Genomic DNA, 237,842 nt, shown 5'->3' on the forward strand with positions numbered 1-237,842 from the left:
ATACCGAGGATCTTGGTCGTTTCAGCAGGGCAGACCACAAGTGATCACAATGACTTCGGTGGACCCCAACACAATCTTGGGGAAAATATTTAATGCAAATATGTCACCACTGGAACATACAAATAAATAAGTAAGCTCAGAGCAGCTGAGAAAAAAAACCCAAGGAAGTAGAACTGCCCATCCCCCTCAGTCCCAGATAATCCATTTTCAAAATACGGATAATAAAATACACAAATACGTAAAGAAGATACAGAACATTCATCATAAACCAACCTGAAATAAAAATAAAACCAAGGACAAACCCTAATTATTTTATTTCTGTATATCAAGACTACAAATAGCATTTAAACACTTAATTTATTATTCAAATTACGAAATTATACATTTTGTTTTGATATGGTCATTGTCTTAAAAGTGTCATTCAGTTTCCCCGCATTTAAAAGCATATTGCTAATTCTGGTCACTTCCACAGCACGGCCCCCAGCCCCGGTGACAGGAAATGCTGGTGGGGGTGGGGAGTAGCCACTGGGCCCTCCACGCCCCCCCCACACTCCCTTCCACGCCCCCACCGATCCCCTGCTCCCCTGGTTGGGAGGGAGGGCCGCTCTGACGCACTCCGTTTTCAGAGACCGGAATCACCCAGCAACAAGGAAGGTCCCGATAAAGTGCCTTTTTAAGAGAGAGTTACCAACGCCCCTCCCCCGGGCCCGCGTGGGACCGGCCGGTCTTCCTCCAGAAGCAGCACCTTCGAGAAGCGGAGGGCGCAGGGGAGGGCGCAGGCGGCGCATTACCCCACGCATCCGGGAGGGGGGCGCGTGCCCCGGGGTAGGAGGGCGGTGGGCCGCGGATGGCCCGGCCACAGGGGGCCACACTGAGTGCAAAGCCGCAGCCGCCCCTTTGGTTCAAGTGACTCCGATGCCAGTGTCTGTTCTCCCCACGTCGCCACTTCTCAGAGGCCACGCGTGCCGTGGGGCCTGGACGAGACCCTCCCCTCTCCCGGGAGCTCTCCCGCCACAGCGTGCAGCCAGGAAGGGAAGAGGGATGAACGTCCCCTCGCACACACCCACACACGGGAGTACCCAAGCCACCACGGTGCGGTCCTCGGTACCCCGAAACAAGCATGCTAGTCCCGTGCAGGGGAATGGCTTAAACAGCACAAATAAAATATTATCACGTTGTGTATTTTCCAGACCTAACCACTTTGGGAAAAGGCAGCAGGAGAGAAAATGCCTTTCGTTTTAACAATTAGGATTGTAAACAATTCAGCCACACGAGAAGCAGCGGGCCCCGAGAGTGACGTCTCCACGTCTCAGACCCCACGTCTCTGCGGACGGAGCACGCGCCGCCCTCCAAGAGCCCCGCCAGGAGCCCCGCCGGCGGAGGGAGGCTCGAGTCCACCAGCAAAGCCAAAGCTTCATCTTTGGTTAATTTCACTGAGTCGCCACTAGTCTTAAAACTGTGCTCTTGTTGGCAAATTACTAACGTAGCCGCATGGCACGTAACCCTTGTTATTCTAAGTTATCTGAAAAGCAGTGTCCGTCTAAGTAAGTGACCGTGACTTACTGGACCATCTAGACAATGGAGGGGGTGGAATGAGGGATGGGGGTACGCGGAGAGCTGCGGGAGCCCGGCCCCAGCGCCCTCGGCGGCCGGGGGGTGCTGCCTGTGCTGCGGGCACCGGTCGGTTCTCTGCAGAGGGTCAGTTCCGGCCTCCGCTCAGCTCAGCTCGAAGCCAGCAGCACATTCGATAGCGTAGAGGAGCTTACTGCGCAGAAGCGTCTCGTCGTAGAACTCGGGCAGCTTCAGCAGGTTCATGCAGGTGCTGGCCGTGGGGAGCCGCTCGAGGTCAGAGCCTCCGTTGTGAATGCAGAACGCGGGGTACAGCTCCTGAAAAGACAGGGGTGCACGGGGCGGCTTTAACAGGCAGGCTGTTGAATGAATGTCTTAAAAAGCACACAAAACTCACCTGCTTCAAACAGTAAAAAGTTGCTGTGGTCACATTTCCCCAAAAGACTTTCGGTGTTTCACCGCACCCCAGACTACACTCCGTGCAGGGAACAGGACGAGAATAGCGCTCACTCGTGGGAAAAATAACCTGTTCGGTAAATAGGGCCTCTAAGGCATTGTGTTTCAGTCTTTTGAAAATCTGTTTAAAATTCAAGAAGCTGAGAGGGTGAAGACTTGAATACAGGGGCCTGTTTGTTTCTGTGGAAATGTGGGAAAGAAGGCAGCACCCGGGGCAGGGAGGGGGTGGGGGCGGCGGTCTTCTCCAGACCAGCACACTCTGCAGGCAGGCGGACGGCCATGTGGATGGGGTAACAGAAAACACGGACCAAATTCACTCAAAAACAAAACAAAACAAACAAACCCCCAAGAAACAAATTCACTCAAAAGGGGCGAGAAAGGGGTGCCGGGTGGCTCAGTCGGTTGAGCGTCTGACTCTTGATTTCCGCTCAGGCCATGATCTCAGGGTCGTGGGGTCAAGTCCTGTGTCAGGTCTTCGATGAGCATGGAGCCTGCTTGGGATTCTTCCCCTGCCCACCCCCCACTCTTTCTCTCAAAATAAATAAACATTTAAAAAAAGGGGGGGGGGGGACAACATCTAAATACCAAAAGCAAAATGAAACAACGAGCCTGTGCACTGACAGCTTTGTCACGCAGGGAGGCATCATCCCGAGTGTGGTTCCAAAGCCGTGGTCGTGTTACACGTAAGTAGTGCACAGGCACAAAGGACTGTAACTGTGCGGTCCTGGGACTCACCAGGAGATGAAGCCAAGGAGAGAACTGAAACCAAGACTGTCAGTGGCAAAACAAGATGTAAATATAAAATCAAATACAAGCCGACATTTGAACTGGAAGTCTCAGTTTGAACTTGTGATATATGTTTCTCTTCAGGGGAAAAAAAACACCATTTCCTAACTGTCCCCTGCAAAGGCCACAAACAATCCCCATGCGTGACAAGGAACAGACTAAGCACGCAGGTTTGGTCTCTACAGTCCCATTTCTCACCGAAAGGAGCCAGGCCTCCTGGGGGAAATCTGGATTCCACGTGGAGCCCAGAAGCGCACATGACACATGTCACCATCTGTCACACCAGAAAGCAAGAAAGCCTCCCCGAACTCCGTGGGTTAAAGGGCCCACCTGAAGGCACCCCCGCCCACAGGAGGGCACTCTGAATATCAAAAAGAATGACAGCAACGGCCTGAAACGCAGAACACATTAAAGCCTGAGCGTTCACCGTGGTAGTGAGGGAACCAGAGGTACGCCTGCCTGTAGGAGATGTGGGCTCACCCACTCGATATTCCGAACACTGGAAGCTGAAGGGTGATCGTGACTTGTTCACAGGGGAACCAAACAGTTGAAGAGAAAAAATAAAGTTTTTCTTTATAGAAAATTCCAGCTGATAAGTGAACAGATGAGGCAGCGGGAACACAGCTGATGCAGTTGTCTCACCCCTGGTTACAGAGTAGATTCCAGGGCGCCCGGGCGGCTCGGCCGCACCCCTACATTACAGAGTGGATTCAGGGGCACCCGGATGGCTCGGCTGGATGGGTGTCTGACTCGATTTCAGCTCAGGTCGTGATCTCGCGATTTGTGAGTTCGAACGAGCCCTGCGTCAGGCTCTGGGCTGACAGCACAGCGTGGAGTCTGCTGGGATGCTCCCTCTGCCCCTCCCCCGCTTGCATGTGTGTGTGTGCGCGCTCTTCTCTCTTTCTCTCTCTCTCTCTAAATAAAGACACACTAAAAAGAAAAAAAAGCCAGGAATGGATCTAGGGAGTGTCCACAAGGGGCCTCTGTGACAGACGGCCAAACCAGCGACCCCAGGCGCGCACGCCGGTCTCAGCACCGCGCACCGCTGACTCCCCGGCACCGGATCCGTGGTGCTCAAGTCGGAAAACACAGAGCGGACGTCATCCATGCAACGTTACCGCCAAAAGAGGAAAACTCAGATCTGGAAGCTGATGAGACCTCTCACGACCCCTAACGAGATGCAGGAGGAACGACCCAGCTCCTCCAGTAATCACACCACAAAGTGCCAGACGAGAGGGAGACGGACAGCACAGGCCAGAAAGAGAAAAGAGCAAAGCCAGGCACCAAGCAAGCACGGCGGACGGCCCGGGGCTTGTTTGTACCGGGAGCACTGACGGTACCAGGGGATTAATGTGATTATTTTTTAGACCTGATGATGTCACTCTGGTTATTTTTTAAGGCACGGTGTAAACATTCTCATCCTGCTGTCCCAGCTGCCCAGCCCCCGTCCCCTGAGCAGTAATATTTGGGGGTCTTAAGTATTATCCCACAGAGATTAGTGCATATACAAGAAAATATTTTCTCCAAAATCTATAAAGAACTTTTCAAACTTAATACCCCCAAAACCAAATAATCCAGTGAAGAAATGGGCAGAAGAGATGAACAGACACTTTTCCAACGACATCCAGATGGCCAACAGACATAAAAAGATGCTCAACATCACTCATCATCAGGGAAATACCAATCAAACCCACAATGAGATACCCCCTCACACCTGTCAGAATGGCTAAAATCAAAGAAACACGAAAACACAAGAAACAACAGGCGTTGGTGAGGATGTGGAGAAACGGGAACGACGTTACACTGTTGGTGGCAATGCAGATCGGTGCAGCCACTCTGGAAAACAGTGTGGAGGGTCCTCAAAAAGTTAAAAACAGAACTACCCTGCGACCCGGCAACTGCACTAATAGGTATTTATCCAAAGGATACAAAAATACAGATTCGAAAGGGGTACATACACCCCAATGTTTATAGCAGCACTATCAACAACAGCCAAACTATGGAAGCAACCCAAACGCTCACCCACTGATGAATGGATAAAGAAAACGTGGTGTGTGTGTGTGTATACACACACACACACACACACACACACACACACACACACACACACACACACAAATGGACTACTACTCAGCCATAAAAAATGAAATCTTGCCATTTGCAACCATGTGGCTGGAGCTAGTGTTTCATGCTAAGAAAAATAAGTCAGTCAGAGAAAGATGCCATGTGACTTCACTCCTATGTGGAATTTAAGAAACACAACAGATGAACATATGGGAGGCGGAAAGAAAGGAAGACACAAAGAAAAGGGACACAAACCATAAGAGGCCCTCCACAGTAGAGAACAAACTGATGGGTGGGGGATGGGCTGGGGGGGGATGGGCATAAGGAGGGCACTTGTGCTGAGCACTGGCTGTGGTATGTAAGTGAGGAATCACTGAATTCTACTTCTGAAACCAATATTGCACGGTAAGTTAACTGACTAGAATCTAAATAAAAATTTGAAGGGGCGCCTGGGTGGCTCAGTCGGTGAAGCATGCAACTTCAGCTCAGGTCATGACCTCACAGTCCATGAGTTCGAGCCCCACGTCGGGCTCCGTGCTGACAGCTGAGAGCCTGGAGCCTGCTTCGGATTCTGTGACTCCCTCTCTCTCTCTGCCCCTCCCCTGCTCAAGCTCTGTCTCTCAAAAAATAAATAAACGTTAAAAAATATAAGAATACATAAAAATTTGAAAAAGAATAAATAGAAAAAAAATTTTTCAGGGTGCCTGGGTGGTCAGTTGGTTAAGCATCTGACTCTTGATCTCAGCTCAGATCTTGATCTTGGGGTCATGAGTTCAAGCCCCATGTTATTAGGCTTCATGCTGGGTGTGGAGCCTACTTAAAAAATTATTTTCTCCCTCCCCATTTAAAAACTATGAAATGTTGGGCGCCTGGGTGGCTCAGTCGGTTGAGCGTCCGACTTTGGCTCGGGTCATGATCTCCCGATCATGGTTTGTGGGTTTGAGCCCCACATCGGGCTCTGTGCTGACAGCTCAGAGCCTGGAGCCTGCGTCGGATTCTGTGTCTCCCCCTCTCTCTGCCCCTCCCCTGCGCATGCTCTATGTCTCTCTGTCTCTCAATAAATAAACGTCAAAAAAGTTAAATAAGTACGTAAAAAATATGAAACGTTAGCACAACGCATACGTACAGTGTCGTGTGTAAGTCTTCCCTTGAAAATGTGTCTTTACGATCTTTCTGTATCGATCCAGCTTCCTGCTTCTGAGGCTGCACAGTGTTGCACTAGACGTATGCAACAGTTCGTTGATGGGCATTACTCATTTCCTTATTTTTACAAATACTGATGCTGTGAATAAGCACGTGCTTCAGTTATTTCACACCTGTGCAGGCGTATCTGCAGGCTAAACTGACCAGGCAGGCTGAGCGTGAGACCTCTGGAAATGCCAATCCTTCGCTGGCTACAAACGACCGGGGGCTCCATCCTTCTCTTATACACAGACATTCATCACACACAGGCCGGGCCTTCCGTGTTCTCTTCCAGAGCGGACGCGAAGACGTGGAGACGGTCTTCATCCCAAAAGCCTGAATCTGCTAACTCTCGGGCACGCGTGGCTTTCGCGCTCCATGACTACAGGATTCCAGACACTCAGTGTGCCGCACCCCCTCTGTCCCGGTGCAGAACACGGGGCCCAGAAAGCAAAACGGCGGCCTACCCACACGGGTGCCGGGGTGGGGGTGGGGGGTGGGGTTATCCAGAACCAGGGTGGTTTCAGCTCCGGGTCAGTGCCCTTCCTCCCCAGAGCTGTGACAAGAGAGCCTGTGCTTCCAACGCCAGCACCCAGGCAGACGTACGACCCGGCCCCTGCTCACACGCACACGTACTGGCACCTTCTCTGAACCCTCCTCTCCAGGCCATGACCCGCGTAACTGTCTGTGAAGGGCAGTCTGGCGCCTACACACCCACATCCCGTGACCTCCACCCCCAGGACTGTATTGTGCACCAGCGGTCGCAGACCTGGACGGAGGTTTATGCATGAAGATGGTCCCCACACCGGTAGGAAGGAAGGCTTGTAAACAACTGATGGAACAGGAAGTAAACTGTGGCAAATTCACATGATTGGACATTAGGACGTTTATTAAAAATATTTCAAAGATGACTTAATATGAGGAAAAATGACCCTGATGTAACGTTGAGTGAAAAAAAGGCCTACATGACTGAGCACACAATCAGCTTAAATTATATTTAAGAATTATGGTCAAACAGTATAAAAAATAATTACCTACCGACCACTGTAGTGGAAACGAGCGAGCAAAATTGGAACCGTGTCCCTCCTCTGACGGGGACTCCAGGAGACCATGTCACCCAGCACAACAGGCACCCAACTGGCCCAAATTGCGTTCCAGCTGGTTTCGTTTCGTTTATATGTTGAATTTAGTGTGTATTTTACGACATGGGCAAAACCGGGTTAAGAGAACAGCCCACAGAACACCGGATGGAGACTTACACGCTTCTTACCAATCAGCCCCTGGACATCTCTCCACTGTTCAATGAAGAACTTCGTTTAGGGAGCTTGGGGGGCTCAGTCGGTTGAGCATCCGACTTCGGCTCAGGTCATGACGTCACGGTCCGTGAGACTGAACCTGGCGTCGGGCCCTGCGCTGACCGCTCGGCACCTGGAGCCTGCTTCGGATTGTGTCTCCCTCTCTCTCTGCCCCTCCCCTGCTCATGCTCTGTCTCTCTCTCTCTCTCTCAAAAATGAATAAACATTAAAAAAAATTTAAGGGGTGCCCGGGTGGCTCAGTCTTTAAGCGTCCGATTCTTGATCTCAGCTCAGGTCATAATCTCACGGTTTGTGAGTTCCGGCCTCATACCAGGCTCTGTGCCGACAGCTCGGAGCCCAGAGCCTGCTTCGGATTCTGTGTCTCCCTCTCTCTCTGCCCTCCCCCCACTTGCACTCTGTCTCTCAAAAATAAATAAATGTTAAAAAAAAAAAAGCGCTTATTCAAACAGTATACGTGGCATACGGTATGTGCTAAAAACCACTGTCTTTTAAAACAATTACAGTTCAAAAAAAATAATAAAACAATTACAGTTCATATGCTATTTTAAGTGTCTCATAAAAGTGTCAAAACAGGATCCAAAAGAGAAACAGAAAGGATATTACATTTATTATTTAGCCTTTTGAGTGCATTGAGGACAATAATTTTCTGCAATGCTTGAATAAAGTGCGATGAAAGCATCACACAGTGAGACAGGAGGGCAGGCGCAGGGAAGGAGGGCGAACAACGGCCTGGGCGGGAAGAGCTCAAGGGCATTTGGAGTAAAATGTCCCGGTTTGGCTTTCCGTTCAGAATGCTAATTGAATTTCCCACTTGGAGTCTTAAAAGTAAAAAAAAAAAAAAAATGAAGTTCTTCACTGCAATCTGAGTCAAGGGCACTATTTCGTGCATTATTAAATAGAGCACAACGGGAATTTGCATTAATTCAGAGTAAGAAAAACCATCAATTTGTTATGTGGCCTGATGGCAACTTAACAATTTTCTACAGCGCTGTAATGACCTTTTTGTCTGTAGCCATTGCACTCATTGAACGTATTAAACTTTAATTAGCTTTAGCAGGCGCTGTTCTCCGCCGCTAAGCCGGCGCTAAGGAGTCTCGTGACCTGTAGATCACGCACGTCCGCCTCTGCCTCGCGGTCCTCCACCCGCGGGCCGCCCTCCTCCCCCACCCGAGTCCCGCCAGCCTCCCCAGGCACGCAGCCCAACTGGAGAGCGCACACAGCAAGGCGACTTCTTCCAACTGTGGAGTCTAATTTAGGATGGCTGCAAAGATGTTTGAAAACTCTATTATTACATTCTACATTTAATAGGCTTTAGATCATTGAAAAAAAATCCAAGATAGGAAGACTGTCTCGTAACTCCCGCAAGTAACGCTCATGTGACAGTGACAAGTCAGTTATGACTGTGTGGGGTCCCCAACAGGGGACAAGAGGGTTTTCATTATTTGGGAATTAAAAGCCAACACGAAGCCCACACTCCTCCCTCCAGCCCGCAGCGCTCCCACACGCCTTTTACACAGACTCCCGCACGGGCGCTCAAACGGCTGGAACCTTCCGAACCTTCCTCTTCCAGCAAGACCCCTAATTTTTACTGGCCTGGGACTAATTAACCAGGCGCTGGCAGAAATCTCCGGGTCCTCCACTCAGTTTTGATGGGAGCAGGTCCTCCAAACTTCCCTTCACGAAAGCAGGTGCTTACTTTTTTTTTACCTCTAGGTGTGGGGGTCATTTAGAAACTGGAAGATACCACCAGAAGCCTGGTTTCTCATAATGAATGTTACCGATAAAGCTACGTAACGGTACTACGATCTTCATATGGAGAATTTCGTTTATAGAACTGTTTCCATCACCAGATGATGATAAGACTCGGTCCAGTGAACACCCTCTCCGGGGTCCGAGGGGTCCGTGCACTTGTGCACCGCCCCCTGCATTCTTCCTGCTCTGTGGGCCCCCCACACGCAACAGCCCCACACTCCACGACACGCCCAGGAGGAACCAAGAAGCAAAGCCACGTTTCCTTCAGGCTGTTTGCCTGGTTTGGTACCTGGTCGGTGCTGGCGCATAAGGCCACAGGGCAGGTTCACACAGTTGTTTCGGGGGCAGGGCTTACACGCCGGGTCAGAAGCATCACTCAGTCTTCGTGAATCACTGTTTCGGTGTGTCGCTTGTGCACAGCAGAGTTTTTAAACCCTTTAACACATGGCGTTATTCTATGTATATTCATTGTTGGAAGGGGTCGGCCTTCTCTCATTAATGTTAAGTGTCTATTTTATGACTCTGAGTGCTGTTTTCTACATCTGGCCACATCTGTTTTCTACACGTGGCTGGTACCGTTTCCCTTGTTTTGGATGCTTGTTTTCTCCCTCTCTGATAATGTGGAAGACAGAAAGGTGATTTTAGTTCTGATGTCACTATTACTCACGAACAGGTTTATCTTCATATCCTAACTCATCACCGCTTCCAAACTGTGAAGTGTCAACGACTCAGGTCCTGTGGACAGTAAGACCACTGTGCTCATGCCCGCCCCTCTCCTGTTCCTCCACTTGCTGGCTCCAGCTCTGACCGCACGATGGAGATGCTGTATGAAGCTACTGATGTCAAGTGTTCTTAAAGATTTTTTATTTTTAAGTTAAAAAAAAAAGTTCATTTATCCTGAGAGAGACAGCACGTGAGCAGGGGAGGGGCAGAGACAGAGGGAGAGAGAGAGAATCCCAAGCAGGGTCTGCACTGTTAGTGCAGAGCCCAATGTGGGGCTCGAACTCACAAACCATGAGATCACGACCTGAGCCACAATCAAGAGCGGACGCTTAACTGACTGAGCCATCCAGGAGCCCCAAAGATTTTTTTATTTTTTTTTTAATTTTTTTTTTTTCAACATTTATTTTTTGGGACAGAGAGAGACAGAGCATGAACGGGGGAGGGGCAGAGAGAGAGGGAGACACAGAATCGGAAACAGGCTCCAGGCTCTGAGCCATCAGCCCAGAGCCCGACGCGGGGCTCGAACTCACGGACCGCGAGATCGTGACCTGGCTGAAGTCGGACGCTTAACCGACTGCGCCACCTAGGCGCCCCAAGATTTTTTTATTTTTAAAAAATAAAAATATTTTTTATTGGGTCAGCTCTATACCCAACACGGGGCTTGAACTCACAACCCCGAGATCAAGAGTCGCGTGCTCTAGACTGAGCCAGCCAGGCGCCCCTAATGATGTTGATTTTTTTTTTTTTTTAAATATTTTTAACGTTTATTTATTTTTGAGACAGAGAGAGACAGAGCATGAATGGGGGAGGGTCAGAGAGAGGGAGACACAGAATCTGAAACAGGCTCCAGGCTCTGAGCTGTCAGCACAGAGCCTGACGCGGGGCTCGAACTCATGGACCGCGAGATCATGACCTGAGCCGAAGTGGGCCGCTTAACCGACTGAGCCACCCAGGTGCCCCGATGTTGATTTTTTAAAAACAGCTTGACTGAAGTGCAATTTACATACCAGAAGTTCTCACTTTTCTACACTTTTGAAATAATTTCAAAGTAGACATTTAAAGAAAAGAATAACATAGGTTATTGGAAGGTGCAAGCCTGCCCGATGTCTCACAGCACGAGCTCATCTGATTGATACCCTTCTGTACTGCACACACACACACGTGTGCGCACACACACACACAAACACACACACCATTGTGTGTCTTAGACCACTGATGCTGCTTTAACTTACAACGAATAAGGGAAACATACTAACTGCCCCTTAACCAATTTTAATCACTAATATTAAGGTGAATTATATGAGGCAATCATTAATTGTCAGAAATGATAAGTAACAGTGAACAGCCAGGGAGAAATATACCACTGACCCATGAACGATACTGGTCTGAACTGCATGAATCCACTTCTATGCAGATTGTTTTCAATAAATACAGGTCAGTACTACAAAGGTATCTTATCTTCTCTTACGATCTTAAATTTTCTTTTCTCTGGCGTACTATATAGTAAGTGTACGATGTATAATATATATGAGACACATGTTAATTGGCCATTTGTTATTGGTAAGGCTTCTCGTCAACAGCAGCCTATTTAGTAAAGTTTTTGAAGAGTCAGAAACTATATGTGGGTTTTCTGTTGCATGGGGGGCGTCAGTGCGCCCCAACCCCGTGTTATTCAAAGGTCAAGTGCACTTTTACTCATACCTTATTCTTCCCAAATACACTACATCAACATTTTTAGCTCGTGTTTCCTTCAGTAGGAAAACCAGCTTACGATGCATCACAGATGTAGGACACTGGTCATTCATATTCCAGTGAGCCCACCAGCCTGCCGGGCCTGTCCACGGGCCATCATGATCACACCCACCACATCAACAGGTCAACCCTGGGCCCAGCACCTTCATATACAGTAACGGCCAATCCTTAGTTGATCTGGCTGAAACACCTACTAACGTAACAACACCCCGGAATCTGGGGTTATAAAAGCACTACGCTGCCCGGAAAACAAAGGACAGATGGGGCCTGCTGGCCGTCCTCGTCGGTTACAAGCTGGAGCTCAAAGCACATGGCACAGAAGCCCTTACCTTAAACCCCAAGAGAGGGGGTCGGGAGCAGCTGGTTACAAACTTGAGCAGTTTGCGCTTCTCTTCATCTGTGAATCCTTCCACAACTCTCCAAAAGACTTTGATCACAGGATGGTCAGCAGAATAGCCTCCTAGGACAACGGGAATAAATGTTTTACTAAAAACAAGGTAATTGCAAAAGGAGGATTCTCCCAGAAACAGCAGAGCAAGACTGCTAAGAGTGATCCACCTTCGTCCGCCCGCTACAGCGACGGGCGCCGGCTTGTGGCTGGAAGCCAGCTCTAGAGACACCCTTCTTTTCCTCCACGTATGTTCCATGCCTGACAGGGGGCTTGAACTCACAACCCTGACTCACGCCTGAGCCAGCCAGGAGCAGCCGCCCCTGGAGACCCCGTTCATTCTGCTCCTGGGAGATGATGGACGAGTACGTGAGGGGACAGAAACCTCCGGAAGGCCCAAATACCAAAGGCCAGAATGGGAAACACCCCGCCCCCCCCGGGATGGGCCCTGGCTGCAAAGGCCTGGGTTCTGACTCCTCTGGGGGTTGAAAACCCACCTCCCCTGAGCAGCAGACCCTAACTAACAAAGGATTTACCCAAGAGTCACAGACCTGAAAACAGCACACTCTGGGGTTTTTATTTCTCATAGAGATAGTTACTTGGCCGACATGATCTTAGGGTCTAAATTCATTTTATCACCCGCCCTTGTGACAAGAAGGCACAGACCACGGCTACCAACCCACCCCAGCCCACGAGTAGACCACTATTCTTTTTTTTTTTTTAAATTTTTTTTTTTCCAATGTTTTTATTTTATTTTTGGGACAGAGAGAGACAGAGCATGAACGGGGGAGGGGCAGAGAGAGAGGGAGACACAGAATCGGAAACAGGCTCCAGGCTCTGAGCCATCAGCCCAGAGCCCGACGCGGGGCTCGAACTCACGGACCGCGAGATCGTGACCTGGCTGAAGTCGGACGCTTAACCGACTGCGCCACCCAGGCGCCCCTAGACCACTATTCTTAAGTGTACTATCTGCTACTTACAGCTTTTAATCTAGCTAAGTGCTTCCTAAAACTGAAATAATTGCTATATATTGTTCCCTCATTGTTAATATACTACAGAAATAACATCGATAAAATATCTTAAGTGCATTAATTGGCACCAAAATGAATATGATAATATTTTAAAACCTATTTACTGGAATAGCTAAGATCATTAAAGGTACAAGCTTCCAGAGCAGACAGGGTAATGCAAAACAACCCAAGACAATTTCTTGGCAAAGAAGAGGTTGCATTGATTTCATTTTTTTAAACTTATGACTTGATAGTGTGGACAAAGTGACCTTAGGTATTATGTGCCTTTACATAAACATCAGAGTTCAAATTTCCAGCAACAGAAATTAATTGTAAAGAGATACATCCATATATTTATATACATATGAACATGTACATATTTACATAAATATATACATATTCATCTATGTAAACGTGACCACAAATTTAGTTTTACAACCATGTCCACAGTCTACTTCTGGAACATTCCCATTTCCTCAAAGGAATCCCATGCCCCACTACAGACAGCCACCGTCCGCCCTGTCTCTGTAGGTGTGCTCTTAGCGATGGCTCATCTACACGGGAGCACCAACCATGCTCCGTTTCCATTATCCCATCAGACCTACCTCGGAGGAAAGCTTAGGAAATGGCACTTGGAGGACAGAGAGGTCTGGGTAGACTGTGGCAAAATACCTGACATAAATTTCACCATTTAAACAAACATTTTTTAAGTGTACAACTCAGTGACATTAATTACATACATAACGTTGTGCAAGCACCTAAGTCCAACCGAAATGTCATCACCCCAAACAGAAACTCTACTGGGCAGCAAGTTCCCATTCCCCTCCCCCAGCCCCAGTCACCTCCAACCTACTTTCAGAGTCCAGGAATTTGCCTATTCTAGGTATTTCATTGAAGCTGAATCATACAACAGATGCCCCTTTTGTGTCTGGCTTATTTCACTTAGCATCGTGTTTTCAAGATTCATCCCTACTATAACTTTTCAAACTTCGCTCCTTTTTAAGACTTCCTAATACCCTGCTGTATGGATGTGTTTACCGATTCATCTGTAGATGGGCATTTGGTTGTTTCGCCTTTTGGCTACCGTGAATAATGCTGTATGAACATGTATGTGCAAACAGGCTTCAGTCCCTGCTTGCAGTTCCTCTGGGTCTGTACTTAAGAGTAGAATTGCTGGGTCATATGGTAATTCTAGGTTTAGCTATCTGGGGTGCCACCAAACCATTCTCCATAGTGGCTTTTTTTACATTCCCGCCAGCAACGAACAAGGGTTCCAATTTCTCCATATCCTTGCCAACACTTGTTTTCTGTATGCGTGCACGTGTGTTTGTATGTGCTTAATAATAGTCCTCTTGATGGATGTGAAGGGTATTTCAATATTGTTCTGATTTGCATTTCCCTAGTGATTAGTGATATTAAACACCTTTTTGAGATTACTGGTTGTTTGCATATCTTCTTTGGAGAAGTGTCGATTCAAGTCCTTTGCCCATTTTTGAATTGCTTTGTCTTTTTGTTGCTGAGTAGAAGAGTTCTTTATATATTCTGGACACACATATATATTTCTTCTGCATATTTTCTCTCCTTCTGTAAGGTTGGTCTTTTAATTTTCTTGATAATGTCTTTTGATATACAAAGTTTGTGATTTTGATAAAGTCCAATTTATATATATATATATAATATATATATTATATATATCACATATATATATATAATATATATAGTTGTTGTTGCTCATGCTTTTGGTATCATATCTAAGAATCCAATGCCAAATCTAAGGTCGTGAAGACCTACCGGTGTTCTCCTAGGACCTTTATGGTTTTAGCTCCTACATCAAGGTTGTTGATCATTTTGGGTTCGTTTTTATGTACAGTATGAGGTAGGAGTATAGCCTCATTCTTTTGTAAAATTCCAGGTGTTCTGCATTTATCTTTTTAAATCACTGTAAACTTTTTCAGAGAGGCTCTACTATTTTACATTTCTATCAGTGAAGAGGGTTCCAATTTCTCCATGTACTCCCTAACACTTGGTACTGTCTCTTTTTGATGATAGTCTTTCTAGTGGGTGTGTAGTAATATCTCAAGGATTTGATTTCTATTTCCCTAATGATTACTAGTGTTAAACATCTGTTCATGTGCTTATTTGCTTACGGGCCATTTATATGTATCTTCAGATATATATAAACCCCAAAACCTGGGGGTTTTTTTGGCCATGTTTTTAAATTCGATTGTTTGTCTTACTGAGCTGTAAGTGTTCTTTATATATCTACAGTAGACATAGTCCACTGTTACATGTATTATTTGAAAATATTTTCTCCCAATCTGTGGCTTATCTTTCATTTTCTTAATAGTAATTTTTGAAGCACAAAAGTTTTAATGTTGAGGAAGTCCAATTTTCTATCAATTTCTTTTTCCTGGATCATGCTCTTGGTGTACAATCAAAAACTCTGTCTAATCCAAAAGTCACGCAGATTTTCTGCTTTATGTTCTTTCTGAAGTTTTATAGTTTTGGTTTTTACCTATTGGCCTCTGATCCTGTTGAGCTAATTTTTACATACGGTGGTGTGAGGTAAAGGTCTAAGCTCATTTTTTCCCACGTGGATGTTGTGCCAGGGCTATTGTATCATCAAGTGAATTATCAACTGACCATAAATATGAGGATTTGTTTCTGAACTCCTGATTATGTTCCATTGATCAACAGGCCTATCCTTGTGCCAATACTACAATGCTTTGATTACTGTGGCTTTAGAGTAAGTTTTAATAATTTATTTATTTTTTTTTCAACGTTTATTTATTTTTTTTGGGACAGAGAGAGACAGAGCATGAACGGGGGAGGGGCAGAGAGAGAGGGAGACACAGAATCGGAAACAGGCTCCAGGCTCCGAGCCATCAGCCCAGAGCCTGACGCGGGGCTCGAACTCACGGACCGCGAGATCGTGACCTGGCTGAAGTCGGACGCTTAACCGACTGCGTCACCCAGGCGCCCCATAGAGTAAGTTTTAAATCAGAGTATAAGTCCTATAACTTTGTTCTCGTACAAAATTATTTTGGCTATGTTAGGACCTTTACATTTCCAAATGAATTTAAAATCAGCCTGTCGATTTCTATAAAAAAGACTGCTGGGATCTTGGTAGGGGTTGCGCTGAATTTGTGGATTAATTTGAAGAGAACTACATCCTGACATACAGAGTCCTCTGACCATGAAAATGGACCATCTCCCCCACCCCATTTGGTCTTCGATTTCTCTCAGCAGTGTTTTTACAGTTTTCGGCATACGAGTCTTGCACGTACACTTGCTTTGCTAATTTTGTATTTTATTCTTTGTGATGTTACTAGGAATGGAACTGTTTAATTCCATTCTGGGTCTGCACATAAACACAAAATTGGTTGGTGTGTACTGATCTGTGCTGCCACCTGCTGAAACTTTCTTAGTTCCAGTTGGGTTTTTTTCATCATGCTATTTGTGAAAAAAGTCTTACTTCTTTCACTGCTCCTTTCCAAGCTGAAACTTCCCTCCCTCCCTCCGCCTTACTGCACGAGCTAGGAAGCCCAGTCATGTGCCTCGGCCGCGGGCAGAAAGCATGTTGACCCTCGCCACCGTGTGCGGGCGCCGTGCGCGTCCTGAATTGGGCTGGGAAAACTCCCCCCCTGTTCCTAGTTTCCTACGAGTTTTTAGTCCTCATTGGGCAGGAGATGCTTAGATGCTGAAGAGAATAACTTGCTTTTCTCTCCTTCCTTCTGCACCTGCTGACACGGCCGGGCCGGTTCTGTTCCCGTGCCAGCAATACCACATGTCCCATTAATACACTGTCACATGTTAAATTAACCTCGCATTCATGGGATAGAAACTACTCAGCGGCCGGATTCAGCTTGCTAATATTTGGAGGATTTTGCATCTATGTCCCTGAGGGATATTAATCTATAATTTCCTTTCCTTGGGTTATTTTTGTTTGCTTTTGACATCACGCTAATACTGATCTTTGAGGAGAGAAAGCCTCTCCTTACTCAGCTGTAGCTGGAACTCACGTACAGGATGTTTTTAAGGCTTTCTGAAAGAAATATTCATTTCATAATATTTAGAAAAAAGAGAAGTAGAATGAAAAAAATTGCCTGTAATTTCATTAATTGTAAATGACTGTTATTTTGTGAAAATGAAATGACTTTTAATTTATTTATTCTTATTAAAACATTTTTTAATGTTAATTTATTATTTTTGAGAGAGACAAGGTGCAAGCAGGGGAGGGGCACAGAGAGAGGGAGACACAGAATCTAAAACAGGCTCCAGGCTCTGAGCTGTCAGCACAGAGCCTGACACGGGGCTTGAACCCATGAACCGTAAGATCGTGACCTGAACCGAAGTCGGATGCTCAACTGACTGAGCCACCCAGGCACCCCTTATTTTTCATTTTGTTAAATAAGCTCCAAGCCCAACGTGGGGCTTGAACTCACGACCCTGAGATCAGGAGTGGCAAGCTCCACTCGCTGAGCCAGCCAGGCACCCCGAAACTGAAATGACTTTAAAATTTTCTTTTCTTTTTTTTTTTTTTTTTTTAATTTTTTTTTTCAACGTTTTTTTAATTTATTTTTGGGACAGAGAGAGACAGAGCATGAACGGGGGAGGGGCAGAGAGAGAGGGAGACACAGAATCGGAAACAGGCTCTGAGCCATCAGCCCAGAGCCTGACACGGGGCTCGAACTCACGGACCGCGAGATCGTGACCTGGCTGAAGCCGGACGCTTAACCGACTGCGCCACCCAGGCGCCCCAAAATTTTCTTGGCTGTAAAAAGTAAATGATGTAGGACATACTAGATAATAAAGAAAGGGAAATAAAATTTTAAAACAAGCAGAAATGACTAATCATCTCACAACCACTGCGTGTTTTTGCTCACATCTTACTCAATTTCATCTTTAAAGATGTGATGTCACATGGAGTGCACTGTTTCATCACTGGGTTTATTTAAGGCTATGTTTTAAATTTCCTAAGATACATAAAATATTTTTTAATATTATAGATACATATTAAGTAATCTCTACACCCACGTTGGGTGTGAAGCCTACTTAAAACTCAACAAACAAATCAATAAAATAAATTCCATTCACGTAATAAAGATAAGAATCAATGGCTCACAACTGTAGGTTTTTCACAATATGTATTTAAGATTTGGAGAGTTTTCCATAGGTGAGAAAAAAGACTGGAAGGCTAGAATTATCCTCAACCAAACTAAAAAATGTGTGCCACTTCCTAACTTGTCACATTTCCCCTGTGTACCCTATGCGTTCGAATTCCATCCCCCCAAATCTTCATACCCTTCAATAAGCAATGTAACTTCTGGGTTTCTCTCATTAAAAACACAGAAATATGCACAAAGTTGTTTATTACAGTGGGAGGTTAAATAAATCACATATATCCAAAAATGAACTACTGGGACCTCATCAAAATAAAATCTTCTGCACGGCGAAGGAAACAATCAGCAAAACTAAAAGGCAACCGACAGAATGGGAGAAGATATTTGCAAATGACATATCAGATAAAGGGTTAGTATCCAAAATCTACAAAGAACTTATCAAACTCAACACCCAAAAAACAAATAATCCAGTGAAGAAATGAGCAGAAGACATGAACAGACACTTCTCCAAAGAAGACATCCAGATGGCCAACCGACACACGAGAAAATGCTCAACATCCTCATCATCAGGGAAATACAAATCAAAACCACAATGAGATACCACCTTACACCTGTCAGAATGGCTAACATTAACAACTGAGGGAACAACAGATGTTGGCGAGGATGCAGAGAAAGAGGATCTCTTTTGCATTGCTGGTGGGAATGCAAGCTCGTGCAGCCACTCTGGAAAACAGTATGGAGGTTTCTCAAAAAACTAAAAATACAACTACCCTACGACCCAGCAATTGTACTACTAGGCATTTATCCACGGATACAGGTGTGGTGTTTTGAAGGGACACATGCACCCCCATGTTTATAGCAGCACTATCGACAATAGCCAAAGTATGGAAAGAGCCCAAATGTCCACCGATGGATGAATGGATAAAGAAGATGTGGTATGTACATACAATGGAGTATTACTTGGCAATCAAAAAGAATGAAATCTTGCCATTTGCAACTACGTGGATGGAACTGGAGGGTATTATACTGAGCGAAATTAGTCAGAGAAAGACAAAAATCATATGACTTCACTCATATGAGAACTCTAAAGGACAAAACAGATGAACATAAGGGAAGGGAAACAAAGATAATATAAAAACAGGGAGGGGGCAAAACATAAGAGATTCTTCAATATGGAGAACAAACAGAGGGTTACTGGAGGGGGGATGGGCTAAATGGGGAAGGGGCATTAAGGAATCTAGTCCTGAAAGCATTGTTGCACTATATGCTAATTTGGATATAAATTAAAAAAAAAAATTAAAAGAAAAAAAATAAATCACTACATATCTATCTAATATCAAAAATTAATTGCAAGAAGAATAACAGCTTGGAAATATCTTTTTTATTTCTGGTGCTAAACAAACAGAATGTATACTATAAATGACGTATCACTATAAACTAGAATAATACGCTACGACTAAGAAAAAACTAGCCAAAATAACAACGATTGTTTTAAGGATGCTTTTTTTCTCTTCACTGTTCTTAAATACACATGAGGTTAATTTTAAAAAACTTACAAATACCCAAAAGATACACCAATTCGATCTTTGAACAATCTCATTATGGTTTTATTTCTCTGACAACTAACGTTTCTGCGCATCTTTCTATGTGCTCATTGGCCATTTGTATATGTTCCTTTTGGTTTTTCATTTTCTTGAAGAGCAGAAACTTTTAATTTAATAAAAAAGTAAATAGGGGCACCTGGGAGGCTCAGGTTAAGTGTCCCACTTTGGCTCTGGTCATCATCTCGTGGTCTGTGGGTTCAAGCCCCACATCGGGCTCTGTGCTGATAGCTCAGGGCCCGGAGCCTGCTTCGGATACCGCGTCTCCCTCTCTCTCTCTGCCCTCCCCGCTCATGCTCTGTCTCTCTCTCTCCCCCGCTCATGCTCTCTCTCTCTCAAAAATAAACAAATATTAAAAAAAAAAAATTAGTTTAGAAACATCATCTGTAACATTTTCAGGAACAAATAACTAGTACTGACAACATACCTGAATAGTTTGTAAAGGATTTTAGGTCCTCAAGACTTATGGGAACTTGTGCACCAGAAATTAATACCTGCCAAAGAAAAAGCAAAAAGGCCAATTTGTAAAATTTGAGACGGATTTCAAGAACGCTTTCTCGCGTCACGAGACAAGTGTGGTTCCAGGCGGCAGCCAGAAGTACCTGAATCTCCTGCTGGTCAAACATTCGCAGCCACTCCAGGTTCAGCACGTTGGCCAGGCCCTGCCGGAAAGCCAGGCAGTGCTGGCGGATCTGGCGGTTCAGTCTGTAGTCCGCTACGAGGTGGATGTACGCGATCCTGTTGGCGCTGGTGACAGGGATGTCTTTTCCACCAAACTTTAGTTCAACTACCTGTGAACATTAAAATCGGGGTCTGAAAATCCCAAGTATGACTAGAGTGAAACAATTTCTTCAAAGACACTTGCCGGTGCTGCTGAGTCGCGAGAACACAAGCTGGGCGCCTGGAGCGCCCCAGTCTGCGTCAGCGCAGACGCCGCTCTCGTGGGACTCTCCGAAGCCCGGCATCTCACCGTTTCAGATCAGCAGCCACCAACGCTTTCTCCAAAGCACTAAGGAATGACGCGACAACGTAATCGTGGCAACTTCGTTCTCAAAAGTCAGGAGTCACAAAGGGCAAAGGTATGAACCAAAAAATGAACTTAAATCAAAAGCGATTCAATCTGGAGAGAATACAGCTTAAGGAATGAAGGTTGTGGTAGAATAATTGCTCATATTTGTACAAACAGCACATTCTTCTCTTTGTATTTCCATCATGTTGGTACTATGGAGTACCCCATTTTTTTTAAAAAAAGATTTTATTTTTAAATAATCTACACCCAACATGGGGCTCGAACCTATAACCCCAAGATCGAGCGTTACACGCTCCACCGACTGAGCCAGCCGGGCACCCCTGAAGTATTTTAAATGTGACTCAGAGGACGGTGGCAACATCAGAGGTAACAGACCAGCACGTTCCTGCGTATCTGAACTGAATTCCCAAGAACGAGTGGTTACCGTCACGCGAGCACATCACAAAACCTGCAGGTCCGGCACACGGTCACTCGCGGACGCGCCAGGCAGGGGCAGAGGCCGGGCGCCGGCTCGCCCGCCCACCGTAATGGACACCCGCGAGTCCGCTGGGCCCTCGAATCACTCTCGCCGTTGGCACAGTGTTGGTATTTTCAATAGCGTCTCACACACCAGAGGGGACTACAGAACACCACAGGTGATCACGAACACACAGGCCCGAAAGCGCCTTCTAAGTTCCTCGTTTCCTAGCACTTAAACGGGAGAAATGCATTCTCAGGTGCATCTGGATGACGGGGAAACGGCAAATCCACAGTAAGTGAACGAAAACATTCCAGAGCCACCACGGAGGCGGCCCCCCTCCGGGGCAGACACGGCACCGCCTCCTCGCGTTCCTCCACAGCCTGCGCTTCTCCCGGGGCCCGTCACGTTCCATGCGGATCGAGGATGGTGACACGTCACCCCGGTGTCGCACCACTTGGCACAAAGGCCATTTAAAGATCTGCTGAAGACGGCAAACTCGTCCCGTGCCTGACGGCCCCATGACCACCTCATTGGGTTTGCTCTTCCCATAGGGCATGTTCTAGGTGACGCCCCCTTCTCACTGATTCCCGTTCCCTGCGCTCCGCACGCACGTCTCCTGCGCGTCTCCAGCCGGGGACAGGCCACGATGCCCCCCGTGCCCGCCGTCCGCTGGCAGGCCATCTGTGACCCGGGCCCCAGGAGCTCGCTGCTCTGTTTTCATTTCAAAATCCCACCCGTTCCTTTAAGAGGACTGACAACAGGTAATAAGCGAGGGTGTACTGAGTGACTCGAAGACAAAGGACCCACGAAACCATCAGATGAAGGACTCCCAAAGCCCCAGCAGCCCTGCCTGATGGGACGGCCATGGCCTTTCCAGTGACTCTCTGGGCTACACCCACACAACTTCCCACGTTCCACACCGTGTCCGGCCTGCCCTAGGATCTCAGGTCTGAGGGCATATTTAAAGCTTTCAATCTGGAACCAGAGCAGCTCTTACAGCCAGAGCTATCTCCCCGCTTCGGAATGTCTGCATTCACGGCGTGGCTGGGCGCACGGGCTTCCCTCCTCCCCGCCCCCACCTCCCTCCCTCACTCACTCACCGGAGCGGACAGGGCTTCACTCACTCACTCACTCACTCACTCACCAGAACGGCTCATTTTATCCTCAGCGCAGCGGACACACCCTCTGAAAATGAGGACGGGCCTCTAGGACTTGCCCAAGGCCACAGCACAGCTGCAAAGCCAGGGCTTCAACAGGGTCCTGGGACTCAGGTTCACGCTCTCCCAACGTTACAGACGCCCATGCCGGGTCCACGTTAAGCCCCGAGCGCCCGCTCGGGAGAGCTCTGGGTACAGGTTAGCAGGCTGAAGTCTCACGTTCGTTTTCCAGCAGGCTAACAAACAGCCGGACTGATTGTACCAAAGGAAACAAATTGGGGAGGAACACTATTATTTGAAAAGGGAAGATTAATTAACATAACCTGCCGATGTAATGAAGTAGCTGCATATTACAAATCTTTAACTTCGCAGTATTTTATAAACGGAAACCTGTATGAAGGACCACGTTTTTATATCCATCTCCGTGGGAATCCATAAGATACTCCCAAATTAGCTGCTTTACCAGTGACTTTCTAAATTTTTCTCATTTGACTCTTTAATATAATTATTCTTATGCACTGTCATCTATAATCTCTTTATCCAGTGGGAATTTCTATGAGTAATTGGAACATCTTAACTTCACACTTTTGCTTTTAATAGATTCCAATATTATCAGTGGTGCTTTAATGGAACTCTTACAAATGCGACATTTCAGTATTACCATCTATTTCAGAAGGAAAAATGGGAAATACTCCCATTAGCAAAGGCCGTGGACAGGTCATCATAAAACTGACTGCCCCAGCACTTTTATTTCGTTTTTAAATCATGCCACCAGGTGCAGGGAGACAAGAGTAGCCAGCAGCATTGACATCTGTATGTTGGAGGTTTCCTTATGCCGATAAAAAAAACCCCTCTTTAAAAAAAAATCTGAATTTTGCAGGTTGAAACTTCAGGTCTATAAAATGGAAGAGGGGCACCTGGGTGGCTCAGTTAAGTGTCTGACTCTTCACTGTGGCTCAGGTCATGATCTCACAGTTCGTGAGCTCAAGCCCCGTGCCGGGCTCTGCACTGACGGTGCGGAGTCTGCTTGGGATTCTCTCTCTCTCTCTCTCTCTCTACTCCTCCCCCGCTCATGCTCGCTCACTCACTCTCTCGGAATAAATAAACATTAAAACAAAATAAAAAAATAAAATAAAATAAAATGGAAGAAGAGATGGAAACAAAGCAACTAAGTAAGATGTAACCAAAAGAAATACGGTTCTGTATTCCTCATTCTTATTTTATCGCACAGTATTGGAGTTACTTTTCATTTTTCTAAGATTGATTTTTAAATACCCAAAGCTACACCCAAAGCGGGGCTCAAACCCACAACCCCGAGATCAAGAGTCGCACTCTCTTCCGACTGAGCCAGCCGGGTGCCCTGATAGTACGTTTCAAAATGCCTGGAGATGACCTAGTAAGAGAGGGAAGCAGGAAGCCTCAGGCAGGATCGTTACCTTTGTTTCCATTTAGGATTTAATCCACAGCTATTTCTTCAATACGTAGCTTGTTAAAGGCTAAGAAATAGACTAAAATTCGAGTACCAGGACGATGAACATTTAAAAATGCCCAGAATTTAAACAGCAGGATGTATTCATCCATGTGTGTGTTTTCAATCTTTGCTTTTGAAGACACCTCTGTGGCGTTGGAACCGTGCAATGTCCTGCAGCCCAGGGAGGAAGCCAATAAAGATCTTCAATCTCCTCGTAACTTTCTCAAAGAACCGTCAGGGACTCACACAGCTCTGTGCGTCGCAACAGCACAATGAAACAGTCCTTCACACTCAGCAGGACGGCTGCTATTTTTTTTTAAAAGAGAGAGTGAGAGAGAGAGAGACACAAAAGAAGGCAGAAAGCAAGTGCTGGCAGGCGTGTGGAGGGATCAGAACCTCTGCAGAGCCGGGAGAAATGCACCGTGGTGTACCCGCTGTGGAGGACGTGCGGCAGGCCCTCGGAAAGTCACCATTAGAACCTGCGCAGGACCCAGCAATCCCCTCTAGGTATGCACCTACGGGAAGGGGACGCAGGGACTTGAACAGATACTTTGACAGCAACGTTCACGGCATCCTTGTTCACGATGGCGGACACAACTCTACTGTCCATCAAGGGATGAGCAGATAAAGGGGAGGCGTATGTACGATGGAGTATCAGCCTTAAGAAGGAAGAAACCACAGGCGAACCTGGAGGACGTCGCACTCAGTGGCATAAACCTGTCACAGAAGGACAAATACTGTGTGATTCCACCTGTATGAGGTCCTTACAGCCGTCAAACTCACGGAGACCCAAAAGAGAATGACGGGCACCAGGGCACGGGGGCGGGGGACCGGGGCTCCAGTGCCCGCCTATCCTCCTCTGACTCAAATAAAATCTACTTCGCTCAAGATACCTACAGAATTACTTTATTTTTCAAAAATTTATTTTGAGAGAGAGTGCACTGGCGAGTGCAAGTGGGGGAGGAGCAGAGAGAAAGGGGGGGAGAGACAGACAGACAGAGAGAGAGAGACAGAGAGAGAGAGAGAGAGAGAGAGAGAGACAGAGAGAGAGAGAGACAGAGAGAGAGAGAGAGACAGAGAGAGAGAGAGAGAAAATCCCAAGCAGGCTCCATGCTGACAGAGTGGAGCCCGACTCTGGGCTCAAACTCACCAACTGTGACATCATGAACTGAGCCAAGATCAAGAGTCGGATGCTTAACTGACTGAGCCACCTGGGTGCCTCGAGGACGTCATTTTTTAAATGAAGATTACACAGGCGTGCTCTCATTAAAACTTGTTTCATTGCTTAACCCCCAGGTTGTGGTTCCTCTGAATTCTGGAAACACCTAACCCTAAGGCTGCTTCCAGGCCCCGCCCTGACTTACAGAATCAACATCTCAGGTTTCTCTGAGAGGAGGCTCCCGTATTTTCTTTGTTCTTTTCTTTCTTTTTAAAAAGATGTTATTTTCTTAAGCAATCTCTACACCCAACAGGGGTGCTCGAACCTACAACCCCGAGATCGAGAGTCGCATACTCCACGGACGGAGCCAGCCAGGTGCCCCTAAGTGTTTTCTTGTTATTCATTTTTCTATTAGCTCCAAAATGCACCTGTTTAGGCCGCCTTACCCTGATGCACTGAAATACTGCAAACCAGCGACGGATGGACACACTGGTTGTCTTTCTGAGCGTAGGTCTAACCTTTCTAAAGCCCAAGGCCTCAGATTGTCCTCCAAGAGGACAGGAGAAGCTCAGACTGGTGTCTGTCTGCCTCCTCTCGTGCACCCCCAAACTTAGCCCCTTCGACATCTGCTCACCTACCCGGTGAATGCCTTTCCACCCAGCCAGCCTCTCTTCCAGGTAGCTCTCCCTGACCTACTTGGAGCTGAGCTACTAGTAAACTGATACCTCACTATCCTGTTCGTATCGGCCTCCCTTGTTAGAATGTGTGTGTTCTCCTAGTTTACAAACCGTCTCCCACGCCCGGCCCGACGGCTGGCTCACAGAGTGTCATTAACGTCTCATAATGAAAACATACGGACCAGGCACGGTGGCAGGTGGGTAACGTGATACGAAAATAACCAAAATCGCATTAGCTCAAATGTGTTCAATACACGTGTTTATCAAAATAAAATGTGAGAGCTCACACCTGGAGGGTCAGGTTGAGGAGTACCCTGTGTGGGTCAATGTACTCTCAGTGGTGGCTTCACCAAACGCTAAGTATCTATCTAGTACGAAGTTACTTTTGAGCTGGCAAAGCCTCAGTCAGAAACCAAGTAATAACAGAAATTTAGAGAAACGAGTATGAAGTTCAAAGGTAGCCACAGTTTTGCAGTTAAAATAACGACTACTAGGTTCGGAAAACGGCACGATCCATGGAGGAACAGCAGAAAAGCGGTCTTTCCCCACAGAAGAGATGTATTTGTCTGAAAACCAAAATTAAGTTAGACAAGCAAAGCTGGGTAGTTAAAATCTAGTAAGATCAGAGAGCAGCATCGAAGGTTCTTAAATGTTGGATCTGTCTGTGTACATTGACAAAGGCTTTGTGGATCACGGGGAGCACGTGAACACAGGCCGAGGCAGACAGAACAGCAGACGCGCGTCCACGGCGCAGCGCCCGTTTCAGCAGGTGTTGCCTCCTAGCCGATCTGGGTCATCTCCGCGTCCACCCGCTGCCCCTGCTCCCCTCATCCTGGAAGCAAATTCCGGATGTTACCGAGTCTTCCGCCGCCTGGTGTGTTGTCCACGCGTGTGCACAGCGGTATTATCACCACAGCTGAGAAGTGGAAATAACCCAGACGTCCCTCAGCCGAGAAAGAAAACGCGGCACATCCGTACCACGGGACGACGTTCGGCCAGAAACAACAAAAAAAAGCACCGGCTCCTGCAACAGGTGAACGAAGCCGGTCACACAAGGCCCCAGGCCGTGAGATCCGGGTTATGTGCCACATCCAGAGACAGAACGTAGATGGCGCTCACCCACGCCGGGCAGGAGCGACCCGCTAACGGGCACAGTCTCTGTGGAGGGACGCAACCATCCCGAACTTAGCTGCTGGTGACGGCGGAGCACTCTGGGGGTACACTGACCCGCGCCATGCTCTAAAGCGTGCATTTTTATGGTATGTACGTTATATCCCGACAATACTGTCATTTAAAAAATTAGTTTGAATCATCTCTAACATGCACTTTTTTTTTTTTTTTTTTAAAGATAAACACACCAAGGCCAACCAGACTGATAACAAAGGCCAGCGATCCGTGTCCGAGCCACCGAGGCCCCCACGGTGATCAGGTAGGGAACAGAGGCGCACGGAGGCCCCTCGGGGCTCCTGTCGGGAAGGCGCTAACCTGCCACTCCCGGGGACCGAGAGCCAGCCAAGAGGCAGGGGTTAACCCCCGGCCCAGGAAGAGAGTCCCCGAGGACAGCCGTCACAAGGGAGTGGGGCGAGGGCCCGGGTGTCTCCAGCCCCCACCAGCTCCCCACTTCTAACCCGCAGCCACGGCAGTTCTTCCAAGGGAGATGTGGAGCCTCCCCCGGCAAAGAGAAACCCTCCTCGTCGCCATGTGAACAGCAGCCGGCGAAGGGCCTCCTCACCTGCGCCTCTCCCAGGTCGTTGTTCACCACAGTGAAGTTCAGCCCAAGCTCCTCCACGTCGCCTTCGTAGCTCTTGAGAAACAGCAGATTCTTGTACACTTCAGGGTCTAACGAAGCCAGATGGTGGATGTCCACGTCCGCACTGGTTCCCAGCAATTTGGACAGGAAGAAGCCGGCGAAGGGCAATTCTACCAGCATATTCTCATAGAGGGCCTTCAGATGAGAACAAGGAACAACGATCAGTATGTCACAGGAATCCTTTCTCATACTTCCTACAAATAAAAAAAAGGCCAACTTGAGCCTGAAGAGAATCCTAAGACAGCAGATACCTTCTCTCCGCAGCAGCGAGGACGGCGGAAGCTAGCGTTTGGCGAGCACTTACCAGCGCGGGGCCGGTTTGACCGTTCGCCGCGTGCACGCCGCGTGTCACGACTCTCAAACACCTGAGGGCCGAACCACAGCACGTTCACACCAAGGGGGACGTTCGAGAGCCACACGTGTTGTGCTGCAACGGCGGTCAGCACGCGTTTCCCGCAAAGGGCTCTGCCGGCGGAGGGGTCTCCTGGCTGCGCAGGCCGGAGTCTGACGCACGCTCTTGAAAGGCCTCCTGTCTTTCCTGGTACTGCTGGCCACAGCCGGTGGCCCGGGGCTTTGGGCTGTGTCACTCCCAGCCCTGCCTCTTCGAGAGGCTGTCGTCCCTGGGTGTGCCTGCACCTCCCTCCCCAGTCTCTATCATGAAGACACCTGTCACCGGGTTTGGGATCCTCTCTCACCCAGTGTGACCCCTCCTAGCTTGACCGCATAGGCAAATAAGGTCGGGTTCCCAGGTGCCAGGGATCAGGATGGAGCCTCTACCTTTTCTGGGGCCGCGGTTCAACGCACGACCGCAGGCCGGACCGGCTCGGTGGCCGTGCCTCCACTCTGCCTCTAGCAAAAGGAGCATAGACAATGCGTGGACGAGCGAGGGCAGCTGTGTGCCAGGGCCGCACTCAAGTAATTCCCAACGCCAAGAAATACTATCCTTCAGACTTTTAGCGACCAAAAGGAAAAAGCCTTCCGAGCACCCTGGCCACGCGACAGGCAGCAGGTGGGGCCCGGCCCACAGGCTGCGGTCTGCCCCGCGCTGTTCTTACAGGGGGAGACTGAGCGTGGGAGACGCGTGTGCAGACCCTGGGAGTCAGCGGCTGGCAGAGGTGGTGTCCAAAGCAGGTGCCCTGGCGCCCACCCCAGGACTCCTCTGCTGCGTTCCTGTCTGCCCCGTGTCTGCGGATGGCGACGGATAACCAGACCGCACACTCGCGCACGTTAAAGGGTAATTTACGTACCATAAAATAAAATGTGCGTGCGGCCTGATGAATTATTACATTTGATCACACCCGTGCAGCGGCCACAGAAGGCGTCCAGACACAGAACACTTCCCCCTCCCCGAGGTCCCGTGAGAGTTCCCTCCCGTTACCCCATTCTGTGGTCATCACCACGGCTGAGTCCCGCCGGGCCTGGGACTTCGTCGACGGGATTATACAGCACGCGCCCTCTTCCACACGCCTTCTCACAACATCCTGTTTCTGAGACTCGGCTATGATACTGTTCTTTCACCGAAGGCTGTGTGACACCGTCGCGTGATGGGCACATGGTGGACACGTGGGCGGTGTCCCATTTGGGGCTGCTGGACAGTCGGTCTGAGCCCTTCTGTGGATCCGTGCTGGTTTCTCCCAGTACAGACCTAAGACCTGTTAACAGGGGAAGCGCTGGGCCCCAAGGTGCGTCTAGCTCTATTAGGCAACGACATGCAGTTTTTCCAAAGTGCAACCATTTTCCCACCATGACCAGCAAGCAGGAAGATTCCAGCTGGTCCAGGACCTCACCAGCGATTGGTACAGTCAGTCTTTTTACGTTTAGCTATTCTGGTTGGTGCAACGGGGTACCTCGCTGTGGTAACTCCCTCATGACCAGTGGTGACGGCTTCACTGTGTTAACCCCCAGATTCTCTACCAAGAGACGGTGCGGGTTTTCCAACATGATGTCAGGGTTCATCTTACATGATAAATATCACTACAGCTCAAGGCTGTAAAGTTCAACAAGGAGTGAGAAACAGGCTGTAGACTTCTCAGGAACATTCTTATTATTTTATTCTAAGAGATGAGGGACTTGGAAGCCGCCACAGGTCTCGTCACAAATGTTCTACTGAGACTAAGCGAGCACATACTGACGCTGGCCTCGTTTTGTGTGGCCCGTCAGGAAGATCTCCTCAGTGGAAGGAAGGGAGGCTTACAGAAGTCAAGGGGAGTCTGGATCTCCACGACAAAGGCCCTTCGTGCTAGAATACTTGTGGTCTGCAGAGACCTGACACGGGATGAGGGGAGTCCCCACCCCCACTTGGAACGTGGGGAGCTGGGTGCACATCGTCACAAACCCTGGGACCCTTGCCTGAGACCCTGAGACGGAGTGAGGCCGGGAGGCCAGGCGCCAGGAGCACAGACAGAGCGGGATGGAGGAGGGAGCCCCACCTTGGAAAGTGCTGCCGTGAGCTGCGGAGCGTGAGCTGTGCTGGGATGTATTCACCGCTTTTCCTGTAGGGGAGATTCCAGTGCCACCACGCCACTCAGGGAACACCAACATAAAAACAAAGTTTAATCCCGGGGGAAATCTCTCAGCCACGAGGCCGCAGCTTTGGAAGCCCCTCTGCCGGGAGGCCGTGCACCTGACCACATCCACATCCACATCCACTAGGTGTGGGACACGAGGCTTTGCCGAGACACGCCCGTGTGAGTTTGCACACAGAAGACCACCAGCGTCCAGAGAGCAGGGGCTCTGCCCCTCCAACCTTCGAGCCCCGACGCCATCCGTCAGCTCGGCTTACGGGAGCCCTTCCCTGGTTACGGCTTCCGGCACCCTTACGGTGTCCTCTTGGCCGTTCCACATCAAGTGCCCGCCACTTCCGCACTAGTAACGACAAACAGTGGTCGTCTGTGAAAAACCACTGGTCCCCGAACACACCGAAAACTGAACACTTGTACGAGTGCCCCCTTCCCTCCTCCGCCGGAGAATGCTCAGGTTCACCTTGAGATGGACACCGGAAAGTCCCCCCACTAACACGACTGGAAGGAAGCAGAAGACAGCCACGAAACACCCGGAGAGCACTGGCTTGTTTCAGAAAGCCACCGGCCGACAATACGAGTGACACTCTCCCCAAGCCAGGTCACACCATCTGTTAACTACGTATTTCGTAATATTCCCCCTCCAGCTAAGACTCCAGATGTTCTCTGCCAGGGAAACTGAAGGGTTATGTCTCTGCGCTTTTACTTCTGACTTGAAGACTGATGATTAGCCGATTAATTCTAAAAAAAAAAAAAGAAAGAAAGAAAGAAAAAGGCAAAAAAGGGCTTCAGAACGAGAGAATGAGCAGTACGATGGTGACCGGGCCTAACCCATCTACTGGTATCGCAAAGAAAGAGCTGTTGGAAAATCCACAGTTTGCTCAAAGTTAAGAATGGCTAACACTATTACCCCGGAGCACTTAAAACTCCCATTACTTCTAAATGAACGATGGCTTCAAAGCCAAGAACATTCTGCACAAGACGACATGATTAATTCCAGGTGTTGAAGAAAAGCCTCATTTGTACAGTGGACTTTAAAGTAAGCTGGAAGTGTAAATCATTTGATGTTCAATATATAAGGTCATTGTTTGCCATTTCTGCATTAGTAACAATAAACCAGTGAAATTCGTTAAATATATCAGAGCTACCTGAATTTTAAACAGAAATCCCACTGTGACTCATAAAATGTAAATGCCTAGGTATAATTTTTTACGTAAGGCAGGTTTAAACCGCTAGAGCATTTAATATACAAGCACTAATAAATGATAGCACTAAAAACTATGATTGCATCAGCTAAATGGATTATAAATTAAATTTCCATAATGTATGCAACTGAGATACAAATGTAAGCATAAATCAAGGTATTTTCTAAACACAGGTTAATTATACAATTTCAAGACTGACTATTTTTTATGCAAAATAATCCACTTAGCATTTTCCACATTGGCCTTAATTCTCAGCCAGTTGCACACTTGTTCCAGAAGCACATCAATAACTACTTGTCATGAAAAAAACTGCACTAGGTATATGGAAAAAACCTGTAGCGTATTTTTCAACTGTCTGTCTTTTATGAGTGTTTATAGCTAGAGATTGTGCCAAAATGATTTGAAATAAAAAGGATTAATTATAGTAGAAACCTTTTAATATAAGTGAGTGCAGTCGCAATGCAATTAATGCAAATCGCGGCGCTATCGGGAGAATAAATGCGAACCGCGTCACAGGCCATTTCTGTTTGTTGCCAAATAACTTCAGTAATTTACTACATTAAGAATCAATAAAAAAAATAATGCTTTTCAAATGCATCTCTATCAATCTTCAGGCAGTTCTAAAGTGAACATTTATAACTTAATCTAAAAACTATATCAGAGTTGTCTTGTATTAAAACCACCCTAATTGAGCAAGAAGATAATAATTTTAATTATTTCAAATCATGCTAACCTTGGAGTTTAAAAAAATAAGGAAGAAATGTAAAATAAGGATGTAAGCTGACAGTAATACGTTATGTATTAAAAAATTTTTTTTTAAGAATCTTTATCCATTTTTGAGAGAGAGAGAGAGAGAGAGAGAGAGACAGAGCATGAGCAGGGCAGGAACAGATAGAGAGGGAGACACAGAATCCGAAGCAGGCTCCAGGCTCCGGGTTGACCTTCAGCACAGAGTCCGACGCGGGGCTGGAACCCGTGACTCTTGAGATCATGACCTGAGCCGAAGGCGGCCGCTCAACCAACTGAGCCACCCAGGCACCCCAGTAATACGCCATCTAATAGTTGTGCTTCAAAATTACTAACCGGGAGTGGAAAACATGGTCCTCGCTGGGACTACCGTGGGTTTTAGGCCCATAAGCTCCCGCAGGGCAGGAAACACACTCCATCCTTAACAGGACCTGAGTCTACATGCAACATCCGGCATCCGGGCGCTCAGGAGACATTCATTAAATGCCAACTTATCATGTGCTAGGGACTATACTTTGTACACTGCAATTCTACAACCATAAATCTGTTTGCAAAAACCCATTTCTGCTCTTTGGAGACACCCCAGGTTATGCAAAACCACGTGTGCGTCCACGTGTGTGAAGAGTCACTCCAAGCCCCTGGGCGTCCACAACCCTGTCCCAGGCGTCTTTCCATGGCGCTCACTGCTTTCGTCAGCACGGCGGCAACGACACCAGGTGTAAAGGTTTGCGCCCCGGGTTCCCAGGCACCTCCCGTGCACCGTCACCCCCCAAGATGGTGAGGCAGCCCCCCACCCCCACACTCCCTCCTGCTCTCGGGCACCTCCAGTGTTTCTTTACACATTGACTCCGTCCGTTCAGGACTCGGCGAACGCCCACCAAGCACGACTGGGCAGGTGCAGTGGTTCAAGGGATCCCCGAAACCCGCAGGCTCCATGCGACGGTGCTGGCACCGCCTTCTCTTCCTACGGGGACTCCAGGTGCCAGAGAGCAGGGCGCTCCTCTCTAGGCCCCATTCCCACGCCTCCAGCCATGGCCACGGCCACTGCCAACACTGGAAGCCAAGGCTTTCGAGAGGACGGGTCCTTACTTCCAACGGACGTTACATGGCAACGGACGGCCTGGACTTCATGCTTTGACAGCTTTATTGAAAAAAACAGTTCAACTTTGGAAAACCTGTAGGGGATGTCGGGTGGGTGGGAGATGAAAGTTCACCTCTCCTAGCCTATTCTCCTCATCGGACATCCAGAAATCAACCTGTGACGTGGAGTAATTCTGAGTGGCGGGCGCCTCCCCTCTCTTCGCCTCCCCTCCCCTCCTCTCCCAGGTTCCCGCTCTTCCCAGAGGGCCGGTCTCTGCCCACAGAAATACTTCTGGAAGATAAACACCCAAAAGGGTCTGCCCAAGTAACAAACCCACAGTCCCACTTACAGCCACAAGGAGTGAACATCTGGGAGTTTTAGAACTGTTGTTACGTTCCTGCTTCTGAGAGATTTAGCAAGAGTTTAGAAAAACAGGGAGGTCCAGCTGAGGTACCCCACACAGCAGGAACTATTTTCACCGATGAAAAGGAAACATTTTTCAGGCTTAAAAGTTCTTGAGGCGCCTGGCTGGCTCAGTCTGTAGAGGGTGTGTGTGAATCTTGATCTCCGGGTTGTGAGTTCGAGCGCCACGTTGGTTGTAGAGACTACTTAAAAATAAAAATCTTAAAAAAAATCCTTTTACCACACAGGATAATAAAATATTAGACTGAGATCTGTCATACCACCTCCCTTGAAATTTGAGCATACGGGTGTCCCTCAAGGGCATTATCTCCAGGCACCGAGTACTCTCCCTGGCAAGACTAGGACCCCTGACCTCCAGACTCCCTCCAGCTTCCAGCAGTCACACCCACCGACTCCGTCCCATGTCAGTTTCCTTCCGCTAACTCCCCTGACACTTTCTGGCTCTTGCAAAGTCACCACATTACACTGCTGTTTCTTGAGCTTCGCTGAGACACAGGTCACGTCCCTTACAAGTTGCCCATTTACAGAGAACAAGCCAGCGGTCGTACGGGGAGAGTGGTGTGGCCGTCACCACGGCTGGGTTTTGGACATTTTCATCACCCTGTACTCCTTAGTGGTCCTCATTTCTCCCACGCTCCCATCCTGGGACAATCTTTCATCTACTTTATGTCTTCACAGATTCCCCTTTTGGGACATTTCAGCCATCTTCTGTGATTGGCTTTGCTCACGTAGCGTGTTTCGTTCAGCGTGCAGAGGCAGGGGGAAGATTCCGTCGCAGGGCTGGAACAGTTCTGTTAGTCTTGGTCAGCTGACGGCCGTTTGGGTCACGAATCCCCTCGGGCTGTTTCCGGTAATGCTGCGCGCACTTCTGGACAAGTTCTGCGCGGACACGTGCTGGCTGGGCCATGGAGCGGCCCTGCTGGACTGTGTAGGAGCGGCCGCCCTCCCCCGCGTTCGCGGCCTACTCCCACAGACGGGACCTCGATTCCTCCACATCCCCGCCAGACGTGTTCTTACCGGTCCCGCTGACTCTTCCCGTCCTAGTGGCGGTGAAGTGGTTCTGATGTGCGTTTTCCTGAGGACCGAGGATGGCGAGCGTCCCTTCTGTGCTCGCTGCTCACTAATCTATGTCCTTTGGAGAAGCGTCTACTCAGGCCCTTTGCCCATTTTGAAATAAGTTTGCCTTTCCGTTTCCGAGGACTTTAGGTATCCTAGCACAAGTCCCTTACCCTCTTTAAGTTTCTTGATGGTGTTCTTTGTTTTTTTTTTTTTTAAATTTTTTTTTTCAACGTTTATTTATTTTTGGGACAGAGAGAGACAGAGCAGGAACGGGGGAGGGGCAGAGAGAGAGGGAGACACAGAATCGGAAACAGGCTCCAGGCTCCGAGCCATCAGCCCAGAGCCCGACGCGGGGCTCGAACTCACGGACCGCGAGATCGTGACCTGGCTGAAGTCGGACGCTTAACCGACTGCGCCACCCAGGCGCCCCGTTGATGGTGTTCTTTGAAGCAAAAAGGTTTTGGATGCAATCCGATCTATTTTTTTTCTTTCTGCATTCTTGGTTTCACTTCTGCAGAGCGCGATTCTTCCTGGCAGCCCGGCAGCACCAGGCACTGCTCCGGGACGGGATGCGCCCGCTCTCCGTCCTCCTCAGCGTCCCTGTCCGTCAGCGGTTCTCTCCTCGTTCGCGCTCTCACACCGGTGGGAAAAGCAAGGCCGGGATCTCCGCCCCTCACTGCCTCTTCCATCACCCGCGCCGCCGTCCCTGCTGCTGGGCCACAGCGCCCACTGCAACGCCTCCCACAGCTGCTGGCCCCCTGACGGTGACCCTGACCTAACTGCGTGGCCATTGCCCGCACACTGGGCCTTCTCTTTTCTTGCAAACAAGCACTAGGCTCTACCAGCCCCACACTTGAGCTACCGCTCAGATCTTCTTTACAGAACACCCCTCAAGAGCTGTGACTGTGCTACCCCTGACCCCATCCTTCCTGGAGCGGAGAACCCCTGTCCTAGGCGTGCAGCCCAACTGGTCCTCACAAAGTGAACCGACTCAGTAAAAGCACTCGGTCCCCTAAAGAGGAACTGACCAGCATCCCAGAAACCCCCCGTGCCCCTCCAAGGATAAAGGACCTGACACCCAGTAACAGAAATTAGTTTTGCCGGAGTCCTACAGAATACACTCTGCTCTTTCTGGCTTCTCGCACTCAACATCATGTCTGTGCCACACCTCTGAGCTGCTGTGAATAGTTGTAGCTGGGTCACCCTGTGGTTCATGTGAATGTCCCACAGCTCATTTACCCGCTGTACTTCTGAGGGATGTCTGGGTAGTTTACTTCGGGGCTGCATAATACAGCGTTACTATGCACGGGTCTTGGGGAACACACACACACGTATTTCTATGGGTTACACCTCTAGGTACAGGACACAGCAGCTGGAGTACCCCCGCAGGTACAGGACACAGTACCTAATAACGTACTTCTGGAAGACCCTGCTTCCGTACCTTTCAACCCACGTGCTAAGGCTTTGGCCTCCACCCTCCAGGCAAGCTTCTCGAACATGCTGTGAAATGCTCACTTCTCAGTCCTATGCTCTTGACACATGGACAGCATCTGACTGTTTCTCACTGTGTCTTCCCTGAAACACAGTTTCACGTGGCTTCCAGTCTGCTCCCCGCTCTCAGCTGCCTTCTCCTGACCTTCGGTGGCTACATCCTCCTCCAGCCTCTGAACTCTCAGCCTGGGGACAGCCCAGGACTCGGTTCCTCAGCGTTTCCTCTTCTCTAGCTACACTTACTGCCTGGGCGACACAGCCCCATCTCACAACCTCAAGCCTGTTTGAGTTCTGACGGCTCAGCTCCTACCTTGCCCCTCAAGCCAAGGCCCTCAAGCAGAGTCAACCGCATGCTTAGCTGACATCACCACAGAACGTCTGACAGACCTCTCAGCCCTAAGGAAAAATGAACACTTCATCATCCCTCCCCAAGCCCCTCTCGGTGGATGACACTTGTATCCCCCGGTTCTCAGAACAAAATCCATGTGGCCCTGCTGTCTCTCCTCCTTCCCACCCCAACATCTGAGTTTTTAGCAAATCCCCTTGGGTCCCACTGCTTCCTCTCCAACACCACCTCCCAGGACGAAGATACTAACGACCACCCAACCTGAGTGCCTGTGACACCTCCAACTGGCCGGCTTGCTCACGCTCCCCTGGCTATGTGAGCTATTTATGGTACCAGGGCAGGGAGACCCGCACAACGTGACTCATATCCCATCACTGCTCTGCTCAGACCCCTGCTGCCTCCCAAAGTTGATCACAATTCTGGAAATGAGAGTAACAATATGTATGTTTCCTTGGTCTGCTTTCATTAAATTAAATTTACTAATTTCAAGCTAGTACTTAAATGTTCTAAAGAATTTAAATGGGCTACATTTTGTTTTTTAATATTTACTGTCTTTACTGCACAAATGAAGATTAAAGCAGTGGACGTTAAAGCAGGACGAGCAAGTCTGTGTTTCTAATTTTCATAGTGACCACTTAACATGGCTTAGAGAAACGAAGACGGTCTCGACATGGTACTGATCTGCGTTTGACTCATATTTGGGAGTGCGTAAAAATTAGGAGAAGGGGAATCCCAACAGCAGGGAAGATCTACTCTATTCAGGAGCAGAAAGAATTTTGGTGAATATCTCCAAGTGGCTAAAACTAAAATAATACTTTTAGGTGGTGGAATCAGCTGCATTCTGGAACACCCTTGTCACTTTCACCATACAATCTACCTTGTTTTTATATCATGTTTAATTCTGAAGAAATAAACTTAGGTAGAAAACTATGACCTTAACTGACAAGAAGAATAATTTGCAGATTGGTGAACACTTTGTTCTTAAAGGAAAAGAATGTAAATTCTGTGTTATTAGAATGCTGTACGGATTTAAGGGAACAGTTCTCAGAGGGGGTAAGAGTAAAACAAAATAATCATCTGTAAATTACTATGATCGTTCATTGTTCTGCTTCCAAAAAAAGTTGAAGGTCAACAAGCAAACTCATAATGAACCGCCCACTGTGGATAATCGGGAGACTCAGAGAAAGCTTGCTTGTGAAATTTGCTGACACCAAAGTAAAAAAGTCTTTACACTGATTGGAAGGCTTGGATTAAGCACAGGATGATCAACTATTGGCTGAATGTTATGTTTAAAAAATCTAGGCGAAAAGATCTATTAACTTGAGACACAAGAGCACTTAGTTCGGTGACAATCAGATGAGGGAGCTCCGTCACTCTGACCCCTAATGAGCCTGAGAGTTCAGAACAAGATATGAGAAAAGAGAGGCTTTGCCATTTAAAGACCAAGGTAACTAAATCACTATACTCACTTCAGTCTTCACTTTTAAAGGCTCAGCAGATTTGGTGAGCATTTTACGAAGGGACTCCAATGGTATAAAAGAATAAATTTTCCCAACTCTCAAAAATCTCAGGGTAAACCATTAACATTTACATTCTAGGACGCATTAAACGCACACTGTATTCTACTAAAATACAAAATGGTAAACCACGTGTGGAAGGGTGTCTGCTAATTAGAAATCTGAAATATATGACCGAGATATTATCAAATAATCTGATTTACAGGCATCCTGTTCCAATTAAATCAATATTCTGAAGCAAGGGGAAAAAAGCCATTTTCAAATAGAATTCAAATATGATAAAAGATTTCCTTCAATAAATTTCTGAACTTAATTGGTTTAAATGGACCTAGGTGCTTCTATCTGTAAAAAAAAGTTCAAGATGACATTACCACATCCTTGAGCTGTTTATTTATTCCCTGTCGACAGCCTGATTTACAGGCGATAAAATGCAATCACGACCCACACCAGAAGCAGGAACCATCTGCTAATGGAACTTTTAATTGAGAAGTGACCACTGACATGAGGTAATTCTTTCTATGCAGGATTGCTCTTGAAGACCTCTTTGCACTTCATCACAGTAAACAATCACTAACATATGCATTAAAGAAAATTTAAATACATTATGACCCAATAAATATCATAATCAATCAATATACAATTTTCTTCTGCTAAGGATTTAATGTTCAGATACCATACTATTAGCCCTATACTATTACACTCACTTAGATCTCGACAATTTTTAACATGTTGGCACCAAGTTTAACCATTTGTAATCAGAAAATAATCAGATCTTTTAGAAACTAGTACTCCCTTAGGAATTTCTGGAAAATGCAGAAAATTATATCAGTAAAAACTTAACTATGTGAAACGAAATTATCTACCATCATCAAACAACTAGTTTTCTTACTGATTTTATCTAACCTTCACCACTTTAAAGATTATTGAACTACACTTGACATAAACTTCATTTCTGGGACAAAGTCTCCAGAGTCTGGTGTGAAGTGATGCACATTCCAGAGCAAAGGAGGGACAGCGATCAGTCATCCGCCCTGCACCTGCGTCTTCATGAGTGCCGTCAAGAATAGCGTGCCAGGGGATAACTCAGGGGAAAGGAGTCTATCCCCTCAAACTTACAGAACCATTGACCGGAAGACTTTAGTGAACCAGGATGGTCCAATTTTCCTGTCTCTGTATTAATGAAGATGGGACAATTTATACACTCAGGAAGAAAAAATACAAAACGTTAGTAAGATCTCATCATGCAAATAAGATTACTCTGTCGTCTGACACCGCACCATGTGAAAACCACCAAACTTAGGGGATATTTCAGGGGCACCCTGCTGGCTTGGTTGGTAGAGCACGTGACTCTCGATCTTGGGGTCGTGAGCTCAAGCGCCACACTGGGTGTGGAGATTATTTAAAAATAATTTTTTTTTTAAATTAGGAGGTATTTCAGGTTAGTCTAGCAACATAAAGCTCCCCTTCATTATTATTTTAGATTTTAATTTTACTATTATTAATTTAGGAGATTCTTGGGCTCACCTTAATAAAAAGGACTATGCATCATCTCAAAGATTTTCATGAAACGAGTTAGGAAAGCCGTGTGCTCCAGAGGGAGCCAGAGAGAGGGGGGGGTCTGGTCTGGTGGACAGCCGACACCAAAGCCAGCACGTGGCGCCGCAGGGCGAGGCAGGGTGCCTCAAAATAAAATGAGAAAACGATCTGTTTGACACGTATGCTAAGGAATCTAACGTCAGGCCGATGTCTGAAGCTGGTCTCTGAAACGATAAGGACAGCCTAAAGAAACATACTGGTGTAACGGTGAGGTCGAGCTGAGCCCATCAGTAAGCCTCTTCCAAGGAATCTGTATGATTACAACTGCGCACGTGGAATCGGAGCAAACGGTAATGACCGGACCTCCTACTATGCATGTCAAAGAGAGATCCACGACACACCGGTTCCTTCCGCTGCCCCTCTGCTACGTTGGGTCCTGGGGCTTCGTTACCATTTGTCATTGGTAAGTACACACAGCACAAGACTGACGACAAAGGCACAGTAATCAAAGCGGTGCCACGCTGGCACAGACACAGAGATGAGTGAAACCGAGAGTCGAGAAATAAACCCTCACATTCACAGTCAACTGACTCTGGGCAAGGGAACCACGTAAGTCTTTTTAACAAACGGTGTGAGGACAAAGGGGTGTCCACATGCGACAGAACCTGCTGGGACCCCTAACTCACACCACCTACAGAAATTAACTCCTAACGGAGCAGAGACTTAAATGGAAGAACTAAAATGACTCAATTCTTAGAACACACACAGGTATAAATCTCTACGACCCTGGATTAAACCACGTGACCACAAGTTTCTTACACAAGACTGCAAAAGCTCAGGCAACAAAAGAAAAATAAATGCATTAGAAGCCATCAAGAAAGTGAAAGACAACCCACAGAACGGGAGAAAATACTTGCAAATCACATGTCAGATAAGGACTTGAACTAGAATATATAAAGGACTTAATAATAGAAGACAAACAACTCAATTTAAGAAATGGACAACGTGGGGCGCCCGGGTGGCTCACTTGGTTAATAAATCTGACTTTGGCTCAGGTCACGATCTCACAGTCTGTGGGTTCAAGCCCTGCATCGGGCTCTGTGCTGACAGCTCAGCCTGGAGCCTGTTTCAGATTCTCTGTTTCCCTCTCTCTCTGCCCCTCCCCTGCACACTGTCTCTCTCTCTCTGTGTCTCTCTCAAAAATAAATAAACATTAAAATAAAAATTTTTTAAAAAGTCAGTATTCAGTTAAAAAGAAAGAAAATCCAAATCTCTTTTTTGGACTTCATCTGTCCCGCGGGGAAGCAGTTAGCCACCCTGGATTTAAATGAAGTCTCCTGGCCTGCTGTCCCCACCTTTGGTACACTGGATGTTTGCGTCCCCAGGGCGGTGGCATTAGGAGGCTGGCTCTGGACAGTGATGGGGTCATGAGGCAGAGCCCTCAGGGATGTGATTGGTGTCCTTCTCAAAGGGATCCTGGAGAGCCCCTCACCCCTTCCATCATGTGAGGACACGGTGAGAAGGCATGGACGTGGACTGGGACGAGGGCCCCCACCCAAGGAGACCCCCGCGGCTTGTTGATGGCGACCTTCCAGCCTCCCGAACCGTGAGAAACACATGTGGGTGGGTCCCTCAGAAGCTGCACGTCTGTGGTGCTCTGTTCTAGCCATCCGCAGGGACGACAGGCAGGGACTGACCTGGTTCCTTGACGAACAGCACTGGTATCAGGGGTGTCCTGGCTTTGCTTCTGACTTTACCAGTGGGGGTGGGGGGGGCAGGTCCTGTCAAAGTTTCACCAATAAACAGGAAGTGTCCACCAGGCTACAGATGAAGTTTTCCTGTCACTTACAGTAAAGGGCAAATTGTGTTTGTGTGCACGGTCGGCGGGTGTGTGACGTGCTGCTCATGACAGCATTACCCTCACGTCATCCTTACACGGCCAATTTTCCTGGAGTTTGCACACGACACATGTACCACTCACCCCATACCCGGTAACAACGGTCGTCTGCCTCGCAGCACTCTAAAAAGTTTACGGAACCTTTAAAGACCACTTGTAACTAAAGAACCACTTGTGACACTACCAATGAGAGCAACAGAGAGCTTTCTGGTATTTCTAGCACACAGCCAGACGGCCAACAGCCACTGAAAAGATTTCGACCAACAGGATTTTATCGTATGTGCCCCCAGGTTCTCCATACTGTGCAGATACTTTATGCTTGTGACTACTGTGCATGTAACGCATAACGATGAAATGTTAGTTATTATACAAAGGAATACGATGCAGGGATCACCAAAATTACTTCAGCAATTTTGAATAAAGATCTTCAATGAAATAGACGGCAACCACACGGAAACACCACCCCAGCACCCCGTGGTCCCAGAACACTGTACCTTTCCAAGCATCCTGCCCAGGAAGTAGTAATGTCTGGCGAAGGAGTCTCCCACCAGCATGTGAGCAGCTGGGCTGGGGTACAGAAGGCCCTCGTTAGTAGTCTTAAAGAACCCCTGATTGGGGTTAAATCCCGACTTCAGCAGTTCATTGAGGAACTCTCTGAAAATCCCACCACCGTCGATGCCAGCTTCATCCAGGCCATGTGCGTTGAGCAGGTGCACGCGGATCCGCTTTTTCAAATCAGGCTCTGTTAAAACAAAGGGGTGATGGGGGCGAGGAGAAAAAAATTTTTAAATATGCTAGTATTGCTACAGGAAGTTTTGGAAGAGGAGCAAGAGTATTAGAGATATTTTAATGCAGGACTAAAAAAAAAAAAATCAATGAGATTAAAAACAGATGATGAAATAGACCGACCAGTAATTCCCCCAAAATTTACAATGGGAGAAAGAGAGAAAGTTCCTTTATGTTAATATATCACACGTGGAGGTGACGGGAAACTGAGTGTTCAGGAGCAAATAAAGTCATCCCACATATTCTAAAGGACAGGATGCTCTAAAATACTAGGAGACTTGTACTAGGAGGGAGGGAATTAAGCACGTGAGAATACCAAGGGAACAGCAACTGTTACCAGGAAAGGTGAAAACCATAAATGGACAAAGAAGATGTCAGAGCAATTAACATTACAAAGAGTCTCTGAAAAAGGTGAACGAGGCAGGAGAGTCAGAATCCAGGATCTACATTATCGTTAAAAGCAGTAAGCGGCTGAAAAGGGTACAAGTCTTTTTGGTTATGGTGCGCCACCAAGATTAAAATAAAAAAAAAATTGTAAAGTTGGTCAATTAAGCCTGGTATCTTAGAGAAATTTCCACACAGGTCCTCAGGAGGTCAGGAGTGCTGTCAGCAGGGATATGACCCTGGCCTCACCCACAATGATACACAGCCTTAGTTCGGTACAGGCCTCGGGACACAGGCCCCAAATACAAGCCAATGGAAGTGATTCTGCCAAAAGCCAGAACCAGGTGATCTTCACTGGACAGGCTTAATCAGGGTGCGCGGGTCTGAGAAAGTAACTTCACCCTTCCCCACCTGCATCCTGAGCGGGAGCAGGTGCGAGCAGGTGCGGCGGGGCAGGGGCGGTTGCCCCGGGCAGGGTGGGTGCGATGCCGAGAGCTCGGAGATGCAGGCAGCTCGGCCCAGGTCTGCACCTGGTGCCACTTTGCTGCTGGGCTTTCGGGAGCCACCACCATCTTTCAGGCTTCCCGCGAGGCCGACCTATGCCAAGGGACAGAGGACCTCTAGAAAACACTCCGGAAAGGGGTTTAGCGGAACGTGGCTTCGGGGAGCTGTGTCGATACTTCTGAAGTCCCAGAGCCTGGCGGTAGATACTCTGTAACACGGTCCAAATGGGGCTGGTACAATTTCTTATATGGACTGAGATCTACACCACTGTGGACAGCGGTACTGACACTATCTTTCACTGACCGGCAGGGGCGAGGGCCACCCCATCCTGCCAGCAGCGACAGAAACACGCTGCTGGGTGAGCTCTGTGTAAAGGCCACATTTCCCCCAGAGTAAGGGAGACAAATTAAGCCACCTGGTTACAGCCTGCTCTCGCACTCCATAAAGGGATGCCCATCGTTGATTATTTACCCCGAGCGAGCATTCATGTTAGAATTTTACACACATTACTTCAAGTCTTTTAACAACCTTCCGGGTTAAGAATTATCTCCACTCTGGAGTAAGAAAACCAAGGACAAGGAATTATTTATCTAAAGACATACAGCTAGCACTGTGGCAGGAGTGTTATAATGTAAAGATTTGTCTACTGCCTACAAAGCACAGGCTTTTATAATAAACTATATTCTCTTCTTTATTTTTCTTTTTTTTTCTTAAAGGTTTTATTTTTAAGCAATCTCGCCAACGTGAGGCTCGAACTCACAACCCTGAAGTCAGGAGTTGCCCACTCTACCGACCGAGCCAGCGGGGTGCCCTCTCTCTTTTGTTTTTACAATTTAATATACTTACATGAGCAATCAGAACATGCTTTTCAGGGATGGTTAGATTCCACAATACGTCATTTGCATCTTTTTTTTTAATTTTTTTTTTTTAATGTTTATTTATTTTTGAGACAGAGAGAGACAGAGCATGAACAGGGGACGGTAAGAGAGAGGGAGACATAGAATCTGAAACAGGCTCCAGACTCTGAGCTGTCAGCACAGAGCCCGACGCGGGGCTTGAACTCACGGACCAGGAGATCATGACCTGGGCTGAAGTCGGACACTTAATTGATGGAGCCACCCAGGCACCCCAACATCTATTTTGATCAATAGGATTACAAAGTATGTTCAATCTCAAGATCTACGTAAAATGCCAAAAGAAATCTAAGCAGATAATTGTACGTGCAACACAAAAATAGTTGGGTATTTTTCACCTTTACAGATTCCTTTTTAACGCCCAATTTTAAGGATGAACTGTAAGCATTTGTCATATATAATGTTTTTCAAACCGACTAACAGCAGTCAGCAGCAGATTTTGTAAAAACTCTAAGCGTACAAATGTTACAGGCGGGAGACACTTGGCCACGGCCCCCCTTCAACAGTCTCATGGTGGGCAGGGGGTGTGTCATGATTGCTTGGAGACTCAGTGGGCCATCGGAAGTCGCCTCTCTACTTTGGCTAGAATTGAGATTCTGTGGTTCCCTGAAGCTCATTTCTGTAAACAGTGATATGTAAAAAAAAAAAGTAATAAAAAAAACATAATATAATTTCAGAATCAAATCCAGCCTTCGAAATATCTTGACACTACTTGTTTCTAAGGATGAATTTTAAAATCTCTACTTATACGCTAAGGTTTTAGTGGGGGGAAAAAACTAAGTAAAATGTTCCTTTGATTTTACTCTATTACCATTCCCCCTTCAGGAAAACAGTGTAGTAAATCCTGCCCAGTAAACAAACACCTCAAAACCAGCGAACACACAAAGGCTCTCGGAGCGAGCACAGCTCAGTCCAGAGCCAGCTCTGGGGGGCTCTCATCCCAGAAGAGCCATCATGCCCAGAGTGACAGCAACCCTGAGAGTGAAGGTGATCACGGCTCTGCGGCACCCCCCCCCCCCGCCCCCATGGCGGCAGCACCGCCATGGGAGGGCTCTCCAGGACCGCCCACCGCCCAGGCCGGAGCCCCAGCAGCCAGCTCTCCCCCTACCAGCTGACGCCCACACTTGAGAAACCTGTTCCGAGATGACAGATGCCGAGCATTGGTGAAGGAAGGATTTGCTTTAACGACTAGATACACGGGGTAATCACATTAACCGATTATACATAGATGATCAATCAACAAAGCACTTCCCACCAACTTCCCCTAAGTAAATGAAACATTCGGAGATGACAGTTAATTTTACTCCTCTCGCTGGTGAGATACCAATTTTAAGCCATGGTTTGAAAACTCCTGTCAAGAAGGCCTGACTCAGAGCATCTGCAGAGATCTAAAGCATTATGACCAAGCATTATGGGAAGGTTTTTCCACATCCCTTGAACTCAGTGCAAGTATCAGAACACACCTCGGGAGGCAGAGTAGGGTCAACTTTTGAACAACTTTAAGCTTCAGGGTTTATTAGGAAATTTGCAGTTTGTTCTAACTGGACAGTGATGTCTTTAAAAACCCTCTACATGAATAGTTTTAAAGCTAGTTTAAAGTCGCCGCCGACCACATTTGGAGGCACCCCACCTGCAGCACGTGCAGGACGCAAGCCTGCGAGAACGAGCGCCCAAGCGGCTGCGCGGGACCGGCCACGCGGGCAGGCCTCCCCTTCCCGACACCCTGCAGCACCGACCGTGCCTCACTTCTGCTCTCACCCACAGTCTTAGTGGCTGGCAAATTATCATTTCGTCTCTCGAGTTTTCCCCAGGTTCAATCGCAAATTCAGCAAACATCTACTGAGCACCCGTGACTTGAGCCGGACAGAGGACAAGGACTCCGGGCCGCAGCGCGAGCGCCCCGGCCAAGTGGCAGACACACCACGGCTACTACCGCCGATTCGCGGGGACCGAGGAGCCCCCAGGTGGAGGTCCAGTTTTTCTCAAAAGTGTGTTGCGTTTGAGTCAGAGTTCTGGATTTTGCCCCGTTCGCACGTAAAACTTACAAACGAACCATGCTGGCTGGCAGTGAGCTGGGACAGCGGCGGTCCGCCTTCAGAGGGCTACGGCACAGGTTAGGTGAGAAAACCACATTATGTGAACATCAAACCCTCACACACAAAACCTGGAAGAGAAGGGACCGGTGACTGACGCTGGCCGTCCGCCGTTATTCCACAGCGTAACAAAATCAGCTCTTTAAGAAAAAAATCACTTGAATCGAGGTTTTGCTCCCCTCGGAGAGGCGACTGTTACTTCACTTCTGACGACCTCCCATCTCCTGCAGCCGTGATCCCGACCCTGCCTGCCACCTTCCGCTGCGAGCTCCCTGTACCGATCTAGCCCTGATTTAATGCAGTTAACAGGGATCCCATACTCTTGAAGGAAAAACTATGAACATGTAAACTAGTAATACAACACTTAATGCTGGGTGTCAGATACTCACAGGAGACAAAACGTGTCACTGACCTCTACGCGCGATCCAAAGTGCTGTTACGGGAGAAATCTCTCCAGTCTTTCTCTACTAGCACTGACACTGAAGCCCACGTCCTTTTATAAAGAAATCTGCACTGCACCGAGTTTATTCTGGCACGTTAAACAAGGCTTAGAGTTTATAACACACACATAATACAGAACGTAAACGGCGCCCACCAACATTTTCAGAATTCTAGGTCGTCAACTAAATTTTAGAAACAGGCATCTGCAGGTGGAGTGGAGGGTTTTTTTTTTTTGCCTTAAAAACAGAAATCACTATTTGAAAAAGTCTCCTGTTGCAATAATTATCTGTCAGTCTTTGGAATGTTATTTGATAATACACATCTACAGACCCGGCATACTACATTTCACTGTTAAAACTCATTACAGAACAAGACGACGGACACCAAGGTTTTAGTGAGGACCTTTTTCTAAAAGAATCCCTCAGACTCCCCCTGCCGCACGCATACACACAGACAGAATTATACATACCATTTTCTGGGGAAAGTTTGTCATAAGCATCTTCATAAATATAATTTCTTCTTATAGTGACGTTAATTCCATCCAGAAACGGACCGTCTCCTTGCACCTCTTGCTTATCTGCATAAATCAACCTTTGAAAGATCTAACAAACAGAGGAAGCTGTCAGGTTATCTGAAATGAGACTTTGTTATAAACATAAGCAACAAAAAACTGCTACATAAATCTTCAGTCTTCTATCTCCGTGAATTCAGAAACAAATTTTAAAAGCCAAGGTATCAAATATGGACTTTCGGCCTTATCAGTAGACATGAGATATTTGTGTATTTGTAACCTTGCTCCTCTTCCCCATCTTACAACAAATTTTTAAAGTCCCATGCTGTAGTATTGTCAGTATTTTCTTTTACAAACCCTTTAGAAAAACCCAGGTGACAGAAAAAGAACGAATATCTTTCTTTGTAAAGCTGTGTATCACTAGTAGGAATATCTCCCTAACAATAAAACTCAACTGATTTTTTTTTTGATGCTAAAAATCCAGTAGAGGGAGCTCAGGAACTATGTAATATCATGTTGCATTTGTGCCTCTGTGTGTGTGTGTGTGTGTGTGTGTGTGTGTGTGTGTGTGTGTGTCTTAATAAAGAAACACCAACAGCTTTAAAAGAAATTCAATCTTTTGCTCATCCTATAAAGAGTGGGCAAGACTAAAATTACCCTCTTGAATCCATTACTTAAGAATAGAGCCTGGTAGGGGTGCCTGGGTAGCTCGGTCCGTTAAGCGTCCAACTCTGGAATTCAGCTCAGGTCATGATCTCACAATTCATGAGTTCGAGCCCCACACTGGGCTCCATGCTGTCAGTATGGAGCCTGCTTAGGATTCTCTCTCTCTCTGCCCCTCCCCAGCTCACTCTCTTTCTAACTAAGTAAACTTAAAAAAAAAAAAGCCTGGTAGTTTTTAGAAATTTGCTAAGTTGATGAATACAAACAAAACATTTTAAAATCTCAAAACAGATAAATACAAAGTTTTGTACATTAGTCAAAAATGACCAGGCAAGAAGTTGACTATCCAAGTCTCTTTTATAAACTAGTATTTGTGATAAATAACTTCAACATAATGTACAGAAGCGTATCTTTTCAAAAAATATGCATTTTCAAAACCAATACAAAATTCAGTAGACAAAGGACCTCATCCTCCCGTAAGACGACGATGGTGTGACAGGCCTCTGAACTCTAGGTACAACTAAGGAGAAAATCTTTCAAGTCTATATAAAGAGGTACTTGGTTGGACTATGCTTTCTAAAAAAAAAAAAAAAAAGCAAAGCAAAGCAAAAGTTTATTTTGAGAGAGAAAGCGCCGGGATGCACGCGAGTGGGGGCGGGGCAGAAAGAATCCCACGCAGGCTCCGCCCTGACTTGGGGGCTCGACCCCACCGTGAGATCATGACCCGAGCCGAAACGAAGAGTCAGACGCTAATAACTGACTGAGCCACCCAGGCGCCCCTGGACTATGCTTGTATAAATCGCGCTCAGCTATTATCACCTGATGAGGAAAATAAGAAGCACAGAATCAGCTGGGCACCACACACCCTCAGAGACGTTCTGGCTGGTGTTAGTGCAACGCTGAAATGGTGCTAAGTGACTGTGCCACACACGCGGTCTATAAAGACACCAAGCCACTTACCTTGACTCGCTCCTCAAATGGAACCACAAAGGGCAATTCTGTCAGGATGGCGAGTTGTCTTTCCTCAGAGACAGACAGCGGTGGGGACTCCAAACCCACTGCAACACATTTTAAAGGCTTTGTGGAGTTACGGGCACAGACACACCCCACCCTGCGGCACCTGGCAGACACTGTGTGCCACGAACAGAAGGTGGGTGCCGACCCCGTGCCCGGCGCCTCCGTGGGCACCATTTCCAGGAGCACTTGCACACTTCGTGTCCTCGTGTCACATTTCGGTAATTCTTGCAACATTTCTAACTTTTTCATAATTACATTTGTTACGGTCATCTGTGATCCGTGATTCTCAGTCACTGAAACGACTCAGATGATAGCATCATTTCCAAAAAGTGTATTTTTTTAATATGATAGAGAGCGTGAGAGTGCAAGTGAGGGAGGGCAGGGAGAGAATCCCAAGCAGGCTGCACACTCAGCATGGAGCCCGAGGCAGGCGTGGATCATGACCTGAGCCAAAACCAAGAGTGAGATGCTCAACTGACCGAGCCACCCAGGCGCCCCTAAAAGTTTCTTCTAATGAAGGTACATTTGTCGTTTCTTTAGACGTAATGCGACGGCGCTCTTAACCTTTACATACGCTGGAAAACCAAAAAATTCATTTGACTTGTTCTGCGACATACACTTGATTGCGGTGGTGGAGAGCAGAACCCACCATGTCCTTGAGGTCTGCTTGGACCCTTCCCTCCCAGACGCACAAGGCTACACACTACATGGTTCCATTTAAAGACGTTCTGGAAAAGGCAAAGCTACCAGGACAGAAACAAATCAGTGGTTCCCAGGGGCAGGGGCTGGGGCAAGGAGCCGGGGCGAGGGCTAAGTACAAAGGAACACGAGGTAATTTCCGGAACGATGAGCCTTTTCTCTATGATTGATCACGGTGGCCTATGTTTATCAAAAATCACAGAACAGTACACTGAAAAGAGTGAACTTCCCGGTATGGAATGGAAGTCCATAACCCTGAACGGAAAGGAGGCCTGCAAGGCCACAGAGAACTCACCGTCCAGGCTCGACTGCAGGGGGCCGATCCTCCCCATCCGCCGGTACCTCCACACGTGTCTGGAAGCCGGAACGTAGAGCTGGGTGACCTGCGAAGCCGGCAACGCTTGCTTAGTACATCCTTGTGCTGTGGCGCGAACTTTAACTTGTCACATGTGAACTAAATCGTGCCTTACACATACTGAGTGTCAGCCGGGTCCTGCTCTTTGATCTCATGTCCTTTCCATGTCCTTGTCCCCCCCTCTCTCCCCTGCTGGCTACCCTTTCACGCTTTGACAGTGTAACTGCTTCTAACACATCCCAGGGAACTCTCTGCTGCTTCTGGTTAATGCCGTGTAACAGGTGCATATAGTAAACGGTCATGGGATCACTTCCTAAACGAAAACGTATCACGCTTAAAGAATGAATTTCTTACTACTAAATATTCAGCATCTCATAATTACAAAATCTGAGTATCCAGCGAGGCTGGGGTCGTGTGCACTCTGGAAGCCTCGCCGCTCTGTGGGCTCCCCCGGCCCTGAGCGGGCCAGGTCAGAGCAGCTGGATGGCAGGGGCCCCCAGGCCCCTCCCCCCCCCCCCCCCCCCCCCCCGGGCTGTGCTGCCAGCTGAGGCCCCTCGGGGCTAACACGGGCTTCTGGCCCGGTTCCCACACACATGTGCAGCGGCATCAGGAGGGCTCCTCACATCCAGGTTCGGTTTCTGGCCAGAGTGTCCTTTCCTCAAGGCACGTGTCCGGTGACCGCAGGTCTGGGTACCCGTTGTTACAAAGCGATGAGGCCAAGAGAGGGACCAGCTGCGCTACCAGGCACGGTGTGGCGCAGCTGACGTTTTTTCCACAGCTGAGTCTCCTGGGGTAGCAGCGGCACAGCGAGGGGCGTCCGGCACTGGACCCTCATCACTGGACCCGCATCTGCTGGGGTCTCCAGCCCGGTATCAGCAGGTCCCCTTGTGGCCTGCACCCCGAGGGCACCGCCTAGACCGTTGACTCATCAGAGCTGCAGACTGTGGGACTCCAGGTCAAAAGCGGCTTCTTCATGCATCATGAGCCACCCCTACACCGAGAAGGGTCTCACATCACCACTACTCAGGCTGAGATACATGAAGTTTGTAAGGGAAAGGCAGACTCAGTGCATGATTACTTTTTTCCGAACCCGTCCTCAAAATAATAAGGTGGTCCCTCTGCTTATAAGATGGCCAATCACGTTCTTCATTTTCTAACGTTTAGAACACTTTTGAAAAAGTTTTATTTATTTGAGTAATCTCTACACCCAATGTGGGGTTTGGAACCACAACCCTGAGATCAAGAGTCCCATGCTTTTCCGACTGAGCCGGCCAGGCACCCGTAACTCACAGATTTAAGCATATTCGACGTTTAGTCCATTACACCTGTTCCGAAGGGCCGGGGCCTCCTGTGGTTCCCACATTCTCCAGTGACAAGACACTCCATCGTTCCAAAGGCTGTTTCCTTTTGGTGGTAAATGTTGTTCGGAGGCCCCATCCCGGGCCTTGGAGATGTCCATCTGCTATAGCGTTGGCCGTGGTTTCGCAGCCTAACCAGTGGGCACAGCTAGGCGCCACACGCTCCAAGATTCATGCAGACACAGTAATGCTTCTGAAACTGTTATAAAGCACCTCTGTTTTCTTCTTCTTTCTCCTTCTCCTTCTTCTTCTTTTTAAGTAGGCTCTACGCCCCGAGTGGAGCCCAATGTGGGGCCTGAACTCATGACCCTAAGATCAAGACCTGAGCTGAGAGCGAGTCGGATGCTTAACTGACTGAGCCACCCAGGCGCCTGCTGTTTTCTTTCCTTTAATGCTTCTACAGTCCTGTTTCTCCTACACCCTCCACCCCGAGATTTTGAAATGAATACAATCATGCCTTTCACTGACAAACAAGAACGAAAACGGTTCATAGACGTCTGTTAATGTTACTTAAATTTCTGAAAATATATTATACTACTGAATCTACTTTAGACCTAGGTTTTAGTAATTTTAGTAACATTCAAATTTGTCTGTTCCTTTAGAAAATCAAGGACATGCTCCATTTCCTCTAAGTACCAAATATGCGTCAATAATTATAATACCTTTCAATAAAAGCAACATCTTTTGCAACCCCAACAAAGAACCACTAGGCTTCAATATAATTTGTGGTTAAAGGAGAAAATCAGGATTAATAACAAACTCAGGATGCATGTTTAAGTCGATGGTACTGCTATATATTCTATCTTGTGACCTAAGCGTTAATAATAAAAAAGTTTACTATTAATATTTTGTTACACACTAAGTAATAAATGAACCAAATGAACCAATTTAAAAGGCTTTATCCTCCCTCGAAAGACAAAAGCTGAGACAATGTTTAATGAAAACTATTTAAAAAGATCTTTCCATAAACCTTATCTGCTTTAATATCTTCCTGTTCTGACAGCCAGTGGCTTGGAGGACAGAAATTTCTTCTGGTGTCTCTGGACTTCAGCATCTTCACAAGGCTGGTGATAACCTGCAGAGGGAGAGCAGGGCCGAGTCACGTGAGCAAGCCCAGTAACGACCACCGCACAAGAGAGGCAACAACACGGCAGCCCCCCTGTATGCCTGTGAGTGCGTGGGCTGGGCCGTCCGGGCCTCCCCTCGGCCACCACCAGTCAGGCCACAGGAGAGTACCTCATCCTGTGACCCCCAAGAATGAGTCTGTGTTTTTTTAAGATAAATAATACAATTTTTAAAAAATGTTTATTTTTTAGAGAAAGAGAGAGAGAGAGTAGGGGAGGGGCAGAGAGAGGGGGAGAGAGATGATCCCAAGCAGCCTCCACGCGGTCAGTGTAGAGGCCGAGTGGGGTTCGATCCCATGAACCGTGGGATCACGACCTGAGCCGAAATCAAGAGTCGGACGCTTAACCGACCGAGCCGCCCAGGCGCCTCAAGAATGAGTCAAGTACAAAGTGGTTAGTTAAGTACCAGTGAAGAGAGAAAAATTAACAGGAACATGTTAAAGGCTGTCTACAAAGGAGGTAGCAAATGAGTTTTGAAACACAAATTTGGAAATGTATTAGCTCATTTGAGCTATAATGTAAGAAATCTCCAAGTACGGCAATTCTGTAAAACTTTTTCCTACAGTAATAGCATTTATTTTTTCTTAAAAGACGCTCTGTCAAGTGCACGGGCGGGGGGGTGGGGTGGGGGGGAGTCCTACACGGACCTCTGACATCTGCCAAAAAAGACCAACAATTCCTGTCTTTCCCTTATACACGTCTCTGGAGTCAGGCCTGCTTCTCACCATGATTCTACACACACTGGGCCCCACTCCTCTCATAAAGCCCCCCCATGCTGACACTTTGCATTTCAGTACTGCTTCTGCAGTGAGCTCTGGTCCCTCTCTGGCTACGTAGGAAGCTGCCTCTGAAGAAAAGCCAGCTGAGGACCCGCGAACCTAGTAGGCATTCAATGACTGACTTGGGATCAATAATTAATTATAAATTTTAGACTATATGAGTAAGAGAGCTAATGGCACTGCCTATTTAAAAAAGACCCGACGGCGGGAATAAAAAATAAAAAATAAGACCTGACATTCTTTATTAAATACAAATGGACTTTGCAATAAGCCAAGATAAAACCAACATAAAATTGTAAATCCAATTTACAACCAGGATTTGATCATACAACTACTATGTAGTGAAAGTAAGGCTATGATGACGTTTTCCGAAAAAGTCAGCCAGGCCTCTGTCCACATGGCCTCTAATTAAGTAAAATACAATTTGGATAAGGAATTAGGATAAAATATAATTCGGGTAAGGAAAAAAATTAGGATAACATGATAAATTTCCAAATATACCCACAAGACAAATAAGACTGCATAATTTCAACTGTTAATAGAGATTTCTCTTTAAAATTTTACAATTCAGGGGCGCCTGCATGGCTCAGTCAGTCAGGCATCCGACTTCGGGTCAGGTCACGATCTCACGGTTAGTGGGTTCGAGCCCCGCGTTGGGCTCTACGCTGACCGTTCTTAGCCTGCTTGGGATTGTGTCTCCCTCCCTCTCTTTTCTGCCCCACCCCCCTCAGCGTCCCCTGCTCATGCTCCGTGTGTGCACGTCTGTCTCTCTCTCAAAAAGAAACAAACATTAAAAAATTTTTTTCTTTAATTTAAAATTTACAACCCAGCATGTATATACCACAGAAATACAAATGCTTCTTTCATGACGTGCAAACCCTGGCATCCAGGGATACCAGAAACTCCGTGTGTCCAACAAAAGCAGGTGAGAAAGGGCCCTCGGCTGACACCTCAGACGGCTATAATATGGACACACGGCTTGGATGAGATGCCCACGGATGGAGCCAACAGTTAGTAGTTGAGCAGTTCGGCCGCACAGACAAAACCACATCAGCATAAATGTCTCAAGACCTAGAATACAGCCTTCTGACTGGCGGAATTTCTTCCCGGTTTGTTCTTCCACCTCCCTTGTGGCAGGTGAAGGCCTATCCTAACACTATGGTAACATCCTTTCTGAATCAGCAGTTATTAGCTTAGGTGAGTCAGCCTGAACCTGTCGTCGGTCACCCCCCACTCCTGACTCTCTTATGCTTGCTCAGGGCTTAAGTCAGGCACATGCAACACTCTATGAGCACGAAAAGACCAGATGGCGATGAGTTACGCTACACGTGTGGTCTTGTCTGGGACAACCGACGGGTCAGTGCACGCAGAGCACGACACAAGCACGTGCCCTCTTCCGAGAGCACAGACAGAAGCACCATCTTTTTCTTTGAAGTTTATCACATCTTGGGGCGCCTGGGGGGCTCAGTCGGTTAAGGGTCCGACTGTTGATTTCCGCTCAGGTTGTGATCTCATGCTCATGGGTTCAAGCCCCGCATCGGGCTCCGTGCTGACAGCGTGGAGCCTGTTTGGGACTCTGTCTCTGTCTCTGCCTCCCCTCTGCTCTCTCTCTCAAAATAAATAAATAAACAAAATTTTTAAAAAATATCACAGCTTATACCTTTCCATTTTCATAACCAGCTATATTAGTATTTCAAGTAAATTCAGACTGAACAGATACTGGGCCGAAATTTACACGATACACCACGACTGTTAGCAGAAGACATGCTTTCTGACACACGTTTCATGTATTTCTTTAACTGCGCCCATTTACTTATGGCTCACGTGTGGCACCCCACTGAAAGGTGGCATCCTCTTGTACTGACCTTCCCCGTTGCACAGCTGAGGAAACGTAGCTTTCCTGAGGGTGAGAGACTTGCTCCCAGGCCCGTGAGGGGCAGGGCCAGGGTTGCCTCACTCTAGAATAAAACCTTCTATCTGCCTCCTGGTAGTCATCTTTCAACCTCTGGTCATGAGGACATTTGTTTTCTGCAGGTCACAGACATGAAACTATGTATGAGGCAATTAATGCCATAAGTTACTTTCTTCTTTTAAATTACTGTGAAATTAAACACTAAAAAGTTTCAATACAGGCAGCCACTGTCTTATTTTCACATCCTAAGTATAAAAAAAGAAGCAATCACATATTACTTCTTTTTAAAGTTTATTTATTTATTTTGAGAAAGAGAGTGCAAGTGGGGAAGGGGCAGAGAGAGAGAGAGAGAGAGAGAGAGAGAGAGAGACTCTCAAGCAGGCTCCACACCACCAGTGCAGAGCCCCACGCAGGGCCTGACTCTCACGAACCGCGAGATCGTGACCTGAGCCGAAGTCGGATGCTCAACCGATGGAGCCCCCCAGGCACCCCAGTAATCGCTTATTACTTATACATGTCCTGGTATAATCGATCCTCTTTCAGAAACAAGGAAAGGGAGAGAGAGGGAGGGAGGAGAAAGCGGGAGGCACAAAGTGATGGGGGCCTGAGGAGGCTTGTAAAGGGCGAGATGTCAAGAAGGAGTCACTGTGAAAGAGCAGGTCTTACAGGTCAGAGCTGACGGCAGGCCAACCTCGAAGAGGAATCTTGGAGAGGATTTAGCCGAAAAAATAAAGACACCTGTTAAATTTTAATTTCAGGTAAATAGCAAATAATTTTTTAGAATAAATATGCTCCAAATATTGCTTTTTAAAAAAATGTAAGTATATCCAAAATACTGCACAGGACCTAGTTTTATCTAAAACAAGCCATGACATTAAAATTTAACTGGGTGACACATTTTTATTTGCTAAATCTGGTAATACTAGCCCGGAACCAATTCCCAAAATCCTTTTTTAGAAATGTCAAATCCCATATTTTAAATTCAACTAAAAACACTTCCTCCATTTAAACTAGTCTCTTCTAAGTTTCACAGAAAAATGCAAATTTTAAGAAACCGCGAAACCTTAACGGGGTCCATTTGTGATGTCAAATCACCCCCGGTCACATTCCTGCTCCCCGCATGCATTTTCAGGGCCACAAACTCAACTGCTGTACAAATATTTAGTATCGGGAAGGAATGTGGAGGTGACCATTAAAAAGTTACATAAATCGACTAAAGACTGTGAAAGGTAAGGCGAACTGGGGCACCGATTTCGAACTGGATTAACAGCCACTGCTGAGATCAGAGGGCAGTTTTGCTCTCAGTTAATTTTATTAAATTTTCTGGTACAGACATGCACACTAAAGAAGCCTGTACCAAAACAGAAGGAATTTTAGATTTTTTTTAGTTTTTAGAGAAAGCGTGTGCACGTACACGCGCGTGATGGGGGAAAGGACACAGGGCGAGGGAGAGGGACTCTTAAGCAGATTCCATGCCCAGTGAGGGACTCAATCTCACAACAGCAGGATCATGACCTGAGCCGACTGACATCAAGAGCTGGACGCTCAACCAACCGAGCCGCCCAGGCACCCTGACTTAAATCTAAAACTTAGTTCCTGCTTAAATCTAAAATTTGTTGGGGTGCCCAGTGTCTCAATGGGTTGATCGTCTGACTCTTGATTTTGGCTCAGGTCACGATCTCACAGTTGGGGGATAGAGCCCATGTCAGGCTTTGCACTGACGGTGTGGAGCCTGCTCAGGATTCTCTCTCTCTCTGCTCCTCCCCCTCTGGTGCAATCCTGTGCGCCCTCTCTCTAAAATAGATAAACTTAAAAACAATCAGAGGGGCGCCTGGGTGGCTCAGTCGGTTAAGTGTTCGACTTTGGCTCAGGTCATGATCTCACGGTTCGTGGGTTTGAGCCCCACGTCAGGCTCTGTGCTGACAGCTCGGAGCCTGGAGCTGCTTCGGATTCTGTGTCTCCCTCTCTCTCTGCCCCTCCCCAACTCATGGTCACTCACACACTCTCTCTCTCTCTCTCAAGAATAAACATTCGGGGTGCCTGGGTGGCTCAGTTAAGTGTCCGACTTCGGCTCAGGTCATGGGTTCATGGGTTCGAGCCCCGCGTCAGGTTCTGTGCTGACAGCTCGGAGCCTGGAGCCTGCTTTGGATTCTGTGTCTCCCTCTCGCTCTGCCCCTCCCCCACTCACACTCTCTCTCTCTCTCTCTCTCTCTCTCTCTCTCTTTCAAAAGTAAATAAACATTAAAAAAAATAATAAAAATAAATACACAGGACCTACGTCACAGTAAGCCTACTTTTGCTATATGAGATCAAAGGTTATATATATCTGCCCCAAGTGATTTCTTTACACAGTGAGGCCTATGGTTCTTAACCCTGGCTGCATATTGAAATCTCCTGGTTTTTTTTTTGTTTTTTGTTAAAGTTTATTTATTTTGGGAGTAAGGAGGGCAGAGAGAAAGAGAGGGGGAGAGAGAATCCCAAGCAGGCTCCTTGTTGTCAGTGAGCCGTCAGGGCTTGAACTCACAGACTGTGAGATCACGACTGAGCTGAAAGCGTTAAGTCTGATGCTTAACCAACTGAGCCACCCAAGTGCCCCAAAATCTTCTGTTGATGAATGCCTGGGCAGAGGTACCAGCAACAGTGATTTTCATTCAATTCTTTGAGGTAAAGCCAGTCAATTGTTTTTAACTGTTCCCCGGGAGATCCTTGACTACTAGCGTGTTAAGAAATAGGAAGTAGAACAGAACACAAACACACACGTACTGGAATAACCAGGTGTGCCCAGCCCCACTGACACTTTCAGCAGGCTTCAACAGCTATAAATACAACAGCGCTGTATTTATTTGGTATGTTTCGCTCTCGTCCACCATATCATGTCTGCCCATGCTAGATCTACACCTTAAATACACGCTCAATAACTAAAAAAATTATGTAAGTAAACCTTCAGAAATACACACAACTGGTTTTCATGTTCTATTACTTCCCATAATAGTGTTCAGACAACTGGTGGTAGCGGAGCCCCAGCCCCGAGGTCACGAAGCGTCCGCTGTGGACTGACGTCAGGTTAGCCAAGTTTTCTAAAGCCTTTAGCTACGACCTGCGAAAACTGGTGTATCTTTAAAGACAACCGGGTTCTCCAGGATGTCTAAAACACTACAAAATTACTTCTGAAAGCACCCATTTTATTCAGTAGTCAGAAACTAAACAAAAACCTTCAGAGACCGGAAAGGAAGTGACACTACCCTGCAAGAACAAAGGTGCGTCGCGTGCCTAACAGTGACAGTTCACGGCGGCACGCTAGGGCCGCGTTAGGGCACTGCTGCTGTTTTAATGTTCACTTCTTAAACGATTCTTTTTGAGCCTGAAAAATAAAACCAGCCACCGAGAAAGTGAACACCACTCACAACACAGACCTCCGTCTCTCCACGCAGAGGTGTGCAGACGAGAGAGGCTCCGGAAGTCTCTTCCCTGCTCCCCAGGCCCCCACCTTCCGGGTAGGGGACTCCTATGTAGGCGACAGCTCCCACAGAAGCCGCATCACACAGGACTTCCTATCTCCTGATAGGGCTCAAGTAATTAGACCTGTAAATTACGCCTCAAGAGGAGTTTATAAATTTGATAAATGCATAAACTGTTTTAGCAGTGTCAATGCGGGGCCTAGCAACTGACCTCAATTCTTAGAGTGACAAAGAAAGATGACTCTATCCACTTAAAATTCTATGCTCTGTGACCAGCCAGCAGGGCCTCTCACAGAAATCAGTCTGAAAGGCCCATCGTAAGACTGAAAAATGAAAATGGCTGCCGGCCGGAGGAATCAGGCCTCATCATTTGCAATTCTGTCACCATCAGCGGAAGGCAGGAAATCGTGGGCAAAATGCTTTTACCTTTCTGGTTGCTTCTACCTTGAATTCTTCAATTCAAATTTGGCCCTAAAATACCTATGAAATGCTAGCATTCTATTTTCGTAGTCTTCTGAGGGGGATGCAGAGTAGCAGCCGGGTTCGGATGCCGGTTCTATTCACCGGCGGCCATGCGGCCTCATCTGTAAAATGGGGACAATAATGGCATCTTCCTGGCAGAATTAATATATGTACAGCTCTGAGACTACCGTCTAGGACACGGTATCCACTGGGAGGTAATTCTTTTGATCTCATGTTAAAGATAATTTTTTCTTACACGGAAAAAACCCTTTTCTACTCAACAACTATGCCTCGATTTTTCATTATTTGGGGGGCTCAGCTTAACAGCAGAGAGTATGAAGAAGGTTTCTTTTCCCCAAAGAACAGGAATCCTGTTCAAAAAACTGTCTTTCAAACAATTCTGTTCTAAACCCAGGTCTTTGTAACCACTCGATTTCAAACCTAAAACAATCCCGTACCACAAAAGTGAACCTTCACCCTAATTCCCAAAAACTTCAATCCTTAATCAAGTGGTAATGAGTCATTTTAAGGCAGAAGAAAAAATTCACTACAGAATTTTCATTTACTGCTAAAGCAAAACAAGGCCAGGGGGAAATATCTTATACAGAATTATTAAATTCTGAGATTTCTAAGTCCTAAAGATAAGCCTGCCATGTGAAAATTATGAGGTTCTCAATAGGTGCTATAAAATAATGAGATTATCTGATAGTGCACACAAACCTGATATCCTACATAATGGAAAGCTTTATTAACAAAGATCCCAGAGTTTAATTAAATACTTAAAGAAAAACACATATGCCACCATAATACACATATCCAGGAAAAGTTTACATAAGAATTGTAAGTTTTAAATGGGTTAGACAGCTTATTTTTAACTTAGAAAAGTTGCAAAACTGTCACTCCTTAAGAATGGATATATTAAGGGTTCAACATGTGACCTTTAGAGTTTACTTGGGAATGCAGAGATAGGTAATTAAAATAAATTGTGCAAACATATATTACATCAATCTGCACAAATTATAAATTCAATGATGCATTAGTACTGTGTTCAGTGCAATCAAAACATTATCAGTTACTCTCACTGCTACTAATGCTCATGCTCCTAAGTGAAATGTGTTGTAAAATCCGGCACAATGGGCTGGATAGAGACTATCGTGCACTCGTCGGATGAATAAGCAGTCCTTAATTAGCCCATCAGGTTAAGTGCGAGCGTTAATGGGCCTTTCCGAAAGTCTAGCTTGACATCTTTCTCCAAACATGGCCAAGAAGAAAGTTCCATTAGCAATATTAATACAAGCTTAGTTGATCATTTTCATTCAATTAACTTCTTTCAATTAAATAGATAGCTTGACAAAAGCAGTGATAAAAGACCTGGAGGGACAGCTGATGATTTGAGCCGCACATTAGTGCGCGAGGGGTCGCGGGTATCACACGGACTGTAAATCCAGCATTCAATTTGGAAAATGCACGTCTTCTGCTCCCACTCCCTTAATGAGCGATTTTAGCTGACTGGATGTGTTTGCTGCAGAAATTTCATGGCAAGTCAAGCACCCTTTATCTTTTCTTTTTTTCTATCCTCAGTGATACTCGCACTGGTGGGGATTTCCTGCCAGCATTCCAGCCACGGCAACCCGTAACTTCTCTTTGGGCATGGGTGAAAACGAAGATATCCTAAAATAATTTACATGCAGCTTACATTACACTAAAGACTTTATCACACCTTTTTTTTTAAATGTTTTTTTTTGCTGTTTTTTTCTTTAATTTTTGAGAGAGAGAGAGAGTGTGAGCAGGGGAGGGGGCAGAGAGAGGAGACACGGAATCCGAAGCAGGCTCCAGGCTCTGAAGTGTCAGCACAGAGCCCGACGTGGGGCTTGAACTCACGAACCATGAGATCATGATCAGAGCCAAAGTCAGAGGCTTAACCGACTGAGCCACCCAGGTGCCCCTTATCCCACTTTTCTTAATCAATTTCTCAAGAGATTAAAAAAAAAAAATCTGTAAGAGATCTTTTGGTGAAATATGAAAATGAAAATATTTTAAAATTTTATTTATACTTCATCCGGTCACTAAAAGTACTTAGAGCAACTTATAAATGATGCATGTAACAATGTAAACACAAGGTTTTAAAAGAAGGCAAAAGCAAAATTAAAATGCATTTTCTTCATTTAAAAAAGTTTTGCAAATTAAGAACGATGCCGGATGCAAACCTGTCCTTCCGTTTTTATGAAATGAATCAAGTCAGGACATGTTTGTACATTGTGTGACCTCCTAAACACACACACACACACACACACACACACACACCCGCATATTCTATACCTTAAATAACTGAATCCATCGCTTCTGTTCCATTTGTATACACTGTTGCATTTCAGAATTAGTCGTAACCCCAATACTTTGAAATGCTGTAATATACTCTTCTCGAACTTCTGGCTTGGTTTCTGGATAAGCCAACTTGATGATCCCTAGGCACGCATCTCGAAGGCAGCGAGACAACATTATCAGCTCTTCTAGGGTAAAAGGCATCATTGACGATTGTCTCTGACCTACAACTGAGAAACAGTTCAATATTCTATCATACTTGTTTTTTCTCATTTCTCAACACAGTGAGAGGCTTAAGAGGTTTAAAACTTTTCTATCATCTACGAAAACAGACAGGCAGTGAAGCCAAAACAACCCAGATTCCTCAAAACTCTTACCTTCTATGGGGTCCCCGAAGAACTCACTGTCATGTATGGAAATTAGCGAGTGACTGAACAAAGAGCTGAACAGGTAGAAGAGAGGGATGATTCGATTGGAGTCTTCCAAAGACAGAGGGGAGCCCCGAGATATCACCTGGAGCAGTGGCACCATCGACCTTGAAATGGGAGCAAAAAGAACCACAGTGACTTTAAGGTCAGTTTTCATTTGGGAATGAGTTAAGACAGGCCGTCAGAGAAGCAGAATCAGGGAAAATAACATTCCCATTAGCAGCTGAACTACTTCAAGGGAAGGCAAGTCCTTCTGACAACATGGGTTCGTAAATAACTCAAATTAAAAAGCAGGACACAACCCACCACTCCTTACTAATGTTCCTGCCACCGTGATCAACTGGACGAATCCAGTCACCGAGCGAGCCAGCGGTCCCCAGAGAGAGGTCATAGTAAGTAACGCCACCGTTAAAGACACAGACTTCATTTCTATGTTGAAAACTGTCCCCTTTCTCCCCTCTCTACTTAACGGATTTAACAAAGAATCAAGTTGGTCTCGTGAAAAATTTACCCAGTGACTTACATTTGGGAACATTCAAAACGGCCGAGTATGGAACCCTGACCAGAACCTTCAGGAATAAAGGTCCCCCTCTTCTGTGCTGGGCCTTGTTTCCACTCCGCAGGTTCCCTCACCAGCTCTCGTCAGCGCCCCTGCTTGTACCAGGAGGGCTGATCTCAAGCAAGGCCGTCTGCGGGGCGCCCCAGAGTCTCTGTCACGGGCCAGGAGCTGAGAGCTATACATTTACTTCCGCCACCTGGAACCTGTCCCGTCCTCTCTCGGTCAAATGTGGCCCCTTGTCCTGCTGACCATCCAGGGAACGGAGGGTCACGTGTAAGCACTCCCACGTCTATCAAGCCCCACGGTCCCCTCAGCGTGTCCCGCCAACCCTGAACAGGCAGGTGTCGTGCGTGATCAGCGGCTCATCTTCATCCACGTACATTTATACTCGAACACTTATTTCCACAAAACCACAGGTGTGAATCAGGTGAACTGTGACCAGGAATAAGGAGCCACAAGTTACCAACCGGTTGCCCACCACTGCCAAGTTACGTGAGAGCCCGAAGCAGAAGGTAAGGCCAGGCAAATGTACTGTTATTCCTAGTGGGGCTCCGGTGAGCTGGCCTGAGCGGCCTGGAGCGTTAGGGTGTCCACGGGGCCCACTTCAGGGGACAGCACCGCCACCAGCAGGGCCGTGAGAACAGGGACCCAGATGTGCAGCGTGAGCTCTGCTGTCCCGCAGAAGAAACACAGCCTGGGCGAGCCGTCCTGCTGTGTGCACCCACAGCGCTGGACAGCAGCTCGGTGAAGTGATGGATGTAAGGGGTCTGTCCGAAATAAAAACGCAGTGAGGACAGAGTACAAGCACCCTACCTCGTGGCCAAAGCCAGATGACAAAGAAAGGCTCTTTATGTTAGGATACAAGAGGCGTGGGGGCGCCCTTTGAACCGGCCAGTCCTCCTCCTCCCCAGGGACCCCCCGCCCCCCAAACCTAGTCCTGGGCCATTCACACAGTAAAATCGTGCTGACGTACAGCAGGAAGAAAGTTTAACGTCACATGTTTTGTTGTACTAATAAAAATGGATTGTATCTTTTGGTTCCCTTGCAGAGCTCCCCAAAGAACAGATGACAGTGACGGGCAGATGCTGTTTTGGGGGACACGGGACAGGTCGAGTTCAGGGCTACAAGGTGGAGAAGGTATTTCCTGAACCTGGAAGAGTGAGACACCAGCTTCCAGCTGTTAGCCTGTCAGCAGTCCCCGCCCTTAATCGCCACCACCGGTCACGCACGTATGCGCCAGCACACGTAAGATGCTGACACGCGTTCCCTAAAGGAGAGGAGGGCGATTATTCAACATGAGCTGCTTTTTTCTCCTTGACCCCCATAAGGTAAGCAAAAGGAATGAATCATCTTCATTTTAATGACAGAAACTGTGGCTGGCAAGAAGGGTCAGATGTGTGCCTCTGGTCCCCTCCAGCAGACACGTTTCTTGATTCTCCGCTGACCATTCTTTTGGCCGTAAACACTGACTCAGGTATTCCTCTAAAAACAGGTCAATCACAAAGACTTATGTGCAAATAAAAAGTCCATAATTTACTGTAATGGAAAAGACACTGGTTCAGAACTTGGAGAGCTGGCTGCCACATGAGCATCGCTGGGGCCACGGGTGACCCCTCCCCTCTGGACACGCCCTCTGGACGAGGCTCCCACCCCGGGCTGCAGCAACCACTCCTCCTTGGATCAAGGTTTCTCTGCTACAGAAGTTTCTACTGAATGCTTTCCTGCCTAAAATGAGGTTGGTTTTTTAATATTTTTTTTTTATGGCTTTGGTGGAAGGTTTATTGTTGTTGTTTTCTTAACAGAAAAGGTACGGAAGGAGCACCTGGCTGGCTCAGTCGGTAGAGCATGCTAAAGTATTTTTTTAAGTTTATTCATTTTGAGGAGAGCGAGAGGGAGAACATGCACGGGGGAAGGGCAGAAAGGGAGACAGAGAGAGAATCCCAAGCCAGCTTCATGCCGCCAGCGCAGAGCCTGACTTGGGGCTCGATCCCGTGAACTATGAGGTCATGACCTGAGCCGAAATTGAGAGGCGCTCAACCAACTGAGCCACCCAGGCCCCTCACCTGAAGCGAGTTTTAAGAGCAATACTTAGACTACTGTCAGTACTACTTACTACTGGTGTCAGTGTGACAAGAATTCATGATGAGAACAGTCCCCACAGAGTTAGAGACAACGAGGCACCACGCCAGCCTCGGGGTCAGAGAAACGACCGCCCAGGCCGTGACCCGGCAAAGCCCCTCCCGCGATGGTAAAGGGATGTCTCACGACAAAGACAAGCCAGCCAGCCACGTGGTCATTTGGGGTCAGCTGCACCCCAATCACCCAGGAGCCTGTGAGGTCACAGACTCCTGGGCTTCTAACCCAGGCCGGCGAGACTCGGGGGTCACAAAGAAATGTACGTTTTCACACGCTCGTCATGACCCTTAGAACTCAGAGGTCCCAGCAGAAGTCTTGTTATGAAACGATTTCCAAGCTAACTCAATGCCAGTTTCAGGAAAATCAGGTATTTAAGTTTTAAATTTTACTCCAATGGTAAATTCAAGAAACTTACAGATTATTAACACAATCCTAGTACATATCCCATCATAAGTTTCTTGAGGGACTTTAATTCAATATGGAAAATGAAACCCAAATTCTCCAACTGGCTTCTAAGAAATGAGTTTTAAAACTTTTGTGAAATTCACCAACTTATAAAGTAGTATTAGCAGTTTGCTATAATTAATAACACCTCATTTTCCTTCACACCATGACCCCACCTCCTTACAAGCCAGACACTGTGCACCCCAGGCGGCCGTCAGGCACAGCGTGGGCTGGGGCAGGTCGCTAAGCTGAAACACTCGGAACCCGAAGATCACTTCCTGCCCCATCGATCCCTGATCTTTTGCGCTAAACAAACCTGTCATGTGCCAAGGCCGGCACAGCCGTAAGTGGCTGAAAGGCACCAAAAAACGAAACCAAACACACATGAAAGCCCCACATTTTTATCTGAGAAGGAAAGGATGTAAAAGAATTTCTCTAGACACTAAGGCATCCAAGGTTCTCTCCCATCTTGGCCGCTCCTCCCTGTTCATGTCACCTCTAGGAGTGTCATCAGCTGCTGCGGGATCATTATAAGCTCCCTCTGCTCACTCCAGATGCAGTAACATTAAACGAAGAAAACCAAGTATGTCACTCAAAGTAAAACTATCAACGAACTGACATCCCCTCTTATTGTAAGACTATCTTGTACAGATGCCTTGCATACGGTCTCCTGCTGCCCAGGAGCTGACCGGGAGACAAAGGCAGCAAACGTGGTCGTCCTTTCTCTGTGTGTCACCACCTGACACCTCTCAGACCAGCCCGGTGCATGTCTGCATTTTGGGCACCTCATCCTCACTCACCAAAAACTGTTTCAACTTCCTGTCGAAGGAAGGGAGGGAGGGGAAGGGAAGGGAGGGAGGGGAAGGGAAGGGAAAGGGCAGGGTGGGGCGGGGCGGGGTGAGAGAGACAGAGAGAGGCGGGCAATGCCAAGGCAATGCCTTCCAAACTCTCGCCCTGAAGGTGAGATGTGTCTGTCCTTCGTCAGACAGGCCAGACAGGCTGCAGGCCGCTGTCACTGCCAGCACAGTGAGCTGCATTCTGGAAGTGCAGTCTCTGGTTGCCTGAGCCACATGCTTCATTTTTGCTGTTACGGCAGAGAGGGGTTGGCAGAGAGGGGTTAGCGCGGACTTCTGATGGAGGAGAGATTCGATGGGACGCTAGGCTACGTCAGCTCACCATGAAGGATGTGTGAACATTAAATTCTCTGCTTAGTACACATCCAATTAAAACGTGTATATTAAAGATTCTAGGGGGGCGCCTGGGTGGCGCAGTCGGTTAAGCGTCCGACTTCAGCCAGGCCACGATCTCGTGGTCTGTGAGTTCGAGCCCCGCGTCAGGCTCTGGGGCTGATGGCTCAGACCCTGGAGCCTGTTTCCGATTCTGTGTCTCCCTCTCTCTCTGCCCCTCTCCCGTTCATGCTCTGTCTCTCTCTGTTCCAAAAATAAATAAACGTTGAAAGAAAAAATTAAAAAAAAATAAAAAATAAAAAAATAAAGATTCTAGAACTTAAGTTACATGCCGATTCATATAAGAAAAATCATGGGGGAGGGGAAGGAAAAAAAGAAGTTAGGGAGGGAGGGAGCTAAACCATAAGAGACTCTTAAAAACTGAGGATAAACTGAGGGTTGATGGGGGGTGGGAGGGAGGGGAGGGTGGGTGATGGGCATTGAGGAGGGCACCTAGTGGGATGAGCACTGGGTGTTGTATGGAAACCAATTTGACAATAAATTTCATATTAAAAAAAAAGAAAGAAAAACCTAATTACACAAACAAAAGTTTCAAAAAGCAACTTCTCTAACATTTTACGTTTTAATGTCTGTAATGGTGTTAAATTTGCTTCAGCTCTATATTTTCACTATCAAAAATATATGAAAGTCATATGGAGCAAAGAAATATCAAGCCTGTGGTTGAAAAAAAATGACTAGGATTTTAAAAACAAATGTACTTTCAAATAAAGCCATCCGCTTAATGTATACAGATAACTGTAAATTAGGCATTAATTTCTTTTTATAAAATTGAGACCACCTAGAATTTTTCTTACATAAAATAGTACTTTAAAATACCATCTTACGGTATCTTTATTAGGTCACGACTTCCCACGTGCTTCAAGTTAAGCTCAATTTATAAGTCCACGCAGCACATACCCTGTGATCGTCCGTGTTGTCATAGAAGATATGAGAAACCACAGGTGTCTCAGAAACCTGGCATTAAAGGCTAAACTGTAGAGAAGCCTAAAAAGGAATGGGGGTAAAAAAGTGAGAATAAGTGCATATTCATTCAATATATTTCTTCAAAATTAAAGAAAGCTATAAACAAAAGATAAATGTACAATTCAGAAAATGTCTGTATTAACCCACAAACAGCATGCTTCCCACCCCGGGCTGCTTGCTGAGTGTGACCGGGAGTCACTGGTGAGTCCCAGACGCCATCGGTCCACGTGCATGCTCCAGAGCAACAGTCCTGCACCAAGAGAAGGACACGGGCTGCTTCAGAGCAAATACCATGTGTTACAAACGTATATTTAACATTTTGAAACCGCTGCCTCGTTTTAAGTCATCATTCTTGAAACAAACATATAAATACATGTTTTTTAACGTTAACTAATATGTCAAAATTCAAATGGGGCACCTGGGTGGCTCCGTCGGTTAAGCATCAGACTTGACTTCGGCTCAAGTCATGATCTGACGGTTTATGGGATCAAGGCCCACATGGGGCTCTCCCTCTCTGCCTTTCCCCTGCATGTGCACACGCACACACACACTCTCAAAACAAGTAAACAAACAAAAATAAATAAAAGTATATTTTAAAGGTTTTTTAAAAACCCTCCCGTATAATATCGACTTGATTAAAAAGCCTAAAAACCTTTGGGGATAAAGGCAGAGGCTTACCGAACTCTAACTCCATGGTGCCCAGTGCCTGTGTGTAATAGGACATACTTGCTCATTACAGTGTTGTAATCAGAAAAAAACTTGCATAAAACAGTTTTAGAAGTGTAGGAGTCAAAAATTAAATTTCAAACTTGTGGAAGTAAATGACAGTAAAAATGGTTTAGGATAGTAGGAAAACAGGGTTTTAAGAAAGGAATGTCACCTTACTTTAGAATCATCTCAGAACAAGAAAATAGAAGGGCAAAAACAAAGGTGGTTTTTGCAGAACCAAGGAACATAAACATGGTCAGCGGCATGAGAGGACACGTTAGGGAGGATTCTGGAAGGAGAGCGTGCAGATGAAGCTCCTAGGAGGGCAGAACCCCACGTTTCAAGTGCCTGTGGACCAAGCACCAGTCCTACACCTGTTGGGTGGGGTGCCAAAGCTCACACTGAGTCACCTCCGAGCCGGAATCCGACCCCAATTTGTCAAGCCGGCTCGTGGCAAGAAGCAGTGCCAGACTCCGGAGTAACAGAGGGCCCTTCGGTCTCCTCAGGGGTGTGGCCACAAGCCCCAGCGGCCCCGAGACCACTTCTACTTCTCCTCATAAGAAACGACCACGAACAATGAGGGGCGCCGGGGGGGGGGGGGGGGCTGTCGGTTAAGCGTCCGACTCTTGATTTCAGCTCAGGTCATGATCCCACGATTTGTGAGATCGAGCCCCAGGTCGGGCTCTGCGCTAATGAAGACAGCTCTCTCTCCGGGTGCTCCCTCCCCCCCGCCCCTCCCTGGCTCATTCTCTCTCTCTCTCTCAAAACAGATAAATAAGCTTAAAAAAATAGTGCCTGCTCCATCTCTGAGATATTTAAAATGCTTACCACACACCTAACACGTGAAGAGTGTTAAATGTTGACTTTCCTGCCTTTACGGACTTTCACAGACTATGAAGGATGTCCAAACAACCACATGTAAAACAAAGAGAGAAAAAAGCTACAAAAAACCCAAACTTACAGCATAGAAGAATTCTAGAAGGTCATATTTGCTCGCCTTGTTAGTTCTTTCAAAAATACATTATCTAGTGTAATTTTACTGATAGCAACAAGATTACTTAAAATCGTGTTAAATATAAATACTGAAACTCAAGCACGTCAGAAATGCGAGAGATTCCGTATTTTCATCTCGTGTCTCCTTTGCTCTTCTCTCTTAAGAGCAACACAACGACACAGCCAAAGAGCACTGGCAACATTTCCTGCTATCTTCCCACAGACACCCAGACTTAACACCCTGGGACACATCTCCAGATACGAGGTGTGCACACACAAGCAGAAAGGCATCTCCCAGCACACCGTCTGGCAGCGCAGTCCCCCTTACGACTATCATTACCATCTTTCCACAAAAAGATCTATGCTTCTGAAACACCATTTTAATGGCCACATAGCAAACGTTGTATTTCAGATTTAACTTTGAAAGAACTGCATTACCTAAATTAATCAGTAGGCAAAAATAAAACAGATTATTAAACATGTTTATAAATTACAGAGGTGCCTGGGTGGCTCAGTCAGTTAGGCGTCTGACTCTTGATTCCAGCTCAGGGCATGATCTCATGGTTGTGAGGGCTCCTCGCTGACAGTGAGAAGCCTGCCTGGGATTCCCCCGCCCTGCTCACACTCTCTCGCGCTCTCTCAAAATAAATAAATAAACATTTTACAGAAACATTTTTATAAATCACTGAAGGTTATTTAGTTTGGGGCTTTACTGCTAAAAGGTAAGGAAGTAACATGTTCTTTATGTAAACTGGGATATATTCCAAATTACCCATGAAGTTTTATTTAGCTGAGATAAACCTATGAGTTAATTAGTAAAGGGCAACATTTTCAACCCAGGTCATAAATTCAGGCCTGTTGTCTGCAGGACTATTAAGTTATTAAAGAGGACACGGTGGGGGACACCAGCTCACACACAGGCAGGAAAGGCATTCTCAGACACCTCCTCCGCACACAAAGGTGTCACAGGTAAAAGAAATATGACAAGTCACCACCCAGAGTCCATTCGCCTCTTGCAGACACAGGTACAGACGTAGTGCTTTTCCTGCTGAAAGTCTCACGTTATTGACAAGAGTAGTATTAAAATACATACGTAACGTTTCACCCCCGAGAAAATATAAGATTGAAGATAAATTCTAAATTTCCTTAATTACTATAAAAGTTTTAAGGCGTATTTCAGTTTGAGGCAACTGGCCAAAAAAGTTTTCTTCACAAACTGAAAACTCAGAATCAAGAGAAGCTTCAGGCATGCAGCTCTATTAACGTTCCAGTGCTAAGACCACACAGGTTTACACAGACCATTCCGCTCTTCCTGACAAGTGCTTTTATCTAAAATTGAACAGACTGAACTTTCCCTCATACTACAGTCTCATTAAAATGGGGGAAGGGGCGCCTGGGTGTCTCAAGTCCGTTAGGCGTCCGACTTCGGCTCAGGTCATGATCTCACAGCTCGTGGGTTCGAGCCCCGCGTCGGGCTCTGTGCTGACAGCTCAGAGCCTGGAGCCTGCTTCGGATTCTGTGTCTCCTTCTCTCTGCCCCTCCTCTGTTCCTGCTCTATCTCTCTCTCAAAAATAAACAAACATCAATAAATAAAATAAAATAAAATAAAATAAAATAAAATAAAATAAAATAAAATAAAACTGGGAAAACAGCATTAATGACCTTCGGTGCTTTCCTTATCATTCCTTAACACCACTCTTAAAAAATACACTCAAGAAGATCAACACAGCCTTCATGTGTGCTTTTGCCAAGTTGACTTGTATTTCCTGTGAATCAATTATCATTCATAAAAATCTAGAAAATTCTTAGAAGTTTCAAAACTCACTCACTGCTAAATTTGACCAAATCAACACCAGTTTATTAACTAGATATGTCTAACAATAACTACTATCAATTTCTTTATAATCTATACATGACTTCAAAATAGATTTAATAATAAAATCATTATGTGCTGAAATGTTTAGAAGCTCACAAATCTTATCTGACTTTTACAACAGAAAATTTTAACATGAATCAGTAGCAAATTAAATGTATTGATTGTACAGAAAATATCACTGATAATAAAAGCAAGCATGAAGTCACAGGCAAAAAATAAATTTGTTTCTCTGTAGGGAGATAACCTCAGTATTTTCAAAAGAAATGATAAAAATGTATTTACAAAAACAAGAACAGCATAATCTAAACTATAAAATAGAACACAAATCTGTTATTTTTTTCCACTGAAGTCATGTGCAGAATCATTCTATTTCAAATTATTACATATATGAGCTTATGAATCAGAGCTAAGGAGTGTGTTATCACACTCAGAAAACTGATGAGGCAACAGCCATGCATTTTCAGAGCACACAATTAGCTACATCACAACCATTAATAACATAAGACACAATTAAGCTGGCTCATTCTATTAGTTTTTCTTAGAAAAATCAAGCACAGGGGCACCTGGGGGGCTCAGTCAGTGGAGCATCCGACTTCAGCTCACGTCATGATCTCCCAGTTCATGAATCTGAGCCACACATCGGGCTTTGTGCTGACAGTTCAGAGCCTCGAGCCTGCTTCCCATTCTGTGTCTCCTCCCTCTCTCTGCCCCTCCTCCTTGCTTGTGCTCTCTCAAAAATAAATAAAATGTTTAAAAAAATTTATATATATATATACATATAAAAGAAAGAAAGAAAAATCAAGCACATGTTGCAATAAAATTGATCTGGGAGGCCTTAGGATTTGATGTCTTTACAAGAAAACCACAGGCAAGTTATAATATCAACCTTTGTGATCTCTAAGGCATCATCTTTAAAACTTCATTTCAAAGGTTTTAGAAATCCACGGAACAGGAGAGCTAAGCCCCAAGAACTAGCCCGTCTGCATACCCGGACTGTAAGCCCACCTCCTGACATCAGTACTTTACCAGAAGTATCGACCCTAAAATGAAAATTTCACTGCAAGCTGGAGTTACAGGTGACATCTCACTAAATAACTCAGGAAGGCTTCTTTTTTTAAAAAAAGGTTTATTTTATTCATTTTGAGAGAGAGACAGCATGGGGGGGGGGCAGAGAGAGAGAGGGAGAAAGAGAGAGGGAGAAAGAGAATCTGAAGCAGGCTCTGGACTGTCAGCACAAAGCCTGATGTGGGGCTCAAACTCACGAACTGTAAGATCACGACCTGAGCCAAAATCAAGAGTCGGATGCTTGACCAACTGAGCCCCCCAGACGCCCCAAGAAGGCTTCTGACAGATGATCACCCTAGCATGAATCTAACAGACAATTCGGCCAGGAAAGATAAGGCACGGAGGGAAGAGGCATTCTGGACAGAGTCCAGCAGGGGCAAAAGGCGAGAGGCATGAAACTCGGTGGAGGCGAGGCCACACAAGCATGGTTGGGGCAAAAGCATTTTGTAGCTACAAATAAAGTTAGAGAGGTAACCAAACGTTCGATAAGGAAAGGTTAACGAACAAATCCATAAACTAAGGAATGTGAATTTTTCCTGAAAGCAAAGGGGACGCCAGGCGGACACCTGAGCCGGAGAGTAACAGGGTTGTGTCTCTGGCGACACGGGGCACAGAGAATACAGCACCCACGCACCACAGGGACTGAATGCATGTGGGGGATTACCAAGAAAGGAGCGAATCCAAGCCCAAGGCCACAGCAGTGCGGTCCAACAGAACTTTCTGTGATGCCGGAAAGGGTCTCTGCCGAGCGATCTGACGCGGTGGCCGCTGGCCAGCCACATGTGACTACTGAGCGCTTGAAATGTGGCAGGCGGTGGGGCCAAGGAACTGGGTTTGTATTTTTATTTCATCTGAATTGAAGCGAAGCAGCCTCATTTTGCTAGTGGCTCCCCAGCGTGAGCCCCAGATTTCGGAGAAAAATGCTCAACTCAATCTGAGGCAGTGTAGAATGCGCTGAGGACAGCCCCCGTTAAGCAGTTCAACAGGAGTCTGGAGTTCCCAAACGTGGCTGAAGCCACTTCTACCACTCAGAGAAGCAAATAAGTAGGACAAAACTGAGGAAGTGAAGAGCAAAAGAAGTGAGTCAAAGAAGTTCAGGAAACGCTGAAACACAGAGACAAAGAGCCGCCCGCGGAGGAAACGGAGAAAAAGCCCAGCAGCAAAGGAAACTTCCCGAGAACAGCATCTGCGAAGGTGATGGGTGAAGGAGGTTCAAGAAGAAAGAGGAGGGGCAGATGCCGTGCAGAAGGTCATGGGAGGGGGGGATGCTTGGAGGGGCACTGGGGTGTCTCCGCTCAGCGGGGTGAGGCGCGGCCACCGACGGGCAGAAGGGCACCGTCCTCGGCTCAACCCGCAACGCTTCCGAACAACAGAACTCCATTCGATGAAAACACTAACCCACTGCCCACCAAGCCAGGTTCGGAGTCAGCCAGGGTTAGAGCTGGGCGCTGGACACTGGCCACCCCCAAGTGTCCACTTAATGCTCACTTTGCTGGGCTTACTTCTCTGGATACTGGGAGACTGACTTCTTTCTTTTCCTTCTCACCACATGGCCACTTAGTATTTACTCATATTAAAAAGAGTGAATACATTTTCTTTCTTAAGATTTTATTTTATTTTTATTTTTTAATCTTAATATTTATTTTTGAGAGACAGAGACAGAGAGAGAGTGTGAGTGGGGGGAGGGGCAGAGAGAGAGGGAGAAACAGAATCCGAAGCAGGTTCCAGGGTCCGAGCTGTGAGCCCAGAGCCCGACACGAGGCTCGAACTCACGCACTGTGAGATCGTGACCTGAGACGAAGTCGGTCGCTCAACCGACTGAGCCACCCAGGCGCCCCAAAGATTTTATTTTTAAGTAATCTCTATACCCAACGTGGGGCTTGAACTCACGACCTGGAGATCAAGAGTTGCACACTCCACTGAGTCAGCCAGGCACCAAGAATACATTTTCTTAAGGAAAAACTAGTTTTACATCCAAATATTTATTCGAATTCCCAAGTCCACTGGTAAGATTTACAAATTTTCTCTCATAAAAGTCGGTGGCAAACTCATTTATTATGGCGCTGTTAAAAATTTAAGTAATTCACATGACCTGGAACTCAAAACCGTATCAGAAAGAAATGGCAAAAAGTCCGTGCTGCCCCCGCCTTGGTCCCCAAAGCACAGCCAGACATGTGAATACTCATTTTTGTGAATTTCCTGTGTACGCGTCCAAGACTTTTCATGCAAATACAAAAAAACATTTCTCCTGTTTCCACATTTCTGACACAAAAGTAGGTTATTATTTATATTCTGTATCTTCCTTTTTTTCACTTGAACATATACCTTGGAAATCTTACCACATCAATGTAAAAAGGGCTTTCATATTCCTCTAACATCCTGACAATCAGAAGAAAAAGAAGAAAAAGAAAAAAAAGGAAAAGAAGAAAAAAAAAAACATCCTGACAATCAACATTAAACAGAAATTAAGACTGCAAATCCCAACCTTGAAAATAGGAGGGATTTATACAAGCCTGGGAGGCGCTGAGAGTGAGTTATCGGCCCTGGAATTTACTAATCATCTTTTAAATACCTTAAAACAACAACAACCCACAAAACCTGAAAGCAGTTAAAATCTACAACAGTTAGAGTAAGCCTATTTGCTTTCATGAGCTAAGAAAAACATTCTAAATACTTAAACCCTAATATATTTAAACCATAAATAAAATTCCTAGAGTAGTTTCTTAGAGGAAATAGGTGCTGTACTCATAAAAAAGGCTACGTATAAAGCTCCTTTACCCATTAAACACCTTTTGGAAACAGTTCACCAGCGAACCTCAGAGCAGGGCACTGGTGCATTTAACTCCAGTAATTACTGTCCAAAGCAGTGGACTTTGTGCGACAATAAAAGCGAGCGTCCCAGTTCGGCTGCTATGATCCTCAGAACTCACATCCTGCTCTAATGCAATTAGCCTACAGAGAGCTAATTACCTAACCGAGGGGTGGCAGTCTCACTGCCCTCTTACTTCCTCCAGCAGTAATAAACACCGGGGCTAAGACAGCACCTAATTAGCTGGCTGTATTAGTGTTTACAAGGCAGTTTCAGCTGACGATGTGTTCTCCGCATACAGTTCATTTCAAAGAATGCTTTCCTAGCCAAAAGAAACAGCTCTTTTCATGTTACAGGACAGCATTTTACAAAACCAGAAGAGGATTCTTTAGGGTAACATAAATCATCTGACATAACACAAGAGTTACCAACAACAGACAGCGCCTTTCAGCAGGCCGCTAGATGACACGGGTCCCTTAGCTCCTACCGGGGCCAGTGCGGATTTCTGCCCCATGTGCTCTGTTAAATACTTTTCTGTTAAATTTTCAAGCAACCACTAACCTATCGCTCAAAGTAAAGAAAAATGTTTCCAGATTATAGGCACGCTTACCTAAACACAAATCAGCCACATTTTAATTTGTATGTGTTGTTTTGTCCCTTCCAAAAGCTTATTTCAAAGTTTAGAAAAACAAAAATGTCAGAGTGCTGGAGTAAGTTGTCAAGGGCAAGCTGGTAAAAAGTCCTACAGGGAAGCCGAAGAGGCATGTAACATACGGGTCTACAATGCAGGCATGAGTCCAATGGGTTTGTCTGTTTGTTTGTTTGAAATAGACTTTGTTTTATTTTTATTTATTTACTTTTAAACCTTAGGTTCAAATGGTTTTTTTTTTTTTTTTTGTAATATTTATTTTTGAGAAAGAGAGAGAGACAGACAGAAAGTGAGCAGGGGTGGGGCAGAGAGAGGGGGACAGAGGATCCCCAGCAGGCTCTGCGCTGACAGCACAGAGCCCGACATGGGGCTTGAACTCAAGAACCGCAAGATCATGACCTGAGCAAGTCAGACGTTTAACTGACTGAACCACCCAGGTGCCCCGATTTGATTTGATTTGATTTGATTTCATTTCATTTATTTCATTTCATTTCATTATTTCATTTTATTATTTCATTTCATTTCATTTCAGAGAGAAAGAGAGAGTGCGTGAGCAGGGGAGAGGGGCAGAGGTAGAGCCAGAGAAGCCTAGGTAGGCTCCACACCTGGAGTAGAGCCCGATGTGGGGCCTGATCGATGACCCTGCGGTCATGACCTGAGCTGAACTCAAGAGCAGGACACTCAACTGACTGAGTCACCCAGGGGCCTTGAATCCAATGTCTAAAAAAGGTGGCTAAGACTAAACTCCACTTCCGCTGCCAAGATACTCTAAGAAAACAAGCTTATTTACAGGCCACTTGAAAGCCTCACAGGCCAGGGAAACAGACTCACAAAGGATCAGTTGGTTTAGAAAAGAAAAACAAACTTTCATTTTCCATGAAACGCCTGCACACTTGAATATTCTGTATCATATCTCATCAGAAAGTAGCGGGCAGGGGTGCCTGGGGGGGGGGGGGCTCAGTCGGCCGAGTGTCTGACCCTTGGTTTCGGCTCAGCTCACGATCTCACGGATCGTGAGTTCAAGCCCCGCATCAGGCTGGCAGCGTGTAGCCTGCGTGGGATCCTCTCTCCGTTCTCTCTCTGTCCCTCCCTTGCTTGCTCTCTTTCTCTCTAAACGTTTGGTAGAATTCCCCTAGAAAGCCATCCAGCCCTGGACTCTTGTTTTTTGGGAGATTTCTGATTACGAATTCAATTTCTTTACTGGTGACAGGTCTGCTCAAAGTTTCTATTTCTTCCTATTTCAGTTTTGATAGTTTGTATGTTTCTAAGAATTTGTCCACTTCTTCCAGACTACCTGACTTATTGGCATATAATTGCTCGTAATATTCTCTTATTGTTTGTATTTCCGCTGTGTTGGTTGCGATCTCTCCTCTTTCATTCTTGATTTTATTTACTAGGGTCCTTTCCTTCTTCTTTTTGATCAAACTGGCTAATAAGGGTTTATCAATTTTGTCAATTCTTTCAAAGAACCAGCTCCTGCTTTCACTGATCTCTTCTACTATTTTTGTTTTTAATTTCAATAGCATTGATTTCTGGTCTAATCTTTATTATTTCCCGTCTGCTGATGGTTTGGAGTTTTATTTGCTATTCTTTTTCCAGCTCTTTAAGGTGTAAGGTTAACGTTCTCTCTCTCTCTCTAAATAAATAAATAAACTTTAAAAACCAGCAGATAAGGGGCACCTGAGTGGCTCAGTCGGTTAAGCATCCGACTTCGGCTCAGGTCATGATCTCACGGTTCGTGCGTTCGAGCCCCGCGTGGGGCTCTGTGCTGGCAGCTCGGAGCCTGGAGCCTGCTTCAGATTCTGTGTCTCCCTGTCTCTCTGTTCCTCCCCAGCTCACACTCTGTCTGTCTGTCTCTCAAACATAAATAAAGAATAAAAACAACAACACAGCACATAAAGCGGACACAGATGAAGCCCGGGCAAACCACCGGGGGGAGGAAAGCGCACTTTGGTGTTCACATGGTGACCACAGCGGAGACTTGCCTGACTTTGGGCACCGCCATCCGATGCTGCACCATAAGCGTGTGGCCGATGGACGCCATCAGAGCGAAGGCCTCCTCGCTGGCTGAGTCCCGCCAGACCAGGTTTAACAGGGTGTTGGTCTGCTGTTTCGTGTCCAACTTCTTCAGACACTCCTCTGTTATGTAAGGTACGGACAGCCTCCCATCCTCCTAAAACACACCAGATAAACTGCTCTAAGTGAACGACGTGTTATTAGAAATGACCCTCTACGCTCCCAACACACATAACATCTTACTTTACTTCAAGTAAAAATACGAAAGAGCCATTACCTAAAAGTTACCCACATCACAACGAACGTATCAATCTCTCTCCGAATCAAATTCTCCAGAGATCCATAGTCACTGTCTATCTTAGGCACTAATTTTGCCCAGCATAACAACACAGGAACGGTAAATGCTCAGTTTTTGCCTACCGATGGGACAATATTTTCAGTACTGACATTTTAAGAAACGTTTATTTCATATTTTTAGACGCCATTGTACTAAGCATACATGTGTGGGAAAATATTCTCATGTGACAGAACCTCCACTTTAAATCATTTAGGAGATCACAGGTTAAGCAAAAATAGGGTATCAAAGAATTTATTTTTTTCTATCTTAATTTCTTTAAAGATCTGATTCACCGATTAAAACCTGAACTAAGATGTTACGCATTTACCTATTTGGGGTATTAATCAAAGATATATCCTTGTTTCATAGATGTATGCATATATCCAAGTATATATTAATATGAGCATATATACACAACACTGGATATTGTTGACTGCCCTGCTTGGAAACTTAGACTGGTATAATCTATGTAATTTATAATAATCTACCAAATAAAACATTGCTTTAGATAAAAGTAATAAATTCTACCTGCCAACCTCAAATCTGTAAATAACATGCACCTAATGAAAGGAGTTAGAACACTGGTACTATTTAGTAGTGCACACATTTGAAGTAAATTACACACAAAGAACTGAACCAATTACACAGAAACCCAAGAGTCTATAAACAGTGAAGTCTGGGGGCGCCTGGGTGGCTCAGTCAGTTAAGCATCCGACTTCGGCTCAGGTCATCATCTCACGGTTCATGGGTTTGAGCCCCGCACTGGGCTCTGTGCCGACAGCTCGGAGCCTGGAGCCTGGAGCCTGCTTCGGATTCTGCGTCTCCCTCTCTTTCTGTTCCTCCCCTGCTCTCACTCTGTCTCTCTCTCTCTCTCTCAAAAATAAATAAAGATTAAAAAAAAAAAATTAAAAAAAAAACCAGTGAAGTCTAACTCTGGAAAAATCCTATTTGATCAAATTAGATTCTAAATAATTATCATAGGAAAGAAAAGGCAATGTATAAGCAGCCATCAGAAGATGTGACCCAAAAATAAAGATTTTAAGTCAGTCTGTAAGTACCTGGCCTACACCCGGGTCACTGGTTGTGAACCCAAATGTGGACAGGAAAGAAGTGATAATAACCAAGGCCAGGGAAAAATGAAGAGAAAAAGAGTGAAAAAGAAATGGAAGTACAAAGTTATATATCTAATAAAATAGACCTTGAAACCCTTGTGTATTACACAAGAGAAATAAAGTGGAACCCCCCCCCCCGAATGTAGGTAACAAAATCAAGCTGCACTTTTTACATATTATAAAACTGTAACCACGAGCAAGTGAGCTCAGTGTTTTCTGCTTCCTGTGTCTTCATATCCCACTGTCACGTCTGTGTCCCCAGTGAGGAGGGGTTTCCTAACATCCCTCCAGCAGACAGACATAGCCCCATCCTTCACATAGGTACCAATTATATTGTGTATAAACAGCATTTTAATTTCACAGATTCTCTAGAAGGTAATTAAGCATTAAAAAAAATGTCTTCTATGGGGCGCCTGGGTGGCTCAGTCGGTGAAGCGTCCGACTTCAGCTCAGGTCATGATCTCGCGGCTTGTGAGTTCCGAGCCCCCCGTCAGGCTCTGTGCTGACAGCTCGGGAGCCTGCAGCCTGCTTCGGATTCTGTGTCTCCCCCTCTATCTGCCCCGTCCTGCTCATGCTCTGTGTCTCTCTGTCTCTCGATAGTAAATAAATGCTAAAAAAAAGAAATTTTTTTTAATAAAATAAAATTAAAATAAAAACAAAAGTTTTATCTACATTCCAGCTACAGAATCCCACTTTTTCTTTTTTTTATCGTAAGAAAAATTCACATTTTGGTGTGCAGTTCTGAGCTTGGACGGGTGCAGGAGTCCCAGCACCCACCGAAACATTCCGTTCGGCCCCTCTGTAATCAACCAGCCCTTCCCCCAGCCAATAAGCTTAGGGCAATGACTAACGTGTTCTCGTACTGTTAGGACTGTTTTCATCTCTGCTAACAAAGCTATGTGTGTCCAGAAGGCAGTACTAACAAGCCTTTCACTGACTTCCCCTGGAAAACCCAACCACTCCTCGGTATATTCGTCCTGGGATTCCATTTGGTATTAATCAACAGGAAATTCCCTAACAAAAAAATATAACGTTTAATTTAAACCTATCACAGCCATATCTCAAGTTATTTCAATTCTGTAAGAAGAGCAAAAGAGGCCAGCAGCAGATATATCACTGAAGACATAAATTATGTGTATCATGCGAAGCTTTTTATTCCTTGGAAAGACACTGCAGATCATGCTGAGTAAGAAACAGGAGAAAAGGACTTACACTGCATGTGATGACGCACTCGCAATTCACTTTCAAATAAATCGTTACGCTTGCCATCCACAAAACTGGCAAAAATTAACAGCAGACGTGACTTGGCGTTCACAAGACAGGGTAAGGGAGAACTTAACCTTTTTCTTCCCCTTGGGGTTGGGCGAAGGGTGGGGGGCAGCAGCTGCTGATGGGCCGGGCTTCTGCGCAGACCATGAAAATGCTCTATCAGAGTGGTGGTGGCTGCACTTAGGTTAATATACTGAGAAATCACTGAACTGCACATCATTTTTTTAAAAGGGTAAATTTTATGGTAAAGTGTATCTCCATAAAGCTGCTATAAAAAAATTCTTAAAAATAAAACAGTGCTTGGTGCACAGTAAATGCCCTTCCTGAAAACTAGGAACTTAACCTTTCAATCCAACAATTTCAGCTCTAGGAAATATCTCCTAAGTAACAAGTTAATGCACAGTATGGCCTACTTTGCATGAAAACCCCACATGGACTTGTACACAGGAGAAGGTGTGGAAGAACTATCCTCACTCCCTAATGGCGGGGACGGTGACCTCGGGAAGGACAGGGCGGCAGTGGAGGGGAAGGGACTTTTTCTGTAGTGGGAAGGTTTTACAAGAATGCTTCAGTGCAGGAGTCACACAGCTAAGAAGAAGGACGGACACAAAGCTACGAGTGACCTGAAAATCAGGGGGAGTGGTCTCCAATGCAGCCCCTGGGAGCTTACCGGAGCGCTCGGCTGCTTGTCTGCCTCTTCACTCTCGTCCTCCGAGTCGCTGGCCGGGTCCTGACAGCTTGTGCTGGCCGGCGACGCCGGCAGCCGAGACAGCGAGCTCTGGAGCACCCGCAGGTACACCAGCAGTCCTTCCTCAGAGAGGGTCCCTTTGGAAAACAGTCGACGGTAACGTTTTGGTAAAAGCAAGCAAAAAGAAACTAGAAAACTCAGGTATCATCCTTCTTACACTCAGAGAGACATTTCTGACCAGAATGTATTAAAATTCTAGTAATTCAGGTATAGATGTATGTATTAAGATACATCAGAAAAATATGCTATAATTCCAGAAGAGGCACATATTAGGAAGTTTGGCATGAATGGGATAACATCCCTGCGCTCACAGTTCTCCCTCAACTTTTTTTTCATGTTTTTATTTCTTTTTGAGACACAGAGAGACAGAGTGCGAGCAGGGGAGGGGCAGAGAGAGAGGGAGACGTAGAATCCGAAGAAGGCTCCAGGCTCCAAGCTGTCCAATGCTGGGCTCAAACCCACGAACTGCGAGATCATGACCTGAGCTGAAGTCGGACGCTGAACCGACTGAGCCACCCAGGCGCCCCAGTTCTCCCTCAACTTTAAAATTCTTTTTAGTCTGTGTGGCCTCGTAACAGGTATCTGAATCAGACACTTTTTTTAAAGACTGTGTTTTTTTAAGTTTATTTATTTTTAATTGTTTCTTACTGTTTATTTTTGAGAGAGACAGAGACAGAATGCAAGTGGGTTAGGGGCAGAGAGAGAGGGAGACACAGGCTCCAGGTTCCGAGCTGTCGGCACAGAGCCCGACGCAGGGCTCAAACTCACGGGCTGTGAAATCATGACCTGAGCCGAAGTCGGACACTCAACCGACTGAGCCACCCAGGCGCCCCTAAGCTTATTTATTTTGAGAGGCAGAGAGGGAGAAAGCGAATCCCAAGCAGGCTGCGCATTGTCAGTGCAGAGCCTGACTTGGGGCTCGAGCCCATGAACTGTGAGATCGTGACCTGGATGCTCGACCAACTGAGCCCCCCAGGAGCCCTTTAAAGATTTTAAAATAATGTCTACAGTCAACATGGGGCTTGAACTCACAACCCCCAGATCGAGAGTCACATGCTCCACTGACGATGCCAGCCAGGCGCCCCTGAATCAGTCTTTCTCCTGTGCCTGGAAATTTTCCCCAGGGACACTGTCCAAGCTACAGACCTTCAGCAAATACGCTCTTCCAGGAAATTCCGCCCCAGAGGCCATCTTGACAACACACACCCGCCCCTGGATTCCCTTCGTGTGACTGGTCTGCTAGCACTACATATACGTGAGGTCAGGTAAATCCTACGCTGTATCTCATACCCAGGTAAGTCTCGCCGACAGTGAGGACAAAGAAGAAGAGCCACGGCGCCCCTCCCCCCGTCTCGGGACACCTGCTCTCCGGCGACAACAGTGCACTCAGAAAGGGCTCGTACGGGAAAACAGTCTGCGCGTCTGCTAAGGCCGGAATGATGAAGTGAAAAATCTGATCTGTAAAAGGTGCCACCAAAAACGCCTCGGTGAAGGCTGTAAAAACTTGTTGCCTGAAAAAGGAAAATGGAAGCTTTCATCAAAACATGTTATTCATAAAATCACTGATGAAAATTAACTTTCCAAATATTCTCTTCTAAATTAAATGAAGCTGAACATCCAAAACCAACTAGGTCGCCATGAAATTTACTTAACCGATTTTGTGCCTTCCCTACCGAGAAAACTCTGCTGCGTCTTTCGATCTTTCAATAGCTACTCAGAGGCAAGAAAATAACCAGGTCATCAGAATTATAAGTTTATGTTAGGGCACAGGCCAAACAGATAGTAATTTTTTTTTAAACTGAGTCACGTTAATAAAGTAAAAATTTGACTTTCAAATCTTTATGTAAAATAGCATACTATGTAAAAGTTATCATTAGATACAGAACTTGTGACCTTACAAAATCAATAAATTATTCCATTCTCACCTTGCACCTTCAGGACACGAGTTGTAAGTAAAGTGCAATGGTTTCAGAACATTCTCTAGCAAAATTTTTGCTATAGGAACTCGAGATATATCAGAATATTCAATACTTGATGGAAGCTTGCTGTTAATTAACAAATAGAGAGATCTATAATACCCTAAAAGAAAGGAAAAGCACATATTTAAAATTTGGTACCTTCATCATAAAGAGAGGGAAAAAAGCGTCAATTTTTAAATGCTTTTGATAAATATATGTCCAAATTTAAGTTAATTCTTCAACTTTTTTTTTTAGAGACGGAGAGGGAGAGAGACAGCATTTGTGCAAGTGGGGCAGGGACAGAGAGAGACAGGAAGACAGAGAATCTTTTTTTTTTTTTTTTAAATATTTTACTTATTTTTCAGAGAGAGCATGAACAGGAGAGGGACAGACAGAGAGAGACACACAGAATCTGAAACAGGCTCCAGGCTCTCAGCCGTCAGCACAGAGCCTGACGCGGGGCTTGAAATCATGAGCTGTGAGATCATGACCTGAGCTGAAGTCGGACACTTAACCAACTGAGCCACCCAGTGCCCCGGAAGAGATAGAATCTTAAGCAGGGTCCCTGCCCAGCTCGAAGCCTGACCCAAAGCCTGATGCAGGCCTTGATCTCAAAACCATGGGATCATGACCCGAGCCAAAATCAAGAGTCAGACACTTAACCCACTGAGCCACCCAGCCGCCCCTCAACTTTTTAATAGCTCAGCTATTGGCTCCTTTTTTTTTTTTTTTTTAAAGTTTAACGTTTTTTTAAGTAATCACTACACCCAACATGGGGCTCGAACTCACCCCCAAGATCAAGAGTCACATGCATCACTGACTGAGCCACCTAGGTGCCTCTTGAACTTTTTATTCAGGAAAAAATTAATTACATAAGCAGCTTGAAATGGCATATAAACTCCATGTGCCCATCACCCTCCATCAACAATTATCAATTATAGCCCATAACCCACTCCTCCATTCACTGGGAAGCGAATCTAAGATATAATTATTTTAGTATATCATCAAAGGACTTCATTTTTCTTAAAAATACCATTATGACAGGAGAGCCTGGGTGGCTCAGTCAGTTAATTATCCAACTCGATTTCGGTTCAGGTCATGATCTCACAGTTGTGAGATCAAGCCTTTATCAGGCTCCGTGCTGGGCGTGCAGCCTGCTTGGGATTTTCTGTATCTCCCTCTCTCTCTCTCTCAAAATAAACAAACATTTAAAAAATATCATTACGACAGCTAAAACAAATTAATAGTCATTCCTTGCTATCACAAGTATCTAGTGGGTGTTCAAATCTCCAACTTTCTCATGCTAAAATCTTATTTAACTCGTTTGTTTGAATCAGGATCCAATTAAGGCCCATATATTATGGTGGTTTTTATCTGCCTCTTAAGCATCTTCCAAGTATGCAGCTGGTTTTGTGACTTCTGAACCACATGTACTCACAGACTTGAGTACGTTGGTGTTATTTCAATCCATTGCAGTCATTACCTCAATGACTCTCAAATCGTCCTATCTTTGGACAACGGAGTGACCTATGGGAGGGGGGCCCTGAGCTCCAACGTTCGCCAGGAGCACCTCCAGATTCATCTTTCCCCCAGGGACTCTTAAGTTCCTTTTAGAGGAAATGACACCTTTGGAGACCGTAATATGGGCACCAGAGCATTTACGCAGAAGTAACAACTTTTATGACCTTTCTAAACTTCTGATGGGATTTCTGGGTGCAGTAAACATCAACTCTGGTATCACCAATGATCCAAATCATTCAGTCTTTATATGTATTTGTCACTTTTTTATAAAGCAATAGGGACAATCTTCAGGTGTAGATCGTGAACATCTCAATATTGTCCAGACACATTTGGTGGTGCACATTAAAAACACAATCTGGGGTGCCTGGGTGGCTCAGACAGTTAAGCGTATGACTCAGGTCACGATTTCACTGTTGTGAGATCGAGCCCTGCAAAAGTTAGGTTTTTGCATCCAACTTCGCACTGGGTATACAGTCTAAGATTCTCTCTCTCCTTCTCCCTCTCTTTTCCTCCCCCCCTCACTTCCTGTGCTCTCCCTCTCAAAAAATAAAATAAAGTAAAATAAATAAAATAAAATAAAATAAAATAAAATAAAATAAAATAAAATAAAATAAATAAAATAAAATAAAATCCATTTGCTTGGTTTACTTTATGAAAACAGTCCTACATAGATCTGTACTTGAGTTATGACCTTATGACCATAAACACTGACTACTCCGTACTCTATCTTTAGACTTTTTTTTTTTTTTTTGAAGATTTTAAGTAATCTCTACATTCAACATGAGGCTCGAACTCACAACCGCGACATCAAGAGTCACCTGCTCTACCAGCTGAGCCAGCGGGGCCGCCCTCTTTAGAACTACTTTGTAACTACACCCATTTCAAACCTCATATGTTTTGATCACTAGTGAAACAGGGAAGCTTGAAGCTCCTCTGCTATGAAACTAAAAGATCTAAGTGCGTGAAAGAGATTAAGGGGATTAAGAGATACAATTTTCCAGTCATAAAATAAGTCAGTCACAGAGATTTAAAAAAGTACAGCATAGGGAATCTATCAAGAATTTTAAAAAACACCACGTCAAGAAAATTTTTTAAATATTAGAGCATTAATGTATCAACATCAATCTAAGTTAAGTATTGAAGAGATTAACTGACAGCGTGACTAGAGAACTAAGTTTAGCTGCGTTTGTTAAAAAGCTTCACGTTAAGTCACAGCTCGTAACGTATAACAGAAACTATAATTAATAAATAACGCCAAAACTTTATAGACTAATACTGTGAGGGAGAATCAGGTGAATGGAAGTAAGAGGTACGAGCTTCCAGTTAAATAAAGAAGTCACAGAGGTGAAAAGCGGAGCACAGGGAACAGAAATGTCGCGCGGTGACGGCTGGTGATCGCCCTTATCGTGGCGAGCACTGGCGCTTGTTCGGAACTGTTGCACCTGAAACTAACATAACTGTAGGTTAGCTGTAGTTCAGCAATGAAAGAAAAAAAAGTCAGGAAGTAATTTATCAAAACAACCACGTGCCTTTACAACAGAAGATGCTAGAAGCTACAAGTGGCGGTTTCGGTGCGAGACTTGGCACCATTTTCTAGTTCTCGACACAAAACAACGCAGTCTTAGTTATCTTCTTTATACTTTTGGAAAACAAGAAAACTAAAGATTCTCACTGACTGCTCAGCCTTAAATCGACATGCATAATAATGCATCGACTGGTACAAAGGACCATTTCTAATTACCATTAAGTTGTGTTTTCAAAGATCAAATTGCACAAATTTCAATTACTTTTAGTTGACTCCCTAATTTTTCAACAAATGAAGTAGGGTTTCTTTCTTTCTTTTTAACGTTTATTTATTTTTGGGACAGAGAGAGACAGAGCATGAACGGGGGAGGGGCAGAGAGAGAGGGAGACACAGAATCGGAAACAGGCTCCAGGCTCCGAGCCATCAGCCCTGACGCGGGGCTCGAACTCACGGACCGCGAGATCGTGACCTGGCTGAAGTCGGACGCTTAACCGACTGCGCCACCCAGGCGCCCCACTTTCTTTCTTTTTAAACCAAACAGTAAGGTTGGGGGGTGTAAGAACTTAATGTTTACAGTTTTTGTACTGAGGATTCAACTAGCTAGATTTAGCCTAGATTAACCCATCACCTCCAAAAAACAAAAGGAAACTTATTTATGTTTTCATCAGTGACTACTGCATTCCAGAATCACCTATAGCTCCTCCTACCACTAAAACCTCTGAAGTCCACACCCTGAAGGGTTTGACCTGTGAGAACACTGGGAACCAGATTTTTAAATGTGTCTTTCACACCCCGCTTCATTTGTCATAAAAGCTTTAGAAACCATGGGTGTTTCATAGTCTTTCTCCGAAACAGAGTCACTGATGTGTCTGCACGAGAATTTCAGACCCAGGTCATTATATGTCACGTGACAGGCACGTTCAGAAGGGTGTCGGGGCATAAAAGCTCTCACACCCGGTCAGGAAGAAAATCGAAACCAACGAAGTATCTTTAACTCTCCTCCACTGAACCGACATGAAGACAAAGTGTGCTTTTTCCTGAGACAGGCTTCCCGCTGCCAGAGCTCACGGACTCGCGGCACCGCCGCTCCTACCAGCTCAGGACGCGGGAGGACCGGCTGTGGGAGGACCCGGAGAGGTTTCCGACGGCCTGCGTCCGTTTGCTTCATTTTCAAGCAGCAGGCAAGTGTAAAGCCTGCTTTACATATCCAGTGGGCACATCCAGGTGTTCGGGGCGGGTGGAGCCCAGGACAAATCGGGCACACACCCCTCAGCGGTGCACACCCCCGGTAGGGCACGGCGCCCGGTCCGTCCCATGTGGGGGTCCAGAGCCCGTGCGCAAGCCGCACAGAGTACCCCACCGCGCGCACTCGCACGGTAACGCCAACCCACAGCCCTGAGCCTGGCTGCTACTTACCATTTTGAATCATGTAGTGCAAAATCTGTTCAATTATGGACACCACGTAGCTGGCGTCTCGTAAAACAGGCAAGTAAGTATTCTCAGACGAAAACACCTCGAGCATTCTCATTGGAAGTGCAACATTCAAACTGTCGTCATTACAGTTCTGCAATAACCTGTAAAAAAGAAAAAAGTCCTCACGCGTGTACTGGATGGCGAACGTCACCCTGAGCCCCCTTCAATTATTCTCGCTCACTACAGTAAGGCCCGAACCACTCTGCTCTGCTAGCGCGTGTCTCGGAACAGAGGCAGGACTCAAAGGTAGACAGGAAAATAATCACACATTCTGTCACTCACATTTTTTTGCAGTGCTTATTAAGGGCCAATCAGCATGGCGGCATTGGGTTCACGGAGAGGAAAAATGCACAATCACAAAGGGAGAAACAGACGAAAAAAATCAACGATGCTTATCGCAAGCATCGTGTAGGATTCTTACAATGCCTGGATCTCTCCCAGTGCCTATCATCTTCAAAGACGCCTTCAAGACATGGCACACCTGTAGCAAGGAGCTGACTAGATGGGATTTACCTGCAGCAGAGGCTCATCAATCTCTTTATTTGAAATAAGCATGTAAGTCTCTCAGATCCATCCAACTGCTGGACAAACAGAGAGCTGTGTTTAATTAAGTTCTGATACATCCATATCTGAAACAGCAAAACATACGTATAGGTCACTCTCAATCCATAAAAGCTCACTGTTTACTGCATTGCATAACACTCCAAATTTCCTGAATTGCTAAGGAGATACTTAATCAAACATGATAAAAAGTAAATCTTCTAGGGGCGCCTGGGCAGCTCAGTCGGTTGAGCACCCGACTTCGGCTCAGGTCGCGACCTCAAGGTTCGTGAGTGCGAGTCGCACGTCGGGCTCTGTGCTGACGGCTCAGAGCCTGGAGCCTGCTTCGGATCCTGTGTCTCCCTCTCTCTCTCTCAAAAAATGAATCAACAAACATTAACAAAAAGACTCATCTGAATCTGAACTAACAACAGTTCATTTGCAACAATCAGCAATCCACAGTGAAAAATAAATGAGAACTATAGTATTAATCATAACGTACATAAGGATATCAGTTTCTTCTTTTTACTTTTTGCCTCTGTCTCTCCAGCATCCTTTCCTTTTGGATGTTCCCCTTCCCTAAGTCCATGAAATCTGGGTAGGAAAGGCAATCACAGGGCCCCACTATTCCATGTAGGATGCCAGGCGATGGAGAAGGGAGAGATCCTTTCACCATGTCGATATTTGTCCAATCATCACGGTGTACCCTTTAACTATCCTACAGCTTTACTTGTCAACTATACCTCAGTAGATTTGGGGGGGGAAAAAGTCAGGGATGTGGCCAGAACTGCCCAGTCTCCTGGACACAATGACTGGTCAGTGAACTCCGCGGATGCTGAGTTGGATTTCTGACTTGCACCCCGGAGGCCTACCTACTATGGGCGTGGCTACCAGAAATGATTTCGAAAACTCAGGACTTAACAAGGAATCTTTTCTACTTTCTCCGCCACATTTTCATAAACTGTTTTTTGTTCACTTCATGAGACCCATTAGAACGAGTTAAAATTAAGACGGCTTCTTAAATGTGGCTACTTATCAATGTGCCACATAACCTTCCCTCTGCCTGTTATCTTTAAGGCGTTTCTCCTCTGACAGGAACACTTATTTCATATAAAATTGTTATCAGACAAAATATTCACGCAAAAGCTTTATTTTTTTTTATTTTTATTTTTTAATGTTTATTTATTTTTGGGACAGAGAGAGACAGAGCATGAACGGGGGAGGGTCAGAGAGAGAGGGAGACACAGAATCTGAAACAGGCTCCAGGCTCTGAGCAGGCAGCACAGAGCCTGACGCGGGGCTTGAACTCGCGGACCGCGAGATCGTGACCTGAGCTGAAGTCGGACGTTCAAACGACTGAGCCACCCAGGCGCCCAAAAGCATTTTTTTTTTTTAATGTTCAGTTTTGAGAGACAGAGAGAGAGAGAGAACATGCAAGTGGGGGAGGGACAGAAAGAGAGGGGGACAGAGGATCCGAAGCGGGCTCCGTGCTCAGAGCAGATAGCCCGACATGCGGCTCGGACTCACAAACCGCGAGATCACGACCTGAGCTGAAGTCGGACGCTTCACCGACTGAGCCACCCAGGCAGGCGTCCCGCAAAAGCGTTTTATAAAACAAGAGCGTGTTCTAAGGTTCGGGAAAATCATTTCTGTGACCCATTCCAAGTATGAACTTGCCTACACACAAGCTTTCTTCACGAGATGTCTGGAGCTAACCTGTCCGTCTTTTCTCAGGAACTAATAGGATACAAGACTTTCTGCCAATCTGACATGCAGTTCATTCTCAATTATGTGCCGTCTAGTAACAAATAAAATAGCATGTACTGTAACTAAACATTAGAAAAATCTAAAGGGCAATTATAGAAACTTCAAGACTAAGGTGCAAATATATTAATCAAGTAATTATGATTCAAGTTGCCTATGAAATAAGAAAGCCCAAAGCAGTAGTGACACTTAAACACTCTGGACTGCGTTCGGATACTGTATTTTACAACCCTGACAAATGTACCAACGGCATCCGAAAGGCTGTACTATCACTACTTTAAACACTTACTATGCCTAACTTATTGTTATTATTTCCTAAACGCAGATGCGTCAAGTTTTAAAAACACCTTATTCACCCCTTCTTGGGAAGTCAACTGAGGATATGAAGGGAGTAAACCAAGAAAGCAAAAAGATAATGGAATCAGGAAGGAGGATCCAAAACTGAAGCAAAGCGAGTGACTTTCCCAAGATAATGAGAGGCAAAGGATCCAAACTGGTGCAAAGGTTTCGGAAATCCAAGAATAGCTCCGGGGAAAACAAAGCATCAGACTACCTGACATCTTCAGTCAAGGAAAATTACACTGAGAAGCATCATAGTCCTGTCAAAAGTGGAAGACGACTTTATCAAGAGACCCCAAGAAAATTAAACAAAAGTGAGGCAATTATTAACTCCAGAATAATTAAAGAAAATTAAAACCAAACACCAGATCCACAATAAAGTGTCCCTTTGTCCTCTGTATTTACATTTCCTCTGGGGATTTTCTAGTATATATGGTTGGGGCGTGGAAGACTGACTTTTCATTGTGTACCTCGTTTAATATAGTCTGAAATTTTTATTACAAGTAAACAAGAATTTCCGAGAATAAATACGTATCTAACCGAACGAGTTACACAGAAATCTCTTAATATGTCCTGAGAGACGACATAGTAACAAGTTACATTTTTTAAAAGTTTATTTCTCTATGCATCCATAGGTATTTTTCAACACTGTTCCTCATCACTGATTACATCAGAAGCCTATAAAATTTTAAAGTACTACAATTATATTCTGAATTTGTTTTTTAGAAATTAACTTTAATTGTTTTTTTAAATTTTTTTTAATTTATTTTTTTTTTTAAACTTACATCCAAATTAGTTAGCATATAGTGCAACAATGATTTCAGGAGTAGATTCCTTAATGCCCCTTCCCCATTTAGCCCATCCCCCCCCCACAACCCCTCCAGTAGCCCTCTGAATGTTTTAAGAGCAAGGCCCTGTAGGTCACAGATTCATATTAAAGTATTTACAGGGGCACCTGGGTGGCTCAGTCCATTAAGTGTCTGGGACTCCTGATTTAGGTTCAGGTCATGACCTCACCATCTGTGAAGTCAAGCCTGGCGTCTGGCTCCACACTGACAGCACGGAGCCCGCTTAGGATTCTCTCTCCCTCTCTCTCTACCCACCCCCCCCCCCCCCGCCCCAGTAAATACACTTTAAAATATTTACAGATAACATGCTATGATATTTAGGTGCGCATCACAAGAGTGACTGAAGGCACAGGTACGTGGGGCTCTGGGTGAGAGAGGTGTTGCTGACTACCAACGCTGAGTAATGGGTACGTGGAGGATGGCTCACCAGATTATTCTACTTTTTCTTATATTTGACATTTTCCATAATAAAAAAATGAAAAAAACTACTGAAAATTTCTATCGCTCTCTAAGAGGTGAAACGCAACACCACAAAGATGACCTATCGTGGCGGGCTGAGGGAAGTTCAGAAAGACGTATGCCTTTGCAGGGTTATCTGGCCCCATTAAAAAAAAAACACCGGAAAATCCATAAATAGGGATAAGTGAGAACACAGTTAACACTCACCAAACGTTTTGAGTCTTCGTTCTGTTTGTAGAAAAACAGAAGCCGCCTCACCAAAAGGGTAAGGTTGGGACCACTGGCAATGGAGAAAGTGCCACCGGACTGCGAGGCGCTGGCGTAGCGGTCAAAGGCGCTTCTCTGGATGGAGTGCTGGAGACGAGAGAAACAACACACACGGGCGTGACGGGCGTGACGGGCGGGCAGTGCGGTCCACATGCGCCCTGGGGTCTGCACGGCGGGGGCGCGGTGAGGGGGCCATGATGGGGCAGCTCTTGGGAAAAGGGGAAATGAAACCCAGAAAACCTGGATTGGAATAAAAACCCTCCACTCCCCTAAAATGGTCTTCCGCCGCCTCCTTCCGCTTTGATCTTGAGCTGCAGCCCGTGTTTCTATTTTTATTATTTAAAAATCACCTCAAAACTCCCCTATCTGTAAATCTTTACGTAAATATAAACGAATACGGTTAATTTCTGGGGGAAACGCTATTATCAACATTAACTGTCATGAAACAGGTGTACTAAAATCCCCACAAAACGATTCCACTTCTAAGACTCCGAGGCCCTATCTGAAACAAACTCTGGCAGGCCTTTCCAATTCTTTCTCAGCTTGAAAGCAAACTTACTTGCTGTTTCCGGTCTCGATAGCCTCGGATAAATGACTGTATGATTATTGCATTTTTCAACCTTCGCCTTTCCTCCTGCATGATGAAGGGAGGAAGGAACAATTGGTCGGAGTGAATTGACATTTAGCTAGTAAAGACTTAAAAAAAAAAAACAACTACAGAATTTACATACCACAAAATTCAATCTTTCAAGCGTACCACTTACCAGGCTTTAATATCTTCAAGGTTCAACTACCACCACCATCTAATTTGAGAATACTTTCATCAGCCACTCCACACCCCATTCCCATTAGCACTCGTCTCTCGTTCCCTCTCCCGGGTCCCCCCACATCCGCGGCAACCACTGACCGAATTTCCGTCTGCACGGGATTGCCTATTCCGGACATTTCTTATCGTGGAGGCAGATAACGCGCGGCCTTTTGTGTCAGGCCTAGTTCACCTGGCACGACGTTTTCAAAGCTGAGCCGTGTCGTGTCACGTGTCGGTACGCCACTACTTTTTACGGCCAGTACGTACGGTATTTCCTTGTGCGGCCGTCCCACGGTTTACCATTTACCGCCCGATAGACACTCGGGCGGTTCCCACTCTGGGCTGCTGCGAACATCGCTGCCGCACACACTCATGTCCAAGTTTCGCGTGGACACGGTTACGTTTCTCTTGGGTGCACGCCCACGAGCAGGACTGGCACGTGAGGAGCTACCGGACTGTTTGCCAAAATGGCGACACCACCTTCCACTCCTCCCAGCACAGTGAGACTTCCAACAACAACTGCGGTTTTCAATACAGGAAGGAAAACGGACGACACGAACATCAATTTTAAAAGTCACTTTCTCATTTCAAAGCGGAAACTCTAGTTTTGACTGACCTAAGACTGTCTTGAAAATTTCCAGTGACCTAGCAAAACAAATTTTTTTTTCACATCATCATCGCAAGCAACGTAGCCACCACCGCTTGAAAGTCTACGACGCGCCAACCCCAAGACGCCTGACAACCTTAGAGGAACGTCACTCCCAGTTTCATGATGCAGAAGCTGAAATTTCCATAAAGACACCGGTGTCGAAAGACCTAAGGGAGTCAGGATTCACACTCAGGCGTGACACTAAAAGTTGTGCCCATCTTACCACGTGACACTGTCTCATGCTATGCCACCTGGCAGGTGAGTGCCACCTGCCAGGCCTGAAAGGCACACACACACTCACCCAGAAGACCAATCAGGTTGCGCAAGCGTGCTTTCTGAGCTTCAAGTGGTTACAGCGAAGGAAGCCCTGAGCTTAAACCTAGTTTGGGACTCTATTCACTACTACGATGATTCTAAGAGCACCTAATTAAAGACCCATATACTGTCCCAGGAGTTTTCTAACTATTTTTATGCATTCGGTTGTTCACCGAGGAGGAAGTCCCGGTGACATCCCAGCGTCCTGGCTGGGACGGGACCTAACGGCTGCATCACAGCTGGACTGGAAACAGACGGATCCTGACAAGGACTGAAGACCAGCTGTAGATCAGCTCGACTCTGTATTATTTAAAGGCGACCCATCCCTCTCCCTACTGCCAGCCAAAATCAAATGCAATGCTTTCCAGAAAGAAGAGATCATCATCGAGAGCCTGCAGATCTCTCTTCATTTTGGAATACAGAATGTCAGTATTCAACCAAAACAATCGGGCAAAAGACAAGAACTAAAAATCAAGAGGACAAACAACAAACCCACAGGTGATCCAAATACTGGAGCTTAAAAACTATCTTTAATAATCTACAGTTATATTCACGAAATTAAAAGACAATTAAAATTAAAATGTTCATAAAATTAAAAGAATCAAAGAAAATTCTACAACTAAAATAAAACTCTGATCCACAGGTTAATGGATATTATGTGACAATCAGACACTGGTAAAGAGATAATCTGTAAATTAGAAGTTAGGTCAGAAGAAATACCCAAACCAAAGCCGAAATATTCAAAAGGATAAATATACAGAAGAGTACGGGATAAGGCCAAGGTCAAATACATAAGTAATCTGAGTCCAAGAAGAGGAGAGGAAGAATGGAGCTAAAACACTATTGGAAGAGATGAGAGCTGAGAGTTTTCCAGAAAAGATAAAAGACATTAACCAATAAATGGTCATTTTCAACTGTGAGCAATTTTACCACATTTGGTAACTTCTGGAGACATTTTTGGTTATCTCAACCAGAGGGAGGGAGTGTTGTGGCATCTAGTGGGTAGAACAGAGGCCCTGGAGGCTGCTACACACCCCTCGATGTACAGGATAAAGCCCCACAACAAAGAATTAATGAGTCCAAGATGTCAACAGTGCTGAGGGTGAGAAACCCCGCCTGAAAGTCTCCATATTTGCTGCTTCCTGCACCAAGAAAGTTCTTCCTCCAGCTTTCCGTAGGAGCTTCTTTTTCCTCCTTCAGGAATCCTGCTCAACTCTCTACCCAGCTCGGAGAGTCCTTCCCGGAATGCCCTACCCGAAAGCAGGCCTTCCCAGTTATTGTCACCTCACTCTACCTCACTCACAGCACTTAGCACCGTCTCAATAGCTTGGTGAATCTCTGTGTTCTATAACCACACAAGAACATTATCCGCCCTTTTTAAGCTTTTTTTTTTTTTTTTTTGAGAGAGAGAAGAAAGTGTGCAAGTGCATGATGAGCGGGGGAGGGACAGAGAATCCCAAGCGCCCAGAACATGGTCTTATTTACTATCTGTGTCCCCTGTAGGCAGAGCAGTCCCTGGAATGTAACAAGCTCTCAATTAGTATTTCTTAAAGGAACAAATGAATTATTAGAAAACAAAATAAAAATCTAGAAAAATAGGCCTAAAATACCATAATTGCCGATTAATCAATAAAATAAAGCCACTGTCACCAGAAAGATGAAATGTAAAATAAAGAATAAAACGGGCGCCTAGGTGGCTCAGCCAGTTAAGCATCTGACTCTTGGTGTCATGAGGTCATGACCTCGGGGGTCGTGGGACCGGGCCCCGTGTCGGGTTCTGTGCTGACAGCACGGAGGCTGCCTGGGATCATCCTCTCTCCCTCCCTCTGCCCCTCCTCCACATGTGCGCATGTGTGTGCACTCTCTCTCAAAATAAATAAACAGATATTTAAAAAGAGAAAGAATAAAACAACAAATGTCACAGCTCCTTTCATCTATTTTACTTGTTCACAAAGAGTTATGGTAACCGCCTTCAGAGTGAGTTTGCTTCTTCTGCTTGGCAAAAGATGAGCGTTATATACTAAGTCTTTCCAGATCTTCTGGAAACCATATCACAAGCAAGCAACTGAACTTTATAAAAGCCTGTTTTCCCCCTGTATTCTGGAAACTGCCCTTGTAGTCCATCTTTTCCACAGTGGTTCCAGAATAAATTACTTATTACAAAATCCAAAAAATCCAGAAATGTTTCTAAAGTTTCATAGATGTAAAAATATGTATATATGCATATGCATACCATGCATATATATAACAGCAAAATCAACCCTTATTTAAATGCTATGGAAAAATGTTTATCTAAAGAGACTATTATGAAACTGTTTTTACCTCTCTCTTTCTTCTTTCTTCCTGAGTACGATGTAAAAGAGAAGCCTTTTCTTCCTAAACACAAAAAGAGAAAAGAGAAAGAAGGTTGTAATTTCAAATTCTAAAATGCTCTCATACAAAAATTATAGAATGTTTTGACCCAAAAGGGATTCTAAGCATCATACAAACATTCTGACTTAATGAGAAATCTGAGCACACGAGGTTATATGGTTCCCTCCTGCCAGATGACAGATCTAATTAAAGTTAGTATTTTAACTAACAGTAGTTTTCCAGGAATAAACTCTGATTTCTTTACACACACAAGAGACTTCACGTGAAACCAGAAATATCTGAATAATGTCAATGCATTGTATCAATGTCAATATCCTGGTTGTGATTATCACACTAGTTTTGCAAAATACAACTCCCAGGGGAAATCAGGCAATGCAAACAAGAGAGCTTTCTGTATTATTCCTAACAGCTGAACATGAATGTACAATTATCTCAATAAAAATTTTGATAAAACAATTTCTGTACTGTTACTGAATGTTAAAAAAAATCTTTTTTCATCATAAGTAAAACTAAATTTTGAACAAAATTACTCGGTATGTAGAAGGAACCAAAGCAATCGATGGGAAAGTTAAACATTCCTAATAAAATACAAATACATAAAGACCACTCTCCTCTCCCCCGAAGTGTTCCAGTTTACAGTGAATGGGCATTTTATTTTTACAAATGTAATTCAAACTAAAACTAACAGTCCAAGACATTATATATGAATCATTACAAAAATAAATACATTTCTTAACAAAAACAAACACACCATCAAAATAGTGTCAGAAGGCAAGTAATTAAGCCAATTAAAAATTTTTTTTAATGTTTTTATTTATTTTTGAGACAGAGAGAGACAGAGCATGAGCAGGGGAGGGGCAGAGAGAGAGGGAGACACAGAATCCGAAACAGGCTCTGGGCTCCGAGCTGTCAGCACGGAGCCCGACGCGGGGCTCGAACTCACGGACCGCGAGATCATGACCTGAGCTGAAGTCGGACGCTCAACCGACTGAGCCACTCAGGCGCCCCAGTAATTAAGCCAATTTAAAATTATACATTGAGAGGGGCACCTGGGTGGCCAAGTCGGTTGTGTCCGACTTCGGCTCATGTCATGATCTCCTGGTTCAGGAGTTTGAGCCCCCACCCCCCCGCCCCCCTGTCAGCTCTCTGCTGTCAGTGCAGAGCCCGCTTTGGATCCTCTGTCCCCCTCTCTCTACCCTTCCCCTGCCTGTGTGTGCACGTGCTCTCTCTCTCTTCCTCCCAAAAATAAATAAACATTAAAAAAATTATACATTGATATGTGAATCAACAGTGTGCAGAATGAAAAATTTCTCACCGACAAAATTGAAACCAAAGAAATAAATCCAGGGCACCTGGCTGGCTCAGTCAGTAGGCCATGCATGCGACTCTTGATCTTGGGGTCATGAATTCAAGCCCCACGTAGGGAGTAGAGCTTACTCAAAAAAAGGGGGGGGGGGGACAGTGGTGCCTGGGTGGCTCAGTCGGTTAAGTGTCCGACTTCGGCTCAGGTCATGACTTTATGGTTTGTGGGTTTGAGCCCCGGGTCGGGCTCTGTGCGGACAGCTCAGAGACTGGAGCCTGGTTCAGATTCTGTGTCTCCCTCTCTCTCTCTGCCCCTACACCACTCATGCTCTGTCTCTATCTGAGTCTCTCAAAAATAAATAAACATTAAAGAAAGAAAAGAAATCCTCTATTTTCCACTATAGAAAATTTCATTTCTTGGGGTGCCTCAGTGGCTCAGTCGGTTAAGCATCCACTGTTGATCTCAGCTCAGGTCATGATCTCAGTTTGTGGGTTCAAGCCCTGCGTCAGGCTCTGTGCTGACAGTGCGGAGCCTGCTTGGGATTCTCTCTCTCCCTCTCTCTGCCCCTCCCCTGCTCATGCACACGCGTGCACATATACTCTCTCTCAAAATAAACTTTAAAAGAAAATTTCATTTCTTGAATTTCAAATAAAAAGCCTTTATCTACCACATGTTCAAAGTCAGAAAAATATTTTGTTTTAAATTTTAATTAAAAGGAGTAGGGAGAATGGAAACTCTATATAGTAAAAAGTGCAAAGTTATGATGCTCAGAATTATGGACAGCTTCTAGAGAATAATATAGACCAATTTCTAGCCATTATCCCTGTGTCCATAATTTCTTTTCCTTCTATCTCCATTTGTCCAGATTTAATATATGTTCATTATTTGGTTATAGCTAAAGAGCTGAGATTTCTTAAAATGGTATACCCTGGTACAACTATGAAAAAACATATTTCGTGTCTGAAATTAAACAAGCCAAAATGGTCCACGCTGGCGAAACAGGCACCAGATTTACTTGCCCACACAAACGAGCTCATCATCCTCACTAACCCCAAAGCCCAGTACCGCGGGCTCCAGGACTTCATGGTTCCCTCCGCCTTGCTGCTCTCATTTACTTCCACATCCGGCGTGCGTATGTATCCAACAAATGCTTACGAGATGACCGATGAGCACTTCCTTTAAGTAGAACAAAGCAGTCTAAAAGACACAGTGAGCACACCAGCTGAAAAGCACCTTTGGGTTCCAGCAACACGGTACCGAGGCATCGATAGCTTCGAAATCAAAACAGGTGCTAGCTATCAAAACACACAACTAGATTCTAACTCAATACTAGAATTTCTTACAAATTCTATTTAAGTCTGAAGCTTATGATGTGGGAGGCGCCATACAAGCACAAGAGACAGTGCTGGCCGTGTTGACGGTTGAGTATTCTTAACTTCTCATGGCCTGTAAGTCAAATTCCCTGGACACGGGACATCGTATAAACATGAAGGTCACTCCTCCTACCTGTGCTCAGGGGCCACACAGTCTCCTACTCAAAAGACAATTCATTTAAAAAGAATAAAGGGGGGCGCCTGGGTGGCGCAGTCGGTTAAGCGTCCGACTTCAGCCAGGTCACGATCTCGCGGTCCGTGAGTTCGAGCCCCGCGTCGGGCTCTGGGCTGATGGCTCGGAGCCTGGAGCCTGTTTCCGATTCTGTGTCTCCCTCTCTCTCTGCCCCTCCCCCGTTCATGCTCTGTCTCTCTCTGTCCCAAAAATAAATAAACGTTGGAATACTTAAAAAAAAAAAAAAAGAATAAAGGAAGTATAGCAAGCAATCCAAGATACTGGATATACAGACACACACCAAAGCCTGATATGTAACTTCAACAATAAAATTGTACTTTGGAAACTGAAAAGGACTTTCAGAGAAAACTCATGCTCCTGAAATATCCTGCAGGAGAAAGAAAAGGGGCTACAGGGAGGGGTCAGCCCAACTCGCACATCAAGTCAGGCACACCACAAAGTCAACTCTAAGAACAGCACTGGCTGCCACCAGCACTGATCTGTCTACACCCAAGCACCGTGCCCTACACAGGAGGGACGAGGGGGGGACACGGGTGCAACACGCAGAGGCCAACATGGACGGAGGGCTTCCCTCGTCGCGGTGTCAAAGTGGAAGGTCCAGGACCTGAACACGGGTGGGCTAGAACTTATTAACCCACTAAGCAGTAGACCATTTACTTCAAAAAAGAACATTATTATTTTACATTTTGAGAAATCAAAAAAATTCTTTGTCTTCATAAGACATAAGTAATTTGGAAGATATACCAGAAAGGAGGCTGATGGGGAGAAGGAGGCCACAGAAAAAAGTCTTAATCACCAAAATCTGACAGAGTTCAGAAGTTTAGAGTTCAGAGCACAGGATACAGAATGTCTAGAAAAGGTGAACTAAGTAATCAGAGCAGGACACAGAGGCTGCCGTAAAAAGCCAGCCCAGCACAAAGGAAAGGGCGACAGACCACACAATCGATGTCTATAAATTACGTAGATCATCCCTATGCAGCCCCTGAACAGTAACCAACTGCCAGATCAGGGCCAGAGCCGCTCGGCGTGGTCCCCATTCAAAAGACATTCAAACGAGGCACAGGAGGAATATCTATTCACTCAGCAGGTACTCAGCGAATCGTGTATCATGCTAGGCCCTAGATATTTTCAAAGTAAGTACGGCACCTGCTCCCCAGGAGCTCACAGTGCGGCGGGAGGACAAAGAAGCCTGCTTACTGAGGACGCGCTGTGTCCCAGACGCCGTTACTCAGCAGTAACCCTGAACAAGGCGGACAGTCCACCCCTGTGCACCGAGGTACAAACAGGGTCCAAGCGCGGGGAAAGAGGGGTGCTCTGCCTCAGCCACTGAGGGACCGCTAAGAAACGGCAAATCTGAGAGGCAACCTAGAAGGAGGTGTTGAGCAGGACGACGAGATGGGAAACCGTGCGGGCAGAGGGACAGCGCACGAGACAGCTGAGCCGGGATGAACCGCACTCGGCGATGACCGTGGGAGAGTCCGCTCCGGGCCGAGGATGGGCCCGAGGGCTCCAGCTCTGGCTGCGGAGCCCACACCACGGCGGCAGGGATGGGAGGGAGGCGATGACACCCTCGCAATTCAGGGCCACAGAGACAGGGGTGCGCCTCGTGAGTTAGCAGGTAACAAAAGCAACAGTTCAGCTGAGACCCCTGTGACTCCTTCTGGATCACGTCACATCAGGCTGCCAGCCCTTTAAAGCCAACAAAAAACTGCAACCTATTCTCAATCGTTTCCTAAAAGATCACTGAAGGTCAAATATAAGAATCATCTCTTCTCGGGGCGCCTGGGCAGCTCAGTCGGTTAAGCGTCCGACTTTGGCTCAGGTCATGATCCCACGGTTTGTGAGTTCGAGCCCCACGTCGGGCGGTGTGCTGACAGCTTGGAGCCTGAACCTGCTTCAGATTCTGTGTCTCCCTCTCTCTCTGCCCCTCCCTGGCTCGCGCTGTCTCTCAGAAATAAATAAACACTAAAAAAGAAAAAGCAAGCAAGCAAGCAAGCATCTCTTCTCAATGCTCATTTAAATTAACCAAATTTATGTAAAACGTTACTACACTGCCCTTATTTTCTATTTCATGTTAGTCATCCTATCAGAGAACCTAGTCTGACAACCACCAATGTCCTCTGAGGGATCAAGTTCAAACACAGCCTTAGCATGGGGGTATCATGGCTAAAACACTTCTTCTCCCGGCTCCTCATGGGCCATCTCCTGGTGCTGCCTCAAGCGCATCTCTCCCACGATCCCTAGGCCTCAAGCCCTGCTCCCTTCTGCCCAGGGCGGCCCCACTTCCCTCCTGACCCCAGCACGCACAGGGAGGTACACGTTGGCCCCCTGTCTGGGAACGAGCAGGCGCAGACCGCGCGGCAGGAGAGGAAGCAGCCCTGCGGGGCCCACAGCCACACAGGCGGAGAGCCCACGGCCGCGCCCCTGCGGACCAAGCTCTAACCACACAAGCCTGACAATGTGAAATATTTAGCAGGGTCTAGATTTACAGGGTTTTATCACTTATAGATAAAACAAAGTGTCTATTTAAAGAGAAAAATGTTTTTTATCTTAATGCACCTGCAGAGAGGAAAGAGTAAAGGTAACTTTAATTGTGTGTTTCTCCTTCAATAAATTATAAATTCCTTCAGAACAAGGCCTGTGTCTTGGTGTTTATAATCCCGATATTTAGCACTGTGCCCAACTGAATGAATGAAGGATTAAATTTAGAAAGAATAAAGGTACAACTGGGAAATCTGAAACTGGAAAGATTTTAAAGTTGACTAGAATGTAAAATCACTTATCTATCGAGGCGGGTATTAGAAAGGCCCTGATCTGTCTACCAACATTTAGTGCCACCAAAATCGGAATAGCGGCCAAACAAATCCTAAATCCAACCAATAATTCCAATGTTCTAAACTCCCTCAGGAGGTCAACAAATAATTCCAAAATGTTGTAAGTATTATAAATCTCATCAACATTCCTTACTTAATCAATCACTCTTACAAATGTTGGTGAGCCCAACTGCATCTGGAAAGTATGACTGCTCAGGTGGACGGGCCAGCTCCTCTGACCGCCAAGCTGCCCTTCTGGACACGCTAAACCCGCCCGTAGAGACAAGTGTCTGAACACGTCCCCACAGCAAACCCTGACTGATCCCACAGAGTAACCCACACCACGGTGAGTCCACGGTCAGTTACGGCACAAAGCGGGGGTGGGGGCGGGCGGGGGAGGCGGCAAAGGTGGGAGTAACGGCCACACATGCCACATCGTCCACAGTACCCAGGCACAGAGGCTGGAAGGTGGAGGACGGCACAGGGAGGATCACGTCTGGGCGCACCTGGACAGAGGGAAGAGTGAAGAAAGGTGACTCCCGGCACGGAGGCCCCTCCCCCTCCAGCAAGACCACCACCTACACCAGCGTCTCAGGGACACTCCTCTGCCACTGACACGCTTTAGCACAGCTACACCATCCGCATCGTTATTCACTTAGTATTATTCTTTAAACTTTTAAAACTTTGAACTTTGGACTAATTTTAGACAAAGTTGCAGAAATGATATAGTGAGTTCCCTAATCCCCTCGGTCTCTTACCCTAGCCCCTTTCATAACCAGACTGCATTAGCAAGAACAGGAAATTAACATGGGGCCAGTATCACTAACCGAACCACAAATTTCATTAGAAATTCACCAATTTTTATACTGAAGATCTCTGCCTGTTCTAGGATCCCATCCAGGGTCCTACACTGCAGTTAATTCCCATTTTTTTTTTCCTACTCCCTACCGATCTCTAACAGTTCCTCCACCTTTACCTTTTACATCTTGGACTCTCCTCCTCAATCTGAGCTTTTCCAATATTCTCGTACAGTTAGAGAGAGGTTATGCAATGATGATGGCCTTAGACATTACTGCATACGGTAAAATACATCAGCCATGCCTCCATACTTACATAATCAAATAAATATATAAACAAGACAGAAGAAAAATCTCTTCTCACAGAATGCAGTTGATAAAAGTAGGAGAGAGGAAAGGTATCAGCAAACACCACAGTAGTAAACACTGCAGACAAGAGCTACCGAGGCATGCTGAAATTAGTGGGCAGAACTTTGAGGAAAAAAACAGGATTTGCCTGATCTCAAAGTACCTCCTCAAGCACTTTATCAACTACTACGGGACAGACAGCAAACGTGGAGAACCCCGCAGACGCCACCCAGGTGACCGGGCCCACCAGCGCGAAGGCACGAGGCCATCACGAGCCCTACGGCACTGCTGTCTTGAGCTCCAGTTCCTCCTAAAACTCAACACCATGAAAACAAAACTGCATTCTTACATTTCAAATCAGCTAAATTAAAAAGGAAACACTGGATTACAATTATCAGAGACTAAGTTCCTGGGGCGCCTGGGTGGCTCAGTCGGTTGAGCGTCCGACTTTGGCTCAGATCATCTCACGGTTCGTGGGCTCGAGCCCCACATCGGGCTCTGCGCTGACAGCTCGGAGCCTGGAACTGCTTCGGATTCTGGGTCTCCCTGTCTCTCTGCCCCTCCCCTGCTTGTACTCTGTCTCTCTTTCTCTCTCTCAAAAATAAATAAACATCAAAAAAAATTTTTAGATAAACAAAAGATAAAAATTAAAAAAAAGAAACTAGGTTCCTCAAAGCAAAAGAACAGTTTATCATCCCAATAAAGGAGTGTGAGGTGCTGTGTAAAGCTTCAGGGAAAGCTAAGTCTATAATTTTATTTTTTAATTTTGATATCGAACACCACAGAGAACACAGACTCACGTGTCCATCGTTAGATCAGGCAAATGTTATTTATCCCCCTTCTCTGACAGAATTGGATTCTGAAAACGAATTCCTAACCAGAACACCAGGCGTGGCTATGGTGCAACAAGCTTCAGTTTCAAGAAAGCGTCCAGGGCCCGACCTTCTGAATGCGCCCTTTTATTTGGTAGTAGTCTCGGGGTGATTTTAGAAAAGGGATGGGGCTTGTGCCCACCCACTCACCCCGCTCAGGGACACCTTCGCTCAACTCTGTACGCGTGGTGTTCGAAGTACTTTCTTCAAGTTGTTCCCAATTCTTTCCCCCACAGTCAAGATGTACTTCCCCTGGCTCAAGGTAAAAGGTTTACATCACAAAGATCTGACGCTCCTCTTGAAGTGACGGACAAGAGGAGACCTTTCTGCTCTCAGGATGGAGAGAAGAGGGTGCTGGTCATGACTGCCCCCATCTTCACAAAGCTAGAGGACTAAATCCCCTACACAGGAGTGACGAACGGACGCTCTGTTAGGTACTCCTCTCAAACACGGGCAAGGGACAAGACCGCCCTTCGGCTAGGAGAGGCTCTAGCTTCTGCTGCGGGACCTCGCTGGACCAAAGCCCCTACTGGACCACCACGGCGTCTGGCCCAGCTCTGCTTTTCCACAACACCACACATCACGTCTATGTTCCTGTCTGTCACAAAGTCATCGATGGGTTTTAAAAGGTTACGAACATTAAAAGAGGAGCTAGACAAAAGTTAGGCTTCTTTACTTATTCAGCTCGTGTTCATCTCAAAGCATCAGTGAGCACCTCAGTGTGTACAGACCAGCTCTGTCTTCCCTGGAGACTGAAAACTGGCCACACTTGTCTCTAAGTGATCCGCGAACTGACTCACTGGACAGTGAGGTTATTTGCTTTGTTACTAAAGTCACTTTTCATCATACCTTTGGCCAATTAGCAGCTCTGGCCTTTGTAATTAAATACAATACCCCAGATGAAGCGTTCTCAACTTTTCATTAATTTAATTCACCGTCCCATTCTACACTTACTTTCAGGCTGTTCAGAAATCTTTCCTGTTTGTTCCCCCAAAGTTTAATGGTTTAGGGGTGGTATGCCTCATGGTTTCAAAATAAAGCTTGAGCACGGTGGTTTTACATGGAGACGGGGCTCATAATGGGATAGGTTCACTCTCTCAGCCAGTGCATGAGAAACCACGTCTCAAAAATCTTATCATTTGTTTGATTTGTGCTTCCTCCTATGCAGGCTGTAAGCTTACGAGACTAAAAAGCTAGTTCCAGCGGCTCGCTAACGTGGTCCTTATTATAAATGAAGACATATGATGACAATCGTAATTATCCTTAGTGCCTTAATTTACAAGACAATCTTGACCTTCAGACTTCAAAAATGACATATTTTTCTGTTGTTATAAAACCCCAACCCACGTCAGGCACAGCAGTCAGGTGGGAAAAAATAAAGGCACAGACATAATCCCAATTTGCTATTACCAATACCTGTGTGTAGCTCACGCTAGCAAAATAACTACCAATTTCTGAAAGTGAAATTCATCAGGTTGCTAGAAAAATAAACCCCACCACAATGCATAGGGAGACTTAGTGGACGGAAATGCACACTAGCCACACAGGCCGTGTATATAGTCCATACTCCATATGCCCATATTCCCAAACTGCAGCCACCAAACACTGACACCTGGCTGACAACCTCATCGTGAGCAAGCATTTCAGAGAAATCACGGATCTGACACCCTAGTTATACTGAAATTAACACTGCTCAGTTTTTACAATGTTCCTTCATGTGCCACCTAAATCATCACACACCATACTTTGGGACAAACAGCGACCTACACAGGGGCACCTGGGTGGCGCAGTCAGTTAAGCGTCCGACTTCAACCAGGTCACGATCTCGCGGTCCCTGAGTTCGAGCCCCGCGTCAGGCTCTGGGCTGATGGCTCAGAGCCTGGAGCCTGTTTCCGATTCTGTGTCTCCCTCTCTCTCTGCCCCTCCCCCGTTCATGCTCTGTCTCTCTCTGTCCCAAAAATAAATAAACGTTGAAAAAAAAAAATTAAAAAAAAAAAAAAAAACAGTGACCTACACTAATGAGGCTAAAGCATGATCAGGCAAGTCAAATTCAGAGACCCTCCGGGGAGACTCAAATGGAAAGAAAGATCAGCCTGTGATAAAGGTAGCATTTCAAATCTATACAGAATGTGTATTATTTAGTAACTATTACTGGAAAAACTGGGTGACCTAAATAAATAACAATGTAGCTTTAGTCCATACGTCAAAATAGATCCCTAGGGCTCCTGGGTGGTTCAGCTGGTTAAGCGCCCTCAGTTTTGTGTCAGGTCATGGTCTCATGGTTTGTGAGTTCAAGCCCCACATGCCTGCTTGGGATTCTCACTCTCTCCCCCACTCTCTCAAAATAAATTAATAAACTTAAAAAAAAAAAAAAACAGATCCCTAACGGATACAAGATTTATATATATATATAAAGGGCTAGCTATAAAAATGTGAAGGTAATATGAGCACTAAAAAAATCTCCATATGAAAGAAGACTTTCTCTAAGAAAGATGTATCACGTCAACACTAAGTCTTGTTACGGTTTGTCATTTATTTAATAAATTTGAGTACATAAAAATTAGAACTTTCTACACGGAAAAATATAACACAGGTTAATAAAATAACAAAATAGGAACAACTATCTATAATAACGCAAAGCCAATTATTTGTAAAATCAGCAAAAGCTATATAAACAGTGCAGAGAGAACTAAAAATCTTCTAAACCTAAGAACTTCATTTTTACTCATTTTAGAAATATGCAATAGAAACCCAACGAAAGAGGATTTTTCCCTATCTGTTTGGCAAAGACTCAGGGAGCTGCTGTGAGTTACAGACAGCAGGCACTTTCATTCGCTGATAACCCACCTCAGCAATCGAGGTGCATCTACTAACATCCCAAATGTGCATAGCCTTTGAGCTAGCACTTCTAGAAATGTGACCTATACGAATTAAAGGCATTTACAAAGGCATTTACGAGGCCTTATTTACAAGGATATGCACTGCAATGTTGCTCAGTGAAAAACTGACCATAAACGGCCATGAAAACATAAGACAGATAAGTTGTGCAACATTCACTGCACACAGGATCACCCGACTCTCGAAAAGAATGCGGTCAATCCGCCTGCGCTCAGCTGGAACGATCTCCAAGGTGGGTTATCAGGCGGTAAGAAGAGTGCTGCAGCCTGTTTCACATGCTCTAGCAGGTGTTTAAACGAGACAGGAGCATGCCCCCGGACGATTCCACACGCAGAGAACAGTCTGACTGTCAGGACCCGTGACGGAGGCAGTGAGGGGTGGGTGAGAGGACGTGGACCGCTTTCCTCTGCGTCGTTATTTTCTACTGCTTGAGTTATTACCCATGCCCATGGAACACGTTCTCACCTTTGTAATAAACCAGCGAAGCCACAAGACGACATAAATTTTCAAAACCAGCTCCACGTAAACAAGTCCATACGAAGTGGCTGGGAGGAAAAGAACAGGGAAGCACCACCAAAAAGAACCCTCAGACCGTGACCGCTCCGATTCATTACACGCATACTGGAAAGCACCGCTTGCGTTTTAAATCCTACAGGCCTAGAAAGAGCAGGGAATTCTCAGGAGCAGTTCTATCCCAGTTCACAAAACACACTCATCAAGTGTTTCTGGCATGACGAGTCGGCGCCCACGGTCCTTTCGACCCTCATCTTCCCTCCACAGCTGTGACACTACATCTCTTCCTCAACATGTAAACAAGAGTGAACGAAGCAAACTTCCCTATTTGAGCCTTGAGCTTTAGACACATTATCTTGTCTCCTCTGAAAATTGAATGTGGCCAAACTTCAAAAATGCCGTTAACAGAGATGTTTTTCAATAGGACAAAACACGTTTTTTGTTTTTGGCAAACACATTTAGGGGTAACAAAATGAAGTTTAAAAAAAAATCAGTCATATATAGTTTAAATCAGATTTCATTAACTATCCGAATTTAAAAATTTATGGTCGAAAATCTGAATGGAAGTCAAAGTACATTTATATAATGTAATTTCCATAAACCAAATGCTCAGACAGACCGCTAACCATATAAAAAGAACTTCAGCATGCTTATTAATATCTTGATTTTTAAAGCAATTATGAAGCTTCCTCTGTTTCACTATTTGGGTTATTTTCCGTTAGCAATTTACTACATTTAACAGTGTAAACAGAATAATCAGTTTCACACCTGTTTTAAGTTGGTATTTTCCCACTCTCATGCACTAACAGAAGAGCAGTTTTACACAACTCAAAGAATAGTCAAGTAAAACACTTCCCTTTGAGTTAATTAAAATGTTAAATGCTAGCAAAAGTATTATTTGTGAATAATGCACAACCTACAATTTGCAGGTTTTTCCTAAGAACCTCTATGAAAATCTAAGAGAAACTAACTTCACGTGCAAGCAAAAAGTATTTAAAGGTGCATCAAATACCGTAAGTGCTAAATATCATATTTATAAAACAAAATGTGCAAAATGATTCCTAATTCAAAAAATATATAGAAAAAGACTGGAAGAACATTTATCCACAAATCAATAGTGTATTATTTCTAAATAGAGGGGAGGGTTCCAAAGAAGTAATTTTTCTTTACTTATGGCAGTAATTTAAAATTTTCTGTAATAAACACTATTTTATAATCAGAAAAGAGCCCACTTTAAAAAATAAAGTATCCAAAGCAAAATGCAACAGTTTAAATCCCATTCCGATAAACCTGGAAAGACTCACAGATACAAACCATGTAGTGGAACGTGACGCACCTGGGAAACAGAGCGCCAGAGACCTACAGGTGCTGGTGTGGACTCATTACGACACAGCACTCAGGAGGGGCTTCTGGGGGGCTCAGTCGGGTGGGCGTCCGACTTCGGCTCAGGTCATGTTCTCACGGTTCGTGGTTCGAGCCCCACGTCGGGTTCTGTGCTGACAGCTCGGAGGCTGGAGCCCGCTTCCGATTCTGTGTCCCCCTCTCTCTGGCCCTCCCCCGTCTCACTCTCTCTCTCAAAAATAAATGAACATTAAAAACAAATTTTTTTAATAAAAAATAAATTAATTAATTAAAAAAAAGATACAGCACTCAGGAGAACTGTAGTACGTTCTCTCCTTATCACTGAAAAGGTGATGGGGGGATATGTTTATTTATGTTTACACTAGTTCCAAACAGACACTGAGGAAACTGGTAACAGTGGGGAAATCAGGAGTCTTTAGATGGATGGATCTGTCTCATTGTTTTTATAATTTTTTTCAATTAAAAAAAAAGTTAACACTGCTTTAAAGGCCCCTGACTGGAAATGGAAACATTATTAGAGCAAGGTAATATTAAAAGTAATTCAGTCTGACTTTCTGATTAACAAGAAATACTTTGGTATTACAAGTTGTGAAAAAGAGAAGCCCAGAAAAGATAAGCAATGAAACTGCAGTTGGTCATAGAGATAACATTTTTTCAGGTTCCCATCACGCTTTTCACAACTTCATGTTTTGTTTTGTCTTTTTTAAATTTTTTTTAATGTTTATTTCTGAGACAGAGACTGAACATGAGTGGGGGAGGGGCAGAGAGAGAGGGAGACACAGAATCCAAAGCAGATTCCAGGCTCCGAGCTGTCAACACAGAGCCCGACGCGGGGCTCGAACTCACAGACCGCGAGATCACGACCTGAGCCGAAGCCTGACGCTCAACCGACTGAGCCACCCAGGCGCCCCACACAACTTCATGTTTTGCAGGAAGTATGTGGTATGAATTGTGCTGATCGCCCACACACCAGGGTTTACTGATGCCCCTTAAAAACATTAGAGCATTAAAGCTTCATTAAAAGGAAAATTAACTCAAAAGGAAGTAGGGTTTTATTGGAGCCACCTTCCCAGGGCCTGGGGGACGTGCTCCTGGACCTTCCACGGGAAACCGCAGCGTGGCGAGATGGCAGACATGGCGTGTGCAGGCCACACAACCCCCAGCAGCGCGTCCTGGACCACAGACCGGCAGTCCGACACCCGAGCCCTGCAGTTTTTGCCAAAGTTCTGGACTCTCTGGCTCTGATTTCTTCCTTGGAAGAAGTTCCAAGGAATGCTAACACATTTAAATTAAAAAGTCAAGAAGCGAGAGCACAGGGGCAAAGCACCCTGCCGGGGACAAATACCGAGGACGGTGGCCTGCCTACCTGTAAGGAGGGAAGAGGGAAACGGAAACACCCTGGAGAGAAAAGGCCCGAGAGGCTGGAGAGGCTGACAGCGGGGCAAAGAAGCAAAGGCAGCACTGAACCCAAGCAACCAGGGAATAGAAACTGATTCCTGTTTTCCAGAGAACAAAGTGTATCAAAAGCCTTTACAATGTGCATACTTTGACCAAGCAATTCAACTTCTTTAATTTATCCTAAAAAGTAATTACATTGTTGGCTCTAAAGATGTTCACGATAAAAACAACCTAAATGTCCAAAAAGAAAGGATGAACGGAGGCGCCTGGGTGGCTCAGTCGGAGCCTGGAGCCTGCTTCGGATTCTGTGCCTCCCTGTCTCTCTGCCCCTCCCCTGCTTGCGCTTGGTCTCTCTCTCGCTCTCTCAAAAATATACATTAAAAAAAATTTTTTTTTTAAGAATAAACATAAATACTTCCAAGTCCACACAATGAGCATGTATTTTTTTAATTTTCAAGTTGTTTTAAGTTTATGTTTTTTGAGAGACAGAGGGGGAACGAGTGGGGGAAGGGCAGAGAGAGAGAAGAGAGAGAGAATCCCAAGCACACTCCACACTGTCAGCTCAAGCCCGACACGGTGCTTGATCCCGCGAACAGTGAGCTCATGACCTGAGCCGAAATCAAGCATCAGACGCTTAACCGACGGAGCCACCCAGGCGCCCCCATGTACGGTAATTTTTAAACATAAAACAAAATTTTAATTTTAGAAAAGAGATGGAACGACTTGACTCTCTGCTTTGGGATAACATCGAGTCTAAACACAAGGCAGAGAGGAATGGCTACAGCAAAACACAAAGGCCTCAAAATAAAGCCTCATTCAACAGGTCCGCGGTCCTCCACCAGTCCCTGCTTTTTCCCACTCTGCCTCCGCGCATTCCCTCATTAAAGCTACTGTCTGGGGGCGAGTGTGGCCACCCACACACGGACATCACGCTAGCCTTTCGCTCACCAGGTCCTGACGGCACGATCGCCTTTGCACTCCCCTTTCTCTGCCTCTTGTGTAAATGCTGGCAGCCGTGGGAGTTCTGTTCGGAGCCTCCTGAGCGAACCCTTTCTCCTGAGGACTCTGTGCATCGCACAATTTCCACCACCTGCTGATGGACTTAGGGACTCCGGGCCTCTACCCAAAGCTCCAGACCGGCGCTTCCTAAACACCCTCCACCACTCAAACCGAACAACTCCCTAGGAATTTAACGTCTTGGTTCACGGCCTCACTCTCCGCTCCGGTAATCCCAGACGAACGCCTGAAGGGCCCCCTCTCATTGCAGAGCTCACCGATTCTACCTCGTCCACGGCTCTCGAAGGCCCCTCCACTCAGGTGCCCACCACGGTGCGTCAGGCCCGCATTACTCGTCTGCACAACTGCGGCTGCCTCCCTCCCTCGCCTGGCCTCCGACCACCCGCACTGCCCCACACTCATCTCTCCAAAACCCGTTTGCCCACAGTCACTTTACTGCTTAAAATCCCTCACTGGCTCACCCACATGCCTAGATATGCCTGAGTGTGACCCACAGAACCTTTATGATCTGGGCCCTGACGGCCTCTCACCGGCCTTCTCTCCAACACTGACTCCAGCCACGTTGAGCAATCTGTAGGTGATTACCACTTCTCCGCGGCTGGCCACTTCTGTCCGTGCTGTCCCTCCTCCCCGATGGCAACGAGGTCCATATATACATAGTAGCAAGGATCCCAGTCCAGCATACAAAAGCCTAGGGCACTAACCTTATGCCATTTGCTTGGGGTTCTGGAAACAGGATACACACAGCACGAAAAGGAAAACAAGCTTCGTCCCTCCATTCTGGTATACCACCATCCAAAAGAGCTCCCAGATGGCCCAAAATTTACTGTGATACTCCCCTACTTCACTCACTTCTCTTCTATACCCTCACGTGACTGCCTCCTGCCCTACGGTTGTCATGGTGACAACCCACAGACACTCAGCCCAAAATTATCTACGCCCCCTGGCCCAACTGTGTGCCCCCCCCTTCTCCAAGGGTGGCTGGATCAAAGAGGTAAATGATCTAAGTAAGTAAATTCCCACTGCTGCAAATAAATGACACCTGCTTACGTTTCTAAGGCGCAGAGCTACAAAACTGTCTGAGTCGACTACGTTTCACGAAAACATCTACTGAAAATTTATTTGGTTGATAATCTTTGCTTTTTAACTGCTTCATATTTGCATAACAGTTACATAGCCAGTAACCACTGACTCAATATAGTAGGAGGGAAGGAAAGCCATAATATTTAAATCCTAACAGACTGTTAAGACAGAATAATGGCACATGTAAGTCGTGTGTTACTAGCATTTACAACTTAGCTGAAACGGATACCCCTTCTGCGGTGGCTTCAGCATATTTCCACAAGGTCTCTGGGGTTGCTTCCCTTTAAGAGGTGGAGCGTGACCCCCACCCCCACCCCCACCCCCAGCCCGACCTTGAGTGTGGACGGGATAGACAAACAGAATCCGACAAAAATGTATGTGACTTTCAGGACCCCCTCGCACAGGCATGCCGCTCTCTCCCTGCACTCCCAGGTCACACGCCACGTCAGGAGGACAGTCAAGGAGTTCTAAGGAGAGGTGCACGTACCAGGGACCTGACACCTCCCACCAAGACCCAGCACTAACTTCCGTGCACGTGGACGAGCCAGCCCAGGAGTGGCTCCCCCAGCACGTGGACAAGCCAGCCCGCCCAGGCAAGGCTTTAGGCACCGCAGCCCCACAGAGATCCTGAGCCAGAACCACCACCAACTGCTCTCAGATCCCCGTCCCACAAAACTGAGTGGACAACAAGAACGTACTGCTCCAAGCCACCATTCTACAGGAACTGTAAGTACCACGTCCTTCATTCACTGGAAATTAAGAAAGGGGTAAAGCAGGTACTGTGACATTTAGATTAATGTAATTTAAATGCACACTGAAGTCCTGTTTTGTAATCTGCTTGTTTCCATTAACAATGAATCCTTTTAATAAATATAAGACATTAAAATATAAATATTAATAACGGCTGTCTAATATTCCGTTACACTGTTGTATTACCATTTGCTTCACAAATTTCCTGCTAGACGTTTATGTTGTTTCCAATTGTTCAATATTATGGGTGTCGCCGCAATCATCTCTTCCCCTGCGTCTTTCCTCTGCACCTGTCAGATTAGTTCCTTAGGATAAAGGTCTTAAAGCACAATAACTGGATGAGAAGGGATGTACCTTGTTAAGACCTCTGATGTTCAACTGCTCCCCGCCCCCCAGCCGGCAGGCTGAGACAACTTACAAGGCACCCACACCGCCAGCAGGCATTTCCGTCTTTAACCCGGTTACCACGGGAGGTGCCGGACCGCATGGACACACGCCGACAGAAGTTCCTGCTCCTGCCTTTATGATGACAACCGGTGCGGGCACGCAGAGGCCGTGGCAGAACAGGAACAGGTGGAAAGCAGATACCCTTACGGTGGTATAAAATAATAAGGTGCCTAACTTCCAAGCTCCCAGCTGTCTGCATTCTATGAAAGTTCTAAGAATACAGGGAAAGTTACATTCGAAGAAAGCTCCAGACTGCTTTTGCAATAAACTCTTTTGAGGCTCTTCTGCAGTCCTATGAGGCTTCCTGTAATGCGCATTACTTTAGTTAAGAGACCTAGTTGGCAATTAACTGCATAACCCACGAAAATCGGCTTAAGTGTGCAAAGGCAGGCAGGGACTAGCAAGGCAAGCTCATACCTGGGGAACAAAATTTAAGGAGGTGCTCGCGCTCAGGGCGGTGCCAGTGCAGGGCCAGCCACGGTGTGAGCTTGACAGTAAGGCCACCTTGAACCCTCCAGTGGTACTTGAGGGGCCCTGCTTGCCTCACCCTAGGCCCTGAGTGCAAGTAGTACAAAGAGAATTAGACAAACAGTCTCAGCCCTTCTCTTCTGCTTGATTTCCCTAAGAACCAGATCGTGAATTCCCGACCTCTGCTACAGGGAACTACAGGTTTTTGGTCTTGTGTGTGAAGGCCACCAGTTAATTACACCCAAGAGAAGAGACGCAGCACTGGCGGATGAAACGGCAGTGTGATACCAGACTGACAGAAAATTAACACTTTTAAATCTGACCTTAGAACGCATTTTTACTTCACTCACTGCCAGATCTGTAAGAAAGTTTTAGTTCCTACTGCAACGTACACAGAGTAGGCATGACAACACATATACCCAGTGCCAGCTTTTTAAAACAAAATAGCATGGGATTTTTTTTAAGTTAAAAGATTTTACATAAGATCTTCAATTGCAGAATAGAGGGCAGTTTTACAGAGCCAGCCAATCAGAGTTCTACAATCTTAAATGTAGTCCAAACCTAGGCGCCTGGATGGCTCAGTCGGTTGAATGGTTGACTTCGGCTCAGGTCACGATCTCACAGTTTCTGAGTTCAAGCCCCGCGCCCACTTCCGATCCTCTGTCCCCCTCTCTCTGCCCCTTCCCCGCTTGCACTGTCTCTCTCAAAATAAATAAACTTAAGAAGAAGAAAAAATTGTCTACACCTATCAAAGAGGAAAATTAAACTTGCAGTAGCTGGCTTTGGTAGGCCCTAGAGTATAATAACTCCTTCTATGAGCCCAGCATTACCCTAATGCCAAACCCAGAAAAAAATATCACAAGTAATATCAAAGACCACTATCTCTTACGAATATAGATGCAAAACTCCCCAACAAAATACTGTCAAACACAATCCAACAAGGTATAAAAATAAATACAGAAGACAGCCGGTGGTGGTGATCCCAGGCCGGCAAGGCTGGTTCAGCATTCAGAAATCATTGAGGGTAATCCGCCACACCGACGGACTAAAGAAAAATCACATGACCACATCAGTAGATGCAGAAAAGCATTTGACAAACCCCAACACCCATTCATGATAAGAACTCAGTAAACGAGAAATAGAAGGGAACTTCCTCACCTTGATAAAAAACATCCACAAAGTATCTGCAGTTAACATCAAACTTAATGGCGGCAAACTAGCAACTTTCCCAGTAAGATCAGGAACAAGGCTAGGGCATTCCCTCCACACCACTGATTTACCATTCCTGAAAGTCGGAGCTAATGCAGAGTGCAGTGAGAAAAGAAACGGATATAACAGGTAGACAAATCAGGAAGAGAAAAAGAAAACTGTATTTGATCACAGATGACAGGACCATCTATGTAGAAAATTCCAACAAACTGATCAAAAACAAAACCAAAAACATCACTTCCGCTATGGAAAACAGTATGGAGGTTCCTCAAAAAATTAAAAACAGAACAACCTGGGGCGCCTGGGTGGCTCAGCCAGTTGAGCATCTGACTCCGGCTCAGGTCATGATCTCGAGGTTCGTGGGCTGGAGCTCCACGTCGGGCTCTGTGCTGACAGCTCGGAGCCTGGAGCCTGCTTTGGATTCTGTGTCTCCCTCTCTCTGCCCCTCCCCTGCTCATGCTCTATCTCTCAATAATAAATAAACGTTAAAAATTTGTTTTAAAAACAGAACGACCTTATGATCCAGCAGTCCCACTTCTGGGTGTGTAACAGCCAAAGGAAATAAAAACAGGATCTCAAAGAGCTATCCGCACCCTCATGTTCACTGCAGCGTTTCTCCCAACAACCAAGAAATGGAAACGACCAAAATGTACATCAACAGATGATGGACAAAAATGCGGCCACTGGATACACGACAGGATGTTATTTGGCCACAAGAAAGATGAAGATCCTGCCATCTGTGACAACATGGGTGGACCCTGAGGACACTGTGCTCAGTGAAATAAGCCAGTCAAAGACAAATACCGTATGAGCTCACTTATATGTGGAACGTAGACTCCTAAAAAAAAAAAAAAAAAAAAAAAAAAAAAAAGTCAAATGGGGGCGCCTGGGTCGCTCAGTTGGCTAATCCTCCGACTTCAGCTCAGGTCATGATCTCGTGGTCCGTGAGTTTGAGCCCCACGTCGGGCTCTGTGCTGACAGCTCAGAGCCTGGAGCCTGCTTCAGATTCTGTGTGTCCCTCTCTCTCTGTCCCACCCCTGCTCGTGCTCTGTCTCTCTCTGTCTCAAAAATAAAGAAAAACGTTAAAAAAAATTAAAGAAAAAAAGTCAAATGTCTGGAAACAGAGACTATGAAACTGGCTGCTGGGAGCTGAGCTAAGGGTTAATACAAATCAAAACTCAACTGCTTTCCTTTATACCAGCAATGAACGGCTGGAATTTGAAATTAAAAATAGTGCCATTATATTAGGTCCAGAAAAATGAATCACTTAGATCTAAATCTAACAAAACATATATAAGGTTTACACAAGGAAAACTATCAAAGTCTGATGAATGAAACCAAAGAACTAAACCCTGGAGGTACTTACCCCGTGTCGGATAGGAATACTCAATGTTGTCGAAATGTCAGGTTTTCCCAACTTGACCTACAGATTGCACAATCCCAATGAAATCCCAGAATACCCCACACAATGCTGACGAAAAAGAACAAAGCGGCACTATCCGACTCCAAGACTTCCCATAATGCGACAGAAATCAAGACAGGGTGATGTAGGCAAAACAAACACAACAAAACAAACCCCAAACAGATCAACAAAGAAAGGGCAGCTTTTCAACAAAACAGGCTGCAGCAATTGGTCCTCCATGCAAAAAAACGAATAACAACAAAAGCAGAAAACCAGACACTGACCTTGTATCTTTCACAAAAATGTCCCCAAAATGGATCAAAGACCCAAATGTAAAACACAAAAGTATAAAACTACTGGAAGCTAACGTCTTATAAAAGCCACGTGACCTTGTGTTTGGCAAACTTTTTAGACACGACGTCAGAAGCGTAATCCGTGAAAGAAAGTATTGATAAAATTGGACTGCATTAGAATCACAAACTTCTGCTCTGCAAAAGACAGTTAAGAGAATGAGAAAAACAAGCTAGAAAAAACTGGGGGAAAATATATGCAAAAGACATATTTGAAGAACTTGTATATTCGCAAAATATATACAAATACATAAGAAACGTATACAAAGAACTCTTGAGACTCAACAGTAAGAAGACAACTAACTGAAAAGTGGGCAAAAGGGAATGTATACAGATGGCAAATGAGCACGTGAAAAGGTGATCCACACCCCTTGTCATCAGGGAGCCGCAAAGGAAAACGACGAGGACATCACTGCCTCCTAGCAGAATGACTACAATGCGATCACTGACAACCACCGAGGCTGGACAGGATGTGAGGCAACAGGACCGCTCCCTGTTTGTTGGTGGGGAGGCAAAATGGTGCGGCCACTTTGCAGGACACTTGGCAGTTTCTTACAAAGTTAAACACTTCAGGGGCGCCTGGGTGGCTCAGTCGGCTGAGCGTCTGACTCTTGATTTCAGCTCAGGTCATGATCTCATGCTTGTGAGATGGAGCCCCACGTCAGGCTCCGCCCTGACGGCACGGATCCTGCTTGGGATTCTGTCTCCCTCTGTCTGCCCCTCCCCTGCTCACATGTGACCCCCCCCCCCAAATAACTAAAAACTTAAAAAAAAAAAAAAAGATCTCGCCACTTTTTGACCTCCCGGTCACTCCCTGCATGCTGCGATCTGACTTCCAACCCTACCACCCTGGAGTATTGTCCCCACGAAGCCACCCAGGTCTTCCTGGTGGCTTGTTAGTATTGCCTCAGTGCCTCCCTGCAGCGCTTGGCACTGTGGTCACGCCTCCTCCCCACCACCCCCACCCCGCCCTCCACCAGGGGTGATTCTTTCCTAAGTATTCTCCTCACTTATTAGATGTTAAAATACCCTGCAGGCCACAACCCATCCCAAACGCCAGGCCTTCTCCCTAGGGACTTCTTTCTGAGTCATCTATCTGCCGGTAACTACCAAATCTGCATGTCTGGCCCAGATTTCTCCCTCATTTCACACAGGTACAATCAACAGCCTGTTCCACATCTCCGTCTATGTCCATAGGAACCTAGACATTCCATTTAACAACCACTCCCCTCTTGGAGAATCCACACCCTACAACTCACACATCTATACTGCTCTATGTGGACCAGAGACCCCAACCTCATCCCAGACTCAGCTCATCAGGCGAAAAGCTGACTCAGACCAATCAGATTTCCTCTCCTGAGGAATGCAATTGAGATCCAACTGCCCCAGCTGGACACCTAAACTAGGAAATCATACACTGCTGAGATCATGTGCAAGAAAAAGGGAGAAAGCCAGTGGGCAGGGAGGCAAGAATGAAGGAGACAGCACAGCTTGGGGAGAAAAACCGAGTAACCACCTGGGTCCTGATGACTTGGTATCTGGATTACGTCTGTCCTTACGTTCTTTGAAATAGCACCATATTCCTCCCATAGATTTTTCCCCCTACTAAGTTATTTTCAATGGATTTCTATACTTGTGATTAAATGGCTCCTAAAATATTCTTTTATGCACTCCAAGAAAGGGAAAAAATACTGCGCTAACTAGCTCATGCCACCAAGATGTATCCTGACTTCAGAAATACTAAAAATCAGGAAACTGTGTGACTTAGAATCGGTGGAATCCAGTATACACTTACTCCATGTATCCCCTTCCACCCACCGACCCTAATTCTATCCATCCTTCAAGACTAAGCCCCAACCAACTCTACCTCTTCCTGGACCAGCCCCAACAGAATTCTTGAATGTAATAATAATATTACTTCAATAGTTACAGTAACAATAGTTATTTAGTTTTGTTGTTGTTTATTTTTGAGAGAGAAAGAGAGACACACAGAGAGAAGGAGTGCGAGTGGGGGAGGGGCAGAGAGGAGGAGACAGAATCGGAAGCAGGCTCCAGGCTCTGAGCTGTCAGCATGGAGCCCGATGCAGGGCTTGAACCCACGAACCGCGAGATCATGACCTGAGCCAAAGTCAGACACCCAACCGACTGACCACCCAGGCGCCCTCAATAGTTATTTAACTTCTAACTAAGTCTTGTCTCTCCAACAAGATTATAAGGAGGGCATGGACTTTTCCTTATGATGTTTCATATGCTACACAGAGCCTTTACAAATAACCACTAAAATACTCATTTAATTTGGGGAAAAAAAGATGTATTTAAAAGGTGGCCATATTCAGTTTTCTACCCAGCCCAAGAAAGGAGAAACAATTACGAATAATTTAATACATGAAAGAAAGACCATTATAACCTTTTGCTTTTTAAATGAGGGGAAAGAATTGTATCATAGCCAAAGAAAATTAAGGAAAATATGCATTTGTACCTGCTCAACAGAATTAGTTGCGAGGAAACAAAATTAAAGCTACAATGAAACTACATCGCCACCAGAATTGCCAAAATTAAAAGGACTAACGATAATGAATGTTGACAAGGAAGTAAGGCCACCGGCCCCCTCCACACACTGCAGGTGTGTGCACTAGAGCGAAGCCTAAGTGTGTGCAGAACCCAGCACGAGTGTAAGTGCACACCTGACATTACACACACCCATAAGTACAGAATGCATCAACTATAGTGTGGAGGAACGCGGAGAAATGCGGACCCAAAGAAGCCAAATCCGGAAAACGGGAACAAACCGGATATGACTCCACTCACACCAAGTTCAGCAGGCAAAACTCACCTACAGTAACAGAGATCAAACAGCAATTATCTTTGGGAGAAGGGATACTGACTGGAAGGGGGCAGGAGGGAGCCTACGGAATGCTGGGAATGTTATGTGATGGGGGTGGGGTGGTCACAAGGGTGCAGCGGACCGCAGACATCCTTCAAGCGGCATCTGCTGTTGACTCCCCACCCATCCCCCAGCCGCCATGTGTTAGCCACCGCCGGCTCCTAAAGGCTACCCTCAGGGTGACTGCCCTCAGCAGAGGGGCCCAGTGCCACACTCCCACCCTCACGCCAAGAGCTGCCTGCAGCCAACGACCAACTCATACGGGAGGGTGACAGAATTCCAGGTCCCTTCACTCAAGAAGGGGGCAGCCCCGTGATGCCAGCCAAGCTCCTGAGTTCCCCGTGGGGCTGAGACAGGCTCCAAGGAAGAAGACCCTTTCCCCTGCCCTCTCCTTCTCCCGCCTCCATTTCACCTGCAGCGAGGTCACTTCCTCAAGCTCTTCTAGGGACATGACCTAAGACACATACATTGGATGTCTAATCTGCACCCCAATCAAAAAGAAAACGGTTCTGCACAGCTAAAAAGCAGGATATGCAGCCTCCCCCAAGACCGTGACTGCTAGATGAGCACTTTCATCGGGCTGAAGCTGTGCTCATAGCTGAGAAGACGGGGTCGGGGCACTGGCAGGGCATGCGGGGGCACTCCTGTCTGTAAGAGAAATCAGGAGCCCCTGCGGAGAAGTGACATGGGTTGTGAGGTGGTGACCTGCCACCAGCTCGCTGTGCATGTACAACCAGCCATGTGCTCTCCACCTCGCCTGTACACCAGATCTGGTCCGGAGTGCTCCAAGTCCTCTTCTACCCTCCTCCATCTCACCTGTAATCTCCATGAATACCCAAGCCACGGAAGGTCACCCCTGCCCACCCTGCCACACGTACACAGTACCCAGCTCTAACACCTAGTCCTGCAGCCAGCTACCCTCAATCAATCATGGTCATGCACAACTCAAAGCCTGAAAATCATCAGCACACTTCTCTACCAACTCCCTACTGGGTTCCCTTCCTCCATCCTAGGAGGCCATCATACACACCCCTAAAGCACAATTTTATTTACATGTTTTTGAAATCTTTTTTAAAGTTTATTTTTAGAGAGAGAGAAAGAGAGCGGGGGGGGGGGGGCGGGGGGGGGAGGGAGAAGGAGGGAGACAGAATCCAAAGCAGCTCCAGGCTCAGAGCTGTCAGCACACAGCCCAACACGGGGCACAAACTCACGAACCACGAGATCATGACCTGAGCCGAAGTCGGATGCTTAACCGACTGAGCCCCCGAGGTGCCCCTCCCAGAGCACAATTTTAAAGGGATGTTCCTACTTGGAGTATGCACTTAGGATTATGTGACAACTCAGCTATTTATTTAAGTGTAACATACAGAATATACTCAACAAACAAAAACAATATGCAAAGCATTTAGAAGACATTTTAGGGGCGTCTGGGTGGCCCCATTGTCAAGCGTCCCACTCTTGCTTTCGGCTCAGGTCATGATCTCATGGTTGGGGAGATCAAGCCCGGTGCTGGGGTCTGTGCTGACAGCGCAGCTGCTTGGGGTTCTCTCTCTCTGACCCTCCCCCGCGCGCTCTCTCTCTCTCTCTCTCTCTCTCCCTCTCTCAAATAAACATTAAAAACTATTTTAAAATAAGTAAATAAAATAAAAAATAAAGTAAAAGACGTTTAAAAAATTCTTCAGGGGCGCCTGGGTGGCGCAGTCGGTTAAGCGTCCGACTTCAGCCAGGTCACGATCTCGCGGTCCGGGAGTTCGAGCCCCCGTCAGGCTCTGGGCTGATGGCTCAGAGCCTGGAGCCTGTTTCCGATTCTGTGTCTCCCTCTCTCTCTGCCCCTCCCCCGTTCATGCTTTGTCTCTCTCTGTCCCAAAAATAAATAAACGTTGAAAAAAAAAAATTTAAAAAAAAAAAAAAAAAAAAAAAAAATTCTTCAGTAAATAATCAACTAATTCGATTCACTTAAACTTTTCAAACACTTCAAGCACGGGGGCCAGATTTTTATTTTGAACCTTTAAAACCTAAGCAGGCAGAAAAGGGACCCATGAACCGGCACAGAGGAGAAATGGTGAAAAACAAGGGAATGAAACAGCACTGGCACCTATCTGTCGGCAGTTCCGCTGAACCAATAGCCGCCGGTCATCAGAGAGGGCAGCAGGATGGCCGGAGCCTGCTCCCCCACACTCTAAACAATTGTAAGAATAATGGTATGACCAACGGTCCCAGAGTGTCCCCGCACTCCTTCCAGAAAGCTGGTGAAGAATAATCCACACAGCCTCGGATCCAAACACGTGGCCGGCGAGGAGTTGCGCCTGGATTTCAGAGGTTGTTGACATTAACAGACACATCCTGGCCACTTCCTACAACAGAAACCACCCCTTAGGTGGTGGATTCTGAAAGCAACCGCTACCAGAAGTCAAGGGTGAGAGTAGCGAGAGCTCATCTTAAACAGAAACATTATGTCCTTTGCCCGAGTTCTGTCACCACCGGGATTCAAAGGGCTGTCCGCCTTCAGCATCCTTGCAGTGTCTGGAACCTAAGGAGCGCAGATCACCGGCGATTCCCGTCTACAAAGCCCTTTTCCTCATCAGACCCGCTTTAGCGCCATCAGAAGCAGGTGGCCGCGCAGCGGGCCGGCCCCGCGGCCCCCCGCCCGCCTCCGGGGGCCCGGATCCCCGACGCAGGCCGCCCGCCCGGGGGGCCCGAGACGCCGCAGACACACAGGCCGCTCTTACCTTCCTACTGGCGCCTCCGAGGGACACCTTGGGCCTCGTTTTGAAATCCCCTTCAAAACTAAACATCTTTACAGCTTATCCCATCTGGGAGGAGCCCCCGACCCTGAGAGCAGCGGGGCGGGCGGGGCGGGCTCCCGCGGGGGAGGGGCCTCTTACGGGGAGGGGTCTCCGAGGGGAGGGGTCTCCCGCGGGGAGGGGTCTCCTGAGAGGAGGGGTCGCCTGCGGGGAGGACTACGCCGCAGCGGGGAGCGACCCCGAGCCCGCCCTGGGGGCTCTGCCCGCCCGGCCTGCCCTCGGGTGGGGGAGGCGGCGACACTGGGGGGGCGGCTCCTCCTCACCTCCCCCCTCATCCACGCCTCCCCACTGCTCCGGCCGAGGCCGAGGGCGCCGGCAGGGCCGCAGACCCCGCACTTGCACCGGGAGCAGCCGCCGGGAGGAAAGATGGCCGCCGGCCGGGGCTGGCGTGCGCGGTCCCGCCTGCGCGCGCGCGCCCGGCGCCGACGCCCTCCACCCCGCGGACCGCCGGCGTGCGCGCGCCCGCTATCGACGCCGCGGCGCTCCCCGGTCCCCGCCAGCGTGCGCGTACCCGCCGCCGACGCCGCGGCGCTCTCCGGAGCCGGGCAGCGTGCGCGCTCCCGTCGCCGGCGCGCTGAAGCGTGGGAAGGTGCCGCCGCGACCTGGCTCTGCGGCCGGGGCGCGTAGGTGAGGGGCGGGGCCGGGGGCGGGGAGGGGCGGTGGGGGCCGGGGCCGCGCGACAGGCGCTGAGGGGTCCCTCGCCGCGAGCACTCCCAGGACAGGTGCGGGGGACCGGTGGGCGCCCGCACCCCGCGGCTGAACTCGGGGGTGGCTTGTGCGCCTTGCCGGGAAGCGGGCTGGTGGCTTTCGGTCTGAGGCCGGACTTGACCGATGTGACACCGAGAGAAACGGCCTCATTAGAATCTTAATGCCCGCGCAGCGTGCACACATTTCAGGTTGTGACCAAGGTCACGCGTGTCCTTCATACGCATACGTGCAAGTACATGTCCCGTACGTGCCGTGTCCACACGTACGTACACATACACCTGTCACATTCGCAAATGTATGTACACATACTTATACGTAAATCGAATCCTATACACACGACTGAAACCGAAAATCTACAAGCCAGTGGTTATCATTACTGTGTGGAATGTGGATCTTTTTTTTTTTTTTTAACACTGGCCACAAAGCACTAACTACGTTTCTCGACACGCTAATGGGCTTCGATAGCAGTTTGAAAAATCCTGCCACACGCGCACACACTGTATCAATGAGGTCACAATATAGTGTGTGTTTTTATTCTAAGTTAGGAGCGTTGAAAGCCACCCGAAGAATGTTCACTCTACCACTTACTGTGATATGTCAAGAGATCCTTGATTCATCAAAAATATTCTTTTACCAAAGTTGAAATTTTACAGACTTTGTAAATAAAACATGCTTTTTTTTTTTTTTGACCTGTCAGAGGAGAAAAATTTAAAAGTATTGGTGATATCAGTATGCACCCTCATTAAGTGTGTCTTCCCAGAGTTCTCAGGTTTGGCCTCAGATAAATTCTTCCAAGGTCTAGACCAAGAGTGAGGAGCAGACAAGCCCAACCGATGTGAACACCAAGCCTGGTTGTCCAGTGTCATCTTCGCTGGGAATTAAGGTGTGTGGCCTCCACCTGCTGGGTGTTTTTCATATTTTCTAGTTGGCTGAGAACGTGGGCACGGAAGAGGGTGCTCTTTAACAAAACCCCGCGTTGCCGTTCCTCATTTGGTCTTACCTTCCACCTACCACCGGCGGCGGGAACACCGCGGTTTGTCAGGTGGCCCATCGTGCGAGCCAACTACTTCGCCTGGTGCTCCGCTGGAGAATTAGTCATCCGCCCCACGCTGGAGGGAAGGAAACACAGCTTAGCAGGATGTGATTCCTCTGAAAGATTTTCAAGGATTTTTAGATTTTTTTTTTTTTTTTAGAGAGAGAAAATCCCAGGCAGGCTCCACACTCTGCGCAGAGCCCAACACAGGGCTCAATCCCACGATGCCGGGATCATGACCTGAGCCAAAATCAAGAGTCAGATGCTCAACACACCGAGCCACCCAGGCACCCCTGAAACATTTCTTAAAAATACTTAAAAAAATTTTTTTTTAATGTTTATTTATTTTTGACAGAGAAAGAGAGCATGAGCGGGGGGGGGGGGGGGGGGGGGGACACAGGATCCACACTAGGCTCCGGGCTCTGAGCTGCCAGCACAGAGCCCGACGCGGGGCTCGAACTCACAGACCACGAGATCATGACCTGAGCCAAAGCTGGATGCTCAACCGACTGAGCCACCCAGGTGCCCCCAAAATACTTTTTAAGTAGAAAATTTCAAGCCTACTGCAGAGTATAAAATGGTGTAATCAGGTCTTGTTACCCATCAGCTAGCTTCAGTGATTGTCACCTTATGGCCACTTGTGTGACTCATGCCCCATCCATTAACCATCCTCCCCATTATTATGAAGCAAACTCCAGACATCATTTCATCTGTAAATATGTCAGTATGTATCTCTTAAAAAGGGGGGGGGGGAGGTAAGACATCGTTATATCATTATCACCCTACAAAAATTAACAATAGTTTTCAAGGATAAACTGGACTGTGAAAGATTCCCCACCGTGTGTGCTGATCCTGAAACCTGACACCTGAGACAACGTGATTCTGGTTCACTTTGTGAATGGTCCTACTTTCTGTTCTAGACTGCACCTCCTCAAGAGCTAAGGAGCCAGTTAGCTCACTTGGGGGCCTAGTGTAGTGCTGTATAATAGGCTCCCAAATATTTGTGCATTAAAATTGATGATCACCAAAAGACAATGGAAAAAGGTAGGTTAAAATCACGTAACTGTTACACAGCTAACGTGCAAAATATTGACAACACCGGATGCTGGCAGGGAGGTGGAGAAGCCCAACCTCCCATATGGAAAGTGTTACAGGCATTCTAGGAAAGAGTTCGGTCGTTGCTTTTTTATTTTATTTATTTGTTTGTTTAATTTTTAAACTTAGAGAGAGTGCAAGTGGGGGACAGTGGCAGAGGGAAAGAGAAAGAAAGAGAGTCTCAAGCAGACTCCATGCCCAGCATGGAGCCCGACCAGGGCTCGATCTCATGACCATGAGATCATGACCTGAGCCAAAATCAAGAGCGGGTCACTCAACCTGCTGAGCCACCCGGGCACCTCGATCATTTCTTTTTAAAAAAAAAAAAAAAAGAAAATGCTTACCGTACACACCCAGCACTTGCCTTCCTGCACATTTATCCCAGGAAATCAAAATTTATGTCCGCATAACATTTATACATAAATGTTCACGGCAGCTTTTTCTGTCAACCAAATCCAGAAACAACTAAAATATCCTCCAAAGGGTGGTGGTCAAACCACGTGTGGCGCGTCTACACCCCGGATGTGACTCAGCAGCGATGAAAGAAGCCACTGACTAACAGGGCACCGGTGCTCTCGGGATGATGCTGGATGGAAAGGCCACTCCCAGAGATCACATGCATAAAGGATGATTCCGTCTGTTTGGCAAAATGACAAAATCGTGGAGCCAGACAGAGACTAGGTTAGTAGTCGTGAGGGTTGGGGATGGAAAGGTGAGGAGGGTGGGACTACACGGGGACAGCAGGAGGGAGTCTCTGTGGTGGCAGATGGGCTCTGTGTCTTGGTCAGTGCTGGTCACATGAATCCACGTGGGATAAGATGACACAGAGCCATGAGCACACAGCACACCAGTGTCAGCAGCCTCTTGGTTTGGCCATTGTCCTGTAATTAGGTAAGATACAAGCATGATGGGAAATTGGGTAAAGGGTGTAGAGGACATCTCTGTACTATTTTTGCGATTTCTTGCGAATCTGTATCTCAAAATAGAATTCTTTTTTTTTTTTAATTTTTTTTAACGTTTATTTATTTTTGAGACCGAGAGAGACAGAGCATGAATGGGGGAGGGTCAGAGAGAGAGGGAGACACAGAATCCGAAGCAGGCTCCAGGCTCCAAGCTGTCAGCACAGAGCCCAACGCGGGGCTCGAACTCACAGACCGTGAGATCATGACCCGAGCTGAAGTCGGACGCTTAACCGACTGAGCCACCCAGGCGCCCCTCAAAATAGAATTCTTAAATACAGCGGAAAACAATAAAACTCTTGAATGACAAACAACGATCAGCGAGGTTTTACGGTGTTTGAAAAAGCCCCGGGCGTTTTATACTCCATCGGAAGATACGTATTCCTCCCAATTTCTGCTTTCTTCTAGTCTCCTCCACATGAATCTAACGTAACATACGTGATATATTTTCAAGCTATTGTTTTTGGAGGCTTATGAGGCCCTTTGCAGTTTTTCTGAAGATCCTAGTGGAAAATCACACGTTGTTTCAGAAGCTCTTCTGCAGCCTGCAGAAGGAGAGAAAGAAAGACCTCCTCCACCAGGAAGCCACTGGGAGCTTTCTCCCCTCGCGCACACTTTCCTGTCTCGATTACCTCACAATTCAAACGTTTGGTGCCCATCGGTTTCCTTTTCATTGTAAGGATTTATTATTTAGAATAGTCACATGTTAGTTATTTAAGAAAATCAAAACAGTGCCAACGTAAGCAGAGGAATAAGTGAAACTTTCCATCTGCCCCACGCTGTCCTGCTCCTACCTCTGAGACACTCCATCTGGCTTAGTTTCCTGTCACTACTCTAACAAACTACCCAAGACTTAGTGGCTTAAACAACACAAATTTATAGGGGTGCCTGGGTGGCTCAGTCGGTTAAGCGTCCGACTTCGGCTCAGGTCACGATCTCGCGGTCCGTGAGTTCCAGCCCCGTGTCGGGCTCTGTGCTGACGGCTCGGAGCCTGAAGCCTGTTTCAGATTCTGTGTCTCCCTCTCTCTCTGCCCCTCCCCCGTTCATGCTCTGTCTCTCTCTGTCTCAAAAATAAATAAACGTTAAAAAAAATTTAAAAAAAAAACAAAACAAAACACAAATTTATTACCTCACCATCCTGGAAGTCAGAAGTCTCGCTGGGCCAAAATCAAAGTGTCTACAGGGCTGGTTCCTTCTGGAGGCTCCAGGGGAGAATCCATTTACCTGCCTTTTCCAGCTCCCAGGGGTGCCCACACCCTTGGCTGGTGCCCCCGTCCAGCAAGCCCATCACCCTGACCTCTGCTCTGTCCTCTCATCTCCTCTGGCTGACCATGCTCCCTCCCTCTCTAAGGACGCCCGTGATTACGCTGGGCCACTCGGATAATCCAGGATACTCACCCCGTCTCGAGATCTCTAACCACACCTGCAAAGTCACTTTTGCCAGGTAAGGTAACATATTCACAGGTTCTTGGGATTAGGACGTGGACACCTTTGCGGGGAGGGCCTTAATCCGTGTGCCACACTGTGTAGCATTGTTCTGTTTTTGAAAGAGATCATATTACCCCCTCAGCCCCCATCAGCTTTGTTTTTGTTTTTGTTTTTTTTGTTTTGGTACCAAAATGCAGCACGGACATCTTCCATGGCAGTACTTAGAAATCTGCCACATCAGTTGTATTGGCTACTTAGGGTTTCGTTGTTTGGATGGACCATAATTTATCAGCTGTCTCCCTACTATTTGATGCCAAGGTCGATGCCATTTTGTTGTTACAGATTCTGCTGCAAGAGCATTCTCACACACAGGGATGAGTTCTTTCTGTGATATGGTGTGGCTGAGTTACAGGTCAGCAGGCTTACGTCCGATAGGGTCAGTTCCTTGCTGTCCCCAGAGGATATCCGCCCTTTCCTTTGGGGTCATCCTGGGGCTGCCGAGCCACATAGATGTTGGCCCCAGAGACTCTGGAATGGGTCCAAGGAGAGCATTCATTAACACCAAAGGCATTGTGCACCCAAGGCAGAAAATTCACTCCTTTCTCCGTTTACCGTTCCAAATAACGTCCAACCACATCGTCCATAGAATTAACCAGAACTCATGCAATGAAGTGATCACATCAAGATTTTCCACTAACAAAATACGAAAAGATTCCAGCAAATAAAACTAGAAAGAAATACACAGAAAATTTTGTTGAGGTGGGGCGCCTGGGTGGCTCAGTTGGTTAAACATCTGACTCTTTTTTTTTTTTTTTTTTTAATTTTTTTTTCAACGTTTTTTATTTATTTTTGGGACAGAGAGAGACAGAGCATGAACGGGGGAGGGGCAGAGAGAGAGGGAGACACAGAATCGGAAACAGGCTCCAGGCTCCGAGCCATCAGCCCAGAGCCTGACGCGGGGCTCGAACTCACGGACCGCGAGATCGTGACCTGGCTGAAGTCGGACGCTTAACCGACTGCGCCACCCAGGCGCCCCAAACATCTGACTCTTGATTTCGGCTCAGGTCATGATCTCCGGGTTCATGAGTTCAAGCCCTGCGTTGGGCTCTGTGCCGACAACGCAGAGCCTACTTGGTATTCTCTCTCTCCCTCTCTCTGCCTCTCCCCAGCTTGCATGAGCATGTGTGGTGCATGCCCTCTCTCTGTCTCTCTCTCTCTCTCTCAAATAAATAAACTAAAAAAAAAGAAAAGAAAATCTTGTTGCAGAAGTAGAGATGGTCAGTAACTTCCCAGATACTGGCAACATTTCTCAGCCTGCATGGTCTCCCCTGGGGTGCTTCCTTAGCTGTTATTCTTTTCTTTTTAAAAAAAAAAATTTAATGTGTATTCACCTTTGAGAGATAGAGAGACAGAGCACAAGCAGGGTTGGTGCGGAGAGAGAGGGGAACACGGGATCCAAAGCAGGTCCCAGACTGTCAGCACAGAGCCCGACGCGGGGCCTGGACTCAGGAACCGTGAGATCACGACCTCAGCTGAAGTCAGAAGCTCAACCGACTGAGCCACCCAGGCTCCCCCTTAGGGATCATTCTTTAACATGTAGATATATATACTCTCTGTGCACATCATGATTTGAATGATAACTTTCTCAGGAAAAGCTTTGTTGTCGTACGTCAGGCTGCTGTAACAGATACCACAGACTGCGTGGCTTCCGAACCACAGAACTTTGTTTCTCGTGGTTCTGGAGGATGGATGCCCAGCCAGTTTGATGTCTGATAAGAACTGCTTCCTGGTTCACGGATGGCACCTTCTCTTGCTCCCCCAAAGCAGGAGGGTGAGGGGCTCTGTGGTGTCCCCTTTCTGAGGGCACTAATCCTATCAATGAGGTTTCAGCTCTCCTGACTTAATCACCCCCAAAGGCACCACCTCTTACCAGCTTCACAGCGAGGGTTAGGATATCAACGTATGAATTGTGCAGGGGGGGCGGGGCAGTCCTGGACATTAATGGCAACAATAAAATGCCCTACATTTGAATATACACTCCCCTTCCATTATATTCTAGGGGAAGTAAAGTCCAAAAGTTAAATTGCTTTGCAAGAGTAAAGCCCAAAGAAATTAAAGTATGCAAAAACTGACAGAAAATGCCCGTGGTTAGCAGCAGAACATGCGTTTTTCTCTGGTGCACGTGGAACATTCTCTGGACAGGCCATTTGCTAGCCATAAACATAATCTTGGTACATTCAGAAGGACAGAAATCATTCAAAATGTGTTCTCTGGCCACAGTGGAATGAAATTAGAAATCCTTAACAGAGAAGGGGCGCCTGGTGGGCTCAGTCAGTTGGGCAGCCAACTTCGGCTCAGGTCATGATCTCGCGGTTCACGGGTTCGAGCCCCACGTCGGGCTCTGTGCTGACAGCTCAGGGCCTGGAGCCTGCTTTGGATTCTATGTCTCCCTCTCTCTCTGCACCTCCCCTGCTTACACTGTCTCTCTCTGTCTCTCAAAAATAAACGTTAAAAAAAGAAATCTTCGACAGGGAAAATTTGGGAAAGCCACATATGTGGAACTTCAACAACACATTCTAAGTGGCTCCTGGCTCAGAGAAGTCAGAAGGGGAACCAGAAGGCCTGTGGAGATGAAAGAAAATCCAGAGTGTGCAGGGGACCACCGCAGGGGTGGATGGCATTGCCCACGCAGGTAGCTTAAGGTTTTAGGTTCGCAAACACAGGCCTCCTCTCTGCCGGCCTTCTGGAATCCGTGCCCGGTGTGCTCAGTTCTCATGGAGACCAGAACTGTGCCCTTTGTCTGCACCTCCGGAGGAATGGGAGTTTGACCTGGGCCCGCTGTCCCTTTCGGAAAGCAGCACTCAGGACACCGGCCTCTTGCAAACGTCACAAATCTGTGGCGGGGCCGGCCTGACTCGGGTGGCCTTTCTCTCCCGTCCCTTGTCTCTCTCCGCCTGAGCCGCGTCTCCCGCACCGGTGTCCCTGAGACTTGGGAGTTTTCGAGTTTGTGCCACAGCGGCCTTGGGTCCTGCTTTGGCCTGTGGCCCGTCGACTAGGGAAGTCTCCGTCTGTCCCACGGTGGATCCACCGGAGATTCTGAGCTGAAGGTACTGGGAGGGCCGCCCTGGGATGGCAGAGTTCCCCCTGGAGGTACCCTGCAGCCTCTGTCCCTCCACACCTAACATGTCCCCGCCTGGAAGTCCCCACCAGGACCCTGGATCACACATGACATCTGCACCTGGGCAAACCCACCATCAGCTGCGATTACCCAGCAAGGCCAAAACTTCGCGTGGCCACGGTGCGCCCGGGTGACGCAGTAGGTTAAGCGTCTGACTCTTGATCTCAGCTCGGGCCTTGATCTCAGGGTCATGAGTTCAAGACCTGCGTTGGGTTCCACGCAGGGAGGGAAGCCTACTTAAACAAACAAATGAATCATAAAAGCAACAACTTCGTGTGGCCCAGGACAGACATCGCTTCCCCTGCTGCAGGAGAGATGGGCACACAGCTGGCACGCGGTCAGCTGCACGGGCCCTGAGCTGAGTGCCATCCTGCTGAAACCTGCGGTCAGCACCGTGCGACGCCACGTGCTCTAGGCATAAAATCACTCCCCAAAGCCCTGGCTCATGCGTCTGGTCATCAGCCGTGACTTTGTACCTTAAACGTAGCGACCAGGAAGTGAATGCACAAGAGGCTGGGGCTGTAGGACCAGAAGCAGGCGGGGGCGCACAGAACGGGAGGCAGGTCCTGTGCCGAACGGGGCGGGAAGCAAAGCTTCTGATTTCATAACTGGGCTCTGCGTTCATCTGCATTTACCTTTCCTTCTCTTTATCAGAAAGCTCTTTAACATTACAGACTATGAATTATTCATGTATTTGTTTCTGCTAAAACCTGGACTGCCCCCAAGGCAAAATGGCCTGTATCTCACACCTTCCAGTTGCCTTGCATAGATGGCAGTGTTCTTCAGTAAAACGTTCGTGTTGTCACTGACGGGTTAAACGATGTGCACAAATATCCAGGCACGCTTTTCGCTTTCAAAGGAAAATATAATTTAACATGTTTTCTTGTAGTAAAGCGTGGTTCAGAAGCTGACTTGGGTCCAGCCCCACCCACTAGGGTCCTGGCCCCGCCCACAGGGGGGCCTGCCCTGACTCGCTTGGGTCCTGGCCCCGCCCACTTTGGGCTCCGTCCCCGCCCATCCGGGGGCCTGCCCCGACTGGCTTGGATCCCAGCCCCCTCCATCCATAGCTGAGTGACTTTGGGTGAGTCCTGTGACTTCATCAACTTCACCAGCCAAGCTGGTGAAAGGCCTCCGGGGCTGACGCTCAGGCCTGGCCCAGATGGCTCTTGAGATCTGTATTTTGGTGATTCGAGTATATTGAACAACCCTGGTTATTGTAGACTATTGTTAGTACTAAATATGTGTACTCCAAGGGCATTTCACTAAATCCGTAGGACAAAAAAGAAAGTTTAACAATAAGCAATATCAAAAGGCCAAGTACTGATAATACGCTGTTAACGTTTTAGTGGTACTATTTTTATGCATCATCATCATCATCATTTTAGTCATTTATAAAGGTTACACAATTCAGAGTGTGTTTGGTAGCCCGTCACCATGTGGGAAACAGGAGGCTGCAACCGTGAATGCTCCAAATTGCCTTGGCCGAGCACCTTGTCCGGGCAAAGCTGAGCAAAAGTATTACATCTCCAAGTGCACTGTGTTTTGGAAAGAAACACAAACTTCTGTTCAAAGTCACCTACAAATAACTAAGTGCCGGAGTGTATAAACACAGCAAAAAGTAAAAGCTATTATTTGTCGAACGTTCAGTCTCCGTCAGGCATTACACCGTGTGCCATGTGGATCCTTCTATGAACGTACTTCTCACAGCAACCCTACGAGGTAAATGCTGTCATCCACGTCTTACACGTGCAGAAGCTGGGGCTTGGAGACTCTAATGGCACGGTTCACAGCTGGTCTGCACACAGCTGGGGTTCAGCTGTATAGTCACCGTGTGACTTCAAAGTCCTGCGTTTTACCCCTAAGATACATTGCTTCATAATCTGCAGTCAGCCAGGGTTTAATTTCTAGCAACATTGATGAGGCTTTGCCTCAGATATTTCCATTAAAATTTTTTGTTTACTCTGGGAAAAAAAATGCTGTAAAACACGCCGATGTTGTAAAGACAATATTGTAAAGAGCACTTCACTTAAGTACTTTCCAATAGTTGAACATCGAGGCAGCCCCTGCTGCCAAAGAATGAAGACATTTCACTTAAAATTACACTGGCGCAAGACCATCAAAGTATCCTTAACATTTTCATTAAATTGAGATACAGATATAGTTAGAGTAGTAAATCTCTTCTGATACAAGGTGTTCATTTAACAGCCAAGGCTCTAAGCAGCAGTGAGCCTGAAGGAAAATCCAGAAACACGCAGGCCTTGTTCAGAGCTCTCCGTGTGCAGCCAGACCCCACAGCAGTCAGCTGTAACTCCAACAAGATCTAAGCAGGTGAGTCCTCCAGCTACCAGAAATGTCTGCAACAGCACGCAATGAGTGTTTGCAAGGGATGGAAAGAACCAGGCTGGGTGTCTGGTCTAGCGGGCTTTATTATTCAGGTGTGGTGAGGCCAACAGACCAGGAGAAAACCGTCAAGTGAAAAGATAGTGTACTAGATCCCAAGAGGAGGGGGCTCAACACGCCATGGGGGCCCCATGAGAAGCACTAAAGCAAATCAAGAGGTGTGGGGCGGGTGGGGGTGAGAGCTCTTACTGTGGTTTCTGCAGGAAGGAGTGGGCGAGGCAGGGTGCGTAGGCTTAGGATCAGCTGGTTTGAGTGACATAGGTGGGCTCTGAGAGGTAGGAGCTGCCCCCAGTTGTTGGGACCTTGCTCTGGGGTGGTTAGGGTAGGTGGGTGGTGGCCCAGGGTGTGAGGGCCCAGTAGAGCAGGTGATAGGGGTATGGGCTCCACACTGGTTGGTTTGCATTTGTGAAATGCGCTCACAGGTGGGCAAGTGTTCACTGTCGATGAGGAGTGGCTAACCCTGGGAGGGCAGTCCTCCAGGGTCACGGGGCCCCGATGTCAAAGTATCAGAACACAGAGGATAAAAGATACGGTTAATACAGAGAACTGAGGCCTCTGGCCAACAACCAGAAGAGGGTGGCATCTTGGAAATGGCCCCTCCAGCCACGGTTGAGCCTTCAGATGAGAACCATCTTGACTGCAAGCTCCTACGAGACCCTGAGGGAGAACCACCAGGCTAAGCCATTCCCACATTTCTGACTCGCAGACACCGAGAGACTAAATGTTCATCGTTTGAAGTCACTAGATGTTGGGGTAATTTGCCAGGCAGCAATACGGCACTGGTACAGATCTGGTCTGTGCAGCGTGAACAAGGCCAGGATTGTGGGTCTGGCACCAGGCAAAGCTGTCAAGCTGGATCCTAGCACTGCCATTTACGGTACTCAGACCCTGATACACAAGCTCTCCAGAGAAGATTCCAGAGCCAATTTCTAGTCAGTTCCAGAGGTTTCCAGATGGAGGTGCTGGTGGGGCTGGAGGCCTGTGTGTCTGTGTCTGCTCTGCTACAAAGACATTCACCTGGTTTGAATTTTCTTAAATGTTTATTCTTGAGAGAGAGAGAGAGAGAGAGAGAGAGAGAGAGAGAGAGAGAGAGAACAAGCAGGGGAGGGGCAGAGAGAGAGGGAGACACAGAATCCGAAGCAGGCTCCAGGCTCTGAGCTGTCAGCACAGAGCCTGACACGGGGCTCGAACTCACGAGCTGTGAGATCATGACCTGAGCCGAAGTCGGACGCTCAACTGACTAAGCCACCCAGGCGCCCCTGGTTTGAAGGCCAGCGACTGAGAAGGGGCCGTGGTGCCCACGGTGCCCTCTCAACCCAGGGGCTAAGTGAGATGTAGCCACACCTCCAGGCCTGCGCAGGGCCCGGGGCCACCTTGGAGTCATGCGGGCACCCAAGGCCTGAAGCCTTTTCTTTCATGGGAGTCATTTTCAGAACTGCCCCACTCCCCCTCCACCCTCACTGGTCACAGCGGGGTCTGACAAAGGAGCAGTGGTGTGTTCGTGAAACCTCATCTGTCACACTCATGAAGCCACCCGAGGTCCCTGTGCCTGGCTGGGAGCAGGCACGCGGAGAGAGAGTGTGACGCGATGGGTTGGACCTACTGTAGCTTTTTAAAGTTCTACAGAAAAGACCACGTGGACAAGTCACGGTCACGGTTCGAACCACGCACCAAGTGCCCACACGCGCTGAGCGCTCAGGTTGCCGCGGGCACTCCGTCACCCCCTCTCTGTCACTGTCTTCTCAGACACTCGAGAGTAGTTGGGGGGTTTCTTCCTGGCTCAGAATCCAGGTGAGGAACAGACATCCCATCGAGCTGCCGTGAATCTTCAGTCCCATTTTATCACAAAGGCCGTTTTGAAAAGACGGATCGGACAGCCGGCCAGAGTGCGGGAGGCCCTTCCAGAACCGCCGCGCGTGCCCGCCCGCGTGGTCTTTCCAGTCGCCTCACCTCCCCCACCCCCGTGCCGGACGCTGTTTGCTCACAAGTTGAGACGTGGCTGCGTGTGCCTCGTGTTGATGTGCTTTCTCCCTTCAAGTAGTGTCAGGGTCTAGAAGAAAAACTGTACCTTTCTCCCGTGATAGTCTGTGTCCAGCACGAGCAGGGAAAGAAGCCGACGGCCGAGTGAAGGAGTCCTTCCTCCGGCCGTGGAAGAAACAGCGCCCGCCTCCGTTCCCCACCCCCCGGAGGCTTTGGGGACCGCGAAGAAAACGCTTTTCATCGTTCAGCTGTGGTTCTGCGCTTCGGGGGAGAAGATGTCCTAGAAGCCCCATTCGAACCTGGCACCTCCCGGTTCCCGGGGCTTCGCCCAGAAAGGTGCCACCGCCGCGACCGGCCTTGCTCCCACTGTGGGGCGGATCCGGCGCGACTTCCCACCCGCTCCCTCTCTGCTCGAGTCAGACCTCCGTGGGGCCACCGGCAGGTGCGCCGTCCATCCCGCGGTTCTCCCCCGTCGGCCCCTCGAGCCCCGTTTTGTGCCTATCCTGGGGCGCGTGAGGTCGTCTGCCACAGAGCCTGGGGACTGTGGGTTCTCCTCAGCGGTGCCCTCTTTCAGGTGCACGGAGCCTCCCCCACCTCTGCATCCCTGAAAAATGTAGGAAATGCTCTTGACCGGTTCACGAAGTAAGCCAGGGTCCTGCTCGAGGGAGCGACACGTTCCCAACCAGCAGACAACCGGACAAGGGATTCTATCAGAAGTTCCTCCTGCCCTGACAACCTCATTTAAAAGCAAGACAAACCTTAGCTACAAGCTATTGAATGTCACAGCACGACGCCTTTCAAGTTTAAGGGAGCCTTTGTATCCTTGTGTTACGAACAGAAGTTAATGCGGACCACTCCGCCTTCCAAAAAATCTCTTCTCTCCTTCAGGACTTTGCCTCCAGGCAGGAGCTGGGGGCTGGCTAGTGGACTAAACCTAACCTGGTTCTGTATTCGTGAGTTTTTCTAACAGTGGTAAAATACCCACAACATGAAATTTACCATTTTAACCATTTTATTTATTTTATTTTTTAAACACTGATTTACTTAAGTGATCTCTGCACCCAACGTGGGGCTCGAACTCAGGACCCCGAGATCAAGGGTTGCTCGCCCTTCCGACTAAGCCAGCCAAGCGTCTTCCCCTTCATTTTAACCATTTTAAAGTGCGCAGTTCTGTGGCATTAAGTACATCCACACTGACGTGGATCACAGCCATCACTACCACACATCTCCAGAACGTTCCATCTTCCTAAACTGAAACTCTGTCCCCGTGAAACACTGACTCCCATCCCCTCCCACCCCCCGGTGCTCCCTCTCTACTCTGCTGCTACAAATCTGACAGCTCCAGGACCTCATGCAAGTGGGATCGTGCAATATTTGTCCTCTGTGACTATTGTATTTCACTCAGCATAACGTCCTCAGGGTTCACCTACGGCGTCACAGGTATCAAGATTTTTTTTTTTTTTTTTAGTTTTGAAAATTTGTTTTAATGTTTATTTCTTAGAGAGAGAGAGACAGAGCATGAGCACAGGAGGGGCAGAGAGAGAGGAAGACACAAAATCTGAAGCAGGCTCCAGGCTCCAAGCTGTCAGCACAGAGCCGGACACAGGGCTCGAACTCCCAAACCTCGAGATCATGACCTGAGCCGAAGTCAGACACCCAACCGACTGGGCCACCCAGGCGCCCTCGGATTTCCTTCGTTTTTAAGGCTGGTCATTTTCCAGCGTATGCATGTATCCCATTTAGTTCATCCACTCTTCTGTTGGTGGACGCTGGGTTGCTTCCCTTTTTAGCCGTTGTGAATTTAGCTCCTCTGCCTTCCGGTTGTTGTACTCGATGCAGTTACGACCGTTGGTGTGCAAGTACGTTTGGTCCCTACTTCCAATTCCTTTGCACATACACCTAGGAGCTGAATACGACTGAACTTTTAAGACAGAATTTCCTCTCTGCTCTGGCAAAATCACAGCCACAAAAAGAGAATGTGGAATCTAGCACGCACCGAAGACAAGGCTGATTTCGTTACCTTGCCGCCCAGGACGGCTTCTCCAAGGATAATCTCCAGGCCGATGGCTCAGGGCAGAGTGAGAGTCGGGCGCGGGCGTTGTCCTCTTGCAATCGGAAATTGTGATGGGATTCACAATCCATTTAAGAGCATTGGGGCGCCTGGGTGGCGCAGTCGGTTAAGCGTCCGACTTCAGCCAGGTCACGATCTCGCGGTCCGTGAGTTCAAGCCCCGTGTCAGGCTCTGGGCTGATGGCTCAGAGCCTGGAGCCTGTTTCCGATTCTGTGTCTCCCTCTCTCTCTGCCTCTCCCCCGTTCATGCTCTGTCTCTCTCTGTCCCAAAAATAAATAAACGTTGAAAAAAAAAAATTTTAAAAAAAGAGCATTCACCCTGGGACTTTGTAACTCAAAAAAACGATAGAATTGACGTGGGATAGAAATTTAAACATTTCGAATAACAACTTAATCATATCCCAGAATCTAGGACTGCCACACACCAAACAGAGGACGATAATAAGTGCGGAGCCATGAACGTGCGTGCAGGGGCTGTGTCGCACCAGAAAGCCAACCTTCTTGGTCCACAAGATGGGAGCTCATCTTTCAAATTAAATTTGGTAAGTAGGTTTATGATTATATTTTTCCCGAGGAAATGTGATTACTTTAAAATATTTAATGTATTTTTGAGGTGCAAAGACTGACATACAGATATTAAATAGATCAATATTAACTAGAACAAAGATTGATAGCCATGGATCTTGTCCAACCATCTCATTTTACAGATTAAAAAATTTGAACTCAGAGAAGTCAAGAAAATTACCCAAGTAGATGTAATTTCCAATTCTCATTCTTTACATTAATATCATGATGCTGTGTTTATTATCCTAAAATTATCTTCATCGTGTTTCAGAGAGAGGCTTTTCTCTCCCATTTCAGGACTGGGAGGGCATTGAGCAAAGCGCACCCAGGACTGGGCCAAGCAGGCCTCCTGTCGCCCCCACTCGGGTGTCCTCTTTCCCCTGACAGGATTTCCCCAGCCGTTCCTTCCCGGGGCCCTGGGTTTGCCGCGCCCGGCTGGGGGGAGGCAGCTGCTGCTTCTCTAACGGCAGGGCCTGGTATGTGCGGTCTAGGGCCCCTGTCCTGTACTCCAGTCTCCTGTGTCCCGAGCCTCAGCTGCTGATCTGGAAATGAGTGGCAATGAATAACCATTTCTTCATCCGCCCAGGTAACATCATGGAAAGTTTACAAGTGTCTTATGGGAGAAAATTTTAAACACATGTGAAAGTAGGGGCGCCTGGGTGGCTCAGTCAGTTAAGCGTCCGACTTCGGCTCAGGTCATGATCTCATGGTTCATGAGTTCAAGCCCCCCATTGGGCTCTGTGCTGACAGCTAAGGGCCTGGAGCCTGCTTCTGATTCTGTGTCTCCCTCTCTCTCTGCCCTCCCCTGCTTGCTCTCTCTCTCTCTCTCTTTCTCAAAAAATAAATAATAACATCAAAAAAATTAAAGCAAAATTACTTGACTCATCAAATATCCAGGTAGTGTTTGGATTCCCTGTCTCATAATTTTTTACTTGGTTTGAGTCAGGATTCAAACTATGTTCATAGGTTGCAATTTGTTGACATGTTCCTGAAATTTGTTTTAATCTCTAGGTTCCCCCTCTATTTCTCTCTTTTTTGATGATTCATTCCCGAAGACACCAGGCCCTTTGTCCCAGAGAGCCGCACAGCCATACAAAATGCATCCCACTGTGGGGGGGTCACACAAGTCAGATCTGGGGGCCTGGGCAGCTCCAGGGGCCACTGTCGGCAGGCCACTTCCCCCGGGGGCGCCTCAGGAGGCTGGTCACACTGGTCGCCCTGTTGTCTCGTTAGCCATCACCTACCAGCGCTGCTGGATCCCTGACTCCACGAGGCTGTGCCAAGTGGAGCAGTTCTGGCTCCCGGATTCCAATCTGCTCCCTCTTTATTTACTAGTGACACATTAGTGACACACTTCTATTAGGAGGGACTCCCCTCATCGATATTTGGTAACCTGATCCAATAACGAAGGGAAAGGGGGACAAATGCTTCATTGGCTCTTTACCATTATCCACCAGCACTGAAAATACTGCCCTGGGTCCCGCACGTTCTCCCAAGGACCAGCTGTGTCTTCAGGATCCGCTGGCCATTGTCCCCGTCCCTTAGAGGCGTGCTCTGAGGGATGGGCAAGGCCAGTCATTCATGTGGCCCGCACCTGATGGCCCATGCTAACGAGGGGGGTCGGGCCCCAGGGAAGACCCACAGCTTCCTCAGGGGGGTTTCTCCTGGGCCAGGGGAGCTGGAGATTTAAGAATCGGCAATGCTCTGAGTACAGTCGCACTGGCATGCCGGGAGGCTGACACATCCATGATGACAAGGAAGCGGCATTTGAGACCTGCCTGGACCTCGCCCTGCGTGTCCCCCTTTGGCTCATTCAGATTTGTGTTCTTTATAAGAAAAGTGTCATTATAAGTATAGCTCTTTCCTGAGTTTTGTGAGTCTTTCCAGACGTTCTCATTTAGTCTAAATTGTGGAGCCCGAGGGTGGTCTGCAATTTGTAGCCAGTTGGTCAGAAGTGAGGGTAGCCCCTGGGGACCCCAAACTTCCAACTGGCATCCGGAGCAAGCGCAGGTTCGTGAGGGCAGTGCCCTTCACCTTGAGTTTGACTGACTGGGTACCAGTGAATATTTTTTAAGGTATCGGTGAAAACACAGTTGATGTGCTTTAAGCCACTGTAGCCACTGTTTTTCTGGACGCTCAGATTGCCCGGCTTTGGCCAAAGGGGCATGTGAGCCCCAGCTCCCACACCCGTCTGGAGTGACTCTTGCCATCTGTGATAGCTTTCGTGATGACAAGACATCCCAGGCTCAACTCAGATGACCCCAGCCCCATTTTTGAAAGAGCCCGTCTTAATGTCTTCGACAGAAACGCACTGCAGACCTCACTGCAACCGGAAATCTCTTTTATTCTTCCTAGAAATATTTCAAACACAAGGAGACAGGGTCTAGCAAGTACCCATGTACACATCACCTAGATTTAAGAAATAGTTCCCGCATTTGTTTCAGACCCTTTTCCCTCGAAGTAAATACATACATACATACATACATACAAGTGTCAGGTGTGAGAAGTAAGTCCTCCGACCCAATCAAAGGAGGGACGAGGAGCACGGGGAGGTGAGGCTTTAATCAACCTTCTTACGGGAGCGGGTGTCTGATGGACAGGCACACTCGGGGTGGTTACAGCAGACCATTTATCTCCTAGCACGTAAGTCCCTCCCCTGGTTCCTCATTGGCTGATATTACACAGATCACAGCCTCACCCGGAGGTCGCCTGTGCCCACGTAAGGCAAACAGTAGCCTGACTGGAACAAATGAACATTCCCTGAGGTGACACAGAGGCTCCAGGTCTTTGGCGCATGCTGATTGCAAAGTCCTCAAAAAATAAGCTTGTGAAACGGAGAGGGGAGGAAGAACCAGGAAGTGAGGTGTCTAAGGGTTTGGGACTCCATTGTGGGGGTGGGGAGGGCTCGCTCTACTCCCGACAGGTCGTGAACCAATTCTGACCAGACAGCACAGCTTTTATTTGGTATTTCTGAAAGTGAATCGTCTCACTTACCTCTCACATCCAGCGTTGTTGAAGTAGTCCTACGTGTCCCGGTGTCCCCCTCTCCCTGCTGCCCCACAGGGAACTCTCTTAAGCTCGATGTGCCTTCCACGGCATCCTGTCTCCCGTGTGTGTGTGTGGTGTGGCTCGGAACGCTCATTCTTCCGATTATTTTTGGGTTTTTTTCAAAGTAATATGCAAACATCGTTTTCAAAATCAAATTGCACTGCAAGGCTTTTAACAAAAGTAGGTCTCTTACAACTTAGCAGCAAAAAAAAAAAAAACCAAAAAAAAAACAAAAAAAACAAATCACCAGATTAAAAAATGGACTAGAGTTATTTCTCCAAAAGAGACACACAAATGACTCAGACAGGTTTATGAGAAGGTGTTCACCATCACTCATCATCGGGGAAACGCAAATCAGAACCACAACGAGATCTCACCTCCCGCCGTTAGGATGGCTGTTATCAGGAAAAGAAAAGGTAGGTGTTGGCGAGGATGTGGAGAAGAGGGAGGCCTCGTGCGCGGCCGGTGGGAATGTAAATTGGTGCGGCCACCGTGGAAAGCGGCGGGGAGGCTCCTCCAGAAATAGGACTGCCACATGATGCAGCGCTTCCCCCTTCTGGGAATTTAGCCAAATGAAATAAAATCCGGATCTCCCGGAGACGCCTGCACGCCCGCGTTCACAGCAACGTTGTTCACGACAGCCAGGGTGTGGAAGCAACCTGAGTGTCCTCCGGTGGATGAATGGGGAAAGAGAACGTGCCGAGTGTCTCTCACAAGGGACGACCCAGCCTTTGAAAAACAGAAGGAAATCTTGCCATTTGTGGCAACATGGCCGGGCACGAAGGACGTCGTGCGCAGAGAACTAAGCCGGTCGCAGAAGGACAGATACGGCGTGATTCCACCTGCGCGAGGAATCCAGACTGGTCAAACCCATCGAAGGACACAACGGTGTTGTAGGCATTTCTCTGGAAGTGGTCGAAGGCGCTCCTGCAACGCGATGACCGACTACAGCACGCGTGAGCGTGGCAGTCGGCGTGTCTTTGAGAAGCTGTGAAGCGCGACACCGTGTGCTCACGCGGACAACGTCTTCCGTCTCTTCACAGACGCACCGACTGCAGTGAAGTCCGTGTACGCTGAACGAAACGAAACAAAACGAAACGAAAATCTCATAGAAGCAGAGCGTGGCGCGGTGGTCGCCCAGGGCTGGAGAAAGGGGGGAGTCACCGAGACAAATGCGCAGCCTCTCGGCGTGAATAAATCCTACACAGACCGTACAGCATGATGCCCGGAGTGAACAATCCTCTGTCCTACACTTAAAGTTTGCTAAGAGGGTAGATCTTATAGGCGGTCTTATCACCAAAAACTAGAATAATTATTATCATCGGTAGTTATTAATTATTATTAATTATCCTTATTTACAGTGATTGAGTAATAATTGCAATCGTTAATAATGATAGTAACAATATCAATATTATTATTTATATTATTAATCTATCATACATAATCATATGTTACATATCACATTATTTTATATTATATATGTAATGCATAATTATATACCATGATAATAAGTGATTATTATTTATTAATAATTATTAATTGATTATTAAAATTATTATTATTATAACAGGGTGGGAGAAAACTTTTGACGTGACGGGCGGGTATATGCATCGATCGTGGCGATGGCTTTGTGGGTGTATACTCATCCCCAAGCTCATCAAGTTATCTGCATTAAATATGTACAGCTTTTTGTATATAAAAAATGGTTTTTTTAGTGAGGTCTCTACATCCCCTACCCTCAGTCCTCGGGGGTGACCGCTTCCGATTCTTTTAGTCATTTATCCTGGTTATGTCCCTCCTTATTTCTATGTAATATACACAATCAGCTAGCCCTTGATCTTGACGTCTTCAACACTTGGTTGCGTTCGACGACGTGAGGTTATAGATTGGGATTGCAGCTCACTGTGCCCCTTCCCTCCCTCACCTCCCCAGTACAGATGTATCACAATTTTATTTTTTATCAGTTTTTTTTTAAGTTTATATATTTATTTTGAAAGAGAGCAAGTGTGCGTGATCGGGGGTAGGGCAGAGAGAGAGGGAGAAAGAGAATCCCAAGCAGGCTCTGCCCTGTCTGTCAGGGCTCAGACTCACCAACCTGTGAGATCATGACCCGAGCCGAAATCAAGAGTGGGCTGCTTAACCGATGGAGCCACCCAGGCGCCCCATCACAATTTGACAGCGTATCCGCACTTAGCGTTTTCATCATTATGACTGCATAAATACTTTTCACTGCCGACCCGAGTTCTATGCTAGTGCTGTCCAACAGAATTTTCTGTGATGAGGGAAATGTTCTATATCTGAGCTGTCTAATACGGAAGGCCCTAGATGTATGTGGCTGTGAGCTTTTGTGACCAATGCAGCTGAGGAACTGAACTGTACTTATTCTAATTAATTAAAATTAAATAGCCACGGCTATCATCCTGGACAGCACAATAATCTGTACTGTGATTGTGTTTCCCTTCTTGTATAACCTTTTTCCTGAAGTTAATACCTGTGTAATTTGGGGGGCTGGCTCAGTTGGTAAGGCATTCACCTCTTGTTCTCAGCGTCAAGAGTTCAAGCCCTTCTTTGGGTATAGAATTTACTCAAAAGAATAACAGTCTAATTTTTTTTAGTGTTTATTTATTTTGAGAGACAGAGAGCAAGAATGGGTGAGAGGGGGAAAGAGAGAGAGAGAGAGAGAGAGAGAGAGAGAATACCAAGTAGTCTCCATGCTGCCAGCTCAGAGCCTGACATGGGGCTGACTTCACAACCCATGAGATCATGACCTGAGCTGAAATAGAGAGTTGGACGCTTAACCCACTGAGCCCCCCAGGCACCCCAAAATAACTAATTTTTAATGTATTTCTTTTTCTTTGAAATGTCCATTTTTTCACCCCCAGGAGCCCTATAAAATGTCTCCCAGTGTTTCCAATGCTCTCTTTATGCAGTCACACCTGTCAGCCACACTTGTCCGTTACACCTGTCTCTGAGATTACACAGCTATTTCTCTGGAAAAGCCGTGATCTCCTGTGACTCGGTTCACCCATTGGGTGGAACACATCTGCCAATAGCTTGCTAGAAAAGAATACAACAGAAGTCGATTTTTTGTGAGATCTTCTTTTTTTTTCTGTTTATTTTTGAGAGAGAGAGCGCGTGAGTAGGGAAGTGGCAGAGAGAGAGAGGGATAGAGAGGGGGAGATAGGATCCGAAGCAGGCTCCACACTGTCAGCGTAGAGCCCAACGTGGGGCTCGAACCCGTGAACCGTGAGATCATAACCCGAGCCAAGATCAAGAGTCGGACGCTCGACAGACTGAGCCACCCAGGCGCCCCTGGTGAGATCGTCGGTGTCTCTGAAAGCCTTTTTCTATCGTCACCCGTAAGTAATAGTTTGGTTGGATATACAGCACTAGATTCATCATCTCGACGATTCTGAGGATTTTGAGGATTTGATGAGGCTCAGACTTCCAATCCTTTGTATACAACTTTGTCCCTCCCCCGACTCCGGAGACGTTCAAGATCTTCATCCCTGATGTTCTGATACTTCACCCCATGTAGGTCTTCTTACATTCATTACTTCCAGGGTATCGAATGGGTGCCCTCAACCTCGCGTCTGCCTCGTGTTCCCGTTTGATACGTGGTTCCTGAGCTCGGCCCGCGCCCAGCTCCTGTCTACACACAGGGTCTGGCAGTGACACGAGAAAGCAGGTGCCGGCTCTTGGGAGCTCTCCGGGCCCGGGACACGTCAATGACCTGAGCTCAGAGGAAAACAGGGCAGGCTGGTGTGATGCTGGCAGGAGGCAGGGCGGCTCAGAAAAGGTCAGGAAAGCCTTTTTGAGGAGGTAACTTGAGGGATGCCTGACTGTTGGCAGGAATCAATCAGGAGGGGATTTGGAACCCGGGGACCAGCCTGGAAGGAAGGCCCTGAGGTCAAAGGAGCCTTTGTGGCACGTTGTGACCCAAAGGAGCGTGAGGGGGCCAGAGCCCGGCATGGAGAGAATGTTCGGGGAGACAGGCGGGGCGACCCTGGAAGGCCACGACTGAGACAGTAGACTGGCTTCTGCCTCCAAAACGGGAGGCCCTGGAGGACGCCTCTGACCCCGGACAGGAGGGTGTCAAGCAGCCGAGGACAAGATTCGGTTTACGACTGATGAAGACGCTTACCTGTGTTCTACCAAGTAAGAGCAAGGCTCTCTTGTGTTGTTTTGGTTTTTGTTTTTAAAGGCTTTTTTTTTTTTTTTAAGCTTATTTATTTACTTTGAGAGAGAATGAGAGAGAGCCGAAGGGGCAGAGAGAGAGGGGCAGAGCCCGACCCGGGGCTCCACCTCACGAACCGTGAGGTCATGACGAGCTGAAGTCAGATGCTCGCCCACTGGTGCTCCTTGTTTTTGTTTTGAAAGATTTTATTTTTAAGTAATCTCGACACCTAGCCTGGGGTTCAAACTTACAGCCCCGGGTCAAGAGGGCTCCCTCCACCGACAGAGCCAGCCAGGCGCCCCAGAGCAAGTCTTTAAACTATCGGTTGAAAAAGTCACGGAATTTTGGAACATCATTCGGCCTTAAAGAGGAAGGAGATTCTGACACCGGCTACACCGTGGATAAACCTCGAGGGCACCGTGTTGAGTGAAATAAGCCAGTCACAAAAGGACAAATACTGTGTGATTCTACTCGAATGAGGTCCCCGCAGCCGTCAAATTCCGAGGCAGAGAGTAGAAAGTGGGCGCCGGGGCTGGGGACGGGGGCAGTTAGGGTCAAATGGGGACAGAACGGATGTGCTCAATACCGCTCAACCGGACGTGTAAAAAACGGTCAAGATGGTAAATTTTACGTTGTGTGTATTTTGCCACGGCTAAAAACAATACAAATGGATTTTGAAAAAGCCAAGGAATTTGAAGGGAGCTCTGCCAGTGATCCCCAGAGGGCTCCTAGACAAGCCCCTTCTTTCCCAGCCCTACTCGGAATCCTCCCTCGGGACCAGAGAGGGGCACACCCCCACCGTCCCCACCGACTCTCCCTGGGGGCACAGCTGAGGGGTCCTGGTTATTTATCGCCTCTCCTTCCTCCTTTTTTATCCCCCTCCCGGTCTTCTGTTCCCTCCTGGGACCCTCCAGGGGCGAGGCTGACGGCGTCCTGAGCCTCTTGGTCCTTGACCTTCTTAGACTCTTGCCAGAGAGGAGAGGGGCACCTCCCAGGGAGAAGAGGGACCCGATGAGGCCCTGGCCCCACTGCTTTCGAGGGGTCCTCGGGAATCCTGATCAGCGAGTGCGTGACAGAGCGCTGAAGGGCTGGTCAGTAAACACCCGGCCAAGATAGCCAGCTGGGACGACATCAGACTGAAAGGCCTCTGCACGTCAAAGGAAACCAGCAACAAAATGCCGAGGCGGCCTGCAGAATGGGAGAAAATATTTACAAATCGTGTATCTGATAAGGGTCAGTATCCAAAATATCTAAGGAACACATACAACCTAATAGCAAAAAACAAATGCCCAGATTAAAAAGTGGACAAAGGACCTGAATAGGCATTTTTTTTTTAAAGGAGACACACAGATGGCCAACAGACACATGAAAAGATGCTCAACATCTCTCGTCATCACGGAAATGCAAATCAAAACCACAACGAGATGTCACCTCACGCCTGTTAAGGTGACAGTCATCGAGAAGACGAGATGACGAATATTGGCGAGGCCGTGGAGAACAGGGGACCCTTGTGCGCTGCGAGTGACCATGTAAATTAGCCCAGCCATTATGGAAAACAGTATGCTGGTTCCTCGAAAAATTAAAAACAGAAACTACCGTACGATCCAGTAATCCCACTTCTGTATATATCGTGTCCGAAGCATTTGAAATCAGAATTTCGAAGAGAGATCCGCACCCCCACGTTCACTGCAACATTATTCACAACGGCCAAGGTGTGGAAACCACCCACGTGTCCGTCCGTGGATGAGTGGATAGAAAAAGATGTGGCCTATATACCCAAGACAGTATTATTTAGCCTCAAAAAGGAAGGAAATCTTGCCAGTTGAGACAAATACCATGTGATTTGTGACAAATCCCACCAATACTCATAGGTGGAGTCTAATATAGTGAAGCCTACAGAGACAGAGTAGAATGGCACTTGCTGGGGGTGGGAGTCCAGTTGGGGTCCTGCTGGGGGTGTCTGGCTGGAGGAGTCCGGCTGGGGGAGGGTCGGGCTGGTGGGTCTGACTGGGGGGGTCGGGCTGGAAGGTCTGGCTGGAGGGGTCCAGCTGGTGGGGGAGTCCGGCTTGGGGGGAGTTCTGCTGGGGGGGTTCTGCTGGTGGGGTGGGCTGGGGGGTCAGGCTGACGGAGGGCAAACAGAGAGGTGTCATTTGTGGGAACACTTTCAGTTCTGTAAGATGAGTGAGTCGTGGAGATCTAATGCGCGGCAATGTGGTGACGGTTAACAGCACCATATTGTGGACTTGAAATCTTCATCGCGGACACACGTGAAATTAAAGCTTCTACTTCTAACCTCCCCCGACACACGTGGTAACTACATTCGGAGCAGCTCGGGCACACGCAGACACATATCCAACCCTCTGCGAGGGCTCGGCTCTGGACCGACACCCCGGCGAGTGCTTCCATCCGGTCAGACTCCTGCTGCCCCTGGCGTGTAACGGCCAGCGGCCTACAGACACGGTGCTGAGGGAGGCCCTGGGGACGGGAGCATGAGTACGGGAGAGGTGAGAGGTGCACATTCTACACGGCCGGTGGGTTTTTTTTAAGGTTTCAGAGGCATACGTGACTTTTGAGGGAAGAGGGGGGACCTCGGATGCTCTGTTGTCGGCGAGGCTGGAGCCTTCTCGAGCTACGTGGTAAAGTCAGTGACCCTAAAAAGAAATTCATTTTCAGAAATTATTTTTAAAAGCCGCGAGCCTTTCCAGGACTCTCAAAGCATAAATCATGCCTTTCACGAAAACCCATAAAATATACTCAACCTGCGAGATGAAATGAAATCAAGACAAACCTAATCTTTGCAGTGACTGGTTGTGTTCCCGAGGCGAGACAGAAGGTCGCTGTCAGGGTTCTCTGTTTCCAGACAAGCGATTCATAACCCAAAATAACAACCTTGGGTAGTTTTTCGCTCTAGAAACGGCCATTGCTGACATATTTCAACACATCCCTGCTCTCCGGAACCTTCTGCCTACACGGGTAATGTGACCGCTTCTAAAGCAACCTTCATCTCATTTCCTATGTGCTGCGAGGAACCGTTCAGACCCACCTTATCACAACGTGGACAGAATTCTGTGACCGCAGCAGCACTCTCCATCAGGCTTAGCACAGCCTGGTACCGGACGGGTGCCGTTCCGTCCAGAACGAGCCGTGTGTTATGGCCAGTAGATAAGGCGCGTGGTGACAGTCGCCCTGTACAAAAGCCACACGTCTGCTGTACCTGACATGGCCCTATGTCTGAGTTTGTGAAATCCTGGAACCTTCCCAAGGAGTTTAGAGCCTTAAAACAATTGAGCTGAAGAAAATCTCAAGAATCAAGTAATTCTTAACTCTTTTTGATTTAAAAGAAAGTACAGATGTCACATTATGTGGCTGAGTGAGGTTACTGAGCGTATTGTGAGGGTGTATTCAAATGAAAACTGAAGGGGCGCCTGGAGGGCTCAGTCGGGTGAACATCCAACTTCGGCTCAGGTCATGATCTCACGGTTCGTGGGTTCGAGCCCCGCGTCGGGCTCTGTGCTGACAGCTCGGAGCCTGGAGCTGCTTCGGATTCTGCCTCTTTCTGTCCCTCCCGTGTTCATGCTCTCTCTCTCTCTCTCTCTCTAATATTAAAAACAAATAAACATTAAAAACGAGAACTGAAAAGTATGGAACATGAAAATCCAAAAGCAGAGACCGTCCCATCTCTGTCGCCAAAATGTATCAATTACTTTGAATAAGTGATCGGTTATTAAGAGATTAGGCCATCTCAGGCCAGCCTGTTTGTTGCTTCAGCCGGCCTTAGCACGATCATTGAATACACCGGGGAACACTGGCGTTGTGGTGACGTGGGTGAAGAGGCGACAGGCTCAGGGGGCAGGGGTCGCCTTCCAGGTCCTCCCCCGTCAGACAGGCACTGGTGTATGCAGGTGTGCGGGGCCCAGCTGGGCAGGGAGGCCATCACTTCCCAGAGATGCTGAGCAAAGCTTCCTGATTCCATGGAACTGCTCTTAGGGAGCAAGGAAGGCTTGAGTTCGCCATTGTAGGAGATGAAAATTTAAGTGTCGTGTCCGTTTACCGTGGCGGCTGTAGCAAATGACCAGGACTTTAGTTGCTTAAAACGACACGTGTGTTCTGAAGCTCAGAGGTCCGACACGCTCCCACTGGGTGGATGTCAGTTGTCAGCGGGGCTGGCTCCTTCGGGAGGTCTAGGGGAGAATGGCTCTTCCTGGCTTCTAGAGGTTTCCAGAGGCCGCCACGTTCCCTGGCTCGTGGCTTCCTGGCCACCACACCACTCACACTTCTGCTTGTCCTCACGTCTCCTTCTCTGGCTCTGACCTCCCGCCTCCCTCTCCTAAGGACCCTCCTGGTACACTGGGCCCACCCGGATAATTCACAACAGTCTCCCCCATGTCAACACCCTTAACACCATCACATCTGCGTGTCTGTAGGGTGGGGTGTTCACAGGTTCCGGGACCACCACGTGGACCTCTTTGGGGGGCATTACTCTGTCTGCTACAAGTGTATTTTTTGTTTAAAATATGTGGGAGACCTTGTGGGTTCGAGCCCCGCGTCAGGCTCTGTGCTGATGGCTCAGAGCCTGGAGCCTGTTTCAGATTCTGTGTCTCCCTCTCTCTCTACCCCTCCCCTGCTCAAGCTCTCTCTCTCTCTCTCTCTCTCTGTCAAAAATAAATAAACACTAAAAAAACTTTTTTTTTAATATGTGGGAGACCTTCATATTGAACAAGGAGAAAGTGTTTTGAGGGCATCCAGGGAGCAGAATTCAGTATTTTCAGAGCAGAGTGACCAGCCTGGTGACACTGACTAAAGACAATTCACAGGGAGTCTATAATGTGGCCACGAGGCGGTAAATGACTCCAACCCCGACTCTGCACATTGTCCCGTAGCCGGGGCTTACTGACAAGCTTGTGAGGATCCCTGAGACCAGTACCTTTAGCAAGGAGAGCACTTCTTCTTTATTTTTTAATGTTTATTTACTTTTGAGAAAGAGAGAGAGAGAGAGTACAAGCATGGGAGGGGCAGAGAGAGAGGGAGACACAGAGTCTGAAACAGGCTCCAGGCTCTGAGCCGTCAGCACAGAGCCCGACGCGGGGCTCGAACCCACAAACCGTGAGATCATGACCTGAGCCGAAGTCGGATGCCCAACCGACTGAGCCACCCAGACGCCCCAACGAGAGCACTCTCTGAGCCCTGCTGTGTGCTGTGATTGCGGGGTACCCTGTCCCAAAGAGGCTCGGGAATGTCTCATTCAGGGAAACCTCATGCCTCAAAGGCTATAGACTGGGGGCACATGACCAGCCTGAGAGGAGAGGCCAGGGAGCACCTCATGGAGACGGGGACAGCTGGGAAGGGGCAGCGGGAGCACGGCGAAGGGACAACACGGTCCTCGGGCTCTCGTCATCCACCCACTAGACTTCTTGCTCACCCTCCAGGACAGCGTGGTCCCTCCTCCTCCTCCACGTCCACACAAGGATCCCCGACCTGCTCAGACGGGTCAGGGGTCCCCGCACGCTTGTCCATCCAGACACAGGTCTCCCGGGGGCATCATCCCGCATGAGGGCTAGCGGGGGCCAATCTCGGCACAGGGAGATGTGCCCACCGGAGGAGCGCCTTTCTCTCATGCCCCCCACGCCCTTCGGACCGGCGACAGCCCCACTGGCCCGTCTTCCTCCTCCAGACAAACCCACATCAGCTGGTTAGAAGCCAATTCTTCCATTTCTCCCGCTCGCCTCCCCTGGGCCAAAGTCAAAACTGATGCATCAAAATGGCTGCCACCTGGAACAGGCAGAAAAAATGCCAAGCGCCATTAAAAATCTTTCATTTTAAAATAAATTTTCACCATGCGGGCAAGAGGAAACCATGCTTCTTCCCTCGTGAGCTTAAAGACGGCTGGGTGCCACGGAACACCCACCCTCTGTGCGTCTTCCTCCAGCCGTTTCTGGTCCAGGTGCTAGAGCATATTTCATGATCAGTTTCTAAACTGTCTGGGGCAAAATGATCTAATGACCCTTTATCGGTGTGATTTTGGGCACACGCTCGCAAGCCCTCCCTTCGCGAAATAAATCAGGACCCTTAATTAACAAAGACTGCGTGATTGCCAAAGCCATGAATTAGTTTGTGCGCTACCTGCGGGATCACAAAAGTACAGTAGTTACAATTAATGGATTTAATTTTAAATGCGAGGGCCTCTGTATCAAAGTGCTAAAGAAGTCCATTCTGGCATTCTTATTACTCTTTAATTATAATTGATGTACCTGGGAAAGATGTCAGCGGCATCCATTTTGACACAGGTGTTAGGTTCCCCTTAACAGCTCCCCATTCTTGTTCTGATCGTCAGCGATCGGCAACATGGTTTTGATGAAACCCAAATTTATTAGGGTTATTAAAAGTCATTAATTATTTGGCACCATCTAGATTTCATTTGCTTCATCCTTAATGAAAATTGACAGCTTTATATTTTTAGGTGTGAAAGTGGGATTCAGTCTCCAGCGCTTCCTGTCCTGTCCTACGCCCAGCCGCCCCCATCTTTCCCCCATTCCTCCCCGGCCTTTGCTCCCCCTGCCCCTCGCTCACCCAGCATTGATTTGTAGTCCTTTCCCTTTCAAACAAACGGGCAACTTGTCTTCCCTGCGCTCCTTTTCATGGGCCCCGTGGAAACCCCACCCCCCACCAAAGCCAAGGACAATGGTTTCAGTCCAGAAGCGGGCTCTGAGGGCGGGATCCAGCCACAGCGAGAGGAGACGGAGCTGGGAATATCAAAGCCCAGCCCGCGCTGAAAAGGAACACGGCCTCTCCATCTGACGCTCTCCCTCCTGCCTCGGTAATGGATCTGGGTGCTAAGCAGCTTGGCTGGCGTGGAAAAAACGACGCCGTGTGTGGGGTCACTTCTACACACGAAAACCTGGCAAGCCATCTGTCCTCTGCTCCCAGGGTGAGTTTGGCAAATGAGGGCATAAATATTGTCAGGGGCGCCCTGATTCTAAGAGCCCGTCGCCCCGTACACGTGACCCACCCTGGGAGACCCGAGGTTACCAGCTGTGGCTCTGTGCTAATGTCTCCTCGTTCCTCCCCCCCAGCCAGCGAGGTTGCTGGTGGTGAGGCGTGACAATGCTGGTGGCTCCCCAGGAGGATGTGGCTGTGTCGTAGGCAGATGCTGCCTCTCACAAGCTAAGTGGGGGCCCCATTATTCATTGGAGCCGATTCCTATACTGTGCATACCACACTCCCCGCACTCTGTATATTTTTGGAAAGAGGGTTTGTGACTCATGATGTCAAAAGCAGAGAGCACGTGCTTCAAGAGCTGGGCAAGAGCTGGGCGTTTCCCGCTATAATTAGAGGTTGATTTGGGGACAGGGGAGGGAGCTGAATCAGGAAAACAATCTTGACAAAGCTCTGTAAATATTCATTCTCTTACTCAGAAACTGTAAAGCTCCTGCTAAAAGTGCAGACTCAGGGGGCGCCTGGGTGGCTCAGTCAGTTAAGCGTCCGACTTCAGCTCAGGTCATGATCTCGCGGCTCGTGAGTTCGAGCCCCGCATCGGGCTCTGTGCTGACAGCTCAGAGCCTGGAGCCCGCTTCAGATTCTGCATCTCCCTCTCTCTCTGCCCCTCCCCTGTTCATGCTCTGTCTCTCTGTCTCAGAAATAAATAAACGTTAAAAAAAATTTTTTTTAATAAAATAAAATAAAATAAAATAAAATAAAATAAAATAAAAGTGCAGACTTAGTCAACACCATGCACTGGCACTATTGTTGCCCCTGGATGTGTGTAGATGCATCTGTGCATACATAGAGCAAGGACAAGAATACTTTCAAAGAAAGCAGAGTTTTCCCTCTGATTGTCTATGTAGAAAAAGGGGAAATGAATGAAAAGGATGATTTGTATCATTTCGGCAGAAAATACTGCAAGCAAGGAACGAGAGTTCGAATCTGAATCGTCACGGCTGGCCGGCCACACTGACTGAGCCCAGGGACCAGCAGGGCCGACATGTTCTCTCCCCACCAACACATCCCCCAGGAGCCCTGTGACACCCTTGATTGGAGGGACAGCCCCAGAATTAACGTAGTTGTCTCTCTAAGTTCTTACTTAAAACGCACACTACTTACGAATGGGATTGCAGGGTTGTACAGGACAGCAAGGTTTCTCAACCTCGGCACCAATGACATGTTGGATCAAATAGTTCTTTGCTGGGCGGGGGGGCTGCCCTGTTCGCCGTGGGGTGTTGAGCAGCACCCGGGCCTCTACCAGGCGATCAGGAGCACAGGGCCTGGCTCCAGGGGTGCAGGGAGCGAGGAGTCTGGGAGGGCCTCCTAAGTGCAAGGTGCAGCCTGAGGACACCAGCCCCGGACGGGGAGGGGGTAAGAGCCCCTCGTTCTTACCAGCATTCTTGGGCTTAAGTGTTAGGACACCGAATGGGCCCAGTCTGGGGGACACAAAGATCAGTAAGAAACATCTTCCTGACTACAAGAAGCACGGTCCAACAGGAAAGGCGCGCGCAGAACTATCACCTGGGTGCGGAAATGATGGGGGAATCGACCCCATGCCCAGGGCCCGGGGGCAGAAGGCCCGTGTTGCACACACCGGGGGCCACGGGCCCTCCTGCCTTGCCACAAAGCTCCCCTCTGGTTTTCTTCTCGGATTCGACAGTGAGTTTGCGTTGCTCGGTCCTGAGATATAAGCCTGTGTTCAGTCAGCATTGCTAAGCTTTTGATGTTCTAGACTTGATTCGAAAGCCGAAGGCCAAGGCCGGTCTGCACACGTTCACTCTGAGAAGCGCAACGGCCCAGACCGGACCGCCTTCCGCACCTTCTCTGGGTCTCGGGCTGCAGTCACTCCGTCAGGAAGGGGTGCCCGCTGCCACTGTCCCCCCCCCGGACCGGGTCCAGGGCCTGGGGATGGGACCAGCAGCGGGGACAGCGGCGTGAGGGGCGCGCGAGCTCACTCTTAGCCCCCCGGGCCTGGTGGCGTCTGTGGTTCCACCGACTGTCCTGGCCCGTGGGCGGGTGGGCCTCTCCTGGAGGTGGATCGAGGACAGGGCCCGGCTCTCCTCCCACAGGCTGGCCATGCGGCCACCTTCCCCTCAGAGGGCTTGAAGTGGGAGGGGCAAGAGCGGCTTCCCTGGGGAGGCCCCCGCTCGGCAGTGTCCACGTCAGCACGGTCCCCGCTAACCAGACCCGGAGCCCACGCGGAGCCAGCCCGGAGGACACGGACATGAGAGCGGGTGTCCGCATTTCCTGCCACACAGATGCAACCCGCGTCCGCTTCAGGGAGGGAGGCCAGCCGGCCAGGCGCCCGTCTCACGCGCCTTCCTTGAGGACGTGTCGGCACTGCTGCCATTTTGGGGTGTTCTCCTGGGGAGGTGAGAACAGTCTCATCCATTCATACCTCAGCAAGGGTATCTTAGACACCTCATGGCAAATTAAGACTGTTTTCCTGAGAATCAGCAGGAATGAAATGTGTCTTTTTTCTATGTCTAATCAATGTAATGGTGGGGAGCCCCCCAGACACCAACGAAAGAATCAAACTGAAAATGTTCCAGAACATTCTGGGACATTCTTCAAGTCTGCATCATGCTGGACCACAAAAGAACACCTCTAGGGAGACAAAGGCACGGGAAGGTACTTCATCCCACGAAAGTTAAGATCCAGACACCTCTCCCCGGCCAGTAGGCCCCGGACGCAGGCCACCATCCAACACTTGGGAGCAACGGAGAGAAAGAGCCTCACGTTTGCTCTTGGTCTCCAGACTCGGGACGTCATCACTCCCGGTCAACAGAGTCCAGGAGAACACCAGGTCAGTCTCTGCTAAGCAATAGGTCTCTGAGAAATTGTGCAAGTCCAGAACGATTTCCTTCTCTCTGGCTACTGCCCTCGGTGCTTCAATCAAACAGACCCCATAACTGTAGAAAGCGCTTCAGGTACGTAGCAAATCCATTCCCCCAGTAACTTAAGGTCCTTCTGGGAATCTGGAGAAAGAAGCAAAAGGCTAGAGCAACTTACAATACTATTTCTTTACTTGTCCTCAAGTATATTTTTAAGTTATTGCAGCTTACGAGACTGAAGACGAAAACTCGAATATGAATGTATACAAACTACGAGTTCCAGAATTTACTGTGGGCAAACAGTTGGCCAAACCCGGGCCTCACACGTGGTGCAGGTGACCCGCACAGTGCTAACGCCCCAATTTTTATTTTAAAAATGTTCGAATCCGCACAAAACTAAACACATAGTACAACGAACATGCACACATCCTCCAGCTACATTCACCAAATATTAACATGTTGTCACATCTACTTTCTCTCCCTATGGACAGGTGTGAATATGCGGGTACATGTCTCCCTGTGAATGTGATGTGTGTGTACATGTGTACACGTAGATGGGGGTGCGCTGTTTATGTGGGTGTGTACGTATACATTTTTTGCTGAACCATTTGAAAGTAAATTGCAAACAGCATGACTTTTACATGTAAATACTTCAGCATGGGGGGGGCACCTGGGGGGCTCAGTCGGTTAAGCGACTGACTTCGGCTCAGGTCATGATCTCACAGTCTGTGAGTTCGAGCCCGCGTCCGGCTCTGTGCTGACAGCTGGGAGCCTGGAGCCTGCTTCGGATTGTGTGTCTCCCTCTCTCTCTGCCCCTCCCCTGCTCATGCTCTGTCTCTCTGTCTCTCTCTCTTTCTCAAAAATAAATTTTTACAAAATATATAAATACTTCAGCCTGCGTCTCCTGAAGTAAATGTCCATTCCCGTGATGCCATCGCCTCCAAGGCAACAGACAATTCCATAACATCGTGTAATATACCATCACATTCAGATTTCCCCACTTGTCCCCCAAATGTCACTTAAAGCTGCATTTTTTGAAAGTCTTGATCCCTTCAACGTCCATACATGGCATCTGGGTCTCATTCTGTGGGTCCCTTTTACACGAGAACCCCCCTCCCTTTGAGAACCCTCAAAGGGTTTTCAACAGCATTGAAGTGTTGGCTGAGGCCAGGCCAGGGTTCCCCAACTCTGCCACGTGACCCCCTCTCTGTGGCGTCCTGACTGTTTCCTCCTAATTCCACGCAGGCTAGCCTCTCTGGGAAGAACATGGCTTTGGTGACGTTTACACGGAGAGTTTGTTTTGGCAAGATGCGCATGCACGGGACGGACACCACTCCCCTGTTCGCGGAGGCGCCCACCCCACGTCTTTAAACCAGGCCCTCTTTCCTCTGCCCGCCTGGCCCCTTCACGCCAGACGCACTTCTGTGCCTCATCCAGATCGCCCAGATCAGGAAGGCTGCAGTCTGGCTGCCCTGGCCCGGCCCGGGAAGGATCACGTACGCGGCCTGGTGATTAGTCTCGACGCGTGGGGCCTGGCCAAGTCCACAGCTGCAGACCCCTCTCTGGGGGTGCGCGGGACCCGAGACGCCAGCGTCAGGGGGCCCCCAGGCCTGATGATCCTGCGGTTGGGGGTTCCCAGGAAAGCCCTGAATTCCACCAGAACTCCCGGAAACATCGAACGAGTAACACCACCACCTAATTTATGTGTATGATGCCACATTTCCTAGACCTTTTTTCACGTACTATATCCAAGGTTCAAAACCGTCCTACGAAGTAAACAATATTAGTCTCATTTTACTGATGGGAAAGCCCTCCGGGAGGCGAAAGTGACTTCCCACAGACAGAAGACAAGAGCCAGCACAAGGCCGTGAGAACCCGGCTGTGTGGACCTCGGGCAGGGTTCACACAGCAACTTCCTGTGATCTCCCACATACGGACAAGAGAAAGGTCTTTCTGGAGTGTTCCTCAGCCTGAGCGCGTTGATGGTCCCTTAGGGGAGCCCACGTTCCGGTCCCGAGACGGCCCACGAACAAGCACGCGAAGAACAATGTGAGGAGAGGGCCATGTGCACCGAGAGGGGCCGGGACTGCCCGCGGGGGCTCCCAGGGCATCGAGGGTGCGGCTCTGGGGTTCCCTCGAGAGGACTTGTTGATTCTCTAACAGCCCTGCCAGGTGGCGCGTCCACCCTCAAGTTACCTGTCGGGCCTTATCGGAAAAGAGAGAAGGGCGGGGCGGGAGGGAGGCAGGAGGCCGAGGGCAGGGCCAGACAGCTCACGGTTCCACAAAAACCCAAGGCCTGCTTGAGAAAGAAAATTCAAAGTTGCTATTCCCAAAGCTTTCCGGATGCCAAAGAGGTTAACCTTTCCGAGCCATTTGGGGGTCAGGCTGAACGCATTTATTCCCTCGCTCAAGGAGAAAACGGGACTTGGGGATGTCAGACCACAGCCCCGGGAGGCCAGGAACAGACACAGCAGAGAACGTGGTTACCACATTTTCCGTGTTCGGCTGCACCGATGAGAAAAAGAAAAACAAGAACACTTTCCCTGTGGCTTGGCTATAAATTTTGTGGTAAATAGGGCACCTGTTAAATTAATTCTAAGTGATATTAAAGTGATTAGGTTTGCAAAAAAAAAAAAAAAAAAAAAAACCATCAACTGAGATGTGCTCCTCGGTCGAGCCAGTGCCATGGCCTGGTTTTCATCCACCTTGATGTCCGGGCCAGGCGGGGACTGCTCTGTCACAGTTGGCTCCCAGCACTCCCGAGATTCTCAATTAGGGAGAAATTTTAGGAGCAACAAAAATTATGAGACGAATGTAGCTTCATCAGTCATTTTCCCGCAGAACAGAGGCAATTTGAAGAGTTTTAACACTCTGAAGGTCAACATTAAAAACCAAGTAATTTATTCCCACTGATTTAGGGATTAACATTGTGCCAATTAATCAATTACACAGCATGACGAATTGACAATTAATTGACGTTTCAGTTCCAATCTGGCAAAGCTTTTTGATTTCCATAGTGAATAATAGAAAAATCTCTAAATTGAAAGGTTATGAGCGTTTCTTCCAAGATCGAAATGAAAAGGTATAGAGGAGAATGCAGAAGATCAACCATTCACAAAATTTTAATATCGTCAATACACGCTGCTGTCTTACCAGTGAGCAATGTCACTGATCAGGGGGCTGAAGCAGTAGGAAGACGAGGACCTTTTCTTACTGGCGACTTGTGTTTCTCTGTTGATTCTCTGAACAGGTGCTCATGAATTCACAAAAGCCTCTCACTGCGGGGAGCAGAGGAGGTGAGCTCAAGTCCTCAGCAACTGTTACAAACAAGGGATGTTCCAAGGGGCTCGCGGTGTGGGTTTAGCGCTCCTCCCTGAATAGCTCTTGGTGTTCCCTGGAGTGGGGCCGAATGCAAGGTCACGGCGACATCATACTGTCCCTCCGGGGTGGAGTGCCACCGGCGAGCAGCCGCCCCAGAACACAGCTAAGTCGCGGCACGGGGTCACGGTCGAGAGGTTCACTATGAACTCAAGGAGCCACCAGACGCCTGGAGCTTCACGGAGAAGCAGTCCATCCAGGAAGGTCGTGCGGGAAAGGGAGGGGCAAGGAAGCACTCAACGTTTTCGGAAGATCTTTCCTTCCTTCTTTGGCCTCCCTTCCTGTCCTGGTCTCCCTGTCCCCCAGCCTGCCAAACACTCCGACCTCTTGGGCTCCTGACCTTGACTTGGGCCGGGAACGCCTCCCCCCTGCATCTCAATCCTGTGTTTCCGTCTCCACCAACTTCTCTAGCACAGAGACGAGAGGCCCAAGACGCTGCAGAGAAAAGCCGTGGGGCAGGGGCCGGGGGCTGTCACAGGACAGCAGCTTCCCGCTGGGGACAGCTTTCTCAGGAACAGAAGCAAAGGAGAAGAAATCAGTGAGGCTTTGCGCCAGAAGGCTGTCACATCGGAACCACAACTGGAGTGACATCCAGCTTCCAAGAATCCGAACTATAATTAGGCAAAGGGACCAGTAACTCCATTGCGGGGAAAAATTAAGCTCTTGACCGAAAGAGCTGCAAAGTAAAATTACAAGAGATGACTGGAACGTGTGCCACCGTTAACAGAGACCCTCTCCCGTTCTAACGGTGGCCGTCTGAGACCCCACCGCGGCCACAGTCAACAGGTGCTTTCTCCGCGAGACACTCTGGCTTTTGAAGACTCTCTCCTCCCCTTTGATTAGCTCAGAAAAGCTCAGATCCTGGACTGAGGGCTCGGAGAAGGAAGGAAGACACAGGAAGTTTGCAAAGTATGTTCTGCTCGGTGGGCACAGCCTGGGCTTAAGTCCACCCGCTGTCTGAGGTCTTTTCCTTTGCCCTCACCGTCCGCTCAGTCTGCAGGCATTGCCTCTACGGTAGCCCGCTTCTGGCTAGGCGGGCGGGGGGGGGGGCTTGTGTCTCCCTTGACTCTACAGCCCAGGCTGGAAGTTGTGGCCGAGGTGGGGACACCAGCTGAGATGCTGGGTGGGGAAGGGCAGAGGCCCCAGCAGGGGTCACGGGCGGGAAGGGCCTCCAGAGGCCGGCTCTCGCCAGGTACGCTCAGGCGCAGGGGTGACCAGGACGGGAGGAATGGAGGCCCGGAGGGCCAAGTTTATAGCAGAGACCAGCCTGCGCTGGCCAGAGAGCCCCTGGCCGGTTCCCAGTCCTGCCCAAGCCTCTAAGGCGACCGAGGCTCATCCCAAGTCTCTTCCCGGCGAGATCCCGTATTCGTGAGGACGGCAACCAGCTGTGAGAGGTAGAAAACCTGTCCAACAGTGGCTCCTGTGCCTGGGGACTCTGTCACATCACAAGTCCCCAGGTAGACGACCCACAGCTGACCCACCCCAACCTTAAAAATGCCGCCAGAGACTCAGGCTCTTACAGTCTGTCTGCTCCACACTTCCTGCCACGAGAGCCTCTAGACTCAGGCCCGTTACCCAGGGGCTTCCGGGTGCAGGCGCCCTGTCCAGAGCGTACCTGCCCTTCTGCCGGGCAGAGAGGAGGGACAGGAAGAGAGAGGAGTGCTGCTTCCTAGGTCGGGCTAGCTGAACTTTCTAGAACTCACACCCATACTTCTCTTTGCATCTCACTGGTCAGGATTGCCACGCGGCCACACAGGCTTGCCCAGGAGTCTCTTCCATGCTTCCGCTCGCATCTCATTGGTCAGGACTGTGTCACACGGCCACCACAGCCGCAAGGGAGGCTTTGAAGAGCTGGTGGTTCAGTCGGGCTCTTTCCTCTCCTCCAGAGCCCACGCTCGTTTCCAAAGTTAGGCCCCGGGCCGTGGGTGGACGCACCAGACAGGTAGGGAAGAGTCTGGGGGGCAGGGGGCAAGGAGGCGGAGCAGAGGCTTAGACGCACGGCACACGGCGCGTCACCCCAGGCGTGCTGCTCCGGGCACGAAAGTCCTCCGTCAAGCCCACCACAGACTGTGACCTGGAAATCCTGTCTCCGCAGGGACGCTTGGCTTCTAGACCAAATTGTTCTTTAAGCAAATTGGAGACGGAGGCCAACTGCATGGCTCCCGTTAATGAGCGAACCAATCTCCTTCAGAGGCCAGGAGCCCAGACACGCGATCCGTCATCCCAAGTTCCCTTTCTGCTCACTCTCCAAGCAGAAAGGATGGCTCGGATGGGCCGTCCGCCCGCCCAGCACTTGCGTCAAAGCCCACCGCGAGGATGGGGTGCAGGACGGAGCGTCAGCATTTAAGTAGCCTGTTAACGTCTGGAAACCTAAACAGTCACAGGACGGCAATAAAGGAGTTCTTCAAATGTTGCTGGAGAATGTCCATAAAGAGGATATAATGGAAAGGACTGCCCAAATGTGCAAGGATAATATAGTTAATGTATTACTTCTTTTATTATTTCATCATCTTTCATTAATTGCTGGCAGCGTGCCTGCGGGAGTTGGTTCTATGGAAAGGGCTTTTAGTTAAATGTCTTAAATGAAACGACCACTTAGAACCTGCGAACAAGGTTGAACCAAGGTTCACTTGACTTCAGTAAATCTTGTCTGAAGCGGGTACAGAGGAGGGAAGAAGGGGGTTCACTGCGGGAGAGCCTAGCAGTGCAAGTGCTTAGATCCCCCGGAGCTCGGCACCGACCGCCTCAAGTGTCCGAGCACAGAGGCGTGATTTGAAAAGGGGCCGGGGGAGGGCTCGTCTACCATCTGCCCCCGCTGGCCGGCCCGCCGTGCGGCTCTCGCGAGGTGACCGACTGGTCTCTGAGCCTCTGTCTCCTCCTGTCTGCACCTCACTCAGCACTTTCCCCGGCACCGTGCTAATCGCCTGGCTGTGGAAGGGTCATGTTAATTACTGGGGCGGGTGGGGAAGAGCGGGGTCGAACCCCAAACCACAAGACGGCCCGGAACCCGGATGCCGCTTGCTCAGGACGGCTCTGAGGCCCCCAAACACCCACCGATGCTGCGGCCCCACGCCGCCCTCCGTCTCCAGCGGTCTCCGCCCTCCCTCTGTAGAAGCAGAGGGCCAAGGTATTGGGCGCACCCTGGGTGCCAAGATGTCCCTGCCGCGCTGGCATTTTGTGACCTGCCAGCCTCCTCTTCCTGCGAGCCTGGGCAAAAGTGTCGAAACGCTGCCAATGCCTCAACGCCTCATTTCAGCAACTTAACACTCCCCTCTTCTTTGCACGTCTCAGATCCAATCTCGTTTCATCCCGCAAGCGTTTGTGAAGCATCTCCCGTGGGCCTCACACCGCGAGGGGAACCAGGAAGACGCCGCTTCCGAGAGGCAGGCCAGAAGGGTCGCGGGCCTGACCGAAGGCGGTGGCCACGGACAGGAGGGTGAGGACCTAGGCTGGCTTGTCGGGAGGTCGATGCCGAGGCCTGGGTGGCCACGTGGACGAGGAGGTGGGGGACAGAAAGGAGCTGAGGAGGCTTCTAGGTTGAAGCTTTCTCTTCGGGCCTCACCTCTGGGTCTGCTGGACATTTCCACTCAGGCGTCCCATCCGTACCCACAAACTGCCAAATCCCAGACCGAGCGAATCGACTTTCCCCCAGAACCGACTCTCCTTCAGACACTCCGATTTCTTTCAATGACACTAGTTTAACTTCCTTACGCACCAGGTTTTCTCTGCCCCCCAGCCTCTGGCCTCCGTTCAATCCCGTAACTCCATTCAGGCCCCGAACTACTGGATTATACGCCAGAGGCACAAGTATGTGTTCCATAATGGTTTGTGGAATTTTAACTGGGCTGATATGAGTCCTTCCTGAATTAAACTCTGTCCTAATCGTCACTTCTGTCTCCCCACCCTGGTGCAGCCATGGCTGGTCACCCGTCTAAAGTGGACCCCCGCGTTCCCCAAGAACTGTTTATCTCATCATCTCATTTGGTTCCTTTTTAAAAAGTAATCTCTACACCCAGTGTGGGGCTCGAACTCACCACCCCAAGACCGAGAGTCACGTGCTCCACCGACTGAGGCCGCCAGGTGCCCCTCATCTGGTTCCTTTAATAACACTTTTTGCTACATGAAATTTTCTGGTGCAGGTTTTGACTCGCACATTATATGTCCTTCCCGAGGAGGAGCTAAATTTCATGATGGCAGAGACCGTGTTTATTCTGTCCCTTGCTGTATTTCCAGGGCCAAGAACAGGGCCGGGTGTCTGAGAGGAGCCTGATAAATACTTGTTGAAGTCATGAAGTCATCTCCTCTGCTTTAAGATTCTTCTTCGAGCCATAGTACTCACACCGTCAAGTCAGACTTCACAACACGACACACTTGTACTTGTCACCTGCCGTCAGAAGACTTCCCACCATCAGAGAAATGAGGCTTCAGCTCAGCCTACCTCAGAACCCACGTGACCCCGACCAAGCTCGCCTTCCGCCTACAGCTTCTTGCACAGACACCACCATGACGTGCCCCCCCCCCCACCCCGCACGGTTCCGCGTGTCCTGGTGAGATCTCTGAACTGCAGGTCGTAGAAACCAATTGGAGCTGGTTGAAAGAAAGAAGGAAAAGAAAAGGCTAGTAAAGTTTCCTTTTCCCGATGAGAGCTATGGACGTGGCCGCTAGTGATGGTCGCACGCCTGGCTCCCAGGCCAGAGGCCGACGGCACCTTTTCTATAAGCGTGTGGATATCTAGGAACTCCGTAACCAAAGGCTGGCCGTCACCTGACTACCCTAGAGTGAACGCCACCATTGAAATGCCGTTTATGCACACAGATGGTGGTGTGCCACCCAAAACGCAGCGACTTAAAGCAACAATTGTTGCTTTTCCTCACAAATCTCGAATTTAGACAGAACTCCTCAGAGACTGCTCACTCTCCTGCTGGCCTCAGTTCTTCCGTGCGTGAGCCCCTCCCCGGGGCTATTTGGGCTTCCTGACAGCATGGCGCTGGCCTCCACCAATGCCGAGAAGCCTGGGCGGAAGCCACAAGGCTGCTGATGACCTGACCTCGGGAACCTCGGCACATAAGTCAAGAAGAGGAGAAGAGAGTTTGTGGCCACCCTTAATCCATCACATACACAGAACCCTGACAGCTTTTGGATGCCTCGTTCCTAAATGTGAGCTGAGAGCCAAATATCACACGACACTGGAGGAATTCCAACATAAAGACAAAGATAACAGTAAGGAAAAAGAGAAAAGCAAAGATATTATAAAGAGCAAAAGCAAACTAAAAAACAAAGGGATGACCCTGGATCCCTGAAACAGAAGAGAACGTTACTTTAAGCTGGGAGTGGTTACAAGCAACCAAATGTTCTTAGACACTAAAAATAGAGGCAACTGAATAGAAACTTTCAGCGTTTGGAAAAGAAGTTTGAAGAAATCTGTCAGAAAAAAAGTATACAGAGACAAAGAGATCGAGTAGGAGGAAAAAAATAAGGAAATTAGAGAGGAACAGCCCCAAAAGTCAAACTTTGGACAGGTAGAGTTTCCAGAAAAGGAGAAGAGCAGGAAAGACGAAATCCAGAACAGAACATTCCAGAACGTTCCCCAGGACTAAGGGACAGGAATCTTTACATTGAAAGGGGTCGGTAGACACAGCGCACATTACCACTTTTGAAAGAAAATTCTTTTTTAAGTTTTATTTATTTTGAAAGAGAGAGACAGTGCGCGCGCACACACACACACACACACACACACTCACATGCACAAGCGGGGGAGGGGCAGAGAGAGACAGAATCCTAAGCAGGCTCCACGCTGTCAGCACGGAGCCCGAAGTGAGGCTCAAACTCACGAACCGTGAGCTCACCACCTGAGCCAAAATCGAGAGTCGGGTGCTGAACCGACTGAGCGGCCCAGGTGCCCCTGAAAGAAAATTCTTAACTGAAGTGTATTTGAGATGGCCCTCTGTCCTATGGTCACAGGACACTGTAATTCTCAGGGCAGGCTGCAGTCTCACCGGATGAATATTCTACCACTTGGGCATCCACTCTGCTGCTGGTGGATCTGGGCTGCCCCCAGCTTGGGGTTGTTACCAATTTTGCTGCTATGGACATTCCTGTTTGTGTCTTGGAGGAGATGCAAGAAGTAAAATTAGGGGTCATAGGCTAGAAAAGCGACCTGCTCTACTAAATACTGTCAAACAGTTTTCCAAAGTGGTTGAACCAACTTATGTCACCACTGGCAATTCGGGAGAGTTCCAGCTGCCTCGTTCTTGTCCGCAGCAGATCTGTCTGTCTCGCCCATAGCCATTCAGGTCAGCAAAGTGAATTTTCACAAGACCTGCGATGAGGAGCCTCACTCCACGATGTCAGAGATCTTTACGTCTTGTTCTGGAAAGAATGTGAGCAAGAAGGTGGCCAAGTAGCAGAAGTCGCAGGGGCCGACTCTCGTGGGGATTTAGGGGCCACCTGATGGGTTTCAGATTTGATTCTGTGTGCACCGGGAGCCAGGGAAGAGCTTTTGGTGAATATCTGGAATGTTCTTTAGGCGTCAGCGTGGAGCACAGATTAGCGAAAGCCAAGATAAATGCACAGAGAGCAAGCTATGCAGCAGCAGTTCGCGGAGGCACCGAGGAAGGCTTGGACTGGGCGGCGGGGGGATGGAGAGAAAGGGATTCAGGAGTGGTTTGGGTGCAAGACTTTGGGCGACAGATAGGACATGTAGACTGAGGGCGAGAGGGAGCCCCACGGTGCTCCCGCGTGCCTGGCTCAGTCAGCCGAGCGAGCGGGACACCGTGACTGACGCTACATGGAACAGGGTGAGGAGGAGGCGAGCCCGGGCTTGGAGACGTCGAGCAGGCGGTGCCTGGAAGTCACCCGAACGGAGACCCCGAACGAGAGCCACCTGTTATCAGTCCGCAGCTCTCCCGAGGTAGAGGGTAAAGATACTGAGCCGGGAGTCAGAACCAGACCAGTTGCGCAGAAAGCTGGCTTCCAGTGAGAACAGACCATGGGCCTGAACGCTGAGAAAATGCCACACTCGATACACGCGGGGAAACCAGGAAGCTACTGCACAAATCCGGGGAGGCGGACGAGGGAGGTGGGATAAAAAGAAGTAGATCCCCATGGGGCACCTGGGTGGCTCAGTCGGTTGAGCGTCCGACTTCGGCTCAGGTCATGATCTCACAGCTCGTGGGTTCGAGCCCCGCGTCGGGCTCTGTGCTGATGGCTTGGAGCCTGCTTCGGATTCCGCGTCTCCCCCTCTCTCTGCCCCTCCCCGCTCATGCTCTGTCTCTATCTCAAAAACAAATAAACGTTAAAAAAAATTTTTTTTAAATAAAAAGTAGTAGATCCCCGGGCTGTAGACACAGAGACTCCGGGCATCCTGGTGAGGGGTGTGCTGTGGAGGCTGAGGGTGGGCTCTGGGGGGGCGGATTTGGGCCAGCACCGGGCCAGAGCTGTAGTCAGAGAGAAAAGAGGAAAGCCAGGGAGGGGAAGACACTGATAAAACTGTTCTTTAGAACTTCCAGATGGTCGACATTTTTGTCCAGAATCATCAAGAGACTTCCGTCTCTGTAACCCCCTCCCACCAACCCCATGTCTGCCCCGAGCACCCACCCTGCCCCTTGAAGGCGCCGGGTGATGGTGAAATGCTTGTTCTAGACTGAAGATCACTAACGGACGCCCCAAGGTCACATTCGCTCTGGACGTGGGATAACCGGGCCTGGAAGAGAACGACCTGCTCCCTTTCACAGACGCGCATCCCTGAGTCTCTGGGCTGCAGCCTGAGACCGTCTCACTCTGAGAGAAGCGAGGGCAGTTCGGAGGGCGCTACGGGGGAGGAGAGGACCACCCCGCGTCCACCACCGAGGAGAGCTGTTCTGCCAGCCTCTGGGGTTCGCGAGGGAAACAGAATTCCTAAGCAGCCACAGTCATCTTCCTCCTCACAACAACCCCTTCTAGAAGCGTCCTGATCTCGGAACGGATGTCCACATCGCCCCACTATTTCTTTGCCCGCAGATCAGCAGGGACAGCCGGCCAGCAGCATTCTTTATGGAAGTCCCTTTCCGTAGCCATCACCCACCTGAGAGAACCCAATAGGGGACCAATAATCAAAAAGACTCACGGTAGGAACCAGGCCAGACCCAAGAGCCAAGGTTAACTTCTCGGTTACCCGTGCCTGTTCCTCCCTGACCCAGAAACCCAAGAGGTGGCGTTTCTGAAGCAGCTGTCTAACCGATGGAGTCGAAAACTGGGGCAGGCTCATTTGTTTGTGTGATGTTGATTGCCAACGGTTAATCACCAAGGGTAAGTGGAAGAAATCATTCCTGTTCATTTGCAAATGGAAATCAGATGGGGACTGGGCTTAAATGCATCAGCGTTTTCACTTCCAAATGAAAGGGTTTCAGAAAGACAGCTGACCTTGGGTTGCCTGTCAGACACCTGCCGGCACTCAGGGCGTCCTGTGCCTTTTCCAGACGTTCTAGGGCCCTGCCATTCCTCTATCTTGAAGACAGACCCATTTAGTTTGGAAAGTAGGAAGCGTCTCGGGTGCTGTGAAATCTCAGGCACACACAAACAGCCACTTCTCCCTTTTTATTACTCTGCAGGGACCGGGAGATGCCTTTCACCTCGCTTAAGGAGCCTGAGCAAATTATGCTGAAATCCTTCCAAGGGTTGAAATATGTTTATAAATTCTCCTTGCTGAACTGTTGGCCCCAAGAAATCTACAATAAGAAAGCACTTACGTGTTGGGTGGGTCCTTTCTCCTCCACCCCCTTAAACGTGCAATGTTTTCTGTTTACGGGGCGGCGTGTCAATGCTGCGTTTTCGTCCCGCATTTACCACCCTCAAGAGCGTGTGCATCAAGCCCTGAAGTAATAGCCCCGTGTATCAGATGTGTAATGAATTTCTCCCCTTGCCGGTGGATTCATTACCGTGATTTATGGCTGTTTTAATGTACACAGCCTTCTTAAACAACTTAGAGTTGATTGTTCTGGAACTAGGTCTGGGTCTCAGATAACTCCCTGGAGCTGTGCCATTGTTCGGAGAGTTATTGGTGTCCCCCGGGCAGGTAAACAACCTTGGATCAAAGGCTTTAGGTTACCCACAAACGCCATCGATTGAAATGGGAAGCCCTTATAATGGGGAGGGGCGCGGCTGTGATAATCCTTCTCAAGACCCAGGCGGCCCAGAGCCACAGGGAAGTGCGTCTCAATCCCGGGCAGAACTGGAGCTTCTCCATGAAGCCTGGGACAGATGGAGCTAGGTCACAGGGGCTCGGCCCTCCGCCGGCTCTCCCAATCATTCAGGGCACTTGGTCTTTGCCCAGTAGGCCTACAGGGACACGGGACCGAACCCCGACTGACGAGGACGGACCGGGGTTCCTTCACCAGAAAGATGCCCCTTTCATTCGCAAGAAGCTTTGTGGTTTGGTTTTTAACACTTTTAACTTGATTATCCTATGAATGGCTTTGACACATTGTCCACAATTTTGACCTACACCAAGCACCTGCCTGCAGATTGGACATCAGGCCAGGGTTTTCTCCAAAGGGTGGGAAGGAGAGGCAGGGAGGGAGAACAACAGTTGCGGAGGAGGGCGGGCCCTTTGTTTCACGCAAAATCACCAGGGACGCCTGATGGAAGCCTCGTCAAACAAAGAAAGAAGGCTCTGGAAAGGAGTGGGAAGCGGGTGGGGCATTCCGAGAGGCACTGACCGGAAGGTAGGGAGCCCCGAGGAGCACCCCCCGCGGCCCGTGGGAGGCCGGGACGGTGCTGGTGCCCGGGAGAGACTTCCCACCTGTGCCCGGTGAGAGCCCTGGCAGGAAGCAGGGCCTGATCCCCAGGGCAAGGGGCAAGTAGGGCCCTTCCTTCCAACCACTAGGGGAGCCCTCGGCTTCACCGACTGCCCGGATGTCCCCGTGTGAATGGGACCCACCGAAACCCCGCCGACCAAGAGGCGCTGAGTTTTCTTTATTGTTGGGACCGAGTATATGTCACACCCTCCCGTGTCTTCTTGTTTTTCTGTGATTGCTTCAGGCACCCCTGGTCTCTGCCCCGGGCACGACCGCCCGGGGACCACCACTCTTGGAGCAGCGGTTTCTACCACATCGGATTCAAGTCTCACACCGACCCCGGGAAGTTCTTCTCGGTACTGCCGTGCATTTCACTGATAAAGAAGCAGACACTCAAGAGGCTGTGTAATCTGAAGAAATACAAGTGGTTTCGGGGTGCCTGGGTGGCTCAGCGGGTTGAGCGTCCGACTTCGGCAGTTCGCGGGTTCGAGCCCCACATTGGGCTCCCTGTTGTCAACGCAGAGCCCACTTTGGATCCTCTGTCCCCCTCTCTCTGCCCCTGCCCCACTGCGCTCTCTCTCTCTCCTTCTCAAAAAAATAAACATCAAAAAAACACAAAAAAACAGGTGGTTTCAAACATATGAAAAGGTCCCCTTCCTCACTGATAATAACAACAAAATGCAAATCACCTCTAAAAGGAACCGATCCCTCACTCAGCTGACCGGTGAAGCCGTGAAGCCGAAGTTTGGGGCTGGTGGGGGGTGGGGAGCCAGCTCTGTCACACACGGCTCTGTGCAGGGGTAAACTGATGCAATCTCTTCCGTGGGCAATTCGGTATTATCTCTCGCAATTTTAGATGAGCATACCCCCTGAGCCAAGAATTCCCGTGTAAACGTCCTTGTAAGTATGCACAAAGACATCTTTATGGGGATATCCATCACGGCATTGTGTTCAGTAGCATCCGGGGTCAAGGGCTCCGGTCTTTGCTCGGCATAAGAGACGCACTTGATAAATATTTAAGTTATGTAGCCTAATCACTGACTGTATCGGGCGGAGGGAAGGGTAAAAGCGAAGTGTGGGGACACTGAAGACGCTGCCCGGCTCCCTCACGAGGTTGCCCGGGGCGAGCTTCGTCACCGCCCACCTGCAGGACGAGCAGACCTCAGGGTCCCCATGCACCCGGACGGCCCCGGCCCAGGGGCACCGAGGCAGTGAGGAGAAACGAGCTGTCAAGGGTAACCCGTGCTCCCCGAAGCCCACGGCCAATTTTCTTCTGCAATCGCAGCCACCATCACCTCACTCCCTTATGCAACCCCCATCTCCTCGCTGCCAATGAGTCCAGGTTCTTGCGGAAAAGGAATGTATCGGGAATACAGCGGCAGCTCACGGGATGGACTGAAGGCTTAAGAACAGGCTCAGAGAAGGGCAAGAAGCTGAGGCGTGGTGGCCGGCTTCCAGCCGGGGTCCGGAGCAGACACAGGCTGGGGCCACCTGTTGCCACCACTTGCTGGATCCTGGCCTGTCCCACCGGCTCAAGGCTCAGCACGGGTGGGAACATCTATGGGACCAGCCTGGGCGCGGGGGCTGGGAGGAAGAGGAACTGGACCCCGCCGGCTTCCGTGGGGGAGGGGAGCCCCTCCCCCACCTGCCCGCAGGAAGGGACTGGCTCTGACTGCAATTACCTGCGCCGTCGCTTGGGGATTCCTTTGTTCAGTGGATCGATAAACATTTCTTGAAATGCAAACGCAGGTGGTTCCCTCGGCCCCCCTCCCACGCTCCTTCCTAGAGAATTTGCTCCAGCCCCAACTCCTGTCCTTGCTTTTGAAATGTTTTCTCCCACATTCCTTCTACACCTGACGACACCAAGGAGGAACGCCTCACCCGAGAGAACCGACCCACGCCAGCCTGAACCGATCAATCTTTCCTCTCTCTCTAGAGAATGTGAATTGAGAGACCAGGAGGAGTCAGCAGTGGACGGTGGGTCCTTAGATGCAAGGTCAGGCAAAGCCAAACCAGTCAGCGCTGCGGCGGGCCAAAGGAATGGGTGCGTATGTGAGCGTGTGCATGTGTGCGCACGTGTGTGCCACGTTGCAGGCCACGCTGTCCGGTTCTGGGAGACATATGGCCCGGCTCTGTTCTGCTTCTGCCTTGGGCGTCCGTGAGACGGCCCGGGAATCCCCTTGGCAGAGGCCATCTACCCGAGCTAGGTCGGGGGGTGTCTCTTCCTTACAATCAGACAACCGTGTCTGAAGACAGGTGCATCGGGAGGCCTGGGCTGAGCAGACACCCTGCGGGGTAAGAACACAGCTGTGCCCCCGGCCAGTGTCCCTGGAACAGCCATGAAGACTGGGAGGAGGGAGCCTGGGTGGCTCAGTCGGTTAAGCGTCCGACTTCGGCTCAGATCATGATCTCACCATTCACGGGCCCGAAACCCACGTCGGGCTCTGCGCTGACAGCTCAGATCCCGGAGCCTGCTTCGGATTCTGTGTCTCCCTCCCTCTCTGCCCCTTCTTGTCTCACACTCTGTCTCTCTCTCTCTCTCTCTCTCTCTCAAAAATAAACATTAAACAAAATTTTTTAAATAAAAGGAATAGGAGTTCTCTTATCTACTGAATCTACATCTAAATGCAGTCGCTTACAAATGTTTCTGTGACGTTAACACAACCCCCAGCAGGAAAAGCAGACTCCTTTCCAGTCTGTAATTTAATGCTCATCAAAGTCTGCAGTGCTGGGTGCCTCGGTGGCTCAGTCGGTTAAGCGTCTGACTTTGGCTCAGGTCATATCTCGCGGTGTGTGGGTTCAAGCCCCATGTCGGGCTCTGTGACGACAGCTTGGAGCGTGGAGCCTGCTCTCTCTCTGCCCCTCCCCCACTCACGCTCTGTCTCCCTCTGTCTCAAAAATAAATAAACATTAAAAAAAAAATTAAATGGGGCGCCTGGGTGGCGCAGTCGGTTAAGCGTCCGACTTCAGCCAGGTCACGATCTCGCGGTCTGTGAGTTCGAGCCCCGCGTCAGGCTCTGGGCTGATGGCTCGGAGCCTGGAGCCTGTTTCTGATTCTGTGTCTCCCTCTCTCTCTGCCCCTCCCCCGTTCATGCTCTGTCTCTCTCTGTCCCAAAAAAAAATAAATAAACGTTGAAAAAAAAAATTAAAAAAATAAAAAGACTAGGAGGTCCCCGCCGATCCTTTGAGCTCAGGCCCTTCTGGAGCAGATGGGGAAACCGAGGCCCACGGTGGCCACATGGCATCACCCACATCGCACTTCGGTCTGAACGGGACCCGGCCCTGAAGCCGACCGTGAACGGTAAAGATGAGCCGCGTGGATTGTCTGGGCTCGGACCAGCTCTTCCTCCGCCCTCTGCCCTCCGCCAAACGGACGAGGAGATCTCCACTGCTGTGTTGCCACTTCCCGTTTGGGACCTGAATCTACCCCAGGCAACACGGGAGGTAACCCGACCCAACAGCCGGTGTTAATCGGCCGAACCTGGCGACAGGCAGTTCTGACTGACCTACCGTCGGCCGTGACACTGCGGGGTTACAGCTCCCTGCCCAAGCCGTGACCCGGACCGCTGGTTATGAGCATAGAGAGAAAGCACCTGTTTCCAGGTGAGCCGTTCCTGTCGGCCTCCAGTCGTGGACTCATCGACCTGAGCACGGGTCCGAGGCGGGACCCGAGGTCCGTGTGAATTATGCTCAGCTGTGTGAATTTCCTGCTTTGAGATGCTTCCAATGCATCAAAAGGTGATATGTGTTATGAGTTGAATTATGTCCCCCAAATTCACACGTTGGAGTCCTAAGCCCCGCGCCTCAGAATGTGACCTTCTTGAAAACTACGGTCTTTGCAGATGCAAACAAGTGAAGACGAGGTCAGCAGGGTGGCCCCACTCCCATGTGACTGTGTTCTCACAGAAGGCGGAAATGCAGACGGAGACAGACGCACGCGGAACGTCGTGTGACGGGGGAGCCAGAGATGGGGTGACAATCCCACGCGACAGGGAACACCAGAGATGGCAGCAAATCACCAAACACCGGAGAAAGGCCCGGACCCGATTCTCCCTCCCACCAGCCCTGCCAGCTGCAAGGCGATCTCAGCCCTCGGCCTCCGGAAGCGGGAGAGCGTGCTGCCTTAGGACGCCACGACGATACCGGCACACCGTGCGGCAGGTGGCCACGAGCAAAGACCCAGGGCCCCATGGGTAACACCGTCAATATCGTGGCCACGGACACAGGTCATGTTGATCATTTTTTACCCAAGCAATTTCATTAAAAGGGGGAGAAAGACAATTCAGCCGCACCACTGGTTTCACCGAGTTTTATTTTTTGTCTCATCAGCAGTCTGCGGGAGCCTGCTCGTGGAGAAGCACTTCCGTCCCACGGTCCCAGCACCAGAGTGCAGGCCGTCTTTCCGCCAAGACCAGGGGTAGAGGCCCGGCCCCCCGCGCCTCGCACCGTCTCCCCCTACCTGACCACTAAGACAACCCCGAGAAAACGTCTGCGTCTGACCCAGTTCTGAATTCTGACAAGGCCAAAGACACACGCACATGACTCCATTAGGTAAAGAGTCTGCTAGCACCACAACTGACTAATGGTTTGTTTGGGGCCAGGAAACTGTCTCCTGGGCAGAAATATATTATTCTATAATTTCCCTAAAATATTAAAAGTGGAGTTCTGCTTCGCGAGTCCAACCTGCATTTATTCACACCGCCCCCCCCCCCACCCCGAAGGGCTTTGGAAGTTAAACGGAGGCTTTTGTGGTCGTGGAGAAGGTGGGATTTTGCCGCATCCAGGGGGCGGGGGGCTGCTGACGACACCAGCCTCAGACACCAAAGGACTTCAGCTCAATGAGGGGGCACAGGGGGGTGGGTGAGGCAACCGCGTGGCCACACGTCTGCGGGGACAGAGAAAGCACGGCCGCCTGGAAGCTGGGTAACCATGAAATGGCCAGCTGGGGGAAGGACGGCACAGATCTCATCCCGGAAGTCCCAGGGGTATTTGCCTTGACCATGGCGAGGGTTGTCAACCTACACTTCACAGACCCCTGAAAGAGCTGTGGATAAAATTCAGGAGTCCGCGAACCCGGATAAGAAATAATTAGGGGCGCCTGGGTGGCGCAGTCGGTTAAGCGTCCGACTTCAGCCAGGTCACGATCTTGCGGTCCGGGAGTTCGAGCCCCGCGTCAGGCTCTGGGCTGATGGCTCGGAGCCTGGAGCCTGTTTCCGATTCTGTGTCTCCCTCTCTCTCTGCCCCTCCCCCGTTCATGCTCTGTCTCTCTCTGTCCCAAAAATAAATAAATGTTGAAAAAAAAAATTAAAAAAAAAAAATAATAATTATACCTTTATTTTCACTAAGCTCCAACTAAAATTTGGCATGCCCTTTAATTATGAATGTGGCAACTGTCTGTCACCAGTACAAAGCATCCTTTTTCTGAAAATTGAAATATAATTAACAGGGGTGCCTGAGTGGCTCAGTCGGTGAAGCGTCCGACTTTGGCTCAGGTCATGATCTCACGGTTCACGGGTTCGAGCCCCACATCAGGCTCTGTGCTGACAGCTCGGAGCCCGGAGCCTGCTTCCGATTCTGTGTTGTCTGCCTCTCTCTCTGCCCCTCCCCTGCTCATGCTCTGTCTCTCTCTCTCTCAAAAATAAACATGAAAAGTAATAACAAATAAATAAACAATAAAAATTAAAAATAAAATAAATTGGGGCACCTGGGGGGCTCAGTCGGTTTAAAGTGTCCAACTTCGGCTCAGGTCATGATGTCACAGTTCATGAGTTTGAGCCCCACATCGGGCTCTGTGCCGACAGCTCGGAGCCCGGAGCCTGCTTCCGATTCTGTGTCTCCCTCTCTTTCTGCCCCTCCCCTGCTCATGCTCTGTCTCTCTCTCTCTCTCTCTCAAAAATAAATTAGAAAAGCATTTAAAAACTTGAAATATGATTAACGTGTCATATTCATGTCAGTTGTGTCAAAGCACCTCTCTGATGTGCAGACATCTCAGTAGGCACCACATCTGTGCAGGGATTTCGGAAGGTTGGGGCCACACGTTAGTCCTTCAGAATGCAGGAGCGTTAGAGCCCCCGCGAGACTGCCACGTAAGGCACTAACGAAGAGGTGTGTTTACTACTCTAGCACAGGTGTGCCTAAATGTTTGGACAAGCGTGTCGCAACAGAATTGTCTTCCTTTTGACGCCCACGTATTTTCCGTCATGCACAGAAAAACTTCCTTCTAAGAAGCAGGCCACGGGCTCCACCAGATCGGCAAAGCGATCCGTGGCACAAAGGATCGTGGACCCCTGACCTGGGATGGGGACTGGAGCCCGGTTCCAGGCAGAGCAGCAGAAAACACTTGGGAGTATTTAAAACGAGGGAGGGGAGGGAGGAGGGAGACCAGCTATCGCAAGAGGGCCCCCCCCCCCCCCCCCCCGAGAGGCACACCAGGCATTTCAACGGCGGGCAGCCACCGCCGTTCCTAAAGCGGAAGGGACACCGGACAGCCTACTGGACTCCAGAGGAGTCAGCTGGGGCCGAGGAGGAGACAGGAGGAGACGCTCGGGAAACACGCCCGGCGCCTCCCCTCCGCCCCCCCTCCCGGCTTCCACCCGCCCTCTGCTGTCTGCCCCCGACCAGAAGCCCGCTGATGATGGAGGCTGCGGGGCCCAGGCCCACCGAGGCCCCCGAGCCGGGCGAGACTGAGGTTGGGGGTGCGGGGACAGGGCAGGGGTGAGGCAGGGATCGGAGAGCAAGCGGCCAGGGAGCCTGCAGCCTGCCCTTGGAGCCCTTACTCCAGTCTGATCACCTAAGCCCACTCGGGCTCTTGGAGGGAGTTTGACAGGCATCAACCCGTGTCCCCACAAGGTCCACCCTCGAAGGGGCCGGTGTGCCCTCAACACAGGGGCCGCGAGAGGGACGATGAGCCCCGCGTCAGCAGTGTCCGCAGCAGGGGCTGGGCGGGGCCCGGAGACCCTGAGTGGTAGGAACCACACGCAGGAAGCATTAAATCAGAGCACTTTTGTTTATGAACGTGGAGTGCCTCTGACGTGCTTGTCCACGGCCTCCCCTCCCAGATTGTCACATCAGTAGTACTGTGTCGCCCTGGTGCCACAGACACTCCGGTGACGGGGACGAAATGAAATAATGAAGGCTCTTACTGATTTATTCATCGGCAGGCAAGCCGGATCTGGAGAATACAATAAATATCGGTGGTACCTACGTGAATTGAAACAATCAGTTACTTATTAGCATCTGGCACCAGAGACGCAGCCGGGATTAATGCCTCGGGATTCCCACCGCTCCCTCCGACCTTATCTGTTTTACAAGTGAGCTCTTTGCCTTCCGAGCCGTTGTAAGAATTGTGCTGTTACATCAATTACGTTTCCATTAGCACTGAGATATCTCCCTTCATACGGCATCATCCGGCTGCAGATACACAAAATGTCACTATTTCGTCCCACTACGTGGCGCTAATCACTCCACGGTCGGCCCGGCCTCCTAGAGGGCCCCGAGGTGCTTACACCGAGGCAACAGTTAGGGTGTCGCCTCTGGTACCCCCGGGCTGGGCGCGTCCCACGTCGGCCGACACTCACCCCCGAGGCTGGCAGCGGGGTAGCGACCTTGCCCGCTTACGTGGGCCTCTGACGGCTCGTGCGTATTACGATCTGTCACGTATGCGCACAAGTCACCCTGCTTTTGTCTGCTTATTCCCCAGCTACCTTTCTAGCTGCAGTCGGGAAATGCTTCCGTAAATGCCTTAAGCAGACAGAAGACGCTCAATCATATGCGCGAACTTGTTTCCGGTTCTCGATCTGTTCATCCAGTGGCTGCAACCAGCTCTATCCGTGGAAACAGAAATGTAAGAACAGCCTGACATTCCCAACCAGCCACCCAATGGCCGCCCTCTGACAGATGAAATATCCTGTGTCTAATCTCTCTTCCGTCTTCTGCCGGCCAGGTGGACCAGACTTCCGGAGCTGGAAGCAAAGCTCAGGATGGGGGTGAAGCTTGTAAGCTGTTGAGGAAGTGCAGCTCTCCAGGAAGAACTGGAGGGGAGGGAGAGGGAGGGAGGGAGGGAGGGGTGGGGAGGAGAGGGGAAGGGAGAGGGAGGGGAGGGGGGCTGCCTTCTCAGGGAAAGGCGAACCTGGTGTGATCCCGAGGAAAGCCCACACCATAGTCTCGCCTGTCTCCAGACAAGGGTCTGGCCTCTGCCACCCGCTCAGCGCCCACATCGGTAGGTTCGCGTCCTGGGAGGATCTGGTCCTCCAGGAGCAGTGGCTGCTGCGGGTCCCACGAGGGACCCAGTTATGTCTCCTCCCAAGTGTGTGTCCCCAGAGTTCTCGCTCCCTAGAAGAATCTCTACTCCTTCCCAAACGCCTGATCCCGCTCTTCCTGAATCCCTGGCCCCTCTGCGTCCCACGTGCCGCACGCGGGGCTTCCTTCCTCCGAGGCTTTGTTGCACGAGAACTGCCCAGCCCGGCCTGTTCCACGCGGTTCTGCCTCACGCACATTACATGTGCATCTTCAACACACTCGCATTCCTTACGGTGGGTGTTACGGGTCGAATTGTGCCCTCAAGAAAAGAGGGAGGCTGAGGTCCTGATCCCCAGGACTTCAGAATGTGACCTCATCTGAAAAATAGGGCTGTTGCGGATGGAATTCGTTAAGATGAAGTCATGCTGGAGCAGGGTGGCGCCAACCCAGCGTGACTGATGTCCTTGCAGGAAGAGCAAGAGACACGGCCACACAGGAGACGACCACGTGACAGTGGAGGCGGGACTTGGAGGGCCTGACACCACCCTCAGAAGTCCGGGCCAACGAGGGTCCTCTGCTCGGGGCTTCCAAGGGCACAGCACTGACACTTTGATTTTGGACTTCTGGCCTGCAGAACGGCAAGACAGTAGAAGTGTCCGTGGCTCTCGGCTTTGTTGCCGCAGCCTGGGGAGGCTCACGGAGTCGGAACGTGAGGGTCACTTTTCTAACGCTCATCTCGTCGAGTCTTCGAGGTCCACCTCAGTGACTCCGTTTACTACATTCTGAGGAGGCAGCACTACGTCACGTCCTCCGTCACGTGTCCTGGGGTAACCAGACGCCCACGAGCAAAACGATAGATTCGGAGCCCTTCCTCACACCATACAAAAACACGAATTCACAATGGATCATAGACCTAAATTTAAGAGCTGAAACTGTACAAATTCTTAGACTGAAACACAGGAGCAAGTCTTTGTGACCTGGGATAGGTAAATACTTGTAAGATACGATGCTAAAGGCACAAGTGACAAAAAAAATAATAAATTTGAAATGTGACATCATCAAAACAAAACAGTTCCGTGCTTCCAAGGACACCCTCAGGAGAGTGAGAAGGCAGCCTGCTGCGTGCCACATATTTGCACATTGCTCATCTGAAAAAGGAATTTGTATGTAGAATATGTAAAGAGCTCTTATAATCCAACAACAGAAAGACAGATTACCCATTAAAAATGAACAAAGTTGGGGCACCTGGGTGACTCAGTCGGTTGGGTGTCCGACTTAGGCTCAGATCATGATCTCACAGTTTGTGAGTTTGAGCCCCGCGTCGGGCTCTGTGCTGACAGCTCAGAGCCTGGAGCCTGCTTCAGATTCTGTCTCACTCTCTCTCTGCCCCTTCCCCGTTCATGCTCTGTCTCTCTCTGTCTTAAAAATAAATAAACATTTAAAAAAAAACCAAAACATAATAAATATGGGGCGCCTGAGTGGCTCAGTCAGTTGAGCGTCCGACTTCAACTCAGGTCACAATCTCGCAGTCCGTGGGTTTGAGCCCCACGTCAGACTCTGTGTTGACAGCTCAGAGCCTGGAGCCTGCTTCGGATTCTGTCTCACTCTCTCTCTGCCCCTCCCCTGTTCACACTCTGTCTCTCTCTCTCTCTCTCTCTCTCTCTCTCTCTCTCAAAATTAAAAAAATACAAATAAACAAAAATGAGCAAAGCATCTGAACAGACTTTCTTCAGAGAAGATCTACAGATGACCAATAAGCACCCAAAAAGATGTATGAGATCATTAGCAATTAGGAAAGTGAAATCGAAACCACAATGAGACACCTTGTCATAGCCGCTAGGATGGCCAGGATAAGACGACAGGAAGGGAGAGTGTCGGAAGGGCGAGGAGGAGCCTCACACGGTGAAGGCGGGAACGGCAGAAGGTGGAGCCATTTTGAAAAACGTCCCTCAGCTTGTTTTCTTCGGTATGGTTGCCACAACACGACGCCATCGACTGCCGGGATTAAACCACAGAGTTGTATTTCTCACAGTTCCAGAGGATGGGATGTCTAAGACCAAGGCACCAGCAGATCGAGTCCCTGGCTTGTGGACGACCACCTTCTCCACACGTGCTCACGTGGCAGAGAGGGCGCCCTCTGCTGTCTCCTTTCACAAGGGCATTAATTCCATCATGAGGGTCTGCACTAGAGTTCTCCAGAGCAACCGAAGCAGTCGGGTGTGTGGGGGGGTGTGTGCGCGGTGTGCGCGTGAAGAGACTCGTGGGAAGGAACTGGCCCATACAGCTTTGGAGGCTCACCAGTCCCAAGATCTGCAGGAAGCAAGCTGGAGGCCCAGGGGAGCCAGCGCGTGGTTCTAGCCCGAGCCGAAGGCCCAAGAACCGTAGGTCGGACGGTTTAAGTCCCAGTCTGAAAGCCACAGGCCTGAGACCCGGGAGGACCTGACACTTCAGTCCAAGTCCAAAGGCGGGGAGGACTCATCCGGGAACACCCTCTCGAACAACAGAGTGACGTCTGACCGAGTGTCTGGGTGGGCCGGCCAGGCTGGTACGTGAAATGAACCATCACACAGAATGTCATACGCGGAGTCGCCATACGACCCGGCACGTCCACCCGCGAGAAATTAAAACACGAGAACTTGCACCCGAACGTTCAAAGCAACAATTTTCGTAAGAGCCAGAGATGGAAACAATCCAAATGTTCACCAAGGGAATATCCACTCAACGGAATATTATCTGGCAGTAAAAAGAAGCGAAGCAGGATGGGGGGCACCCGCGAGGCTCAGGCGGTTGAGCCTCCGACTCTTGATTTCGGCTCAGGTCGTGAACTCACGGTCTGTGGGTTCAAGCCCCACGTCGGGCTCTGTGCTGACAGCACGGAGCCTGCTTGGGATTCTCTCTCTCTCCCTCTGCCCCTCCCCGACTCGTGCAGGCTCTCTCTCTAAAACAAACAAACAAACAAATAAGCAAACAAACTTTGAAAAAAAAGAAAAAAAGAAAAGTCGGTTGGGCGTCCGACTTCGGCTCAGGTCATGATCTCCCGGCTTGTGGGTTTGAGCCCTGCATCAGGCTCTGTGCTGACAGCTCAGAGCTTGGGACTGCTTCGGATTCTGTCTCTCTCTCTCTCTCTCTCTCTCTCTCTGCCCCTCCCCTGCTTGCTCTCTCTCTCTCTCTCTCAAAAATAAATAAACATTAAAAAAATATAGAAAAGAAAAGAAACTGTCAGAAGCACTCTAAAATGAGAATAGGTAAATAGATGAGAAGATGAGCTTTTCATGGGCTTACAAGAGGAACATGAGAAACTCCGGGTCGGTGATGGAGGTGTTTGTGACCTCGACTGTGGTCACGTTTCGCTGCACGTGTAAACGCAGGTCAAAACTTGTCGAGTTGTGCGTTTTGTTTTATTTATTCATTTTAAGTAAACGCTGCACCCGATGTGGGCCTTGAACTCACGACCCCGAGGCCAGGAGTCGGGCGCTCCACCGACCGCGCCAGCCAGGTGCCCCTCAAGTCGTGCATTTTGAAGACGTGCGGTTTGCTGCGTGTACTGAACCTCCACGAAGCTCTTCCGGACGGAAGGGAAGGACGTCGTCTTCCTTCCAGAAAACACGAAGACCAATAGTGTGTGTCTGCAAGCCGGGCATCAAGACAAAGTGACGAACTCCTACTGCCGAGCCGGCCCGCTGGCAGGGATGTTGTGATAGCCCTGCTGGGTTTTGACGAGGTTCTAGCACGCAGGCGGACTCCGCACCGAGGCCGGTCTCTCCGGGGCGTTGCGTTCCCCCGCCTCGCACCCCCCACGCCTGCCATCGGGGGTGCGGTGGGGGCAGGCCTCCCGGACCCCCACCGGCCGTCGAGGCCCGCGGAATCCGGGGCCCCCAGGTCCCGGGAAGGCCGCTCCAAGGCAGAGCCGACAGGACAAGCCTGCACAACCTGGGACCCGGGGGCTCCCCGTGTGGAGGGGACACAGAAAAGGACCTCGCAATTGGGAAACGGGAAGGTCGGTCTCCGGAGGCTGCCAGAACACACATTTATCTTCCCACAGTTCTGGAGGCCCGGAGTCTGAGACGAAGGCCACCCTCCCTCCCTACGTGCCGGGGAAGAGTCTGCCGTGGCCTCTCTCCTGGCCCCGGGGGTTCCTGGACTCCCGGCAGCAAAGCTCCGGTCTGCGCGTGACATCGTCCCTATGCTCGCGGCTCTTTCCGGATCTCCGCTTTTCGTGAGGATGCGAGTCACGTTGGACGGCACCCCCCGGGGTGACCTCATCTCCGCTCGGTCATCTGTGAAGGCCCGTCTCCGCACCAGCACACCATCTGGGGGGCCGGGAGGCAAGGGCTTCAGCGTATGCATTTTGTGGGGATGCAACTCAACCCGCAACATAGGGGACAGCGAGCCTGCGTCAGGAGAAGTGTGAGTCTCAGACTTTTGCAAAAGAAATGCAGATAAATACGGCTAAATCCCCCAGGGATGAATACGCGTTCAAATTTATGCAAAAAGTTAACCCAAACCGGCATGTGCACAGGAACTCACAGTGCACCCCCCGAACGCCCACACCCACCTACTGGGTTGCACAGTGAAGGCAGGACGGATTTACCTCGTTCTTACCCCCCACAGTCGCTCACAGGATTGAGGCAATCGATTGGATATACAGCGTCAGGAAAGCTCAGTATTAAACTGTCATTTTGTCAATAAAATGTCATTTCATCAATATAACGTCTGTGTGCCTGAATGTTTCTGCATAATTAATTCTGCTGATGCATTAAGGAATGTTATACACAATATTAATCAAAAAGTAGTGTCAATAGAAGGGTAATATATAAACCTAGATAGAAAGATTACAAACCCCTCTGAAGGCTGAATTCCCACTGAGACATTTCTCATCTAGAAATATTTGGAATTTTTTTTTCATAAAACTGCTATTTAAAAAATTAGTCAGTCCAGGCAAAGCAATTAGAGTAATATAGAGGAAGCTCTTGGGAAATTAATTTTTTTACAAAACAGTTTTTAATAAATTGCATGTAGTGTTTGGAAAGTCCTCCAAAGATGAGAAGACCCCGGGCCACTGACACCTGTGCCCACAGACACTGGGACACTTCTCTGGCTGTGGCTGTCTCAAAGCATAGAAGGTGTCCCACCTCGAGGACAGGGCAGGAGGCGGAGCTGTGACAGCCCCGCAGGGCCCGAACCGGCTCCAACCTGCCCCACCTCGGCCGTTCGGAGCCTCTGGAAGCAGCAGGGAAGGAGCGACTTCTGCCCACAACTGCCTCCTCTCCGCTCCGACTTGGGTCTGCTCCGGCCCTTGGTGCATCCCCGTTTGCCTCGTGCCCTTCTAGTAACTTCTCAGCCCCTCTCCCTGCCCTGCTCACCGCGGCCATGGCCCTGCGAACGCTGTCTCCCTGCCAGGTACTCCTCACACGGGTCACGGCTCTTGGTGACAACACAGAGCACCCAGCCGTCCTCACCTGGCCTCACGCTGGGCAGGAAGGGTGGAGTGATGGGGGGCGAGAGCCCTAGCAGACGAGCGGGAGGGCTCGGAGCCCCTGAGGTGTCTCTGTTCTTGACACATCGTGAGTCCATTAGACTGCGGAATTGGCACCAGCCAGGCCTTGAGCCCAGAGTGACATCATCGAGAGGACCCTCAAACCGCCCCCCTTGGCTGGTGGGACCTGGACCTAGTCTTGCTGCCCCAAGCCCAGCTCCCGCTTGGACACAGCCTCCCCCCGTCACCGGTGCCCCACCAGGATGTCAGACCTTCTGCCTTCGATTCCAGCTGCAGCCCTGTCCCCAACCCGGGACCCAAAGACGCCCATCCGAGTGTCGCAGGAGATGGCCTGGGCTTGAGCCCCAGCTCTACCACCGCGAACTCTGTCACTTTGGGCAAGTTCCTTTTCTCAGCTTTCAATTCTGAAAAATAGACTTTTGTCGTCATGAGCGTCAAACGAGACGAGATGTTACCAAGCGCTTCAAACCGTACTGGGCCCGCCATGAAACGTTCCTGACTGCCGGTCGCCATCTGGGTCAGGGCTCGGACACCCTGGTCTGGCTCTGGCTCCCCGCCTTGTTCGGGGGACCCCGGTGCTGCTCAGGAGACAGACGGCTGTGATGCTCACGGACGTCAGCAATCGTCCCACATAAGGGACGCCTCGTCCTGGTCCCTGCCGTTCACCGGCTCTGGGGCTGGAAAAGTCACCTCTCCAAGTCACCTCACTTGAAGAGCCCCAGTCTGCTCTGTTTCCTGTGACCTTCTGTGCCTAGAACATGCCTGAGCAGGAGCGCCTGGGGGGGTTCAGTCGGTAGAGCATCTGACTCCGGATTTCGGCTCAGGTCATGATCTCACGGTTCGTGGGATCGAGCTCCGCATCGGGCTCTGCACTGACAGCGTGGAGCCTGCTTGGGATCCTCTCTCTCTCTCCGCCCTTCCCCCCGCTCATGCTCACACACTCTCTCTCAAAATAAATAAACATTAAAAAAAAAAAAAAAGGAAAGAAAATGCCTGAGGTTGGAAAGGGTGGAGAGTGGTGGCCGTCGGGTCAGCTTTCTGCAGATACACAGCCCACCAGAATCTAGCTCACCAGTGGCACGAGAACTCACTCGCTTGCAAAGGCCCAGGAGGGGCCGATCAGGAGGGGGACTCGGGACTACGTCCCGGTCCCACCGGATTGGCGAGAGCCATGGACCTCTAGCAGCCAGAGAGGCTCAGCCTCCTGAGAGCGGGACTCCCCCAGGCCTCTCTGGGGCATCTGCGTCTCCAAAACGCAGCCTGCTCCTGACTGACAAGCAGCCACGAGGCACTGGAGGCCAGCAGCGAATCCGGACACATCAGAAAGGACGTCACGCTCTGAGTGTGAACCAGTTTAACAGCCAGGGGATTTTAGGCAGGTTGCTGAACTTCTCCGAGCCTCTGTTCCTTGATCTGTAAAATGGGGCGAGAGAAAGTATCTCAGAGAGATGAGGGGATCACGTGAGCTAATGTGCACGCCACAGCCCGCCATGCCACAAGCACCCGAGTTTGGGTTCCGGTTTTCAGCGTTGAGTTCTAGGCACTTTCTCAGCTCGGGCTGCCGTAACAAAGTTATGGGCACTCGCACAACAGGCACGTATCTCTCACGGTTCTGGGCACTGGAAGTCCAAGATCATGGCGCCGGCCGAGTCCGTTCTTGGTGAGAGCTTTCTGGCTTGCTGACGGCTGCCCTCTCCCTCTTCACGTGGCACAGAGGGACCTCTCTGGTCTCTCTTCTTGCAGGGGCACGAGCGCCAGCATAAGGACCCTCCCCATGACCTCATCTAAACATAATCGCCTCCCAAAGCCCACCTCCATGTACCATCCCATCGGGGGCCAGGGCTTCAAATGCGAATTTTGCGGGGGACACAAATGTTCAGTCCATAACCGGTGCGCACACCAGTCCATATTCCTGCCACCACCATCGGTCACGATCACTTGATAGCAAATATCGCATATCCCACAGAGAGACTGAGTGGACCAGCATGTATTATGCACTTACTGTGTGCCAGATGCTCCAAACGTGTACTTTCATTAACGTTCCCAACATCCCTGTTAGGACGGACAGATGTTATTATCCCCGGTTTACAGATAAGATAAGGAAACACGGCCGAGAAGGACTAAGTGACTCGCCCAGGGTCACATAACAACCAGCAGGGAGGGAGCCGCCCGGCTCCTTCACAGGGACTGTGCTGCCTCCCCGACACCAATTACCAAACCACACGTCACCTACAAAATACAGATACGTGTTTTCGGAACTTCCCGCGGACCCGTAAGATCCTGTTCTGAGATGCGTTAACACGGTGTAGGTATTTTTACCTCCATTTTGCAATGGATTTCCAGAAAATTAAATACTATTTTTAAAAATGTTTATTTAGGGGCGCCTGGGTGGCTCAGTCAGTTGAGCATCCGACTTCGGCTCAGGTCACGATCTCAAGGTCCGTGAGTTCGAGCCCCATGTCGGGCTCTGTGCTGACAGATCAGAGCCTGGAGCCTGTTTCGGATTCTGTGTCTCCTTCTCTCTCTGCCCCTCCCCTGTTCATGCTCTGTCTCTCTCTGTCTCAAAAATAAATAAACATTAAAAAAATTTGTTTTTAATGCTTATTTATTTTTGAGGGGGAAAGAGAGAGAGAGAGCGAGCGAGCACAAGTAGGGGAACGGCAGAGAGAGAGGGAGAGAGAGAATCCCAAGCAGGCTCGCACTGTCAGCACAGAGCCTGACGCGGGGTTTGATCCCACGAGATCATGACCTGAGCCGAAATCAAGAGTCGGAAGCTTAACCGACTGAGCCGCCCAGTTGCCCCAATGATATTTTTTCTTCATAACAGTAAAATAAGGATGTTGTTATGAACTATATTTGTTTTTTCTTTAATATTTTCAGAGACTACGCTTAAATGCATTTTAATCTAAAGGTTAATGTGGCATTAATAAAGGGCAGGTAGGTGCTGTAATTGTGGATGGCCCGATACAGTCTTTTAAAACCTCTTTAGCTGGCAAGAGGGATATTATTAGCTCTGTATATCATTAAAAGGCCCATGTTTGAACCAAGTAGTTCTTATTAATTTAATTATTTAACCAAATTTGCAATCATTATGACCCCTCTCAAAAGAAAAATTGTATTATCAATATATTTCCCATCAAGTATTCCTAGGAACTTACAATTATCTATAGATATATTCATGCTCTGAATGAGGTCCTTCCTGCCTGCTAAATATTTTATTTTCTTCATCTGATATCCTTTATCATCGAAAGATGTTTTACAACACTTTGGGAAATCCAAACTCTCCTTATCTCAAGTTCCCGGGCATCAGCTCAAAGGAAGGTTATTTTGATATATTTAAGACATGCCGATAATTCCCACGCATGTTTTTTGCCTGTGTAGGAGCCCAAGCAGACACTCTCCCCCTGTGGTAACGCGAGTGTAAAAGATTCACTAACTAAAAATAAGCACGGCTCGGCAATCATCGAGAATGATGTGGGGAAAGCGGGAAAGGTTAAGGGACAGTGATGCTGATGAGGAGGATATTAATAAAATGTGGCCTAAATTGCTCTTTAACTAAATCAATAAATCCCAACCTAGAATCTCCAGGTCTCCAGGCACCGAGGAAGGTAGTCATGGGGGAGGGGAAGACAGTGTCCTTCGCATCATTTCAATACATTAAGAGCTTAATAGATATCTTGCATTTTTCTCTCCATGAGGCTGCTTTCCCAAAGCCCGCAGCCTCTCTGGTGGAGGAGGAATCCGCTCGGGGCCGCGGGTGTTAGCCCTCTCCTGTGGGCCGGAAGTCACGCATTTGACTACCTTTAAAAAAAAAAAGCAAGGCCTTATTTTTAATATGGTCAAGAATGAAAGCATAAGGTTTATAGAACGAGAGGGACATTTCACGTTGCAAAGTTTAAGAAGCAATGGACTAAATAGGGACTCCTGGGTGGCTCAGTCGGTTAAGCATCTGACTTGGGCTCAGGTCATGATCTTGGGGTTCGTGGGTTTGAGCTCCACGTCCGGCTCTGTGCTGAGAGCTCAGAGCCTGGAACCTGCTTCGGATTCTGTCTCCCTCTTTCTCTGCCTCTCCCCCATTCATGCTTTGTCTCTCTCTCTCTCTCTCTCTCTCTCTCTCCCTCTCTCCCTCTCTCCCAAAAATAAAAACATTAAAAAGAAAGGATCGCCATGAATCAAAATTGTGTCTCCCTCTCTCTGGGCCCCAACCCACTCGCATTCTGTCTCTGTCTCTCTCAAAAAAATAAATAAACATTAAAAAAATTAAAAAAAAAAAAAAAAGGATTTCCTGTGCAATTTCACCAATGAAGGGACTACAGCCCTGACAGGTGGTGTCTCAGCACAGGGGCAAAGGAAATCAGTCCCCTCGTCAGCCTCCTTAGGATGAGCCTTCCAGCTGGTTCTACTGCAAAACCAGAAAACCCAAATAAAACGGATGTCTTTAAAGAGCTACCAGATGGTTTAACGACCTAGAAGGTTTCCATGTATTTCTTAACTTTTGAATCCCAGGAGCTGGAGACAAAACCCCTCCAAGCATCTACTCAGCTGTCTTTCCAGGACAGCTTCTATGCTCTTGACTCTCTCTAGAACCCTCCACGCCAGGTTCTTGCGGCCTGATGGCTTTAGGTGAAATGCAAGGTCGTGCTGGGTTGATTTAGTGTATTATTAGCTGTTTATACAGTACTGAAGCGGCCCATGACGGGTGAAAAATGACTTTCCGATCCCAGGGAATAAATCAGGGCCAGCAAGTGATCCCACTTAATACTTAACTTTAGCCAGTAAAATATTACACCTGTTATTATTCAGGGCAAACACAGTCCCTTCCATTTGTTTATTGAGGAAACAATTTATTTGAGGACATTTAATTGCAATAGTGGAGCCTGACTTGGGGGTTAATCCCAGTTTATCGATGCAATTAGAAGCAGTGTGCATTGTGTCTCATATTTATTATCTGGAGCTAGAATGTTGACAGAAACCGGGTGTCGGGCCCGCGTGCTTGAGCGTATCTGTGGTGTGTGAGGTGCGAGGTGGGGGCCGCCGGCTTGTGCCCCTCGGACATCACTCTTTGTTCTTTCCGTCAGCGTTTGCATAACCTAATTGGGGAAAGGCTCTAATTTGATTTTACTTGGAGTAATGTGGTTTCGAATTGTTACATAGATCGGCACTGTTTGGTTTCTTGTCAATGATTCATGGTATTTTAGCGCCCGGCAGACACACATCCTCGCCACACATCTGGCAGCGTCCCACAATGACCCGGGTGGCACTCCAGCCCCTCCTGCCTCCCCAGCAGCTGGATGCCTGGCCCCCGCTATCTCGGATTTTGCCAGCTCTGGCCTGAGTCAGTTCCCGGGTGCCTGCCCCGCTCGTCTGGCCACAGCCCCCTCACGGCTCGGAGGGACCTGTCTCCTGGGAGGTGTCCAGAGTGGGGAACAGAAGGTCTGGAGCCCGCGACCACCCGCCCCCTACTAGGGTCCATCAGGAGAAGCTGCGGGATGCGGGATCTGGGGCAAACCAGCCAAAGCCTCTGTTTCCTCACCTGTAAAATGCGCATAAGACAGCCCGTGGCAGCTGCTGTCCTAGGTTTGCCAACAATCTAAATTGCCACTTCTCCACTAAGCTTCTACCATGTTAAAAAGAAAAAAAAAAATCCCCAAGTTAAAAAAATTCCCTTATAATTGAAAATAAAATTTTCACAGGTGATGAAACGGAGACCCAAGGAAATTAAGCAAATCCCCAAGGAAACAGCTAATGAGGTGGTAAGCCAAGGCTAGAACAGGACTAGTCACCCTTCTGTGATGTAATACAGAGAAAAATAAGATTTGGATAGTTTCCCATGAGGCTGGACGTCCTTCTCCTCTGGGGGGATTCTGGGAAAGACGGTCCGTGGTGCGGCCAATTGGATAAATACAGGCTGTAAGTCTAATTCCCACAAAGTGTTATATTCTTCCTCGTTATTTTTTTTTAATTTAAAAGCTTATTTTGAGAGAGAGAGAGAGGGAGCACACGCACGAGCAGGGATGGGACAGAGAGAGAAGGAGAGAGAGAGAGAATCCCAAGCAGGCTCTGTGCTGCCAGTGCAGACCCCGACGTGGGGCTCGAACTCACAAACTGTGACATCATGACCCGAGCTAAAACCAAGAGTCAGATGCTTAACCAACTGAGCCACCCAGGTGCCCCTCTTCCTCATTCTTATACATCATTATATATGATTTGATGGTGTTTTCTAATTGTTTCACATGCCCACTTTGTTCTCTTCCAAGAAGGAATTGAGCACAGAAAGGGAATTTTTTTTTGAGAGAGAGAGAGAGAGAGAGAGAGAGAGAGAGAGAGAATCCCAACCAGGCTCCCCGGTGTCAGCGTGGAGCCTGACGATGAGGGGCTTAAGCCAAGGAACCGTGAGATCATGACCCGAGCCAAAATTAAGAGTTGGACCCTGAACCGACTGAGCCACCAGGCGCCCCCGAAACAGTTGTTTTATTTTTTTTTTAAATTTTTTTTTCAACGTTTTATTTATTTTTGGGACAGAGAGAGACAGAGCATGAACGGGGGAGGAGCAGAGAGAGAGGGAAACACAGAATCGGAAACAGGCTCCAGGCTCTGAGCCATCAGCCCAGAGCCCGACGCGGGGCTCGAACTCACGGACCGCGAGATCGCGACCTGGCTGAAGTCAGACGCTTAACCGACTGCGCCACCCAGGCGCCCCCGAAACAGTTGTTTTAAACTACCGCCTCATCCTTCGGTACCGAGCTGGTCACACAAAGTGGCTTCGTGAGGGCTTGCCGCCTTGGATCCAGTTATACAGCCCATCTGGGGCCGAGAGACAGAAAACCTGCAGCTGTCTCTCCAAGCAGGCGGGCGCGGAGTTCCTGTGCCCCAAGCCCAGGGAGCTGCCCCCCACCGGCGGTGCCGCAGAGAGCGCAGTCCGAGTGCGCGGTCACTCATCGGCAGACCACACGCTCTGGGGGACGTTGAGGGCTCCACGCGTCCTTGGCTGCCCATCTGAGGCCGTGGCTCTGACCACCTTCAGACGGGGCAGTTTTCCTGCAGGCACAGCCCCGACCCCCAGGGTGGGCGAGGGAGCCAGGCCGACCTCGGCAGGTCTGCTTAGCGCTCAGGACTGTTTTCCCCCTTGACCTACGGTAGACAACCGCAGCTGATAACCAGAAAGAGGAGGCGAGCAGAGTTTGACTTCAGGCAGCCAGACTTCGGGGCTGCCCCTTATAGCCCCAGAGGAAGCCGGTCTGTGGGGACGGCGCCTGGGGAGCCGGCAGAAGCGTTCGGATTGCAGGCTCCCACCACCCCGGTGTCAGGCAGAAGTGGGAGGGAGGGAGGGGGCCAGCAGCTCCACCCGATCTGAAATCCTCCTGTCCCCTCAAAAAACGCCACTGCATTAAAGACCCACATCCTCCCGTTACAGAGCCAGCCACCTTCTTGCCGGAGAGCGGGTCCTCCGCAGAGGGCAGGCTACAGATGAACCGGCTGGGAGTCGGGGAAACAGGCCCAAGCCTGGCTCCCTACGAAGTCCTTGAGCGCCAGGTTCGAAATGCTCAGTTCTCCCGCCACCCAAGCCAGCTGTGTCCCCGCAGCAAGCAGGACGGGTCCTGGTTTGGGGGAGAAAATTTCTGTGGAAATGCGCCCCTCTCTGCCCAAGCTGAGGCGAGGGGCTGGGTCACCTTTCCCCTTCCTCAGTGGGTCTCATGTTCCCTCTTTCAGGACACAGGCCTTGAAGAGGAAAGGGGGTCTCTCTGCTCTGGGGGGAGAAACCTGAGGTGAGCGGGGAGCTACCTGGAAGGCTTCCGGGTTTCCAGCCCCATCCCCCCCTTGGAAGGAGGGAGAAGGAGGGGGAAAGAGGGGGAAGGAGGGAGGGACGGAGCCGGGAGCCAGGCGGGTGAGTGGGCCTCCGGAGCGGTGAGCCGAGGGATGCGCGCGCAGGGGCGCAGCTGCCCGGCATTGGCGACGGCACCGAGGAGTCCGAATCCAGGGACCGTTCCGACCACTGTCCCTCTCCCCGCTCGCGGGCCCTCCCTCGGGCACCAGGCCACTGACCCTCAGGGCAGCTGAGCAGGGGACCCCGGTGCCCACCGGGGGCCGGAAAAGGCGGTGGACGACTCCGGGGGGGCCCGCAGGCCCGGGGGGGGGGGGGGGGGGAGCGCACGATGGGAGGTGCCCGCACGCACAGCAGCCCCCCGCAGTCTTCCTGGGGGGAATTAGCTGATTGGTCAGTGAATTAAAGAAAGGTGGGTCCCTCCCGGGTTGAACCTGAGCTCCGTGACAGCCGTGGGGTGGCTGTGGGGGGGCAAACGCCGTGAGGGAAGGTCCCCCGCACCGCCGCCTGCAGCGAGGGGCGCGCGGCTCCCTGGCAGAGGTCGAGGGGGCCCTGGGGAGAAGCCTGCGCGAAGGCCATCCTTTTGAAAAGTGATTTAAAGTCTTGTGAGGCAGCAAGTGTGGGGGTGCGGGCAGGAGTGGAAAAGAAGGTGCCGGAGGGCCTGGCCTGGCGGCCTCGGCTCCGCCAGCGCGGCGCTGGGCCCAGGGGGCGTCCAGGGGCACCTGCGGGGACGCGCCCTCGCGCGACCAGCGAACCCCACGGCGGCGCTGGGCCCAGGGGGGCGTCCAGGGGCACCTGCGGGGACGCGCCCTAGTGCACCCCCGCAGACCCCACGGTGGCGCCGGGCTCCCCTGCGCGGTGTCCTCGCCGTCCTGCTGGGACTAGATGTAAAACAGAGAGAATCACAAACAAACGCTCCGGGTGGCGGAAGGCGCCCACCTGCCCGGGAGGGGCGGCCAGGGGACCAGGGGGCGCATTCCGGCCAGATATTAAAGACGGATGAGGAGAGAGTAGTTAAAACCCACATTATATAGTTCTGTCGGGTATAAAATTGCATTGCTGACCCATATATTCTAACTGGAAACGGACTCGAGTCACTTAAAATATTGCAACGTCGATAGGACTAATTAATTGGAAATAAGAAACGAAAGAATACAATTAAACGAGAAGAGAATCATTTTCTAATTTAATAGAGGGACATTTATAAAGATCACAAGCTAAAAGGCATCGAATGATTCTATCGACATTCTATTAAATCAGCCCCCGCGGCCCCTGGCAGCAGGCGGGGGAGCCGGGCGGGCGCGGCGGCTCGGCGGGGTTCGGTGCCCCCGCCGGCCGAGCCCCAAACCCGGCTCCGCTTCCCACCCGACGCCGGCGCTGCCCGCGCACCTGACCCCCTTCCCCCGCCGCGGCCGGGCCCAGCCATTCGCTGCTGCCCCGGCCCGGAGCATCCCGCCCGCTGGCGAGTCCTGGGCTCGCCCAGATGTTACAACACGATTACTAATTGGAAAATGAAATTGTCAATAAAGCATCCCCCCACTCGCGTACACAATATCCTTAAATATGAAGATATTTTATTAGACCCATTTCCTAACAATAATTTATTGCAATAAAACAGACACCACAGGTCCCCTTAAATTGTCTTTTCATAATGAATAAATTTAAGCGGGCTAATTAATATATAAACTAGCCCAATTTGTCAAGTTGATTTGTATTTTAGTTAATTGTGAAAGTAATTACCACACGGTCAAATTAACAGCTTTCTGGAAATGACCAAGCCTGAGGTTTTATTTCCTTCCTGGGTGAAGAAAATTCATTTTTCCAGGCTCTTGATGTGATGAATAAAAGTCATAAATCTGGGTGATTGGTGCAGGCAGAGACTAAATGGCTTCATATTTCATTTTAGGTTTAATAGAAATATTCATGCTCTGTTTTAATGAAATTAAATTGAGGGGGGATGGGGTCGGGAGGCGACAGGGGCCCAGGGCTTAAAGGGACAGCACACGTTTTCCGCTGACGGAGGTCACTTCCATCAGACCGGCCGATCTGCTGCTCCCGCGTGCAGGGAAAGGCCAGGCTCACCTGGCCAGCTCACCTGGGGCACAGGTGGGGGCTGAGACACAGATCCCCTACCCAGGTGGACCCCCAGGCAGCCCAGCTCCCTAGCCCACGTGCTTGTGGAGGTAACCAGGCAAGGTCAGGGTCAGCCTTGGTTGGAGGTGTAAACCCGGCCCACAAATAGTACCCTTGCCCTGTCAGCACTTGGACCCCCCCCCCCCACACACACACACAGTCTGACATCCGTACTCTTGTCCCTTCTGTCGTCTTGGGGGAATGCGTATGTGGGACATGCAGGCACTCTGAGGCCCCCCCAGGCCCCCCACTCACACTCTCTGCTTCCTCCCCCCTGCAACATCCTGCTGGGCTCAGGACTCGCTGCCTCGGGCCACCTCACCTGGCCTAGAAGGTGACAGGGCCCTCACGGGGACTGTCAGGGCCCAAGACATCCGACCCAAAGCACTGGGCTGCAGGGGCCTCCCTTCACAGAAAGAGGAAATCTTCAGACCCAGCAATTTTGCGGTATTCATTTGTGTTGGTGCTTGGAGGTTAGGAGGCCATGCTGTCCGCCGCCCTGGGGGGGCGTGTGGGGTCAGTGGGGGCGTCCCTAGGCCCCCCCTGACCGTCCTGGCCCAGCAGCCCCTTAATGGAGCTGGTCTGTGACTTGTTGATTTCCCCTGAGCAAATAAGGCTTTGATGCAGTTCCAGCAAGAGTGGTTAGCTGATGGGTTGACAAAAACTAATCAGCTTTATTGGGAAACAGGTTAAGGGCACGGGCGTGTCAATAATTCTCAGCCTGACCCCCTCATGCATTAACCGAGGCAGGCTGATTAGAGTAAGACCGGCTCGCATTCTGCACTGAAATTGCTTTCATAAACTCACCATTATTAGCAGTCGATGCGAGCAGCTAATTTAGAGAAGACATCCCAGGCACGTCACATCTATCATCCGGGTTTATGTATCATTATCTCATTTACAGAATGTCGCAGTGTAATATGTGTTTTTGGCAATAGGCTTGGCCCCGCGCCTGGATCGCGCGGCTCTTTTTAGCGGCACCGCGGACCTCCTTCCCCACGGCCCGGCCTGGAGCCCCGCGCGCTCGGGGCCGGGAGCCCGTGGACGCGTCCCACGCGGGCAGGGAGGCCTGGGGGCCGCGCTGCCCGCCCCCCTCCACCACCACACCCACGTGCGCACACTCAAACCGCGCGTGTACAAGGCCCCGCACACACGCGGTCGCACGCGTCACTCGTGCGCACGCGGCCGGCGCGGCCCTGGAGCGCTGCCCCGGGTAAGCTTGTGCTCCGGCCTCCGGCAGGTGCGAGCTCGCCGCTCTGCCCCGCCGCCCCCTCCCCGGAACTGGCCCGGAAGGCCCCTCTCAGCCCCCCCACCCCCGCCCCCGCCAGGCTCCGGGGGCGGCGGGCCTGACCTCCCCTGCCCTCCCGTGGGCGGGCCGCTCCCCTCCCCTGGCGGCGAAGGCTCCCCCGACCCAGATGCGCCCCGGCGGCCCGGAGTGGGCCACCTGTTCCGCCGGGTAATTATTTTAATGTAAGGGCCCAGCGTCGTCACCGGGTTCGCGCCTCCCGCGGCGACAGACGGCGGAGGCCGGGGAGGCTCTCAGCCTTTCAGTGGAATTTCCCAGATGGGCCGGGGGGAGGCCGGGGCGGGTCACCAGGGGCCCTTTAACGAGTTCATTAGCCAAATTATCCTGCCGGCCGCGCGGAGCCCGGGGGACTGGGGGAGGGGGCGGGGGCAGGGCAACGGGCTTTCTCCGCTCCCCCCCTCCCCCGCCCTCGGTCGGTCTGGCGGAGCCCGCCGAGAGGGGCCTGGGCGCCCGAGAGGGGACAGCCTCACGGGTGTCAGGGAGGAGGGACCCCAGACCCAGGGCGGCCGCGGCCAGCGTTCCGCCTCTGCCACCCTGATGTTCCACAGGCAGGAGCCCAGTCGGTCAAAGGCCAAGTGGGAAAAGCTTATTAGAACCCCGCAGCGAGGAGATTATAACGTAATAAGCAGCGTGGCTGACCAGGTTATGGCGCAAGGCCCCCCACGGGACTGGGAGTCAGAGCGGCCTTTTTGCTGTGGGGCTTGGAGCAAAGCGCCTTGGTGTCTCAGAGACTCGGTTTGCCCATCTGTAAGACGGGGACACCAGTACGTTTGCAGGTACCATCCCCGTCGGACGGGACGGTGCCAGAAGGTACACTGAGGCACGGTACATCCTGCCAGTGCTCGGGCGACCCAGCAGGACAGCGGGCACTGAGGGCCAGGCCCCCGCAGAGGCCACTTCAAATCTGGCCTGGGGGGACACTCACTGAGGGGCCGGCCGTTAGCTTCAGATTCCTCTCGGGCAAAACGTCCCACGGGTTCACGGGTAGGGCAGGCGGTGGGTTCTTCCACCTGAGCCGTCGGGACGTGTGGACGGGGTGTGATGTGAGGCAGAGGCTGCTTGAAGGAAGGCGCCCTGGAAACGATGTCCTGGGCAAGTCGCCACGTCCCACTTGCACACCGAACCCCCCTCCCCCGCAAGTCCACCCAAGCCTGAGATCCGCCCTCGGGTCTTGCGTGTGCACCTGTGGGAAGACGCAGGTGCAGCGTGGGACAAGGAGAACTTGACCCCAACACCTGGGAACACCCCCTCCCCAGCTCTGGGAAATGAGAAGGAATTCATTCTCCTCTCTCTCTCTCTCTCTCTCTGTCTCAGCAGCTTCTGCTACCTCAGCACTCCTAAAGAGACCAATTAGTGACGACTTCCTGCCATTATCCACCGTGGCCGTGGACGCTACCGTGCTGCTATTCGGCCAGAATTGGAGTCCGAACGCACCAAACAGTTCGTGTACCAAGCAGAATCTGTTGTTATCTGCGCACCTCCCTGTATCCCCTCCCCCAGGTCAGTAGTGGCAGGCCAGGCTGGGACGGACACCGGCCCGTGTGGGTGTGATCTTCTCGGTGGCAGATTTGCTGGTGTGAACTCAACCACCCTCCCCTTCAGCGGGGTGGGGGAGGACCTCAGGCAGCACGGTCCCGACCTGCAGCGGGGGGGGGGGGGGGGGGGTCTTTAGAAAGCGAGCCTTCGATGACTAGACACATTCTGTAAGGGAGCCAGGAAGGCTGGGCTCCTCCAAAGCAGGCGTGCGCTGTGTCCAACCCTAAAATAAGAAGGCCCCTGGGCCCAGACTCACTGCGAAGCGCGGGCCAGCCGGCAGCTTGTCTGGAGAGGGGTCGTGAAGGCGGCAGCGCTCTGGAAAAGCTGACCTCGCGGGGACGCGTGTTCTCTCCCTGGTTCCTGACACAGTGTGAGTGAACCTGCGACACAATGAAATTGAAATCCTCCAGCAAAAATACAGGCTACTTCCCTGGGGAAGACTGTTGTCCCCCAACCTGATTAAAGGGCCTGCGGGAGCTCCCCCTGCTCCCCCACTTCTTGGGGGGAATTGGTTTCTCTTTGTAACGCAGAGCCCCCAACTTGTGCAATAGAGAGGCTGGAGACGCCTCCAGTGTTCCGGTCGGAAGGAAGCCTGCAGGTGGATAAGGCCTGCCTCCGCCCGCCCCGCCCAGGGACCAGCGCTTAGCCCTGCCCCCCACCTCACCCCTACCCCCAGCAGCCCGACAGCCAAGCCCGTGCCTTCTCTTTGGTGCCCATGGACGCTGGGAGACTGCCCAAGGCCTGAGCGTAAAGCAGATATTTTTGTATCTGGAGGAAATTTCCAAAAATAGAGGGCCCTTGGGTTGCTGAAGTTTCAGGCATTGAAATGCTGCGGAATCCTCCTGACCTCTTAGCGAAACCCCAGCAGTGAGCCCCGCCCCGTTTGGGCCGGGTGTTTGCATCTAGGGCTGGGCCCCGCGGACAGGGTCAGACCTGTAAGGGGCCACTTGAAATCCAGGTGTAGAGGGCGAGGCCGACGCCGACCAGGAGGGGCCTCCAGAAAAGTCACCAAGCGCCTCTGGCAGGCCCCACCTGTGGTTGGAGAGGCCGGTCGGCGGGGTCCCACCCTTTCCAGGCTCCTTTAAAGGCGGAGCGCCCCCGGGTCAGGAAGGCGGTCGGCAGATCAAAGGGCAGCGCTACAACGCGATACCTTTGGCCCTCGGGGCTCTGCTTGGGGGGGTGGGGGGAGGGGACACCTGTGTGGATCCGCCCCCCCGCAACCCAGCTCGCCTTCCGGTGACCCCAGCCACACACATCCCCACGCTCGGCCAACCCCGGTGCGCCCCCCCCCCCCCCCCGCCGGACCCCAGGCCTGGCGCACATCCCCGCGGAGGCTCTGCGCACAGGGACTACCGGGGAACTTCTGGCTGCACCCTGTGCTCCAGCGCCCAGTGCCTCCGAAGGCGAGGCGGTCTTCGGGAGGATTATTCTGGACTGGGCCCACTTCACAGGGAAGAAAGCAATATGTAAATGATAATGATGCCTGCCTCCCACCCTCTGAATATGCGGGTATATGGGTTTTACTCCCAACCTCGCATGTGTTTAATTCGGGAAGTGAACAGATGTGCATTAGGAACGCTGTTTCTTTTGCAATTGTTGATATAAACCGCCAATTCTCCTAAGTAGTGGGAGGAGGGCGGCCCGCAGGCAGGATTCAACGTCTTAGAGGGAGGCTGTGTGGAGGAGGCAGGGACGTCGTGCGGGCAGGGCAGGGGCTGAGAAGGGACACGGCAGAGGACGGTGTACTGGGTAGGCCTTGGCCGATCGGAAAATCGAGGGTCCCCCCAGGTGTCGAGGGCGGCCTGCCACCCCCCGGCCGCTGGAGAGGGGAGTCACCGGGAGACTGGGTTTGGGAGTATGGCCAGACCTTTGATCTCTCGCTAGGGCCCTTCACCAGACGCAAGCCCTGCTCCTGTCTGCCCCAAACCATCTTCAAAGCCAGCTGGGCTGGGTCCATACAGATGCTGGAGACAGGAAGAACCCCAGCGGGCTCAGCTTCACACCTCATAAACCACACAAAGCCCCCACACTTCCAAGACCTCTCCCCTCTCTCTGTCCCTCTTTTCCTACAACTGCACAGGAAACCTCCAATATGTATTAACTTTTCAACGTTCACAGAGTATATCATTTTAAAGCCCTTTAGCCCCAGAGAGACCTAACCCTGACTTTTCTAAACAAAGAAACAGAATCTATAAAAATAACAGAGCACTGACATCCAGAGTCACACTGCAGTGGAGGGGTGGCCGGGACCAGGACCCAGAGCAGGCTGAGTGCCACTTGGATGCCTCCCGGGCGCCCCCCGTAGGGGTGTGGGCTCCAGGGTAAACCCTGGTGAACTTTTCCTGAAGGGGGGCGGGTGCCCACCCCCGCATTCCCCGAGCAGTCTGCTTTCAGGAAGTGCTCTCAGCTGGTCTCGGGGAGGACGGGCACCAGCCTGGGATTTTGAGGGGCTTAGGAGCGTGGTTACTGTAGAACAAAGAGGGGTGAAATGAATTCCTCTGGGAGTTCTAAACACCAGAATGATTTTGTTGAGGGAAATGGGGAGATTTATTGCGTATAGCCCGCACACCTGTCCTCAACTAAAACAGCCCTGGTGGTGGGTATTTCAGGGAGAAGAGAGGGCAGCAGGTTCTCCAAGATCAATCTTGGGGGAGTTTCATTAGTTTCATTCGCTCACCTCCCCCAGCCTCCTACATCACTGCCCCCCAAGCCCAGGAGTCCTGCCCCAGCACATGGAGGAGGGGAGAGATAGAGAAAGGCGAGTCAGACTTAGGGCCACAGTCAAAGGTGGGGGCCAAGACTGCTCTCTCCTGGGGAGGCACATCGACAGCCAAGATATTGTTACTGTCCCTCCAAGGGGGAAGGGGTTCCCGCCCAGGACAGATGAGAATCTCGGGTCTCCTTCGCAAACCCTTCTTCCCCGAGGGGAACGGATAGGCACGGAGAAACAGGGCTAGGGACACCGGGAGTGTTGAGGGCGGCCGGTGAGAGCTGTGTGGCCCCTCTGGCAGACTCAGTCCCAAACAAATAACGGCTTGCAGGGGACAGGATCCTCAACTTCTTTGAACCTGTACTGAGTGTTCCCCTCTCTCCCTGTAGAGGCAGGACTGCATTCTCATCGCCCGAAGAGATACCATCCAAAGACAAGACAAACACCACGTAAATGCTGTCATTTCTATTTACAAGTTATTATTGGTTTTTGCCGAGCCATGTAACACTCAGTCCCACTGCTGTCCTCCTAATTCCCAGCTAGTCTGTGTGTCTGGGAACTACCCTGTTTTAATGAAGAACAAACTCGGCTCTTGCCAAGAGGATGACCGCAGTCCACTCTTGCCAAGGCGAGAAGCTTTTTGAAGGGAAACTAAGCGATCCCTATGCTTACCTTTAAAAAAAAGGCAAAAAAAAAAAACAAAAAAAAAACAAAAAAAAAAAACAACAACCCTCTTGTAGCAACCTGATCTGCTAATGTTAAAGTCTACTTGCCCTGGTTTTTCCTTCCTCCTCTGCCCTTCCCACACCCCCCACCCTGTCCCTCACTCCCCTCTCACCTGCTCAGGAAGCTGGCTTCCAGAACGGAACCCCCCTCCTGCGTCCTCTCACCAGCTGGGGCAAGATAACTAGGTCTAATGGAGCTATTGCCCAAGCCTCGCGCTGGTGACCGCTCGACTCCCCGACCCGCGTGCTGATTCTTTCGGCTGCAGAGAAGCCCTTGGAAGTGCTTTGACTGTAAATATTTGAAGTGTGTGTATGGGGGACCGGGGGGGTGGCTGTGAAGTCTGGATTCTCCCTCCGCTACCTTGCTCAGCCGGGGGGGGGGGGGGGGGGGGGGGGGCGAGGTTTCCGCGCGGTTTCCCAGGCTGCAGGTAGCAAGAACACGGAGGCTGCGTTTTCCTGCCTGGGGACGAAGCGGGGGGCCGGGGGCACTGGCCTCCGGAGGACTCTGCGCGCCCGCGGGCTTTCCAGAGCCGGGGTGGGTGCTGCGTCTCGCACGCCCGAGGGTCGCCTTCCCAGAGAAGAGGAGCGCTGTCGCTGAGGATCCTGTCCAGGGCAGGTGGGCAAGGTCTCCCAGCGGATCCAGGTCCTGGAGGCCGCGGGCTCGCGGATTCCGCCTACTGCGCCTCGACGGGCGAGGACTTGCGGAAGGCACACTCACGCGCGCACACACAACACCTGAGACGCACGGAGTAGAGAAAGTTCCACCTGCAGAGGGCTGGCGGCAGGGACGCGAACCGCTCCTGTGCACCCTGGAGACCGGGAGCGGGGCTTGGGGACCCGTACGGCCTTCGCTGTGCTGCGGTCATTGTGCAAAGCAGCTAGATCTGCGAGCAACGTGGGCTCCCCGACGCAGGAGTGCACAAACTCAAGTGCGGGCGAGGAGGCGCGAGAAGACGCGGGCCACTGCTCTAGGTGACGCCGGGCCCAGAACGGGACAGCGTGTCTCGGAAGCTGGACTCGGGCAGCGGGGCCCACACCCGGACCCGGGGGTGCCACGCCCGCAGCCCCGCTCAGCGTTCGCGGGAGGGCGAGCGGGGTCCCTAGGCTGAGGCTCCGGGTCTGGCAAGCCCGGTCGCAGTCTCCGCCCCGCCATCGCCGCTCGGCGCCCCGGTTGTTTAGGACCCCGCGGCGCAGGGGCGGGGCGGCAGGCGGCCGGGACGGTGACAGGTGCGCCCCTCGGCCAATGGCGGGGCCCGCGCCCCTCCCCGAGCCCCCGCCGAGCGCGCCAATCGGCGGCCGCGCTGCGCTTCAAGTGCGCGGAGGGGCGCGGGTCCCCACTACGGCGCCAGCGGCCTCGGCGCGGTCGCCCGAGGGTCCAGCGCACAGAGCCGGGCTCCCCGGCCCGGCGCGTCCGGGCACTCGCCTGCGAGTTTGTGCAAAGCGCGTGCGAGCGCGGCCCGGGGCGGGGCCCGCACGGAGGAGGCGCCCGGACCATGGTCACCCTCGGCTGAGTTTCCGGCGGCGACTTTGATTATTGGCAAATAATCACCATAACAATACCGCACCCTGGGGCTCGCCACCACCACGCACGGAGTCCGCGAGCCCGCACGCGGCCGCGCCACCCGCCGCCCGGCCCTGCTCGCCAGCCCCACACAGGCCGATGGAAAAATCAAAAAATTTCCGCATCGATGCGCTGCTGGCCGTGGACCCCCCGCGAGCGGCCTCCGCGCAGACCGCGCCGCTGGCCCTGGTCACGTCGCTCGCGGCCGCCGCGTCTGGCCCCGGGGGCGGCGGCGGCGGCGGCGGCGGCGGCGGGGCGAGCGGCGGCGGGGCGAGCGGCGGGGCGAGCGGCGGCTGCAGCCCCGCGTCCTCGGAGCCGCCCGCGGCGCCCGCCGACCGCCTGCACGCCGAGAGCCCCTCGCCGCCGCGCCTGCTGGCCGCGCACTGCGCGCTGTTGCCCAAGCCCGGCTTCCTGGGCGCGGGCGGCGCGGGCGGCGGCGCGGGCGGCGCGGGCGGCGGCCCCGGGGGGCCCCACCACCACGCGCACCCGGGCGCCGCCGCCGCCGCCGCTGCAGCCGCCGCCGCCGCCGCCGCCGCCGCCGCGGGGGGCCTGGCGCTGGGGCTGCACCCCGGGGGCGCGCAGGGCGGCGCGGGCCTCCCCGCGCAGGCCGCGCTCTACGGCCACCCGGTCTACGGCTACTCGGCGGCGGCGGCGGCGGCCGCGCTGGCTGGCCAGCACCCGGCGCTCTCCTACTCGTACCCGCAGGTGCAGGGCGCGCACCCCGCGCACCCCGCCGACCCCATCAAGCTGGGCGCCGGCACCTTCCAGCTGGACCAGTGGCTGCGCGCGTCCACCGCGGGCATGATCCTGCCCAAGATGCCCGACTTTAACTGTGAGTACCGCGCAGCCCCCGGGCCCGGAAAGGAAGCCAGGGGGAAACGGGGGGAGGGGGAGTCCTGGCACACGGTTTTCCCGCGCGGCCTCGGCCGCCGGCCGCCGCCTGCCTCTCGCTCTCCGCTGGGAGAGCGCGGTGGAAGCGCCGCGAGGCCGCCTCGGCTCCGCCCGGGGCCCGCGAAGACTCGTGCGGACGGCGCGCGGTGGGATCGGCGGCGAGTTACTAAAATGGCCACGCGCGGGCCCTGCTTTCTCTTCCTCTCCTAACGGGAAGGGGCAGCTGGAGGTGTGAGACTCGAATCTAATGATTAACCGGCAGGCTAGAGAAGGAAGTGGTGAGGGAAGGCGAGCCGAGGAGCACCCGAGTTAGGCTGGCCTGGGGATTGAGGCCCCCCGGAGCCAGGGGCTTCTCTCCAGGGAAACGGACTTGACTTAGGTACCGCATTCTGGGTTCTGGAGGGACCCCCGGTCCCTCCCAAGAGGAGAGATTCAGGAGCACAGAACAAGAAATGGGCTTCAAGAGGCCAGGGCCGCAAGGCCAGGTCCCTGGCGACGCTCTGGCCGTCTGCGGGGTTGAGCCTGCCTCTGTGAGGGCGCCTGGGCCGCCGTGTGATGCCCAGGAAGCAGATGGCCTGACCCGAACCGAGCGTCGACGGGGCGCTCCTGCGGAAGGGGAGATACGTCTCTTTCAGTACCCCCATCTCGGGGACTCTGGGTAGCAGGTGCCCGCCCAGAATTGGAGGTCCCCAATACAGAGCGAACCCTTCCCCAAGGTAGGAGCAAGGGAGGGCTGGCCACCCCCACCCGGAGGAGAGCGGCTGGACTGTGGGCAGGTGGTACACCTCCAGGTGGCCTGGGCCACCTCGTCTTTCCTGGCCCGAGGGCAGGCACACTGGGCTGGCGCTCCGGGGAGTCTGGGTCTCCTGTCGGCTCGCCCCACCGGGGCAGCATGCACAGGCTGATGCCTAAGACTTCACGCTTTCAGCTGCAGAAGACCCAAACAAAGAGACCCCATTGTTTCCTTCTGGGTGGATGTGTTTAGACTGGGGAGATGCAGGCATAGGAGGGGAAAAAAGCAAAAAAGAAAACAAAAATAAGCACTTGGCAGAATTGAGATCCCTCTGCTAGAAGCCGTGGTTGTGACTAAACAGAGAAAAGCCAGGACCCTGAGGCTGGAGAAGTCACAGCCAGGTGAGAAAATCCCTGCGTGTGCACTGTTGGCCCACAGCCCACCCCAGGCGTTTCCCAGCTCAGCTCCCACAAGACCCTCATGGCCACCGAACGGCCGGCAGGCCGGCGGGAAGTCAGCCCATCCTGATCCCTACAGGGAAACCTCCAGCTCAACTCTTGTCTCACCTCATGTCTGAACCTGCTGATCCCGGGTCAGCCAAACCCAGGGCACTCTTCCCGGGCCTGGTCGCCAAAGCCTCCAAACCCCTGCTCACGGAAAGCCACCCCATGGGTTTCCCCTTATGATCTGCATCTCCCTCGGAGGGGGCTGCTGGCCTGCACACAGGCCTCCCCTGGGCACTGGGTCCCCTGACCACGGCGGGGGGGTGGGGTTGTTCTCCTGGGCCTGCGTGGAACTCAAGGTCGCTCAGAAAACCGGTGAAAGCCACATCCCTTTGCCAACACACTTCACCCATCCCTGGTTCCTAATCTTGAGCCAGAGGTAGCAGAGTGAAAACCCAGGCAGCTTTAAGTTTAGAACAGAAATCTGAACGCCGAGTCCTAAAGGGCAATAATAAGCCGGCCAGGATGCGGGCGTCTGTTCTGAGGGTTCCTCTTCTGGTCGCTGGAAAACCTGTTTGGTTTCCTTAATAGGTTGTCTCTGCTGTTGGATGGCATGTCCCAAATGGTCCCTTTGGAGCCAGTGTTTTAATTAAAGTTCTAATGTATTGTCAAGTTGGGAATTGGGGCCTCATTTAACTAAAGCTGGGGGCGTGGGCCTTCCCGTAAAGCAAATTGCCCACCCCGGGGGCCTGAGCTCAGCCGCTGGACTGGCCTCTTTTCTTCCCTTCCCTTTATTGTCTAACACTTGTCAGGCTCCTGGGACATCAAGGCAGGTCGCATTTTGAGGTCACAAAATTCTCTGTGATGTAACCGTGTGAAATTATGTAAATACAGCCAAGGGACCTCCTTGAACACTGGAAAGCCGGATCCCCCCCCCCCCCCCCCCCCCGCCCCCTTTGCCTAGGCCTTCCATTTGCAAAATGAGACTTGTTCTGAAAAGGCTTCCAGTCTCCCTGGGCTCTGCCCCTCTGCGACCTGGGTACGGGGCTGTCGGGAAGAATTTTCAGTGGGGGAGTCTGGTGAATTCACATGTTCGGGCCCAGGATTTGGTCCTTCTCCGGCCTTCCTCCTTTTTCCTTTCCCCCTTCTATGTACTTAAGGAGGGGACAGTGGGAATTCCACACCAGTCCTTTGCTGGCTGGGAAGAAACGGGACTGGTGATTCCTGGGACTTGTCTCTTTGAGCCTGGGCTGGGGGAGGACTCAGTGAGGAGTGGGAGGAGGAGTGCCCCTCTGGCCTCTGCTTCTGGCCTGTCCACCTTCTTCTACACCGCCTACCGGGTGCACAGGGCTGCTGTGTGTGAGACACTCTCTTTAATCAGAACGCCCAGGCCCTGGGTTAAAAAAACTTGGTCCCGTTAAACCCGACTTGCGTGGCTCCACCTGGCATTCGGAGCCTGGGCTCCAGGGCCCCCTCCAGGCACACCCGCGTCCCTGGGGAGAGGGCGTCCACACTGAAGGCAGAGCGGTGACGCCCTGGGCTGGTGGGCCGGGCAGCAGCCTTGCACAAGTGGCACAGGGCGCATTGGGTGGCAGTGGGGGCGGGAGGCCTGAGCCAGACTTCCAGTGTCATGCCCCTCTCTGTCCCCAGCCCAGGCGCAGTCCAACCTCCTGGGAAAGTGCCGTCGGCCCCGCACAGCCTTCACCAGCCAGCAGCTACTGGAGCTGGAACACCAGTTCAAGCTCAACAAGTACCTGTCGCGGCCCAAGCGCTTCGAGGTGGCCACCTCGCTGATGCTCACGGAGACCCAGGTACACAGCCCCCCCCCCCAACAGCTCACCCCCTGCCTTGTCACCTGTGCACCCCTGGCCCTCTGCTGGCCTGAGCACCTGGAGGCCGGTGGGTGGGGGCGGCTTTTGGACCCTTAGGGGGCGGGTTCCTGTCCTGGGAGAGTTAGCATCTCTGCCAGGGCTCACTTACCAAGCCCAGAGGTCCCAGAAATCTGCATTTGAAGGACACTTCACCGCCTCTTCCATTCCAAAGCAGTGGTCCCCAGGCCACGTTTGAGAAATTTTATTCCAAAAAGAGAGCAGGGGATTTGTACAGGTTTACAGATACGTCCTCTAGCTGCTCCAGTCCTACCTGGACAGTGCCAGAGCACCCCCAGAAAAAGACGGGAATCCCGAAGTCGAGGTCCCCGTCTGAGCCTCCTTGGAGGCCCCCAGCCCCACTCTGGGGGGCGCTGGTGCCTGGGGGGGGCACCCCTTCCCCTGAAGCCCACTCCTGGGCCTTGTGAGGACCGGCGAGGTGCAGGTGCAGACAGGACTCCAGAGAGAGGACCCGTAGGGAGTGACCAGTTTCTCACGCCCTCTTGTGCCCTCAGGTGAAGATCTGGTTCCAGAACAGGCGGATGAAGTGGAAACGCAGCAAAAAGGCCAAGGAGCAGGCGGCGCAGGAGGCTGAGAAGCAGAAGGGGGGTGGGGGCGCCAGCAAAGGTGGCCTCGGGGAGGACAAGGGGGACGACGAGCTGCTGGGGCCGCCGGCTGCCGGGGACAAAAGCGGCGGACGCCGCCTGCGGGACTTGAGGGACAGTGACCCTGAGGATGACGAGGACGACGACGACGAGGACCCCTTTCCCTACAGCAACGGCACGGGAGCGCACGTCTCCTCCGACTGCTCGTCCGAGGCCGATTCCCCACCCCCGCGGCCCAACGCGCCCGGGCACCAGCCCCCGCCCCAGTAGGAGCCCCGCGCCCCAGGGCAGCCCCGCGGCCCGCAGGCACCAGCCCCCGCCCCAGGAGGGGCCCCGCGCCCCAGGGCAGCCCCGCGGGCCCCCGCCTCGAGGCCGCGCATCCTGGGGCAGGTTCGGGCGCTGTGCCTGTCTGCTCTCCAAGGGACCGAGAGAGAGAGGGAGAGGGAGGTCCGGCGGGTGCACCCTTGAACTCCTGTCCTTTTTAATTTAATTTTGGTTAGTGTTGGGGGTGCTGTTTGTCAGACGACCTGAGCGCCACCAGGGGAAGGCCCCCACTCCTCCCCACTTCCTGAATGGAGAAGGCCGGGACCTCTACAGTGTTGGACGACCTGGAAAACTTGAGTATTGATAAAGGGAAACTGTTTTGTGCTTACCTATCTGGGGGGAACTTTATGTCACGAGCTTTCAAACTGCTGGAAATCTCAAAACTGTACTGTCTTTATTTTTGTACATTGTATTTATATATATATAAAGAAACGACTACTTATGCATGCTAAATTATTATTTAGCTTCTCCCATCGCCCACGATGGAATGTAAAATAAATTGGTTTTTTACTGGATGAGAGCGCAGATCTTTGGGGGGGTGAGTTAGGAAAGCGGACTTTACTATTTTTGTTTTTGAAATGAGGGGTTGGGTGTTATTCCACCGACCGAAGGTGCAAATCAGACTTGCAAGCCCGTGGGAGGAGCACCTCCCTCTGCGGGCGGGCGGGGCACGGTCCCGGGGCTGGGGAGTCGCAGGTGCGACAGGTTGGTGAAAATACCTGCGACCAGGCGTCCGCCTGTCCGGATGCGGGGATCCCAGGAGGGTAACGGGACTCGGTGGGTTTACTTTCCTAGCTGCTCGAGGATCTCGCGGCACCGGCGCTCCAGGAGTGGAGACGCACCATTCGAACGTTTCGGCAAATAAGCTTTACCACGACTGGACGATTTCACCGGCAGGCCTTTGGGGTCCGTGTGGCCCTGGGCCCCCCGGGTTGCCTCGCGTAACCCCGGGCTCGTTCAAGGGCCTGCCTCCCGCAGAACCTTCTGGGTCCGGCCGGAAACGGTTTTCTGGGATCCGTGCAGACGTCCGCGGGGACAGCGGCGGCGACAGGATCGCTTGGCGCCGGGTCTGCGACGGCTCCGGGTCAGTAAACCTTGCGGCGTGCGCCCTCAGTCACCGGCCGGGCCCGCCGCCATGTGCCGCACACATGCCCCCCTGCACCTGCGCCCGCCGCGCCGGCCCGGTGGCCCCTCCTGGGCCCGGAGGAAACAGGCGACAGGGCCCGCCCCGCGTGCCCTCCCCCGTCCTTCTGTGGCTCGCGCGGCCTCACTGGCCGCCGGGCGCGCGGGGAGCGCCCCTCCCCCTCCCGCTGATAAATGAGTTCAGGAGGGCCTGGCGTTTCATTTGGGTGATTACCGCGGGCCAGCGGGGCCACTCCTCTGCCTCAGGGCCGGGGTGAGATTAATATCCTCTCCGGCAGCTCATTATCACCCCGGGCTCGTTCCATAAAATGCAACGTCAGCCGAGGCCGGGCGCGGCGCTGCCAGAGCCGGGAGGGAGCAGCTGCGGGCAGGGCGCGGGCCTCGGCCGCCTCGGGGTCCAAAGGTGCTTCTGGGGACCGGGGACTGGGTTTGCAAGCTGTGGGGAAGCCGGAGGGCCCCGAGGAAAGGGGGTGGGGAAATTGGACAGGGGTGGGGGAGGGAGAGAAGGGAAAGAAATGCCTTTTGGGGGTTAAAAAAGCCCCCGCAAAACCTCCGCAATCTGTGGATCTGGCGTCTGCATTCCTAACGCGCTGGTGAGGTTCAGCCCGCAGCGATCTCTTCCCCGGCTGGCGGGCTTCGGCCTGGGGGTCGGGGGGGGGGTGGGCCTCCGCGCGCGGGGCTGAGCCCCCCGCGCCCGGGGTCGGTCCGCTCCCCCCACGCGACCCGGGCAGGAGGGGCGCTGGAAGCGGGCGCGCCCCGTGACCCCGCCCTTGCCCCCCCGGCGGAGCGGCCCGGCCCGGGAGCGGGGACTGGGCGGCGGCGGGGAGGCCCGGCCGCGGCCCCGGCGTCTCCAGCCAGCTGCCTAATCGCGGCGGAATTTATCTCGCTAATAAATTTAATGATCAATTCGTTCTTGTCAGCTCTTCCCCAAATCAATTATAGCAAATTTAAATATAATCACTGGCTCATCCTCACCCACTCGGGGCACCGCGAACAATTCGTTCCGCCTGATCAACGGCCGGCGGGCCCTGCTCCGCCCGCCTCGCGGGGCGCGCCCCCCACCCCGCTGACCGCGCGAGGCGGGGGAGAGACTCGCCAGCCCCCCCCCCCCCCCCCCCCCCCGCCCAGGACCCCGTTTCCAGGACCCGCAGCCCAGGGGGAGACGATAGCATTGGCTTCAGACAAGCCGGGCTTATGGCGCTGGCCTCCCGGCTTTCCACGGGGGCGAGGCCGCGCCGCGCAGGTCCTGGAACCCCGGGGCCCGGGCCCCCGCGACGCCTCCAGCCAAAGCGGACCCCGCTCCTCCGGGAACCCCAGCCCGACCCCCTGCGGGCCGAGGGCCCATCGTGCGCGCGCTTCTCTCCACCCTCGTGGAGAAAAGAGGCATCTGCCCTGGCCAGCGTCTCCAGCCTGCACGACAGGATGCGGATAACCTCCTTTTTTGTGACAAAGAAAGCGACGTACATGTATCCTCCCGGGGCGGCCCACGGGTCTCTCGTCCACAGCAGAGCTCTGGCCCAGGGTCCCAGGCCCCTACAGAAGCTTTCACAGCGGGAGCCTGATGAGTGCAGAATGTACTAGAACCTAGACGAACTAGGCCTGCTCCTTCGGAGGGGCGCCTTCCGCAGCCCATCCCCGGACCGGGGCAGCTCGGCAGGAGCAGCTTCCAAGACTTTGTAGGACACCAAAAGCACCCACAACAAAAGCAAAAATAGACAAGTCGGAGTACGTCACACTTTAAAACTTTTGCACAGCAGAGGAAACGGTCCACAGAATGAAAAGACAACCTAGGGACGGGGGAAGATGCTTGTAAATCACGTGTCTGATAGGGGTTAATATTCCAAGATGTAAAGAACTCACACAACTCGACGACACAAATATGAACCCACTTAAAAACAGGCAAAGGACTCGAGTAGAGATTTCTCTGCCGTAGACGGACAAGTGGTCCGCAGCACACGGAAAGGTGCTCAACACCACTGGTCACTGGGGGAGCACACATCAAGACCATGGTGAGATACTCCCTCACACCCTCTGGGACGACAGGTATAAAAACAGACCCATGGGGCGCCTGGGTGGCGCAGTCGGTTAAGCGTCCGACTTCAGCCAGGTCACGATCTCGCGGTCCGTGAGTTCGAGCCCCGCGTCGGGCTCTGGGCGGATGGCTCGGAGCCTGGAGCCTGTTTCCGATTCTGTGTCTCCCTCTCTCTCTGCCCCTCCCCCGTTCATGCTCTGTCTCTCTCTGTCGCAAAAATAAATAAACGTTGAAAAAAAAATTTTAAAAACAGACCCAGAAAATAACAAGTGTCGGCGATGGTGTGGAGAAGTCGGAACCCGAGCACACTGTTAAATAGCACAGCCACCCTGGAAAGCAGTATGCAGCTTCCTCAAAAACAAACAAAACACAACAACCCTGGAATTACCATCTGACCCAGCAGCAACCTTATTCCCGGTTGTGTGTCCAAGAGACGGAAAACTGCGTCTGGAAGAGAGAATTTGCACACTCGTGACCATTGCAGAGCCGCTCACGATAACCAAGACGTGGAAGAGGGACAGAGGAAGGAAAGGGAACACGCGCACACACACCGGAATATTATTCAGCCTCTAAAAAGAAGCAAAGCCCGTCACCTGCCACATGGCTGAACCTTGAAGACGTTTTGTGCACGCGATAAGCCACTCACAAATTCTCCCTGTATGTGGAATCTAAATCAAACTCTTAGAGTGGTGGGGCGTGGGGGTGCTAAGAGGAAGGGGAAAGTGAGTTTTTCAGTGGGTACAGGCTTTCAGTTTTGCAAGATGGAGAGATTCTAGGGATCTTTTGCCCAACCACGGGTAACAGTAGGGAGCTGACGCTGGCGATGGTTAAAACGAAGACAGGGGCGCCTGGGTGGCGCAGTCGGTTAAGCGTCCGACTTCAGCCAGGTCACGATCTCGCGGTCCGTGAGTTCGAGCCCCGCGTCGGGCTCTGGGCTGATGGCTCGGAGCCCGGAGCCTGTTTCCGATTCTGTGTCTCCCTCTCTCTCTGCCCCTCCCCCGTTCATGCTCTGTCTCTCTCTGTCCCAAAAATAAATAAAAACGTTGAAAATTAAAGAAAAAACGAAGACAGGCCCGCCTTCCCCCCTTGCCCTCCGTCCCCTCTAAAGACAGGACTCACTTGCTGTGGAAAATCCAAGGCACAGAGAGGGCGAGCCCCTGGACCAAAGCAAGGGGGTGTCTGGATGCCCGCCCCCCACTCCCCACCCCGCGCTGTGCGCCCCAGGCCCGGGAGCTCCAAGCGGCTTCCACGGAGCACCTCTGGGTTTGCGGGTTAACTCAGCCCTGCCGCCGCCCCTGCGCCCCCTGCCCCCAGGCCGGGGCCTGGAGACTGCGCCCCCAGGGTGGGGGGGGGGCCGCAGGGAGGGGGCAGTGCGGGCTGCCGGCGAGATGGGGGCGTGCTCCCCCCCCACCCCGTATCAAAGTCCCGCGGTGCATTGTGTCTCCCTCCATAAAACTAATCCCACGGGAGGTGTGACGTGCAGCGGGGACCTGCACCGGTCCAGACTACAAGGGCAAATATGTTTTTCAGATTTGGTTTTTATGGTCGGATTAAAGTTTATTTTCCGTAATAGGGCACCTAATAAAACCCATAAAGCCGGGTCGGGCCTCCAGCTGGTGGCCTCGTTTAACACTTTCACTTCGTAAATCACCTTACTACGCGCCAGGTGTGTCCCAAACTGGACGCCGACGAGAAACGCCCCCTCCCCCCACAAATGCCAGCGACAGGGCAGGGGGGCCGGGGGGGGGGGTGGGTGCAGGGACCGGGCGTCGTGGGAAGGGGGTCGAGGAGTAGGGGGGCCGGAGGGGCGGGGCCGGTGGAGCGAAGCCGGTCTCCCCCACCCCCCCACCCCCCGCCGCCCCCGCGCCGACCCCGCGCACCTGCCGCCCCCCAGGTGTGCACACGGTGCCGGACAATGTGCGGCTGCTCCGGGCCATTGTCCGGCCACGCTCGGGCGGGACAAAGGGTGCCCCCTCCCCGGGCGGCCTCGGCCGGGGGGCGGGGCGGCGGGCGCGGTTTACCCAGCTGGGGGGAGGAACAAAGGCCCGCCGCCTTATCTCGGCGGGGCGCGGGGTCAGGCCGGGGGCGCGGGGGGGCGGGCGGCCCAGGTGGGGTCGCTGCTGCCCGGGGCTGGGAGAGGGGCGCCGGGGGTGGGGGTGGGGGTGGGGTCCCCGCTGGGAACCGGGACCTTCCGAGCGCACGAAGCGCCTGCGCTTAGGGGCCAAGTCGGGCGGTTTTCACTGCGAGGCCTCTGGTCTTCCCGTGGTTCCTGTGCCATTCCCGGTCGCCCTAACCCTCCCTCTCCTTCCGTCCGGCCCTGAAGTTTCCTGTTCTGCTGAGAAGTTAGACCTAGAAAAAGGGAAAACTAGAATATGGGTCGTCTGGGGGAGGGGGCCACAGAGGGCAGAGGGGCGGCCCCCGTCCTCCGAAGCCGGTCCTGCGCCCCCGGCAGGTGGCTGGGCTCTCGGGCGGGGCGTCCTCGGCAGCCCGGGGCGGGGGGGGGGGGGGGGGGGGACGGGGAGTTGGGGGGGGGGCTCAGCTGCCTCCTGCAAACCCGCGTCCGGCCAGAGGCCCCCACCAGCTGGTGGCTCTGCTCGGTGCAGCAGAGGCCAGCGCCGCGACAGGAAACTCGCGGTTTACTTTTTAAAATAGACAAATCTGTGAAGGAAACGCGGATTGGTTTTCTTCCCGGGTCTGCAACCCGTTCTTCGCACCTTTCATCGCCCCGGTGGATTTACCTGCTGATGACTCTTTTCCAAGGGGTGTCACCAGAGCCCCCGGATTAGGTGCCTGTGTGACACTGCGGCCTTTCTGTCCACAAACTCGATGACAATAGCCACCTCGGTGCTTCATGCAACCAGACTTTCCAGAAACCTCCGAGCCGCCAGACGCCGCTCTAGGCACTGAGGTGCCCTGGTGCATAAGCCAGCCCCGAACCTCCATCCGCCTGGAGTGACGCTGTAGCGGGAAGAGAAGGACCAGTAGGAAACCGTGGGAACACACACCGCGCAGCCGAAAGGGGCGTGAAGACATGAGGTCATACCCGAGCTGGTACATCATTGTAAAGTAAGGCCAAGGCAGGTCTAGAGCATGGAGCACAGTCCTCCGGGACGGTGGCCGTCCTTTGGGACGTCATCCCAGATGGGGACCGTGCCGGCGCTGATGGGGCAGTGAGGGAGCGGGCTGTCTCCCTTTCAGAGGCTAGGAAGGAAGGACCAGAGGCCTTCAGGAATCGTGCGGGACACCGATCCATCACATGCTCTCCTTCTGACGCACAGTCTTCTTAGCCCTTCTGCTCGAGTAAAGACCGCACAACACAGAACAGAGAGGCGTGTGGCTGGTGCAGACAGGACTTTGGGGAGAGAAATAGATAACGTGGGGTTTCTTTCTGTTCTTCTATGGAGATATGATTGACAGAATACTGTACGAGCTTCAGGTACATAATGTCTTAATTTTAATAATTCGCATATTTAATTTTTTTTAACATTTATTTTTGAGAGACAGAGAGAGACACAGAATCCGAAGCAGGCTCCAGGCTCCGAGCTGTCAGCACAGAGCCCGATGCAGGGCTCGAACCCACGAACCAAGAGATCATGGCCTGAGCCGAAGTCGGACGCTTCACCGACGGAGCCCCCCGGGCGCCCCTAATTCACACATTTAATACCACTCCAGAAAATAGAAGAGAAAAACAAAATTTCCACATGAAAGATTCGTGGTCAGTTTCAGAGGTGTGGGGAGATCTCTGGAGGAGGGAGCTCTGGAGCAGCGACCCTATGCCAGGCCTGGGCTCATGTGCCACTGAGAGTGGGGCCCTGGGACGCCACCCTCACCACACAGTTACCACGGGCCCCCTCTGCATCTGCTAGGCATCACGCAGCCTCCCCTTCCCGCGGTGTGTCTGCGTCCACACGTCTGCACACGCTGTCGTCCCAGCTAGACTTGTGTCACCGGCACTGTCCTTACGACCCATTCTCCTGGATGGGAGGCAAGCCCATCCCCCCACGGGGAGTCGCTGAGCCCAGAGCAGCGGGGCCACGGAGAAGGGTGGGGACCCCAGAGCCCCGCCACCGGGGCCTGTGTCCTGCCTCACCTAGAGTATGGCTGGGGCGAGTTCCTCCCGCCCTGGGCCGAAGTGCCCCCGGCTGTAAAGTAAGGGCCCTCTCAGTTCCCATCTCACAGGGCACTTGGGGTTGGACGACAACATTTATAGCATGCCAGGGACCACATGCCAGCTCTGGGATCATTAAACCAAGAAGAATACCCCCTGCCCCCATATGCACCTCTCTGCCCCAAGGTGTTCAGCGCCCTGTGGCACACAGGACACACTCGCAGGGCCTGCCGGAGCAGCTGTAGGTCAGGCTAGTCTGGGGAGGGGTGTTGTGGAGGAGGGGGGGGAGGGGGAAGGAGGGAGGGGGAGGGGGAGGAGGGGGCGCATGTGGCGGAGAGGGGGCTCTCCGCAGACAGGGCTGGCGTTGGAGGTGTGGGTGACATCCTGGTCCCGGCACACAGGCACACACCGACTGGGTGGCCTCGGGCAAGTGACGTAACCTCTCTGAGCCCCCAGGTCCTCCTTTGGCAAGCGGGATAGCGGTGGCCGCGTCACAGAGTGGCCATGAGGAACGGCACCACGGCAGCGCAGACGAGTGGCTGGTCACCAAGGGAGCAGCCCCCCCACACCAGCCCGCCCGCGTCTCCCGCGGGGGTCTTGCGGTCTCCCTGCGCCACTCGCTGCCCTCCCGGGCTTGCCCGTCGGGGGACGTCTGTGCCTGGCGTCACCCCGCCCCGACTCCGGCCTCCGCTGGGGGCCCCGCCATCACCGCCGACCTGGGCCTGTTACCCCGCGGCTCATCCTAATCCCCGTGGCCTTTCCTCCACCGTTCAAGATGGCGCTTGGGCGCCACAACCCAGCGAACGGGGCCAAGGGCACAGGGCAAATGAGCGTGTATCCTTCCGACGAGGTCAGAACCCGGCACTTTCACTTCTGCTCACCTGGCAGGCTCCGCACACGGCCACGGCGAGCCTCACTGACAACGGGCAAATCCGCATTTCCAGGTGGCCTTGGGCCTAGCTGAAGATGGGGCTTCTACCCCGGAGGACAAGGCGGGCGAGCGAGCACTGGGAAACGACTCTGCCGCAGGTGTGTGTTTGGGTTATTTGTCTTGTGGCAAAACGTTCATAGCCAGATGCGTCATTGTAGCCATTCGCAGTGAGCGCTTCAGGACATGAAATCCACTCCCGTCAGCACTGTCCGCCCCAGACTCTTCCATCAACCCCCAAGCTCTGTCCCCACCAAACAATAACCCCTCCCTCAGCCCTTGGGTGCCTCTACTCTACCTCTATGAATTTGGGTTCTTTTTAGAATTTTTTTTAACGTTTATTTATTTTGGAGAGCAGAGACCGAGCATGAGCATGAGCAGGGGAGGGGCAGAGAGAGAGGGAGGCACAGAATCCGAAGCGGGCTCCAGGCTCCGAGCTGTCTGCCCAGAGCCGGTCGCGGGGCTCGAAGCCACGAACCCTGAGATCGTGACCTGAGCCGAAGTCGGACGCTCAACCGACTGAGCCACCCAGGCGCCCCGTAATTTGGGTTCTTTTCAACCCCCTACAGTACCCAGCGGAGATGTGAACACATGAAAAGGGCCCATAAGTTGAGTTGGTTTTTTCCCCCCATTCAGCAAAATTAACACCACCCACCAACCCTCCGTCCCACGTGCGATGCGGCACCCAAGTCCAGGGTCCACGTTTCCCTTAGAGGCGTTAGCATGTCTGCGTGGAGCTCAAGTAAGTGATTCCCGACTAGGATGTCCCCCAAGAGCCCAAGGGTTGGGGGGCATGGTTCACAGAGTCAGGAGCGACTGGAAAATCATCATCCCTGGCCAAACATTTCACCTGAAAACAGGGCCAGTGCACCAAAAAACACAAGTCTTCTGCTAAATTTGAAACCAGAGATATAGGCTGATTTTGTAGCTCTCAGAAATCATTTCCTCGATTTCACAGGTAAAGAAAACCCCGGAAATGCCCCATGGTTCACTCTTGGCAGCTTTCAAAACTGCTGGAAAAATCCAGAGAGTTTCCAAGAAGCCGCCAGGGGAGCTCACAACCTGCTCGGATCTCTGGCGGCCGCCTGTGAGCTTTTCTCTCCGACCCCCCCTTTGCAGGTGGACTGGAGGGTCCCTGTGTGTCCGGCCAGGCGCCCATGGAAAGGCCCCACCTGCGAGGCCCTGGAGGCCTTCTATCTTCAAAAAACAAAGTAATTCACTTTTAATGACCGCCAGTGTTTTCCTTCCCAGTTCTCTTTGAGCAGATAATGTGTCTGAGGCCTTCCCGACAGGGTTAAACCACCGTGACCTTCATAATCAGAGAACAGAAATAAATTATATTTACTCATAAATGTTACTCACTCTCCAGTGCCAGCTGCCCCCTAATCACAGGCGGTGTGACACGATTTTGCTTGTACCAGGCCCCACACTCACAGGTGACAAAGTGCTGTATTTTCCCGCCCAGCAGGCTGGGAGCCCTCGGGCTGGCCAGGCGTTTCCCGAGGACAGTCCCCGGCCTGGCGGGCACACGTGGTGCCCCTGAGACCCCGGAGCCTTCCGACTGGCCGAAGGGAGGGTGAGCGGGGACCAGAGGCCCCGCGGGGCCCCCTAGGATCCAGGCACCACGTGGGGACCGGAGACCCTCTGACCACCATCAGATCTGTCAATGGCCTCGCTCCCGACACGGTCCCTCCAGGCCCCCGTCCTCTGGTGGGGCAGTGGGGGGATGACCCACCACGGACTCTCACCCGAGATGGCCGCCAAACACACACGTCTCCTCACGACGAGTGGCCGCTGCTATTTGGCTAGATGGTTCCCGGGCGCTCGGTCGGGCGGCCCTGGCACCGCGGTGACCCGGCCGGGCAGGGGCAGGGGCAGGGACCGGGCTCACTCGGGGGGGGGGGGGTGTCGTGAATCGCACCCCAGGGGAGCAGCTCTGGGGCTCCCCCTCCCGCGGCGGGGCTCACAGACTCCCCCGCGGGAACACAGAGCTGGGGCCACAGGACCGAAGTGCACGGATCCACTCGCACACGCGGGAGAGGAAGCAGCAAGCCCGCCTCCCAACGCCCAGGCTGTCTTCTGGGATTTTCTCTGGCACGGTTCTGGGCGGATTTACAGGGTGTGTGAGGCAGGGCCGCCTCTGGGGACAGTGGGGCCGGGGCAGGCCCGGTGTCCCCAGCCCTCCCCAGGCCTGGCCTCTGCCGCAGGGGGAGGGCTCCGCAGCCTGGTCTCTCGGCCTCGGCCCCACAGGTGCCCAAGTAGAAAAGCAGACCCTGTCGGCCCTGTTAAACCTGATCTAGAAAACAGAGCGCTCTAGCAAGCTCATTGTCTACGTGAGTCAAAAGTGCAAGGGTGCTAATGAGCATTCGATGGATTCCACCTGCTGGTCCGGGGCCGGATTGAAAGGCACTTCCTTCACTAATCCCAAGGTTGAGGGCGAGGCTAAAATAAATCTCAAATAATCACGTCGTATTTCTGAGGCGTTAAATAAGCGGGCTCTATGCCCTGAACACAGGAACCCGCTTTCCCGCACGCGGGAAGCACAGGGCGTGCTCCCCGGGAAGCCCGCGCTGCTCGCGCACTGCTTCTGCGTCTTGTCTGACAGTGACGCCCTCGGGCACATCTGCTCAGGGCCGGGTGGCTCTGGGAAATCAGAGGTTTGGCCGAGCCCGGGCGAATCCAGTAATGACGAGAGGAGAAATAACCTCAGCCCTCGGGGTTGAGGCGTGTGGTGCCCGGGCGGGGCGGGGGAGGGGTGCCGGGATGGCTTTCAGCACCTGCCGTCATCTTGTACTTTTCTGCGAGCCTTACTTTGCTCTCATTAAGGATGATTTTCCCAGAGACAGCAAAAACGTCGCGAGCTGTCCATCGGCTTTTCAGAAGCATGGTAGTGATACAGACCTTCGGGGTAGGGTTCGTGGGACACTGGGGACTGAGAAAGAAGAATGGCCTTAGAGCCCATCCTCTTGGTCCTGAGAAGCAGTACCGCTCAGTCAACAGGCCCCTCCTGGGTCTAGATAAGAGCCTTCCTGGAGACGAACAGTGCTGGGTGCTCCGAAGGACACGAAACTCGTGACAGGTTGTAAAATCGGACTCCGGGAGTCAGAAGTGCCCTTACTGCTGCCCGTGTCAGGCTGTCAGCCAAACTGACACGCACACGTTCTATCTCAGGAGTCACTGCCAGAAACACACCCTCCGGGGCTCAGGTATGGCTGTGGGTACCACAGGTGAGGCCACCAGAGAGCTAGGGAGTCCCGCTCACTCAGCTGCACTCCCGGACCTGCCCCCCCGTCTTGTCCCGGGGATTTTACCCGAGGTCTTGTCTGCTGCTGCACTTAGGGTGACCGTCCCCATCACGGTTTTCTGGGACTTTCCCGGTCTTAGCACCAAAAACGTTCCATCCTAGAAGTCCCGATAATATAAAAACAGGGAGGGGGACAAAACGTAAGAGACTCTTAAATATGGAGAACAAACAGAGGGTCACTGGAGGGGCTGTGGGAGGGGGGGATGGGCTAAACGGGGAAGGGGCACTAAGGAATCGACTCCGGAAATCATTGTCGCACGATATGCTAACTAATTTGGATGTAAATTTAAAAAATAAATTGGGGCGCCTGGGTGGCTCAGTCGGTTGGGCGGCCGACTTCGGCTCAGGTCACGATCGATCTCGCGGTCCGTGAGTTCGAGCCCCGCGTCGGGCTCTGGGCTGACAGCTCAGAGCCTGGAGCCTGTTTCAGATTCTGTGTCTCCCTCTCTCTGCCCCTCCCCCGTTCATGCTCTGTCTCTCCCTGTCTCAAAAATAAATAAAAATGTTAAAAAGAAAAAAAAGTTTCCATCCTGAGAACCCCCCGGATTCCTGGACAAACCGGGACAGCTGGTCACCTTGCCTGCTCTACTCAACGGACAGCATGAGGCAGACATGAGAAGAGTGTGACTTAAGGAGCTGCCGGTGAACCCATCCCGAGTCCCAGAGACCTCGCCCATGTCATCACAGGTGTTCACAAACCCACCTGAACATCAGAGAAACACAAATAGCAAATTGAGTTCATAAGCAAAGCAGTTCCAAGACGGTCAGTGGAGGAGGCTGGCCTTGAGTTGGGCTGGTGGCCGTGCTGGCCGGGCCTGACGCACCTGGTCCCTTCTACACCTTAGGACCGACCAGGCGGCATGTCTACAGAGGGTCATCATTGCCTTGTTAGAATGGGATTGCATACTGTGATGCCTGATGTTTTCTTTAATTTTTTAAAAAGTTTACTTATTTTTGAGAGAGACAGAGACAGAGTGTGAGCAGGGGCAGGGGCAGGGAGAAGGAGACACGGAATCTGAGCAGACTCCAGGCTCTGAGCTGTCAGCACAGAGCCCGATGCGGGGCTCGAACTCACGAGCGGTGAGATGATGACCTGAGCTGAAGTTGACCACCCAACCGACTGAGCCACCAGGCCGCCCGATGTTTGTTTCCAATAGCACACAATGTGACAAAACTGTGCTCCAGGCCTAGACCCTGGACCGCGAACAGTAATCATACTGGAGACTCAAGGCCACACAGCTGGGAGTTCTGGAAGCTTGGCAGTGCACCCAGGGCTTCCCTCCACCTGGTGGGACTTCACTCACGACAGGTCCCTGCCACCAAGCTGGGGAGGCTGCAGGACCATGCTCCTCGGACCCCACTCCCCAGCCTGATGACCTTGGCGGGTCTTGCACTGGCCACGGCCAGTAATAATATGTTCAGATGCACAAGTCAGAGAATCGCTTGTTACTACGTCAGCAGACTAACAATGGGTAGAGTTTCATCCTTCCAGGGAAAGGGGAGAGGACTGTACGAAGACTGGTGTTTTGTGCCTTTAAGTTTATTTTTATTTATTTAAGTAATTTCTACATTCAACGTGGGGCTTGAACTCCCAACCCCGAGATCAAGAGTCGCGCGCTCTACTGGCTGAGCCGGCCAGGGGCCCCACTGGGAAGACTCATTTCAAAATAAGAATGCCAGCTGATAGTGTAGGAGGAACGGCAGAATTAGAAGCTTACCATTTTGCAAGCCCAGTGGCCTTGACCTTAATGGAGCGATGGAACTTAGCACTGGCGGTCACAAGCAGCGGGCTGCCCCCAAAGGGTTTACCCCCGGCTCGCAGGCACATCCAGGATTCCGCGGAACACTTGGCCGGGCCTCTTCAAAAGCCCAGCGTCACGGACTTTTTTAAGAAACAGAGAGGAGGGGGGAACCCCTCCTACCTTAAAAAGAAGTGACAAGGAGGAGTGTTCGGGCCTTGGCTGTGCTCCTGGGGTAGGAAACAACAGCTCTGGAAGATTCGCTTCAGCACCGGAGGCTCGAACACTGGCTGGAGTGTTGGGGAGTCTGGAGCTGCGCTAGCGTCCCTGCGCTCGGGGCGCTCACGGCACCGCGGCTGCTGGTGGAGGTACAGGCTGATGCTTTAGGCGTTGGGTGCCCTGATGTGTGTGTTTTCAAATGACGCCAGCACAACACGGGGTGGGTATAAACGCACGTGGACGTATATATAAAGAAGAGAAAAGGCAAAGATGGCAAACGTTAACTGGCAAACCCAACACACAAGTGGAAGAATTTGCCCTCTTTTTTGGAAATGCTTGTGACAAAGCAGAACGAGGGGAATGGTCCACTACCAATGACTCTCTAGAGAGAAGAAAATGCCAAGCCCCGGCCTGGTTTTGTACCTCCTGCTGCCCACGAGGGGCGCTCTAGAGCGCAGGTGCAGGTGGCTACCTGGCTGGGCTGCAGGCTGGGGAGGGCCCTGCCGGAGCAGAGGGCGCGTGGGAGAAAGAGAGCACGTGGGGGGGGGGGGGGGGCAAGCTTCGGGGGAAGGGGTGGGAAAGCGTCGCCTTGATAAGCCTCGAAGGTCAGTGGCCCATACATCCTTGTTTGGACACGCTCAAGGTCAAAACCACTCGGCCCCGGTGGCCCATGGGCACACACACGGCATTGTTTCCTGAGCCCGCTCAGCCCTCCCTGCTCCTGACTCCACCTCTGCACCCTTGGAGCACTGGACACTGGGCCCGATTTCCCTTTCATCATCTTATCGCGCAAACATAACTTTTCATCATTTATCCTGCTGTGCTCAAGAGAAATGTCACCTTCTTGTGACCTCGACCTTGCAGTGGCCAGCCCCCTCCCGCCAGCGTCCTCAGTGTGGCACAGGATACAAAACCTCACCGGTGGGAAAAAGGAAAGCAAAGATCTCTGCGCCTGGATGACTTTTCTGAGAAAACCCAAGTCCCCCCGACCTCTGGCGTCCCTGTCTGTCACGATGTACACGAGCACCACACATGCACCTGTTCACGCGTCCTCAACCCTTCATGCTCCGGGATGTGTCAGGAGGGTCTCAGGGGGCTCTTGGCTGCCTGTGGTCTCTGCTCAGAGCGCCAGAATTCCGTGCTCGGGTCACCGGACTCCCTGCCACGGCTCCCGCCTCCAGGTGGCGTGTCTGAGCCCTTGACCCTGACCTCTGTGGGGTCCAGGGCCCCAAAGGTCAAACCCCCCTCTCTCGCAAGCGTCTGTAGAAGGGCCCCCGGCTGCTGCTGCCCTGACCCTGGTGCGGCACGCCCGGCTGGGCAGGTCACAGGAACCGGCCCCCTGGTCTGTGACCAGTACACCCCCCTGCCCTTCCAGAGCCCTGATTCGTCAAGGTCTTTGAAACCAGCTTCAGCGACTCAATCTTGCCAATAATCCTTCCATAGTTTGCTATCACTGACCGAACCCCCACCTCCTCAGTGTGGACACAGGGACTCAGGATCAGGCTCCGAGCACACCTGTGGCACTGCTGCCGTGTCCTTGGCCAGGCCACAGCAGGGATCTGGGCTCAGGGACCCGTGCCTGGCGGCCCCCAGTGTCCCCAGAGTGCCCTTCTCAGCTGCTCCCTGTAGAAAGCGCTGGATCCCTGTCCCTCTGGGCAGCGCTGGCTGCCCCCCTCACAGGTCCAGAGCACTTCCGCTATCGGGCCGTTGGGTCACACTTCAAGGTCCCGGCACTCAGACTACAGCCCGAAGGACGGCCCCGGGCAGGCCCCCCCGGAAGTGCTTCACAGAATCGACCATTCCGGTGTCCCTCAGGACCTCCTCAGAAGGGGCTTTGAGCAGACGCAGGTCAGAGACAGCACAGCCACACGAACAAACACATCCACGCACACAACACCGAGCAGGAGGCGGGCCACGGAGGGGGTGAGATCCGAGAGGAATCCCCCCTGCTGCTGGGTCCCACACCAGGTCGCGCCTGAAGCACACCACTGCCATCCCGTCGCCAGGACCCTGCGATAGGGATGCTATTTGTGCTCACGGGACTCAATGACAAGATGCGTGCCCTGGGTCCAGGGACGGGGCAGCCGGACGAGGGACAAGGCCAAGGAAAGGACTGCAGAGGCCCCGCGGAGAGCTTGAGTGTCAGGCAGGTATCCTGTGACGCCCAGCATCTCAGCCTTCGGTGCAGGAAACAGAAGCCACTCTTGCTATTTCCAGCGAGAGGTGTGCCGCGAGCAGATCAGATGCTGGCGGGAGCCCCGGAGGGCCGGCAGGTCACGTGGCGGGAAGCTCCTCTCGCTTGACCCGGAACAGGCCCAGCTGCTCGTGAACGTGACCCAGAGAACCCCAGACAGCAAGTGACTGCTGCCTCACCCAGGCGGTGGGGTGACTGTGGATGCAACGCTAGGTTAGCACGGTTCCCCCGCCCTGCTCACAGACCGGTCGGCTGGCCGGTGTGGACCCCAGCCGACATGGCCTCCATCAGCCCCAGCTGTCATCGGTAGGACAGACTGACGTCACGTTCTCCTGATGGGACGCGCGGAGAAGGGAACGAGAGTGTAGCTTGGGTCATCAGGGAACAGCAGAAAGGCCCACGCAGACGGCCGTCCTAGCCTCCCGTCGACGTTCACTCCCTGACTCTGGCAACTGGAAGGCGCCCGCAGGAAATACAGAGTCGCTTAGCGAAACAGGACGTGACGATGCAGCTTTCTCTCAAGCGGTTTGGGAAAGGACCCTGGGCCTCGCTACCCGGCCAGCCACGGAGAGGAAGCACGAACCGCCCGCTCCCGTGTGGCAGGGTGGGAAGGGTGCTCAACTCTCGGGACTGTGCCCACTGCCACCTGGCCCACGTGCAGGCTCCGAGCACGGCTCACCGTGATCAGCGAGTGAACCGGGCCTCCCCGCCAGCCCCCCCACCCCGGGCTCCTCTGAACCCAGGCGCCAAGTCTGAGGGAACCCACACACACGCATCACTGTTTTACCCAGTAAGGCCTAATCAGCTTACAAAGGAGGCAAAGGTGATTTGTTAGCTTAATTTTGTGAAAAAAACACCCGGGTATTTTAGAACTTTGGAGGATGAGATCTGCATTATGAACGCCTTATCAAAATTCTGTTTTAAAACAATGTAAACCTGGGGCGCCTGGGTGGCGCAGTCGGTTAAGCGTCCGACTTCAGCCAGGTCACGATCTCGCGGTCCGGGAGTTCGAGCCCCGCGTCAGGCTCTGGGCTGATGGCTCAGAGCCTGGAGCCTGTTTCCGATTCTGTGTCTCCCTCTCTCTCTGCCCCTCCCCCGCTCACACTCTGTCTCTCTGTCTCTCAAAAATAAATAAACATTAAAAAAAAAATTAAAAAAAAAAAAATGTAAACCTTACGGAGCAGTTGCAAGAATGTAACAGTTGGTCCGTATAAACTTCACCCAGATCCACTAATGGTTAACATCTTGCCTCATTTGCCTTATCTCGGTCTTTGGGCTCAGAGGGAGGGAGACACATGTATTTTTCAGGAGGAGTCTAAACCATATGCTAAGTAGATTTCGTAAAAATGGAAAGGTAAGGTGCAGACCTTAGTATACCAGGAGACCTCTTCTTTCAAAATAAACCTTCACAAGCAGTCTAAATACAAAAAATATTTTTATTTACACATTTTAATACATTAAAAAGTTCGTTCCTTATGTCTCTACTTTGAAGATGAAATCCCGTGCAGGCGCCTGGCCGACTCCGTCGGTGGAACAGGCAACCAACCCTTGATTGTGGGGTTGTGAGTTCAAGCCTCAGGCTGGATGTAGAGATCGTTTACAAAGGAAAAAAAAAAAAAAGACAAAACTCCCTACAGACAGCTTCTTTTCATAAATTCCATCAATACAATAGCAGTTCTCAAACTGCATCACCAGAAGTCCAAGAATTCACAGACACCCAGCACTGGCTGCATTCTTTTCAAAGGCAGATTATTGTACTGCATTTAAAAGACCTATACATTTAAAGCAAATTTGAATTCACAGCTTTTGGTCAAGATACAATCATTTACTTAAAGCATACCGACACGTGACAACCCATATTTTGTTAAAAAAGGCGTTTATACTTAAAAAGGACAGGTTTATGGATAATCTGCCATAGTACAAATTCAACAACTCAGACATCGGGGATTGAGTCAGAAATATATTCCATGGAAAAGAGACATTCTTACTGTTTTAACAATAAAAGACGATATAAAAGTGGGATTCAACCTGCACAAGTTTATCTTCTACGAAATATCAGCTTGGGCTCATCCACACCTCTGAGGTCTGGGGCGTGTGTCATGGATGAGGGGGGACCGTTCTGTTGCAGAGAAGCTTCTCTCAATCTTGGCAGCCGCCCCCACAGAGAATGGCCTCAGGTCAGTTACGGGCGTCCTCGGGGAGGCAGGAGCTGGCACCGAACGCAGATCGACTGTGCGTTAAGCACACAGTTTAGTTCGATGGGCACATTTCTCTTCAGGGCAAGACCTCTGGACGCGGGTCGCTGTGCGCAGACAGGTGGCGTGAGCGGAACGGACCTTGTCCAGCCTGGTCACCGCCCAGCAGACGTTCTGTGAAAAAGCCCCTCGGTAGAGTTGGAGGCTCTCAGCACGCTCCTAACACAGGCTTCTTTGTCGTGCAGGTTCAGAACCGGCTGCGAGACACGGGGCTGCGGGGCGGCTGCTGACTGTGGGGCTGACGAGCACGAGAGAGGCCAGAGCACCAAGTCTCCCGTGTTCCCTGCGCATCTCAAAACTGAAACCATTAGTTTAGGGACGCGCACGGAGACACACGGAGACACTTGGGACTTCACGCGGTGACTTCCAGACACGAACCGCTGTCGGGTCACGTGGAGACGACGTGTGAAAGTCTGTGACAAAAGGGGGGTTTGCACAGGAGTGGCCTCGCTCGGCTGGTGCAGCCTCCCACGGGGACCACTCTGAAGGACAGCGCGCTGCTGGGGTACGTGGGTTTATGGCACATAAAACACTAGTCTATACACACGTTTTGGTGACTTTTCAACAACTGAAGGTGACATGTAAGTCAAGTTTGCAGCATTTAAGACAGTGGAGCAGATCCTAGGAGCTGGAGAAACGACAGACACTTGCCCTCCGAGGACACTCACTTTTTCAGAGGATCGGCCGGAGTTTGCCGTGTGAGCGGGGGTGTCTTTTCTGCAGAAACGTTCACTCATCACACAGCGTCCCTCCTAGAACCAGGCTCGAAAGCCACACCTGCTAAGTGTCCACTATCTGGTGACGTCAAGGCTGTTTAGCAAAGTGCTTTGCCATCTGGAGTTGATGAGTAGAAGTGACAGACACAAACAGGAAGAGCGTCCTTCACCACGTCACAATTTTAGGCCAAGTGCTGGCGGGAAGCTCCACACACATCATGTCATACAGATATCTGCAAGGCTTACGTCACCTGCTGACTTTTCCAAAACATCTGCATTCCCAACACTTGAAATAGCCAGATATCAGGTACCACACTTAACTGATGGTTTTCGAACTTTTAACCAATATATAAAGACAAAAACACGCATCAACTTCTTTGTAACTGCACCCCCTAGTGGCCTACTTTGTCTATTAAAAGAGACCATCACCCCCGTGCCTGCACACCCACACCCGACCCAGTCTCGCAGCTCGGAGAACAAGTCCAGGGTCTGTCTGTTCTTCCCTCCGTCTTCTCCCAACTCCACTGTATATACATATACGTGAAAATGGGTGAAAACGTAAGTACAATATAACCTTAAATTAAAAAATTAGCTGAAATGCAGTATATTAAATACGACAGACCGTGGCATATCTCCACCAGGATTTACACACGGTCAGTGGAGTAACAAGCCTTTTGGGTTTAAAAGGGACATTTTCAGACAAATGACCATTCACTTGCCGTCCTTTGGCAGACTACATCCTCAGGGAAGCCTGGCCTTGCAAACTCTTTGTGGAGAGGTCGGCCCTCTCTCTCAGCACGCTGGCTTCCTCCGCACTTGCGTGCGTCTGCACGCTCTTCACCAGGAAGTGACTGATGAAGAGTTTCAGACCTTCTCTCAACATGCCCAGCTTCGGGCTGTCAGCCACTCTGGAAAGGAGTCGGAGAAACGTGTGTCAGCGATGAGCTGGCCGCTCCCAGACCACAGCTCTGGGATCTCCCGTCGGGAGACAAAACCTAACTGCTTTTAAAGAACAGAACTCTCAGGTAAGAGCTTAACAACCTATTCTACACGTCAGAGGTTATTAGTTTGCCCCTGGCAGGTATCGTGTTCCCCAAATCTAACGTGTAAGACGTGAGCTGAAGGCTAAAACGGAAAATAATTTATTACGCAGTGTGTTGGAACAGAACAAGCTGGCACATACCTTGCAAAAATTGAAGCCAGGTCTTCAACTTCAGTTTCCATTAACAGCATATATAACACTTTTCGTAAAAAGTGGACTCTGGGTTTATCCAATTCGCTGAATTCAACTACCTAACAGGAGTCAGGACAGAGAGAAAAAATTGCATTTAGTCCATTTCTTTCAACGATGTCCAAACATAATTAGAGTAAAAAATTACCTGCCGCCTGTAAGTAACCTACTTCCAAGTTTTATAAGACGAAGAGCTGTTAGCAAGGGTGGGGTCGCGGGCCTGTTACGTACTGAGGGCAGGAGCCTGCACGCCCTCGTCGAGTGCAACATGCCGCTGGGGGTTTATATGGGCGCAAAAGTTATGAATCAGGAATTCTAGAACTGAAGCATACTTATCTCCCTGCCTTAAAGAAACCACACCCAAATTAAAACCATACATACAAAGTTTAGGTCTGGGGAGAATCGCTCACACATACGTATACATACTCCCTGAGAAATAGACACGACTTTCGCTACACTTACAAGACAGAAAACTGTGCAGAAGGAAATCAGAGAACAGAATTACAGATATAAACGTGCATGAAACGTGACTTTCAAACTCATGCTGACTTAACCACAAAGAACTGTAAAAGGATACTCAGCACGGGGACAGGACAGTACTGTCCATGTGCAGGACTCGGTACGTGAGATGACATTACGTGACACCCGCAGATACACAGGCCCAGTAAGAGTTCAACAGCACACCTGAGAACCGGAGAGGTCCCAGCGAACGGGGCTAGGGGAGGACCCCGGGACAAGCTTCAAGGACATCTCTAGGCTCCACTGAATCCAGGGAAACATCGTACCCTACTCCATTCTGAGCTCAAAACTCGAGCAAACCGAAGGCAAGGTCTCTCCGGCAACGAGAAGGCACGTCCTCGCCACACTCCACAGTATTCCCATTTTCGGAATATGGCAGAAGGCTCCGTGCCTGGTTTTCAGTACAGTGGCCTAAACCTAATTCCACACCCGAAAGAGACACAGTCGACCTGCCTCGGTGCCCTGGTGGACACGTAAGCACAACCAGGAAACCGCAGCGGCCGTCTGTCTGCGGGTCAGGGAGCGGGAGGCACGAGTCCAGGCCACGAACACCCTCTCTGGCCCTCAGGCTCCCTCACTGTCCACGTTTCTAGGATGCCCAGGCCCGGGAGCCACCTCAAACTCCAGGTCCTCTGTCTCGGTTCCCCCGTCCACTCTAGACATCGGGGCACCTGCACGTCACTGGCTCGGACGTGACCCGGAAGCAGGGCAGGGCTGGGGCGCCCTCTGCTTTAAGAGACGCCGTCTGTCCGTCGCAAAGGGAGAAGCGGAAGCCCCGCACGGCAGCCCGCCAGTTCCCTGCCGCCCCGTCCTCCTCCTGACTCGACAGCGGCCAGTGCGGCTGTATCATTAGGGCCTGCGCGGGGACCCAAACTCCAGACAAGATTCTCTGAGAGGAGCAAAACCATAACAGTGCCTTCCTCTACCGAGTGCACTCACACCGTGAGCGACTCCGGCTACTTCTCACAGCGCTATGGTGTTACAAACACACTTCTCAGGGCCGCCGGGGGCGGGGACTGAGTCGGGTGAACGTCCAACTCCTGATTTTAGCTCAGGTCTTGATCTCACAGTTTGTGACTCTGAGCTCCGCATCTGGCTCCGTGCTGCTGGTGTGGAACCTGCTTGGGATTCTCTCCCTCTCTTTCTGGCCCTCCCCTGCTCATGCTCTCTCTCCCCAGGATAAACATTAAAAAAAAATGGAACAAACTGGGGCGCCTCGGTGGCTCAGTTGGTTAAGCATCCGACTCTTGATTTTGGCTCAGGTCATGATCTCACGGTTGTGGGACCGGGCCCTGCAATGGGCTCTGTGCTGACGGCGTGGAGCCTGCTTGGGATTCTCCATCTCTGTCTCTCCCTCTCTCTGCCCCTCCCCAGCTTGCACACATGTACTCTCTCTCAAAATAAATAAAATTAAACATGTTTCAGCTAAGTCAGAATCTAAGGAGACACATTTTCTTGAGGTACCAAACAAAAGCAACTGTGTTATTACTTTCACTGCTTTCAGCAATTCCACACGTGATACAAACCTTTAAAATGGAAAGTGGAAGTGACTTTGTCTTCAACAAGTGGGCTACCAGGTGAACCAAATTAGAGAAATTAGTGGCTGGCAAGTTTTCTAGGTCCCGGAATTTATCCCATATGCTGAACTGGAAAGTCATCTGATTGATTGAAAAAAAAAAAAAAAAAAAGAACAAAGTCAAAACGCAAGAAACTGTTAGTGCAAGTCGCTAGAATAGGCTCAAAGGCGCTCTACTACTCATGTGTCTGCAGTATCTTACGAGGTGAGTCGGGACAAGCCAGGAGCGACACGCCCTCCTGTCCCACACATGGTTTGCACAGCGTTTTCCCTCAAATCGGCAGAAACGGTAGAAGGAGGAGAAAAGGTCGGTGCAGGGCAGCATCCAGGAGGCCCTCCCCAGAGACGTGGGCCGCCAGACGCCCTCATCTGCAGCAGGAAAAGGCAGCGTGGCCATCGTTTCCCCTTCACTCTGCCTCAGCGATGTCCCCTGGCTCTGCCCCAGAGGGGCCTGGCCGTGGGACCGGTTCCCTGCATACCCTGTGGCCCCAGCCGGGCCCTGACTCAGGGCACTTGTGCCCGCTGGGCTGAGCCACACAGAAGGTCCGGGTCCAGGAAGACAGAGCGGAGCAGAGGTTACGGGCGGCCTGCTGACGGAGTTACCTGGAACCTTCTCTCGTGTTCACAGAACTTGCCGGCCAGGAACGCATAGAAGGGGTTGTAGCTTTTCTCCTGAAGGCAGCAATCCATGAGAACGTGAACGATCTCCCTCTCCTGTTGGTCCCTGAGCCCAAGCCTGCGAACAGAGATGGTGATGAGTACGAAAGCGTAGAGGAGCACAGCCGGCCGGGCAGTTTGGGTAAAGGAGAGCTGAGGAGAGGAGGCGCGAGTCACAGGACAGGTGCCACGGACAGGCCTGTCCTTGCACCCGGGAGTTCCATTCCGTGTGAAGCAAATAAAGGAAAGTTAACTCCTATCACGTCTCCTGAGAAGGGTTTTGTAAGGGTTCACGGACACTTGAAGAGTCTTACCACAACCAATTACAGAAACTACACCAGGATGTTTTTAATTTAGAAAAAATCAGAAAGACAACCTCGATAGGAAGATTCTAAGCGATTTACGACAACCAACAGTCACTGAGAAGAATCAGTTGGTCACCCGACACTTTTCATCAAAATATATCGAACATGTTCTACTCTGGAACCACTGGCAGCCGGCGACGCCTGGAGCCAGGCAGGGGAGGAACGGGACGGCCCGGCTGCCCCGAGCGCATCTGCTCTGACCCCTCCACCCCGTGACGTAGACCTCAACTGTGCTGCTTCCTTCCACAGCATCTCAGCAAACTGCACATCCAAGTGTTCACACACACACTCACTTCAGAAGCTTTTCAAACGCGTCCAAAAAATCTTCACTTGTCATTATTGTGCAGAATATGTTTCTCCTGACATCGGTGTTCATTCTCTGCTTCCTGGCGAGTTCTAGTATCTTCCCACTAACCTGTAAGAGGGGTAATTAAGACACAGACCACACATGTTTTAAGCAAAAGCGAATTTCATTCACTGTCTTTACTAAGTTTCTAAAAGATAACATGTACGTCTTTGTGACTTTACAGAGGACTGACTTAACTGTGAGTTATACGTAAATATGTATGTGTGAGTGCCAAATCTTTATCCCTGGGTGAGCCCCACAAAGAGAGAACGGCAGCAGGAGACCTAGAGGGCCGCAGGAGGAGAAAAACTGCCTGCTTTGGGGGGCTTCTCAGAGCGCCCCCATCTGTCCGTCTAGACAATAACGACATAAACTAGACAGAAGTGGCTGCAGCCAGAAGAGCCAGGACGATGAAGGAGGACATGGGATCCTGGGACAAAAAAGGGTGTTAGGGGAAAGTGAAGGAAATCCGAGTAACACGTGAACTTTAGTTAATGATAAAACACAAAGAAAATGAGGATTTCTGACCATCTGAAATGCAAGCTTAACGGACCGGTAGCCACCTCTCCCGGGAAACCCCTGCCTGCATCTCAAGTCTGGTATCTGCAATGTGAGCGTTCGGCCTTCGTGTTTCCCTCATTCAACTTTTGAGTCCTTAACGTAACGTATTCAGGGACTTGAGAAACAACAGAAACGGAGTTAAATTCTATCAGCAAACGGTAACAGTTTCTGTAAGGTTTCTGAATGAACCCAGGGGTCTCGTACCGTCCCCGTGGGCCGCCTCTCCGTGACCTTCTGCTGGCTGTTGTCAATCATGGGGGCCCCGCTCCACGCGGACCCCACAATCCACCAGCGCCCGGTCTGCTCTGCGTTCAGGATGCCGTCCCAGGAGACGCGGAGCTGGGTTTCCGTGCCTGAGCCGGTGCCGCGCACCTGAGTGAAGAGAGGGAGCTTGTAAAACACTTCAGCTGGTTCAGTCTGTACTTTCATCACCCTTGGCTTTGCCTGTTGTTCATAACGGGATTTCTGATTTGTATTGTTTTTTTGTTTATGTTTATTTTTGATAGAGATAGTGTGAGCGGGGGAGGGACAGAGAGAAAGGGAGACACAGGATCCCAAGCAGGCTCCAGGCTCCGAGCTGTCAGCAGTGAGCCTGACGTGGGGCTCAAACTCACGGACCGTGAGATCGTGACCTGAATCGAAGTCAGACATTCAACTGACTAAGCCACCAGGTGCCCCTGGTTCGTGAATATTGTGATGGGTCACCGACCAATGGGATAGTTGACCAGTTTGGAATGATGCCAAAGTGAGACGTGAACTCTCACACTGCCCCGTTTGGAGAGTTGTCACGCCAGGAAGACGCTTGCACTCAGGTCCCAAGGACAACTGCACGGAGCTGGCGGTGAGAACCGCTCTGTGCCTGGGGTCTGCGAGTCAGTGATTCTGGACCTGCCCAGAGTCGGGGCCGAAGCACCCCCTGGCTGGGGGTGGGGAGGTCAGTGGGTCTCAGCTGTGGGCCCACATCTGGAGAACTTAGGGAGCTTCAACAGCCGACTCCCACCCCCATGGTGTGACCTCACTGGTCTGGGTGGGACCGTGGCCTGAGCCTCTTTCAAAGCGATCGGAGAATTCTATCGCGCAGCTGAGTCGAGCACCACAGGCTAAGTGTCGGGGACGCTTAAGTCACAGGGACGCCTCGGCACACAGACCACTCAGAGGGTCTCACCACAGAAACACGAAGCTTCCTTCCAGGATCCTGAACTCTTACTAACCGGATGTGGCACCTAACAGCCCCAACTACCGCCCAGGTTCCACGAGGAGTTCAGGCAGGCACAGGAGCTCTGAACAAGCAAGAAGTCCAAGGGCCTCACCAGAGCGCGTTGTAATTTCCTCAGCTTCTCCACAGGCTCAGGGTCGTAGCCGGGGATCTTGCGCAGGTCATTGTTCTTCAGCGCCAGCATGGTCTCCAGCATAAACCGAACCTTTAAGGAAAAAAACGAAAACAAAAGCGTCCCTTCGTACGGTGCAAACCCGAGATGGAAAGAACTAACCCAGCCGTGCACACCGCGGACGGTGAGCCAGCCTGGTCCTCAGGTAGACGGTCTCCACTAACCTGACCCTCCTGCTCAGGACTACAAGTTTTTTTCTTGTTGTTCTCCTTTTTTTTTTTTTTTTAAATGTTTATTTTTGAAGGAGAGAGAAAGAGAGCGCGCACACGGTGGGGGGGCAGGGGAAGAGAGAGAAAGAGACACAGAATCTAAAGCAGGCTCCAGGCTCCTAGCTGTTAGCACAGAGCCCAACACGGGGCTCGAACCCACCAACCATGAGATCATGACCCGAGGCAAAGTCAGACGCTTAACCGACTGAGCCACCCAGGCATTCCAGGACTACGTGTTTTAATACCCGACGTCCTCTGGGACCCAACCACCCCCCTAAGATCTCACGTTCTTTCCTCCACCCCCACCACCTCTGACCTGCCCCCTGCACCTCCCAACCCCACAGTCTTAGCTATTCTCTCTCCATTACATTTTAACGTCTTCCCCATTCCTGGTCTTTTTCTTTTTCTAACTTTTAAATCGGAAATAATGTCATAGAGAAAAGCTTTTCATGTAACTTTCTCTGAGATTTCCCCCGATACTACCTTTTGATCGAGAGAGTAATTCACACACCATAAAACTCATCCACATAAAACCGTATGAGCACATTCAGGGGGGTGCAGCTATCCCGATCAATTTCAGGACATATTTATCACCCCCAGAAAGAAGCTCCAAACCCATCCCATCCCCCCCATCCCCCCCAGCCCCAGGCCACAGAGCCTACTTCCCGCCTCCAGCGACTTTTGTCTTAAACTTGACCTCTGAGCGTTCAACCCAGGGACAAGTGCTTCCTTGGGAACTCTGGGACCCGGCCGATGAGATTCCTCACGCTCCTCCCTCAACAGCCCAGATGAATGCTGGTCCTCTGAAACCATCAGGCTCTGTCCACTGCCCAGCAGATGCCAGCACCTCTTCATAGCTGACCCAGCACTTTCATTCGGGACTCCCAAAGTGGGCCAGCCTTCCCTCCTGCGTCTGTCTCCTCTCCTACTGTCCTGCTGTCCACTGGCAGTGACCCCGGCCCTTCCTTTCCTTCACACTCGCCTTCCCCCTCCAACCCACTTCTAACCCCTAAACCCACATCTGCTGTGACCATGCTGCCGCTCCCCACCGGACCCTGCAGTGGGGTCTCCCTGCCCTGACCACCTCCCCCTTTCTTTACGTTTTTTTTATTTTTTGAGAGACCGAGCACAAGCAGGGGAGGGGCAGAGAGAGAGGAAGACACAGAATCTGAAGCAGACGCCAGGCTGAGCTGTCAGCACAGAGCCCGACACGGGGCTCACGCTCACAAACCATCAGATTGTGACCTCAGCCGAAGTCGGAGGCTCAACTGACTGAGCCCCCCAGGCGCCCCACCTCCCCCTTTTCTACGGGGTAGTGAAAGTGGCATTAGCACACTCAGAACCCTTCAGGTGCCTCTAGGATAAAATCCCAAGGCCCTGAAAGGTTTACAAGCCTCCCGAGGCCAGCCTCAGCTCTTTCGTCCTGCCCCGCCCTCAGGAATGCTCCCCTCGATCCCTTCTCTCCGCCTAAGTCCACAAGGGCTGACACCTGAGCCCCAGCCACATGGCCTTCCTCAGGAAACGTTTTCTCAGTGGGTAAATGTTAAATAAGCCAATTCTGAAATTCACAAAATACCTGAGCTCTTAGTAGGAAAAAAGTCCATTCACCTATTGAAGAGAAACCACAAAACCCGGTGGGGCAGAAGACAACGGGGATCGCTAAGAAATGAAAAGCAATTTTACCCAAAATACTTGATTTTAAGCTCTGGTCAGTGTGAGCAGTTAGGCACTTAGGAAGCAGGCCAGGTAACGCACTCGTACCCTCGTCTGGTCCCGGAACTTGCCACCTGCCTCGCTGGCTTTGGCCTGGGCCTCCAGGATTAGTTCCTTAAGCGACAAAGCATCATCTTTTCTCAATGAAAAGCCCACGTTTTTCAGCATTAACAGGATCAGTTCAATATCTTTTTCTGTGAAAGTTCCGATAAGTTTTTTCAAAATGTCAAAGACAAGGAGAGACTGCACCACGTGGAAGTTATACAAGTGGGCGATGACAGTGAACAGGTTCTCACACTCTCTGTCTTCGCCTCCGTTCTTGTAGATGGTGTCAAACCTCCTCACCACGGCCTCCAAAAAGTGAGCACCGACCTGGACAAGGCAGAAAAAATATCACCGCAAACATGCAAAAATCAATGTTGGCAAGCTCTTCTCAGGGATCCTTCTTCCTCCTGCAACGAACTTGAACGTCTAGTGCTTTTTAAATTAACACAGAAAATATACAGCTACTAAGTTACAGACTCTATGGCAGCTTGAGCTCGGCTCCAGCTAAGGCTGGAGGGGGCAAGAGAAGCAGGGACACAGAGCCCGTGGGGAGGTGTGTCCACACAGCAGCCGAGGGAGGACAGCCTGGGATGCTGACGGTGACCCCGAAGGGGCACCCCGTGGTGAATGCTACATCCCGTTCAAATATAATCCAAGACAGAAAGTAGAATTCTGCAGACATCAAGAAAAATTCAGGCATAAAACATATTTAAGTATGTCTTCAATCACACAAACAGAATAATATCAACATTTGTCAAAATTTTAGATTCCAGTTAATATCTTCAGAACAAAATATAACTTTACTATAATATGAGTAACATTCATGTGACTAAAGTTACTTAAGAATATGCCTTAATTCTGACTTAGAGATGTAAAAAAAAAAATTTTTAATGTTTATTTATTTTTGAGAGAGCAAAAGCAGGGGAGGAGCAGAGAGAGAGGGAGACATAGATTCAGAAGCAGGCTCCAGGCTCCGAGCTGTCCACACAGAGCCCGATGCGAGGCTCGAACTCATGAACCATAAGATCATGACTTCGGATGCTCAACCGACTGAGCCGCCCAGTGGCTCCTGATTTGGAGATTTTAAAGCAAATCTGCACAAGCCTGACTTTTATTTTCAGTAACTGGCAGCAGGGGTCTGTGACAGACTCTTCTCCCACGAATTCCTGCGAGGAGGTCCTTCTCAAGAACTGAAAGAAAAGCTAACGGACCCAGTCCGGACAGCTGGTCAACCGCTGGCAGAAGCGGACACTGTCCACTAAGCATCGTGACGACTCCCCGGGGACGAGCCATTCCAGGTGTCCTCCATACCGTGCGTGGGGGTCTCAATGACACGTGGGACCCATCGCCTCATGCCGTCCGACCCAGGGGTCCTACCTGCTGTGGCTGCTCGGGGTCTACGGCTGTTACCGGAACTCCACTTACCGTCTGCGTTAAATCCTTCTGGTTACGAAGGGCACCGGTGTGACCCCGGGAGGCCTGGGGCGCACTAGAAAAGCCCCGGGGGCACCGCGTCGCGGCACACACAGGGCACTCGGGAGTGGCGTCCAGGGAGTCTAGCACACTTCACCGTGAAGAGAAGGGACTCACGGCGTCTTATGTGAGGACGGCCCTTACAACACAAACGATTACTTCTGGTAGGTGATTCTCCAAGTAGGTGGGAAACGGAATGCTGCCTGGGAAGGTTGTGGCTTTACCGTAGGAGGTGACCCAAGAGGACTTCTCAGAATGGGAGCAGTCACCGCACGGCCTCCCTGAGGCTAAGGCAGAGGGCCAGGGGCAAGGACGCGCCTGCGGGCTGCCCGCAGGTGGCCCCGGGGGCTCCGAGCCTGGCCCCGTCCCGCGTCTCCTCACGTCATCAAACCCGCCGTCACTCCCAGTCTGGTGGCCTCACGCCCAGTACGAACACCTGAGCAGACAGACCACACGGACTGCCGTGCTCCGAGCATCTGGGGCAAGTCTCTGTTAGAGCGGGGAGCACGATGGAGGCAAGTCCGAGACGCCAGGCCCGAGCAAACTAACGGCGACGGGGGCCATCAGAACGGACCGGACACGAAACCAAGTATTTGGGAACGCGGTTCGGACGACGCGGTGGCGACAAAGCAGCACCTGCCTTCCGGAGCCGCCTGTGGACACAGCCATCACGCAGGGAGAGGGACCCTACCTCCACGCCGACCGTGTGGTGAAGGACGCTGAGCAGGAGCACGTGCTCCATCACCAGCCTGCCTGGCATGGCCGCGCCTGGGGCACAGGCGCTCAGGAGGACGCCCGTCAGAGTGTCGTTCATGTCCTTCCTGCTGTGGGCCATGTACAGTTCCTCCAGCTGCCCACTTATGGAGGCCACGCTCGGCTCGCTCAACCTGCAGGCAGTTGTGAAGGCAGAGCGGCAATGACGCTTCTCATCAGGAATTACTTTCTAGGTCCATTTAAACAAATTAGAGTCATCAGTACCACTCTACACCCTATCCACGTGCCCGTCTGACCCACTAACAGCTCTTGGGTGGCCCCGGTAACGCGTGTATCCGTACACGGCACGCGATCCTCTGGGAGCCCGCAATGACCTAACCACTGTCTTCCTGCCTGCAGGAAGCATACACGGGACTCGAAGACCCCGGACACTATGCTGAGGGAGCTTCACTGCTGCCCTGATCCAGTGTCCCGGGCACAGGCAGGGAGCTGTCCTTACTTAGCATGTGGGGACGCACTGTTGGGAAGAAGTCCGTTTCCACCTTGGGCCAGAGGCCAGCGTAACGATTTCCACTCCTACACTGAGGAAAGGCTGCTCTGTGTCCTGGGCAGAGGGGAGGGCTGGACAGGTACATGAAGATCATGCACCATTCCTGTGCTGCCCCCGAGCGTTAAAATGGCATGTATGGTAGAATTCCAGAATTACCATGGAAACCGTGTTTTGTTTTTTTAATTAAAAACGAAGCAATGAGGGCTCCTGGGTGGCTTAGTCTGTTAAGTGTCCAACTCTTGACTTCGGGTCAGGTCATGATCTCATGACAGCATGGAGCCTGCTTGGGATTCTGTGTCTCCCTCTCTCTCTGCCCCTCCCCTGCTCAATCTTTCCCTCTCTCTCAAAATAAACTAAGAAACTTAAAAACAAAATAAAACAAAGCAGTGAGTGCAGGGGGAGGACTGGGTGTGACCACAAAGGCTAGCATGAGAGCTGTGGGGTGCTGGGAGGGTCCCGCCTTCACTGTGGGCAGGACCTGGAGCTCCCTGCCTGAGACCCTGCAGAGAACACACACTCTCAACCACGAGTAACGAGCAAGGGGACTGAAGCCCGCATTCCGGACCAGGAGCGCCGGTGCAGGGGGAGGCCCAGTCCTGCCAGGCCCGGTCCTGGGACTTCTCAGAACGACCATGACCATGTGGCTTTCAGAGTCTGAAGGGTTCAAAGTACCAAACAGAAAAGGCGGACATCCTGCTTTCCAAGGCACAGATCTGGCTGCACTAAGACAGGAACCGAGAGGGGCTGTTGTGGTCGATCAGCTTACGGGTTATTGCTGGGAAAGTTTCTACGTTCTCAGAACACAGACGATCTCTTTTCATGTCACAGGGTGACAGTGTCGCCAGGTTACCTGTTGATGAGACCTTGGACGTGTCTCTTCAGTCTTTCCAGTCCCTCCTTTTTCTGACCACTCACTGTCTCCTCAGCATGCCTCACGTGAGGTGGGACGTACTCTCCATCGTTTTCGCAAACACTCTGCTTGAAAAGACAGAAATAAATGACAAAAACTTTACACTGAACAAGTTCCACCTTTCTGTCTTCTATGCTCACGTTTACATATTACAGTCCCACGGAGCGGCAGGGGCTGGCCCACTGACCACTGCTGCTTAATCACCATCAGTAACGTACTGCATGCCGTGGGGAGCCCTGAGCCCCCCACTCCCCAGCCTGGTGGTGTTGCCACTGACGTTAGTGTTGGCACATCTCGTCCCCTTGTTTCTCCCTGTGACTCTTCAGAACTGGCCGTGACCCTCCGGCATCTGCCCACCAGAGCTCCACAGTCTACATACACCTGCTTGGGCTTAATTTACGGTCAGCACAGCAGGATACAAACACCGAAATTAAATGTACCACCGGTTTTGGAGGGAGACTGTTCTAAAATAACTTCAAAAAGAAAAGAAAAGAACTTCAAACTTGTTCAAAACTACTGTCTAAGTATACAAGACCAAATCAAAATCAATCCATTGCTCACTATTTCCCAGATTATCAACTGGGAAGGTTACAGATCATCACCATTGACCAACACTCTCCGGGTACCTAAGTGAGGGCTTTAGGGGACAAACATTTGTAAGGCATGATTCCTGCAGTCAGGGAGCTCAAACTTAGTTGCAGAAAACACATTTATGTACACAGAAACTGTTACTCTTGAGACACCCATCGGTTCAGTTGTCAATTATACCTCAACAGGCTGTGAAAGAACAGTTAGGGACAGTCCAAAAACCAAGTCCTGAGAGAGGAACCGAGAGCAGTTAAAGACTGCTCACAGAGCGCCAGGTGCTAAGGTTCCGGGGACAGACACGAGAGAGTGTTAGCTCCTACACTTAAGATGGGGAAAGACGCCCAGGGAAGTCTACGTGGACAGACAGACACGTTGAGAAGATGAAGACAGGCCCTGCAGGCAGGAGGGAGAAATGCATTTAGTTAGGCACAGAACGCTGGGACAGCGACACGCGGGAAGAGTGCACGCACTCCACTCATATGCTTGCCTTCAAGGTGCACGCGGAGGTGCCCCCCTCCCCCAAGGCAACTTCTGGGTGCTGGGTTCCGAACTTGATCTTCAACATAGGACTTTGTGGAAGGGGGTGCTGTAGATCAGCTTTATGTTTTAAAGATTCACTCTGGAAGCAGCGGGACAGGAAAACGACTAGGGAGGGCAGAGGTGGTGAGTCAGGGATGCTAGAGACATCCCCCCCCCACCCCGCCAAAACGACGGAGGCCCACTGGGAACAGAGCACAGGGGGAGGGAACTCAAAGTCAGGTTTAGAGACTGAGGCAGTAAGCTGAAGATATCATCTTAGAACGACCAGTGGGAATGGCCATTAAGCTTCTGATATAAAAAGTCTCCAGAAAGGTTTTCTCCCTTAACTCTTCATTATGGAAATTAAAAAACATAATAGACATAATAATCCGATTTACCCACACTTGGCTCAGCAACTACCAATAGATCAATATGTCACTTCTGTCCCACTCTGGCCACCACGCGTCATTTCGGGGAAAATTCCGGAGAATTTAGGTTGTCCACACGATACCTGATCTGTTGCGTCTGTGCCCGCGTCCTCAGAGGAATTTTCACTCGTTTCTTCTGCAAAACGGACTCTCTTTTTGTCCCTTTTCCACTTCGCTCTCCCCTCTGCCGCTTTTTTTGGCTTAATGTCTTCCACGTCGTCCTGCTCACTGTGCGCTCCCGCTTCCACCTTGTTCTTTTCTTCTTCTTCCTCCTCCTCCTCCCCCTCCTCCTCCCTTTCGTCCTCGGTGTCGCTCTCTAAGTCACTTTCGGGGACAGTCTGTCCGACATCCTCCTCCTCCTCCTCACTACTGCCTTCGTACGAGCCGCCAGTTCTTCCAGACCCCAGGGCTCCCAGGATGTAGTCGAGCCCATCGCGAGCAAAGCTAAGCGGCACGGAGCCACCGTCGCCCTTCCTTCTGCGCTTGTTCAAGCCGAGGCACCGCTCCAGCTTCCGGATCTCCCGGTCCTCCTCCTCGTTGGCTGCCAGAAGGGCCCGTTTCCGGGCGGCGGCGGCTGCGCCGGGTCTGATGCTCCCGGGGAGACCCCTGGCCTCGGGGCGGGCCCGGGCGCCCTTGGCCAGAGGAGGTCGCGGCTCGTCCGGGGGCGCCGGGACCCGACGAGGGGACCGCCGGCCGCCCTCCCCCTCCGCCCCCTCCGCCCGAAGGCCACTCGCTCCCCCGGCTCCGCCGCCGCCTGGGCCCGGGACCTTCGCCGGGTCCGCAGTCCTCTGCAGCCGGCGCGCCTTCTTCAGGTGCCGCTTCTCCTTCCTCAGCTCCCTGCGGCTTTTCCTCCCGCCCCGGCGCAAGCGCCCCTCCGCCCGGGGCCCGGCCGGGCCGCCGGGGGTCTCACCCTCGGAGGTCGCCTGCACGAACTCCTCCACCGCTAGCTTCAGCCGCTTCAGGGCCCCCTCCGTGCCGCCCCCCGGCCGGCGGCGCCCCCCGCGTCCGTGCTGCCCGCGCCCCCTTCGCCCACGCCGGCCCGTCACGCCCGCACTTGCGGACGCCGCCATTTTCCTGGATGCTCCTACTCCAACTTCCGGCCGGGGCGGGACTTCCGGGCAGAGCCGGCGCTGAGCCGGACGGGGCGGTGTCCCCTGCTGGCGGGAGGGCGGCAGCGCAGGGAACGTCGCTTGCTCGGCAAATGCTGGAAAATCTGTGTGCTGAGCACGCAAGTACATTCTCATTTAATGAATGAAACCCTACGGCCTATGTCACAGGAGTTAAGTGTGGTTGTCTGGATGGCGCGACTCTTCAGACGTGCTTGCCTTTCATAGATCCGTAGGGAAAATGTTAATGTCGTTTCCGGTGGGCATTTTACAGGGGAAACGTATCCAAGCTTATGATTCTGACACTTGCTTATTTCACTCCAGCTCAGGCCTCCCATCCCTCCACTACAGTGGAATGGCTCACCTCCGTATTTATTAGGGTTGCCTGGTACTTCATGGGGCGATGTTCCATTATTTCTCTCTCAATAGCGGTGTCCTGGGATGAAAGTATTCGTGTCTACCAGAGACTGGGAAGGTGAGCTTATTTGGAAATAGGGTCTTTGCAGCTGTGATCAAGAGGAGGTTACGCCTGAAACTAATACAGCACTGATTGGTAGTCATACTTCAGCCGAAGGAAAGGTAAGAGGAGGTCTTCCCGGATTTCCCAGCCTGTTCCGGGCTCACACACAGGGAGAGGGCGGTGAGCTCCTCCTGGTCGGCCACCGCCAGCAGCTGGGAGAGGTCTGGAACAGATTCTCTCTGGGAGCCCAGAAGGAAGTAACCCCACCCACACCACCATT

At 50.3% G+C, this 237,842-nt stretch overlaps 3 protein-coding genes and 2 long non-coding RNA genes across 10 annotated transcripts; 3 read left to right on the forward strand and 2 right to left on the reverse strand.

Annotated features, from left to right (window-relative positions):
• Positions 1-295: 295 nt before the first annotated feature.
• UBE3C (ubiquitin protein ligase E3C) lies at positions 296-121,970 on the reverse strand. Of its 2 annotated transcripts, XM_025929779.2 has the most exons (23): positions 121,497-121,967; positions 95,237-95,290; positions 91,702-91,776; positions 91,083-91,229; positions 87,439-87,554; positions 86,869-87,026; positions 82,374-82,527; positions 81,739-81,959; positions 80,371-80,525; positions 76,952-77,139; positions 66,801-66,887; positions 61,467-61,624; positions 61,087-61,319; positions 52,003-52,107; positions 49,615-49,702; positions 48,564-48,661; positions 46,899-47,031; positions 41,802-42,049; positions 27,409-27,621; positions 20,325-20,513; positions 20,150-20,216; positions 11,930-12,060; positions 296-1,887 (listed from the first exon to the last, which is right to left on the reverse strand). In XM_025929779.2, exons 1-23 carry the CDS (start codon positions 121,560-121,562, stop codon positions 1,717-1,719), a joined length of 3,255 nt encoding a protein of 1,084 aa, XP_025785564.1. In that variant the 5' UTR covers positions 121,563-121,967; the 3' UTR covers positions 296-1,716. The 2 variants fall into 2 exon arrangements, with proteins under 2 accessions (XP_025785564.1, XP_086541504.1); XM_086685378.1 differs by lacking the exons at positions 81,739-81,959; positions 82,374-82,527 and having other exon boundaries at positions 121,497-121,970.
• Positions 121,971-122,073: 103 nt separating this feature from the next.
• Positions 122,074-135,362, forward strand: LOC147582911 (uncharacterized). Of its 2 annotated transcripts, XR_015243608.1 has the most exons (6): positions 122,074-122,198; positions 123,040-123,162; positions 124,867-125,088; positions 125,196-125,298; positions 132,178-132,300; positions 132,795-135,362. It is a non-coding gene; the product is annotated as an uncharacterized LOC147582911 (long non-coding RNA). The 2 variants fall into 2 exon arrangements; XR_015243609.1 differs by lacking the exon at positions 125,196-125,298.
• A 63,135-nt stretch (positions 135,363-198,497) lies between these two features.
• On the forward strand, positions 198,498-203,576 carry MNX1 (motor neuron and pancreas homeobox 1). Its single transcript, XM_086685316.1, has 3 exons — positions 198,498-199,534; positions 202,420-202,580; positions 203,153-203,576. The coding sequence occupies exons 1-3, from the start codon at positions 198,802-198,804 to the stop codon at positions 203,510-203,512; spliced, it is 1,254 nt and encodes a 417-aa protein (XP_086541442.1). The 5' UTR covers positions 198,498-198,801; the 3' UTR covers positions 203,513-203,576.
• Positions 203,577-211,177: 7,601 nt separating this feature from the next.
• LOC147582913 (uncharacterized) lies at positions 211,178-213,129 on the forward strand. Its single transcript, XR_015242575.1, has 2 exons — positions 211,178-211,878; positions 212,736-213,129. It is a non-coding gene; the product is annotated as an uncharacterized LOC147582913 (long non-coding RNA).
• A 7,522-nt stretch (positions 213,130-220,651) lies between these two features.
• On the reverse strand, positions 220,652-237,082 carry NOM1 (nucleolar protein with MIF4G domain 1). Of its 4 annotated transcripts, none has more exons than XM_086685346.1 (12): positions 236,080-237,082; positions 234,402-234,529; positions 232,979-233,174; positions 230,818-231,141; positions 228,770-228,880; positions 227,664-227,831; positions 226,846-226,967; positions 226,134-226,266; positions 225,481-225,612; positions 223,388-223,497; positions 222,920-223,112; positions 220,652-222,539 (listed from the first exon to the last, which is right to left on the reverse strand). In XM_086685346.1, the coding sequence occupies exons 1-11, from the start codon at positions 237,064-237,066 to the stop codon at positions 222,938-222,940; spliced, it is 2,586 nt and encodes an 861-aa protein (XP_086541472.1). In that variant the 5' UTR covers positions 237,067-237,082; the 3' UTR covers positions 220,652-222,539; positions 222,920-222,937. The 4 variants fall into 4 exon arrangements, with proteins under 4 accessions (XP_086541472.1, XP_086541465.1, XP_086541456.1 ...); XM_086685339.1 differs by having other exon boundaries at positions 220,652-222,728; XM_086685330.1 differs by having other exon boundaries at positions 220,652-223,112.
• Between the last annotated feature and the right edge of the window lie 760 nt (positions 237,083-237,842).

The sequence above is a fragment of the Puma concolor genome, chromosome A2 (assembly GCF_028749965.1).
Source record: "Puma concolor isolate L17-30 chromosome A2, mPumCon1.1.hap2, whole genome shotgun sequence".
Taxonomy (NCBI): Eukaryota; Metazoa; Chordata; class Mammalia; order Carnivora; family Felidae; genus Puma; species Puma concolor.

Excerpts from the sequence above, each read along its gene's own strand:
- NOM1 (XM_086685346.1), bottom strand. The coding sequence starts at position 237,066 with ATGGCGGCGTCCGCAAGTGCGGGCGTGACGGGCCGGCGTGGGCGAAGG. Across the intron at positions 233,175-234,401 it reads GTCCAAGGTCTCATCAACAG|GTTGAGCGAGCCGAGCGTGG; the intron begins GTAACCTGGCGA and ends AACTGCCTGCAG. Across the intron at positions 231,142-232,978 it reads ACCACACGGTCGGCGTGGAG|GTCGGTGCTCACTTTTTGGA; the intron begins GTAGGGTCCCTC and ends TGCCTTGTCCAG.
- MNX1 (XM_086685316.1), top strand. The coding sequence starts at position 198,802 with ATGGAAAAATCAAAAAATTTCCGCATCGATGCGCTGCTGGCCGTGGAC. Across the intron at positions 199,535-202,419 it reads CAAGATGCCCGACTTTAACT|CCCAGGCGCAGTCCAACCTC; the intron begins GTGAGTACCGCG and ends CTCTGTCCCCAG. Across the intron at positions 202,581-203,152 it reads TGATGCTCACGGAGACCCAG|GTGAAGATCTGGTTCCAGAA; the intron begins GTACACAGCCCC and ends TTGTGCCCTCAG.
- UBE3C (XM_025929779.2), bottom strand. The coding sequence starts at position 121,562 with ATGTTTAGTTTTGAAGGGGATTTCAAAACGAGGCCCAAGGTGTCCCTC. Across the intron at positions 77,140-80,370 it reads ACAAGCAGCCGAGCGCTCCG|GAGGATGGGAGGCTGTCCGT; the intron begins GTAAGCTCCCAG and ends GGTGTGTTTTAG. Across the intron at positions 27,622-41,801 it reads TGGGCAGGATGCTTGGAAAG|GCCCTCTATGAGAATATGCT; the intron begins GTACAGTGTTCT and ends TCTCATCTGAAG.